We start from the raw sequence: 233480 nt of genomic DNA, 5'->3' as shown, positions 1-233480 counted from the left end.
ATTTTTGGATATTAATGGAATCAAGGGATAGGCAGGCGGGTCAGTGCAAGAAGGTGGAGCTGAGCTGCAAATCCAAGGATTGAGATGAGGAAAAACGTTTTCATCCAGAGTTGTGAATCTGTGGAGTTCTCTGCTGCAGAAGGCAATGGAGGCCGATTCACTGGATGTTTTCAAGAGAGAGTTAGATTTAGCTCTTAGGGCGAATGGAATCAAGGGATATGGGGGAAATGCAGGAACGGGGAACTGATTGTGCATGATCAGCCATGATCATATTGAATGGCGGTGCTGGCTCGAAGGGCCAAATGGCCTACTCCTGCACCTATTTTCTCTGTTTCTAAGATCATTAACATCAGAGCAGATACCAGAGCAAGTGGCCTACTCCCACTTCTATTTCTAACGTCCTTACGGGACCAATGAAGAGGTAACGTGTGGCAGATGGAAGTTGAAACCTGCGATTGGTTGAAGTATAAGCTGTGACACAGTGAGCATATCCCTGTGTCCTTGGTCCCTCTCTTGAAGCCACTGCCTGTAACTTCACCCCATCCTCCCTCTGGCTACGGCCCAGGTGAGACCAGGTGAGTGATGCACAGCACTGGGGCCTTACCTGCATCCACCATGAGCTCCTGACCGCAGCATTTTGGTCAGTCGAGTTACTTTCCAAGCAGTAGAGGCTGGTCTGGAAGCGAGGGTAGTGGGAGGGTGGCTGCGACTCCTCAGCTGTCTGCACATGTCCCTCCTCACAGCCTGCGATCAGCTTCTCCACTCCACCACCCAGCCTCGTCCAGCCCCTGAAACACCTGCAAACTTGCTCTCCTTTCACCCACCGCTCTTCCTCAATTTTCAGTCATTCCTCTAGAGCAAAAACAATGAGAAAATATTTATTTGATGCCTCATCCATTTCACATGTCCCCGAGGGAACCAGTTTATCAAGGGTTTTCCCAGCCAGGTCACGCTCGCAGAAGCTCGGGGGGGGGGGGTGATCTAATTTACATCATCCACTATTACTCACTTATTCAAATATTATATTGTTATATGTTATAATAAATCCACCTCACTCTAACCCAGGGGTCGCGGGGCAACGATGGGGAGCTGCAACTCTGGCCGATTCCTGCGCGCGCTCTCTCTATCCTCTCTCTCTCTCTCTCCCTCTCTTTCTACCCCCTCTCTCTCTCTCTATCCCCCCATCTCTCTCTCTGTCTGTCTCCCTCGCTGTCTGTCTGTCCCTCACTCTCATTTTCTCCCTTTCTCTGGCTCTCTGTCTCTCTCTCTCTCTCTGTCTCTCTCTGTCTCTCTCTGTCTCTCTTTGTGTGTCTCTCTCTCTCACTCTCATTTTCTCCCTCTCTGTCTCTCTCTCTCTCTCTCTCTCTCTCTCTAAGCCGTTCTATCTGTCTCTCTGTCTGTCTCTGTCGCTCTGTGTCTCTCTGGCCCAGGGCAGAAGTAACACCAGCTGATTCCACCACTCTGTCTATCGGGGCTGTGATGGGCAGCATGGTCTGTTAAGCGTGGGGGGGGGGGGGGGGCGTTGTGTGTGGGGATCACTGGCCCAGGAGCTGGGTCCCCACCCCTGCCCACAGCCCTGTGCAGGGCCAGGCCCGGCCCCTCTGGGGTGAGATCACCCTCACGGCAGCAGAGCCCCGACAAGAGGCGACGGCCTGATGGCCTCTCCATGCCCCCTCCTGCCCCAGCACAGGCGCTGAGTCCAGGCCCATGTAATCAGGCAGACACAGGGAAGAGTTTTGGTTTAAACCAGCATCCCACACCCAGGGAAGAGGCTGCAGTCAGAAGATGCAAATTCCTGAGCGCGCATATATCTGAAGGTCTGTCCTGGATCCAGCACACTGATGCAATTACTAAGAAAGCCATCAACGCCTCTACCTCCTGACAAGATTGCAGAGATTCAATGTCAGAGAGGAATCACCTGGTGTACAGGTGTACAGTGGACAGCATATTGACTGCTTGCATACAATACTGTACAATACAACTTTATTCATCCCAGGAGAGAAATTGATCTGCCAACAGTCAGTCATAAAACACAAGATACATGAAATTAAAGTGACGAGTGGGAAGGATTGGGGATGTGCAAAGATGGGGGGAGGGGGGATGGGGGGGGGGGGGGGGGGGGGATGGGGAGTCAGTCCTCAACCATAGTCAAAAAACACCGACTCTCACAATGTTTCCCAGCTTCTCCAGGTGAGCGTAGGAACGATGGAGCAGGTGAATGATGACATCTTTATCAGGTAAGCAAACTGCCAGTAGGGTTTAACCAGGGGTTGTGGGTGAGTGAGCACTTCATGATGTGTGAAGTTAGCGCCACAGGTCTGTACAGCTCCTCAGGGATGACGTTATCCACACAGGAACCATGGAACTAGTTTCTGTAACTGGGATACTTAATTTCTCTCCTGGGATAAATAAAGTTCTATCATATTTGTGTCGTATGGTATGGTAACACAGTCCGTGAGTCTATCAATGTCCTCTCCATGAAGACTGCAGAGTACATCCTAGTCTGTGAAGTCAAAACAGCCTTGTCGAACGGCACAGGCCTCCTGACTGACCTTGTGGTCACAGGCAGCCTCTGGACATTAGCTTATACCTGGCTATCACGGCCTGGTTTGGCAGCTCAAACGCCCAGGAGTGAAGAAGATTGCAAAAAGTGGTGAACACTGCCCAGTGCATCACAGGTACTGACCTCCCCACTATCGAGGGATCGACAGCAGTCAATATATCCATCTATCTATGGCGTTCACTACAACTTGGGGTTGAGTGGTGCCATCTGCTTCATGATGTCCAGCCACTCTCTTCTGTCCTTAGCTAGCCTGCTAGCTCTGACCAGAGAGTTGATGTTCTTTTAGCTGCAGTCTGCTTTCAGGCAGTCACTCCATCTTTTTGATGGTCTTCCTCTTTGGCGGTTTCCATGGAAACGTGCCTCAAATGCTAGTTTGGGAAAGCGTGATGGTGGCATGCGCTGGATATGGCCAAAGTTATGTAGTCTCTTTGTTGTAATTCTGTCCAGAATGGTTAATTCCATACCAAGGGTTGCACTTATAGAAACATAGAAAATAGGTGCAGGAGGAGGCCATTCGGCCCTTTGAGCCAGCGCCGCCATTCATAGAAACATAGACAATAGGTGCAGTAGGAGGCCATTCGGCCCTTCGAGCCAGCACCGCCATTCATTGTGATCATGGCTGATCGTCCCCTATCAATAACCCGTGCCTGCCTTCTCCCATATCCCTTGATTCCTCTAGCCCCTAGAGCTCTATCTAACTCTCTCTTAAATCCATCCAGTCACTTGGCAGGGAATTCCATAAATTCACAACTCTCTGGGTGAAAACGTTTTTTCTCACCTCAGTCTTAAATGACCTCCCCTTTATTCTAAGACTGTGGCCCCTGGTTCTGGACTCGCCCAACATTGGGAACATTTTTCCTGCATCTAGCTTGTCCAGTCCTTTTACAATTTTATATGTTTCTATAAGATCCCCCCTCATCCTTCTAAACTCCAGTGAATACAAGCCTAGTCTTTTCAATCTTTCCTCATATGACAGTCCCGCCATCCCAGGGATCAACCTCGTGAACCTACGCTGCACTGCCTCAATCACAAGGATGTCCTTCCTCAAATTAGGAGACCAAAACTGTACACAATACTCCAGATGTGGCCTCACCAGAGCCCTATACAACTGCAGAAGAACCTCTCTACTCCTATACTGAAATCCTCTTGTTATGAAAGCCAACATTCCATTAGCTTTCTTCACTGCTTGCTGTACCTGCACGCCAACTTTCAGTGACCGGTGTACAAGGACGCCCAGGTCTCGCTATACCTCCCCCTTACCTAACCTAACCCCATTGAGATAATAATCTGCCCCCTTGTTTTTGCCACCAAAGTAGATAACCTCACATTTATCTATATTATACTGCAGCTGCCACGCATCTGCCCACTCACTCAACCTGTCCAGGTCACCCTGCAACCTCCTAACATCCTCTTCACAGTTCACACTGCCACCCAGCTTTATGTCATCCGCAAACTTGCTAGTGTTGCTCCTAATTCCCTCTTCCAAATCATTAATATATATGGAAAACAGTTGCAGCCTTGCGGCACTCCACTCGCCACTGCCAGCCTTTCTGAAAAGGACCCGTTCACTCCTACTCTTTGCTTCAGGTCTGCCAAACAATTTTCTATCCATGACAACACCCTAACCCCAATACCATGTGCTCTAATTTTAGTCACCAGTCTCCCGTGCGGGACCTTATCAAAGGTTTTTCCTAAAGTCTAGATACACTACATCCACTGGTTGCCATTCATCCATTTTACTTATAGTGGTGTTCTGCATCCGGTCCAGACGTGACACTCACATTATTTTGCGAATATATATATATATATATATGTGTGTGTGTGTATACACTGAACTTTTTTTTCTTGTTTATTATATTGTTTACAATGTACTATGTTTACATATTGTGTGTTGTTGCTGCAAATGTCATTGTTCTATCTGGGACATATGACAATAAATCACTCTTGACTCTAGGCCAGGACACACAGTGCTGGAGCAACTCAGCGAGTCGGGCAGCATCTGTGGAGAACATGGATGGGTGACGTATAGGGTCGGGACCCTTGACTCTCTCTCTCATTCACTCTATCACTTCTTCATCACTTTCTTATTCACTCTTTCACACACTGGCTTACTCATTCACTCGTTCATTCTCTCACTCACTCACACACTCGCTCACACTCGCGCTGTACTGTGTCACTTGTATTTGTCCATGCCCATCCATTGGCAGGTGTCGGTCGGTACCATCCCCTCTCCCCACTCTTCACAGGCAAGCGAGTTGCTGACTGGATCACTTTCTCTTCCCGCTTTGTGTGTGTGCCTTTGTGTTGAGTTTCCGTCTCGCCAGCTGGTTAATCCTGTCTCTCCTACGCAAGCACAAACCCAGAGACGGGGATCCCAACCTCTCCCCCAGGTCCCACTGCTCTGCCTGGATGCATGTCAGCCCTGGGTGAGACACAAAATGCTGGAGTAACTCAGCGGGACAGGCAGCATCTCTGGAGAGAAGGAATGGGTGGCGTTTCGGGTCGAGACCCTTGTTACAAGGTGTCCAGCCTGAGCCACTGGGACCAGAACGCAACCTGTGTGTCCGGCAGCAACAGCCACACGTCACAGGAAAGACATGTGTGCAGCACCGAGCCCAGAGGAAGCACTGGCCCCAGCCAGTCAGCACTGGGTGAAGCACTGGCCCCAGCCAGTCAGCACTGGGTGAAGCACTGGGTCAGCACTGGCCCCAGCCAGTCAGCACTGGGTGAAGCACTGGGTCAGCACTGGCACCAGCCAGTCAGCACTGGGTGAAGCACTGGGTGAAGCACTGGCCCCAGCCAGTCAGCACTGGGTCAGCACGGCACCCATTTACGTTCATTATTGCCACGTGTACCGAGGTACAGTGAACAGCTTGGTTCTGCATGCTACCCAATCAGATCAAGCTGGGGGCAGTGTTAGCTGTGCGGAGGATGCTAGGAGGCTGCAAGGTGACTTGGATAGGTTGGGTGAGTGGGTAAATGCATGGCAGGTGCAGTATAATGTGGATAAATGTGAGGTTATCCACTTTGGTGGCAAAAACAGGAAAGTAGACTATTATCTGAATGGTGGCTGATTAGGAAAAGGGGAGATGCAACGAGACCTGGGTGTCATGGTACACCAGTCATTGAAAGTAGGCATGCAGGTGCAGCAGGCAGTGAAGAAAGCGAATGGTATAGACATAGAAACATAGAAAATAGGTGCAGGAGGAGGCCATTCGGCCCTTCGAGCCAGCACCGCCATTCATTGTGATCATAGCTGATCGTTCCGTATCAATAACCCGTGCCTGCATTCTCCCCATATCCCTTGACTTCACTAGCCCCAAGAGCTAACTCTCTCTTAAATCCATCCAGTGATTTGGCCTCCACTGCCCTCTGTGGCAGGGAATTCCATAAATTCACAACTCTCTGGGAGAAAACTTTTTTTTTCTCACCTCAGTCTTAAATGACCTCCCCTTTATTCTAAGACTGTGGCCCCTGGTTCTGGACTCGCCCAACATAGGGAACATTTTTCCTGCATCTAGCTTGTCCAGTCCATTTATAATTTTATATGTTTCTATAAGATCCCCCCTCATCTTTCTAAACTTCAGTGAATACAAGCCTAGTCTTTTCAATCTTTCCTCATATGACAGTCCCGCCATCCCAGCGATCAATCTCGTGAACCTACGCTGCACTGCCTCAATCACAAGGATGTCCTTCCTCAAATTAGGAGACCAAAACTGTACACAATACTCCAGATGTGGTCTCACCAGAGCCCTATACAACTGCAGAAGAAGGTATGTTAGCATTCATAGCAACAGGATTTGAGTATAGGAGCAGGGAGGTTCCACTGCAGTTGTACAGGGTCTTGGTGAGACCACACCTGGAGTATTGCGTACAGTTTTGGTCTCCTAATCTGAGGAAAGACATTCTTGTCATAGAGGGAGTAGAGAAGGTTCACCAGACTGATTCCTGGGATGGCAGGACTTTCATATGAAACATAGACATAGAAACATAGAAAGACTGAATAGACATATGAAGAAAGACTAGATATACTCGTCTTGTACTGGCTAGAATTTAGAAGATTGAGGGGGGATCTTATAGAAACTTACAAAATTCTTAAGGGGTTGGACAGGCTAGATGCAGGAAGATTGTTCCCGATGTTGGGGAAGTTCGGAACAAGGGGTCACAGTTTAAGGATAAGGGGGAAATCTTTTAGGACCGAGATGAGAAAAACATTTTTCACACAGAGAGTGGTGAATCTCTAGAATTCTCTGCCACAGAAGGTAGTTGAGGCCAGTTCATTGGCTATATTTAAAAGGGAATTAGATGTGGCCCTTGTGGCTAAAGGGATCAGGGGGTATGGAGAGAAGGCAGGTACAGGATACTGAGTTGGATGATCAACCATGATCATATTGAATGGCGGTGCAGGCTCGAAGGGCCGAATGGCCTACTCCTGCACCTATTTTCTATGTTTCTACATTTCTATCAAATACTATATATAAATACAATCAAGTCAAACTCCAGTCCAATAGGCAGAGCAAAGGGGAAGATACAGAGTGCAGAATATAGTTCTCAGCATTGTAGCGCATCAGTTCCACAGACAAAGTCCAATGTCCGCAATGGGGTAGAGGTGAATCGGACAGTACCCTAGCTTATGGAAGGACCGTTCAGAAGCCTGATCAAGGATGCCTTTCCTTGTCCCAGGTCTGCTTCCCGTTCTCTCCCAATCTGCCAGACACCTCCACTCCTCATATCCTCTCTCTACCTCTCTGTCCCTCACCCTCAACAGCTTCACCACACCCTCTGCTTCTCTTCAACAGTCCCTCCCTCTCCCTCTTTCTCTCTCTCACCCTCCTGCAATGCTGTGTCTCAACACTAGATGGCAGACGATGCTCTCAGACATTCAGTGTGTGGTTGCCTGGTCGTGGAGACAAGGAACTGCGATGCTGGTTTACCAAAAAAGACACAAAGTGCTGGAGTAACTCAGCAGGTCAGGCAGTATCTCTGGAGAACATGAATAGGTGATGTTTCAGGACGTTAGAAATAGAAGGTGAAGTAGGTGACTTGCTCTGGCATCTGCTCTGACGTTAATGATCTTGCAGCTCAGCTCCACTTTCTTGCACTGGCCGCCTGCCTATCCCTTCATTCCATTAATATCCAAAAATCTATCATGGAATCATTCAGCACAGAAACAGCCCAACCCGTCCATGCCGACCATGCTGCCCATTATAGCCAGTCTCATTGGCCTGCGTTTGGCCCAGATCCCTCTAAACCGTTGCTATCCACGAACCTGTTTTAAATCCTGTTACTGTATATACCTGCATCAGCTACTTCCTCCGGCAACTCATTTCAACTACCTCTGAGTGAAAATGTTGCCCCTCAGGCCCCTATTCAATATTTCCCCACTCGCCTTAAGTCCTTGATTCCCCGACTGGGTAAAAGACTGTGCATTCACCCTATCTATTCGCCTCATGGCCACATGCACCCTCCGTAAGATCACTCCTCAGCCTCCTGCATCGGAATAAAGTCCTAGCCTGCCCTCGTCCAATCCCCCTCCTCCATTAGTCCTATCCACTCCTCCATTAGTCCTATCCACTCCTCCATTAGTCCTATCCATTCCTCCATTAGTCCTATCCACTCCTCCATTAGTCCTATCCACTCCTCCATTAGACCTATCCACTCCTCCATTAGTCCTATCCACTCCTCCATTAGTCCTATCCACTCCTCCATTAGTCCTATCCACTCCTCCATTAGTCCTATCCACTCCTCCATTAGACCTATCCACTCCTCCATTAGTCCTATCCACTCCTCCATTAGACCTATCCACTCCTCCATTAGTCCTATCCACTCCTCCATTAGTCCTATCCACTCCTCCATTAGTCCTATCCACTCCTCCATTAGACCTATCCACTCCTCCATTAGTCCTATCCACTCCTCCATTAGTCCTATCCACTCCTCCATTAGTCCTATCCACTCCTCCATTAGACCTATCCACTCCTCCATTAGTCCAATCCCCCTCCTCCATTAGTCCTATCCACTCCTCCATTAGTCCTATCCACTCCTCCATTAGCCCTATCCACTCCTCCATTAGTCCTATCCACTCCTCCATTAGTCCTATCCACTCCTCCATTAGTCCTATCCACTCCTTCATTAGTCCTATCCACTCCTCCATTAGTCCTATCCACTCCTTCATTAGTCCTATCCACTCCTCCATTAGTCCTATCCACTCCTCCGTTAATCCTATCCACTCCTCCGTTAATCCTATCCACTCCTCTCCAGTGACTCCACAACTTAATACCAGCTGTTTCTCACTTTGCTGGTGGTTCTGACGTTCAGCCTGGCCCTGGAGCGTTGAAGGTTTCTCTCTCCTGCCTGACCTGCGGTGTTGACAGCACTAACTGTGTTTGATCACAGCTGCTCTGTGGGGTGAGGGTCAGCTGGTGCCAGATTCCAGGTGATGTGGACCGGAGAATGGAATGCGAACTCAAATAATCGCTCCTTTATCACGGACATTGCGGGCTGACAAGCAGTCACAGATTGTCCTCTGCTCTTATCCCCAGGGGAGGTGGTGCTACACATTGTGTGAGCCAGGACTGAGGTCTAGCAGACTGGAGGAGTATTTAATTGGAGTGTGTAAGCCAAGTAAGAGATTTGATAGGATGGATGGGGAGAAAGAGAGAGTAAGGGAGAGGAAGAGAGAGATTATTTTCTCTGGAAGGTTCCAGAACATTATCCGCAGCCTGGCTGGTGGGGAGTGACGTGTTTAGACAGAGTGGAAGTGGAGTGTGGAAGTTCCCCCTCCCAGAGGTCCAGGAGCCATGCTACTCGAACTCTCTGCTCTCTGTGAGGGCCACAAACTGGGACTGACGGGCAGTGCCTGCAATCCATTGAATGAGTGCACGGGTGGCAGGGTGCGTGAGTTAGCAGTGGCCGCCTGAACTTCCTGCTCACCCCTCACTGCTGCAGTGCATCCACCCACCACATCAATACCCCCCCCCCCCCACTCACCCACCTACCCTGGGCTCTGGTTACGATACGATACGATAGACCTTTATGTATCCCAGGAGGGAAATTGATCTGCCAACAGTCATAGAAAACATAGAAAATAGGTGCAGGAGTAGGCCATTCGGCCCTTCGAGCCTGCACCGCCATTCAATATGATCATCCAACTCAGTATCCTGTACCTGCCTTCTCTCCATACCCCCTGATCCATTTAGCCACAAGGGCCACATCTAACTCCCTCTTAAATATAGCCAATGAACTGGCCTCAACTACCTTCTGTGGCAGAGAATTCCAGAGATTCACCACTCTCTGTGTGAGCACAAAATACATGAAACATGAAATTAAAGTGATGAGTGGAAAGGATTGGGGATGTGCAAAGATTGGGGAGGGGAGTCAGTCTCAGTCTACCCCACGAAAGAAAGGGGGAGCACTTGTAGTTTGATAGCCACAGGGAAGAAAGATCTTCTTTGCTTGAATTTACTGCCGTTCCTCTCAAGAATCATGTTGCTTAAGATTAAAGAGAAGCTGCATGCATGGTCTTAGAGTCATACAGTGTGGAAACAGGCCCTTCGGCCCAACTTGCCCATGCCAACCAGTTTAGTTTGTGTAGGAAGGAACTGCAGATGCTGGTTTAAACTGAAGACAGACACAAAATGCTGGAGTAACTCAACTGAAGAAGGGTCTCAACCACGAAACGTCACCCATTCCTTCTCTCCAGAGATGCTGCCTGTCCTGCTGAGTTACTCCAGCGCTTTGTGCCTATCTTCTGAGAAAGAGTGACGGCAGAGGGAGTGCGTTCGCTTCGTGTGGACAGAGCATAGGATGCAGGGCTCCAATGAGGTAGATAGTAGCTCAGGATTGCTCTCTGGTGGTAGGATGATTCAGTTGCCTGATAACGTGCCCCATTTACACCAGTCCCACCTGCCCGTCCCTCTAAACCTGTCCTATCCATGTACCTGTTCAATGTCCACGACAGCAGGCTCTGATCTACGCGCTGTTCCCATGGACATACCATGCAAACGCGGTGCTGCTGGAGGGTGAAGGACACACATTGGTCTGCCTGAACCCTGCTGGCCTTCCAAGTACAAGGTGCCTGAAAGGTAGCCAGCCAGCCAGCCAGCAATGTCATTGTACTATAATACTGCAACACCTTTTAAACAAAAGGCTTTTTTTTGGACATCCTCTCCCCTCCTGAAAGCTTGGGTTCAATTGAAGCATACAAGTGGGATTGTTGGATGCATGTGGAGAAAAGGGAGTAGGTTGATGCGACTAAGGCAGGTTAATGGAGTTAAGAGGCAAATCGGGGAATGTTGCCGACTGGCCCGCTTCAGACTGCAGGAGCACGTGCTGTGGGACGCACTGAAGCTCGGTGCAGCCAACGCCAAGGCTTGGTGAGGGAGGACCACAGTCTAGGGTCCTTCCGCTGCTGGACATGGGAGACCCCCCTCAAAATAAGGGAAGGGATTCCACATGAGTGGCAAGGGTAGGGGATAAATTTGTGATTTGGGGAAACTATTGTATGTATGTATAGCCTCTGAGAATGTCGGATGGAGTTTTGTAAGGATCATGTATTGTATATATTTATTCTCGAATAAAGTCTATTTTGATTTTTTTTTTTAATCAACTGGTGGAACAGGTTTGAGGGGCTGAGTGGGTTCCTCCCTCTTCTTGTGTAACAGGCTCAAGGAATTGAAAGGCCCCGTCCAGTTCCTGTAACCTTGGTTGGAGAAACTCTTTGTTTTTATGTTCATCTGTTCCCCCAAAGGCAGAAACAAAAGGCGAGCCGAAACATCGCCTGCCCACTCCCTCGGATGCTGCCTGACCTGCTGAGTTCTCCAGCACTTTGTGTTTTGCCAAATACAGTGGATAGGGGGCCAGGGGCCACGGTTTAAGAATAAGGGGTAAGCCATTTAGAACGGAGACAAGGAAACACTTTTTCTCACAGAGAGTTGTGAGTCTGTGGAATTCTCTGCCTCAGGTTCTCTGGTGGAGGCCGGTTCTCTGGATACTTTCAAGAGAAAGCTAGATAGGGCTCTTAAAGATAGCGGAGTCAGGGGATATGGGGAGAAGGCAGGAACGGGGTACTGATTGGGGATGATCAGCCATGATCACATTGAATGGCAGTGCTGGCTCGAAGGACCGAATGGCCTTCTCCTGCACCTATTGTCTATTGGATTCTCAACAGGTCAGGCAGCAGACCCTCACTGCTGCTACCCACACCTCAGTGTCAGTTTACTTTGCTAAGACTTTCCTTCCTCCTTTTTAAGGCAGAGATAGATAGATTCTTGGCGGAGTAGACTTGATGGGCTGAATGGCCTAATTCTACTCCTGTCACTTAAGACCTTATGAATGCTCTTTCCTTTTGCTTGCAGCAACTCTGTTGCATTGGTGACATTGCAGCAGATTTACCATTTCCTCCTTTCTAGTTTGATTTGTTGAACGATGTGCTGGGCTTCCCAGCTGTGGCACGATGGACATGCTGTAGCTCCTCTAATCCCTGAGCCACTCTCCTCGGCCCAGGCCTGGCTTTCCTGCAGAGGCTGGAACTTCCTCCCACAGTCCCGTTTATATCAACGGGTCGAAGGTGGAAAGGGTCAAGGACTTCAAATTCCTGGGCGTGCATTTTTTTCCGAAGATCTCTCCTGGTCCCAGAATACTGATGTAATCGTAAAGAAAGCACATCAGCTTCCTGAGATTACGGAGAATCGGTATGTCAAGGAGGACTCTCTCGAACTTCTACAGGTGTATAGTAGAGAGCATGCTGACCGGTTGTATTGTGGCTTGGTATGGCAACCTGAGCGCCCTGGAGAGGAAAAGGCTGCAAAAGTTGTAAAGACTGCCCAGTCCATCATCAGCTCTGACCTGCCTACCATCGAGGGGATCTATTGCAGGCGCTGCCTCAAAAAGGCTGGCAGTATCATCAAGGACCCACACCATCCTGGCCACACACTCATCTCTCCGCTGTCATCAAGGTAGAAGGTACAGGAGCCTGTAATCTGCAACATCCAGGTTCAGGAATAGCTACTTCCCCACAGCCATCAGACTATTAAACACAACTTCAAGCAAACTATGAACTATAACAGCCTATTGCACTATCTGTGTATTTATGTGTATATATATATATTCTATGGTATATCGTCACATTAATCTGATCTGATCTGTATTCATGCCTGCAATATTCTGGCGTGTTGCAGCAAAGCAAGAATGTCATTGTCCTATCTGGGACACATGACAATAAACTCTCTTGCATCCTCTTTGTCCTTGACGTCTGCATTTGGTCTCCTTTCCAGCAACTGTCAACTGTCATTCAAATGCTGTAACTCAGCAGGTGAGGCAGCATCTCTGGAGAGAAGGAATGGGCGACGTTCCCTATCCATGTTCTCCTGATCCGCTCAGTTACTCCAGCACTCTGTGAAACATCACCTATCCATGTTCTCACCTAATCTGAGGAAAGACATTCTTGCCATAGAGGGAGTACAGAGAAGGTTCACCAGACTGATTCCTGGGATGTCAGGACTTTCATATGAAGAAAGACTGGATCGACTCGGCTTGTACTCGCTAGAATTTAGAAGATTGAGGGGGGATCTTATAGAAACTTACAAAATTCTTAAGGGGTTGGACAGGCTAGATGCAGGAAGATTGTTCCCGATGTTGGGGAAATCCAGAACACACACACTGAATCCGGAAATCCACAGATGCTGCTTGATCCGCTGAGTTACTCCAGCACTTTTTCTATTCTCCAAAGGTTCATTAATTTTCAGCATGCTGAAAAGGTTCAGATCTACGATCTACCTCATTGGAGACCCTGGGACCATCTTTGATCGGACCTTACTGGCTTCACCTTGCACTAAATGTTTTTCATGATATTCCCTTTATCATGTAAACTAATGACTGAACTGATGATGGAACTGTGGTACATTACTCACCACATGCACAGTGGTGCAGCCGGTAGAGACACTGCCTCACTGCGCCAGAGACCCTGTTCAGGATCGACCAGTACATTCTCTTTTTGACTTTGTGCTCCAGTTCAAGTTCAAGTGAGTTTATTGTCATGTGTCCCTGTATAGGACAATGAAATTCTTGCTTTGCTTAAGCACACAGAAAATAGTAGGCATTTACTACAAAACAGATAAATGTGTCCATATACCATGATATAAATATATACACACATGAATAAATAAACTGGTAGTGCAAATAACAGAAAGTGGTTGCTAATAATCAGAGTTTTGTCCGAGCCAGGTTTAATAGCCTGATGGCTGAGGGGAAGTAGCTATTCCTGAACCTGGTTGTTGCAGTCTTCAGGCTCCTGTACCTTCTACCTGAAGGTAGCAGGGAGATCAGTGTGTGGCCAGGATGGTGTGGGTCTTTGATGATACTGCCAGCCTTTTTGAGGCAGCGACTGCGATAAATCCCCTCGATGGAAGGAAGGTCAGAGCCGATGATGGACTGGGCAGTGTTTACTACTTTTTGTAATCTTTTCCTCTCCAGGGCGCTCAAATTTCCGAACCAAGCCACGATGCAACCGGTCAGCATGCTCTCGACTGTGCACCTGTAGAAGTTAGAGAGAGTCTTCCTTGACAATCCGACTCTCCGTAATCTTCTCAGGAAGTAGAGGCGCTGATGAGCTTTTTTGATAATTGCGTTCGTGTTCTCGGACCAGGAAAGATCTTCAGAGATGTGCACCCCCAGGAATTTGAAGTTCTTGACCCTTTCAACCATCGACCCGTTGATATAAATGGGGCTGTGGGTCCCCCTCCTACTCCATCCAAAGTCCACAATCAGTTCCTTGGTTTTGCTGGTGTTCAGGGCCAGGTTATTGCGCTGGCACCATATGGACAGTTGCTCGATCTCTCTTCTGTACTCTGACTCATCCCCATCAGTGATACGCCCCACAATAGTGGTGTCGTCAGCGAACTTGATGATGGAGTTCGCACTGTGGTTCGCTACGCAGTCATGGGTATAGAGTGAGTACAGCAGGGGGCTGAGCACGCAGCCTTGAGGTGCTCCCGTGCTGATTGTTATTGAGGCTGACACATTTCCACCAATACGAACAGACTGTGGTCTGTGGACGAGGAAGTCGAGGATCCAGTTGCAGAGGGATGCGCAGAGACCCAGTTCTGCGAGTTTGGTAACCAGTTTGGAGGGGATGATTGTGTTAAATGCCGAGCTGTAATCAATGAATAACAGCCTGACATATGAGTTTTTGTTGTCCAAGTGGTCCAGTGCGGAGTGGAGGGCCAGCGAGATCGCATCCACCGTCGATCTGTTGTGGCGGTACGCGAACTGCAGTGGGTCCAGGTTTTTGTCAATGTAGGAGTTGATTTGCTCCATGATCAACCTCTCAAAGCACTTCATCACCACCGGTGTTAGTGCCACTGGTCGATAGTCATTGAGGCACGTCACCTTACTCTTCTTGGGCACCGGTATAATTGATGCCCTTTTAAAGCAGGTGGGGACCTCAGACCTCAGAAGTGAGAGGTTGAAAATGTCCGTAAAAACTCCCGCCAGTTGGTCCGCACAGGTTTTTAGAACACGGCCGGGTATACCATCAGGTCCAGGTGCTTTTCGGGGGTTCACCCCTCTGAAGGATTTCCTGACATCGGCCTCTGTGACTGAGACTGAAATGCCATCACAGCGAATGGGGGATCGGGAAGGCACATCAGTATTCTCCCTGTCAAAGCGTGCGTAAAATGCATTGAGCTCGTCAGGGAGTGATGTTACACCGGCATTCGAGCTGCCTCCTGGTTTTGCCTTGTAGGAGGTGATTGCATTCAGACCCTGCCACAGCTGCCGAACATCTGTCTCGTCCTCCAGTTTGGAGCAGAAGTCCCTTTTGGCCTTTTTGATGGCCTTACCAAGGTCGTATCTGGTCTTCATGTAGGCCCCTGTATCGTTGGATGTGAATGCCCTGTGTCTGGACTTCAGGAGAGTGCGGATCTCAAAGTTCATCCAAGGTTTCTGATTGGGAAACACTCGGAAGGTTTTTGTAGGGATGCAGTCCTCCACACATTTCTTTATGAAGTCTGTAACGACTGTGGCATATTCGTTCAAGTCCGTTGCCGAATCCTTGAACATTGCCCAGTCTACAGACTCCAAACAGTCCTGGAGTTGTTCTTCTGCCCCCCCCGACCAGCTCTGTGCTGTCCTCACTTCTGGGGGTGCGCTCTTTAATTGCTGCTTGTAGGCAGGAAGAAGCAGCACCGCGGTATGGTCGGACTTACCGAAGTGAGACTTACCGCAGTTTCCACCACATCCCAAAGATGTGCGAGTTTGAAGGTTAATTGGCTTCTGTAAATGGCCTCTGGTGTGTCGGGAATGGATGCATATGTGGGATAACATCAAAAGAGTGTGACTGGGTGATCAATGGTTGCATGGATTTGGTGGGCCACAGAGGCTGTTTCTTTCATGTCGATCAAACAGAGTCCATGTGGTTGGGGGAGTCCAGAACCAGGGGCCACAGTTATAACGGAGACGAGGAAACACTTTTTCTCACAGAGAGTTGTCAGTCTGTGGAATTCTCTGCCTCAGGTGGAGGCCGGTTCTCTGGATACTTTCAAGAGAGAGAGCTACATAGAGCTCTTAAAGATAGCGGAGTCAGGGGATATGGGGAGAAGGCAGGAACGGGGTACTGGTTGGGGATGATCAGCCATGATCACATTGAATGGCGGTGCTGGCTCGAAGGACCAAATGGCCTACTACTGCACCTATTGTCTATGCTGGAGCACCCGCAAGTCAATGTTGTTCCCCCTTCATTCTCCTGCAATCAATCAATCAACCTTTATTGTCATCTTGTAAAGCAACAGTTATACAGTGCAAAATGAGAAGACATTTCCCAGGGAATACCGGTGCATCGCACATGAAACTTAAAACATTTCACACATAATAACAGTAAAAACAATTCAGTCCCTGATGAAACAGTATAAATAGTTAAAAGCAGGTAAAACAGCAACATTAAAATACAGTAAAAACAATCATTAAAATGTCCAGGGTACACAAAAAAGCTGGAGAAACTCAGCGGGTGCAGCAGCATCTATGGAGCGAAGGAAATAGGCAACGTTTCGGGCCGAAACCCTTCTTTAGACTGATAGGGGGTGACAGGGAGAAGGAAGGGAAAAGGAGGAGGTGGAGCCAGAGGGCTGGGGGATGGGAGGAGACAGCCCGAGGGCTAAGGAAGGGGAGGAGACAGCAAGGGCTAACAAAATTGGGAGAATTCAATGTTCATGCCCACAGGCTGCAGACTCCCCAAGCGGAATATAAGGTGCTGTTCCTCCAATTTCCGGTGTTGCTCGCTCTGGCCACGGAGGAGACCCAGGACAGAGAGGTCGGATTCGGAGTGGGAGAGGGAGTTGAAGTGCTGAGCCACCGGGAGGTCAGGTAGGTTCTTGCGGACCGAGTGGAGGTGTTCGGCGAAACGATCGCCCAACCTCCGCTTGATTTCACCGATGTAGATCAGCTGACATCTAGAGCAGCGGATGCAGTAGATGAGGTTGGAGGAGATACAGGTGAACCTCTGTCGCACCTGGAACGACTGCTTGGGTCCTTGAATGGAGTCGAGGGTGGAGGTAAAGGGACAGGTGTTGCATTTCTTGCGGTTGCAACGGAAAGTGCCCGGGGAGGGGGTGGTACGGGAGGGAAGGGAAGAATTGACAAGGGATATTATTAAAAGTTATTAAAATGTCCAGGGCAGCTGATTTGAGTGGCCAGAGTTATTAAAATGTCAGTGCAAAGCCGCAGAATCAGGTGACTGTGAGTACAGAGTGACTGTTTAGCAGCCTCACAGCCTGTGGCAGGAAGCTGTTTAGCAGTCTGGTAGACCGGGCTTTGATGCTACGGTATCTCTTGCCTGATGGCAGGAGATCCAGGTGTGTGTGGACGGGGTGCAGTTTGTCCTTAGCTATTCTCAGAGCTTTTTTCAGACAGCGGCTCTGGAACAGTTCTTGTACCGAGGGTAGGGAGACACCAATGATCCTCTCTGCTCCCCTCACTACCCTCTGCAGAGCCTTCCTGTCTGAGCAGTTGCAGTTGGGAGTACCACGTGTTCATGCAGTACGTGAGTACAGTCTCCACCGTGCCCCTGTAAAAAGTCCTGAGGACAGTAACCTTCCTGATTTGAACAGAAATGCAATGTATTCTCGAACAATGACTCCGCTGATCCTCACCTCCCCCTGGCCGCTGGCTGGCCTGGGTCGTCCACTCAACTAGGATCCAGGCCCCTTTCCAGGCCGAGGGCCTCCGCACTTCCAGCCCCAGCTCCAGGGCATTGTAGGGCAAGGATCAATCAAGTCCAGGGAGGGCAGGGCCTGTAGTGAGGGGGGGTCTGTGGTGAGGGGGGTCTGTGGTGAGGGGGGCGTCTGTGATGGGGGTCTGTGGTGAGGGGGGATCTGTGGTGAGGGGGGGCCTGTACTGAGAGGGGCCTGTAGTGAGGGGGGTCTGTGAGGGGGGCCTGTACTGACAGGGGGGATCTGTGGTGAGGGGGGGCCTGTGGTGAGGGGGGGGGGGCTGTGGTGAGGGGGGGCTGTGAGGGGGGTCTGTGGTGAGGGGGGTCTGTGGTGAGGGGGGTCTGTGGTGAGGGGGGGCCTGTACTGAGAGGGGCCTGTAGTGAAGGGGGTCTGTGAGGGGGGCCTGTACTGACAGGGGGGGTCTGTGGTGAGGGGGTCTGTGGTGAGGGGGGCTGTGGTGAGGGGGGGGGCTGTGGTGAGGGGGGGCTGGGGTGAGGGGGGGGCTGTGGTGAGGGGGGGGGCTGTGGTGAGGGGGGGCTGTGGTGAGGGGGGGGCTGTGGTGAGGGGGTCTGTGGTGAGGGGGCGTCTGTGGTGAGGGGGGTCTGTGGTGAGGGGGGTCTGTGGTGAGGGGGGTCTGTGGTGAGGGGGGGTCTGTGGTGAGGGGGGGTCTGTGGTGAGGGGGGGTCTGTGAGGGGGGGCTGTGGTGAGGGGGGTCTGTGGTGAGGGGGGGTCTGTGGTGAGGGGGGGTCTGTGAGGGGGGGCTGTGGTGAGGGGGGGCGGTGGTGAGGGGGGGTCTGTGGTGGGGGGGGGGCTGTGGTGAGGGGGGGTCTGTGAGGGGGGGCTGTGGTGAGGGGGGTCTGTGGTGAGGGGGGGTCTGTGGTGAGGGGGGGTCTGTGAGGGGGGCTGTGGTGAGGGGGGGTCTGTGGTGAGGGGGGGTCTGTGGTGAGGGGGGGTCTGTGGTGAGGGGGGGTCTGTGGTGAGGGGCGGGCCTGCAGTGAGGGGGGGCTGTGGTGAGGGGGGTCTGTGGTGAGGGGGGTCTGTGGTGAGGCAAGGGGCTGGTAGTTAGGGGCCGGGCCTACGGGGGAGGCGAGACCTCCGGCTGGGCGGCGCCTGTAGTGAGGGGCGGGGTCTGTAGTGGAGCGGGGTCTGCAGAGGGGCGGGTCTGTAGTGAGGGGCGGGCCTGCAGTGAGGGGGCGGGGTCTGTAGTGAGGGGGCGGGGTCTGTAGTGAGGGGGCTGGGCCTGTAGTGAGGGGGCGGGGTCTGTAGTGAGGGGGCGGGGTCTGTAGTGAGGGGGCTGGGCCTGTAGTGAGGGGGCGGGGTCTGAAGAGGTGCGGGTCTGTAGTGAGGGGCGGGGCCTGCAGTGAGGGGGGCGGGGTCTGTAGTGAGGGGGCGGGGCCTGTAGTGAGGGACCGGGCCTGTAGTGAGGGGGCGGGGTCTGTGGTGAGGGGGCGGGGTCTGTAGTGAGGGGGCGGGGCCTGTAGTGAGTGACCGGGCCTGTAGTGAGGGGCGGGGCCTGTAGTGAGGGGCGGGGTCTGTAGTGAGGGACCGGGCCTGTAGTGAGGGGGCTGGGCCTGCAGTGAGGGGGCGGGGTCTGTAGTGAGGGACCGGGCCTGTAGTGAGGGGCGGGGCCTGTAGTGAGGGGCGGGGTCTGTAGTGAGGGACCGGGCCTGTAGTGAGGGGCGGGGTCTGTAGTGAGGGACCGGGCCTGTAGTGAGGGGGCTGGGCCTGCAGTGAGGGGGCTGGGCCTGCAGTGAGGGGCGGGGTCTGTAGTGAGGGACCGGGCCTGTAGTGAGGGGTGGGCGGGTCCTGCCGCTAGGCTGGGTTGGGTTGGGTTGGGCAGCGCGGTGCGGTTGGAGCGGACTCGGCGCCTGTCTGTGAAGGAGGAAGTTGTTAATTTGAAGCTGGTGTCGGAGAGCGAAGCATGGAGCGGCTGTGCATCACGCATCCCGAGTCCCGCTCCCGTCCCGGACCCCCGCCCCGGCTCTGGGTAAGGCGAGACCCCCGAGGGGTGTCGGGGGGGAGGGGTGTCAGGGGGGAGGGGAGGCTGGGGGAGAGGGACCAGGTGGATGAACGTTTGATTTTATTTTGAACACCCGAATAAGACCGAATAGCAGAGAATAACACTTCATAGTTACAGGGGAGAGACGCGGGAGTAGGTTATTCGGCCCCTCATGCTGCTGCTATCTTCAATGTTCGCGGCCCGGCTTTTGCTTCAGTGCCGTCGTCCTGTACTAAACCCATGTCCCCCGATTCCCTTCTCACTGAAGATCTACTCCTGCCCTGAATCTGCTCGGCAGCCGAGTTTCCTCTGCCCCTTCAATGAAAAAATCCAATGATTTCACAATTTCTGGGTGAAGAAACGTCTTCCACTTTCTTTTCTGAATGATGGAACTTTTATCGTCTCGACATCAGAGTGAGGAAAAACTCATCTCTATGTATATTCCTTCAAGCCCTGTAATAATTTGCACATTGAGTTTACTTCTGATTCTTATCTCAAGCACATAGGCCCATTTTACATAATCTCTGTAATGGTCCTGGTGATGATTCAGCGTGCTCCCTCTATTGCAAGTAGAGTAATCAGACTTGTACAGGTTATTCCAGGTGCACACTCACAAGGTTATATATTATTGCAGCAAAATGTGTCTACCCTTCTGCTCATTTCCTCCTGAGACAAAGGTTAGTGAATTGCTTTAAGTATGTTTAAAACTTGTGTTTTGGCCTCAAGGAAATCCAGGTGCCATTGAGCATCAAGACCTTTCAACCTTTTACCAATTAACATTACTTTTCTCTTTTTTTCTATCAAAGTAGATACCTTCACGTTTTCAATGTAATACCTTTAGTGCTGTGTTGCCTTTTAACCTTGCCTGCCTTAACTCCACTAAAAGATTACTTTTGTTCCCTTTCAGTGTATTTGAACCATTCTAGATTTTGGAGAATGACAATGAGTGGATCCACAATTTCCTTGATCACCTTTCAAAATCTCAGGGTGCTAAAGATTCTGGGGCTTTATTGACTTTTAATCCCTTTACATTTTTTTCGTATTTTTTTTTACTAATGTTATTTTTATTGAACATCTGATTTATTTTGTCCTGTTTTGGAGAGATATACATCACGGAAATAGGCCCTTTGGTCCATGCTGTCATTTTTACCATCTATGCTCATTCCATTGTTAAAGAAAGAACTGCAGATGCTGGAAAACTCAAAGGTAGACAAAAATGCTGAAGAAACTCAGCGGATGAGGAATAGGCGACGTTTCGGGTTGAGACCCTTCAGACCCGAAACGTCGCCTATTCCTTCTTTCCATAGATGCTGCCTCACCCGCTGAGTTTCTCCAGCATTTATGTCTATGCTAATTCCATTTGCCCGAATTAGAACTGTATCCTCCCATGCTGTACTGACATATGTGTTTGGCTAAATAACTCTTAAACACAATAATTGTATTTGATTCCACTACCACCACGACTAGCCATGTGTTCCATAAAGCAACCACTTTATGTGTAAAGTTAAAAATTCCCTCAAATATTCCCTTAAAATCTCCAAAGATAGACACAAAAACCTGGAGTAATTCAGCGGAACAGGCAGCATCTCTGGAGGGAAGGAATGGGTGACGTTTCGGGTCGAGACCCTTCTTCAGTTCTAAATCTCCAAATGCTAACCTTGAAATAGAGTGTCCTCCAATCCAGGCAACAGCCTGGTTATTCTCCTCTGTGTTCTCTGCAGCACAATCCCAAGCTTCATATAACGTCGAGACCAAATCTGCACATGCTACAATTCACATACTAGAATTGTAGTTCTACATTTACTACTATTTTGTGAATCTCAGGGGAGGAGAGTGCTCTCTGTGCAGATAGACATAAAATATACAAACAGAGTTTCTTGAGAAGGTGATCGATGAGGGTTGGATGTTGTCAATATGGATTTTATTATGTCATTTGATAAAGTTCCCCCATGATGGATTAAAGTGCATGGGATTAAGAGAGACTTGGTTGTCAAGAGTGTTTTATTCAGAACTATTTTATTGAGCACGGAGGGTTGTGGTGGAAGGGCAATATTCGGGCTGGAGATCTGTGACCAGTGGAGTTCCGCGGGGATTTGTGCTGAGACCTCTGTTGTTTGTTCTATATGGAAATGACTTGGATATGAGCGTAGATGGGTTGGTTAGTAATGACGGAGAGGAGTGAAGCTTAAAGGAGATGTTCAGGGAAGGTTTCTTCGCACAGAGGGTGGTGGGTGCCTGGAACCTACTACTGGGCGTGGTGGAGGCAGATATAATATTGGCATTCAAGAGACTTTTGCATAGGCATATGGATATGCAGGAAATGGAATACATTATGTGCAGGCAGATAAGAGTTGGTCTTGGCATCATGTTCGGCACAGACATTGTTGGGCAAAGGGCTATTTTTGTGCTGTACTGTTCTATTTCAATAACCCCGCTCACAGAAAACGTGCGGTTTGTAAATTAATTGCCCCTAATGTGAAGGAAGTCGATGAAATAGTGGGATAATATAGAACTCATCTGAATGAGTGGTCGGTGGCTGGCGTGGACTTGGTGGGCCAAAGGGTTTGTATCTCTAAACTGTCAACTCTAATTTCTTTGCCATACTCTTATTCTACTGATATCATTTATCACTGCTCACTGCTCACACTTACTTTGGCTGTTGCTATCATTTTAGTTTGTCGTTATAAATAAGCTTTTATTGTCTGTGTTTGATTCTTGTGAAATTAATCTACCATTCTGCACTCTCTTGTCAATGTTTTGCTCCTCAAAATACTGACGCTTCCAATCCACACCTACTGCAACAATATAAAGCTTTTCCTTTGATCACAGAATTTTAAAAGTTCACTGTTTTTCCTATTGTGTTTCTGTGTCTTCAAGGAATGTGTATTTTTTATAAACTGTTTATAAAACATTTCAATGTTTGTCACTGCCTGTTTATGGTCAGATATTTAAATGCAGTTTCTCAGTCTATCACAGCCAATTTGCATTCCATGTTTTCATAGTTTAAATGTAAGGATTTCAGACCAATTTAAAGTTCAATCATAACATTTCCCTCAAAGATCTCTTCCCTGCCATATTATTTATCAACCCTTTCTCATTACACAATAGATAATATTAGTTCTAAAATAACCTAGACATGATGGTTTATGAAGAAATACACAAAGTGTTGGAGTAACTCTGCGGGTCAGGCAGAATCTCTGGAGAACATTTCGGGTTGGGACCTTTCTTCAGGTTCCTAATCCGCTGCATTACTCCAGTATTTGTATCTAAAATATAAATAAAAGATACAATTTATTTGTAATTCCTCAAAATATTGACTGAGAAAAACATTCCTTATATGGTTCTCATAAATTAATTTTCCACACTATTGCTGCCAATTTGGTTTGTCCCATTTACAAAGGTTTATCTTTCATATAATTATTCTATTACTTTCCCATATAACGTTCTAATTTCCAGTATACTGTGCATTACCTCCACTGCCTGCGGCCCTGGGGAAGGCCTCCAATACTTTCTGCTTAGTTGTTTCTGAGCTGCATCCAAACTGGTTGCACTTAACTTTCTGTTCTTTCTGCTGCGTCATATCCGCATTGTGTCTGATCACGCTTTCTTCCATTTGGCCTGTCTCGTTTATAAGTGACATACCTGGCTGTGTGGTTCTTGTTACAAGATCCTCAACATCCAGTTTGTGCTCTGAGTAACTTCTTTCACTTGAGACCACTCGCAGGAGACCATTTGCTCCATGCTGTCCGGACCATCTAAGGAAGAATGAGATAAGTGTCCAGCTGTTGCTGAACTCGGGCTGCTCCACCAACTGTGCTCATCTCATCTGGTTTGGCTCCTGCTGATGTTTGAAACCTCAAGGCAGTATGATGGTATTGAAGTTTTCAACTTCCTGGCCAGATCTGTGCTTCAAAAGATTGGACTGATAATTGAGAAACTCTTATTCAGGTCCCACCATGGCAGCTTGGTAGTTAAAAGTGGTTTTTAATCAGTTGTTAATAATGATGACCACATAATTACTGAGTGTTTTATTAAAAGAAAACCCTCAGCAGTGGAAATCTACCATCCTTGCCCACAGTGACTTGTGTGCTGGGCTATGCCAGTGTGCTTGACTCCCCTTGCCCACAGTGACTTGTGTGCTGGGCTATGCCAGTGTGCTTGACTCCCCTTGCCCACAGTGACTTGTGTGCTCGGCTATGCCAGTGTGCTTGACTCCCCTTGCCCACAGTGACTTGTGTGCTCGGCTATGCCAGTGTGCTTGACTCCCCTTGCCCACAGTGACGTGTGTGCTCGGCTATGCCAGTGTGCTCGACGCCCCTTGCCCACAGTGACTTGTGTGCTGGGCTATGCCAGTGTGCTTGACTCCCCTTGCCCACAGTGACTTGTGTGCTCGGCTATGCCAGTGTGCTTGACTCCCCTTGCCCACAGTGACTTGTGTGCTCGGCTATGCCAGTGTGCTTGACGCCCCTTGCCCACAGTGACTTGTGTGCTGGGCTATGCCAGTGTGCTTGACTCCCCTTGCCACAGTGACTTGTGTGCTCGGCTATGCCAGTGTGCTTGACGCCCCTTGCCCACAGTGACTTGTGTGCTGGGCTATGCCAGTGTGCTTGACTCCCCTTGCCCACAGTGACTTGTGTGCTCGGCTATGCCAGTGTGCTTGACTCCCCTTGCCCACAGTGACTTGTGTGCTCGGCTATGCCAGTGTGCTTGACTCCCCCATGCCTTCAAAAGTGCCCAAGCAAGCCCGGTAGTTTGAAGTCTGAAACATAGAAAATAGGTGTAGGCCAGAGTAGGCCATTCGGCCCTTCGAGCCTGCACTGCCATTCAATATGATCATGGCTGATCATCCAACTCAGTATCCTGTACCTGCCTTCTCTCCATACCCCCTGATCCCCTTAGCCACAAGGGCACACATCTAACTCCCTCTTAAATATAGCCAATTAACTGGCCTCAACTACCTTCTGTGGCAGAGAATTCCAGAGATTCACCACTCTCTGTGTGAAAAATATTTTTCTCATCTCGGTCCTAAGAGAGAAGGTGGGAGACAGTGAGAACGGGAGGGAAGCATGGAATGCCAACGTCCCCGGGTGTTGTACCTCTTGTGAACAGGTTCACCCACTTAGAAGCTGTCTGGACAGAAGAGGTGTTTACACTGGGCGGCGGACTGGCTTGTGATGCGAATAGGGCTGTTGAGCCAAAACCAAAAGGGCCTAAGGCAGGCAACGCCATTGTAGTGGGAGACTCCATTGTGAGAGGTACGGACAGGGGTTTCTGCGGCAACAGACGGGATGCGAGGATGGTGTGCTGCCTTCCTGGTGCCAGGATCCAGGATGTCACGGACAGAGTGCAGAAAATCCTCAAGGGCGAAGGTGAACATCCGGAAGTGGTAGTGCATGTCGGCACAAACGATGTCGGAAAGAAGGGGATGCAGCGTGACTTTAGAGAGCTCGGAAAAATGCTGAAAAGCAGGACCTCCAGGGTTGTTATCTCCGGTTTGCTTCCAGTTCCTCGTGCTGGCGAGAGCAGGAACAGGGAGATACGGGACCTGAACGTGTGGCTGAGGAACTGGTGCACGGGGCAGGGATTTAGATTCTTAGATCACTGGGATCTGTTTTGGGGTAAGGGGGAACTGTACAAAAGGGACGGATTGCATCTTAACAGGTGTGGGACCAGCATTCTGGCAGGCAGGTTTGCCACTGCTACACGGGTGGTTTTAAACTGAATAAGGGGGGTGCGGTGTCGAATGGGATAGTGGAGGATGGAGTTAAAGGGAAAGGGTTTCTTAAATGTGTGAGCGTAGAGACAGAGGGGTGTAAAATGAGGGTAGAAGCAATAGGTAGCAAGGTGAAAAGTAATAGTGGCAGGCCGGAAAATCCAGGGCAAAAATCAAAAAGGGCCACTTTTCAACATAATTGTATAAGGGGTAAGAGTGTTGTAAAAACAAGCCTGAAGGCTTTGTGTCTCAATGCAAGGAGCATTCGTAATAAGGTGGATGAGTTGAATGTGCAGATAGCTATTAATGACTATGATATAGTTGGGATCACGGAGACATGGCTCCAGGGTGACCAAGGCTGGGAGCTGAACATCCAGGGATATTCAATATTCAGGAGGGATAGAGAGAAAGGAAAAGGAGGTGGGGTAGCGTTGCTGATTAGAGAGGAGATTAACGCAATGGAAAGGAAGGACATTAGTTTGGAGGATGTGGAATCGGTACGGGTAGAGCTGCGAAACACCAAGGGGCAGAAAACGCTGGTGGGAGTTGTGTACAGGCCACCTAACAGTAGTAGTGGAGTTGGGGATGGCATCAAACAGGAAATTAGAAATGCGTGCAACAAAGGTAAAACAGTTATAATGGGTGACTTCAATCTACATATAGATTGGGTGAATCAAATTGGCAGGGGTGCTGAGGAAGAGGATTTCTTGGAATGTATGCGGGATAGTTTTCTAAACCAACATGTAGAGGAACCAACGAGAGAGCAGGCTATTCTAGATTGGGTATTGAGTAATGAGGAAGGGTTAGTTAGCAGTCTTGTACGTGCCCCCTTGGGCAAGAGTGACCATAATATGGTTGAGTTCTTCATTAGGATGGAGAGTGACATTGTTAATTCAGAAACAATGGTTCTGAACTTAAAGAAAGGTAACTTTGAGGGTATGAGACGTGAATTGGTCAAGATTGACTGGCAATTAATTCTAAAAGGGTTGACGGTGGATATGCAATGGAAGACATTTAAAGACTGCATGGATGAACTACAAAAATTGTTCATCCCAGTTTGGCAAAAGAATAAATCAGGGAAGGTAGTGCATCCGTGGATAACAAGGGAAATCAGGGATAGTATCAAAGCGAAGGATGATGCGTACAAATTAGCCAGAAAAAGCAGCATACCGGAGGACTGGGAGAAATTCAGAGACCAGCAGAGGAGGACAAAGGGCTTAATTAGGAAAGGAAAAATAGATTATGAAAGAAAACTGGCAGGGAACATAAAAACTGACTGCAAAAGTTTTTATAGATATATGAAAAGAAAGATTAGTTAAAACAAATGTAGGTCCCTTGCAGTCAGAAACAGGTGAGTTGATCATGGGGAACAAGGATATGGCGGACCAATTGAATAACTACTTTGGTTCCGTCTTCACTAAGGAAGACATAAATAATCTGCCGGAAATAGCAGGAGACCGCGGGTCAAAGGAGTTGGAGGAATTGAGTGAAATCCAGGTTAGCCGGGAAGTGGTGTTGGGTAAATTGAATGGATTAAAGGCCGATAAATCCCCAGGGCCAGATAGGCTGCATCCCAGAGTACTTAAGGAAGTAGCTCCAGAAATAGTGGATGCATTAGTAATAATCTTTCAAAACTCTTTAGATTCTGGAGTAGTTCCTGAGGATTGGCGGGGTAGCAAACGTAACCCCACTTTTTAAGAAGGGAGGGAGAGAGAAAACGGGGAATTACAGACCAGTTAGTCTAACATCGGTAGTGGGGAAACTGCTAGAGTCAGTTATTAAAGATGGGATAGCAGCACATTTGGAAAGTGGTGAAATCATTGGACAAAGTCAGCATGGATTTACAAAAGGTAAATCATGTCTGACGAATCTTATAGAATTTTTCGAGGATGTAACTAGTAGCGTGGATAGGGGAGAACCAGTGGATGTGGTGTATCTGGACTTCCAGAAGGCTTTCGACAAGGTCCCACATAAGAGATTAGTATACAAACTTAAAGCACATGGCAATGGGGGTTCAGTATTGATGTGGATAGAGAACTGGCTGGCAAACAGGAAGCAAAGAGTAGGAGTAAACGGGTCCTTTTCACAATGGCAGGCAGTGACTAGTGGGGTACCGCAAGGCTCAGTGCTGGGACCCCAGCTATTTACAATATATATTAATGATCTGGATGAGGGAATTGAAGGCAATATCTCCAAGTTTACGGATGACACTAAGCTGGGGGGCAGTGTTAGCTGTGAGGAGGATGCTAGGAGACTGCAAGGTGACTTGGATAGGCTGGGTGAGTGGGCAAATGTTTGGCAGATGCAGTATAATGTGGATAAATGTGAGGTTATCCATTTTGGTGGCAAAAACAGGAAAGCAGACTATTATCTAAATGGTGGCCGACTAGGAAAAGGGGAGATGCAGCGAGACCTGGGTGTCATGGTACACCAGTCATTGAAAGTGGGCATGCAGGTGCAGCAGGCAGTGAAGAAAGCGAATGGTATGTTAGCTTTCATAGCAAAAGGATTGAGTATAGGAGCAGGGAGGTTCTACTGCAGTTGTACAGGGTCTTGGTGAGACCACACCTGGAGTATTGCGTACAGTTTTGGTCTCCAAATCTGAGGAAGGACATTATTGCCATAGAGGGAGTGCAGAGAAGGTTCACCAGACTGATTCCTGGGATGTCAGGACTGTCTTATAAAGAAAGACTGGATAGACTTGGTTTATACTCTCTAGAATTTAGGAGGGGATCTTATAGAAACTTACAAAATTCTTAAGGGGTTGGACAGGCTAGATGCAGGAAGATTGCTCCCGATGTTGGGGAAGTCCAGGATAAGGGGTCACAGCTTAAGGATAAGGGGGAAATCCTTTAAAGCCGAGATGAGAAGAACTTTTTTCACACAGAGTGGTGAATCTCTGGAACTCTCTGCCACAGAGGGTAGTCGAGGCCAGTTCATTGGCTATATTTAAGAGGGAGTTAGATGTGGCCCTTGTGGCTAAGGGGATCAGAGGGTATGGAGAGAAGGCAGGTACGGGATACTGAGTTGGATGATCAGCCATGATCATATTGAATGGCGGTGCAGGCTCGAAGGGCCGAATGGCCTACTCCTGCACCTAATTTCTTTGTTTCTAAAAGATTTCCCCCTTATCCTTAAACTGTGACCCCTTGTTCTGGACTTCCCCAACATCGGGAACAATCTTCCTGCATCTAGCCTGTCCAACCACTTAAGAATTTTGTACGTTTCTATAAGATCCCCCTTCAATCTTCTAAATTCTAGCGAGTACAAGCCGAGTCTATCCAGTCTTTCTTCATATGAAAGTCCTGACATCCCAGGAATTAGTCTGGTGAACCTTCTCTGTACTCCCTCTATGGCAAGAATGTCTTTCCTCAGATTAGGAGACCAAAACTGTACGCAATACTCCAGGTGTGGTCTCACCAAGACCCTGTACAACTGCAGTAGAACCTCCCTGCTCCTATACTCAAATCCTTTTGCTATGAATGCTAACATACCATTTGCTTTCTTCACTGCCTGCTGCACCTGCATGCCTACTTTCAATGACTGGTGTACCATGACACCCAGGTCCCGTTGCATCTCACCTTTTCTAATCGGCCACCATTCAGATAATAGTCTACTTTCCTGTTTTTGCCACCAAAGTGGATAACCTCACATTTATCCACATTATACTGCATCTGCCATGCATTTGCCCACTCACCCAGCCTATCCAAGTCACCTTGCAGCCTCCTAGCATCCTCCTCACAGCTAACACTGCCCCCCAGCTTCGTGTCATCCGCAAACTTGGAGATGTTGCATTCAATTCCCTCGTCCAAATCATTAATATATATTGTAAATAGCTGGGGTCCCAGCACTGAGCCTTGTGGTACCCCACTAGTCACTGCCTGCCATTCTGAAAAGGACCCGTTTACTCCTACTCTTTGCTTCCTGTCTGCCAGCCAGTTCTCTATCCACATCAATACTGAACCCCCAATATCGTGTGCTTTAAGTTTGTATACTAATCTCTGAAGAAGGGTCTCGACACTGAAACGTCACCCATTCCTCATCTCCAGAGATGCTGCCTATCCCGCTGAGTTACTCCAGCTTTTAGTGTCTAGCTCCAGTAGTTTATCGCTCAGTTATGGCTGAGCTTTTAACACTGACCTGGCCAGAGATGCCCAGATCTGGGTGAGTTTTAAAAATATTCTGTGAAACAGACGTTTGGGGACAAGTGTGACCTTGGCGTGCGAATGTGCCTCTATCCATTGCCCCAATCATGGCATTCCTTCCACCCACATCACTTGCATTCTCTGCTGCTACCTGTAAAGGGCTCACTTACCTGATTTTTTTCGGCGACTTGCTGGTACCTATCATGTTCGCAGCAGCTTGCCGAAAATGTTCTACATGTTGAAAATCCAACGGCAACCAGAAAAAGGTACGACTCTTTGGGCGACATGTCGCGGGGTGAAGCCTGTTTGGTGGTGAGTCGTCAACCAAAAAGGGTAAATAAAGATACTGGAACTCTGATCCGGTACAGGATGGGCTGTAACCAAGCCTCTCGCTGTGGGAGATGAAGTGGGCCATTTGCAGCACACTCCATCTTGCAAGAAGGGGAGACTGCATCTATCCTCGTTTCCGGGTGCAGCTTCAACCAGGTGAATTCTTGTGCCATTTCCTGTGACATTTTTTGCCACAGCAGAAAAGCAAAGATGGTCCAAGATCAGAGATAATAAAGGTACAAAATGCTGGAAATAGTTGGGTCGGGTTGGAATAAGGGACAAGGTTAACAAAAGTGGGAAGGAGTCAAAGAGAGCTTGTCGAGCTGCCGTAAGATTGGGAGAGGTGGGGGTCTCTAAAAGGGCAAGTCCATGTGATCACAGGATAAACAGGTTAGTGAGCGAATGGCAGCAGTGGGAATGAGATCATAGACAAAATAATGTAAATGTTCAGTCAGGCAGTAGAAAAATTAGCAGCAGAAATTTGGAAATAAATCCACATCTAGACACAGGAGATGTACAGGGGCACTTAAAGACATCTTCAGGAAATATTGTTCTAACCACAGAGCAGTCTGCTTGCTGCTGGACTTGGAGAACGTCATTGTCAGAGTTATCTTCACCAATCAGCACCCCATGGTTGAAGAGCTCCATCCCAGCTGGAGAATCCACCCACCTCCCTCACTCTGTGTCATCTCCAAAAGAAAGGAGCAACGTGGCATCATCCACAACTCAGGGCCTTGTCAACCTTACAACAGCTGCTGACTCTGTCAGTCAAGAGACAGCGGAGAACATTCTCTTCAAATCTGGCTGCTTGTTGAAATTAACCTCCATCTTACATCTGCTTCATGATGTCAGGCAAGCCACCATCCTAACGGCTGGGTCATGAGTGAAATCCTTTGCAGCCTGGTGCCAAGCAAAGCCATGCCATCACCTCACACTTCTCTGCATTTTTATTTGCACGATGCTGCATCTTGTTTCCAATAGGTTTATTGTGAGGATGAAGCTAATCCACAGGCCAAGTGGGGAACTGTTTCATCACCATTGCCCCACCTCAGGATCAAGGGCATTCAGCTTGGGGCATCAAGGCAAGTAGTTTACTGTAACATGCACACGTGAGGTACAGATATAATGAAAGCCTTGCTTGCAGCAGCATTACAAGTATATAGACTCAGACAACACACAACCCATAAAATATACCGGATAGTGTGCATGTGCGCCCTTGCCCATAGTACTGTGGATGCACAGATGTAGAGACTGCACTCCAAGTCATTAACTAATTCATTGAGGTTCATAAGTTCACAAGATATAGGAGTAGAATTAGACCATTCAGCCCATCGAGTCTACTCCGCCATTCAATCATGGCTAATCTCTGCTTCCCAATACCATTTTCCTGCCTTCTCCCCATAACCCTTGACACCTGTTCTAATCAAGAATTTGTCTATCTTTGCCTTAAAAATATCCACAGACTTGGCCTCCACAGCCGTCTGTGGCAATGAGTTCCACAGATTCACCACCATCTGACTAAAGAAGTTCCTCCTCACCTCCTTTCTAAAAGAGCGCCCTTTAATTCTGAGGCTGTGATCTCTGGTCCTAGACTCTCCCACTAGTGGAAACATCCTCTCCACATCCACTCTGTCTTTATTTCATTATTCTGTAAGTTTCAATGAGGTCCCCCCTCAACCTTCTAAACTCCAGCGAGTACAGGCCCAGTGCCGTCAAACGCTCATCATATGCTAACCCACTCATTCCTGAGATCATTCTTGTAAACCTCCTCTGGACCCTCTCCAGAGCCAGCACATCCTTCCTCGGATATGCGGCCCAAATTTGCTCACAGTACTGCAAATGCGTCCTGACCAGCGCCTTATAGAGCCTCAGCATTACATCCCTGTTTTTGTATTCCAGTCCTCTTGATATAAATGCCAGCATTGAATTTGTCTTCCTTACAACTGATTTGACTTGCAAATTAACTTTTTGGGAGTCCTGCACCAGCACTCCCAAGTCCCTCTGCACCTCTGATTTCTGGATTCTCTCTCCATTTAGAAAATAATCTACACCTTTATTCTTATTACCAAAATGCCTGACTCTGCAGTTTGCTATATTGAATTTCATCTGCCATTTCCCTGCCCACTCTCCTAACCTGTCAAAGTCCTTCTGCAGAATCCTTGATTCCTCTGCACTGCCTGTCCCTCCACCTATCTTTGCATCATCTGCAAACTTGGCCACAAAGCCTTCAATCCCCTTATCCAAATCATTAATATACAACGCGAAGAGAAGCGGCACCAATCCTTGCAGAACTCCAGGTGAGCAGAGCCTTGCATTTCACAGATGCTCACCCCACCCCTCCCTGCTGTACAACACTCTCTGACAATGAAGGTTCACAGTGCAACTTTGGAAAATGTACCTCATCCTCTTACTTGTGGCAGGAGGTACAGAAACCTGACATACCACATCACCATCTGCAGGAACTGCTGCTTTCTGACATCCACCTGCACATCCCTAATCCTACCGCAGCAACAGAACACCGCAGACCACCTCTTACACCGTGGGTTCTTTTTGTAATTGCCTTGTGCACTAATATCTCCTATACTTGTTCAGTCTTGTTCGATTCACTTTCTTGCATAGTTTATGTATAAACTATGTTTTGTGTACTGCCTGAGTCTTTGTGCCTTGGTGGCCACAAGTATGTTGTTCCTTGTACATTGCAATGACAATGAACCTGACAGGACTCTGCTTGTTTGGAGAGCCACCTCTCAGTGGAGTTGGATGTCAACTGTGGCATTCACCAATATTTCAATGCACCAACATAGCCTTGGCCATCTGACGAAAAATGTTTCAAGATGTCCCAAAGACGTGCAGGCTTGTAGGTTAATTGTCTTCTATAAGTTGCCCCTAGTGTGTAGGATGCCAGAATGGGATAACATAGCACTAGTGGACGGATGCTTGTTGGTTGGTGCCGACTCAGTGGGCCAAGGGGCCCGTTTCCACGCTGGATCTCCAAATTAAACTACATGTCAAAGCCAATAGTGTTGCTCCTAATGACAGAACTTGAACATGATGCTTGGTACCGTCATGTCGCAAGCAGTAACAGTCAGTAACTAGATGCTGGAGGGACTGCTGAGGTGAAAAATAGTTATTTTCTTAAACTCTTTATGAAGCCAAGTGATTGTTTAAGCCGGTCACTGTTGGTCAGTGTCATCGTCACTCCTTGTGTAACTATACAGTCAATTTAAAGAAAGAATTTGCAAATAAGATCCTGCTTGTGAAATAGTTGAGTTAATTGCTGCATTTGAGAAGCCATGCGATCAGTGGCTGTTGGTCAGAAGTATTGAGGACCTGAGCAAGCTGACCATGGGTGGAAGGTACAATCACTCCAGTCCACGAGCAGGAGCCATTCTGAAAAAGTTCACACAATCCCTTAGTGTCTGAAGGGTGATAATCTGTGCACGATTATCCCTTAGATCATTTATACCGTGTAGAAGAAAGACCTTTACCTTGTGTAAGAACATGAGGAATAGAAGTAGGAGCAGACAGTTAGACAACTTGTGCCTGTTCTATTCAGTAAGGCAGAGGAGCAACTCTGACACTGCTTGGCCGTGGTAGGCTGGGCAATGTTCCAGGACTCTGCAACGGACTCGAACAAATACACCAAGGTTGTTACGGACTATGTAAAGAAATGAGTGGAGGAGTGCGTTCCCACCAAGACCATCCAAGTGTTCCCTAACCAGAAGCCTTGGATGAACCAGGAGGAGGCTCTCTTCTGGCGAAGCAGGTTCTAACAGGGATGTCCACGTACAACCTTAATGAGGCCACCAGTAAGGCAAAGACACATTTGCTCCAAACTGGACGTTTGACGGCTGTGGCAAGGCTTGCACGCCACGCCTTCCTACAAGGCAGAACCAAGTGGTAGCTCAAGCGACAGTGAGGCATCACCCCATAGATGAGCTCAATGCTTTCTCCATGTGCTTTGATAGGCAGAACATCAATATATCTTGTCAGCCCCCCTAGTCCCCGACAACATTGCTATCTCAATCATAGAGGCTGACGTCAGAAAATCTTTCTTGAAGGTTTTTATTTAGGCCTGTTTCCGTGCTGTAATTGTTTTATGGTTATATGGTTATAAGGTTATATGGTTATATGGTTATAGGTGAGCCCTTGGGAAGCGCCTGGTCCTGATGGTCTTAAAACTACACATTCTTCAAACCTTCACAGGCCACCAGAACACATATGTCAGGCTGTGGTACATTGACTACAGCTCAGTGTTCAACACCTCTCCAGACTTGCTATCAAACCTGGGGAACAGGGCCTCTGCTCATCCCTTTGTGACCCTTGACTTCCTCCTGGTCGATCACAAGCTGTATGAATTGGCAACACTTCCTCCTTTAACGATCAGCACAGGGCCAGCTCCAGGCTGTGTGCTCAGTTCCCTGCTCCACTCTCTCTTTACCCATGACAGTGTAGTCGGACCATAACCACCACATTCAAGCTTCTTGCCAGCAACCATCAGGCTCTTGAACATTACGCGGCACTAACCTCAGCAACAATCAACCTCCATGGACTGTATTGGCTGCACTAACATTTTTTTGCAGTAATGTTCTGGTTTTTAATTTATTAAATTAAAAAACTATAATACTTGTGGATTATTGCATTAATAGACCCGTTAAACTGCTGCAAGTAAGAATGTAATTGTTCTGTTCAGTATCTATGACAATTAACCACCCTTGACACTCTCTTGACATAGCTGGTCTTTCACCTCCAAGCCACTTTCCGACACTGGCTTTGATTCCCATCACAAAATTAACATTGACCTGGTTTGAATGTACTCAGTGATTGCGTGTCTTGGTGATAGAATTCCAAAGGCACCCCCCCCCCTCCCTCCCCGCGTGAATAAGCTAATTCTCATCTCTGCCGTGTGTTTCAAGCCGGGGATCTGTGGTTTTAGACACAGGTTGGGCCCTGGGTGTTGGAAAGTGTTGGCAGAGACCGTGGGCAGTATTGTACCACACGGGCAAGCCCAGGGCATGGGTGTTAGCCCAAAGGTCGATACTCAGGACATTATGGCTGCACACCAACCAACCGCCCATTTGCATGGCCAGCTGCTTCTGGAAACATACAGATCTAAAATTATGCAAAAATACAGCATTTGCGTGAATTTTGAAATGTAAATGTTGTGTAGCGTCTGTGGTGATGGTAATGTGACACTTCACATTGTTGGTGAAACTTCCAAGATTTTATTTTGCTTTATTTTGTACTGCCTTGGGCTTCGAATGTCTTTGTGCGGGGCTGTGGTGAGCTATACCTTTATATTCTAGCATGCAAATGTCCAGCAGAGAAAACTGTTCCCATGGTAGCTGGAAGGGTTGATATTTGATCCAACTGAAAGACTCAGTAGTTCAGAGAATCTGATCAACGTGTTTGTACCTCGCCTTTGGCTCTTGTCCCAGTGCTCAAAGTTGCCTTTAAAAACATGAAATCGCCCATCTAAGACAAATTAGAAGGGATTATTTTGATGGTCTTTCCCCTCCTGCTGAAGAGGAGAGTATTTGAGTATTTCTAAGACATTCAAGTTAAGTCAACTTTATTTGTCACATACACATACAAGATGTGCAGTGAAATGAAAGTGACAATGCCTGCGGATTGTGCAAACACGACACAACAGAACAGAATAGAACAGAACCAGTATTTACATTTTAGAATAAATAAATAAATAAAGACACAACACAACAGTAAATTAGTCCCTGGTGAGATAAGAGTTGACAGTCCTATTGGCCTGTGGGAAGAAACTCCGTCTCATCCTCTCTGTTTTCACAGCGTGACAGCGGAGGTGCTTGCCTGACCGTAGCAGCTGGAACAGTCCGTTGCTTGGGTGGTAGGGGTCCCCCATAATGCTGCTGGCTCTGGATCTGCACCTCCTGGTGTATAAGTCCTGCAGGGGGGTGAGTGTAGTTCCCATAGTGTGTTCGGCCGAACGCACTACTCTCTGCAGAGCCTTCCTGTCCTGGGCAGAGCTGTTCCCAAACCAGATTGTGATGTTGCTGGACAAGATGCTTTCCACAGCCCCAGAGTCGAAGCACTGAAGGATCCTCAGAGAGACTCTGAATTTCCTCAGTTGTCTGAGGTGGTAAAGGCGCTGCCTTGCCTTACTCACCAGTGCAGCAGTGTGTGTTGTCCATGTCAGATCCTCTGTGATGTGGGCGCCCAGGTATTTAAAGCTGCTCACCCCATCCACAGTAGCCCCATTTATCTCCAGTGGCGTGTACGTCCTCGGATGGTGAGCCCTTCTAAAGTCCACAATCATTTGTGACATTCAAGAGGAGGCTGTTGTCCTGACACCAGAGTGCCAGGTCAGCCACCTCCTCCCGGTAGGCCTTCTCAGCGTTATCGGAGATCAGGATCACCAGCACAGTGTCATCAGCAAACTTGATGATGGAGTTGGAGCAGAACCTGGCCACACAGTCGTGTGTACAGGGAGTAGAGTAGGGGGCTAAGGACGCAACCCTGGGGGGATCCTGTGTTCAGGTTGAGGGGGTTGGATGTATGTCTCATAGAAAAAAATAGAAACATAGAGAATAGGCGCAGTAGGAGGCCATTCGGCCCTTCGAGCCAGCACCACCATTCATTGTGATCATGGCTGATCATCCCCTATCAATAACCCGTGCCTGCCTTCTCCCCATATCCCTTGACACCACTAGCCCCTAGAGCACTATCTAACTCTCTCTTAAATCCATTCAGTGACTTGGCCTCCATTGCCCTCTGTGGCAGGGAATTCCATAAATTCACAACTCTCTGGGTGAAAAAAAAAAATCTCAGTCTTAAATGACCGCCCCTTTATTCTAAGACTGTGCCCACTGGTTCTGGACTCACCCAACATTGGGAAAAATGTTCCTGCATCTAGCTTGACCAGTCCTTTTATAATTTTATATGTTTCTATAAGTTCCCCCTCATCCTTCTAAACTCCAGTGAATAAAAGCCTAGTCTTTTCAATCTTTCCTCGTATGACAGTCCCGCCATCCCAGGGATCAATCTCGTGAACCTACGCTGCACTGCCTCAATCACAAGGATGTCCTTCTTCAAATTAGGAGACCAAAACTGTACACAATACTCCAGATGTGGTCTCACCGACGCCCTATACAACTGCAGAAGAACCTCTTTACTCCTATACTGAAATCCTCTTGTTATGAAGGCCAACATTCCATTAGCTTTCTTCACTGCCTGCTGTACCTGCACGCCAACTTTCAGTGATCGGTGTACAAGGACACCCAGGTCTCGCTGCACCTCCCCCTTGCCTAACCTAACCCCATTGAGATAATAATCTGCCCCCTTGTTTTTGCCGCCAAAGTGGATAACCTCACATTTATCTATATTATACTGCATCTGCCACGCATCTGCCCACTCACTCAACCTGTCCAGGTCACCCTGCAACCTCCTAACATCCTCTTCACAGTTCACACTGCCACCCAGCTTTATGTCATCCGCAAACTTGCTAGTGTTGCTCCTAATTCCCTCTTCCCAACACCGAGCCTTGCGGCACTCCACTCGCCACTGCCAGCCATTCTGAAAAGGACCCGTTCACTCCTACTCTTTGCTTCCGGTCTGCCAACCAATTTTCTATCCATGTCAACACCCTACCCCCAATACCATGTGCTCTAATTTTAGTCACCAGTCTCCCGTGTGGGACCTTATCAAAGGCTTTCTGAAAGTCTAGATACACTACATCCACTGGCACCCCTTCATCCATTTTTCTTGTCACATCCTCAAAAAATTCCAGAAGATTAGTCAAGCATGATTTCCCTTTCATAAATCCATGTTGACTTGGACTAATCATTTTACTGCTATCCAAATGCCCCATTATTACCTCTTTAATACTTGACTCCAGCATCTTTCCCACCACCGAAGTCAGGCTAACTGGTCTGTAATTCCCTGTTTTCTCTCTCGCTCCTTTCTTGAAAAGTGGGATAACATTAGCTATCCTCCAATCCACAGGAACTGATCCTGAATCTATTGAACATTGGAAAATGATCACCAATGCGTCCACTATTTCTCGAGCCACCTCCCTGAGGACCCTGGGATGCAGACCATCAGGCCCAGGGGATTTATCATCCTTCAGTCCCATTAGCCGACCCAATACTATTTCTCGCCTAATGAAAATTTCTTTCAGTTCCTCTACCCCCTTAGATCCTCTGTCCTCCAGTACATCTGGAAGATTGTTTGTGTCTTCCTTAGTGAAGACAGATCCGATGTACCTATTCAACTCTTCTGCCATTTCCTTGTTGCCCATAATAATTTCACCCGTGTCTGCCTTCAAGGGACCCACATTTGACTTTGTTACTCTTTTTCCCTTAACACATCTAAAGAAGCTTTTACTGTCCTTCTTTATGTTCATGGCCAGCTTCCCCTCGTACTTCATCTTTTCAGCCCGTATTGCCCGTTTTGTTTCCTTCTGTTGTCCTATGAAAATTTCCTAATCCTCTGGCTTCCGGCTACTCTTTGCTGTGTTATACATCTTTTCTTTTAGTTTTATTCTATCCCTAATGTCTCTTGTCAGCCATGGTTGCATCCTACTCCCCTTAGAATCTTTCTTCCTTTTTGGAATGAAATGATCCTGCGTCTTCCGGATTATGCCTAGAAGTTCCTGCTATTGCTGTTCCAACGTCATTCCTGCTAGGATCCTTTTCCAGTCTACCTTGGCCAGCTCCCCTCTCATGCCTTCATAGTCCCCTTTGTTCAACTGCATCACTTACACTTCCAATTTAACGTTCTCCTTCTCAAATTGCAGATTAAAACTAATCGTGTTATGATCACTCCACTTCTTGACCACCTGGGGCCTGGCGGTGAGAAAGTCCAGGACCCAGGCACACAGCCCCAGTTTCAGCAGCTTCTTAGCAAGTCTGGTGGACTATGGTGTTGAAAGCTGAACTGAAATCGATGAACAGCATCCTCACGTAGTCCCCCTTCTAGCTGTCAAGGTGAGAGAGAGAGCGGTGTGCAGAACCTGGGAGACCGCATCATCCGTGGATCTGTTCGGACGGTATACGAACTGCAGCGGGTCCATGGTGCGAGGGAGGAAGGCGCAGATGTGGTTCTTGATCAGCCTCTCAAAGCATTTCATGACTACCGAGGTGAGGACCATTGGTCGGTAGTCATTCAAGCAAGCTGGAGAGGCATTCTTTGGCACTAGTACAATGGTGGATCTTTTGAAGCAGGCAGGGACCACGGACGTGGCCAGGGAGAGGTTGAATATTATGGTGAGCACTGGAGCTAGCTGAGTAGCACAAGACTTTAGTACTCGCCCAGATATACGAAATGTTTCTTCAGCATGATCAGCTGATAATGGAAACCATGATTAAGCTTTACTATTTCTGACAGTTGATACCGACAAAGCTTTCTGGCAAATATTTTTGTGGTGGGGTGGGGTGGGTGGGGGGGGGGGGGCAGCTGCTTCAGCCCCTATGTTGCTGCCACTTCCAGAGGCAGCGGTGAATTGCCTCCCTCTTCCAGGCCAGGTCTACTCTTGCTTTCCAAGCCCGCCGATCCTTGATACCACCATTTGTGGATTTGATGGATGGGCTGTGGTGCTACTTTCAATAATATGTGGACCCTGTCCCTGCCTTCTACATCTGGTCAGTTCTGGAGGCATAATGTCACACAGCACGGAGACACGACTCTCAGCCCAACATGCCCAAGATGCACCATCTGCACTAGTCCCACCTGCCCGTGTTTGGCCCAAATCCCTCGCAAGCTTTCCTGCATATCTGTCTGTTAAATTACCAGCGCAGGCATAGGACTGAACTCGTAGAGTGGTAGAGTTGGGAAGGGGCCGTTCAGTCAATGGTGCCTGTGCCAGCTGATTGATAGAGTCAGTGATAATACCATCCCCTCCAGACTTTCACCATAGCTCTGGCCAACCTCTTGTTCCCAGTGCTGGCGGTGTGTCCTCCTCCAAATCTGCCCTCTCTCGTCTCACCTTTTTTTTCCAAATAGAAACATGGAAACATAGAAAATATGTACATTCGGCCCTTTGAGCCAGCACCGCCATTCAATATGATCATGGCTGATCATCCAAAATCAATACCCCGTTCCTGCTTTCTTCCCATATCCCTTGATTCCGTAAGCCCTAAGAGTTATATCTAAGTCTCTCTTGAATACATCATGAATGTCAAGTGCCCATGGAGTTGAAGGTTGTGTATCTGCCTTCTTATGGCATTGATTTACATTTTAAAAACTATAAAAGGAATAATGGAATAGTGTCATTTTCAGGTTGGCAAATTGGCACTGGATCATCATCACCATTGAAAACATCAAGGGGCACGGTGCCTTGCAATGCTCTGTACGACAGTGAGCAACACTTCTACTGAAGTGTGAATGGCCGTTGGCTCGCTAGAAGCTCATCCACCCTTTGACACGTCTTGTTTTTGGTCCTGCACAGCCCCCTTCTCAACTGGCAAACCAGGTGGGGGAGACGGTTTAGTCGCCGACTACCCGACCATGGAGCAGGTAGCACGGGATTACATGGTATCCGTGGCGGTGGGAACTCCCTCGACTTGACCATGGCACTGGAAGGTGGCATTTAAGGGACTGTGTGTTGTGTCCAAACGCCTGATGGTGGAGCTGGGTGCAAGGGTAAGGACATATTCTGCAAAGAGATCTGCCAAGTCAATTGACTGAGAAGTGGCAGAATCAAATGGGAAGTCATCCAAATTGGTAGCTGTTTAGACTGATGTGAGTTGCCTCATTCCTGAATCACAATGTTAGTTTGCTTGTACAACTAGCAGTTGAGAAGGTGATTGGCCATCATTGCACTGACTGTTGGGGTATAGGACTGATAGGTTCTCTATCCTAGCCAACAGAGTACTGTTGAGGGGTGAGGTACATGCAGTAATGGATCATGGTTTGATGTAATGGATCATGGTTTGATGTAAGTCATGAGGATCTCTGGCTGACTCCTGCTTCAGTTTATGTTGTTTATCCAGTTCACTTCTGAAAGTTACTGTTGAATCTATTTCCACCGCCTGCATATGGAACGCAACCATTTGCTCTGTTTATCCTAAATAAGCAAAGGTTCTTTGTATTGTCAGTATTTTTTGGCAATTATTATACCCTGTATATTATTTTATCGACTGCCACCAGATCGCAACATTGCCCACTGTTAGGGAAGCAGCCTTGGTCTTTTCAATGGCCTGAAGTCCCTCATTGCCGGGAGCATTCCAGTAAATCTGTCTCAAGCCAATTTTTCCTCCACAAATGCTGCTGAATCCCTCCAATAATGTTTGTTCAGCTTTCCAGGAAATCTGCCTTGTCACCTCCCTGAAGTGTGGCAGTAAGAAGCTGGCACAATAACACGTTTGTACACATGCAGCATCACTTCCATGCTTTGTGCATTTATATCATATGCCTTTTAATAACCTTCCATTAAAAGTTCATCTGCATATTATTAACCAATGCACTCTCTGCAATTCTGCAATCTCTCAGTTTATCTACACACACCCAGTATTGCTTCTGTTCTGCTGGGCAGGACACAGCTGGCGAATGACATGGCCCAGGGAGTGTTGTACAATCGAGAGACCAAGGAGTACAAGTTCAGAGTCCCTTGATAGTGACAACACAGGTAGACAAGGCAGTGAAGATGGCATACGTCATACTTGTCTTCATTGGTAGTGGGATGCCCTTTAACAGTTGTATAGAATGTTGGATAGGATACTATATGGGGTTCTGGTGGCCATATAGGAAGGATGTGATTAACTTAGAGAGGGTACAGGAAACCAACGGGAATTTTGCCGGGACTAGAGGGCGTGAGTATAAGGAGAGAGGATAGGCTGGGACTGAATTCCCAGGAGACAAGGTGGCTGAAGGGTGACCTCGGACCCTTAGAAAATCAGGAGGGGTATAGATAGTGACGATCGATAGTTAGTCTTTCTCCCAATGTAAAGGAGTTTAAAACCAGAGGGCAAAGATGGGACCTGAGGGGCAAGTTTTTCCACATGGAGAGTGGTGGATATGTGGAATGAGCAGACAGAGGAGGTGGTCGTGGGCAATACAGTTCCAATATTTAAAGTTACATGGATAGGATAGGTTTCGAGGGATATGGCCAAAGTCAGGCAAATAGGACCAGCTTAACTTGGCATCTTGGTCGGCACAGACAACTTGTGCTGACGGGCCTATTTTTTCTGTATGATTTTTTGACTCAGTTAAAATGTTACTAGTTGGTGTTCATAGGCCAGCCGCTGAATAAACATTGCGTTGAGGCAAGTGAGACTAATCCGACATTACCTGTTCCCTCCAGGAAGAAGGACAATGGATATTCACAGAATACCCTGAATCCATGGAAACAATATTGACTATTGACTGACTTGGGCCAGAGCCAAGTATGGTGGGGCCGCTGAGCCATATGTTCCCATTGCAGGAAAGGGATTATTTGAAGTAAAAGTAAATATTGTATCTGAAGTATTCAGATGTAATTAAGCTAGAAGGAGTGCAGAGAAGATTTATGAGAATGTTGCCAAGTTCTTGAGGGCTTGAGCTGTAGGGAGAGGATACGCAGGCTAAGTCTCTATTGCTTGGAGTGCTGAAGGGTGATCTTATAGAGATGTATAAAGTCATGAAGGGAATTTATAGGGTGAATGCAGAATGGACCATGAAGGGAATAGTATAGCACAGAAGGAAGTTGTCAGACTCCGCAAGCTGCAAGCTGTTGCATGGTGGCTTGGAGAGCTCTACCCTCAAGGCTTCGTCAATATTTTATTGATAGTTACAGGTTGGCCACAGATGGCATTGTGACCATAATGTGAACAGAATGATCTGCCGACCCATCCCTGGCTGTTTAGAACCCTGGCCTGCGACCAAACTCTCCAAGTGCCCCAGTGAGCCTCTCTCTCCTGCTGCTGTTTCTTGCTGTCGACAGTGGTATTACCTGTGCCCCGCTCGACCAACAGCACCTTCTCCCTTCGCTCAGTCCTGTCAGCCTCTTTCCTCCCCCCCCCCCCCCCCCCCACTGCCGCTTCCTCCTTCTCCCCCCAGAGTCACTGACGTGCTCCGCCTTGGATGCGACAGCGGGTGAGAGGGGAGGGAGCCCCATGGTGCCAGCAACCCAGTGGGGGGCTCAAGTGACCCTCAACAACAGCCGTGTGAACCGGTGAGGAAGGTCTCGCTGGTGCAGACCAATGGCATCTTCACCTAGTTTGAAAGTGAAAGGGTGCTGAAGTAAGTCAGCCAACTGAATCAGTCTGAGGAGGGGCCCCTTTGACACATATTCATGTTCTCCAGAGATCCTGACAATAGACCATAGGTGCAGGAGTAGGCCATTCAGCCCCTTGAGCCAGCACCGCCCACCATTCACTGTGATCATGGCTGATCATCCACAATCTGTACCCCATTCCTGCCTGCTCCCCATATCCCTTGACTCTGCTGTCTTTAAGAGCTCTATCTAACTCTCTCTTGAAAGCATCCGGAGAATTGACCTCCACTGCCTTATGAGGCAGAGAATTCCACAGACTCACAACTCTGTGTGAAAAGGTTTTTTCCCCATCTCCGTTCTAAATGGCCTACCCTTATTCTTAAACTGTGGCCACTGGTTCTGGACTCCCCCAAACCCGCTGATTTACTCCAGCACTTTGTGTCCTTTAGTCTATTAACCATCATCTGCAGTCATCGGCAATGACAGACACCATTGCCTCTACTATGGTCCATTACAACAAGGGTTTACAACGATAGATGTAAATGGCCGGGGAGATGGTGGGAGCCGGGGAAGGGCCAGCAGGTCGTTCCATTCTCATTCAGTTTACATTTTATATTTATTTTATTTAAGTTTCTGGCACACCATGGTGCTTGTCAGCCATGGGAGGGGGTGTCATTAACAGGCCAGGGGTGTATTGTCATTTTATTCCCACCTGACCTCTGACTGACCCCGAGGATGCCAGTAAATCTGTGTTCAATCAGCGTTTGTGAATCTGCTTCTATTGCACTTTCAGGCTGTACATTCCGGATAGTAACACTCACTGTACATTAACTTCTCATCGAATTACTTCCTCTCCTGGAAGTTGACTGCTGTTTTTTATCCCGTTGTAAGCAAAGATTCCATTGAGAGACACAGAGTGCTGGAGTAACTCAGCAGGTCAGGCAGCATCTGTGGAGAACATGGATAGGTGACGTTTCACAGAGTGCTGGAGTAACTCAGCGGGTCAGGCAGCATCTGTGGAGAACATGGATAGGTGACGTTTCACAGAGTGCTGGAGTAACTCAGCAGGTCAGGCAGCATCTGTGGAGAACATGGATAGGTGACGTTTCACAGAGTGCTGGATTAACTCAGCGGGTCAGGCAGCATCTGTGGAGAACATGGATAGGTGACGTTTCACAGAGTGCTGGAGTAACTCAGTGGGTCAGGCAACATCTGTGGAGAACATCGATAGGTGACGTTTCACAGAGTGCTGGAGTAACTCAGCGGGTCAGGCAGCATCTGTGGAGAACATGGATAGGTGACGTTTCACAGAGTGCTGGAGTAACTCAGCGGGTCAGGCAGCACCTGTGGAGAACATGGATATGTGTCGTTTGACAGGTGTGAGCCCAAAAAAGATAAAGCATTGCAATTTGTGAAACTCAATGAGAGAAAGTGTTTAAGAAGGAACTGCAGATGCTGGAAAATTGAAGGTACACAAAAATGCTGGAGAAACTCAGCGGGTGCAGCAGCATCTATGGAGCGAAGGAGATAGGCAATTTTTCGGGTCGAAACCCTTCTTCAAACTGATGGGGGGTGGGGGGGGCGGGGAGAAGAAAGGAAAAAGGAGGAGGAGGAGCCCGAGGGCTGAGGGGGAGCTGGGAAGGGGAGGAGACAACAAGGGCTAACAGAATTGTGAGAATTCAATGTTCATGCCACCAGGATGCAGACTCCCCAAGCGGAATATGGGGTGCTGTTCCTCCAATTTACGGTGGGCCTCACTTTGGCCATGGAGGAGACCCAGGACAGATAGGTCGTATACGGAATGGAAGGGGGAGTTGAAGTGCTGAGCCACCGGGAGGTCAGGTTGGTTAAGGCGGACTGAGCGGAGGTTTTTGGCGAAATGATTGCCAAGCCTACACTTGGTCTCACCGATGTAGGTCAGCTGACATCTCGAGCAGCGGATGCAATAGATGAGGTTACCTCCCCCCTCGACTCCATTCAAGGACCCAAGCAGTTGTTCCAGGTGCGATAGAGGTTCACCTGCATCTCTTCCAACCTCATCTATTGCATCCGCTGCTCTAGATGTCAGCTGATCTACATCGGCGAGACCAAGCGTAGGCTTGGCGATCGTTTCGCCGAACACTTCCGCTCGGTCACATTAACCAACCTGACCTCCCGGTGGCTCAGCACTTCAACTCCCCCTCCCATTCCGTATCTGACCACTCTGTCCTGGGCCTCCTCCATAGCCAAAGTGAGGCCCACCGTAAATTGGAGGAACAGCACCTCATATTCCTCTTGGGGATTCTGCATCCTGGTGGCATGAACATTGAATTCTCACAATTCTGTTAGCCCTTGTTGTCTCCTCCCCTTCCCAGCTCTCCCTCAGCCCTCGGGCTCCTCCTCCTTTTCCCTTTCTTCTCCCCACCACTCCCCCCATCCGTCTGAAGAAGGGTTTCGGCCGGAAAGGTTGCCTATCTCCTTTGCTCCATAGATGTTGCTGCACCCGCTGAGTTTCTCCAGCATTTTTGTGTACCCTCAATGAGAGAAAGTTGTGAATTGTGAACCCTTGTTTGTGATGTTCCATGCTACATGCAACTGGTGTGTTTTTCAACGTGATAAAGAACTCAAAGTACTATTTGGTTATGAAATGCTTTGGGCAGACTGAATGTGTAAAGCATTTGATTCTAGAGTCATGGAACGGTACTTGGATGATCAGTCATTGGATGATCAGCCATGATCATATTGAATGGCCTACTCCTGCACCTATTTTCTATGTTTCTATGTACAATATTGGGCACATCCTGTTGGGTCTATTGGGCCGTTGAGCCTCTTTGGTACAGCTCCCCTATTAATCGCAGTCCCTTGCATTTTGCCCCAATTACCTTTCTTCATAGTTGTGCAATTTGCTTTTGTAAGTTAGTACATCTCCTTCCATTAATGACCCTATTCACTCAGCACATTCCTGATCACAACAACATTCTAGGAAAGTTCCCCCACCTTCCCTCTGGTTCTTTTTCTTCCCAGTCTATTGAATTGATTTGTACTCCTGTTCAAGTCACTAATGTACAGCGGGAGGAATGTTGGTCCGAATACTATCCCTTGTACTTTTAGGTTCTATCTACGATGGAATGTGTCCCCACTGACTCTGGCCACCACCATGCTCTCAACATGATGCACCACTTTTGTGAATAAGATTTGTGGGACTTAAATGGCCTTTGAAAGATCATACATGTAATAGGAATTGCTCGACTCTCATCAGTCCTCTGCTTAACCAGCAAATAAATGATCCTCTGATAGTCTGAAGAAGGGTTTCGACCCGAAACGTTGCTTATTTCCTTCGCTCCATAGATGCTGCCTCACCCGCTGAGTTTCACCAGCATTTTTGTCTACCTTCGATTTTCCAGCATCTGCAGTTCCTTCTCTAAAATAAATGATCCACTTCATCAAACTTTTGATTTGCAATGCCTTAACTTTATTAGTCTATCCTTTGACAAGCTCTACTTATTTTTGTCCTGGATTTTTGACAATGAATATTATCCGAGTCATAAAGTGTGGAAACAGGCCCGAGAGTGCTGGAAAATCTGTGTTCAACTTCAACCTGTATTTGTGAATCTGCTGCAATTGCACTTTCAGGCTGTACATTCCGGATAGTAAGTTCCGAGTATTATTTATTCAGCTCTCAGTAATTTTCCGCTTAATCTCTTCCCTATTCTTTGGAAATGTGTTCAGGTTGGTCCTCTGGGCCTACACCAGGGGTGGTCAGAGGTTGTGGCTGGAGCATTTATAACTTAGGCTTGTGGTTTGGTGACTAATCTGAAATGCACCTGGACGTGGACAGCTGACTACCTCTTCGATATCCCCTCCCTCTCCCTCTTTTTTTTTACGGGGGCTTTAGCAGTTCCCTCTGCTGAAGGCAAATTCCCATCCACTGCCTCAGCCGTACCTTTTGGTTCCAATACAGATGTTGTGTTTTGTTTTTGGTGCCCAATTCACAACTTCCTTTGATAGTCCATTTATTATAAATATGTCATTAGCATGTTTTGTCAAACATATACCAGTAAAAGTATCTAACTTGGACAGAGGCAGGGGTTCTGGGAGTTCCTGGTAAGCGCTAGGTTGCACAGCCACTATTGCAGGTGGCATGGATTTTGTTGCCACAGAAAGCTGTGGAGGCCAAGCCAGTGGATAGATTGATTCTTGATTAGTACAGGCGTCAGAGGTTTTGGGGAGAAGGCAGAAACATAGAAAGATAGTTGCAGGAGTAGGCCATTCGGCCCTTTGAGCCAGCTCTGCCTTTCAATACGATCATGGCTGATCATCTAAAATCAGTACATCGTTCCTGCTTTTTCCCCATATAGAAACGTAGAAAATAGGTGCAGGAGTAGGCCATTCGGCCCTTCGTGCCTGCACTGCCATTACATATGATCATGGCTGATCATCCAACTCGGTATCCTGTACCTGCCTTCTCTCCATACCCCCTGATCCCTCCAGCCACAAGGGCCACATCTAACTCCCTCTTAAATATAGCCAATGAACTGGCCTCAACTACCTTCTGTGGCAGAGAGTTCCAGAGATTCACCACTCTCTGCGTGAAAAATGTTTTTCTCATCTCGGATCTAAAGGATTTCCCCTCTATCCTTAAGCTGTGACCCCTTGTCCTGGACTTCCCCAACATCGGAAACAATCTTCCTGCATCTAGCCTGTCCAATCCCTTAAGAAGTTTCTATAAAATCCCCCCCTCAATCTCCTAAATTCTAGCGAGTATAATCCGAGTCTATCCAGTCTTTCTTCATAAGAAAGTCCTGACATCCCAGGAATCAGTCTGGTGAACATTCTCTGCACTCCCTCTATGGCAATAATGTCCTTCCTCAGATTTGGAGACCTAAACTGTACGCAATACTCTAGGTGTGGTCTCACCAAGACCCTGTACAACTGCAGCAGAACCTCCCTGCTCCTATATTCAAATCCTTTTGCTATGAATGCCAACATACCATCCGCTTTCTTTACTGCTTGCTCCATCTGCATGCCTACTTTCAATGACTGGTGTACCATGACACCCAGGTCTCGTTGCATCTCCCCTTTTCCTAATCGGCCACCATTTAGATAATAGTCAGCTTTCCTGTTTTTGCCACCAAAGTGGATAACCTCACATTTATCCACATTATACTGCATCTGCCATGCATTTGCCCACTCACCCAGCCTATCCAAGTCACCTTGCAGCCTCCTAGCGTCCTCCTCATAGCTTACACTGCCCCCCAGCTTCGTGTCATCCGCAAACTTGGTGATGTTGCTTTCAATTCCCTCGTCCAAATCATTAATATATATTGTAAATAGCTGGGGTCCCAGCACTGAGCCTTACGGTACCCAACTAGTCACTGCCTGCCATTCTGAAAAGGACCCGTTTACTCTTACTCTTTGCTTCCTGTTTGCCAGCCAGATCTCTATCCACATCAATACTGAACCCCCAATACCGTGTGCTTTAAGTTTGTATACTAATCTCTTATGTGGGACCTTGTCGAAAGCCTTCTGAAAGTCCAGATATAACACATCCACTGGTTCTCCCCAATCCACTCTACTAGTTACATCCTCGAAAAATTCTATAAGATTCGTCAGACATGATTTACCTTTCGTAAATCCATGCTGACTTTGTCCAATGATTTCACCACTTTCCAAATGTGCTGCTATTCCATCTTTAATAACTGACTCTAGCAGTTTCCCCACTACTGATGTTAGACTAACTGGTCTGTAATTCCCCATTTTCTCTCTCCCTCCCTTTTTTAAAAGGAGTTACATTAGCTACTCTCCAATCCTCAGGAACTACTCCAGAATCTAAAGAGTTTTGAAATACTATCACTAATGCATCCACTATTTCTGGAGCTACTTCCTTAAGTACTCTGGGATGCAGCCTATCTGGCCCTGGGGATTTATCGGCCTTTAATCCATTCAATTTACCTAACACCACTTCCCGGCTAACCTGGATTTCACTCAGTTCCTCCATCTCATTTGACCCGCGGTCCCCTGCCATTTCCGGCAGATTATTTATGTCTTCCTTGGTGAAGACTGAACCAAAGTAGTTATTCAATTGGTCCGCCATGTCCTTGTTCCCCATGATCAATTTACCTGTTTCTGACTGCAAGGGACCTACATTTGTTTTTACTGATCTCTTTCTCTTCATATATCTATAAAAACTTTTGCAGTCAGTTTTTATGTTCCCTGCCACTTTTCCTTCATAATCTATTTTCCCTTTCCTAATTAAGCTCTTTGTCCTCCTCTGCTGGTCTCTGAATTTCTCCCAGTCCTCTGGTAGGCTGCTTTTTCTGGATAATTTGTAAGCTTCATCTTTTGCTTTGATACTATCCCTGATTTCCCTTGTTATCCACGGATGCACTACCTTCTCTGATTTATTCTTTTGCCAAACTGGGATGAACAATTGTTGTAGTTCATCCATGCAGTCTTTAAATGCCTTCCATTGCATATCCACCGTCAACCCTTTAAGAATTAATTGCCAGTCAATCTTGGCCAATTCACGTCTCATACCCTCAATGAAGAACTCAACCATATTATGGTCGCTCTTGCCCAAGGGGCCATGCACAACAAGACTGCTAACTAACCCTTCCTCATTACTCAATACCCAGTCTAGAATAGCCTGCTCTCTCGTTGGTTCCTCTACATGTTGGTTTAGAAAACTATCCCGCATACATTCCAAGAAATCCTCTTCCTCAGCACCCCTGCCAATTTGATTCACCCAATCTATATGTAGATTGGAGTCGCCCATTATAACCCTTGATTCCGTTAGCCCTACAAACTAAATCTATCTCTCTCTTGAAAACATCCAGTGAATTGTCCTCCACTGCCTTCTGTGGCAGAGAATTCCACAGATTCACAACTCTCTGGGTGAAGAAGTTTTTCCTCATCTCATTCCTTAATGGCATACCCCTTATTCTTAAACTGTGACCACCTGGTTCTGGACTCGCCCAACATTGGGAACATTTTTCCTGCATCTAACATTCTCAATCCTTTAAGAATTGTATATGTTGCTATAAGATTCCCTCTCATTCCAGTGAATACAAGTCCAGTCGGCGCATTCTTTCATCATATGTCAGTCCTGCCATCCCGGAAATTAACCTGGTGAACCTACGCTGCCCTCTCTCAACAGCAATAATGTCCTTGCTCAAATTAGGGGACCAAAATTGCACACAATGCTCCAGGTGCGGTCTCACCAGGGCCCTGTACAACTGCAGTAGGACCTCTTTGCTCCTAAACTCAAATCTTCTCGCAATGAAGGCCAACATGCCATTAGCTTTCTTCACTGCCTACTATACCTGCATGCTTACTTTCAGTGACTGATGTACATGCACACCCAGGTCTCGTTGCACCTCCCCTTTTCCTAACCTGACACCGCTCAGATAATAATCTGCCTTCCTGTTCATTCTACACGTGTCCCATGCCAATGCAAACCTGGAATTACATGTTGGACCTTGTGTATAATCGGTAGCTGATTTGCTTCTGCTCTGCCCACAACTCATTTCAAGTCTGAACTGAGGAAACCAAGTTGTTGCATGTATTGGTCGATGCTGATGTTGTTTCCTTTTTGAACAGATGATTCTACAGATTGCCCTCAGCGCTGAGCTTTTCCTGTGAGTTGTAGCTGTACTGAGTGCTGTTTGACACAGTGCTGAGTGCTATCAGAGCAGTACAGTGCAAAAATATATACAACATACAGACTGTGAGAAGATCTTTTGATTCATGAACCTTGCTTTTCATTGCTCTTTGTAGTCTAAAGTAACATTTGTGGACATGCATCAACATTCCTTAGAGCTTCTGTATAAACTATCCCTACTTCCAAGCATCATAAAGCACCTTTCCCTTCAAAGTGCTCTGTCTGTCACATAGATCTCTCTACATCCCAAGCCTAGGTACATGCTGTAAAGAGCTCAGACTCACACAGGTTGAAACACAAGCATCTTTATTGTTCAGGTCATTAACTACTAAGCAGGTGATCACACGTTCACACTGCTACAGGTCAACAGTGGGCAGATCTTACACTATCAATGCTATAATTAGGTGGGGTTATAATTACTAGGCATTCTAATTGGCTAACATGCTATAGCCAATGTACACATGCAGACCCTGCAGAGTATTTAACATCTGCCCAAGAAAGTCAAGTCAATTTCATTTCTATAGCACATTTGAAAACAACTCTCGTTGACCAAAGTGCTTTACATTGGTGCAGAAAGAATATAAAATACAATCTGGTTGTGATTCTCAAAGTTTGAAAGGTTTGCAGAGGAGGGAAGGTGAGATTGTTGTCTCTATATTGTTGACAAGCACAGTGCAAACATTGTCACTTTGCACTTGTATTCACCAAGGAGAATATGGAGGGTGGTGAGTTCCATGTGGGTTTACTAATATGCTAGGGTAGTCTCAAGTAATGAACTCTTGTTGGGACTCTGGGGTCAAGGAAAGAGCGTTCACGTCAAGGCCCTGTTTCCACCAATCTTTCCACCACCACGCACAAGAAGCACAAGAAGCGACAAGACAGACACCATTGTGTGCAGATGCCGAGAGGTGTGTTCAGCTCCGGCTGAACAACTTCTAATCTTGTGTGTGGACTCGATAAGAAGAAGAAGTTGGGACTCTTATTTAAAAATATATATATATATTAATAAATAAGGTGGATGAATGCCCAGAGCCTGAAGGGATCTATCCGAGATTGTTGTGAGAAGCAAGAGAGGAGATTGTGGGGAGATTGATGAAGATGTTTGTGTCCACTCTGGCCACAGACAAGGTCCTGGAGGACTGGACAGTAGCCAATTAGTTCCTTATGTTTAAGAAGGGAACTACAGAAATCCAAGGAAATGATAGGTTGGTGACTCTCATCAGCGATATGGAAGCTGATGGAGAGGATTCTTTGGGATAATTAGTGTCATAGTCATACAACACAGAAACAGGCCCTTCAACCCAAATGCTGACCAAGGTATCTCATCTAGGCTAGTGTCATTTGCCTGCCTTTAATCCATATTCCTGTGAACCTTTCCTATCCATGTACCTGTCCAAATATCTTTTAAGTGTTGTTATTGCACCTTCCTCTGGCAGCTCCTTCTATATACCCACCACTCTCTATGGGGTGGAAAAAGTTGCCCCTTGGGTTCCTATTAGATCTTCACCCTCTCACCTTAAACCTATGCCCTCTAGTTCTTGATTACTCTTCCCTTGGGGGAAAAACTCTGCATTCATGCTATCTATTCCCGTCATGAATTTATGCACATCGATAGGTTGTGATGGTCATAAATGACTTGGATGTAAATGTAAATGGATGGGTCAGTAAGTTTACAGATGAGCATCAAAGTTTATTGTGGGCAAAGTCAAAGGCCATGGTGTGGAAGGAAACAGGTTGGTGTGGGTGGAAGGCGAGTTGCCGGGCAGAGTAAGCATGAATAAGCATTTTCCCATTGCTCAGGTGTGTTGTGAAATGAGAACAGGGCTGGTAAAATGTATAGAAACCACGATGTATGCACCAAAGGTGTGGTCCTCAAACGTGCTAGTTAGAAGCAAGTTGTGATACATGGATAGACACAAAAAGCTGGAGTAACTCAGCAGGACAAGCAGCATTCTGGAGAGAGGAATGGGTGAAGTTTCGGGTTGAGACCCTTCTTCAGACAAGGACACTCCCAAAGAATGTAGGTTAAATGTGTGGACAACGATCAGGCAACTGGAGTATATCATGAGGAAATTTGCAATTGTCCATTTTGGCAGCACAAATAAAAAAAGCCTTCTATCTAAATAGTGAAAGATTGCAGAGCGAGGAGCTGCAGAGACGTTGGGGGTTGTTTGTGATTTGTAAAAGGCAAGTCTGCAGGTCCAGCATGAAACTGGGAAAGTTAACAACATTCTTTATTGGGAGAGAGATTCAATGCAAAAGTTGGAAGTTATGTGAGGACATTGGTGAGAATTCTCCTGGGAGCCCTGCATGGAATCAACCTCTTTATTTAAGGAAGGATGTTAATGTGGCTGTAGTGATTCAGAATTTGTTTACCACACTAATACCTGGAATGGGTGTGTTATCTTGTACTGAAAGTTTGTAGAGGCTGCGTGCATCTGCCGGTGGGTGGTGGAGCAAGTGGGAACTTGGTCGACGTACGTGGTTTTAACAGAGGGATGTGGCGATGATGTGTTCTCTTGTGGGAGCAGTGATGGAAATGGGGGGGGGCGGCGTTCCCCAACCTTTCAGTTTCCAGTTTCCATCCTGTGTGTGCATTTGCAGCTTTATCCTGCGCTACTTAATCCAAGGGCGAGCGAACGAGCGGACAGACGGACGAAAGCAACAATCATAGAGTGGGATAGATGACCATATAACAATTACAGCACGGAAACAGGCCATCTTGGCCCTTCTAGTCCGTGCCGAACACTTACTCTCACCTAGTCCCATCTACCTGCACTCAGGCCCTCCATTCCTTTCCCGTCCATATACCTATCCAATTTATTTTTAAATGATAAAAACGAACCTGCCTTCACCACTTCCACTGGAAGCTCATTCCACACAGCTACCACTCTCTGAGTAAAGAAGTTCCCCCTCGTGTTGCTCCTAAACTTTTGTCCCTTAATTCTCAAATCATGTCCTCTTGTTTGAATCTTCCCTACTCTCAATGGAAAAAGCTTATCCATGTCAACTCTGTCTATCCCTCTCATTTTAAAGACCTTTATCTTAAGTCTCCCCTTAACCTTCTGCACTCCAAAGAATATAGACCTATCTTGTTCAACCTTTCGCTGTAACTTAGGTGCTGAAAACCATGCAACATTCTAGTAAATCTCCTCTGTACTCTCTCTATTTTGTTGACATCTTTCCTATAATTTGGCGACCAGAATTGTACACCATACTCCAGAATTGGCCTCACCAACGCCTTGCACAATTTTAACATTACATCCCAACTTCTATACTCAATGCTCTGATTTATAAAGGCCAGCATACCAAAAGCTTTCTGGAACGCTAGTATGGGTGTTGTGGGCTGAAGGGACAGGTTTTCAGAGGGCTAGTATGGGCATTGTAGGCTGAATGGATTCTTGGGCTGGCGGCTAAGTCACTCAAGCCTGTTGTGCTGGCAGCTCACTCACTCTCTCATTCAGGGTTGGTGGGCTGGCAGTTGACTCACGGCTATTCCTTGAAATTCCATTTCAAGCAGGGTGCAAGGCCACCAAATTCAAGTGCAGTTTCATACCATGTCAAGCAGGGTGCAAGGCCACTAAAGACAGCGAGTCGTGACCTCTCCCCCTCCATCTTGCAGAGTCTGAGCCATGCCCACACTTCTGGGTTTTATATTCCTCCCTCCTCCCACCAGAAGAGGCGTGATCTTCATTAGGTGATTGACCGGAGAGAGAATCACAGCATTTTTAAACACTAATAACTCTTTTATTTTTCATCGATGGGAAAAATCCTCGGCACCTGATGAGCGGAGGGGGACTGAGTAAGATGGCCAAAAATCACAGGCGTACGTGGTAGCGTTTTTCTAAAATCAATATAAAGCGCAAACAGAAACTGGTCAAGATTAGACTTTTAATTATATAGAAGGCAAGGCAACTTTAATTAGGCAAGGCAACTTTAATTCGGCAACACAGCTTTCGCATTTCCAAACTATATTTTCAAACCACATTAAGGGCACTGACAGGTCAGTAAAATCACTCACAGTTTAGTAGACATGTGTTCAGTGTTATTCACAGCTCAGACTGAGAGACGCGAGTGACCCTCTCGCTCTCCCATCTTGCAGAGACTGACTGAGGTACACACACTTCCGGGTTTTATAGTCCCTCCGGAAGGGGCGTGGCCTTCAGGAGAGAGTATCTCAACATTTTTTAAACATACCTCTTTTATTTTTCATCGATGGGAAAAAATCCTCTTGTCCTGCACAGCGGAGGGGGACTTTGAATAAATCACAGTCGTAAGTGGCAGCCTTTTTTTCCGAAACCAATATACAGAACAACAGGAAGTGGTCAAGATCAGACTTTTAGTAATATAGATATGCCTATATCTCCCGTTTCCCTTTCCCTTGACTGTCAGTCTGAAGAAGGGTCTCGACCCGAAATGTCACCTATTCCGCTCTATGAACGTTGCTTTCGTCCGTCTGTCCGCGCATTCGCCCGCTCTTGGTGCCGCCGCTTCTCTCCTCAGACTCTGAGAGACACACAAACACACAGAGACACACGCACACGCGCACACACACACACACACACACACACAGCATGTCCGGCAGATTGGTGCGGGCCGAGACCAGGAGCAGGGCGATGGATGACATCAAACGGGTCATGGCAGCTATCGAAAAGCTACGGAAATGGTAAGGGGGACATTTTTTTTTAAAACCCGGAAGGAAATAGATGTTTAACAAAAAAAACGGGGCCATCTTACTCCGCTATAGGATCTTTGGTTTCCAGTCTCCATGAGATGGAGAGTGTGGAGGAAAGTGGCGCTGTAAGGGCACTCCACGTCTTTCACCAGCTCATTGGAACTTTTCCCAATTCCATAATGCCTGTCTAAGAACTTGGCCCTCATCAGACCTGGCGTCTCTCCGCCGTAAACAGAGTTCACCTCCTGGACGCTCAACTCGTAGACCACCCGCTCCTTCCTGAAGCGGATATCAAACAGCTGTAATCTGCTGGCGGGACTGTGGCGGAACGTGATCTCCCAGTCAAAGTAGCGAACGTGGTTGTTTACAGCGTGGTATCTTGGTCCATGTGGCTCAACTGGAGGGGGCCGTAGGTTTGAAACTTCTGGCGAGGTGTCAGCGAGGTGTAGTTGGGATCCGAATCCGTCCTTTGGATCTCTCTCTCTCACTCCCTCTCTCTCACCCTCTCGCCTCGGCATTCCCGGAATCATTTGCCATTTTGAAGTTCCTTCCTGTTGGGGGGGGGGGGGGGGGGGGGGTCACAAGTACTCTCACTGACGAGAGTTCAGTTCAGTCTGAAGAAGGATCTTCTCTCCAGAGTCGCTGCCTGTCCCGCTGAGTTACTCCAGCTTTGTCTAACTTCAATTTCACAAGTTAAATTAAAAACACAGAGTGCTGGAGGAACTCAGCGGGCTAGGCGGCATCTGTGGAGGGAATGGATTAGGAGTTGTTTCGGGCAAGGGTGCTTCAATAGGAAGGAACTGCAGATGAAAGATACTCGAGCGGATACTAATATCTTTGCTGCATATTGATTTTAGATAAAACGCTATCACTTACGGCTGTGATTTTTGGCCATCTTACTCAGTCCCCTCTCCGCTGAGCAGGTGCAGAGAATTCTTCCCATCAATGAAAAATAAAAGTGTTATTAGTGTTTAAAAAATGTTGAGAATCTCTCTCCTGTCAATCACGCCATGAAAGCCACACCTTTTCCGGTGGGAGGGGGAGGGGTTATAAAACCCGGAAGTGTGGGTGTGGCTCAGTCTCTGCATGATGGGGGAGGGAGAGGTCACGACTCTGTCTGAGCTGTGAATCAACTGAACACACTAAATGTCTACTCAACTGTGAATTTTGTGTTTTGTGAGGTTTTATGGTGGTTTCACCCTGCATGAAATGGTATGATGCTGCATTTGAATTTGGTGGCCTTGCACCCTGCTTGAAGTGGTATGAAACTGCACTTGAATTCGGTGGCCTTGCACCCTGCTTGAAGTGGTTGGAAACTGCACTTGAATTCGGTGGCCTTGCACCCTGCTTGAAGTGGTTGGAAACTGCACTTGAATTCGGTGGCCTTGCACCCTGCTCATAGTGGTAAGAAACTGCACTTGAATTTGGTGGCCTTGCACACTGCTTGAAATGGAATTTCAAGGAATAGTCATGAGTCAACTGCCATCCCACCAGCTGTGATTGAGCTGCCAGCAGATCAGGCTTGAGGGACTGAGCTGCCACCCCAAGAACCCATACCAGCACTCCAGAAAGCCGCCCCACTGGCCACCAATATTGGAATTGGTGGAGAGGTGGAATATTGCATCGGGGGACCAGCCCTCCCGTGTGAACATGGGACCCAATGGGTCCCACTTAGTCTAGTAATGCACTATAAAATATATTATAAATACACAATAAACAAGTTATGCATTGTTGTACTCGTACATGGGTATGACAGCACATAAAAACAATTATCCCCCCCCTTCCTTCTACCCCATGTTCCTAAAACCCATTTCCATCACTGTGTGGGAGTATCTGAATCTAGGGATTACTATTTAAAAAATAAGGGGTCAGTCATTTAAGACGGAATACTTTTTTTCTGATATTCATGAACATTGTAGCTAAATATTTTATTTTAAATATTTTTAAAGGTAGACAATTTCTGGATCAGAAAGGGGTGAAAGGTTAGAGGGGAATGCAGAATTCGAGCAACAGTGATATTGATCTTGTAAATGGCAGAGTGGGCACAAGGAACCGAGTGGTCCACTCCTGGTTCCTGTTGTATGAAACCCAACAGTGACCTGAGAGATAATTGTGACCCAGTAGTTGACGATGATGCAGACAGATTGTCAAAGGGTCCGTCAGACATGGTGCTGAAGCCATACTATCACGGGGGCTCTCCCACTTGGGAAGGTTGTGAATTCTGATGTGGGGAAAATAACATCAGTGTGGGTCAGGCAGTAGACAGAGGTAGACTGTGCAGCTAGGCAGCAACAATTCTCTGCCCCAGCTAGGCTGCAGCTCTGGTGATTGCAGGCTGCATGCTCTGTGGTGCATTTGCTCCTCTGAGGTTTGTGAACGAGACCAGTCAGTGAAGATATTATCATTGGCAGTACTTCTGCTGAATGAGGCTTACTTCATTATCAGTGTTTGACTTGGTTGTGTTTCTAACCACACGTTTGTGATAGTTGACTGTACCAGTGCATTCTGCATATGCCATCAGTTTCTAATGGTCCCACATGAATGTGCTGTCAGTTTGTGACTGATTGTTCAGCTTGTTGCAGCAGGTGACACCAGGTGTCACTCCAGGGCAGGCACAGACTATGTACACTAAGCTCCCTCTTCACTACCGCCAGGACATGATGAATCTGACCAGCAACCCTGCAAAGTCCCGGTCTTTCCGTGGACTCTTGTCTTCACACGCCTGCTGCACAATTCCCGCACAATTTTGAGAAGCTTTCCTCCTCTCTATGCCTCTGACCCGGTTGTGCATTCAGACATTGAATTGAATCCTTTATTTGTCATTCAGACCTTTCGGTCTGAACGAAATGTTGTTGCCTGCAGCCATACATGTAATAATAACAAAACACAATAAACACAAATTAACATCCACCACAGTGAGTTCACCAAACACCTCCTCACTGTGATGGAGGCAAAAGTCTTAGAGTTACTGTCTCTTCCCTCCTCTTCTCCCTCTGCGCCGAGGCGATACCCCACCGGGCGATGGTATCAGTCCCGCGGTTCAAGCTCCGCGGCCCGGGGGTGGTCGAAGCTGCCCGCAGCTGTTGCAACGGGTGCTCCGGAAAACAGGCACCAGCCTGTGACCTGCGAGCTCCCGACATTGTCCTCCACTGGCCCGCGGCCAAGCCCCGGATCCAGGTCGCCGCCGCCAGAACGCCGCCTCAGCCGCCAGAGCACCGTCTCCGCCCCGCACCGGGCCGCCCACAAGGCAACGTCTCAGCCCCGCACCGGGCTGCCCCCACGGGAGCACCTTCCAGCCGGGAGCCGGTCCGCCCTCACCGGAGCGCCTTCCAGCCGATAGCCAGGCCACCCACACGGCAGCGTCTCAGCCCCGCACCGGGCTGCTCACACGGGAGCGCCTTCCAGCCGGGACCCAGGCCGCTCACACGGGAGCGCCTTCCAGCCGGTAGCCGTGCCGCTCACACAGGAGTGTCTCAGCCCCGCGCCGTCCGCCCTCACTGGAGCGCCGAGTCGTGCCGCTACCCGGACGTCCCCACAGCTCGAAGACGGCCAGCCTCGCGTTGGTGAGTCCTGGCTGGCTCTACCTCTGGACCCTCGAGGTCGGATGCAGGTTGGAGGCCGCCAGCTCCGCCATTTGGCCTCAGCGCAGACGGGGGGAAGAGAAGGGGGATACGACAAAAAAGTCGCATTCCCCCGAAGGGAGAGACAGAAAGCTCTGTTTCACCCTCCCCCCACACACATAACACCACCTAATAACCAAAAAAATTACTAAACTAGACAAAAAAAAACAACACATAAAGTAAAAACAGACAGACTGCAGGCGAGCCGCAGCTGTATCACAGCGCCGCCACTTCTGACCTTGGCCATGAAATATGGCCCGTCATGTCGGCTGCCTTGGTGTCTGCTGAATGTGTCCTTGACGGTACAACTTGGCTTTGGAAGAGGAGGGTAGCAGGGATGCCCAGCGCCGTAGGTGGCTGCTATTTATTGACATTGTGGATGTGCGCAAATAATCTCACTGTGCCTAGTCACATGTGACAAAGTATTGCTGTTCCTGGGAGCTGGATGGCACCTGCCACTCAGGGGCTCTAGAGGAGGACCGACACAGATCCCATGGCCCACCGAACAGCACAAGCATCAGCAGGGCTTTTCAGCAACAGGTCTGTACCACATCCTCTGCAAAGATCAATGGGAAACTGGTCCACACACTTAGTATATCATTTTTTTATTTTTTTATTTTTTTATTTTTAATCAAAAATATTTATTCAAATATTAAAATTGTATTTACAATACAATAAACCAAAACACCACCATACTACAAGATGAACAAATATGCTAATCAACTGCTAAACAACTATATTACAATCCTTGTCAAGGATACATTCAACCCCCCTCGGTGCCCAGCGGTCGCGGAACTCCCTCAGGGTGCCCGTAGACAGGGCGTATTCCCTTTCCATCCGCACCCGGGCACGGACGTACCCCCGGAAAAGGGGCACTTAGTATATCATTGGCAGGCAGACTCCTTGAGATAGCACTGTTTGTGTGGAGCATGCTGTCTCTATCTGGGAGTCTACCTGAACCTGAGTAGGCCAGGCTGGTAAATGGGTAGGGACTGGTCACCACCCAGCTAGGGCACTGGACAGAACTGGGTGGAATTCTCTGCCTCGGAGAGTAGTGGAGGCAGGTTCTCTGGATGCTTTCAAGAGATAGCTAGATAGGGCTCTTAAAATTAGCGGAGTCAGGGGATATGGGGAGAAGGCAGGAACGGGGTACTGATTGGGGATGATCAGCCATGATCACATTGAATGGTGGTGCTGGCTCGAAGGGCCGAATGGCCTGCTGTTGTCTATTGACTGCGTTCCTCCAGGATCGACTGTGGGTCATAAACCCACTGCTGACCTTTGTTCTTGAGGAAGCACTGGGCCTCTGCTGCCGTTGTGACTGCACTGACTCACGGAGAAAGTACTTTCAGAGGTCAGATATTTTGCATAACAACAACTCCTCCTTAGTAAGAGACCCACTATAATCTACTTACTGCCCCAACAGATGCAGTGTCCTCCCTGACTCTCCACTCTGCACTGGACCACTTGACCAATACGAACACGTTGTTGTTCAACTGACTGCGGGTTGGCGATCAACACCATCACGCTCTCTAAACCTCACCAAACGTGGCGAGCGGAGTCTCTGCTTGTCCCTGTGTAATTGGATACACGGCTTCCTTAACTGCAGACCGCACTCAGAGTGAACTGGTGACAACACTTCCTCTTCGCAGGAACATTAGCAAAGCTTCTCATTTTCACCCTGCAAACAGCTTCTGGCCTGTTTCCTTTATCATCATTACTGTTTTTGCATAACTTTCTTTACCTCTCCACATCACCGTCTATATCTCTCGTTTCCCTTTCCCCCGACTCTCCGTCTGAAGAAGGGTCACCCATTCCTTCTCCCCAGAGATGCTGCCTGTCCCGCTGAGTTACTCCAGCACTTTGTGCCCATCTTCAGCATTAGTATATATTTATTTTATAACGTAATGAACCTGTTAAGCTGCCGTGAGTAAGAATCGTTCCACTGCTGGTACTAATAACAATTAAACTCTCCTGACTCTTGAGTGCAATGAGGAGGGCAGCCAGTCGCTGGTCGATGTCCATTCACAGGCGCCAACTCTCTGCCTACAGACCGTGCGGACGTATCTTATACATAGTGCATCCTGCTCGACGGCGAGTGCTGCCAATGATAGTTTATCTTCTGTCAGGGTGTACTCCACATGAATGCAGAGAGCGAGAGCTTGCATTCTCTCCTTGAGTCCCTAAAGACTGATCCATTCTCTTCAGCCCCACCCTCTTGGTCTTTGTGCACACAGAGCAATGGAGCGTAAGGGACGTCAGCCAGAACACCTCTACGTCAGTGTGTTGCTGGGGCCGTGCTCAGCCCAGGCAGTGAGCCGGTGAGTGGCCCGTCCAAGCCGACTGCCCACGTGTTCTTGGAGCGAGCATGTGGGTGAGCTGGAGCTGCAGTATCCCAGACATGTTTACAGCAGTTCCAGTGCTTACACTATTACAGGTGTTTCAATTCAACTGAGTAAAGTAACAACATGTTGTCTTGGAAATAAAGTCCCCAAAACCTCTCAGAGATATAGACAGAGTCCATACACTCTGGCCATATACTCCGGCCATATACTCCGGCCATATACTCCGGCCATACACACTGGCCATGCACACTGGCCATACACACTGGCCATACACACTGGCCATACACACTGGCCATACACACTGGCCATACACACTGGCCATATACACACTGGCCATACACACTGGCCATACACACTGGCCATATACACACTGGCCATATACACACTGGCCATATACACACTGGCCATACACACTGGCCATATACACACTGGCCATATACACACTGGCCATATACACACTGGCCATATACACTCTGGCCATACACACTGGCCATATACACTCTGGCCATACACTCTGGCCATATACACACTGGCCATATACACTCTGGCCATACACACTGGCCATATACACTCTGGCCATACACTCTGGCCATATACACACTGGCCATATACACACTGGCCATACACACTGGCCATACACACTGGCCATACACACTGGCCATACACTCTGGCCATACACACTGGCCATATACACACTGGCCATACACACTGGCCATACACTCTGGCCATACACTCTGGCCATACACTCTGGCCATACACTCTGGCCATATACACACTGGCCATATACACACTGGCCATATACACTCTGGCCATACACACTGGCCATATACACTCTGGCCATACACTCTGGCCATATACACACTGGCCATACACACACTGGCCATATACACACTGGCCATACACACTGGCCATATACACACTGGCCATACACACTGGCCATATACACACTGGCCATATACACACTGGCCATACACACTGGCCATATACACTGGCCATACACACTGGCCATATACACACTGGCCATATACACACTGGCCATACACACTGGCCATACACACTGGCCATATACACACTGGCCATACACACTGGCCATACACTCTGGCCATACACACTGGCCATATACACACTGGCCATACACACTGGCCATACACTCTGGCCATACACACTGGTCATACACTCTGGCCATACACACTGGCCATACACACTGGCCATACACACTGGCCATACACTCTGGCCGGTCACAGGTTCCCAGCCAGACGCTGAGTGTAGCTCAGTCTATTTCTCACGCCCTGACTCATCTCTACGATGACAGTGCATCAGAGGTTGGCAAAGGATGCGTGGTGCTCACTGCCTAACATGCAATATAGAACAGTACAGGAGCAGGCCCTTCAGCCCACAATGTCTGTGCTGAACATGATGCCAAATGAAACTAATCTCCTCTGTCTGCAGATGAAACAGCATGCACCCCGTCTCCTGCTGTTCAAGTGTCGGGGACTTCAGCTATGGTCAAACTGATAACTCTGTCAGGGTTGACGAAGACTTGAGCTCTAGGGAATGAAGTGGGAGGCTTAGGGCACATTGTCCCTGCACTTCCCAGCCATTGCTGTGGGCTCTCACTTCATTTCTTGGTCATTTGGAGTTGTGGCCTATCCATCATCATAGTTCCTGCCATCAAGGGGAATTTATAGACAATGGGTGCAAGAGTAGGCCATTTCGCACTTTGAGCCAGCACCGCCATTCACTGTGATCATGGCTGATCAACCACAATCAGTACCCCGTTCCTGCCTTCTGACCATATCCCCTGACTCTGCTATTTTTAAGAGCTCTATCTAACTCTCTCTTGAAAGCATCCAGAGAATCGGCCTCCACTGCCTTCTGAGGCAGAGAATTCCACAGATTCACAACCCTCTGGGTGGAAAACGTTTTTCTTCATCTCCGTTCTAATTGGCCGACCCCTTATTCTGAATTTATCGTCTCAGGAGGAAGAGTTGAGAGGCCAGCCGGGTTAGAGTTACCACACTCAGAGACAGAGGCCAGGTGTGCTCTTGACAGGATGTTGAAGGATGTCAAGAGTGAGGTGAACATATCTCAGCCAATATCCCAGAGCACCATGGTTTCAACATTACTGCTATTCTCTCAAGTTTGCTGCTGTGTTTCTTGCTTTTACAGTGGTAACTATGCTTAAGAAAGGTCACATTTGGCCTTAACGCCCTTTGGTACATCCTGAATAAGATGAAAAGAGGTTAGAGAAACTCGGCCCTGTCCTTGTGCTTGCGTCTAACCCACCTGGGCAAGTGCATTTCTGTGCAGTTCACACCACTGTTTATAAATTCAGTCTAACAATCGTGACAGTCCCATCGAGAGGATGAGAGGGGAAATGTGGTGGTTTCCAGATCTCACCTTGCATGTGGCAACTACAGGACTTGCCACTCCTGGGCTTGTGTCGGCACTGGTTTCCCCCACCAACATCACTTTTACAGCAGTGACATGGGGTGAGAACAAACAGGCCTGACACCGTGCTGAGCAGCCAAGGGCAAGAGGTAAAAGCAGGACTAGACTGTGTGTGTGTGTCTCTCTATACCTGCTCCATGGATGATCTGTTCTCCCAGCATCCTTCCTGCACTAGTCCCATGTCCCTCAAAAATCCTGTATGCTTTATCAACCATTGATATTCAAATCACTACATTGATTATATGACATTGACTGGAATTAAACTCTTCAATCCTTGGTGAAACCTGTCTATTGGGATGTGTGAGAGGACAATGCGGAGGGAGCTTTATCCTGCTCTTGTCCTTGAAGCATGTGGTCGCACAGTACTGATGAAGGTTTATTCTGGATATAACCAACATTGGTCTGTAATTAGGTGTAAGGACAGTCATTGTTCTGACCCAACGTCGGGGCCTATCTGACTGATTTGAGACCGAGATTGTGTACCTCTGCCTGTGACTGTCTGGTGGTGATGTGAGCTGGAGTGCCCTGGTCCCTGTCGTGTGGTGTGTGAGTGGGCCATCGGTGTGTGGAGCTCCAGGGTCCAACACTGTCTCGAGGCCTGAGCCCTGTAGGCAAAGGCAAAGGCAAGGCTCGCATTTTTGCAAAACCTCTTGCCTTCTGGACATCCTGAAACACTTCGCTGGTGTGGTGTGGTCACTGTTTCTTTTAAAAAAAACAAATGGGCAGGAAGTTTATGCAGTGTACGATCTCGTACTGCAATGTGAAATAAGTCCCGTCATCTGCTCACAAGATGCTCCCGTGTTAGTTTCTTACATTTTATTGCCAACACCGGGGTCCACATTTGCCCTTGGTTAGTTTAGTTTATTGTCACCGCGAAAAGCTTGTTTGTTGCGTGCTAACCAGTCAGCAGAAAGAGTATACATGATTACAATCTAGCCAGTGTACAAACACACGATAAATGGAATAACGTTTAGTGCAAGATAAAATCCAATTAAAGATCGTTCGATTAAAGATGGTTAGATTGTGTGATCCTGTGCCAATCTAAATAAGCTGACAGCTCTGATCCAAAACATGCTGGAGAGTAGACGCTTCTTTGTAGACCTCAGGGGTGATTGCATCAGATGGCGCTGACAACAGAATGAGCTTCCTCGTGTTGTGTCTTGCCTTGTGTTCTTGCCCCTCGGCTTTTCAACATTTACACCATCGACCAACCCATCCACCCAAGCAGCAGAAGCTTCCTGTATGCTGATGACCTCTGTATCGTATCTCAGTGTTAGTCCTTGGCGGAACTTGAGAAGTCCCTCACTGAAGCGTTAGACGGCCTTACCAACTATTACGCCCTAAATCATTTACAGGCAAACCCAGACAAAACACAAATTAGAGCCTTCCACCTCAAGAACCGTGATGCGAACCGCATATTAACTGCTGTCTGGTATGGGAAGAGTCTAGCCAACTCAGCCAAACCCATATACCTGGGAGTTATGCTGGACTGCATCCTAAGCTACAAAGACCATGTTAGCAAGACAAAAGCAAAGATAGGAGCCAGAAACAACATCCTGAGAAAGCTGGCCAACTCTGAATGGGGATCAGATCCAGGAACCATTCGGAGTACTGCCTTTGCACTATGCTATTCAGCAGCCAAATATGCCTGCCCAGTCTGGGGACGTTCTTCACACACCAAGAAGTTTAATCCGGTGCTAAACGCAGCATGCAGAACCATCTCTGGTTGCCTCAAACTCACAAGAGTTGACAACCTGTACCTGCTGTGTGGTATTGCACCCCCTCCAAGCAGAAGAGCAGTCTCCCCAAAAGTAGAAGGCAGCAAGCAGGAGGATGCCCCTCGTCACCCACTCTTCCAACACGTCCAGGCACCAAAGAGGTTAAAATCCAGAAATAGCTTCCTACATGGTTCAACCCCTGGATGATAACCCCCGCACCTGCAGGAGAGACACCTGGGTGACACCACTGCAATCAAAACCCCACACACTGACACCATACGCTGAGGAGTCCCTTCCATGGCCAGTTTGGCTCTGCCTCAACAGCCTCAGAACACAGGTCGGACAGCTCAAAGCCCTCATGCAGAAGTGGAGGTACAACAACACTGAACCAACCCAATGTGACTGCGGGGAGGCAACCCAAACTATGGAGTACTTACTTACCTGCCTCCTCCTCCCAGAGCCCTGCAAACCAGAAGATCTCAAGGTCTTCCAACCATGTGCCAGAGCCTGCGTTATGCAGTGGCTTGGAAAAGTGTAGCGATACAACAAGAAGACGTAGACTGATGCAACTCGTGGTACCTCCTCTCTGGTCTCCCAATGATGAGGAATGCCTGACAAATGATTTGGTTCTTATGTCTTCCAAATATTAGCACAATGGAGCCCAGCAGGTCGCTATTGTTGCGACGTGATGGGTGGAGAACAGTCGCCTGTCCGTGGCAGGGCCCTTTTACAAGTCACAGTACACTTTATACACAGTATAAAGTATCCTTTATTGTCATTCAAACTTTTAGTTTGAACGAAAATACGTACCTTGAAGTCATGACAGAGAATAAAATAACAGAACACACAATGAACACAGTTTAACATCCAACACAGTGAGTTAACCAGGCACCTCCTCACTGTGATGGAAGGCAAAAGTCTTAAAGTCCTTGTCTCTTTCCTCCTTGTTCTCCCTCTGCATTGAGACGATCCAGGCTTTCAATGTTGGGGCCCCCCGCCGGGTGATGGTAAGTCCCGCGAGCCGAATCCGAGCTCCGCGAACGGGCCCGTTCAAACTCCGCAGCCCGGGGCGGACGAAGCTGCCACCCTCCAGTTCAGCGGAGGAAGCTGTTGTTGCAGGAGCTGCGGGAATCGGTCACCAACCTGGGACCTGCGAGCTCCCGATGTTGTCGTCCACTGGGCCCGCGGCCGAAGCCTCCGAGGCTCCGGTCGGGCCGCCGCCGCCGCAGCGTCACCACAGCCCCGAAGTTGGCCAGCCTCGCGATGATAAGTCCTGGCTCTGCCTCTGGAGCCACGAGGTCGGTCCCAGTTGGAGGCCACCAGCTCCGCGATTAGGCCTCAGCGCAGACGGAGACGGAGATATGACAAAGAAAAGGTCGCATCCCACCCCCCCACCCCCCCAAAGGAAAAGACCAAAATAAGTTTCCTCCGCCCCCACATATACACAACTCAAAATAAACTAAAACATACGTCCAACAAGACAAAAGAAAACAAAAAAAAGAAAAAGACAGACGGACTGCAGGCGAGCCGCAGCTGCTTGGAAACGCCGCCACTTCCGGAGAGTTCATGGCTTAACTTCTACTTTGGGAGGAGTTAGGATCTTACGGAGGATGGACAGGGCATCTTGGACAAATGCTTGTTTTGGGATGGCTTGTTCCGAAGTCCTCATTACTGAGGTTGTAAAAGCATGGCAGCAGGTAAAATTTTCCCCATGTTGGGGGAGTCCAGACCCTGAGTTCACAGTTTGAGAATAAGGAGTAGGTCATTTAGGATTGAGATGCGGATAAATGTTTTCACCCAGAGAGTTGTGAATCTGTGGAATTCTATGCCACACAAGGCAGTGGAGGTAAATTCACTGGATGTTTTCAAGAGAGAGTTAGATATAACTCTGAGGGCTAACGGGGTACTGATTTTTTATGATTAGCCATGATCATATTGAATGGTGGTGCTGGCTCGAAGGGCCGAATGGTCTACTCCTGCACCTATTTTCCCTGTTTCTACATTATCTGATGCTTGAGGATTTCATTCTTTCTACATCTCAACCACACATGTACCAAGACCTCGTGCCACAGGTGCTTGGAGCTTTGAGTGCAAGGCAGCTGAGCTCAGCTAAGTGGAGTGCCATGTGTGAGGTATTTGGATCTTCCAGTGACTGAGATTAAGGAGCATGTAGGAAGTGTCCAACAGTGCCACAGGCTGACAAGACGGTTACAAAGTGTTGAATGTGTAGCTGGAGTGAGGTTGCAGATGAGGGAGCTGCAGAGTTTAGAATTATTTCTGTCCAGGGGATCTGTACAAATGGGTTGCATCTCAGCAGGACTGGAAATAATCACCTGGCAGGGTGGGGTCTGCTGGAGATTTTGGGGGAGGTTTAAACAAGCTTAGCTGGGGATGTAGCAGGTCCCTCCTCGGTCATGACTGCCCATGGGTGATGCATCCTAGTTGTTGGCTGCTTGCTCCAACCCTCTGCTGGAGCAGCGTCGCTTGTGGCTGAAGAGACCAATGCGGGAGTGACAGTCTCTGTGGCAAAGGTCACATTTGTGTGTGTGGTCTCTGGTTTGTTGAAGTTGCTGCGCTCCTCTCTACGTGCCCGCTTGTCTGCCGCTGCGTTCAACAGTTTCTCTTCCCCCGTTTTGAGATGTTGGTTCAGGGTATCTCTCCACCTCGTGCGGTCAGCTGCAGGGCTCTCCCAGGTCTCCACATCCATGTCGAGCACCTTCATATCTCTCTTGCAGACAACCTTGTAACGTAGCTGGGGGCGGCCAATGGTTCTCCTCCCAGATGTCAGCTCTCCATAGAGGATGTCTTTTGGAATACGGCCATCCTCCATGCGGTGGACCTGGCCCAGCCACCGCAGTCTGCGCTGCCTGAGTAGCGTGTACATACTGGTAAGGCCAGCGCGAGACAGGATCTCGGCGTTGGACACTCTGTCTTGCCAGGATATGCCCAGGATACGGCGAATGCTTCTCAGGTGGAAGGTGTTGAATCTTCTCCCCTGTCTGGCATATGTAGTCCATGTCTCAGTGCCTTACAGCAGCGTGCTGTTGACACAGGCATTGTAGACTGCTATCTTTGTCTTCACTGTCAGCTTTGGGTTGGTCCACACTCGAGTTGTGAGGCGAGCGAGAGTTGTAGCTGCCTTCCCGATCCTCTTGTCGATCTCTGTGTCCAAGGAGAGGTTGTCGGTGATGGTGGAGCCGAGGTACGTGAACTGATCATAGAATCATAGAATCATAGAAAGTAGGTGCGAGAGTAGACCACCAGGTCCGTCGAGCCCGCACCGCCATTCACTCATGGCTGAACACTAAACAAACACACTTACCCACAAACAGTAGACACAAGACACAGAACACAAGACACTACCCTCCCCTTTATACCGCTATCACCCCTCTCCACCCCAAGAACCGCGTGATCTCCTGGGGGAGGCAAAAAACCGGATAAAAACCCAGGTCCAATTCGGGAAAAAAATCCGGGAAATTCCTCTCCGACCCCAATCCAGGCGATCGACACTTGTCCAGGAGATCACTCAGGTCTTACTACACTAACCATACCTAGGTCCATATCCCAGCCCTCTCCCCGTAGCCCCTTATCCCCTTGGCAGCTAAAAAACCATCTATTTGTGACTTAAATATATTTAACGTTTCTGCTTCCACTGCTCCCTGGGGCAGTGAATTCCACAAACTAACCACCCTCTGGGTGAAGAAGTTCTTCCTCATCTCAGTTTTAAAAGAGCCCCCCCTCACTCTGCAACTATGTCCCCTAGTTCTAGCCCCCCCGATCATTGGGAACATCCTCGGTGCATCCACCCGATCAAGGCCCCTCACGATCTTATACGTTTCAATGAGATCGCCTCTCATTCTTCTAAACTCCAGAGAGTAGAGTCCCAGCTTACTTAACCTTTCCTCATATGTCAACTGATGGACGGCATCGAGTTCGTAGTTGTCGATGGTGATGACTGGCGGCCCCTCTGTATCCTGTCCCAAGACGTTTGTCTTCTTCAGGCTGACGGGAGCCTTAGAAAATGAATTCTGGAAGGAGAAACAGGAAGTGTTGGAACTATCGCGTTCTTTCTGTGGTGTGACGACTAGAACTGCACACAATTTTCCAAGTCTAACCGATGTCTGATGTCCAATTCATGATCAATGAGGTGAACCTTCTTCACCAACCCTGCCAGCTGTACCACTGGGTACAAAGCTAGTCTTGCCAGCTGTACCACTGGGTACAAAGCAACCCTGCCAGCTGTACCACTGGGTACAAAGCAACCCTGCCAGCTGTACCACTGGGTACAAAGGTAGTCTGCCAGCTGTGAAACCTCCGCGATGCACTTCTACTGCACATCGGAATTATTAATTGATAGCAAAGCCTCTAACAAAGTTGTGCTTTTCAATAAATCTCGTGGTTCTCTGAACAAATTGTATTTTATTGAGCAGTTGCAGCTTATAAGAAAATCAGGAATTAACTACAGTGAAGAAACTACGCAGGAATGAATGGAAAGAGTGCAGCATTCAACATTCACAACTCCATTCCAGTCTTTCTTCAACACAATCAGCCGCCCTTTGTGCTAAGGATCAATGAAGTACAGGGGGACCTTGGGTGTAAATTCGTAGCTCCCTGAAAATGGCGACATTGCTGGATAGGTTGGTGAAGAAGGTTCACCTCATTGAAGCTTTGCCTCATTGATCATGAATTGGACATCAGCTGCATAGACATCGGTTAGACTTGGAAAATTGTGTGCAGTTCTAGTCGTCACACCACAGAAAGAACACGATAGTTCCAAAGAGAGTGCAGAAGGACTCACCTGGAGGTTTTCTGGATGGAGGGCTGGAGTGCAGGAGGCTGAGAGGTTTAATACAATTATGAGAAGCACAAATAGAATGTATTGTTGGTCTCTTTCCCAGGATAGGGGTGTCTAAAACTAGAAGACATGGGTTTAAGGTGAGACAGGTAATATTTAAAGGTCTTCTGTTGGATGTTTTTCCACACAGAGGGTGGTAGATGTGTGGAACAAGCTGCCAAGAGAGATGACAGGCACAATCACAGTAAGAAGGATTTGGAGAGGGACATGGGTTGGAAAGAAACATAGGGATATGGGCCAAATGCAGGAAAATGGGAGTAGTGTGGCTAGACATCTTGGTCAGCCTTAATGAGTTGGGCCAAAGGGCCTGTTGCCATGCTATTTGACTGACTCAATAGACAATAAGTTTAAGAAGGAACTGCAGATGCTGGAAAAATCGAAGGTAGATAAAAATGCTGGACAAACTCAGCGGGTGAGGCAGCATCTATGGAGCAAAGGAATAGGTGACGTTTCAGGTCGAGACCCCTAAGTACAGGAGTAGGCCATTCGGTCCTTTGAGCCAGCACCGCCATTCACTGTGATCATGGCTGACCACCCACAATCAGTACCCCGTTCCTGCCTTCTCCCCATATACCTTGACTCTACTATCTTTAAGAGCCCTATCTAACTGTTGAAAGCATCCAGAGAATCGGCCTCCACTGCCTCCTGGGGCTGTGATGATTGACCACCACAACTACAACCATGTTGCTCAGGGTGAGGCATTGGGGTGTTTGGGGTGTTTGCCTTCTTCATGCCCACTTCTGCTCGATTTGAAAATCAAATAAAAGAATTATGGTTATCTTGGAAATAGTTAACTATGATATTGCATAAATTCTTATTGGAAATGTTTTAATCATTTGGACTTGTGACAATGCAAACATAGCAAGATAAGGCATCACCGAGATGGATGATTGCAATTTTTGTGGAGAGAGTGGTGCAATCTACTGGCATCATCTCAATGATGGATGTATGAGGGAGGGCCACATGTTGTGCTTTGTGGCAAATGATGAAACAAGGTATGGCATTTTAAAAAAATCATGAATTTCAAACAAATGCACCAAGAGGAGATGGGGAAATATTGAAGACGCTCTTAATCAGAGACGGCAGCCGATGAAGTTGTGAGTTAGCAGTACATGTGGTTTAGAAATGTTTACAACTTGACAAAAGTTCAATGAAATTCATAAGAATGTTACAACATTTTGAGATTTTAAAAATCAAGTCTGCAATTTATCCCATCAGATAAAGCATAAAAAGTTTAATTTGACACCTAATTCACTTTCATATCTTCAGTATTAAAAAAGTTACGGCCATTTTCATACTCTGAAATTAGCATCTTGTTCCCTATTGCTTTTCCATTGACTTAATCGAGGACAGTCAAAAGCCCATAACTTTCTTGAAAATTAAGAGAATTGAATGAAATTTTCAGTTATTATAGATTGCAGCATTCTGAAACAAATATGAAACAATTTTACTTGGATGATCTGAAATTAAAGCATATAATTAGTTAGCTACCTAATTGTAGCTAATTACAAAATTCAATTATTAGATCTAATCATCTATCCATTTCTTAAGAAAAGGTTAACATTTTTAAATAGCCTAATAGGGCTTTTTCACGGGGTGAGTTGACGCAAGATGTCACCAGAGTGAAGTGGTCGTGGTCCAGCACGAGTCTCGCACGATATAACGGGGGGTAGATAAAGAGTTCCCACGGTACTCGGCATTTCTGTTATTTGTGCGAGTGACTTGTCCGTCTCCCGAGCTTTCGCGTTAAATCTTGAATGAACATCGTGAACTACACGTGACACAAATGATGTAACTTTTTTTTTCACACACTATAAATATCCTCCCTTGGTTGAATTGGCTCATTTGGAGACATGTTTTACTGTGTATGTGGGAGACACAGATGGACTGAGCACAGTACCTCTGTCTTACTGTGTGTGGGAGAGGGGGAGAAAGAGACGTACACTCACAGAGGCAGAGTCTCTCAGCCTGTGTAAGAGGGAGGGAGAGAGAGAGAGAGGCACACACAAGGTGGATGTGAAATCTCACCTGCCTGTTTCAGTGACAGACACCCGCCGCCAGTAAATGAAGACACCCCCATCTGTCTCCCCCTCCTCTCCCTCGACTCCCCCACCTTTCCCTCCCAACTCCAGTCCCGTCCCGACCCCCTGAGAAACTGAATAGAGCAACAATATAGATATAGAAACTGAAACAATATAGAAACTGAATAGAGCAACATGGCAAAAACATCTCTGACACGCTTTACCCCCTTTCTTTGAGATTTTCTGGGAGCCATCTCTGCAAGTGTTCCTGTTAAAAAGATTATCCAACAATGACAATTAGGTGGGACGTCCTCGAAGGACACATGTTCCCTTGTCGATATTGAGACCACATTTTTTACTCACCTTCTGTCCCCTCTGTCCAGCTTCCGGGTTTACCGTTCGCAGGAGTTCCCACGCGCTATATCTCTAAAATCTGAAGTTAGGTAATGTCTAAATGAACTGCAGACGCTGGTTAATGCTGGTTAATACGCACAGAAGGACACAAAATGTTGGTGTAACTCAGCAGGTAAGTCAGATCTGGGAAGAAAAACATAAAAAGCTGGAGTAAGTCAGCGGGTCAGGCAGCATCTCTGGAGAAAAAGAATAGGTGGCGATTCGAATCGGAACCCTTCTTCAGACAGCCTAATCGGAATTGAGTCTGAAGATGTGTCTCGTCCCGAAACATCAGCTATTTTTCTCCAGAGATGCTGCTTGACTCGCTGAGTTACTCCAGCTTTTTGTGTCTGTCTTCGGTTTAAACCAGCATGTGCAGTTCACTCCTTACACGGGTCTCTGTACAACATTGATTGGTAGCGTTCCGGACCCTGCTTCAGGAAGGCATCGATCGCTAGTCGGCGAGGACTCCGACCTGCATCTCTCAAAGAAGTACATGTGAAAAATTTCTCACGGACCATAAAAATGCGTAACCTTTCAGTAAAGTCCCTTTTAAAGTCCCTTTTAAAGATTATAGTTATTTTCTTGAATCTCATTAACATAACTCATGAATAAGTTGATGTCCATATGCGGATGTAAATCTTTATTTTAATTTATTTTTAAAATTCAATCCCACAGAAGACAATTTTTACTCACCTTCTGTCCCCTCTGTCCAGCTTCCGGGTTCACCGTTCGCAGGAGTTCCCACGGTACCCGCAAGAGTTATTACGGATATCGCACTGGCCACTACGTTCATATAATGTTGCAATGCTCAACCACAAGTGTACAAGTCACTCTTGGAGAAATTCAAACTTTCTTGAATTTTCTCCCGAGTGACCAAGGTACACGATTACCTGCCGTTAGCTACGGTGGTCCACGGTGGTCCACGAATGCCGTACTGTTATCGCACGAGGTTCCCACGATGTTAAACTCTGGTTCACTCTTGCGTCAAGTCGCCCCGTGAAAAGGCCGCCTAAGTGTCCAAATAACATTCACACAAGAATTCACAATATAACATGATTTTTAAATCTCATTGTCATGAATTTATAGGCCAAATGGAAGGAATTTAGTGTTTAATTCCCGTAAATTAATGGCCATTTAAATCATCTTGCAAGTGGGATTTTGTGGAATGCGATCGTTTGGAATGTTGCGGTTTGCGGTGAATTTAAACCCCATATTGGCAGGAAAAACACTGCCGGTTCGTATGGGGCCTAAATCACCTTTTCGCAATGTAAAATTTGGATTAAAGTAATCATAAGAAGCAAGTTTATATGTAAAATAAACGGCTTAACTTTATTTGTTCCGTACGGGAGACCTGTCCCGTTGACGGCGTTAGAAGTCGATTTTTATTTTACTGCGATTAAATTGTCCAGCGATGTTTATAAAAAACTTCAGAGAATGGATGTCGGAGCGATTTTTCTGCAGCAGCTGAACAGGCTGAGAAAGATCGACTCCGACAGGCAGGAGAAAATGGCATTTTAATCCCGCCCCCCTCTCAAAGGCGCCAAAGTCGCGCACACGGTCAGTGGCAGAATTGCAGCGCCGCTGAAGGTAAGTTTTGTAACATACCTAAAATTCATCTGGGAAAGGGAGCTAGAATATGTGAATAAACATTGCCCAACGGGGAACGGGTGTGTAAGGGAAAGATTCATGATGAAAATGTGTGTCTGCTTCTCACAATCAGTGTTAATGATGAGGTGGTGGGCTTCATATTTCAAGCATTTTGATGATGCAAAACTCTGGCATGGTGAGACGTTGGAATGGGAGTGGGTGTTCAGGGGAGGTATATCAAGGGGGGTATATCAAGGGGGGAATATCAAGGGGGAAATATCAAGCTGGGCAAACGTGCACAAACTTGGCAGATGGATTGTGATGTGGGAAAGAGCAAGGTTGTTGACATTGGTGCATAAAACAATCATTGGTGAAAGATTGGAATGTGCTGCTATCCAAGAGTACATTGGACCATTTGAGTGTAAGAATAAAGATCTGTCGTGCTCCTAGTCCTTGACCTGTTCACAATGGAACAACCTTGTGCTATGGCTCTCTCCAGACCTAATCAATTTATATACTTTTATCAAATGTCCCTCATCATTTTCTAAAGATAACAATTCCATTTATCTATCCTTGAACCGCAGTCGCTCATTGCAGGAACATTCTCGTAAATCTGTTCTGGACCTTCTGGTATGTTTCACATCCATGTACACTGGCAGCCACCACTGAATGCAATGCTCCAGCTTCCCAGTGTAGCAGCAGCTCTTCCTCTTTTTGTAGATGCTGCCTGGCTCTTCTGCTGAGCTGTTTTAGCCATTCCTGTTTTATTTCAGATTTCTAGCATCTGCGAATGTTTTATGATTTTAGGCTTCTGTTTAATTAAGATTGAATGTGACCTCTCTCCTATTATACTCTATCAATAAAGCCCAGAATTGTGTATTCCTTAGTCAACTGTTTCTTTGCAACTTGCCCTGTGACGATCCGTGCATTCGAAATCGAGCTTCGTGAAGACGTATTAAGACAGTCGACCAAAGTGCTTAATTTATTCCATGTTATTTAGGATTTGGATATTGGGTTGCTACATCTCCTACAAGCTGACCTCTTCCTGTTCTCTCCCATTTCCCCCCTTGCAGGATCACAACATTACTTTTCTCACAGACTCTCCCGATCTGACTCAATGTTTCCAGAAAACCATCCTGTCTTGGATTCCAAGTATTTATCTGTTGCTGATCTTCCCCCTGTACTTCCTGTATCTCCGACAGAACAGCAGAGGTTACATCAGAGTCACCCGACTCAACAGGGTCAAAACGGTAAGTGTGTGGCTCGGTGGTGTTCGGCACTTTGGGAAGCCCCTGTGCTGCCACAGGTGGCGAGTATCATGGGAGGTACAGGAGTCTGGAGGGTGTATGAATGGGTGGATACCAGGGGTCTTTCCGAATCAGGGAATCACATTAAACAAAATAACTATTAAAAAGATGGCGACCATGAAATCATTCTAATTCCTGGATGTAATATTAACGTTTAAATATCCACCCGAGTGCACTTTAATCCTTCAGAGAAATAAATATCATCCCCCTCTGTATTAACAGCAGTGTGGTTAAATATTACTCAGCCCATAGAGCGGAAAATAATAACAACAGACGAGAAAGAGTGACGTGTAGGAAGGAACTGCAGATGCTGGTTTAAACTGAAGATAGACATAAAGTGCTGGAGTAACTCAGCGGGACAGGCAGCATCTCTGGAGAGAAGGGTGGGTGACGTTTCAGATCGAGAAGATGACCTATCTGAAGAAGGGTCTCGACCCGAAACATCACCCATTCCTTCTTTCCAGAGATGCTGCCTGTCCCGCTGAGTTACTCCAGCACTTTGTGTCTATCTTCTGAGAAAGAGTGACGGCAGAGGGAGTGCGTTGTTTTGTGTGGACAGAGCATAGGATGGAGGGCAGCTTCAGGAAGATAGATGTCAACAAGCAGAGTGCGTGGACTAGGACACGGCAGATACATGGTGGGAAAGCATCAAAAACATAGAACAGGACAAAGCTTTAAATTTGCTGGTGATAGAATTGTATAACGTGGAAACAGGACTTTCAGTCCAGCTCTGATTTTCTGATGGGATGTAAATATCAACACATAGCCAATCTGCGGGAAGGAGGAAAGTCAGGGAAAGTTGAAAGGAGATTTTTGAGGCAAGTATTTTCGTCATGGAGTGGTTAGTGCTTGGAACATGCTGGCGGGGCAGGTGGTAGAAGCGGATGTGATGGCACAGTGAAGAGGCATTTAGACAGACATGAGTATGGAGAAAGCTAGGCCATGTGCAGCCGATGGGATCAGTTTAGATTGCCAACATGTTTGGTGAAGATATGGTGGGGCTGAAGGGCCAGTTCATGTTCTTGTACAAAGCTTCCACAGCTTCTGTGCTGATCTGGGACTGCATTTGGCTGGCTAGCGGTGGGTGCAGGTACACGAGTGACGCTCCCTGTGTGAAGAGGTCAGGCAACCTGAAGCCTCTGCTGGCAATCTATGTGTTCCCAGCGGGGAATGTAGCGCAATCAGCAGCCTAGTGGTGCCTGGAGGAAGTCGTTCTGATAAGAAGCCCACACAATCTCACAATCCCCTTTTACGGAGGCCAGTGAATCATTAATGGAATGAACCACATGAAACAGGTTGTGTGTAAATATGTAGCATTTGGTTTCCTGTGAACTATTTCTCCAGTAGTTTAACGCTCCATAAACCATAGCAGGCAAATTCTGGAGTCGAATGATTCACAGTCATTCCTTCAATCTACTTCTGCTGCCCGACCGCTGTCATCTTCATTTGTTCTCTGTGGAATATCCATTGTTGGAATCATTTGGTAAAGGGTTCAATTCCCAGGTCAGTGTTTGAGCCTGTGACTGAGACAACACTCCCTGCTGCACTATTAGGGAAGTGCCTTCAGGCAAGACCTGATCACGTGATTTTATCTGATAATAATGTGTGAATAACAAAGGCATTTGATTGACCTCCCCATTTTTATATTTCAGTCAGTCAGAGAGTGAAACATTGAATGATTTGGATCAATGGGCCTAGAGAAGTGGAAAATGCACATGTGTTAAGTTGTAGAGAGGTTGTGTGGAGAGAATGGGGAGTGTGTGTGGTAGGCAAGCTTGGTCATACATAAATGAAGAGTTATGGACCCACATCGAACTGAAGGTGAAATCTCCATCCAAAACTACATCTGAGAAATTTGGGAGTTCCTTTTTGAATTCATAATTTATAATGTATTTAGTATTCTAACTTGGCATGCTCCTGCCCAGGACTCAACAGTGAGTTCAGTAATTCTCTCTCAGCAGATACAGACTAATTCAGCACTGCAGTGGAGCCATAGAATCAGGCCCTTCTGCCCAACTTGCCATGGCCAACCAACATGCTCCATTTACACCTGAACCACCTGCCTACGTTTGGCCCACATCCCTCTAAACCTTGCTGATCCATGCAGCTGTGCAAATGTTTTTTAAATGTTGTTATTGTACCTGCTTCAACGACCTCCTTTGGCAGCTCGTTCCATAAATCCACCGATCTCTGTATGGGAAAAGTTGACCCTCAGCTTCCAAAGGGGCAGCTGATTTTACAAGGGTGGTGGGTATGTGGAACGGGCTGCCAGAGGAAGTGGTTGAGGCAGGTGCAAAAACATTTAAATCGTTTGGACGGGGTACGTGGATAGGAATAGATTCAGGGCAACAGCAGGCGAATAGGACTAGCTTACACAGGGCATCCATGCAGCATCTGTGCTGTATGACTCTAAAGCAAATAGTGGGAACACAAGCAGGTCAGGCTGCATCTGTGGTCAACCCTTTGGCCTGACCTCCTGAGTATTCGCAGCATTTTATTTTAGATTTCCAGCATCAGATTTGTTTTTCAATTTCACTGATTTCATCAATTTCAGGTAACCATATCTTCCAGTTTGCACCAGAGTGATGCAAAGCTAATGAAACATCAGCAACATGAACCTTTAGCTTAATATTTGTCTCTCTGACTGATGTATTTTGACCTGCTGAGCATTGGCAGTATTCTGTTTCTGTGTCAGATGTGTAACACTAGCAGGGTTTTGCCTCCCACAGCTCCAGCGTTTGTCTCTCCTCCGACTCTCCTCCATCTGCATTCCCTTTATTCAAGTCCCTGGACAGACCATCCAGTGATTACCCATCCCTCACTGCCCGCTGTCAGCCCGCACTGTCGGCACCACTTTAGTTTTCCAGCGTGTGCTAATCTTTGTTCTATCACTGTTGGTGATTGAGGAGGCGATGCTTCTATACTAGGTGTCAGTGTTGGCTCTAACGAGCTTTGCACATACACGTGCTCCTATTAACCCACTCAGTTGGGGATCGATAGTCGACATCTGTCTCTCTGGGGCCAGTGTGTCTGTGGATGGCAGATGGCTGGAAGGAGATGGCAGAGTGTGAAGAGCTGGACAGCACATAAACAAAACTGGTCATTTTCTGGACTGCAATGTGCTGTGCTGCCCATAGCTGGATGGAATATGTCCTCCAGGGACGTGGCTCTTTAACTATCAGTAGCCTCTGAGGAAACGTCTGTAGGCAGGTGATGTGTTTCACGCGTGCTGTACTTGTGCCTTGTGCTGTTTGCATCTCTCTGTGCGACTGTCCCGTTCCCCTCTCCCTCCTGCAGGTCCTGGGGGTTGTGCTGTGGATTGTCTGCTGGTTGGATCTCTTCTATTCCCTCCATCAGATGGTCAACCAAAAGGGATGGATGGCAGCCGATTTCATCAGCCCTGTGCTCCTGGGAATCAGCATGGTGCGTCACTGTGGTGGGGGGAGTGGTGGTGAGGGTGAGGGTGGGGATGGTGGGTGGGGGGGTGGTGGGGATGGTGGGTGTGGGTGACGGGGTCTGTGAGGTGGTGGGGATGGTGGGTGGGGGTGGGTGACGGGGTCTGTGGGGTGGTGATGAGGGTGGGGGTGAGGGTGGCGATGGTGGGTCTGGGGGTGGGTGAGGGTGACGGGGTCTGTGGGGTGGGGTGAGGGTGGGGGTGACGGGGTCTGTGGTGAGGGTGATGGGGTCTGTGGGGTGGGGTGAGGGTGGGGGTGACGGGGTCTGTGGTGAGGGTGATGGGTCTGTGGGGTGGGGTGAGGGTGGGGGTGACGGGGTCTGTGGTGAGGGTGATGGGGTCTGTGGGGTGGGGTGAGGGTGGGGATGGTGGGTGGGGGTGACGGGGTCTGTGGTGTGGGTGAGGGTGATGGGGCCTGTGGGGTGGGGTGAGGGTGGGGGTGGTGGGTAAGGGTGGGGGTGGTGGGCGACGGGGTCTGTGGGTGTGGGTGACGGGGTCTGTGGGGTGGGGGTGAGGGTGGGGATGGTGGGTCTGTGGGGTGTGTGGTGATGAGGGTGGGGATGGTGGGTGGAGGGGGTGGTGGGTGAGGGTGACGGGGTCTGTGGTGAGGGTGTGGGGGGGTGGGTGGGGTGAGGGTGGGAATGGATGACAGGGTCTGTGGGGGGTGGGTGGGGATGGTGTGTCTGTGGGGTCTGTGGGGTGTGTTTGCTGCCAGTGATTTGTTTTTAATGCCGGACATTATTGTGACTCCAGTTGGTGGCGACATTACTGATCCAGTGTGAGAGGCTGCGTGGAGTCCAGTCGTCGGCCGTTCTCTTCTTCTTCTGGCTCCTCTCCCTGCTCTGTGCCGTGGTGCCATTCCGTTCAAAAATCCTGGCAGCACTGAGAGAGGTGAGTGGATGGCGGAAGTGGGCACAGATACTCTGCCCAGAGTGCCGGGCCATGGCCCTCAAACACGGATACGCAGGAAGATGGATCACGGACAGGCAGAGATTAGTTTAACATGGCATCATGTTGGGTATGGACAGGATGGGCCGAAGGGCCTGCTCCTCTGCTCTGCTCTATGGAACTGTCGCTAGCAAAGGGCACAGTTATTTGGAACTCTGGGTGGGGTAAATGGTGCAGACAGCAGGGCTTTGACTATTTGGGAGTTTTGTTCAATTCTCCATGGTAGTTAGTGAGAAATTAAATTACTCCACAGAAATGTAAATGTGTGATAATGGTGAGTGTGGAGAGATCAGTGGGGGGGGGGGGGGGGGGGGGGGGTGTACTGACGTGCGTTGTCTCTGGCATTACCTGTGGGGCTTGGTTTGATGATTTGGAGCAATAGGGAGAGAACTGACCAAGCGGAGCTGCCGGTATGGTGGAGACGCCCCTCAAAATAAGGGACGGTATCCCATGCCAGGGGGCCACATGAGTGGCACGGGTGGGTGACAGATTTGTGAAATTTGAGAAATGTATATAGACTGCATTGAACAATTTGTATAGCCTCCGAAAATGTCGGATGAATTTTTCGCACGGTTCACGTATTGGATATATTTATTACCTGAATAAAGTCTATTTTGAAATTTAAAAAATAGAGCTGCCGTTTGTGGTAGCCCAGCCATGCTTCAGCTGCAGGGAGACTAGACTGGCCCTGGGCCTCTGTGTACTGCTGACCAATTGCTCTGTTTCTCCACAGCATCAAGTGTCTGATGTCTTTCGATTCACCACCTTCTACATTTATTTTGCACTTGTTCTGGTTCAGTTTTGCCTCTGCTGTTTACGTGAGCCTCCTCCATACTTTACCAGCGTGTTGGAAGATGTGGTGAGTGCTGGTGTGCCTCAACAGTGCTGACGTTTGAATTGCCCTCCTCTCTCCAACACTGGAGGCCCATGTGTAACGGCAAACACTGACCGGGTCACGGGTTGGGTCCGCAGAAGGGTTGTGGTCATTGATCAGGACATAGACTGACATGTGGTCACACCCCTCTGCCCCACACACCCAGCAGTAGTCACGGACTGGCCATGTTTACACATCGCAGGGAGATGCAAGGAACCACAGATGCTGGAATCTTCAGCAAAGCACCAAGTGCTGGAGTAACTCAGAGGGTCAGGCAGCATCTGTGGAGGGAATAGACGGATGACGTTTCGGGTTGGAACCCTTCTTCAGACTGGAAAAAGGTGGGGGGACAAGGCTGGAAGAGAGGTGGGGATGCAACAAACACTAGCAGGTGATAGGTGGATACAGGTGAGAGGAGCGGCAGATGATTGAAAGATGGGTGGAGTCAGTGACAAAGGCTCGAGGTGAAAAGGGGACAAATGCATGTCAGAAAGGGAGGAGTGACGGCTTCCAAATGAGGAGCCTGGAGGGCTGCCTGCAGGCGATCTTGTTGCCACACTGGGTGCTCTGGTCCGTCCTGTTGTGAGAGGTTGTGGGATTGGAAGATGTTGGAATAACCTTGAGCGAGACACCGCTGGGGGTGGGGTGGGGGGGAGGGGGCTGCCAATCAAGCAGGATGTTCCGGGGATCGCTGGGTGACAGGATGGCATGTTGGAAGCTGACTGGTTCTGCTCTTCCCACAGAATCCGAGCCCGGAAATCAACGCTGGCTTTCTCTCCCGCCTGACCTTCTGGTGGTTTACCGGGTGAGTCGCTGCCCTCCCGGTGACAAGTAAATATCAATTAAACACTAATATACTTTGAGGTTCACAAGCTGCTGTTCCCTGATAATATCTGACAGTGAGTGGGAGTTGCAAGAACTTTTGAAAGAGACAGTGCCTTAATCTCGGGCTCCTGGACAGTCTCTGATGTTGCCCATTGGCCCCAACGCTGCCTGGTCCACGTGGCCACCACTCCTCTGTCATCAGCTCGGCGGATCTCAATCATATCCATCCAGAGTGGGTGACAAAGGTTTCTCGTTCTGTGCCTCAGTGCTCAGTTTCATCTGTGTTCCACCTGCTGCCTTTTAGCAACAGGGGAGCAGGAAATGCTTGCCTTCCCCACAAGGCCGTCATGGTTATGGAAACGGGCATCAGCGCCCAGTCTGACTGACCATCTCCCACCCATACCCATGACTCTTACACTCATCTCCTTTGTTAATGTCGTACGGCACAGAAACGGGCCCTTCCGTGCCAACTTTGCCAACCATTTCTGCCCATCTGTACTATTTTCATTTGCGTGTGTTAGATGGACACAAAATGCTGGAGTAACTCAGCGGGACGGGCAGCATCTCTGGAGAGAAGGAATGGGTGACGTTTCAGGTCGAGACCCTTCTTTAGACTGAAGAAGGGACTCGACCCGAAACGTCAATACATACATACAATACATACAGCGCTCCCTCAGAGGACCTCAAGAAAGGCTTGAGAGTAGAAAGAAATAAGTTTTAAGTCTAGACATTGTCTAGGAGCTGCAACCGCAAAAGCGCGGTCGCCCCTGAGCTTATGCCTAGACCGCGGGATGGTCAGTAACCCCAAGTCGGCCGATCTGAGAGACCTGGAGGTGGTGTGGTGGGTGAGCAGACTTTTGATGTAGGTGGGGGCAAGCCCGTTAAGGGCTTTGTATACATAAAGAAGGAGCTTGAAATTGATTTGGAACCGCACTGGGAGCCAGTGGAGAGAGGCCAGGATCGGGGTGATGTGGTCCCTTTTTCGGGTGCCTGTCAGGAGTCTCGCTGCGGCGTTTTGGACCAATTGCAGGTGGGACAGGGATGATTGGCTGATGCCAGTGTAAAGGGAGTAATCGAGGCGGCAGGAGATAAATGAGGTTGCCAAATTGGAGGAATGGTTTTATTTTAGCTATCGTCCGAAGCTGGAAGAAGCTAGCTTTTACCACGGCATTGACTTGTTTGTCAAATTTCAATGCGGAGTCAAATATCACGCCAAGGTTTATGACATGAGGTTTGAGTAATTGGGTAAGGCTTCCAAGGCTGCCTGTTATCGTTTTGATGGAGTCCGAGGGGCCAAGTAGGATGACCTCAGATTTACTCTCGTTTAGTTGGGGGAAGTTCTGGACCATCCAACACTTTATATTCTCGAGGCAGTGGATAAGGCTGAGTAGATTTGATCGGTTGTTGGGTTTCAGGGGGAGGTAGAGTTGTGTATCGTGTGCAGAGCAGTGGAAGGAAATGCCGTGCCTTTGAATGACGGCCTAAGGGAGCATATACAGGGAGAAGAGAATGGGGCCTAGGATGGAGCCTTGTGGAACCCCGCAGCAAAGGCTAGCTGGGTAGGAGAAAGTGTTGCCTATGTTTGTAGAGAAACTCCTATCTTTGAGGTAGGAGACAAACCAGCTCGGCAGTGCCATCGATACCAACCCCATACCGGAGACGGTCAATTAGGATGGTGTGGTCGACTGTATCAAATGCTGCGCTGAGGTTGAGAAGGAGCAGGATTGCACGGTCGCCGGAGTCAACGGTGAGAAGTAGGCCATTATATACCTTCAACAAGGCAGACTCTGTGCTGTGGTGGGCCCTGAAACCTGATTGGAAAGTTTCCAGTGGGTAAAATGCTAGAATCAGTTATTAAAGATGGGATAGCAGCACATTTGGAAAGTGGTGAAATCATTGGACAAAGTCAGCATGGATTTATGAAAGGTAAATCATGTCTGACGAATCTTATAGAATTTTTCGAGGATGTAACTAGTAGAGTGGATAAGGGAGAACCAGTGGATGTGTTATATCTGGAATTTCAGAAGGCTTTTGACAAGGTCCCACATAAGAGATTAGTATGCAAACTTAAAGCACACGGTATTGTGGGTTCAGTATTGATGTGGATAGAGAACTGGCTGGCAGACAGGAAGCAAAGAGTAGGAGTAAACGGGTCCTTTTCAGAATGGCAGGCAGTGACTAGTGGGGTACCGCAAGGATCAGTGCTGGGACCCCAGCTATTTACAATATATATTAATGATCTGGATGAGGGAATTGAATGCAACATCTCCAGGTTTGCGGATGACACGAAGCTGGGGGGCAGTGTGAGCTGTGAGGAGGATGCTAGGAGGCTGCAAGGTGAATTGGATAGGTTGGGTGAGTGGGCAAATGCATGGCAGATGCAGTATAATGTGGATAAATGTGAGGTTATCCACTTTGGTGGCCAAAACAGGAAAGTAGACTATTATCTGAATGGTGGCCGATTAGGAAAAGGGGAGATGCAACGAGACCTGGGTGTCATGGTACACCAGTCATTGAATGTAGGCATGCAGGCATCCAAGCGAATGGTATGTTAGCATTCATAGCAAAAGGATTTGAGTATAGAAACATAGAAACATAGAAATTAGGTGCAGGAGTAGGCCATTCGGCCCTTCGAGCCTGCACCGCCATTCAATATGATCATGGCTGATCATCCAACTCAGTATCCCGTACCTGCCTTCTCTCCATACCCTCTGATCCCCTTATCCACAAGGGCCACATCTAACTCCCTCTTAAATATAGCCAATGAACTGGCCTCGACTGCCCTCTGTGGCAGGGAGTTCCAGAGATTCACCACTCTCTGTGTGAAAAAAGTTCTTCTCATCTCGGTTTTAAAGGATTTCCCCCTTATCCTTAAGCTGTGACCCCTTGTCCTGGACTTCCCCAACATCGGGAGCAATCTTCCTGCATCTAGCCTGTCCAACCCCTTAAGAATTTTGTAAGTTTCTATAAGATCCCCTCTCAATCTCCTAAATTCTAGAGAGTATAAACCAAGTCTATCCAGTCTTTCTTCATAAGACAGTCCTGACATCCCAGGAATCAGTCTGGTGAACCTTCTCTGCACTCCCTCTATGGCAATAATGTCCTTCCTCAGATTTGGAGACCAAAACTGTACGCAATACTCCAGGTGTGGTCTCACCAAGACACTGTACAACTGCATTAGAACCTCCCTGCTCCTATACTCAAATCCTTTTGCTATGAAAGCTAACATACCATTCGCTTTCTTCACTGCCTGCTGCACCTGCATGCCCACTTTCAATGACTGGTGTACCATGACACCCAGGTCTCGCTGCATCTCCCCTTTTCCTAGTCGGCCACCATTTAGATAATAGTCTGCTTTCCTGTTTTTGCCACCAAAATGGATAACCTCACATTTATCCACATTATACTGCATCTGCCAAACATTTGCCCACTCACCCAGCCTATCCAAGTCACCTTGCAGTCTCCTAGCATCCTCCTCACAGCTAACACTGCCCCCCAGCTTCGTGTCATCCGCAAACTTGGAGATATTGCCTTCAATTCCCTCATCCAGATCATTAATATATATTGTAAATAGCTGGGGTCCCAGCACTGAGCCTTGCGGTACCCCACTAGTCACTGCCTGCCATTGTGAAAAGGACCCATTTACTCCTACTCTTTGCTTCCTGTTTGCCAGCCAGTTCTCTATCCACATCAATACTGAACCCCCAATGCCGTGTGCTTTAAGTTTGTAAACTAATCTCTTATGTGGGACCTTGTCGAAAGCCTTCTGGAAGTCCAGATACACCACATCCACTGGTTCTCCCCTATCCACGCTACTAGTTACATCCTCGAAAAATTCTATAAGATTCGTCAGACATGATTTACCTTTTGTAAATCCATGCTGACTTTGTCCAATGATTTCACCACTTTCCAAATGTGCTGCTATCCCATCTTTAATAACTGACTCTAGCAGTTTCCCCACTACCGATGTTAGACTAACTGGTCTGTAATTCCCCGTTTTCTCTCTCCCTCCCTTCTTAAAAAGTGGGGTTACGTTTGCTACCCGCCAATCCTCAGGAACTACTCCAGAATCTAAAGAGTTTTGAAAGATTATTACTAATGCATCCACTATTTCTGGAGCTACTTCCTTAAGTACTCTGGGATGCAGCCTATCTGGCCCTGGGGATTTATCGGCCTTTAATCCATTTAATTTACCCAACACCACTTCCCGGCTAACCCGGATTTCACTCAATTCCTCCAACTCCTTTGACCCGCGGTCCCCTGCTATTTCCGGAAGATTATTTATGTCTTCCTTAGTGAAGACGGAACCAAAGTAGTTATTCAATTGGTCCGCCATATCCTTGTTCCCCATGATCAACTCACCCGTTTCTGACTGCAAGGGACCTACATTTGCTTTAACTAATCTCTTTCTTTTCACATATCTATAAAAACTTTTGCTGTCAGTTTTTATGTTCCCTGCCAGTTTTCTTTCATAATCTATTTTTCCTTTCCTAATTAAGCCCTTTGTCCTCCTCTGCTGGTCTCTGAATTTCTCCCAGTCCTCCGGTATGCTGCTTTTTCTGGCTAATTTGTACGCATCATCCTTCGCTTTGATACTATCCCTGATTTCCCTTGTTATCCACGGATGCACTACCTTCCCTGATTTATTCTTTTGCCAAACTGGGATGAACAATTTTTGTAGTTCATCCATGCAGTCTTTAAATGTCTTCCATTGCATATCCACCGTCAACCCTTTTAGAATTAATTGCCAGTCAATCTTGGCCAATTCACGTCTCATACCCTCAAAGTTACCTTTCTTTAAGTTCAGAACCATTGTTTCTGAATTAACAATGTCACTCTCCATCCTAATGAAGAACTCAACCATATTATGGTCACTCTTGCCCAAGGGGGCACGTACAACAAGACTGCTAACTAACCCTTCCTCATTACTCAATACCCAGTCTAAAATAGCCTGCTCTCTCGTTGGTTCCTCTACATGTTGATTTAGATAACTATCCCGCATACATTCCAAAAAATCCTCTTCCTCAGCACCCTTGCCAATTTGATTCACGTATAAGAGCAGGGAGGTTCTACTGCAGTTGTACAGGGTATTGGTGAGACCACACCTGAAGTATTGCGTACAGTTTTGGTCTCCTATTCTGAGGAAAGACATTCTTGCCATGGAGGGAGTACAGAGAAGGTTCACCAGACTGATTCCTGGGATGTCAGGACTTTCATATGAAGAAAGACTGGATAGACTCGGCTTGTACTCGCTAAAATTTAGAATATTGAGGGGGTATCTTATAGAAACTTACAAAATTCTTAAGGGGTTGGACATGCTAGATGCAGGAAGATTGTTCCCGATGTTGGGGAAATCCAGAACAAGGGGTCACAGTTTAAGGATAAGGGGGAAGTCTTTTAGGACTGAGATGAGAAAAACATTTTTCACGCAGAGTGGTGAATCTGTGGAATTCTCTGCCACAGAAGGTAGTTGAGGCCAGTTCACTGGCTATATTTAAGAGGGAGTTAGATGTGGCACTTGTGGCTAAAGAGATCAGGGGGTATGGAGAGAAGGCAGGTACAGGATACTGAGTTGGATGATCAGCCATGATCATATTGAATGGCGGTGCTGGCTCGAAGGGCCAAATAGCCTACTCCTGCACCTATTTCTATGTTTATATGTTACAGGTTTCATAGTGGGGACCAACTTTACAAGGGAGGGTAGAGTAACGGGTTGGAAACAGTCTAATTTTGAAGTTCAGACCAATAACACAGCTAGGTCACGAATGGGAGGGGAAATATTAGTTCTGATGTTCTTAACTTTGCTGGTGAAAAATGTAGTAAATTCTTTGCACTAAGCTAGTACTGGGGCAGGACATATGACAGAGGTAATGGTATTAAAAAGGACCATGGAGTTATGGGCGTTTTTGGAGATAAGGTCGGAAAAATATTGTGTTCTCGCAGACTTTACTGCTTCCTGGTATTTGAGAAGATTGTTTCTCAGAAGTTGAAAGGAAATTTGAAGCTTATCAGATTTATACTTCCGTTCTGATTTTCTGCACTCCCTTCTTAGGGCTCTGGTGGTGTCATTAAACCAGGACCAGCCTTTTGGCTCAGGCCTTTTCATTTTAACAGGAGCAACAGAATCCAGGATGGAAGAGGAAGTGTTGTTGAATAAAGAGATGAGGTCAACAGTGCTGAGATGGAGGGGAGACGCCTCGATGGTGCAGTTATCGGGGACGGCTATGAGAGCCTCAGAGAACTTACTGACAGCCGAAGAGTTTATGTAGCGGGAGTAGCGAGCAGGGAGATGGGATTTTGAGGGAGAGAAAGGCAGAGATGCATCGAATATAATTGCACTATGATCAGACAGACTGGCATCAATAATTTCTGTATTACAAATTGGGAGACCAGACGATAGCACCAGGTGGAGTGTATGGCCAAGCTTGTGCGTGGGTCCAGTGGTAAGTAGAGTCAGATTGAAGGACTCAACCAGGTTCATAAATTCACTCACAAGAGACTTAGTGGGACAGCAGACATGAATGTTAAAATCACCAAGAATCAGGACCCGGTCAAATTTGGGCAACAAGCTAGCGATAAGATCAGCGAATTGTGTGGTAAAGTCCTTATGCATTTTTGGTGGGCGATACACAAGAAGAATTAAAAGTGGACAGACTAGACCAACTATAATTAGTTGATGTTCAAAACTGGAGAAATGATCAGCATTCAGGAAGTGGCAGTTGAAATGTTTCTTAAACACAGTGGCTAGCCTAGGGCCCCACCGTGACCGGAGAGCCTAGGCGAGCTGATGGTGTAAAAGGGGCAGAGGGACCCAGGGATCTGGCTGCTCACTCTTTGAGAATGCCAAAGCAGGTTGAGAAAGCAATAAATGGATATTATACCCAGTTCGCATCTTTATCAATACAGGCATAACATAGAGAAGTAGAGAAGCTGAATAGAGCCTTTATCAAACGATGACCTTGTCACAACTGCTGCCACGTATTCTGTTCTCATCACCTCATCTTGCAAAAGATGTGGAGATGTTAGAGAGGGCACGGAAAAGATTTTATGAGAATGTTTCTGGGGATGAGGGGCAAGAGTTGAAAGGACAGATTAGAGAGATTGAGACTGTTCTTTAGAGAAGGTTGAGAGGATCAATGAAGTATATAAAATGATGAGATGACAGTGTGAGATGTTCCCATCTGAGGAGAATCGAGGCCCCAAGGTGTCAAGTAAATAATAACACTTGTAAATACATACAACAAAATATCAGACACACTGCCCGAGCGGAGCTCCAACATAACAGATAAATAATAACGGCAATGGAAACGGCAAAAAGGGCGTTTAAAAACAAATAAACTAACAATAAAATAACTAACAAGGAGCCCCGAGTGGGGGAGTGTTGAGCTGCTGCATGGACACATGCCGCCATCTCAGAGGCAAAGGTGAAGGGAATTAAGAGTGAGCTGAGGAAAGCCTCTTTGTGCAGTGTGTGTGGTGTGGAGTCTGGAATGGGCCCTTTGTTTGTGGTGCAGGCCAGCTCCAATGTGGCTTTCAACACACAGTGTTGGGAAAAAATGACCAGGCTGTGAAGATGGTGTTGGGAGACCAGAAACTCGATGAGTCCAGTGGCTTCCTTCTCTGCTGTATCTGCGGCTCTGATTCTGAGCAATAGATCAACGTGTCGATGCCAATACCTGGTTGGGAGTATCTGAATGCACAGTCATTTATCCAGGGTGGGCGAACAAAGACCCAGAGGACATAGGTGTAAGGTGGGAGGGGAAAGATTTAATTGGAATCTGAGGTGTAACCATTTCACACAGAGGGTGGTGGGTGTATGGAATGAGCTGCCAGAGGGGGTAGTTGAGGCAGGTACCATAGCAACATTTCAAAGATACAGGGCAGTTACATGGACAGGGAAGGCTTGGAGTCAAACGCTGGCAGATGGGACGAGGATAGGTGGGGTATCTTGGTCTATATGGATGAGTGGGGCTGACGGGCCTGTTTCTCTGCTGCATGACTGACTATAAATACAATTGTCTCCACAGAATGGCAATCCAGGGCTACAAACGGCCGCTGGTTGAGAAGGATCTGTGGGCACTGAACAACGACGACAGGTCTGATATCATTGTGCCAAAGCTGTTGAAAGAATGGGAGAAAGAGAAGATGAAAGCACAGAGGTAACGGTGACTGTCGCGGCCCCTCTGTAACGGTGACTGTCTCAGCAACCCGGTAACGGTGACTGTCGCGGCCCCTCTGTAACGGTGACTGTCTCAGCCCCTCATAACGGTGACTGTCGCGGCCCCTCGATAACGGTGACTCGCGGCCCCTCTGTAACGGTGACTATCTCAGCCCCTCATAACGGTGACTGTCGCGGCCCCTCTGTAACGGTGACCGTCGCGGCCCCTCGGTAACGGTGACTGTCTCAGCCCCTCGGTAACGGTGACCGTCGCGGCCCCTCGGTAACGGTGACTGTCGCGGCCCCTCGTAACGGTGACTGTCGCGGCCCCTCGGTAACGGGAGGTTTACATTGAAATGAGAGATAGTGGGGAGTGTGAGGGGCAGGAATCTAAAAGAGATTAGGCCGTTTGTACGTAGGACCAGAGGCTGGAATCTAGCCAAAGGCTGTCGGGAGTTATAGGGTCTTGAAACAGGCCCTTCGGCCCAACACGTTCATGCTGCCCAAGATGCCCCATCTAAGTCAGACAGCTCGTTCCATATATCCACCATTCTCTGAGTGAAGACATTGCACCGTAGGTCCCTATTAAATCTTTCCCTTCTTAGCTTAAACGTATGTCCTCTAGTTCTTGATTCCCCTACTCTGGGGGAAAATGACTGGGTCCTTTCACCCTAAATATTCCCCTCGTGATTTTATACACCTCGATAAGATCGCCCCTCAGCTTCTTGCGATCCAAGGAATAAAGACCTAGGTTGCCCAACGTCTCCCTATAGCTCAGGACATCAAGTCCTGGCAACAGCCTTGTAAAACAGTTATACTTGTAACTAAGTTAACCTGTAATATTACAGGCACCCAGCGGTAAGTAACAGGCTAGAATGTAATGAAGATGTTTGTACATCGTATCACAGGTAACCAGGAGAGAGTTACAGGCTTGGAGTCAGAGTACAGAATCATTAATAGATGGTGTGCATTACAGGCTAGGATCTAGTCGCTGGGTTGAGGAGGATCGTATTGAATGACAGATACATGGGAATGAGTTCCAGGCTACAATCTGTAATGGTGAGGTTTAGGGAGGCTTATGTATAGAGTCACAGATACCTGGGAGAGGGTTACAGCTTGGGGCCAGTCGACAGCTTGGTCTGCTTGCTGTTGTAATAAATTGCTGTTGTGTGTCTCTTCCTTTGTCAGGAAACAGGAGGTGTTCATCAACCAGTGCTCTCCAATGATAAACAACGTGAACTGTGAGAACCACGAAGCAGAGGTCCTCTTCCCCAAACAGGTGCCGCAGAAGAAGCCGTCCTTCCTCGTAGCTCTCTGCAAGACCTTTGCTCCTTACTTCCTCATGGGATCAGCGCTGAAGCTGTGCCAAGACTTGTTATCCTTTGTCAATCCACAGCTTCTCAAGTACGTTTCTGCCCTGACGTTCACAGTTGTCCCCCGCCCCCCCGGGGAGGTCGGGGCATAGTCACGCAGGCCCTTTGCCCCAACTCATCCATGCTGACCCAGATGCCCTATCTAAGCTAGGGACAGTGGAATGTGATGCCACAGCTCAACTAGCTGCTCTACTGTGCCAAGCTGCCTTCAGATTCCTTGTTTAAGAAGGAACTGCAGATGCTGGAAAATCGAAGGTACACAAAAAAGCTGGAGAAACTCAGCGGGTGTAGCAGCATCTATGGAGCGAAGGAAATATGCAATGTTTCGGGCCGAAACCCTTCTTCTGAAGAAGTGTTGCCTATTTCCTTCGTTCCATAGATGCTGCTGCACCCGCTGAGTTTCTCCAGCTTTTCTGTGTACCTTCAGATTCCTTGTGTTGAGAAGCATTGGGTGGTGGGGGAGGGTGATGTGCCTCGTACATTGGGTGGGGGGGGGAGGGTGATGTGCCTCATACATTGGGTGGGGGGGGAGGGTGATGTGCCTCGTACATTGGGTGGGGGGGGAAGGTGATATGCCTCGTACATTGGGTGGGGGGGGAAGGTGATGTGCCTCGTACATTGGGTGGGGGGGGAGGGTGATGTGCCTCGTACATTGGGTGGGGGGGGGAAGGTGATGCGCCTCGTACATTGGGTGGGGGGGGAGGGTGATGTGCCTCGTACATTGGGTGGGGGGGGGAGGGTGATATGCCCCGTGCCACGCTCTAGCCGTTGCTCCAGGTTTGTCACTGACAACGTTCTCTCTCACCCTCTCCCACCAGCATGTTGATATCGTTCATTAAAGACTCGAATTCCAGGTTATGGTGGGGCTACATGATCTCCATCCTGATGTTCCTCTCAGCAGCTCTGCAGACCCTCCTTCTCCATCAGCACTTCCACTATTGCTTTGTGACGGGCATGCGCCTGCGCACAGCCATCATTGGAGCCATTTACCGCAAGGTGAGTGATCCACGTGTGAGGGTGGCTGGTTGACAGCACAGGGACGGAGCTGGATGGTCACATCTCCCGTCTGTCTACACACTGCCTGCTCTGCCATACCTTACCTATCGTCTCCATCTCCAGTCACACTAACTTGCTCCAAGTGTTAAAACACTGGCAATATTCTACACAGTTACTGTATTTTAAAAGGGCATCAATTATACCGGTGCCCAAGAAGAGTAAGGTGACGTGCCTCAATGACTATCGACCAGTGGCACTAACGCCGGTGGTGATGAAGTGCTTTGAGAGGTTGATCATGGCACAAATCAACTCCTACCTCGACAAAAACCTGGACCCACTGCAGTTCGCTTACCGCCACAACAGATCAACGGTGGATGCTGGCCCTCCACTCCGCTCTGGACCACTTGGACAACAAAAACTCATGTCAGGCTGTTATTCATCGATTACAGTTCGGCATTTAACACAATCATCCCCTCCAAGCTGGTTACAAAACTCGCAGAACTGGGTCTCTGCGCATCCCACTGCAATTGGATCCTCAACTTCCTCATTCACAGACCACAGTCTGTTCGTATTGGTGGAAATGTGTCAGACTCGATAACAATCAGCACGGGAGCACCTCAAGGCTGCGTGCTCAGCTCCCTGCTGTACTCACTCTATACTCATTTTGTAGCCAGTCACAGTACGAACTCCATCATCAAGTTCGCTGATGACACCACTGTTGTGGGACATATCACTGATTAGAATTAGAATTAGATCCTTTATTTGTCATTCAGACCTTACGGTCTGAACAAAATGTCGTTACCTGCAGCCATACATACAATAATAAACAACAGAACAGACAGTAAACACAAATTAACATCCACCACAGTGAGTCCACCAAGCACCTCCTCACTGTGATGGAGGCAAAAATCTTAGGGCTGCAGTCTCTTCCCTCCTCTTCTCCCTCTGCGCTGAGGCGATACCCCACCGGCCGATGGTAAATCAGTCCCGCGGCCCACCGCCGGTTCAAACTCCGCGGCCCGGGGTGGTCGAAGCTGCCGCCCTCCAGTCCAGCGGACGCAGCTGTTGACGATGTCGTCCACTGGCCCGCGGCCGAACCCCGGACTCAGGCTGCTGCCGCCAGAACGCCGTCTCAGCCACCGGAGCACCGTTCCAGCCCCGAGCCGGGTCGCCCTCACGTGAGCGCCGTTCCACCCTCGAGCCAGGCCACCCTCACGGGAGCACCATTACCCTAGAGCCAGGCCGTCCTCACGGGAGCGTCTCAGCCCTTCACGGGAGCGCTGTTACCCTCGAGCTGGGCCGCCCTCACGGGAACGCCATTACCCTCGAGCTGGGCCGCCGTCACGGGAGCGCTGTTACCCTCCAGCCAGGCCGCCCTCACAGGAGCGCCGTTACCCTCGAGCTGGGCCGCCCTCACGGGAGCGCCGTTACACTCGAGCCGGGCCGTACTCACGGGAGCGCCGTTACACTCGAGCCGGGCCGTACTCACGGGAGCGCCGTTACCCTCGAGCCGGGCCGCCCTCACGGGAGCGCCGTTACCGTCGAGCCGGGCCGCCCTCACGGGAGCGCCGTTACACTCGAGCCGGGCCGCACTCACGGGAGCGCCGTTACCCTCGAGCTGGGCCGCCCTCTCGGGAGCGCCGTTACACTCGAGCCGGGCCGTACTCACGGGAGCGCCGTTACCCTCGAGCCGGGCCGCACTCACGGGAGCGTCTCAGCCCTTCACAGGAGCGCCGTTCCAGCCCCGAGCCGGGCCGCCCTCACGGGAGCGAGCCCAGGGTGAGTCCTGACAGGCTCTGCCTCCGGAGCCTCGAGGTCACCAGCTCCACCATTAGGCCTCAGCGCAGACGGAGGCAGAGAAGGGGGATACGACAAGAAAGTCGCATTCCCCCGAAGGGAGAGACAGAAAGCCCTGTTTCAACCCCCACCCCTCCCCTGATGGGGATGAGTCAGAGTATAGAAGAGAGATCGAGCAACTGTCCATATGGTGCCAGCGCAATAACCTGGCCATCAACACCAGCAAAACCAAGGAACTGATTGTGGACTTTGGAAGGAGTAGGAGGGGGACCCACTGCCCCATTTATATCAGGTTGGTTGAAAGGGTCAAGAGCTTCAAATTCCTGGGCGTGCACATCTCTGAAGATCTTTCCTGGTCCGAGAACACTAATGCAATTATCAAGAAAGCTCATCAGCACCTCTACTTCCTGAGAAGATTATGGAGATTCGGTTTGTCAAGGAGGACTCTCTCTAACTTCTACAGGTGCACTGTAGAGAGCATGCTGACCGATTGCATTGTGGCTTGGTTCGGCAATTTGAGCGCCCAGGAGAGGAAAAGACTACAAAAAGTAGTAAACAGTGCCCAGTCCATCATCGGCTCTGACCTTCCTTCCATCGAGGGGATTTATCGCAGTCGCTGCCTCAAAAAGGCTGGCAGCATCATCAAGGACCCACACCATCCTGGCCACACACTCATCTCTCAGCTACCTTCAGGCAGAAGGTACAGGAGCCTGAAGACTGCAACGACCAGGTTCAGGAATAGCAACTTCCCCACAGCCTGGCTCGGCCAAAACTCTGATTATTAATAACCCATTATCTGTTATTTGCACTTCATCAGTTTATTTATTCATGTATGTATATATTTTGATTATGGTATATGGACACACTGATCTGTTTTGTAGTAAATGCCTACTATGTTCTGTGTGCTGAAGCAAAGCAAGAATTTCATTGTCCTATACAGGGACACGTGACAATAAACTCACTTGAACTATTGACTTTCTAGGAACTGCTGCACATTATTGAAGGCAGACAAAGGCTTGCCTACATCAAGCATCAGATAAGCTTTCCATTCTTGTCAAATTCTACACGTTGTACCAACTATACAAACACTCGTCATAAGCCACTCTACTCATGAGTTCTAGTGATTACATTTGAAGAACCTCATTTGTACATTTAAAGTAGTGCTTGTGGCACTGTCTGAAGCTGGGGATTGTCCAGAAACTCCAGGACATGAACTCGAGGTGGAAGATCATCAGGTCATACAGTACGTGATGGGAGCACAACTAGGCCATTCAGCCCATCAAGTCCACTCTGCCATTCAATCATGGGTCATCTATCTCTCCCTCCTAACCCCATTCTCCTGCCTTCTCCCTATAACCCCTGACACGTGTACACGGTGGTGTCAGACACGCACTCGTCTCGTGCTCCTCACTCCCGCTCGTGTCATGTCACGACTCTTGGCTGGGTTACTCTTTTTATTTATTTTTTTATTGGCTGCTCCCTTCAGGCAGAAGATACAGAAGCTTGAAAGCGGCACCACTGGACTCAAACAGCTTCTTCCCCTGTGTTATCAGGCTTAGAAAAACATAGAAAAATAGGTGCAGGAGTAGGCCATTCGGCCCTTCGAGCCTTCTGAATGGTGCAGGAGTAGGCCATTCGGCCCTTGTGAATGGTCCTTTCATAAGCTAGGGTACTGTCCGATTCACCTCTACCCCATTGCGGACATTGGACTTTGTCTGTGGAACTGATGCGCTACAATGCTGAGAACTATATTCTGCACTCTGTACCTTCCCCTTTGCTCCGCCTATTGGACTGGAGTTTGGCTTGGTTATATTAATGTATAGTATTATGTGATCTAACTGGACTGCAGAACACAGCGTTTCGCTACATGGTACACGTACAGTAATAAACCTACACGCTGGGAGATGAACCTGTGTGGAGAAAGGAACTACAAATGATGTTTCAACCGAAGATAGACACAAAGCTGGAGTAACTCTGGGTCAGGCAGCATTGCTAGAGAGAAGATATGGGTGACGTTTCGGGTCGAGACCCTTCTTCAAAACCCGTGCTTTGGATGTCGTGAACCCTGAGGCTGAGGGTGCAGGCACCCTGAGGGGCTCCACGTGTGGTGCAGACACACTGAGGGGAAGGATGCAGGGTGCCCGTGGGGCTGGTATCCTGGGGAGAAGGGAGGGATCTATAAATGAAGAATGCTCATCTGATGTTTATTTTTTCTTGTTTAATTTTTCAGTCTTTGATCATCACAAACTCTGCAAAGCGATCGTCCACTGTTGGGGAGATAGTCAACCTAATGTCTGTGGATGCCCAGAGATTCATGGACCTGACTGGCTTCCTCAACATGCTGTGGTCTGCCCCTCTCCAGATCTGCCTGGCTCTCTACTTCCTGTGGCAGGTATGCCTTCACCGTGTGAAACGTCGTAGCCTCGAGACGGACAACGTGCAGCAGTGCTTAGTGGTGGCCAGGTACAGGCACTAATGTGTCTCTCGTTGCTCTTCCAGTATCTCGGTCCTTCGGTGCTGGCTGGTGTTGCCGTGATGATTCTCCTCATTCCTTTCAATGCCATGATAGCCATGAAGAGCAGGAGCTTTCAGGTACGTTGCGAGAAAGATTCTTCCTTGTTCCCTTAACTCCTCCCAATTCCATCTCCTTCCTCATCCCATTCCCACCCTCTCACCTGCCCATTTCCTGCTCAGACTATTGTCTTTCCTTCACTCTCTCATTCTCCTTTCACTCTTCCATTGAGTTTGCTCTTTCGTTCACTTCTTTCCCCTGACCATTACATCCTCTAACCCCCTCCATTACTGGCCCATGTATAGTTGCTCCAGGATCAGCTCCTCCTCAGTTAGGTTTATTCTTGTTACTTGTACCGTGAGGTACAGTGAAAAGCTTTGTTTTCCACGCTATCCAATCCAATCGGATAATACCTGGTGAAACAGTGTCTGATAGTGACGTTACATCCCTCAAAAACATGCTTTAAATTGTCCGTGCAATTTGAGAATTCAACTTTTCTGTGGAAATATAATTGTAATGGGAAGTACCTGGACTCTGGAGAAGTGACCGGGAACCTACCAGAGTGTTGCAGAAATGGTTCTCATTTCAGACAGAAGCAACACGACCTGTCCCAGGAGTGTGTGTGTTTCCAGTCCCAGATCAGTGGTCAAATCTTGGTCTGCTGAAGTATCTGACCAAAACACTCAGTAATCATAGCACCATAGGTTTAAGAGGTCCTCTGCCTTTTCTGGAAACAGGATATAGAACAGCACAGCAGAGGAACAGGCCATTGGGCTCCCAGTATCCGTGCCAACCATGTTTCCAAGACCAACTCTTATCTGCCTGCAGGTGATCCATATCCCTCCATTCCCTGCATATCCATGTTTCTATCCAAAAGTCTCTTAAATGCCACAATCTTATCTTCCTCCATCACCACCCCTGGCAACACCTTCTCGCCACCCACTACCCTGCATTTAAACAAAATGTCCCACACATCTCGATGCTTTCACCTTAAAGCTATGTCTTCTAGTATTTGATATTACTGTCCTGGAGAAAAGGTTCTGACTGTCTACCCTATCTATGCCTCTTATAACATTCTCTAAAATGTTACAGCAAGGTACAGGGGGGTTTGAAAGGTTGGGTATTCCTGCTGATGTTGTTTGGGGGGGGAGCAGGCGGTCATGTTGAATCAAGATGCTGAACGTGACTGGTACTGGAAGAGAGGGAACAATGGCGGTTGTGGCCCCATGCCTGGCTGGCTGTGACGGGGTATCGGTGCATAATGTCCCTGGACACTGTGTGATGTGAGTGTGTGCCCTCTTGCTCTGTAGGTTGAACAGATGAAGTACAAAGACTCGCGGATCAAGATGATGAACGAGATCTTGAATGGTATCAAGGTGCTGAAACTGTATGCCTGGGAGGAGTCTTTCGCGCAGAAGGTCCTGGCCATTCGCTCACAGGAGCTGAACATCCTGAAAAAGGCAGCCTGTCTCAATGCCCTTTCCACCTTCACCTGGACCACGGCCCCCTTTATCGTGAGTAACTGCACACTTCCAACCTGGTTAAAGCATCTTTGTTAACTGCGGAGGAAGACCCAAGCAGGAAGAGACCACTTGACCTCTGGTCTAATCCATAAAGGATAATCTACAGAGGATCCTCTGCCTTGTCCACCAGCGTTCCTGATGGCTGTGTCCCTTGGTTCCTTTAGTGGTCTAAAGCCTGTCCACCTCTGTATGGGCCCTCTGTGTCTGAGCACCCTCTGTGTCTGAGCACCCTATGTGTCTGAGCACCCTCTGTGTCTGAGCACCCTATGTGTGTGAGCACCCTCTGTGTGTGAGCACCCTCTGTCTGAGCACCCTCTGTGTGTGAGCACCCTCTGTGTCTGAGCACCCTATGTGTCTGAGCACCCTCTGTGTCTGAGCACCCTCTGTATGGGCCCTCTGTGTCTGAGCACCCCCTGTGTCTGAGCACCCTCTGTGTCTGAGCACCCTATGTGTCTGAGCACCCTCTGTATGGGCCCTCTGTGTGTGAGCACCCTCTGTGTCTGAGCACCCTCTGTGTCTGAGCACCCTCTGTGTATGAGCACCCTCTGTGTATGAGCACCCTCTGTGTCTGAGCACCCTCTGTATGGGCCCTCTGTGTGTGAGCACCCTCTGTATGGGCCCTCTGTGTCTGAGCACCCTCTGTATGGGCCCTCTGTGTCTGAGCACCCTCTGTATGGGCCCTCTGTGTCTGAGCACCCTCTGTGCATGAGCACCCTCTGTGTCTGAGCACCATCAGTTGCTGGTGGCAAGTTCCAAACGTGTACAATCCTCTGAGCACAAAGGTCTTTTATTATCCACTCCTGACCACCGCCGTATATCATCTCCTGCATCTAGTAGCTTCTTGAGGAAGTGACAAAGAGATTGATGAGGGTGGGTGGTAGATGTTATCAAGGTTTGATAATATCACTAACTCAGAAGATGAAGTCACAGGATCCATGTAAGTTAGCAACTTGAATCCAAAAATGTCTTGGTCATGGAGAAGATGAGTCAATAATCCCGGCCTGAGCGCTTACTTGAAGCATCAGCAGCGTGTTGATGGGGCATTATGTGTCCAGGGGTTGTGGCTGGGTTCTCACAATTGTCAGTACAGTACTGACTTTAGAACATTATTAATCAGTGTCTATTATTCTTTTCCAGGTTGCCATGACAACCTTTGCGGTGTACGTGCACGTGGATGAGAATAATGTGTTGGATGCGCAGAGAGCCTTTGTCTCCCTCTCGCTCTTCAATATCCTGCGGTTTCCGCTCAACATGCTGCCTCAGGTCATCAGCAGTGTTGTTCAGGTCAGTCCTCACCTGATGTGGCTGCATCACCCTGCACAATGTGTGTGCCCACCTGTCGTGCCCACAGGACAGCTTCTCCCCAGCAGAGTCCCTGTGACTGGGTACCCCTGTTCATGGGGCCCAGCTGCTCCAGGCCACACTTGCCTTCAAGCACAGTGCCAGCGCCTGCAGTCTCAGCAACAAGGTTCAGATTTATTATTGTCACACGTACTGAGGTACAGTGAATAGCTTTGTTCTGCACGCTATCTAATCTGATCAGATGATACCATCCATAAATACAATCCAGCCAAACTCCAGTCCAACAGGTAGAGCAAAGGGGAAGATACAGAGTGCAGAATATAGTTCTCAGCATTGTAGCGCATCAGTTCCACAGACAAAGTCCAATGTCCGCAATGGGGTAGAGGTGAATCGGACAGTACCCAGCTTATGGAAGGACCGTTCAGAAGCCTGATAACAGAGGGGAAGAAGCTGTTCCTGAGTCTGGTGGTGCGCGCTTTCAAGCTTCTGTACCTTCTGCCGGACGGGAGCGGGAAGGAGGAGGAATGACCGGGGTGGGACAGGGACATGTCTCTGATGATGTCAGCTGCTTTCCCGAGGCAGTGTGAAGTGTAGATGGAGTCAATGGTGGGGAGTGTGGTCTGTGTGATGGACTGGGCTACATCTACAATGGTGGGGAGTGTGGTCTGTGTGATGGACTGGGCTACATCTACAATGGTGGGGAGTGTGGTCTGTGTGATGGACTGGGCTACATCTACAATGGTGGGGAGTGTGGTCTGTGTGATGGACTGGGCTACATCTACAATGGTGGGGAGTGTGGTCTGTGTGATGGACTGGGCTACATCTACAATGGTGGGGAGTGTGGTCTGTGTGATGGACTGGGCTACATCTACAATGGTGGGGAGTGTGGTCTGTGTGATGGACTGGGCTACATCTACAATGGTGGGGAGTGTGGTCTGTGTGATGGACTGGGCTACATCTACAATGGTGATGAGTGTGGTCTGTGTGATGGACTGGGCTACATTTACACTTGTCTGCAAGTACAGTGTTGATGCTGCAGGCTCAGGAGCAAGGCTGGAAGCTGCATCGTACTGAGTGGGGTGGGTGAGGCAAGCACCAAGCCAGGGGGTGGAGGGAAACAACACCTGACTATCGACAAGGTGATGTCTGCTGCGCTACTTCCTCTCACTCGATCTGGGCTGGAGACATGGAAACATAGAAAGTAGGTGCAGGAGTAGGCCATTCAGCCCTTTGAGCCAGCACCACCATTCAATATGATCATGGTTGATCATCCAAAATCAGTACCCCGTTCCTGCTTTCTCCCCATATCCCTTGATTCCGTTAGCCCTAAGAGCTATATCTACGGTAACTCTCTTTTGAAAACATCCAGTGAATTGGCCTCCACTGCCTTCTGTGGCAGAGAATTCCAGAGCAAGCAGTTAGAGGGCAGAATTGATGGGCTTGATGTTGACCCAATGAGCTGAGCATGGACCCAGAGGTGGGATGTCTAATGGGGACAAGTAACATCGTACAGGAGCTGGAAGCATTCATACACCCTGATGATTTGCTCTGTTGATATCAGTGCAATGGGTGCTGAGCATTGTATACAGCAGCCTCAGCCACAGACCACACAGCCCTGTGCAGCCTGCTCATGACCCTGTCCAGTCCTGGCTCTCTCTCTCACTCTCGTTCTTCCCCTCAGGCCACGGTTTCACTGACACGGTTACAGAACTTCCTAAGCCATGATGAGCTGGACTCTACAAGTGTTGAAAGGCAGAAGACTGCGACAGGTAATTCTGGGCCATCTTTGACGTCCCATTGTGAGAAGCAACTAGACTGGTTCTGAATCTTGCAGGGGTGAGCGGCCTCTGCCAGCGCCTCTCTTATGCTGTTTTATGTTCCCCTATTTCCCACCGAATCAAACTCTCCCTCCCTTTTCTCTTCAATCTCTCTTTACCTCTCCCCCTGTTTCTCTGTCCATCACATCCCGTTCTGCCCTCTCACTGAAGTGCTTCGCTCGTGCTTAAACCTGTAGGGATCAGGTGGGGCAATGGAGCTAAGGCCAGTCCACGATCGCTGGGGACTACAGGGACCACCTCAGACACACACTCTGTGCCGACACTCTCCTCCCCATCACCAGCAACCCTGCCGCCCCCTCGCCCCTCCCTGTGGCCCCCGTCTCCCGTCTCTCACTTGGGCACTTCACCATTGAAGCCGTCGTGTTTTTGCAGGGCATGCGATCACCGTGCTCAATGGGACTTTCAGTTGGGGGAAAATGGACCCAGTTGTTCTGGAGAGGTAAGAGTTAATTATATTTCCCACGGTATGAATAAGTTTATTGGCCAAGTATTTACATACAAGGAATTTGCCTTGGTGCTCCGCCCGCAAGTGACAACATGACATACAGTGACAGTTAGGAATGACACATAAAACAATAAGAATAAAACATTATCGATTAAACAGGTGAATGAAATATAATACCAGAGCAAAAGGAGGCTACAGATTTTTGGCTGTTGAGTAGAGCAACTACTCGCGGGAAAAAAAAACTGTTTTTATGTCTGGCTGTGGCGGCTTTGACAGTCCGGAGTCGCCTTCCAGAGGGAAGTGATTCAAAGAGTTTGTGGCCAGGGTGAGAGGGGTCAGAGATGATCTTGCCCTCTCGCTTCCTGGCCCTTGCAGTGTACAGTTCATCAATGGAGGGAAGGTTGCAGCCAATAACCTTCCCTGCTGATTGGACAATTCGTTGCAGCCTCCAGGTGTCGTGCTTGGTGGCTGAGCCAAACCGAACCATGATGGGGAAGGTGAGAACAGACTCTATGCTGGCCGTAAAGAATTGGACCATCATTGCCTGTGACAGATTGTGCTTCCTCAGCTGCCGCAGGAAGTACATCCGCTGTTGTGCCTTTTGGTCTGTGGAGTCGATGGTGGTTCCCCCCCATTTAAGGTCCTTGGAGACGATGGTTCCCAGGAACGTAAAATATTCCACAGATGTGTATCAGAGATCTCCAAGGAGTGCCAAAGGGCTAATACAGATCACAAGGTTCACTTGGGGAGAACAGAGACACGAGAGACTGCTGGTTCATGATATTTTTAAGGCAGAGATAGATTCTAGATTAGTACTGGTGTCTGCAGTTATGGGGAGAAGGCTGGAGAATGGGGTTGAGAGGAAAAGATAGATCAGCCATGATGGAATAGCAGAGTAGACTTAGAAACATAGAAACAAAGAAAATAGGTGCAGGAGGAGGCCATTCAGCCCTTCGAGCCAGCATCGAATGGCCTAATTCTGCTCCTATCGCTTTTGAACTTATTCTGGAGTCTAGCAAAAACAAGCTGCTGAGCTTAGTGGGTCGGGCAGCGTCTGGGCTGGGAAGAATTCTCAATGTTTCGCGTTGAATCTGTGTATCCGGACTTGGTCTCGATTAGGAACCCCCACTCCGGTTTCATATGGTCGTAATATGCCCCCAAGTTGTCGTTGAAGGGCTGCCCAGTGATGGTAACAATATTATTAACAGGCGTTGTTCTAGATCACACAGCACGGAAACAGGCCCTTCAGCCCAACACGTCCATGCCCCACCTGCCCAAATTTACCTCGTATCCCTCAACCTGTTCTATCCATGTACCTGTCCAAATAGAAACATAGAAAATAGGTGCAGGAGTAGGCCATTCGGCCCTTCGAGCCTGCACCGCCATTCAATATGATCATGGCTGATCATCCAACTCAGTATCCTGTACCTGCCTTCTCTCCATACCCCCTGATCCCTTTGGCCACAAGGGCCACATCTAACTCCCTCTTAAATATAGCCAATGAAAAGTCCTCAACTACCTTCTGTGGCAGAGAATTCCAGAGATTCACCACTCTCTGTGTAAAAAATGTTTTCCTCATCTCGGTCCTAAAAGATTTCCCCCTTATCCTTAAACTGTGACCCCTTGTTCTGGACTTCCCCAACATCGGGAACAAGCTTCCTGCATCTAGCCTGTCCAACCCCTTAAGAATTTTGTAAGTTTCTATAAGATCCCCCCTCGAACCTTCTCTGTACTCCCTCTATGGCAAGAATGTCTTTCCTCAGATTAGGAAACCAAAACTGTACGCAATACTCCAGGTGTGGTCTCACCAAGACCCTGTACAACTGCAGTAGAACCTCCCTGCTCCTATACTCAAATCCTTTTGCTATGAATGCTAACATACCATTTGCTTTCTTCACTGCCTGCTGCACCTGCATGTCTACTTTCAATGACTGGTGTACCATGACACCCAGGTCTCGTTGCATCTCCCCTTTTCCTAATCGGCCACCATTCTTTTAATGACTTTTAATTCTTCTTATAGTGCCTGCCGCAACTACCTCCTCTGGCAGCTTGTTTCATACACCCACCACCCTCTGTGTGAAATAATTTGCCCCATAGGTTCCTATTAAATCTTTCCCCTCTCACCTTAAACCCATGTACTCTGGTTCTCGATTTCCCAACTGTGGGTAAATGACTGTACATTCACTCTATCAATTCCCGTCCTGATCTTATACACCCCTGTGAGGTCACCCATCAGCCTCCTGCACTGCAAGGTGTTTGCCAATAGTTATACTGTGGTACAGAGGCAGGTGTGGACAGCTCCAGGTATACTGTGGTACAGAGGCAGGTGTGGACAGCTCCAGGTATACTGTGGTACAGAGGCAGGTGTGGACAGCTCCAGGTATGCTGTGGTACAGAGGCAGGTGTGGACAGCTCCAGGTATAGTGTGGTACAGAGGCAGGTGTGGACAGCTCCAGGTATGCTGTGGTACAGAGGCAGGTGTGGACAGCTCCAGGTATGCTGTGGTACAGAGGCAGGTGTGGACAGCTCCAGGTATACTGTGGTACAGAGGCAGGTGTGGACGGCTCCAGGTATACTGTGGTACAGAGGCAGGTGTGGACAGCTCCAGGTATAGTGTGGTACAGAGGCAGGTGTGGACAGCTCCAGCACTGGCCCCACCTCTGAACCGATGGAGGAAAGCTCGTTGCTACATTTGGTGCAAGTTCACGACAACTTGCCTGACTCTCTGGGTTCGTTAGGATCGCTGTGGAGAAGGCCGGTGAATAGTTTCACGTCTTCATAGCTATTAATGACTATGATATAGTTGGGATCACGGAGACATGGCTCCAGGGTGACCAAGGCTGGGAGCTGAACATCCAGGGATATTCAATATTCAGGAGGGATAGACAGAAAGGAGGTGGGGTAGCGTTGCTGGTTAGAGAGCAGATTAACGCAATAGAAATGAAGGACATTAGCTTGGAGGATGTGGAATCGATATGGGTAGAGCTGCGAAACACTAAGGGGCAGAAAATGCTAGTGGGAGTTGTGTACAGGCCACCTAACAGTAGTAGCGGAGTTGGCGATGGCATCAAACAGGAAATTAGAAATGCGTGCAACAAAGGTAAAACAGTTATAATGGGTGACTTCAATCGACATATAGATTGGGTGAATCAAATTGGCAAGTGTGCTGAGGAAGAGGATTTCTTGGAATGTATGCGGGATAGTTTTCTAAACCAACATGTAGAGGAACCAACGAGAGCGCAGGCTATTCTAGATTGGGTATTGAGTAATGAGGAAGGGTTAGTTAGCAGTCTTGTTGTGCATGGCCCCTTGGGCAAGAGTGACCATAATATGGTTGAGTTCTTCATTAGGATGGAGAGTGACATTGTTAATTCAGAAACAAGGGTCCTGAACTTAAAGAAAGGTAACTTTGAGGGTATGAGACGTGAATTGGCCAAGATTGACTGGCAATTGATTCTTAAAGGGTTGACGGTGGATATGCAATGGAAGGCATTTAAAGACTGCATGGATGAACTACAACAATTGTTCATCCCAGTTTGGCAAAAAAATAAATCAGGAAGTTAGTGCATCCGTGGATAACAAGGGAAATCAGGGATAGTATCAAAACAAAATATGAAGCGTACAAATTAGCCAGAAAAAGCAGCCTACCAGAGGACTGGGAGAAATTCAGAGTCCAGCAGAGGAGGACAAAGGGCTTAATTAGGAAAGAGAAAATAGATTATGAAAGAAAACTGGCAGGGAACATAAAAGCTGACTGCAAAAGCTTTTATAGATATGTGAAGAGAAAAAGATTAGTTAAAACAAATGTAGGTCCCTTGCAGTCAGAAACAGGTGAATTGATCATGGGGAACAAGGACATGGCACACCAATTGAATAACTACTTTGGTTCTGTCTTCACTAAGGAAGACATAAATAATCTGCCGGAGAATGCAGGGGACCAGGGGTCAAATGAGATGGAGGAACTGAGTGAAATCCAGGTTAGCCGGGAAGTGGTGTTAGGTAAATTGAATGGATTAAAGGCCGATAAATCCCCAGGGCCAGATAGGCTGCATCCCAGAGTACTTAAGGAAGTAGCCCCAGAAATAGTGGATGCATTAGTGATAATTTTTCAAGATTCTGGAGTAGTTCCTGAGGATTGGAGGGTAGCTAATGTAACCCCACTTTTTAAAAAGGGAGGGAGAGAGAAAACGGGGAATTACAGACCAGTTAGTCTAACATCGGTAGCATGGATTTATGAAAGGTAAATCATGTCTGACGAATCTTATAGAATTTTTCGAGGATGTAACTAGTAGAGTGGATAAGGGAGAAGCAGTGGATGTGTTATATCTGGACTTTCAGAAGGCTTTCGACAAGGACCCACATAAGAGATTAGTATACAAACTTAAAGCACACGGTATTGGGGGTTCAGTATTGATGTGGATAGAGAACTGGCTGACAGACCGGAAGCAAAAAGTAGGAGTAAACGGGTCCTTTTCACAATGGCAGGCAGTGACTAGTGGGGTACCGCAAGGCTCAGTGCTGGGACCCCAGCTATTTACGATATATATTAATGATTTGGATGAGGGAATTGAATGCAACATCTCCAAGTTTGCGGATGACACAAAGCTGGGGGGCAGTGTTAGCTGTGTGGAGGATGCTAGGAGGCTGCAAGGTGACTTGGATAGGCTGGGTGAGTGGGAAAATGCATGGCAGATGCAGTATAATATGGATAAATGTGAGGTTATCCACTTTGGTGGCAAAAACAGGAAAGTAGACTATTATCTGAATGGTGGCCGATTAGGAAAGGGGGAGATGCAACGAGACCTGGGTGTCATGGTACACCAGTCATTAAAAGTAGGCATGCAGGTGCAGCAGGCAGTGAAGAAGGCGAATGGTATGTTAGCATTCATTGCAAAAGGATTTGAGTATAGGAGCAGGGAGGTTCTACTGCAGTTGTACAGGGTCTTGGTGAGACCACACCTGGAGTATTGCGTACAGTTTGGGTCTCCTAATCTGAGGAAAGACATTCTTGCCATAGAGGGAGTACAGAGAAGGTTCACCAGACTGATTCCTGGGATGTCAGGACTTTCATATGAAGAAAGACTGGATAGACTCGGTTTGTACTCGCTAGAATTTAGAAGATTGAGGGGGGATCTTATGGAAATTTACAAAATTCTTAAGGGGTTGGACAGGCTAGATGCAGGAAGATTGTTCCCGATGTTGGGGAAGTCCAGAACAAGGGGTCACAGTTTAAAGATAAGGGGGAAATCTTTTAGGACCGAGATGAGGAAAACATTTTTCACACAGAGAGTGGTGAATCTCTGGAATTCTCTGCCACAGAAGGTAGTTGAGGCCAGCAGATTCTCAGTACAGGATATCCGTAACTGGAAAGGGAGTTGACTGGCCTCAGCAGACCGACTGAGGTCATTTTCCAGTCAGTGACTAACTTGTGATTGAGCTGCTGTCGTCTCTGCTGCTATATAACCCGCAGCTTGGAGCTGCCAGCCCGTACCACCAGGACCCCGACACTCCCCCGCCCCCTCACCACACCTTCCACCGGTGGCTCTGGGAAGACAGGAGGCTCGGGTGTGGGGGAATGGAGGGACAAGGTGGCAAAATAGAAGGGGCTAAGGTGGCAGAGTGGCGCCCGCAGTCCTCCAGTTCAGTTGAGTTTCTCATCACGTGTACCGAGGTACAGGGAAAAGCCTTTGTTGCATGCTGACCAGTCAGCTGAAAGACAATATGTGATTACAGTCGAACCGTCCACCACTCTGTGATGTCGGAAATGCATTCATTAATTAAAGGCCTATTGTGCAAAATCTTGTCGACCCCTTCTCTCATCGCCCGCTCCTCTTGTCCCCCTCCCCACTCTCGTCGCTCCCTCTACTCCCTCCTCTCGCCACCCCCACCTCTCTCTCTCCCCTCTCGTTGCCCCTTGCTCTCGCACGCCCCCCGGTTCCTGCTCCTCGCCCGCCCCTGGCCCCCCCAGTTGCAGGCTGCGATCTGAGATGGCGGGACTGACTGCGCTGTGTTTGGTCCAGGATCAACCTGATCATCCCGCAAGGCTCTCTGGTGGCCGTGGTTGGTCACGTCGGCTGTGGCAAGTCATCCCTCATCTCCGCCCTTCTGGGGGAGATGGAGAAGATGGAGGGCAAAGTGGCAATCCAGGTGGGTACCCCGCGACACCCCACTGTGCCTGCGCAGTGGCACCAACCCGTGTCTCCATGCAACAGCGCAGGAACCGTCTGCACTGGTGCAACAGCGCTCACTGACCACACTACGCCTCGAGTGGGCAAGTAATGATCTGTACGACAATGTAATGAACTAGGTTCGTACATTTGTGAAGGGTGGTTTCATAGACAATAGAATCATATTGCAGGGAAACTGCTCTTTAGCCCAACATCCTCGCCAACCAAGATGACCATCCTTCCATTTGTCCATGATTGGCCTACATTCCTCTCAACCTTATCTGTCCATGTACCTGTGCACAGGTGTACGTTTACAAAAGGCTCTGGATCCGCTGGGGAAGTGGGGCAAGGATGGCAGAAGCTGGGCATTACCTCCCTGGACACAGGAGGCTGAGACATGACGGGCAGAGATAATGGTGAATGGTCACAGGCTTCTTCCCAGGGTAGTGGAGTCTAAACCTAGAGGACAAGGTTTAAGGTAAGAGGGGGAAGATTTAAGAAGCATGAGGGGCAATGTCTTCACACAGAAGATGGTGCATATGTGGAACAAGCCGCCAGTGGAAGCTGTAGAGGCGATACAATAGCTACAGTGCATTTAGAAAGTATTCAGAACCCTTCACTTTTTCCACATTTTGTTACATTACAGCCTTATTCTAAAATGGATTAAATTCTTTTTTTTTATCATCAATCTAGACACAATACCTCATAATAAAAAAGGGGGAACAGGTGTTTAGACATTTTTGCAAAGTAATTAAAAATAAATAACTGAAATATCACATTTACATAAGTATTCAGACCATTTGCTATGACAGTCAAAATTGAGCTTCGGTGCATCCTGTTTCCATTGATTATCCTTGAGATGTTTCTACAACTTCATTGGAGTCCACCAGTGGTAAATTAAATTGATTGGACATGATTTGGAAAAGCACACACCTGTCTATATAGGGTCCCACAGTTGACAGTGCATGTCAGAGCAAAAACCAAGCCATGAAGACGAAGGAATTGTCCGTAGAACTCCAACACAGGATTGAGTCGAGACACAGATCTGGGGAAGGGTATAAAACAATTTCTGCAGCATTGCAGGTCCTGAAGAGCACAATGGCCTCCGTCATTCTTAAATGGAAGAACTTTGGAACCACCAGGACTCTTCTTAGAGCTGGCCGCCCGGCCAAACTGTGTCATCGGGGGAGAAGGGCCTTGGTCAGCGAGGTGACTAAGAACCCGATGGTCACTCTGACAGAGCTCCAGAATTCCTCTATGGAGATGGGAGAAACTTCTAGAAGGCCAACTATATCTGCAGCAATCCACCAATCGATCCTTTATGGTAGTGGCCAGACGGAAGCCACTCCTCAGTAAAAGGCACATGACAGCCCGCTTGGAGTTTGCCAAAAGGCACCTAAATAAGATTCTCTGGTCTGATGAAACCAAGATTGAACTCTTTGGCCTGAATACCAAGCATCACGTCTGGAGGAAACCAGGCACTGCTCATCACCTGGCCAATACCATACCTACGGTGAAGCATGGTGGTGGCAGCATCATGCTGTGGGTATGTTTTTCAGCGGCAGGAACTGGGAGACTAGTCAGCATTGAGGGAATGATGAATGGAGCAAAGTACAGAGAGATCCTTGATGAAAACCTGCTCCAGAGCGTTCAGGACCTCTGACTGGGGCAGCGGTTCACCATCCAACAAGACAACGACCCTAAGCACACAGCCAAGACAACACAGGAGTGGCTTCGTGACAAGTCTGTGAATGTCCTTGAGTGGGCCAGCCAGAGCACGGACTTGAAACCAATCGAACATGTCTGGAGGGACCTGAAAATAGCTGTGCAATAACGCTCCCCATCCAACCTGACAGAGCTTGAGAGGATCTGCTGAGAAGAATGGGAGAAATTACCCAAATGCAGGTGTGCCAAGCTTGTAGCGTCATAACCAAGAAGACTTCAATTCAATTCAATTCAATTCAATACAATTTATTGTCATTTGGACCCCTTGAGGTCCAAACGAAATGCCGTTTCTGCAGCCATACATTACAAACAAATAGACCCAAGACACAACATATTTTACATAAACATCCATCACATTGCTGTGATGGAAGGCCAAAAAAACTTCTCTCTCCACTGCACTCCCCCCCCCGATGTCAGAGTCAAAGCCCCTGGCGGGCGATGGCGAATTGTCCCGTGGCCATTTAAGCCACGTCGGGTGATGCAAGGTCGCACACCGGGTCTTGGTGTTAGAGCCCCGGCGGGCGCTCGCAAAAAGTATAGGGGTCTGAATACTTTCTGAATGCACTGTATGTTTAAAAGACACTTTGACATGTCCATGATAGGAAAGGTTTAAACAGAACTGGGTCAAAGAGAGGCAAATGGGATCAGTTTGGTTATAAAACTTGGTTGGCATGGATGAGTTTGGCTGAAGGACATGTTTCTGTGCTGTCTGACTAAAAGTCCTTCAAAAGTCACACGAAATGTCACCTATTGCTTTTCTCCAGGGATGCTGTGTGACCCGCTGAGTTACTCCAGCACTCTGTGACTATCATTGTTTTGGAGTGTTTAGCTGATGTTGGTAATTGCTGGGAGATGATGAAGGGGAGGTGAGTGTGTTTTGGTGCAATGTGTGACTTTGCTTCCTTCGCCCCCCCCCCCACCACCCAGGGATCCGTGGCCTACGTGCCCCAGCAAGCCTGGATTCGGAACACCACGCTGAAGGACAACATTATTTTTGGAGAGTCCATCAGCGAGCAGAGGTACCTGCAGGTTCTGCTGGGTTGCGCACTGGTACCAGACCTGAGCATGCTGCCGGGCGGAGACCAGACCGAGATCGGAGAGAAGGTAGACAAAGGTCTTTGTTGCCGTCGGTACTTCCCCCCCCCAGATGCTGACTTCCCACTGACCGGGCATCTCTCTGCAGGGAATTAACCTGTCGGGAGGGCAGAAGCAGCGAGTCAGCTTGGCACGAGCGGTCTACAGCGACATGGACATCTACCTCCTGGACGACCCCTTGTCCGCGGTGGATGCCCACGTAGCCAAACATATCTTTGACAACGTCATCGGCCCAGAGGGATCACTGAAGGGCAAGGTAAGCAGCGACCCCTTCCACAGTGACTGTCTTTATACAGCCACTGATCCGTGTCCTCAGTACACAGTCACTCTGGCCAGTCTTTCATTTATTCATTACTTGAGATCAGATTAGGGGCGGCACGGTGGCACAGCGCTAAAGTTGCTGCCTCGTAGCACCAGAGCCCCGGGTTTGATCCTGACTACCGTGTGTGGGCGTGGCGTGGATGGACGAGAAGCCGAAGCAAAGAAGTGGAAGCCAAATAACCGAATGGAAACAAAGCCGAAACACCAACTAACCGAAAGGGTGGGTCGTTTGTTGTCATGCACGCATGTCATCGGCCCGCCAGGGAATGTGTGTGTGCCCCCCACGTTTTAACTATGTCCCGAGCCGTCTGTCCTCACGGCCGGGGTGGGGGTGAATCACCCGGTGTGGGCGTCACGGTCCGGGGGTCGGGGGGGGGTCCGATGGCGGTGAATCGCGGTGGCTCTTGGTGGGCGGACGGACCAGCCTGTCCCACACCTCTGCTCCACCCGGCCCACAGCCCGTCACAGTGCAGCCTTGGACGGGGGAGAGTGGGGGCTGTCCCGAGCGTTGCGTTCCTTCGGCTGCTTCCAACTTCAAGATCAAGAGAGTTTATTGTCATGTGTCCCAGATAGGACAATGACATTCTTGCTTTGCTTTCAGCACAACAGAATATAGTAGGCATGAATACAGAACAGATCAGTGTGTCCATGTATCATTGAATATATATATATATATATATATATATATATATATATACACACATAAATAAGCATATAAGGTGCAATAGGCTATTAAAGTTCAGATTTTGTTTGACTTGAGTTTAATAGTCTGATGGCTGTGGGGAAGAAGCTGTTCCTGAACCTGGATGTTGGAAATTTCAGGCTCCTGTACCTTCTACCTGAAGGCAGCAGGGAGATTAGTGTGTGGCCAGGATGGTGTGGGTCCTTGATGATACTGCCAGCCTTTTTGAGGCAGTGACTGTGGTAGATCCCCTTGATGATAGGGAGGTCAGAGCCGATGATGGACTGGGCACTGTTTACTAGGCTGTGGTTGAGGAACTGGTGCATGGGGCAGGGATTTAGATTCTTAGATCACTGGGATCTGTTTTGGAGTTGGGGGGAACTGTACAAAAGGGACGGATTGCATCTTAACAGGTGGGGGACCAGCATTCTGGCAGGCAGGTTTGCCACTGCTACACGGGTGGTTTTAAACTGAATAAGGGGGGTGAGGTGTCAAATGGGATAGTGGAGGATGGAGTTAAAGAGAAAGGGTTTCTTAAATGTGTGAGCGTAGAGACAGAGGGGTGTAAAATGAGGGTAGAAGCAATAGGTAACAAGGTGAAAAGTAAAAGTGGCAGGCAGACAAATCCAGGGCAAAAATCAAAAAGGGCCACTTTTCAACATAATTGTATAAGGGGTAAGAGTGTTGTAAAAACAAGCCTGAAGGCTTTGTGTCTCAATGCAAGGAGCATTCGTAATAAGGTGGATGAGTTGAATGTACAGATAGCTATTAATGACTATGATATAGTTGGGATCACGGAGACATGGCTCCAGGGTGACCAAGGCTGGGAGCTGAATATCCAGGGATATTCAATATTCAGGAGGGATAGACGGAAAGGGAAAGGAGGTGGGGTAGCGTTGCTGGTTAGAGAGGAAATTAACGCAATAGAAAAGAAGGACATTAGCTTGGAGGATGTGGAATCGATATGGGTAGAGCTGCGAAACACTAAGGGGCAGAAAACGCTAGTGGGAGTTGTGTACAGGCCACCTAACAGTAGTAGTGGAGTTGGGGATGGCATCAAACAGGAAATTAGAAATGCGTGCAACAAAGGTAAAACAGTTATAATGGGTGACTTCAATCTACATATAGATTGGGTGAATCAAATTGGCAGGGGTGCTGAGGAAGAGGATTTCTTGGAATGTATGTGCAATAGTTTTCTAAACCAACATGTAGAGGAACCAACGAGAGAGCAGGCTATTCTAGACTGGGTATTGAGTAATGAGGAAGGGTTAGTTAACAGTCTTGTTGTGCGTGGCCCCTTGGGCAAGAGTGACCATAATATGGTTGAGTTCTTCATTAGGATGGAGAGTGACATTGTTAATTCAGAAACAAGGGTCCTGAACTTAAAGAAAGGTAACTTTGAGGGTATGAGACGTGAATTGGCCAAGATAGACTGGCAATTGATTCTTAAAGGGTTGACGGTGGATATGCAATGGAAGGCATTTAAAGACTGCATGGATGAACTACAACAATTGTTCATCCCAGTTTGGCAAAATAATAAATCAGGGAAGGTAGTGCATCCGTGGATAACAAGGGAAATCAGGGATAGTATCAAAACAAAAGATGAAGCATACAAATTAGCCAGAAAAAGCAGCCTACCAGAGGACTGGGAGAAATTCAGAGTCCAGCAGAGGACAAAGGGCCTAATTAGGAAAGGGAAAATAGATTATGAAAGAAAACTGGCAGGGAACATAAAAACTGACTGCAAAAGTTTTTATAGATATGTGAAGAGAAAGAGATTAGTTAAAACAAATGTAGGTCCCTTGCAGTCAGAAACAGGTGAATTGATCATGGGGAACAAGGATATGGCAGACCAATTGAATAACTACTTTGGTTCTGTCTTCACTAAGGAAGACTTAAATAATCTGCCGGAAATAGCAGGGGACCAGGGGTCAAATGAGATGGAGGAACTGAGTGAACTCCAGGTTAGCCGGGAAGTGGTGTTAGGTAAATTGAATGGATTAAAGGCCGATAAATCCCCAGGGCCAGATAGGCTGCATCCCAGAGTACTTAAGGAAGTAGCCCCAGAAATAGTGGATGCATTAGTGATAATTTTTCAAAACTCTTTAGACTCTGGAGTAGTTCCTGAGGATTGGAGGGTAGCTAATGTAACCCCACTTTTTAAAAAGGGAGGGAGAGAGAAAACGGGGAATTACAGACCAGTTAGTCTAACATCGGTAGTGGGGAAACTGCTAGAATCAGTTATTAAAGATGGGATAGCAGCACATTTGGAAAGTGAGGAAATCATTGGACAAAGTCAGCATGGATTTATGAAAGGTAAATCATGTCTGACGAATCTTATAGAATTTTTCGAGGATGTAACTAGTAGAGTGGATAAGGGAGAACCAGTGGATGTGTTATATCTGGACTTTCAGAAGAGTTTCGACAAGGTCCCACATAAGAGATTAGTATACAAACTTAAAGCACACGGTATTGGGGGTTCAGTATTGATGTGGATAGAGAACTGGCTGGCAGACAGGAAGCAAAGAGTAGGAGTAAACGGGTCCGTTTCACAATGGCAGGCAGTGACTAGTGGGGTACCGCAAGGCTCAGTGCTGGGACCCCAGCTATTTACAATATATATTAATGATTTGGACGAGGGAATTGAATGCAACATCTCCAAGTTTGCGGATGACACGAAGCTGGGGGCCAGTGTTAGCTGTGAGGAGGATGCTAGGAGGCTGCAAGGTGACTTGGATAGGCTGGGTGAGTGGGCAAATGCATGGCAGATGCAATATAATGTGGATAAATGTGAGGTTATCCACTTTGGTGGCAAAAACAGGAAAGTAGACTATTATCTAAATGGTGGCCGATTAGGAAAAGGGGAGATGCTACGAGACCTGGGTGTCATGGTACACCAGTCATTGAAAGTAGGCATGCAGGTGCAGCAGGCAGTGAAGAAAGCGAATGGTATGTTAGCATTCATAGCAAAAGGATTTGAGTATAGGAGCAGGGAGGTTCTACTGCAGTTTTACAGGGTCTTGGTGAGACCACACCTGGAGTATTGCGTACAGTTTTGGTCTCCAAATCTGAGGAAAGACATTTTTGCCATAGAGGGAGTACATAGAAGGTTCACCAGACTGATTCCTGGGATGTCAGGACTTTCATATGAAGAAAGACTGAATAGACTCGGCTTGTACTCGCTAGAATTTAGAAGATTGAGGGGGGATCTTATAGAAACTTACAAAATTCTTAAGGGGTTGGACAGGTTAGACGCAGGAAGACTGTTCCCGAATGTTGGAGAAGTCCAGGATAAGGGGTCACAGTTTAAGGATAAAGGGGAAATCCTTTAGGACCGAGATGAGAAAAACATTTTTCACACAGAGAGTGGTGAATCTCTGGAATTCTCTGCCACAGAAGGTAGTTGAGGCCAGTTCATTGGCTATATTTAAGAGGGAGTTAGATGTGGCCCTTGTGGCTAAAGGGATCAGGGTGTATGGAGAGAAGGCAGGTACAGGATACTGAGTTGGATGATCAGCCTGTGCAGGCTCGAAGGGCCGAATGGCCTACTCCTGCACCTACTCCTGCACCTATTGTCTATGTTTCTAAACGAGAGTAAATCTGAGGTCATCCTACTCAGCCCCTCGGACTCCATCAAAACGATAACAGGCAGCCTTGGAAGCCTTACCCCATTACTCAAACCTCACATCATAAACCTTGGCGTGATATTTGACTCAGCATTGAAATTTGACAACCAAGTCAATGCCGTGGTAAAAGCTAGCTTCTTCCAGCTTCGGACGATAGCTAAAATAAAACCATTCCTCCAATTTGACGACCTCATTTATCTCCTCCCGCCTCGATTACTCCCTTTACACTGGCATCAGCCAATCATCCCTGTCCCACCTGCAATTGGACAAAACGCCGCATCGAGACTCCTGACAGGCACCCGAAAAAAGGGACCACATCACCCCGATCCTGGCCTCTCTCCACTGGCTCCCTGTGCAGTTCAGAATCAATTTCAAGCTCCTTCTTTATGTATACAAAGCCCTTAACGGGCTCGGCCCCACCTACATCAAATGTCTGCTCACCCACCACACCACCTCCAGGTCTCTCAGATCGGCCGACTTGGGGTTACTGACCATCCCGCGGTCTAGGCATAAGCTCAGGGGCGACCACGCTTTTGCGGTTGCAGCTCCTAGACTGTGGAACAGCAGCATCCCCCTTCCCATCAGAACTCTCATAGTTTCCATCAGAACCCCCTCCATCAACTATTTTAAGTCTAGACTTAAAACTTATTTCTACTCACAAGCCTTTCTTGAGGCCCTCTGAGGGTGCGCTGTTGTATGTATTTATGTATGTATTGTTGAGCTATGTACCACTGTATGTAGCATGTTAGTACCTGCACTAATGTAAAGCACTTTGGTCAACGAGAGTTGTTTTTAAATGAGTTATAGAAATAAAATTGACTTGACTTGACTCTCAGGTGAAGGTGCTCCCACAGTGGTGTTGAGGGAGGGTTGCAGGATTTACACCCTGTGCCGATGGATCAGTGATGTGTTTCCCAGTCGAGGTGGTGCGCTTCCTGGGGTGATGATGCGGTGTTCCCCTGCGCGGTGTGAGAGAGGCAGGTTCAGGAGGTGCCCTCAGTGTTACCTGGACAAGTAACTGCAGTACATTCTGCAGGTGAGCTCCACTGCAGCCATTCTGCACCAGTGATTGACTGAGGCCAGCCAGTGGATGCTTTGTGTAGGGCGGTTGGTGAGCAGGGTGTGGCACTTGCATTGTATCCAGAATTACAGGAACGTGGTTACATACCATCTCGAAACCACCTTCAGAAGTTGGCATCAGGCCAGCGGGCATGATTGATGCTCGACTCACTGAGGGCATTCTGAACCTTCCGTATGCTGAAGACTTGAGCCTTGTTTTCCAAAATAATTTCTCCATCGGGTCAGAGAATACATGAGTTGCGAATGTGCAGCAGTAATGCAGTGAAGGCCCAATCCCTTGCTGTGTGACAAGGTGCTTTCAATCCTGACCTTGGGCGCTCTCTGCATGGAGTTTGACCGCATGGGATTGCTCCCACGTTGCACAGACCAGCGGGTTTGTAGGTTAATTGGCCCCTAGTGTGTACGGCGAGGATGAGAAAGTGGGATGATGTAGAACTAGTGTGGACTGGGTGGGCTGAAGGGCCTGTTTCCCCACTGCTGTAACTAACACTGCTAGCCATTGTGTACAGTCTGTCCTGAGCTTTCCCCTTGACCCATGTGCAGCCGCTTGCTCACCTGTTGGCCTCTTGCTTTTGCAGACCCGTGTTCTGGTGACGCACGGCATCAGCTTCCTGCCACAGGTGGATCAGATCGTGGTGCTGGTGAACGGCAAGGTGACTGAGCTGGGCTCGTACCAGGAGCTGCAGGAGCAGAACGGGGCGTTTGCAGAGTTCCTGCGCACCTACGCTCTGTGGGATGAGGTGGAGGAAGACGAGCCGACAGGTGCGACACTCCCTGCGCGGAGAATGGCTCTCCCACCGTCCAGTCCACCGCCATTAACCTCCTGCTACGGTGTAACCCCGGCAACACCAGCTTCACCGGCTGTTCTCCCTCTAACCCCGGCACCACCAGCTTCACCGGCTGTTCTCTCCGTAACCCCGGCAACACCAGCTTCACCGGCTGTTCTCCCTCTAACCCCGGCACCACCAGCTTCACCGGCTGTTCTCTCCGTAACCCCGGCAACACCAGCTTCACCGGCTGTTCTCCCTCTAACCCCGGCAACACCAGCTTCACCGGCTGTTCTCCCTCTAACCCCGGCACCACCAGCTTCACCGGCTGTTCTCTCCGTAACCCCGGCAACACCAGCTTCACCGGCTGTTCTCCCTCTAACCCCGGCAACACCAGCTGTTCTTCCTCTAACCCCGGCAACACCAGCTTCACTGGCTGTTCTCCCTCTAACCCCGGCAACACCAGCTTCACCGGCTGTTCTCTGTGTAACCTCGGCACCACCAGCTTCACCGGCTGTTCTCCCTCTAACCCCGGCACCACCAGCTTCACCGGCTGTTCTCCCTCTAACCCCGACACCACCAGCTTCACCGGCTGTTCTCCCTCTAACCCCGGCACCACCAGCTTCACCGGCTGTTCTCTCTGCTATTCAAAAACACGGCCCTTCATTCTATTAACAGAAGCAAGGACTGCACAAGCAAGGACGTGATCTGAATATTTCGAAATCACCAGAGACTGCAGATGCTGGAATCTGGAGCAAATCACAAAGTGCTGGAGGAACTCAGCAGGTCAGGCAGTATCTGTGGAGGGAATGGACAGATGACGTTTGGGATCAGGACCTTCGACAGACTGGGCTCCTCCAGCACTTTGTGTGATGTTGATAGATCCTGGTGAAGATTCATGTAGAATGAAGCTTCCTAAACACAGCTGCAGAATGCTGCTACCCCCTCTCTCCGCACTCTGGGCAACCCCAATCCTGGCCCCTCCTAACTCAACCTCCCCCTCTCTACGGACAGGGAATGTTTGAACGTTCCATCTTGGTCCTTTATAAAATTAACACAAAGTGAAACTGCTCTTTGAAAATGCAGAATACATAGTCACAATTGTCGATCTCAGAGAGATGTAACACAGAAGCCTCAGCCCACGCACTCCATGCTAACCTTCAAGCACCTATTTTTATATTAACCCTACACTGTTCTATTCATCTCCCTGCCCCAACCCATTGATAGAAACATAGAAAATAGGTGCAGGAGGAGGCCATTCGGCCCTTCGAGCCAGCACCGCCATTCATTGTGATCATGGCTGATCGTCCCCTATCAATAACCCGTGCCTGCCTTCTCCCCATATCACTTGACTCCACTAGCCCCTAGAGCTCTATCTAACTCTCTCTTAAATCCATCCAGTGACTTGGCCTCCACTGCCCTCTGTGGCAGGGAATTCCATAAATTCACAACTCTCTGGGTGAAAACGTTTTTTTCTCACCTGTCTTAAATGACCTCCCCTTTATTCTAAGACTGTGGCCCCTGGTTCTGGACTTGCCCAACATTGGGAACATTTTTCCTGCATCTAACTTGACCAGTCCTTTTATCATTTTTATGTTTCTATAAGATCCCCCTCATCCTTCTAAACTCCAGTGAATACAAGCCTAGTCTTTTCAATCTTTCCTCGTATGACAGTCCCGCCATCCCAGGGATCAATCTCGTGAACCTAGGCTGCACTGCCTCAATCACAAGGATGTCCTTCCTCAAATTAGGAGACCAAAACTGTACACAATACTCCAGATGTGGCCTCACCAGAGCCCTATACAACTGCAGAAGAACCTATTTACTCCTATACTGAAATCCTCTTGTTATGAAGGCCAACATTCCATTAGCTTTTTTCACTGCCTGCTGTACCTGCACGCCAACTTTCAGTGACCGGTGTACAAGGACGCCCAGGTCTCGCTGTACCTCCCCCTTACCTAACATAATCCCATTTAGATAATAATCTGCCCCCTTGTTTTTGCCGCCAAAGTGGATAACCTCACATTTATCTATATTATACTGCATCTGCCACGCATCTGCCCATTCACTCAACCTGTCCAGGTCACCCTGCAACCTCCTAACATCCTCTTCACAGTTCACACTGCCACCCAGCTTTGTGTCATCCGCAAACTTGCTAGTGTTGCACACGTACGAGATTGTGAGGAATTCGAAGCATGCGGGAGAAACCCGTGCAGCCGCAGGGAGAACGTGCAAACTCCACACGGGCAGCGTGTGATGGAACCGGGTCTCTGGTGCAGGGTGGCAGCTGTGACACCGCACCAGCCCAGCGTGCTGGAGAGTCAAGCGGGCTGTTAACCCCTTGCTCTCCAGTGTGAGACTGTCAGCCCATGGGACTGCACAGTGTGACGAGCCCGGGCAACCCATGACTGACCTCGCCTCCTCGCTTCACAGTGCCAGACGGAGAAGAAGAGTTCCTCGCTGAGGATTCCATGAGTAACCACATCGACCTGAGCGACCACGAGCCCTCTGCTACCGAGGCACGGCTACAATTCATAAGGTGGGTCTCGGTTCTGAGCTGGGCTGGCCCTCGCTGTGCCCTCCCCTCCCCCACTGCTGGGTGACCTTGAAGTTCGTGCCAGGTCTGGGTCTTGGTTCGTCCCCTTTTCCCCTTGGGGCTGTGCGGGTTTAGTTTGCTTTAGTTTATTGTCACCTGTACTGAGATACAGTTGTCAAAGTTCATTTCTTAAAAAGCAGATAGCAACAAAACTGTTAAAGGTAAACCATGGCAATTTTTAATTGACTCGTCAGACGGGAGTGGCAAAGATTTACAATGAGCACAAACGTTGCTCAGTGCTTCTCGGGCTCCCACTCACAGAACGAAAGAAACTTAGCACAATTATAAAATGTTCTTATCAGTAAACACTCCTACCAAGTCTGAATATGACATGACTGAAAGATTCTGTAGCCTTTCACAATATAGATAAGCTGGGTCGAAATCAAACTCATCCAATAACAAGTTATTACTTATCTCTGGAGCATCAGCTATTTTTTTTCAATCTTGACTTCTTCATGGCCTTGAATAAAGCACATGTTATTACTGCAGGCTTCCATCTTAATTTCTTTAGAAAAGACAACCTGTCCTCCATATTGTGTTCCATATAATTTACAAAGTCATTCAGACTTGGCACCGAGCCATTCTTTTGTTCTACTAGACCAGTGGTTCTCAACCTTTTTTCAGTGATGTGCCCTCTGTGAAATATTTTTTCAGCCAAGTACCCCCTAACCAGCTGACCCCCTACATTTTAAAATCTCACGTACCCCCTGGAGTGCCTTCACGTACCCCCAGGGGTACGCGTACCCCCATTTGAGAACCACTGTACTAGACAATGCTTTTGTAGAACGACTCAATTTTAGATTTGACTATTAGCTCTTTCACAGTGAAAAGCTGTTTTTGTTGCTTGCTATCCAGGCAGCGGAAAGACTATACATGATTACAATCGAGCCGTCCACAGTGTACAGATACAGGATAAAGGGAATACGTTTAGAGCAAGGTAAAGTCTGATCAATGATAGTCTGAGGGCCTACAATGAGGTAGATGGGAGGTCAGGACTGCTCTCTAGTGGTGAGAGGATGGTTCAGTTTCTTGATAAACTGTCCCTGATTCTGGAAGTGAGCGTTCCCACACTCCGTGCCTCCACACTGCTGCTGGTGGAGACTTTCCCCAACAACTGTGCCTTTGGTTATGGCTGCAGGTCCCAGTGTGAGGGGTGGTCCCGATCCAGGGTTGGTGTGATGTAGTGTAGCTGGGTGATGCCCGACACTGAGGCCAGGTCAGGTTGATGGTTGCTGCGGGGGGTCTGGGTGGGGGTTGGGTGATGGGGAGAGGTGCTGTCTGATCCCCTGAATGCGTGCCAATGGCCACAGCTGTAACCTGTTACTCAGCCACGCTCTCCCACCATGTGCGCTCGCTGTGCCTACAGACAATTGAGCGTGCTGTCGTCTGACGGAGAAGCGTCGACACGCAAGTCCACCAGGAAGCGGCTGAGTCAGAAGAAGAAGGAGAGCGAGCCTCCCCCCACCAAAGGGGCCAGTCCACAGACGCTGATCCAGGCAGAGACGTCAGAGACGGGCAGGGTGAGTGCGCACTGTCCCAGCCCTCGCAGCTTCCCCTACCGCAGCCTGCAGGCTGGTACAGCAATGAGTCCAGGGGTGAGCGGGTTAGCAGATGATTTCACCCAGAGAGTTGTAAATCAGTGGAATTCAGTGAATTCAGAAGGCAGTGGAGGCCAATTCACTGGATGTTTTCAAGAGAGAGTTAGATAGAGCTCTTAGGGCTAACGGAATCAAGGGATATGGGGAGAAGGCAGGAACGGGGTACTGATTCTGGATGATCAGCCATGATCATATTGAATGGTGGTGCTGGCTCGAAGGGCTGAATGGTCTACTCCTGCACGTATCTTCTAGGTTTCAATGATGAGCGTTTGACAGCCTCTACTAGCTGGAGTGTAGAAGGTTGAGGGGGGTTGAAGGTTGAAACTTCCAGAATAAAGAAAGGCATAGATAGAGTGGATGTGGAAAGGATGTTTCCACTGGTGGGAGAATCTAGGACCATAGCCTTAGAATTAAAGGGCGCTCTTTTTGAAAGGAGGTGAGGAGGAACCTCTTTAGTTACTCTGTGGGCAGGGAGGGGGATTGGAGCAAGCGGGGCGTGTTGGTGTGACACGGGGGCGTGTTGGTGTGACACGGGGGCGTGTTGGCATGACGGTGGCATGACACTGGTGTGTTGGCATGACATGGGGCGTGATGGCATGATGGTGGCGTGATGGCATGACGGTGGCGTGTTGGTGTGACACGGGGGCATGTTGGCATGATGGTGGCATGACACAGGGGCATGTTGGCATGATGGTGGCGTGTTGGTGTGACACGGGGGCATGTTGGCATGACACTGGCATGTTGACATGATGGTGGCGTGACACAGGGGCATGTTGGCATGATGGTGGTGTGATGGCATGACGGGGGCGTGTTGGCGTGACATGGGAGCATGGGCGTGACGTTGGCGTGATGGCATGACGGGGGCGTGTTGTCTGACTGGGCTGGGGTTGTGCCACAGGTGAAGCTGGTGGTGTTCTGGCAGTACCTGAAGGCGGTGGGCCCCTGCACCTCGGTGCTGATCTGCCTGCTCTACTGCTGCCAGAACGCAGCGTCCATCGGTGCCAACTTCTGGCTCAGCGAGTGGACCAACGACGCGGTCAGCAACCAGACACAGCACACCATGAGCCTGCGGGTGGGGGTGTACGCTGCACTCGGCCTCATCCAAGGTAAGACTTTCCCCACCCAGGGCGGGCCGTGGCGGGGGGGGGGGGGGGGGGGGGGGGCGGTGGGGGGTGGAGGTGTACCAGTTGTGATGAGGGTGGGGGTTCCAGGTATGATTTAGGGTGAGGTGGGGGGTGGATTGCCAGGTGGGCTACCAACCATGGAGGGTGGGCTGCCAGGCGTGAAGGATGATCTACCAGGCGTGGGGGGTGGGCTAACAGCCATGGGTTTGGTTGCCGGGTGGGCTACCAGGCATGGGGGTGGGCTACCTGCCGTGGGGTGTGGGCTACCAACTGTGGGGGGTGGGTTACCAGGCCTGGTGCCCGGCCTGTGCTAACCAGTCTGGAACTACATTGTGTCTCCCCACAGGGGTGCTAGTCATGATATCCTCTCTCACTCTGATGCTGGGCGGGTTGGGCGCTGCCCGGCAGCTCCACGCCCGGCTGCTGGACAACAAGTTGCACACCCCACAGGCATTCTATGACACCACCCCCATCGGACGCATCATCAACCGCTTCGGCAAGGACATTAACGTGATTGACGAAGTCATCCCACTGACATTCCAGATGTTCCTCGCTACCTTCTTCATCTCCCTGTCCACCATGATAGTTATCATGGTTAGCACACCATGGTTCATTCTGGTCATTCTGCCACTCGCCTTGCTCTACGTACTTGTCCAGGTACTGACACCACAGGGTCAATCTCAGCAATCCCTTTACCCCCCCCCCCCCCCCCCCCCCCGCACTCTCCTCTCCCCCCCGAACTCTCCTCTACCTCTCCCGCACTCTCCTCTACCTCTCCCGCACCCCCCGCTACCTCCCCCGCACCCCCCTCCCCGCACCCCCCGCTACCTCTCCCGCACCCCCTCTACCCTCCCCCGCACCCCCCTCTACCCTCCCCCGCACCCCCCCGCACTCTCCTCTCCCCCCCCCGCACTCTCCTCTCCCCCCCCCCGCCCTCTCCTCTCCCCCCCTCCGCACCCCCCTCTACCCTCCCCGCACCCCACTCTACCCTCCCCCGCACCCCCCCGCACTCTCCTCTACCCCCCTCCGCACCCCCCTCTACCCCCTCCTGCAACCCCCGCACTCTCCTCTACCTCTCCCGCACCCCCCGCTACCTCTCCCGCACCCCCTTCTACCCTCCCTACACTGGGACACTCCCTGGCCCGTCAGGACATCAGTACAGATACAGTGACACGGCGCTGGGTCAGGGGGGTCACTGTCAGTGGGGATCCAGTTAGTAACGGTGCTGGGGGAGAGAGAGAGAGCTGGGTTAATGTCAGTGGGGATACAGTCGAGACAATGGGATGACTGAGGGTGAGTGGGGACAGTCAGTGGCACAGAGTGTTGTGGGAATGGGTTCACTGAGACACTGTCATGGTGCTGGATGTAGAGAGAGCTGGGTTAACATCAGTGGGGACAGTCAGTGCCACAGGGTGCTGGGGGGGAGGGGGTGCTGTGGGAGCTGCGTTAATTTCAGTGGGGACACTGACACAGGTCACTGAAGGAGGGGGTGAGACTTTCAAGAGAGAGCTAGATAGGGCTCGTGAAGATAGCAGAGTCAGGGGATATGGGCAGAAGGCAGGAACGAGGTACTGATTGTGGATGATCACCCATGATCACATTGAATGTCGGTGCTGGCTCAAAGGGCCGAATGGCCTACTCCTGCACCTATTGTCTATTGACCAGGCTGGTTTTCCTGCGGACCTTGGCTGTCGGTGCCATATCACAGTCTTCACTGTGACCCGTAGATTCCTCGCTAGAGACTGCAGCCAATCCACACTTGTACATCTCCACCGCGCTTCCCCAGATTATTCCACACATCCATGTCCTCATTCACTTTGTCTCCAGGTCTCTAACGCATCACCTCTTGTTCCTCCTCCACTTGCTCACATACGGAGCGGAACTCCAGCCACTGTTCCCGTACTCTGTCTTCCCCACCCACAGTGTGCTCCACCCCCCCACCCACAGTGTGGTCCACCCCCCCACCCACAGTGTGGTCCACCCCCCACCCCCGTGTGCTCCACCCCCCACCCACAGTGGTCCACCCCCCACCCCCGTGTGCTCCACCCCCCACCCACAGTGTGCTCCACCCCCCACCCACAGTGTGCTCCATCCCCCACCCACAGTGTGGTCCACCCACCCACCCATAGACAATAGGTGCAGGAGTAGGCCATTCGGCCCTTCGAGCCAGCATCGCCATTCAATGAGATCATGCCTGATCATCACCAATCAGTACCCCGTTCCTGCCTTCTCCCCATATCCCCTGACTCCGCTTTCTTTAAGAGCCCTATCTAGCTCTCTCTTGAAAGCATCCAAAGAACCAGCCTCAGCCATCCTCTGGGGCAGAGAATTCCACAGACTCACCACTCTCTGTGAGAAAAAGTGTTTCCTCGTCTCCGTTCAAAATGGCTTACCCCTTATTCTGAAACTGTGGCCCCTGGTTCTGGACTCCCCCAACATCGGGAACATGTTTCCTGCCTCTAGTGTGTCCAAACCCTTAATAATCTTATATGTTTCAAGAATCCCTCTCATCCTTCTAAACTCCAGAGTGTACACGCCCAGCCGCTCCATTCTCTCAGCATATAACAGTCCCGTCATCCCGGGAATTAACCTTGTAAACCTTCACTGCACTCCCTCAATAACAAGAATGTCCTTCCTCAAATTAGGGTACCAAAACTGCACACAATACTTCAGGTGTGGTCTCACTTGGGCCCTGTACAACTGCAGAAGGACCTCTTTGCTCCTATACTTGACTCCTCTTGTTATAAAGGCCAACATGCCATTTGCTTTCTTCACCGCCTGCTGTACCTGCAGAGTGGTCCACATTCCACCCACCTATCATTTCTTTCATTCCCTTTAAACATCCGACTCCTTTCTCTTGCTTTATTCCCCTCTAGCCTTGGACAAAGCGTCATCTAGTCCAACCTATCTCCGTCACTCAGCCTCCTGCCGTGTATAGAATGCAAACCCGGCCTACCCAACTCCTCCAACACAGAGCTGCTGCATCCCTGGCAATGTCGTGTTCAACCTGACAGCACCGTCTACATTGCCCATCCGTGGTGTAGAGCACAGGGATGCTTGGACATCTGAAGCCCTCTGCCCCCTCCTGCTCCCCAGGGCCTGAACATTCATTGTGCTAGCCCTAATCTTAGTAAACCTGCCAAAATTAAATGTAATTAAATTCCATCAGCCTTTGCTCTGCCCATTTGACCAGTGGCCAGACACACCCCTGCACTTCTGTAAATCTGTAGATCTGTGGCACTAATCTACACCTTGTAGAGACAAGGATCAGCAGTTCCTGCTGCACATCCTTATATCATCTGTTTATTGATTCTACCTCCCGTATTAGCACCTAGATCAATGTGCACATTGAGCTGCAAGAGCCTCCTGGCTATTTCTCTGCCACATCTGTGTGATTGACTTCTGTATCTCCTGCAGACTACTCCTGCAGAACGCCACTCCCCTAAGCAGTGTGACCGCCCCCTCCCCCCCCCCCCCCCCCCCCCCCCCCTTGTTTCCCAGCTCTACCCACTTTATCACACTGGCCCAGTTTACCCACAGCTCCCTATCCTGAGACAAGTCTTCTGTGGTGATGTCTGTACCACATTTGCTGACTGATTCTTGCAGGTGATCTACTTTCCCAGGGCAGAGTGGTGTTAGTGTGGTAGTTGGGGGAGTGTGGGAGGCTGCATCACCTGGGACCACGTCATGAGGTGACGGGCTTAGTGTCTGAGTGTGTATGAGCTTGCTCCAGCTGTCTCTGTGCTCCGGCTCTGCCCAATGTCTCTGGCCATGTAACGGGCGCAACCTCTACTGCATTGGTGCTGTTGCTGGTGTCTCTGGGGTCAATATTAGCAGCGCGACTGGTGCTAATGTGATTGTACTGCGGGGAAGAGATTCGGCAATCTGCCTGTGGCACGCTGTGGCTAGCTGGCATTGCCTGTATCCAGTGTCCAGTTGCCTCAATCCCCAGCTAGGCTATGGAGTGGTGCCTGGCACACCATGGTCACTCTCTCTGAGTGGGCATGATAAAGACATGTGGGTATTTGGGACCGGTGTATCAGTGAGTGTGATGGGACCAGTGTATCAGTCTAAAGTGGTTTGGGAGTCTAATGTGAGAGAGCACGGGATTAAGGTGAGGGGAAAGATGAAAGGGAACGCGAGCGGGGCAACATTTTGACACAGCAGGTGGTGAGTATATGGAACAAGCTGCCAGGAGGTAGTTGACGCAGGTAGAATTACAATGTTCAATAGACATTTGGATAGGTTCATGGATAGGAAAAGTTGAGTGATGAAGGCCAAATGCAGGCAAATGGGACAGGTGTAGCAAGGTTGGTCACCATGGGACAAAAGATACAGAGTGTAGCTCCCTGTAAGTTCCATCACACACATCCCACGGACAGAGCCCAGCTCCCTCTATGTCCCATCACACAGGCATGGGACGCAGGTGCTGGCATGTCAATGTTGGTGTGCAAGGTGTTGTCGGGTGCTGTGCAGAGCCTGCCACGGTGACTTGGGCAATAACACCCTGTTCTCATCCAACAGGCGCCCTGTCTTACATCGAGTCGCAGCTGCTGTTTGCAGTGTGCTGTGTTCGTGCTTCTAACCTCCTGCATGCTCACCTGCTTAACCAAACGCTCCGCTGCCCTCTGCAGCACTTTGAGCTGACCCCAGTGGGACGAATCCTCAATCGCTTCTCGCAGGACATGGACACCATTGACGAAGGCATCCCCGCCTGTGTGGAGGACTTCTTGCTGTGCTTCTTTGACGTGCTCTCCGCACTGATAGTGCTGGCTTACTCCATCCCACTCAGTCTGCTGCCGTCTGTCCCCATCGCTTGCCTGTACTTTTTCCTCCAGGTATTAGAGTAGTTTGTGAGCACAGGTTCCTCATAAGGCAGCACCTTCGTGCTTCACAGTCACCTTGTGGGATAGTGCATGGGTGAGTCTGTAAACTGAACACAGTGCTGGCAGGGACTGTCCACACACACAGCACACACACACGCACACCACACACACACGCGCACGCACACACACCACACGCACACACCCACCCACACACACGCACGCACACGCGCACACACACGCACCACACACACCACACGCACACACCCACCCACACACGCACGCACGCACACACACCACACGCACGCACACACGCACACACACACACACAGTGCTGGCAGGGACTGTCCACACACACAGCACACACACACACGCACACCACACGCACACCACACACACACGCGCACGCGCACACCCACGCACGCACACGCACGCACACACACGCACACACACACACACACACACCACACGCGCGCACGCACACACACCACACGCGCGCACACGCACACACACACAGTGCTGGCAGGGACTGTCCACACACACACACACGCACACACACAAACGCACACCACACACACACACACACACCACACGCACGCACACACACCACACGCACGCACACACACACACACAGTGCTGGCAGGGACTGTCCACACGCACACACACACGCGCACCCACACACCACACACACACACACCACACGCGCGCGCACACGCTCACACACACCACACACACACGCGCGCACACACCCACACACGCGCACACCCACACGCGCGCACGCACACACGCACACGCACAGTGCTGGGAGAGACCGTCTGTACACGACACACGCACAGTGGTGGGTTTCGGGCGGGGGGGGGGGGTGCCCGGGCTCTAGCCCAATCGGGGCCAGTGTGAGGGGGCAGAGGGTGAGAGCAGGCATGATCCCAGACAGCCGGGCCAGAGGTCCCAGACTCAGGCTGACCGACAAAACCCAGGGCATGTTGCATTTGTGCTCCTGCCAAACCGCTGGTCTTGTAGTGTGGGGGGGGGGGGGGGGGGGGGGCATAATTGCAGTGTGGGGAGGGTGAAAAGACCCAGCAGCTCACAGCTAGTGTGACAATGAGCCAAGCAACTGGACTGATGGACATTTTCTCTCGCTCTCCTCACCCACAGTACTGCCTTTTTCCTCTCTGTCTCTCTCTCTCTCCTTATCTCTCTCTCTCTCTCTCTCTGTCTCTGTCTCTGTCTCTCTCCCTCCCTGTTTCTACCACGTGGCTAAAAGCACGAGACAGTTCCACCCCTCCCCACCCCTCCCCTGCTCATCTGGTGAGGTGTGTGTGTGTGTCACACTGAAGCTGGGAGCAGGTTGGTCTCGGTGCCCGTGGATGTCCCCGCTGGCTAGAGTGGAAATGGGGCGACTGGGATGGGTCAGTTTCCAACCTGCTCATCCGATCTGAAACGTCACCTATCCATGTTCCCCACAGATGCTGCCTGACCCGCTGAGTTACTCCAGCACTCTGTGTCTCCACATCAGATTCTGGAGTAAAAGTGCAGGAGCTGCGGTGGGTGGAAGCATGCGGTGGTGCTGCAGGGGCCAGTGCATGCAGTGTGCCCCCTCCCCCGTAGACGGGACGCTTCCCCGCCGCTCGCTATCTCTCACTGCTCTCCCTCTCGCGCCCACAGGCATCGTCACGATAGTGACCTTCATTCTGAGCCATGGTTACAGCATGCTTAGGGCCTCGCACCTGTTGCACCTGTCCCTGCTCCAGCACCTCCTCCACTGCCCTCTCTCCTTCTTCGAGTCGACCCCCAACGGGAGAATCCTCAACCGCTTTGGTAAAGATATGGATTTGATTGACAGCAGCATCCCTGAGGACATTGACATTTGGCTGCGCTGTGTGTTCTACAACCTGACTGTCCTGGTGGTTTGTTCCATAATCACCCCTGCCTTCCTCCTTGTGACTGCCCCCTTGTTGATCTTCTATTGGCTGCTTCAGGTAACTAGTCAGCTGGGGGCCGTTGACAAACTGGGTCCCACTCGCCACAGAAGCTGGGGGGGGGGGAGGGCAGGCAAAGGCCCAGTGACCACATTCACAGTCCCCACACTAGCCCGTCCTCGCCCACTCCCATGGACGGTGCAGAGAGACCCACCAGAGGATGGAGCCTGCCCTCCGGTTCACCATCTAACTCTGCACCTTCCACCCATATGCTTCACAGTCACTGTTCTGTGGGATATCAGTTTGGTGCTGGCAGAGTGGCCTTTGAAGTGTGCACTACCTGTATCCAGCCATGTACACAGTTTACGTGTAGGTAGGCAAGTGGTGTGTGGGCCATCACTGCAAGGGGCGAGTGCAGAGATTCCCTGCATCATCTGCGCAGAGCCCTGGTGAGGCCACAGCTGGAATACCCTGCACATCTGCCCACCATGCCCATGGATATACTAGCGATAGAATGCAGCTGATTCTCCCAAAGTCTGCCAAGGCCTGCTGGATCTTTCATTTTAACTACTCTTCCCACACTGATCTTTCTGTCCTGAGCTGCCTCCGTTGCCAGAGTGAGGCCACATGTAAACTGGAGGAACAGCCCCTCATATTCCACTTCAGTAGCTCACAACATAACTCAATGGTATGAACATTGAATTCTCCAATTTTAGGAAACCCACTAACCCTTTCCCCTTCCTCGGTTGCCATCCACCTATACACCTCCTTCTGGCTTCACACCCCCACGTCACAGCCTTTTGTCTTCTTCCCGTCTCTGGCCTTTGTCAACCATCTGCCACTCACCCCCTCACCTATATTCACCTCACACGGCAGGCTTTGTCCCACCCACACCTCCCTTCCACCTTTCACCCCTCTAGTACAATCAGTCTGAAGAAAGGTCCCGACCCGAAACGTCGCCTATGCATGTTCTCCAGAGACGCTGCCTGTCCCGCTGAGTTACTCCAGCACTCTGTGTCTTGTTTTGTCACGGTGGTTTGTTGTGGTGGTGGGATTTGTCCTGTGGTTTGACAGGCTGGATTCCACATTCTTCAGTAGAAAAGGTGACCTCAGTAAAATGCAGACTTGGGCATCAGCCTTTGTGCATAATGACGTAAAGGTCCCTCATTGAGCCTTTGGTGGGGGGGTGGGGGTGTTTACCCACTCCAGACTGCTGAGGCTCGGTCATGCAGCAGAAGGGCGCCACGATAGGATTGGGATTGAGGGGTCGAGTGGCCTCCGCCTGTAAGAGAGAATAAGAAAGAGGCAAGAGTAGACATTGGACTCTGGAGAATGATGCAGGACAGTGATAATGGGGAATAAAGAAATGGCAGAGGAGTTGAATAACTTTTTTGCATCAGTCTTTACAGTGGAAGATACCAGCAACGTGCCTGAAATTCAAGAGAGTCGGGGTGGAAGTTAGAGGAGTGGATATTACCAGGGAGAAGGTGAAAGGGCTGATGGTGGATAAGTCACCTGGACCAGGTGGACTGCACCCGAGGGTTCTGACTGAGGTGGCTGTAGAGATTGTGGAGGCATTGATAGTGATATTTCAAGATTCACTAGAGTCAGGAGTGTTTCCAGAAGATGGGAAAATTGCCAATATTACACCGCTGCATAATAAGGGAGCAAGGCAGAATAGTGGGATATAGGCCGGTTAGTCTGACTTTGGTTGTCGGTTAGATTTTAGAGTTCATTATAAAGGATAAAATTACGGTGAAGGGCTTTGTGAAGGTGAGGTCTTGCTTGACAGATTTGCTGGAATTCTTTGAAGATGTAAATAGCAGAACAGACAAAGGAGAGTCAGTAGATGTTGTTTACTTAGATTTTCAGTAAGCCTTTGATCAGGTGCCACACATTAGGCTGCTTAGGAAGATGCTATCCATGTTAGCATCTGCCCACGGTATCAAAGGGAAGATACCAGCGTGGATAGCAGGTTGGCTGGATGGCAGAAGACAAAGTGGCAATAAAGGGGGCTTTTGCTGGTTGGCTGCCAGTGACCAGCGGAGTTCCTTCCACAGGGGTCGATGCTGGGGCAGCTGCTTTTCACGTTGTATATTAATGATTTGGACGAGGGGATTGAAGGCTTTGTGGCAAAGTTTGTGGATGATACGATAAAAGCTGGAAGGGCAGGTAGTGTAGAGAAAGCAGGGACTCTGCAGAAGGACTTGGGCAGGTTGGGAGAGTGGGCAGATGGAATATAGTGCAGCAAAGTGTGGAGTCGTGCATTTTGGTCGTAGGAATAAAGGCGTAAACTATTTTCTAAATGGGGAGAGAATCCAGAAATCGGAGAAGCAAAGACACTAATCTTCTGGATTTTTTTGAGGATGTGACAAGAAAAATGGATGAAGGGGTGCCAGTGGATGTAGTGTATCTAGACTTTCAGAAAGCCTTTGATAAGGTCGCACACGGGAGACTGGTGACTAAAATTAGAGCACATGGTATTGGGGGTAGGGTGTTGACATGGATAGAAAATTGGTTGGCAGACCGGAAGCAAAGAGTAGGAGTGAACGGGTCCTTTTCAGAATGGCAGGCAGTGGCGAGTGGAGTACCGCAAGGCTCGGTGTTGGGGCTGCAACTGTTTTCCATATATATTAATGATTTGGAAGAGGGAATTAGGAGCAACACTAGCACGTTTGCGGATGACACAAAGCTGGGTGGCAGTGTGAACTGTGAAGAGGATGTTAGGAGGTTGCAGGGTGACCTGGACAGGTTGAATGAGTGGGCAGGTGCATGTCAGATGCAGTATAATATAGATAAATGTGAGGTTATCCACTTTGGCGGCAAAAACAAGGGGGAAGATTATTATCTCAATGGGTTTAGGTTAGGTAAGGGGGAGGTACAGCGAGACCTGGGCGTCCTTGTACACCGATCACTGAAAGTTGGCGTGCAGGTACAGCAGGCAATGAAGAAAGCTAATGGCATGTTGGCCTTCATAACAAGAGGATTTCAGTATAGGAGTAAAGAGGTTCTATTGCAGTTGTATAGGGCTCTGGTGAGGCCACATCTGGAGTATTGTGTACAGTTTTGAGGAAGGACATCCTTGTGATTGAGGCAGTGCAGCGTAGGTTCACGAGATTAATCCCTGGGATGGCGGGACTGTCATATGAGGAAAGATTGAAAAGACTAGGCTTGTATTCACTGGAGTTTAGAAGGATGAGGGGGATCTTATAGAAACATATAAAATTATAAAAGGACTGGACAAGCTAGATGCAGGAAAAATGTTCCCAATGTTGGGCGAGTCCAGAACCAGGGGCCACAGTCTTAGAATAAAGGGGAGGGAGGTCATTTAAGACTGAGGTGAGAAAAAACCATTTCACCCAGAGAGTTGTGAATTTATGGAATTCCCTGCCAAAGGGCAGTGGAGGCCAAATCACTGGATGGATTTAAGAGAGAGTTAGATAGAGCTTTAGGGGCTAGTGGGGTCAAGGGATATGGGGAGAAGGCAGGCACGGGCCGAATGGTCTCCTCCTGCACCTATTTTCTATGTTTCTATGAGACTTGGGAGCTGGTGCAGGATTCTCAAAAAGTTAATCTGCAAGTCGAATCGGTAGTAAAGAAAGCAAACTCAATGCTAGCATTTATTTCAAGAGGGCTTGTATACAAACACAGGGATGTAATGCTGAGGCTCTATAAGGCGCTGGTCAGGCCGCATTTGGAATATTGTGAGCAATTCTGGGCACCTTATCTGAGGAAGGATGTGCTGGTTCTAGAGAGGGTCCAGAGGAGGTTTACAAGAATGATCCCAGGAATAAGTAGGTGAGCGGGGCAAAGTATGATGAGCGCTTATCGGCACTGGGCCTGTACTCGCAGGAGTTTAGAAGAATGAGGATGGGACCTGATTGAAACATACAGAATAGTGAAAGGCCTGGATAGAGTGGATGTGGAGAGGATGTTTCCACTGGTGGGAGAGTCTAGGACCAGAGGCCACAGAATTAAAGGACGTTCTTTTGGGAAGGAGATAAGGTGAAATTTCTTTTGTCAGAGGGTGGTGGAATTCATTACCACAGAGCGCTGTGGAGGCCACGTCAGGTATTTTTAAGGTGGAGAGAGATTCTTGATTAGTGCGGGTGTCAGAGGGTATGGGGCAAAGGCAGGAGAATAAGGTTAGGAGGAAGAGATAGATCAGCCATGATTGAATGGCGGAGTAGACTTGATGGGCTGAATGGTTTAATTCTTCTATCATTGATGACCTATCCCTATGTAGGGGGGGGGGGGGTTCTGGCCCATTGCTCGTGGGCGTCTGGGCCCCGGGGTGGGGGGTCGGGAAACGATGCCCCTCCCCCCCTACGTCTCACCGCCCCGTCTCCTCTCACTGGCAGCGGTTCTATGTGGCCACGTCGCGCCAGCTGAAGAGGCTGGAGTCAGTCAGCCGCTCGCCCATCTACTCGCAGTTCTCCGAGACCCTCACTGGCGCCAGTGTCATCCGTGCCTACGGCCGGGAGAACAGTTTCATCGTCCTCAACGACATCAAGGTGGACGCCAACCAGAAGACCTACTACCCCGGCATCGTGTCCAACAGGTGGGGCAGCACCACCGTGGCCATTCCGCCCGTCCCTCTGGTCCTCACCTCCTGAAGCCCACAGTGACATCATCCAGCATGGAAACAGGCCCTTCAGCCCAACTTGCCCATGCCGACCCACCTATCCACATCCCTTTAAACCTCTCCAAATGTCTTAAGTGTTGTTATTGGACCTGCCTTAACGACCTCCTCTGGCAGCTCGTTCCATACGCACCCTACCCTCCCTTCAGGTTCCTATTACATCTTTACCCACTCACCATTAACCTGAGTCTTCTGGATCTTGATTCCCCTACGCTGGATAAAACACTTTGTGCTTTCACCCTATCTATACCCCTCATTTTATCCTGTAGATGTGTATTTTTTACACCTCTATTGGCCCGCCTCCTGCTTTCCAAGGAATAAAGTCCCAGGCTGCCCAACCTCTCCCTGTAGCTCAGGCCCTCGAGTCCTGGCAACATCCTCGTAAATCACCTCTGCATTCAGTCTAGGTCTCTGTCCCAAACTGGGTCATCCCCTCTGCCCAGCCCCTCACGGGTCCCGTCCAACCCCCCATGCCGTCCCTGAGTTTGGGAGGAGGGAGGGGAGGATGTGCTCTGACTCTGTTCCCTCTCCCCAGGTGGCTGGGAATCCGCATTGAGTTCATCGGCAACTGTATCGTGCTCTTTGCCGCTCTGTTTGCCGTGATCGGCCGCGCCCACCTCAACGCCGGGATCGTGGGTCTGTCCGTGTCCTACGCACTGCAGGTAAAGACCTCTGGCCCCAGGCATGTGGGTGCCAGCGCTCATCACAGCCCAGCCTAGCAAGCAGCGGTGGGGTGGCGGGTCCATGACTCGATGACCCATGGGATAACACAGTAGATGAACAATCTCCCCATCTGAAGAAAGGTCCAACCCAAAACATCCTCTGTCTATTCCCTCCACAGATGCTGCCTGACCGTCTGCGCTCATAGAACAGCACAGGAACGGGCCCTTCGGCCCACAAGTCCGTGCTAATCAAGATGCCAGGTTAAACTAAGCTCCCCTGCCCACAGATGATCCATTTCTCTCCATTCCCTGCATATCCATGTGCTTGTCCAGAAGGCTCTAAAATGCCTCTATGGCATCTGCCCCCCCCACCCATGGCAGTGTGTTAAGTTCAGTTTATTGTCACGTGTATCGAGGTACAGTGAAAAGCTATTGTTGCGTGCTAACCAGTCAGCAGAAACTCTGTACATTACAATCAAGCTGTCCAGTCTACAGATAGTGCAAGATAAAGTCCAGCAAAGTCCGATTAAAGAATGTCCAAGGGTCTTCAATGAGGTGGGCAGAAGCTGGACATGCCACCCTCCTTTATACTTTGCCCCGCTCACATTAACGCCATACCCACTAGTCTTTCATAGTATAATTGAGTTATTTTTTAGTATTTCCATTCTGGGGGAAAAGGTTCTGACTGTCTACCGTATCTATACATTTCTATCGTCTCCCCTCAACCACTGGCGTTCCAGAGAAAACAATCCATGTCTGTCCAACCTCCCCTGTAGTGAAGCCCCCTCATCCAGACCCGATCCTGCTTGCTCCTCACTTTGTTTTACTCAGGGGCCAGCTCTCCTGATAGTTCAGGGAGACAGACGCCCACAGCTGGCCAGCTGTTCCCGTTAGATGTGAGCACCTCTGGGTGGGGCGATTGGTGGGAGGGGTGGGTGGGGAGGAGATGGGCGGCCAGTATCGGAGTAACGTCAACAAGGTTCTGTCTGACCACAGGTCACCATGTCCTTAAACTGGATGGTGAGGATGACCTCTGACCTGGAGTCCAACATTGTGGCCGTGGAGAGAGTGAAGGAGTATTCTGAATCGCCCACCGAGGTAGGTGACCAGGCGATGAGCCAGCAGTGAGCCCAGTGTCTGCCCCTTGCTCAGCGCTGGAGGTCTTCTCTCTCACGCACTGTTGAGCTCTGCAGGTGGGCGGGTGGGCGGGTGGGCGGTCAGTCACTGCCTGGTGCCCAACCCTGACCCACAGCTGCTCCTGTTGGGGATCAGCTGAATGGTGACCCCCCAGGATGTGAAGGGGACGTGGGACCAGTAACGCCACAAATGTCAGGTGCCATTGCAAGGTGACCATTAATAAAACAGCTGAGAATGTCTGAGCCCAGGACCCTGTCCCGAGGACCACTGGAGAGATGAACCATCCATGTGTGCGCTCCTGGTGCCTCCCCACCCCCGCAGTGTTCCCCAATTCCCACTGTCCCGTCGTGGGATCTGTTCCTGGCAGCTTAGTCAGTCACTGCCTTGGCATCAGAGCCCTTACTTGGGATTCACTCTGTCTGATGCTGGGCTGGTGTATAATGTATTGTAGAGGTAACAAACGTGGCGAATGAACGGGTTACTTTATCCAGGCAGAATAGGTTTGTTATACACGCACGTTGGTCCTCTAATATAAAGTTGTTGTTGCTGCTGTGAGGCCGTTGCCTCCTGGGCTCGAGCCGAGCCCCTGCTGAGGTGGAAGCACACTCACCCCTAGAGAGGAGAGCTGGTCAGCTCAAAGTAAGAGAGAGAGAGGCTTGTCCCAGGGTTTGTTATATATCCCAGGACACACCCCTGTACCCCGTGACAACTCCTCCCTGCCATTGCCCAGTCACGTGACCGACTGCTGAGGGTTCGTGTAGCTAGTGCAATGGGCGGGTGTGCCCTACCCCCACTCCCGGGGCCGTCGGTGATGCTGGGGTCGGGGGGCTGCTATTGGGGAGCGACGGCAGCCGCGGCCTCTCAGCCCCAGTGGGCAGCTCCGGGCAGGCCATGCAGGAGAGAAAGCGAGGGCCGAGGCTGCTGTGCCGCTGTCTGCTGCGGTGGGCCCGGAATGCGGGCGGGTGACCCAAGCGCCCTGCGATCGGCTAGACCCGGCATAGGTGGGAGTCGAGTGGCCTGACCACGGCGGCGGGGCCCAAGGCGGCAACCGGGTGCAGTCCAGAGTTGACGGCTGCTTCCATAGCGGTCATTACCGTGGAGCTGGCTGCCGGCTGCAGATATCAGGTCACCACGGTAGATGGTCGGCTGCGTGCGTCGGGAAATCCAAAATATCCATTTTGGAACGTCGGAGTCACCAATGTAGAGGCACCAAACGTGGTGAATAAATGGGATACTTTATTCAGGCATAATAGGTTCATTATACATGCACGTTGGTCCTCCAACATAAAGTTGATGTTGCTGCTGCAAGGCTGTTGCCTCCTGGGTTCGAGTTGAGGCCCTGCTGAGGTGGAAGGACACTCACCCCTAGGAAGGACACTAGAGAGAAAAGAGCTGGTCAGCTCGAAGTAAGAGAGGCTTGTCCCAGGGTTGGTTATATATCCCAGGACACACCACTGTATCCCGTGACAACTCCCCCCGTCATTGCCCAGTCACGTGGCCGACTGCTGAGAGTTGGTGTAGCTAGTGGCCCAACCACCAGGTGCCGCCAAAGGATTCATATTTTGTAAAGCAGCTATAGCTCGCAAGGCTAGTATTTATTTCCTGACCTTATTGTCCTTAAGTGATGTTGAACTGCAGCAATTCTCGTGTTGAAGTTACTCTCACTAGGCTGTTGGTGTACACAGTCCCAGCCTATTCAAGGGACAGCGAGTTATTTCCAAGTGTGCCTTGGGCCTCTTTGCAGCAGTATTGCCAAGCACGAGCAGCCCTTGTACTCCTTGAGGGTACTAATTGCAGGTTTACAGGTGCTGTAGTGTACACACAGGCACGTAACTGCAGTGCAATTTGCAATTGGCAACAGTGGAGGGAGTGAATGTTTTGTATGCATGAGGTAGTTGTACTGTTTATGTGTACACAGAGGTTCAAACATATTTAACAGTCTACAGTGCTTGTTATATGAGGGGTGGGCTAGAGGTTCACTCCGATTTATGTTAACTCTGGTCCTCAGTTTTGGGATTGTTATCTGTGTCTGTATTAGACAGCATGTGCAGAGACTTAGTGTTTCACGTTAATGATCTTACATATTTTGCTTACTAGATAGTTGAGTACTAATTTTAGATGATCAGCCATGATCATATTGAATGCCTGTCCTGGCTCGAAGGGCCGAACGGCTACTCCTGGACCTATTGTTCTTTGCGTCTATGCATCCAGGCTGACCTAATGTGCCCATCTATTCTAGTAATATGTACCTGTGTTATTGAAGTGTTGCCACTCCCTGCCGTTGGTTCATTGCAGGCCCCCTGGGTGATTGAGCAAAATCGCCCGGCCCAGTCCTGGCCAGAGACGGGCAACGTGAGGTTCAACGATTACAGCGTGCGTTACCGCGAGGGCCTGGACCTGGTGCTGAAGGACCTGGACCTGAGCGTCACTGGCGGAGAGAAGGTTGGTGCCTGGACTCCCACGGCCCACTCTGCCCCTGCATTACAGGCTGTGACCACCTTCCTCCCTCCCTCCCTCCCGTTACTCCAGGTTCCCATCCCTCTCATCATGCCCCAACTGACTCCGCTATATTTGTTTATTTATTGAGTATGTGTATACACTTTTTTTTTTCTTTCTCCCGTAATGTATTATATTTACATATTCTGTTGTGCTGCAGCAAGTAAGAATTTCATTGTCTGATCTGAGACACATGACAATAAAACTCTCTTGACTCTGCTCCCATGGGAGTGAGTGCCAAGTTTCTCCTGAATCTCTGGCTGGATTTAATGGGAGCCCTGGGTTCTGGTCTGCTTCCCCCCCCCCCCCCCCCCACACACAACTGGGACACCACCTCTCACTCTCACCTCTCCCCAACATGTCGGCTTGGCCTCTCCAGCTCAAGGGGTGACGTGTTCATCAACAGGGTTCGGCTCCTTAGTTTTAGTTCAGTTTATTGTCACGTGTACCATTTGTTGCTTGTAAACCAGTCAATACATGATTACAACCGAGCCGTCCATTGTACAGATACATGATAAAGGGATTCATGTGAATATCAAGAAGAGCATGGTTAAAGGAAGAATAGCTGCTGTTGGAGTGAAGGTTAAAAGGGTGGGCTAATTATAATGACACTGGAGTCCAGTCCGCAGAATTCTTCTTCAGGGAATCAGGGTTCCACAAAGATGGGGTGGGCCCAGTGCCATGTGTTGGATGGGGGGGGGGAGGAGGAGGGGACCATCCCAGTGTCAGCAGAATGACCTTGTGATGTATGGAGAGGCGAGGAGCAGGGGGTGACAATAGATGCAGGAGTAGGCCATTCGGCCCTTCGCGCCAGCACCGCCATTCAATATGATCATGGCAGATCATCCCCAATCAGTACCCCGTTCCTGCCTTCTCCCCATATCCCCTGACTCCACTATTTTTTAGAACCCTATCTACCTCTCTCTTGGAAGCATCCAGAGAACCTGCCTCCACTTAAGGCAGAGAATTCCACAGACTCACCACTCTCTGTGAGAAAAAGTGTTTCCACGTCGCCGTTCTAAATGACTTACTCCTTATTCTTAAACTGTGGCCCCTGGTTCTGGACTCCCCCAACATCGGGAACATGTTTCCTGCCTTTAGCATGTCCAAGCCCTTAACAATCTTATATGTTTCAATGAGATACCCTCTCATCCTTCTAAACTCCAGAGTGTACACGCCCAGCCGCTCCATTCTCTCAGCATACGAGTCCCGCCATCCCGGGAATTAACCTTGCAAACCTACGCTGCACTCCCTCAATAGCAAGAATGTCCTTCCTGAGATTAGGGGACCAAAACTGCACACAATACTCCAGGTGTGGGAGAGGTCGGAGCAGTCACACCCGGGCCTTGTGTCGGGAGGGAGGGTGGGTGTGAGGAGGTGGCAGGGTTCCTCCATGCATACGTGATGGGGGTCTGGGAACCAGAGTGATAAGCGAGGATGACCCTTCGAGCAATCGTGTTCAGGGTAGACCCCGTTCTCTGTGCCGGATGTTGGCCTGGCCCAGAGAGCGACAGGGTGACTGAGTGAGATGCCTCTGGCTGTACCCCTGCTGACCACTGCCATGTCTGCTGTAGGTTGGCATCGTTGGGCGGACAGGAGCAGGCAAGTCCTCCATGACTCTCTGCCTCTTCAGAATCATCGAGGCAGCAAAGGGCGGGATCACTATTGACGGGGTAAATATCGCTGACATCGGACTCCACGACCTACGCTCCAAGCTCACCATCATCCCCCAGGTAAGCACCACCTCCTGGTCTCTCCTCTCCACCCGGACAGAGCCAGGTCCCACAACACAAATGGCCAGTCATTTAGCACAGTGCTGCCGTTAACACACCCGTCCCTTCTCCATGGCCCTCCTCCCTCGTGGCACCAGCATCGTAAAAAGGATCACGCTGCCTAGAAAGGAATTGCAGATGCTGGTTTTCACCAAAGATAGACACAAAGTGCTGGAGTAACTCAGCGGGTCAGGCATCATCTCTGGAGAAAAATGCTGCCTGGCCTGCTGAATTACTCCAGCACTTTGTGACTATCCAAGCTCCCGCTGATCTTTAAGTTGACACCAGGCAAATAGTTGATGGTGTTTCAGTGCAGACGAGGCGCAGCGTCACAATACACTGGCATTTGATAACTCGCTCCCTCTGCCCTCTTCCTTCAAGGACCCCGTGCTCTTCTCTGGCAGCTTGAGGATGAACCTGGACCCCTTCGACCGCTACTCGGATGATGAGGTGTGGAGCTCGCTGGAACTCTCTCACCTCAAACAGTTTGTGCAGGGTCTGCCAACGGGGCTGGAACACGAATGCTCTGAGGGAGGCGAGAACCTCAGGTAACCGACGCCAGGCAGGACCCAGGGACAAGAGGCATTCACTGTTCCCCACACCGCCTGTCTCAGCTTGCTCTCCACCCACCAGCATCTGCTTTCACCAAACTATCCCACCAGTTTTTGTTATTTGCTCTGGCGACTCCTTCGTTCCCTCTCCCCTCCCTTGTCACCTGTCCCAACTTCCCTTCCAGGTGAGACTGAGGTTCACCTGCACCTACTCTCTATGTGGTGTCTATCAACATGACCCAGTGTAGACTAGGTGACAACCCTGCCACCTGCCTTTACACTCTCAGCTGTGGCCATCTAGAGCTGCCTGTTGCAAACCATTTAATTCCAATTCCCACACTGGCCACAGCCAAGGAGGCCAAATGCAAACAATAGGATCAGCACCTCCCATTCTGCCCGGGTACCTGCAACCCAAGAGCATGAACATGGAATTTTCTAACTTCAGGGAACCGTTCACCTTCTGTACCAATATTTACACTGGTTCTCCTCACCCTGATGCTGCACCAATCTAGTCTCACGTGCTCATACTTAGCCCAGACCCCGTCAAACCTTCCCTGTCCATATCCTCACCCAAGTATCTTTCAAATGTCTTTATTTTACCCACCTCTACACTTCCTCTGGCAGCTCATTCCATACACCCACCATCCTGTGTGAAAAATTTCCCCCTTTTAGATTTTTCTCCTCTAGCCTTAAATGTCTGCCCTCTAGTTTTAAACTCTCCTGCCCGATGCAAAAGACAGCGGCTTTTCACCTTTATCTATGCCCCTTGTGAATTTATAAATCTCTCAGCCTCCTCCACTACAGCCCACCCAATGTTTCCTTTTACCACAGAATCCAGTGACATCTACAAATCTTTTGCACCGGTTCCAGATGAATGTTGTCCTTCCTATAGTTGAGGATTAATTAATGAACGCCTGTCTGTCTCCTGGTGCTATTGTAGTGTAGGACAGAGGCAGCTGGTGTGTCTGGCCAGAGCGCTCCTCAGGAAGACTCGGATTCTCGTCCTGGACGAGGCCACTGCTGCCGTCGACCTGGAGACAGATGACCTGATTCAGTCGACCATCCGCACAGAGTTTGACAACTGCACCGTCCTCACCATTGCTCATCGCCTGAACACAATCATGGATTACAACAGGTACACAACCCAGAATTACAGCAGGATTCAGCAGTTTGGTGTTTGATGTAGAGAAATGAAGAGTTGTTGCATTTTGGGAAGTCAAACCAGGGTAGATCTTCAGTGAATGGCAGGATGCTGGGGAGTGTCAGAGCAGATTGATGTAATATAGTTCCCTGAAAGTGGTGTCACAAGTAGAGAGTACATTTACCTTCAGTAGTCAGTAGTATTGAGTACAGAAGTTGGGATGGTTATGTTACAGTTGTTTTAGATGTTGGTGAGGCTGCATTTGGGGGTATTGTGTTCAGTTTTGGTCACCCTGCTGTAGGATGTTGCCAAGACTCAAGAGCCTGAGCTAGAGAGAGGTTGGGCAGGGTGGGAGCACACCATGCTGAGGGTGATCTTATCAATGTATATAATATCATGATGGATATAGGATAAATGCACTTTGCCCCAGAATAGAGGAACAACAACAACCACAGGTCACATGTTTAAGGAGGTTTAATAGGAACCCAAAAGGCAACTGTTTCTTGCACAGGGTGGTAGGGTTGTGGAATGAGCTGCCAGAGGTAGTTGAGGCAGATACTTAGAGTGATATGGGCCAAACACAGGCAGGTGGGGCAGCTTGTCAGCATGGGCGTTGAACGAAAGGGCCTGTTTCCGTGCTTTATGACAGACTCTAGTTACAATCTTACATCCAGGGCTCCTGCAGGGGGTGTGGGAGCGGAGGCAAACCTACCCCTCTCGGTCAGCCCGAGGGATGACACCTGGCTCCTTGAGCAGAGGGAGAGGGGGTGCTTGTTGCTCTGCACAGATCCATCATGTTCATGTCTGTTCCCCCTTGGACAGGGTGTTGGTGCTGGATAATGGGAGGGTCGCCGAGTTTGACTCTCCCACCCAACTCATTGCGCAGAAAGGAATCTTCTACAGCATGGCCAAAGATGCTGGGCTGACGTAACCAATGCCCTGGGAGCGATGCAGATGCACACCCTTCACTCGTGCCTTCACACTCCAGACTGCTGCTGAAAATGGAGAATGTTGCCACTCTGGTACAGAAGTTACTTGGGCAGGTTTAAACAAACAATTACTGAGAGGCGTTCTTTCTATTTTTGTACTTGATGGATGTATTTATATGTTAAGCATTTATTTTAAAGTACAGGATTTTGAATTATTTTGTAACTCTAGCAGTGACAGCTGCAATATATAATCCAAGCAGGCAGCAAGTGGCTTAAATAAAACAATCTTTTGCTACACTGTGCTCCAATTTGTCTTAATCAGCATAGCACGACATGAGGAGCACAGTAAATGTGTCGTGGGTGGGTGCCGTGACAACTCGGGAAACCTAGCACTATCGAGGACAAAGGAGTCCACTTGATGGGGGATAACCACCCCCACCTAGACATTCATTCCCTTCATCACTGGTGCACCAACTACACTGCAGCTTTTCTGACAACTGGCATCTGTGTAAATATACAATACAGCAGGTACAAATGATAAGTTCATAGATGACATATTGTGGTTCTCTAAAGTTAACAGGACATAGATCAGACAATGCTGTGTAGAGAATTTAATCCTGAAAAGTGCAATTTAACCCAAATAAATAAGCCAGATATTGAAGCAGGTTGAGTGACCACAAGTAGCTAACCCAGTTACAGATAGAATCAAACTTCCTTAGCACCGAACACTTTCAAACAAAGAACAGAAAACAAATAAACACCACTTGGGGAATATTTACTGAAAAAAGATTTATTCATAGTTGACACTAAAATTTGCAAATTACAGCAACCATTTTCAAAATACAGGAACAGCAGGTCAGGGAAAAATCTCAACACGTCCTCGCAGTGGGATGGGAAAGGAAGAGGCTGCAGCTAGCACTATCAAAACAAAAAAAACAAAAAAATGGTGGCCACAGGAGCAAAAAGATAGAGATGAGCCCGAATCAGAACAGCTCTAAAGAACTCAGTCTGCCTGTTATTTACAGAGAGCAGTTTCTACAAACTTAAACGTCAAGGAAAACCTTTGGGTACATATGCAGGTCACATGGGTTGGGCTGCTCACTTTAGCCTGACATTTGTGGTTAAGGACAGGACTCAAGCTCACTATCAGTGAAGCACAAGAAATGGGAACTCCTCAGGGCAACTAAACATACAAATTCAATTCAATACTTTGTCTTTTTTGCTTAAAAATTACAAGTTCTCTCCCCCTCTACACCACTACACAGCTTTCTTTCACCTTGTTTTAACTGGGCAGAGCCTTCAGAACAGGGAGTCAAATCTTCACCGGATTCCTTGACGTCTTCAAAATGGCCACTCCTACGGAGATGAAAGATTCAACAGCATGCAATTAGAACCACAGAAATGAACAGCTCGTCAGCAGATACAACCAGCTCTTGTTTTAAAAAAGGCAAAAGGCAAGCAAGTACCTCTTGGTGACTTCCTACTGCCCTACACAGCTCTCCTCTTCTGGGAATTCTGCTAACGACTGGCTACAGCTCTAACCTAGAAAAGGAAACCCTTTCTCAGAGTGTAAAGAGGCCACTACAGTATCCATGTCATTTTCTGTCACCGCCCCTCTGGAATGACAGACAGCATACAGAGTTGGCAACCGATTTATCACACAACATAAATGGGTGACGGGCAATAACTTCACATTTTCCCACGTGTCAATATTAATTCTTTACTGGAAAGCTGCCCTTGATGTGTGGCCATGGATGGCAGCATTAGTCCTTAATTACAACTCCCTTAACATGTCAATGTTTACCTTGGTTACAGTTCCAAACATTGTCCCGTGAGAATGTGAGGCAGCTTGAGAATTAAGAATAGTGTGGATGGCACACTGTCATTCAGCCCAGTTAGTATCAGCCACAGATCTTTCCCAATCCCACCCTCCCCAATCATGACAATCCATCCCTTCCTCCATAGCCCCCCCACCCGCTAAACCCAACACCTTTTCCACCACAAAAACATCAACGACTCCAATTTAAAGCAGTTTTTCTACTTGCCAACAATTTCTCCAGCCACCCCTACACACAACAGTCTAATACAACTGTGCCCAAGTCCCAAAGATAAAGAATTGCATTAATAATACGTATTGCTTTTTCTCCCAGCAAAATGTGCTGCCAAGAAAACAAGGAATCTTCATGTTATTGGATGTGCCTGGGCACTCTCAATGGAGGAAAACCCCAGTGACCTCTTGTGTGTTAAGGGATTAGCACAAAGAATTATAACTAACCATAGTGATAATAATGAGGTGCACTCCAACCACAGGCTGCTCCCCAAGCACTTCAGAGGGTGTGATGGTCTCAGCTGGCTGCTGTTTGCAGACAGAGGCAACAATTACCGCCCACCCAAACAACGATGGGACAGCTGGCAGAGTGAATCAGCCCAGCGCCAACACTACAGGGTACACCAGAGATGAATTGTTATACCCCTGACCCAGTGGCTCTGTGTTAGGGTCCCCCCCAGTGACTGACGATATCTACCTCCATCATCACCCTGTCATTACCACAGGGCCATTCATGGCCGTGTACAAATTGCATTCGGTACATTACGACAGTGCCCAAGCACAAATACATGTTAGTGCTCTGGGGCACCGACAGCCACGGAGCACACACCGAGAAATACAAGACCCAAAATAGCACTGTGACTGTCCTGTAAACACACAAGATGAGGGGTTGAGTGGGCGGAGGAAGGTGAGAGCGCAGCGATGACCATCAGTGGCACTTTAGGCAGTGCCGTGGCAATGCCAGCGACAACCAGCTTCACTGTGGATCGAGTGACTGACCCACACCTCGTGTGGCTCCCGCAGAGTGACCTCAGCGTGGGGGAAGAGTCTGAATCCCCAGCGGTCATTCATGGGAGGGGACGGGCCAGAGTTACTTCAGGAGCTGAGTGACTGAGAAGAACCAAAGGGATGAGTAAGTACACCTGCCAGAGATACAGGTGCAGGTTCAGCTTCCAACTGGTGCCAGAAATGTTTCTTTAAAGAGGCATGAGTGGCCAGAGCAGGTTTACCAGGGAGGGGCAGGTATGGTCGGGGGGGGGGGGGGGGGGGGGGGGGGGGGGGGGGGGGTGGGTGAGCTCGGGTACAGGCAAGGTCAGCAGGAGAGGAATGGTGCCTCGTGTCCACCAGAGTAAGCAGGCTTGGGGCCTTGCCCATGCAACAGGGCCACAGAGGGACAGAGATGGGGTCACTAGGCCTGTGGTACAGGTGCGTCAAGAGTTAGTGCCGCTTCACTGTTTAACTCAATGGCTGGCATCCTTCCCCATCAGAAAGAAGCTGGTCACAAGCAAAGAATTAATATTGACGTTTCTTTCCTCAGTCGTAACCAAAGTCACTACAAGTCATATTTAATATTTAAAATAAACAACCTCATCTGCAGCAACGGAGTCAACGGGGAGGGGGGGGGGGGGGGCAGGGGAGACAGGAGCAGCATAGAATGTAGAATTCGTACCTCTGTGCTAGGGCCTGTAATGTACTGCTTGGAAACAGAAGGCTGCTACAACTTTTCATATGCTTTTTAAAAATATTATGGGAAAAGTAAAGTTAATTTGTGAAAACTCCCATCCCCTGCAATTTGAAAAGAATTCTGTAATATTTCGGCACAGCAACAATTCCACAATTTCAACAAAACATTATGGTGACAGGAAATGAATCTTTAAACCCTGCGGTAACATGATCAGTAAATACAATACGAAATAGCAAGCTTTAAAAAAGATTTCATCGAAAAGACAACAGGCAAAAACATTCAAACATGGAGGTGGGTAGAAAAGGTGTGTACCTGGCACGTGTACCTGCAATTGTTTGACTGATTCCTTGCTTTTTAATTTGCTTTCAGGGCGGCTCACAAGACCAGCGCAGTGTGACATTTGGTTCTCAGGTTCACTTAGTCATATACCCTACACTTCCATCAATCCAAGCTACTGGCTCGAGTTACAGAAAGACTCCATTAGAGTGCAAGGCAGATTGTTTTAAAAAACAAAAAAAAAAACAAAAAAGTCTACTGCAACATCGGTGACATTAACAGATTGGTTAAAACTAAAAAAAAATCTTTCAAATATGCCTTAGATGCAGTTACAGAAACAGCAAAAAAACACTCATTCTCTGCCAAATGTTTACGAACTCTAAACTTATTAAACTTCAGAGTAACCGAACCCACACAATCCAACCAATTCCCCAAATTTGACAGATTTTATAAAATGCGTAATTTAAAAACACAATCCCATTCATCGCCATTAGCAGGATCCACAACGGAACAAAGGTGCCTTGTTTTGCTGCATTACAAATACAATATGCAGAGGTAAAGTAAGTACCTACAGTCTCTTACTCTGCCAAGACTAGTCTGTCCTCGTCGCTCGGCGGGTTATAAAGTAAACCTTCAGGGCTGAGTCTCTCCATGTTCAGCCGCAATACTTACACTGAACTGCTAAAGGGAACAAAAGGAAACGGCTAACTAACCGAGAGACACAGAAGCCACACTTACCTTGGCCTGATCTGAGGTCAAATCAGATCAGTTTTAATTGGACTGAGTGTCACCTTCAGATTTTAGGTCTTCCTCTCTGCCATTGACCTCGCTTTTGGAAATATCCACCTCCATGGACTCTGCCCGGGTCACTGCACCCTCTCTGTCCGTCTGACTCGACTTGCGGCTGCTCTTCCTCACCTCATCAGAGTCTCTCCTCTCTGCAACACAGCGTAGAAACTCAGCGTAGAAACCAGTAAGGGTTGCGGTATAACAAGCATCAGTCCCATCCCGCCGAGATCTCTAGATGCCCCCAATCCTGAAACATCCCACTGATACACTGGGACTGCTGCCATTGAACAGCCATCCACCTACATCAAATCTTCCCAGCTTTTCCCGTCTAACTTTGGTGCAGAAATCCATTGTAATATTCAGGACCCTCTCATAACCAGTTTTATAGCAGTTCAAGGCAGCCTGTCCATGTTTACACTCCATGCCTGTGTGATCTCATACACTCTGCCATCAAGGACTCATTCTACCCACCAAAGAGCACCAGCTCACAATTTCAAAGCTTGACAGAAACACCAAAGGAGTTCCTGTTCTCTTCTTCACAGGAGCACAGTTGAACAATGGACCTAATAATGGGGACTATGCAGGGTTTGCCCGTGTTTACAGGGACACAGGCCAGCAGTGGCTCCGTACCTTTGTCCTTTGACCTCCGCTCCCTCTCTCTGCTCCGGCTTCTGTGTTTATGAGACTTGGTTTCCCGACTGGGTGACCTGCGGTGATCTCTGCTCCGGGACCTGTGTTTGCGCTCTGACCGGTCTCTGCTCCTCTCCGATCTCTCCCTGCTTCGCCGGTCATCTCCCCTTTGGTGCAGAAGTTACAATGAACAAAACGTCCAACGAAACAAGAGCCCAACATCCACAGACCACGACCATGCAGAGAAACGCTCCAGGTCAGCAACAAAGCCTGACAGCAAGGACGGGTTAGGCTGATGAGAACCTCAATGGGGAAGAGAGAAGTATTTGCAGACAGCCAAATGTGGGATGATTGAGATCAGGGACATGCTACACCAGTAAGGAAGGAGTACAGGAATCTATAGTGTGATGGGTCACAGGTTAGGGAGGGGCACAGAACAAAGGGACCCAAGAATAAGGATTTAAGCATCGGAAGGCATTGTTTGTGAAAGTATTCTGAACCAGGGAAGGTGAATCCTGTCAAGGTGGGTCAGTGGGGACAGGGCACAAGATCGATGCATTTGATGTAAACTCTCCTTGCCCGCAACCCACCCTCTCCCTGTAGCCGGCCCACCCCTGCTGTCCACACTGGATTAAACAATGGAATCAGGCGATTGTGAATGAAGCACTAGAATCCAACAATGCCCAGAGCAGAGGCTGCTGTTGCCCAGTCTGGGTGTGGGATGCAGTAGCTCGGAGGCCCCAGTGTACAGGGGCACTGGGCACAATGGCTAACGATGCCCGGCACATCACCCACCACCTGCTTATAGAGGAGGGCCTCCCACAAGCGACCCTGACCATTTACCCCCCAGGACAGGTCAGTGAGGGCCCAGACTGGTAGCCGGTGGGCTACCCAGGACCGCCGTGGCTCACCCCGCCCGGCCCCACAACCTACCTGCTACGTTTCTTCTCCCGGTCTTTGCTGCGGGAACGCTTGCGGTCTCGCGAGCGGCTACGCCTCCTCTCGGACGCGCGGCTGGAGTGGGAATGCCGGTTCCGTGAGTGGCTCCTCCGGCGTCGCGCCTCCTTCTCCTTCTCCTTCTCCTTCTCCTTCTCTTTCTCCTCCTCCTCCTCCCGACGACGCTTCTTCTCCCGCTCCTCGCGCTCTCGTTCCCGCTCGATCTCCCGCTCTTCCCTCTCCCGTTTTAATTTGTCATCACGTTCTGGTTCATCGGTTTTCTTCCGAACCACCTGGACAAAAACAACCCACTAAGTACACGTCCAACACGAGCCCCACCCCCCCCCACCCACACAGAAGCTGCCCGTGGTCGTGTAAATGGCCCCACACACCCACAGCCCTGCATGTCGCAGCTCCAGCATTGTCTGGTCACCCCCATATCACCGGCTGCACAACCCCACCTCCAGTAACATGGTGAACAGTAAACTGCTCACACAGCTCCTTACACCAGTAACACCAAGGCTCCTGGCATCAGTAACACAAACTACACACCTGCCCTTGTGCCAGTCACACTCTTACCACAGCCACACATCACACTTGCCTTGAATACAAGCTAAATAATCTCTCACATCTAAATACACACGAGATGCAGTCAGCACAGTGGGACAGCAGGTGGTGCGGCGGTAGAGAGGGCCGAAGGGAGTGTTTCCACGCTGTATCTGTAAACTAAACTCAGGTGCGATCCTGACCGTCGGTGCAGTCTGTCTGCATTTGCACGTTCTTCCTTTGCAACAAGGGTTTCCTCCCGCATCCAAAAGGCGTGGGGCTTGTAAGTTAATTGGCCTCAAAGTTTCCCTAGTATGCGAGTGTGTTAAGGTGGGGGTTACACAACGATCGTGAATGGGTGATCGATGGTCAGCATGGACTGTGGGCCGAAGGGTCTGTTTCCATGCTGTATCTTTAAACTAAACACACGGTAATATATGTACACAACACACTGTACGAGCACAAGACCACAAAATACAATACTTCTTTCATCATCTCTATTAGAAAAATCCTTTCAATTACTTCACTAGAAGCCTTGAAGACTTAACTCATGCAAACTGTCCCAGTAAACCCTCCAACCCGTTATTGTGGCATAGCCATGCCTGGGCCCCGGCCGGCCCCATCAGTAACAGGTCCCACACACACCTTCAGTTCTTCCACTGTGGCTTTGATCTTGGCATATCCCATGTGCTGCTTCCCCATTAAGTGATCGTCGACCCTGGACTGGGCATCACCCACGATGAGAAAGGCACCACACACCTCGCACACTTCCATCTGCTTCTCCTGCGCCGCAAAACTCTCGATGGTCTGCAGGATGATTGGTGTTTTGGTTAAGAGACACACATACAGAGCTGCGAGCAGGTGAAACATCAAGAAGCAAAGGAAGACTCACCGAGCTGGCAGAACGCAGCAGCTCACGCTCATCCTTCAGCTGCTCCACCAGCTTCATCATCCCCTGCGCTTCCTCCACCTTGCCCTCGGAACCCAACTCCTCAATCTGCACACAAGCACACAACCTAACGTTAGCTCTATTGCCAACATACTGTGAAAAGCTAATGGAATGTTGGCCTTCATAACAAGAGGATTTCAGAATAGGAGTAGAGGTTCTTCTGCAGTTGTATAGGGCTCTGGTGAGACCACATCTGGAGTATTGTGTACAGTTTTGGTCTCCTAATTTGAGGATGGACATCCTTGTGATTGAGGCAGTGCAGCGTAGGTTCACGAGATTGATCCCTGGGATGGCGGGACTGTCATATGAGGAAAGATTGAAAAGACTAGGCTTGTATTCACTGGAGTTTAGAAGGATGAGGGGGTTCTTATAGAAACATATAAAATTATAAAAGGACTGGCCAAGCGAGATGCAGGAAAAATGTTCCCAATGTTGGGCGAGTCCAGAACCAGGGGCCACAGTCTTAGAATAACGGGGAGGTCATTTAAGACTGAGGTGAGAAAAAACTTTTTCACCCAGAGTTGTGAAATTATGGAATTCCCTGCCAGAGGGCAGTGGAGGCCAAATCACTGGATGGATTTAAGAGTTAGATAGAACTATAATCACAATAAATGGCGGTGCAGGCTCGAAGGGCCGAATGGCCTCCTCCTGCACTTATTTTCTATGTTTCTAAAACCTCTTGCACGCCATCCAAACCAGATAACATTATACACAAATACAATCAAGCCAAACTCAAGTACATGGGCGCAGTGGTAGAGCTACTGCCTTACAGCCCTAGAGACCTGGGTTCAATTCAGACTACAGGTGCATGACTGTACCATCTCCCCGTGACCTGCGTGGGCTTTCTTCGAGGTCTTCGCTTTCCTCCCACACTCCAAAGACGGACAGGTTTGCAGGTCAATTGGTTTGGCATAAATGTAAAATTGTCCCTAGTGTGTGTAGGGTAGTGTTAATGTGCAGGGTCGCAGGATGTTGCAGACTCGTTGGGCAGAAGGGCCTGTTTCTGCAGCTGTATCTCTGAACTGGTAAAGCGAAGGGAAAGACCAAGTGGAAGAATGTTGTTCTCAGCATTGTAGCGCACCAGTTCCAGAGACGCGTCCTATATCAACAATGGACAAGAGGTAAATTGCACAGTACTCTAGCTTACGGAAGGACCGTTCAGAAGCCTAAATACAGGCTCCACGTGGGAAGACTCGAGTCAGGAGTTTAACTACAAGCACCTTGGTGTCATGGTGTTGCTGAACTAGTCTGACCCGAACCGCCACCCATTCCTTCTCTCCAGAGATCCTGCCTGTCCCGCTGTGTTACTCCAGCTTTGTGTCTGACCCCCTTCTCTCACCTGGTCGCAGACCCCCGTGTATAGGGCAGAAAATATTACTCAATTACATGCTAAATTGTACAAGGGGTTAGTGTTGTAAAAACAAGCCTGAAGGCTTTGTGTCTCAATGAGCATTCGTAATAAGGTGGATGAGTTGAATGTGCAGATTTGCGGGTGACCAAGGCTGGGAGCTGAACATCCAGGGATATTCAATATTCAGGAGGGATAGACGGAAAGGGAAAGGAGGTGGGGTAGCGTTGCTGGTTAGAGAGCAGATTAACGCAATAGAAAGGAAGGACATTAGCTTGGAGATGTGGAATCGATATGGGTAGAGCTGCGAAACACTAAGGGGCAGAAAACGCTAGTGGGAGTTGTGTACAGGCCACCTAACAGTAGTAGTGGAGTTGGGGATGGCATCAAACAGGAAATAATTAGAAATGCGTGCAACAAAGGTAAAACAGTTATAATGGGTGACTTCAATCTACATATAGATTGGGTGAATCAAATTGGCAGGGGTGCTGAGGAAGAGGATTTCTTGGAATGTATGCGGGTTAGTTTTCTAAACCAACATGTAGAGGAACCAACGAAAGAGCAGGCTATTCTAGACTGGGTATTGAGTAATGAGGAAGGGTTAGTTAGCAGTCTTGTTGTGCGTGGCCCCTTGGGCAAGAGTGACCATAATATGGTTGAGTTCTTCATTAGGATGGAGAGTGACACTGTTAATTCAGAAACAAGGGTCCTGAACTTAAAGAAAGGTAACTTTGAGGGTATGAGACGAAAATTGGCCAAGATAGACTGGCAATTAATTCTTAAAGGGTTGACGGTGGTGGATATGCAATGGAAGGTATTTGAAGACTGCATGGATGAACTATTTTTCAAAACTCTTTAGATTCTGGAGTAGCTCCTGAGGATTGGAGGGTAGCTAATGCAACCCCACTTTTTAAAAAGGGAGGGATAGAGAAAACGGGGAATTACAGACCAGTTAGTCTAACATCGGTAGTGGGGAAACTGCTAGAGTCAGTTATTAAAGATGGGATAGCAGCACATTTGGAAAGTGGTGAAATCATTGGACAAAGTCAGCATGGATTTATGAAAGGTAAATCATGTCCGACGAATCTTATAGAATTTTTCGAGGATGTAACTAGTAGAGTGGATAAGGGAGAACCAGTGGATGTGTTATATCTGGACTTTCAGAAGGCTTTCGACAAGGTCCCACATAAGAGATTAGTATACAAACTTAAAGCACACTGTATTGGGGGTTCAGTATTGATGTAGATAGAGAACTGGCTGGCAGACAGGAAGCAAAGAGTAGGAGTAAACGGGTCCTTTTCACAATGACAGGCAGTGACTAGTGGTGTACCGCAAGGCTCAGTGCTGGGACCCCAGCTATTTACAATATAGATTAATGATTTGGACGAGGGAATTGAATGCAACATCTCCAAGTTTGAGGATGACACAAAGCTGGACGGCAGTGTTAGCTGTGAGGAGGCTGCAAGGTGACTTGGATAGGCTGGGTGAGTGGGCAAATGCATGGCAGATGCAATATAATGTGGATAAATGTGAGGTTATCCACTTTGGTGGCAAAAACAGGAAAGTAGACTATTATCTAAATGGTAGCCGATTAGGAAAGGGGAGATGCTATGAGACCTGGGTGTCATGGTACACCAGTCATTGAAAGTAGGCATGCAGGTGCAGCAGGCAGTGAAGAAAGCGAATGGTATGTTAGCATTCATAGCAAAAGGATTTGAGTATAGGAGCAGGGAGGTTCTACTGCAGTTGTACAGGGTCTTGGTGAGACCACACCTGGAGTATTGAGTACAGTTTTGGTCTCCAAATCTGAGGAAAGACATTCTTGCCATAGAGAAGGTTCACCAGACTGATTTCAGGGATGTCAGGACTTTCATATGAAAAAAGACTGGATAGACTCGGCTTGTACTCACTAGAATTTAGAAGATTGAGGGGGAATCTTATAGAAACTTACAAAATTCTTAAGGGGTTGGACAGGCTAGATGCAGGAAGATTGTTCCCTATGTTGGAGAAGTCCAGAACAAGGGGTCACAGTTTAAGGATAAGGGGGAAATCTTTTCGGACCAAGATGAGAAAAACGTTTTTCACACAGAGTGGTGAATCTCTGGAATTCTCTGCCACAGAAGGTAGTTGAGGCCAGTTCATTGGCTATATTTAAGAGGGAGTTAGATGTGGCCCTTGTGGCTAAAGGGATCGGGGGGTATGGAGAGAAGGCAGGTACTGGATACCGAGTTGGATGATCAGCCATTATCATATTGAATGGCTCGAAGGGCCGAATGGCCTACTCCTGCAACTATTTTCTATGTTTCTAAACACCGAAGAACTGCTGCAACATAGCGGGATAGTTGTTGTGTGGAGTTTCAGAACTTTGTTCAGAAGCTAACAAAGGTAGCGGCCATGACACTGGCAGCACAGGCAGGTTTAAAGCCGAGGCTTCAGCCACTTCCTGCTGAGCAACTTAACACATAAATCTGCAATAAATCCAGAAAATACAAATCCTGCACTGTATTAGACAACGATCCAAACCCTTACCTGCTCCAACAGCTCCTCTATCTTCTCTGTCAGGACCTGACCCTTTTCTTCATTTTTACTCACAGGACCTCCAGTCTGCAGATCACAATTACCAACATCAGCAGGAACCCAGCACGATCCCACGGCCCAACACACCCATCTCCACACAATGATACCCCCCCCCCCCCCCTCACCTCCCTCCAACACAACAAGCCCCCACCCACCCTCCCACCATGGTCCTGGCAGTCTGGGACAGTGTTAGCCAGACATGGCCACCCCTCTCACAGTGTGGGCCACCCCCAACCCCCTCTCACCGGGGTCCCGGTGGTGGCGGCAGTCTGGGACAGAGCGAGCCGGGCGTGCCCACGACGGATCCTTCTCTCCACGTCCGCCATCAGGTTCTGGAGGTAGCGCAGGAAATCCTTCTCATAGCCCACCTTCATGAATCGCGAGCTCTTCTCGTAACTGAGAGAGAGAGAGAGAGAGAGAGAGAGAGAGAGAGAGAGAGAGAGAAGGGAAATGAACAATGATACATGTACTCAGCGTGCTGTCAAAGCTGGCCACAACCCCGCACGCACGCACGCACGCACAGACAGGTACTTACTACTTCCGCAGGTTGTCATCGTGAATTTTCTCACAAGGACCTGGTGGAGGGAAATAAAAATCAGCAAACAGTTCATGTCATCTCGGACTAGTCCAGGAGCTCATCGGCCACTACTTCAGTCAGACTAACTCCCAGCAAAGGCCTCTGCCCCCAGAGTTACCACAAACATTACACCACTCAAACACTGGGGAGGAGAAGGAGGAGGAAGACAAAGGCAGAAGAGGTTAGAGAATGGCGGTGATGGACGACGGGGACATAGCAGGAAGTGGACAACGATGGGAAAAGCAGAAATGCTGAGTTTCACAAATACAAGGAAACAAATGTTAGAGTAATGAACACAGAATCAACTAACCAACTGTTCTATGACTCCAATAATAATGAAACAATGAGAATCTATTGTCTGGCGAGTTTACGTCAACCCTCAAAGTTCTAATATTGATGAAGTGATGCCGTCCCCTCCCGCAGTCACTACCTACATTATTTGGGGATATCATTACTCGCACATCCTGGTTAATACACCTTCAGTCTCCAGCTCCACCTCACCCGAAGTCTACAGCTTAGCCACTGCCTCTTGACTGAAACAAGCCCCTTGATTACAACCATTACAGCAAAGTAAACAGGGAAAGCCTTTGTTCAGGAGTAAAACCGGCATTTAACTTCTTGTCAGCCTGACTGAGTTGCTGCTATGATGCAGCACAATTACAGATCTGGGAATGGAGAACCGTGGGTGGAGTTTAACACAGCGAGTGACAAGAAGGCACACAAACCCTTCTCCACATAAAATGTGCTCTGATGGGGGTGGAAAGGACATTGACCTAGGTGGAAAAGTGAAGGGACAGGAAATGCACATACATCAACATCAGTTTAATCATCAGATGAAGGGTTGTCCTGCAAGGAGAGATGATAAATGTCCTAAACATTTGGGAAAATGAGGATTGGAAAAATGGAATTTAATACAGACAAGTGCGAGGTGTTGCATTTTGGGACGTAAAACAAGGGCAGGACCTACACAGTGAATGGTAGGCCTCTGGGTAATGTTGTAGAGAAGAGGGATCTAGGAGTACATGTGCATGATTCCTTGAAGATCGTCAAAGGTAGATAATGTGGTCAAAAAGGCTTTTGGCATTTTGGCCTTCAGCAGTCAGAGTATTGTGTATAGAAGTTGGGTGGTCATGCTGCAGTTGTATAAGATGTTGGTGAGACCGCATTTAGAATATTGTGTTGAGTTCTGTGCACCATGTTATAGGAAAGATATTGTCAAGCTTGAAAGGGTTCAGAAAAGATTTACGAGGATGTTGCCAGGACTAAAGGGTGTGAGCTATAGGGAGTGGTGGAGTAGGCTGGGACTCTATTCCATGGAACGCAGGAGGATGAGGGGAGATCTTATAGAGGTGTACAAAATCATGAGAGGAATAGATCAGGTAGATGCACAGTCTCTTGCCCAGAGTTGGGGAATCAAGGACCAGAGGACATAGGTTCAAGGTGAAGGGGAAACGATTTAATAGGAATCTGAGGGGTAACCTTTCACACAAAGGGTGGTGGGTGTATGGAACGAGCTGCCAGAGGAGGTTGTTGAGGCTGAGACTACCCCATCATTTAAGAGACAGTTAGACAGGTACATGATTAGGACAGGGTTGGAGGGATGTGGACCAAGCACAGGCAGATGGGACTAGTGTAGCTGGGACATTGTTGGCCGGTGTGGGCAAGTTGGGCCAAAGGGTCTGTTTTGACACTATCACTCTAAGCATTGTCATTGAAAGATTATGTTGTTGGATGGACAAGTCAAGGTGGGAGTAAAGTTGAAACAAGTGGCTGGTCACTTCACACTGAGGGGGAGAACGTCTGAGAGACGCTGGGATTCTCTGCACCAGCCCAGTGGAATCATCCCCCCCCCCCCAACAAGATCACTGCTGATCCAATCTCAGTCTGGCTTAGTTGCTGGTTATGTACAACCCTTTCAGACCAAACAATGTGCATTTTGGCACTGTGGATATTGTTATTCTGCCTCGACTTCACCCCCCCCCCCCCACTCCATAAAAATTAATTTCCCTTATCTAGGCCTGAAATGGGAAAGCAGCGTCGCCCCTAAAATACAGGGGGAAACATTGTCAGCTTGAAACTTGAGAACGGCCACTATATGCGGAGAATTGCTGCACACAAACTGAAGCCAGAGTGCAGGGGCTGGCAGATGGCACAGTCTCACCACCTCTCTCTCTCTCTCTCTCAAACACCCGCTAACCCCAGAGCCGACTACACTTTACCCAACGCTGGTGCCAACTCCCACTGCACCACGGTACCACATTGCTTGATTTAAATGGCTACTCAGGTACATGCTCAGGTTCCCACAGTATTAATCAGCATTGTGAGTCATTAAAATAAGCACTCTTACCCAGATCGGAGCGTGTATTAGTAAATAACTCGGCTGGACAGAATCCACAGAGGAAGTATTTACACACCTGTAAAGACAAGACATGGCTCAGTCAGTTTGCAATCAATCGCCCGATCTCTTCCATCACTCTGTCCTACTGCACTACATGGAAGTTATGAAATGTCACCGGTGCTACAAGGTCCAAAGTGAGAGATAAATTGCTGTTCAAGAACTGAATGGTAGAGCAAGGTGCTAGGCAAGGTCCTTGTGGAAAATACTCTAGTCATGGCAGCTGGCACCTGTGGCAGCATCAGAAATTCAGAAGGCGGATCACCCCGGGTTAGAATGTGTAGTCGCCCCGGGTTAGGCACGTCAGCCAGCACATTTGTTCCTGACTATTAACCAACAGCCTGCTTCATGCAGCATGGCCAGAGCCTGACACCAGCAAAACACGTCAGATTCGGACAAGCATTTGCCTAGAGCACATTCTGCTATTCAATAACCTCACACCAGGCACTTTCTCCACAACAATCGCAGCTCCAATAACACAGGATCCATCCTGACCTTGGTGCAGTCTGGGTGGAGTTTTCAAGTTCCCTTGCAAGCTCTGCTATCGTCCCAACCTTTACAGGGAAGCTAATAAGATAATTACCCTCAATGCACCCGATGAGGGCAGCAGAATTGGAGGAATTGATAGGCGATAAACCGATAAAGAATATGGGAATGTCTCTAATAATGAGGGAATGAGACATTTAGAATTAGAGCCAACACAGACCAGATGGGTTGAATGGCCTCTTACAAACAAATGTGGAAAAGTGCAAATAAAAATTTGAAAACTTCAAAATCAGTTGAGATTAAAAAGTAACCGAACACTGACGACTGCAGTGACCCAAACAACACCCTTCGCCCTTCACACCACAAACATATGAATGAGAGGAGGGCACCCAGCCCTGTGAAACCACACTGCCGTTAAACCAGACCCTCTCTTACAGCAAGACCAAGCGCAGGCTCGGCCATAGTTTCGCTGAGCACCTCCACTCAGTCTGCCTAAATCTACATGATCTCCTGGTTGCTAAACATTTTAAATCTCTCTCCCATTCCCACTGACTTTTCTGTACTGGGCCGCCTCCATTGTCAGTGAGGCCCAGCGCAAATTGGAGGAACAGCACCTCATATTTTGATTGGGCAGCTTACACCCCAGCAGTATGAACAGTGACTTCTCTAACTTCAAGTAACCCTTGCTTTCCCTCCCTCCCCCTTCCCAGTTCTCCCACCAGTCTAACTATTTCCGACTACATTTTATCTCTGTTTGCTTTGTTGTTACCTTCTCCCAGCTAACAATGATTTATTCTACATTTATCCTGATCTCCATTCTTTTTATCCTGTTTTCACACCCTACGTGGGCTGGGAAGGGGAGGGAAAGGAGGGAGAAAGCAAGGACTGTCTGAAATTGGAGAAGTCAATGTTCATACCGCTGGGATGTAAACTACCCAAGCTGCTCCTCCAATTTGCAGTGGGACTCACTCTGGCATGGAAAAGGCCCAGGACAGAAAGGTTGGATTTGGAATGGGAGGGGGAGTTCACCTCATATTTTGCTTGGGTAGTTTATATCCTAGCGGTCTGAACATTGACTTCTCCAATTTCAGGTAGTCTTTGCTTTCTCTCTCCTCCCCTCCCCCAGCCTGTCTCCGCCTGTTCCTTTATTTTTCCCCCCCCCCCCCCCCCCACATCACTGAAGAAGGGTCTCGACCCGAAACGTCGTCCATTCCTTCGCTCCATAGATGCTGCCTCACCCTTTGAGATTCTCCAGCATTTTTGTCTACCTTCGATTTTTCCAGCATCCGCATTTCTTTCTGAAGTTCAGTCTGCTTCATTCCCGTAAACCAACTCTCCTTTCAGCTGTGTTGGAAAGAACTGCAGATGTTGGTTTAATTCGAAGGTAGACACAAAGTGTTGGAGTAACTCAGCGGGACAGGCAGCATCTCTGGAGAGAAGGAATGGGTGACATTTTGGGTCGAGACAATAGACAATAGGGGCAGGTGTAGGCCATTCGGCCCTTCGAGCCAGCACCACCATTCAATGTGATCATGGCTGATCATCCCCAATCAGTACCCCGTCCCTGCCTTCTCCCCATATCCCCTGACTCTGCTATCTTTAAGAGCCCTATCAAGCTCGCTCTTGAAAGCATCCAACCGGCCTCCACTGCCCTGGTCTGTAATTCCGTTTTCTCTCTCCCGCCTTTCTTAAAAAGTGGGATAACATTAGCTACCCTCCAATCCACAGGAACTGAACCTGAATCTATAGAACATTGGAAAATGATCACCAATGCGTCCACGATTTCTAGAGCCACTTCCTCAAGTACCCTGGGATGCAGACCATCAGGCCCTGGGGATTTATCAGCCTTCAGTCCCATCAGTCTACCCAACACCATTTCCTGCCTAATATGGATTTCCTTCAGTTCCTCCGTCATCACAGATCCTCTAGCCACTAGTACATCAGGAAGATTGTTTGTGTCTTCCTTAGTGAAGACGGATCCAAAGTACCTGTTCAACTCATCTGCCATTTCCGTGTTCCCCATAATAAATTCACCTTTTTCAGTCTTCAACAGTTCAACTTTCGTCTTAACTAAATTTTTCGTCTTCACATACCTAATCTGATCTGAAGAAGAGTCTCGACTCGAAACGTCACCCATTCCTTCTCTCCTTTAAGCTTCTAAATTCCAGGCTATAAACTTTCCTTTCAATTTAACATATTGAGACTAGGATCATTCTAGTAGATCGATACTGCACCCAGCCCAACACTCTTTATATCTGTGCCAGGAATTCACTCCTTACCCAAGATGTGCATCAACTCAGAATTTTCCCTAACAGTAACTTTTATTCACTTGAGTCTACCTGCTAAAGCCCAAGGATTAATTCCTTGAAGGCACAAACAGCAAACTAAGGACAAAGTGAAGAGACCATAGATCAAATTGAAAACTCAATGCTGGTCAGACATTTAACTGTTAAACAATTGTATATGCCTCCGTTGCTAACACTAGCAAAGCATGCCCTTTCAGTATTGCCAATTATTCACCGGGATTACTCTAAATGCTAAAAGTAAAGTTCACCATGATCAAAAGACAAAAATGCAGTCAAAACTAAAAACAGAAGTCACGAAATGTTTGGTCACAAAATGATTGCCGTGGCCAGCTTATGGAGATCAAGTCATAGCTCATTCAAAATCAAGATGAGACAGCTTCAGGAACATGGGGGAAGAGACCAGTAATGAACTTAAACTGGAGGTGGCGAGAGGGGCTGGTAGCTTATTCCCGACTCTTGTGTCAAGCAGCATCCGTGGAGAGAGAAATCCGATCAGCAACCTTTCAGGAAGAGTCTGATGAAAGGTTACTGATTTAACGGCAATTTCACAAATTTGAGAAAAATAAGAGTCAGACTCGTCTGAAGGTTCGGAACGCCACTGGATTTATGAATGAACGCGTCCTGCGACAGTGAGGAAGTTTACTTTCCTCCCATTCCCGGTGGATTTGCCGAGCGGTGCTGCTGTGTGGAGCCCGCGGCCGGCAGCGCAGCGCAGCGAGTGCTGGGCTGGGCGGGGACAGACAGACAGACAGACGCCGGCCCCGGGGAGGTGGAGTCCCTCGGACCGGGGCCCTCCGACCGCCGGCTCCGGGCAGCGAAGCAGCGACCACATCCCTCGGGTGACCGTTCCCGCCCGAGGCCAGAGATCCCGCGGCGCCCTCTCGTCGCTCCACCCCGGCCCGGCCCTACTCTAAGGCGGGCCCCGGCTCCGGAGCGGGCCCTGGACCATGGGCCGCACGCTCGGCACCCGCGCTCTGTCCCGTCCCCGCCACACCAGGCCGCGGACTCACGCTGTCGTCGTCCCAGCGGACGTTCTGCCGCTTCTCGTCCGGGGCCAGGTTGCGGTCGCGGCCCATCAGCTCGTCCAGCAGCTGCGCGTTCGACAACATCCTCTCCCCGCGCCCGCGCTCCGCAAAATGGCGCCGGCGCAAGCCCGCTCCCACAATGCCCCGCGCGCGGTCCTCCGCTGTCCCGGCCTGCAACGCGCCACGCCGTCAACCCGGTGGCAACTTGACGTCAGTAAATAAACCTCAACAGCCGCCCATCAATCTCTGGCCCGCCCATCAATCACTGGCCCGCCCATCAATCTCTGGCCCGCCCATCAATCTCTGGCCCGCCCATCAATCACTGGCCCGCCCATCAATCTCTGGCCCGCCCATCAATCTCTGGCCCGCCCATCAATCTCTGGCCCGCCCATCAATCACTGGCCCGCCCATCAATCTCTGGCCCGCCCATCAATCTCTGACCCGCCCATCAATCTCTGGCCCGCCCATCAATCTCTGGCCCGCCCATCAATCTCTGGCCCGCCCATCAATCTCTGGCCCGCCCATCAATCTCTGGCCCGCCCATCAATCTCTGGCCCGCCCATCAATCACTGGCCCGCCCATCAATCTCTGGCCCGCCCATCAATCTCTGGCCCGCCCATCAATCTCTGGCCCGCCCATCAATCTCTGGCCCGCCCAGCGAGAGACTGCCTGCCGGCCTGCAGCGCGTTTTAGTTCCGATTTCCGACATCTGTAGGTTGACATAATTTATCCCGACCCCGCCCCTTCATGTAGCCACGCCCCCCTGCGTAGCCCCGCCCCGTACGCCGTTACGCCTCTTCGCGTAGCCCCGCCCCATTCCCGGGCCCCGCCTCCTTTGTTGTCACGTGTAACGAGGTACAGTGAAAAGAAACAGACAACAGGTGCAGGAGTAGACCATTCGGCCCTTCGAGCCAGCACGGTTTCGTGCCCGAAACGTCGCCTATTTCCATCGCTCCAAAGATGCTGCTGCACCCGCTGAGTTTCTCCAGCAATTTTGTGTACCACCATCCACAAACAGTATCCCATTCCTGTTTTTTCCCCCATATCCCTCAATTCCGATAGCCCTAAGAGCTAAATCTAACTCTCTCTTGAATACATCCAGTGAATCGGCCTCCACTGCATCTGTGGCAGAGATATCCACAGATTCACAACTCTCAGGGTGAAAAAGTGTTCCCTCATCTCAGTCCTAAATGGCCTACCCCTTATTTTTAAACTGACCCCTGGTTCTGGACTCCCCCAACATTGGGAACATTTTTCCTAGCCTGTCCAATCCCTTAAGAATATATGTTTCTATAAGATTCCCTCTCATCCTTCTAAATTCCAGTGAATATAAACCAGTCGATGCATTCTTTAATCATATGTCAGTCCAGCCATCCCAGGAATTATCCTGGTGAACCTATGTTGCACTCCCTCAATAGCAAGAATGTCCTTCCTCAAATTAGGAGACGAAAATTGCACACAATACTCCAGGTGCAGTCTCACTAAGGCCCTGTACAACAGCAGTAGGACATTCCTTGCTCCTATACTCAAATCCTCTCGCTATGAAGGTCAACATGCCATTTGCTTTCATCACAGCCTGCTAAACCTGCATGCTTATTTTGGGTGACTGATGTACAAGGACACCCAAGTCTCGTTGCACCTCACCTTTTCCTAATCTGACACCATTCAGATAATAATCTGCCTTCTTGCTCTTACCACCAAAGTGGATAACCTCACATTTATCCGCATTATACTGCATCTGTCATGCATCTGCCCATTCACCCAACTTCTCCAAGTTACCCTGCAGCCTTATAGCATCCTCCTCGCAGCTCACCTTGCCGGCCAGCTTTGTGTCATCCGCAAACTTGGAGATGTTGCTTTGTGCCATCCGCAAACTTGGAAAAGCTTTTGTTGCGTGCTATCCAGTCCACAGAAAGGCATCCACTTACAGTGTATAGATACATGACAAGGGAATAACCTTCCCTCTCCACCTCCCCTCCACCTTTACCCCCAGTCCCCCTCTCCCACTAGCACCACTCTCTCCCCTTGCTCCCACCATCAATCAACCTGATCTCTGGTACTCTCGCCTGTCACCTACCCCGCCTCCCACAGCTTGGAGCTCACCAATGATGGGAGCGGTTAGGTATCCTTGTGAGGACGAGGACTATAAGACACAGCACAGAGGTTGACTGATGGAGAGGGAGGTGGTATCAGAGAGGCAGTCTATGTCATCCAGCATCACACAAGCTGTGTCTTCACACCGCCACTATTCTCAACCTCCAGCAATGCTGAAACACATCTCCAACAAGCTCCACGCTGGAGTGATGCTAATCTCTTACAAGATATTGTCAAATGCACCCAGCTGTATAGTCGAGATATAGTCAAATGATTCCTGCACTTTAATGTCTTTGAAACCATGTTCCAAATCCATTCTGATTTCAAAAGTGTACAGGAGGATGGGGCTTACTATCAAAATTAGCAAAGTGTCCTCAGATTATGTCGAAGACGTTCTCCTCCTCTCCCAGAATAGTTTTGTGATACCCTCTCTCACTGCTCCCCCTCTGTAAATTCCTGCTGCTATCCTGTGGTTGAACCATGTTCTGACCTTGTCTCACTACCACATCAACGTGTCTTACCTCAGTTCATTCCCTCCACAGATGGAACCTCCCATTTCTTGGTGGTCAGGAGATTTACCACTGCACATGCACTAGCATTGTGCGGATGGAACTTGTGTTTGAAAACCATGACCTCAGAACCAACACAAATGACATGGAGTTATCAACAACCTGCTGGAGGATTTTATAGTTTACCATGGATTGAAAGGCGCAAGAGAGTTGCGTTCCTTAAGATAGACACAATGTGCTGGAGTAACTCAACGGGTCAAGCAGCATCACTGGGACTATGGAGAGGTGATGTTTTGGGTTGGGACCCTTCTTCAGTCACCTGTCCATGTTCTCCAAGGTTGCTGCCTGACCCGCTGAATTACTCCAGGCCCATTCTTAATCACGTGTATGACCAAAAAGTGGAATACATCTTTTCTAATTCTGAAAGCATCACCAGTATATTGTTTTGTACTGTATATACAATAGACAATAGGTGCAGGAGTAGGCCATTCAACCCTTCGAGCCAGCACCACCATTCAATGTGATCATGGCTGATCATCCCCAATCAGTACCCCGTTCCTGCCTTCTCCCCATATCCTCTGACTCTGCTATTTTTAAGAGCCCTATCTAGCTCTCTCTTGAAAGCATCCAGAGAACCTGCCTCCGCTGCCCTCTGATGCAGAGAATTCCACAGACTCACCACTCTCTGTAAAAAAAAGTGTTTCCTCGTCTCCGTTCTAAATGGCTTACTCCTTATTCTTAAACTGTGGCCCCTGGTGCTGGACTCCCCCAACATCGGAAACATGTTTCCTGCCTCTAGCGTGTCCAAGCCCTTAATAATCTTATATGTTTCAATGAGATACCCTCTCATCCTTCTGAACTCCAGAGTGTACAAGCCCAGCCGCTCCATTCTCTCAGCATATGACAGTCCCGCCATCCCGGGAATTAACCTTGTAAACCTACGCTGCACTCCCTCAATTGCAAGAATGTCCTTCCTCAAATTAGGGGACCAAAACTGCACACAATACGCCAGGTGTGGTCGCACTAGGGCTCTGTACAACAATACGATTCATATTTTTTTCAGTTTATCAAGTGAGATATTTATGATTTACTGACAATGTTTGCTTACGGTCAGAGGTCAAATATGACTGCTCACGTGTGTGACCGCACACGGAAGCATTTTTTTCATAACTCAGTTTTATCTTACAAAATCTTGTGAATTTAAAAAAGCTAGAATGTTCATATCATTAGCAGACATGTATTATACTGTAGGTAGGAAAATAGCAATGAATAAGATTAATCTCTTACACTCGTTTTTTTAGACAATATACAATAGGAACAGTAGGCCATTCAGCCCTTCGAGCCAGTACTGCCATTCAATGTGATCATGGCTGATCATTCACAATCAGTACCCCGTTCCTGCCTTCTCCCCATATCCCCTGACTCCGCTATCTTTAAGAGCCCTATCTAGCTCTCTCTTGAAAGTATCCAGAGAACCGGTCTCCACCGCCATCTGAGGCAGAGAATTCCACAGACTCACAACTCCCTGTGTGAAGAAGTGTTTCCACGTCTCCGTTCTAAATGGCTTACCACTTATTCTTAAACTGTGGCCCCTGGTTCTGGACTCCCCCAACATCGGGAGCATGTTTCCTGCCTCTAGCGTGTCCAAACCCTTAACAATCTTATGTTTCAATAAGATACCCTCTCATCCTTCTAAACTCCACAAGCCCAGCCGCTCCATTCTCTCAGCATATGACAGTCCCGCCATCCTTTTGTATACTTTTATGTATTACTTTATGTGATGCCATTTGGTAACATTTGTGACATTTGGTTCACTTTCCAAAGAATGGCCCTCCAGCATTTTGCCTCTTTCCTTGATAAACCAGCATCTGCAGTTCCTAGTTTCTACAGTTGGTCAGCTTGTCAAAATTAACAGGGCCGCTGTCCTCTTCTTGCCAACAGCCTGAGCCCACAGTCATTATCATTGTCCACGTGCTCGATACCGGACCTCTGGTGCAGGCACTCTGCTCTGAATATTGATGGCGGACAAGACCAGACACAAGAGGAAAAAGATTCAAACACATGTCTCCTTGAGAAAAATGCTGCATCTTCATCGATTCCCAGCAATCTCTGGCCCATGTGGAGAAAGAACACTGGAGACACAAGAAGTCCGAAGAAGGGTCCCGATCCAAAATGTTGCCTGTCCATTCCCTCCACAGCACAGATGCTGCCTGACCTGCTGAGTTCCTCCAGAGCTGTGTGTTTTTTGCGCTTTGAGCCTCGAGCCCACCCACCATCTCTAGACTGCCCATGCCCACGCGCCCACCTTGCCCAGCATCTCCTGCCCTTTCCCTAGACGAGGCTCTGGGGGCCACATGGGCTTCTTCAGCCACCTCAGAAGCTACCAAGCAAAGATTATAGCTCAAGTCGGGATTCATGGGCAAAACCGCCTCCCCTTTGTAGCCACCTGCTTCCAGGCCACAAGGCCAGGCCCAGGATCAGACAGACCCTCATCCTCATCCTCCTGAACCATGCTCACCCTCCATCTCTGTCCCTTCCTCAGACAACCGAGAGCTCTACCCTCTCCCTCCTCCTCCCCCGCCTGTCAGCCCACTACAACCCGCACAGCAAGATCCCATACATGTAGGCCCGGTTACACAGCAAGATCCCATTCTCCCTGCCCAAGGGTAAACCAGGGGATTAGATCCCAGGGTGGGGTAGAGGAGAGGAGCGAGGATGGGGCAGGATAAGGAGGGCTAGGCCAGGCGAGTGCGGCCGGGAATGGAGCCGGGGGGCGGGAGTAGGCCGGGCCGGGGGCGGGGCGCGTTGGGCCGGGCCGGGCGATGGAGGCCGACCCGCAGCTGGAGCTGGACGAGCGGCTGCGGGAGGCCTGCAGTGTCGGGGACGCCGAGTCGGTGCGGCGGCTGCTCGACCGCGGGGCCCGGGTGAACGGGCAGAACCCGGTCAACGGCTGGTGGGTGAGCGGGGAGCGGGGAGCGGGGAGCGGGGAGCCTGGGCCCGGGGAGCGGGGAGCCTGGGCCCGGGGAGCGGGGAGTCTGGGCCCGGGGAGCGGGGAGCCTGGGCCCGGGGAGCGGGGAGCCTGGGCCCGGGGAGCGGGGAGCGGGGAGCCTGGGCACCGGCGGAGTTTCTTGCTGCGGTAAAGGACTGGGTTGATGGGCCGGGAGATGGGAGCCTGGAGCCGGGGACATGTGGTGGATCGTGTGTGTGGGGGTGTGGGACGGGGAGGGAGATGGGTCTGTCTTTGGGTCTGGGCTGTATTATGTGTGTGTGTGTGGGGTGTGGGTGGGAGGGGTCTGGTGTGGGTGAGGGGGGGGGGGAGGGGTCTGTGTGGATGAGGGGGGGGGTCTGTGTGTGGGTGTGAGGGGGGGGTCTGTGTGTGTTGGGTGAGGGGGGGGGTCTGTGGTGTGGGTGAGGGTGGGGTCTGCTTTGGTGGGGTTGCTGGGGGACTGTGTGGTGTGGGCGAGGGGGGGGGTCTGTGTGTGTGTGGGGTGAGGGGGGGGGGGTCTTGTGTTGTGGGTGGTGGGGGTTGAGTGGGTGTGGGGCGGGGGTCTGTGTGTGTTGGGGGTGCGTGGGGGGTCATGTGTGTGACGTGGGTGAGGGGGGGGTCTGTGGGTGTGGGGTGAGGGGGGGTCTGTGGGTGTGTGGGTGAGGGGGGGGTCTGTGTGTGTGTGGGTGAGGGGGGGGTTCTGTGTGTGTGGGGTGAGGGGGTGTGTGTGTGTGGGTGAGGGGGGGGTCTGTGTGTGTGTTGGTGAGGGGGGGTCTGTGTGTGTGGGGGTGAGGGGGGGGTCTGTGTGTGGGGGTGAGGGGGGGGTCTGTGTGTGTGGGGGTGAGGGGGGGTCTGTGTGGGTGAGGGGGGGGTCTGTGTGTGGTGTGGGTGAGGGGGGGTCTGTGTGTGTGGGGGGGGGGGCTGTACCAATGGGGGTGGGGCTGTTTCTGTGGAGTTTCAGTTCCCTGCCTTCACCCCAAGTGACTGAGTGGTGACATGATTTTGGTCAACCCTGTAAGGTGCTGACCAAGCGCTGTAATGATTCTTGATTCACTGAGTAACACAGGAGGCCATTAGGCCCATCATGCCCAGGTCTGCTCTTCACCAGACCCCCCCCCCCTTTCACAAGTCTGCACCAACTGTACATCTACAAATGGTGGTGTGTGCAGTCATGTCAGGAACATTGCTGGGGACTGACAGAAACCAGTGGCCCAATTCCAACCCACCACCAATCTCCACTGCCTGCTACTGGCCAACTTCACCCCTCGGCATAAATCGCCAACTTTAGAACCTGCTCAGAAATGTTCAAATCTGCTACGTTACTGCACATTTACACAGCACGATCCAACACGGTCACAGCTTAAGGATAAGGGGGAAATCCTTTAAAACCGAGATGAGAAGAACTTTTTTCACACAGAGAGTGGTGAATCTCTGGAACTCCCTGCCACAGAGGGTAGTCGAGGCCAGTTCATTGGCTATATTTAAGAGGGAGTTAGATGTGGCCCTTGTGGCTAAGGGGATCAGAGGGTATGGAGAGAAGGAAGGTACGGGATACTGAGTTGGATGATCAGCCATGATCATATTGAATGGCGGTGCAGGCTCGAAGGGCCGAATGGCCTACTCCTGCACCTAATTTCTATGTTTCTATGTTTCTAACTCGCACTCACCTCCTGGCCAACCCCACCCACTAGTACGCTTCCCGCTTGGTATCTCTACCACAAATAACCAGCTGCGTTGGCTGTCAGTAGTTCCATAAGAATATTAAAAAAACAGGACGGGCAGTGTGCTCTTGAACCTGGGCCACTACTCAGAGGCTGAGCCAATCATGGCCTCAATACCCATTTGCCCGGTCAGAGTCAGCACAGAAACACGCCCTTTGGCCCAACATGTCCAGGTGCTTTGCCCAACCAAGATGCCCTATCTACACTAATTCCACCTGCCCTTGTTTGGTCCATGTCTCTGTAAATCATAACTATCCACGTCCCTGTCCAAGTGTCAATGGAATTTAGTTCCACTCTTCAGTATGTCCCATGATTTCCCAACACATGGAGCGAGCTGCCTGACAGCTGTGGAGCAGGTACACTCATTTGGACACGGATAGAAAACGTTTCGAGGGCTATGGGCCGAATGTAAGTAAGTGGGACTAGTGTAGATGGAGCATCTTGGTCTGCATGGGTGAGAGGGGCTGAAGAGCCTGTTTCCGTGCTGGCTTTGCTTGCCCACTCATACTGACCATCTGTGTCACAGGGCGCTCCTGTTCTGTGTTACAGGTCACGTCTGTTTCGTGTCACAGATCACACATGTTCCTTGTAACAGGCCACCTGCTCCGTCTTACAGGACATGTCTGGTCCGTATTACAGGACATGCCTGGTCCGTGTTACAGGACATGCCTGGTCCGTGTTACAGGACATGCCTGGTCCGTGTTACAGGTCATGCCTGGTCAGTGTTACAGGTCATGCATGCTCCATGTTACAGACTCACCTGTTGTGTGTTACAGGACAAGCCTGCACTGGGCGAGGTAAGCGTGGGCATCACCAGATCGTGTCGTTGTTGCTGGAGACCGGGGCACAGACACACGTGCTCACTAGCAAGGGCGAGAGCGCAGCCCAGCTCACCACCAGGCCCGAGCTCACCGCCCTGTTAGGAGGTAAATACCCTGCCCACTCTCTCCCCCTCAACCCTCCCACTCTCCCCCACGACCCGCTCTCCGTCTCACCCCCCGCTCCCCTCCCCGCCCCACTCCCATGCATGCCTGACAAATTTATATTCAAATAGATCAATAACATTCTGTGATTTTAAAAGAAGAATGTTGTTCAGTGCTACAGCAGTAACCGAGCGATGGGAGGTGGAATTTAATGTGTACATGTTCACGTGTTGAGTGCGTGTGCATGTTCACGTGTTGAGTGCGTGTGCATGTTCACGTGATGAGTGTGTGTGCATGTTCACGTGATATGTGCATGTTCACGTGATTATTGCATGTGCATGTTCACGTGATTAGTGTGTGTGCATGTTCACGTGATGTGTGCATGTTCACGTGATGAGTTCATGTTCACGTGATGAGTGTGTGTGCATGTTCACGTGATGAGTGTGTGTGCATGTTCACGTGATGAGTGTGTGTGCATGTTCACGTGATATGTGCATGTTCACGTGATTATTGCATGTGCATGTTCACGTGATTAGTGTGTGTGCATGTTCACGTGATGTGTGCATGTTCACGTGATGAGTTCATGTTCACGTGATGAGTGCGTGTTCATGTTCACGTGATTAGTGCATGTTCACGTGATGAGTGCATGTGCGTGTTCACGTGATGTGTGCATGTTCACGTGATTAGTGCGTGTTCATGTTCACGTGATTAGTGCGTGTGCATGTTCACATGATGAGTGTGTGCGTGTTCACGTGATGAGTGCGTGTCCGTGTTCACGTGATGTGTGCGTGTTCACGTGATGAGTGCATGTGCGTGTTCACGTGATGAGTGAATGTCCATGTTCACGTGATGTGTGCCTGTTCACGTGATGAGTGCATGTGCGTGTTCACGTGATGAGTGAATGTCCGTGTTCACGTGATGTGTGCCTGTTCACGTGATGAGTGCATGTGCGTGTTCACGTGATGAGTGCATGTGTGTGTTCACGTGATGAATGAATGTCCGTGTTCACGTGATGTGTGCCTGTTCACGTGATGAGTGCATGTGCGTGTTCACGTGATGAGTGCATGTGTGTGTTCACGTGATGAGTGCGTGTGCATGTTCACGTGATGAGTGCATGTTCACGTGATGTGTGCGTGTGTGGAGGTTCTCACGGCTCTCCTCCCTCCACAGTGGACGAGGATCATAGACCGGCGGCCAATGGCCACGAGGAGCTTCCCATCGTCCCCCACTACCTGGCCAACCCGCCGCTGCCGGTGGGCGAGGCTGATCCGGCCCGCGGCCCAGGACAAGGCTCAGGCCCAGCGGGGCTGTTCGCCAACACTGGCCAAGGCTCCGTCCCAGGCCCCGCTCCACAGCTCCTCCCACCGCCTCCAGCTCCTGGCCACTCCCAGCTCTTCTGGATGGGAGCGCTTCCCGATAGTGAGCGAGGTAGGAGAAGGGGGGGGGGGGGGGGGGGAAGTGTTGCCTGCGTGGGGCGGGGGGGAGAGGGAGGGATTAGAGGGAGGGGTTGGTGGGTGGGTAGGTGGTGGTGGGGAGGAGGGGCGAGGGGGAGCGTGCCCCCTCCGACATCCTGACACGGGTCAGTTTCTTCCATTGCATAAAGGCCGCGCATCAAACCTTGCGTTCCCAGCGGTCAGTGCAGCAGAGATTCCAAAGCCTGTTTGGAATAATGGTGGCGCAGTGAGAGAGCCGCTGCCTCACAGCGCTAGAGACCCGGGTTCGATCATGACCTTGGGTGCTGCCTATGTGGAGTTTGCACCTTCTCCCTCAGTGCTCCGGTTTCCTACCACTTCCCAACACTTGCGGATTTGTAGGTTAATTGACCCTTTGTGAATTGCCCCCCAGTGTGTAGGGAGTGGATGAGAAAGTGGGATAACATAGAACTAGTGTGAACGGATGATCGCTGGTCAGCGTGGACTCGGTGGGCTGAAGGTACAGAAGCTTGAAAGCGCGCACCACCAGACTCAGGAACAGCTTCTTCCCCTCTGTTATCAGGCTTCTGAACGGCCCTTCCATAAGCTAGGGTACTGCCCGATTCACCTCTACCCCATTGCGGACATTGGACTTTGTCTGTGGAACTGATGCGCTACAATGCTAAGACATATATTCTGTACTCTGTATCTTCCCCTTTGCTCTACCTATTGCACTGGAGTTTGACCTGACAGTATTTATGTATGGCATATCTGGGATAGCACACAAAGCTTTTCCCTGTACTCTTAGGACTAATGGAATCAAGGGATATGGGGAGAAGGCAGGAACGGGGTACTGATTCTGGATGATCAGCAATGATCATGTTGAATGGCGGTGGTGGCTCGAAGGGCCGAATGGCCTACTCCTGCACCCATTGTCTATGTTTCTAACCCTGCCCTTGCCCAGAACTGGTGCTGAAGGTTCGGCTCCACAGCACGGGGACAGAAGCCGACTTCATCGAGGTGGAGCTCGACCGTGGCTGCCTCACCTACCAAGCGCTGCTCTCCCTCGCCAGTCACGAGCTGGGCGTCAGTCCCGAGCAGGTGGAGAGGATCAGAAAGCTGCCCAACACTCTGCTGAGGAAGGTAAACGCCGATACACCCGTCACTGTAACACTGATACACCCCTCACAGATACCCCCCTCACTGATACACCAGCCACTGTAACACGGACACACGCCTCACTAACATGGACACGCGGGTGCAATATATATCAATCAATATCGGTTTTATTCGTCACTTGCACATAAAGTGCAAATGAAATGAATTTACCAGCAGCGGTACAATGAAAAAGAACACACAAAAACACAATAAAAATATTTTAACACAAACATCCACCACAGCATTCATCACTGTGGTGGAAGGCACAAACATTGGCCAGTCCTCCTCCATTTTCCCCCGTGGTCGAGTCCTCAACCCTCTGCAGCCGCCGCTCAGACGAGGCAAGTCTAACAAGTTCAGGAAGTTCACAAGTCTGGAAGTTCAGACAAGGCAAAGTCCAGGTAAGTCCTGAATCGGTGCCTCCCCACCGGAGCCCGCGGCTTCAGGTTGGTGTAGGCCGCAGGCCGGTGGTCGAAGATTTAAAGTGCAGGGCGCTGAGGTTCGTTCCCTGTTGCAGGACAAGGACGTGAGACGGCTGCAGCATTTCCAGGAGCTGGAGTTGGTGCTGAGGGGAGCGGAGGGAGAGGCGTTGGTGCAGGCAGGTCTGACCGAGCGACCCTGCTACAATCCTGGCGCCGCCACGCTGATCTACTGAGGGGCTGGTGTAGGCCCGACCCCCACCTGTAGCCCTGGGACTGGCCGTACCCCAGTACTCCCCCTTCCTGCACCCAAGAAACGCCCACTCCTGACCCTGGAAGCACCCCCCACCCCCCCCCCCCCAATCCTGTAACCCACAACCCCTGGCCCCCTCAGCCTCTGTAGTCCTGGAGCCCCCCCCCACCGCTCCTGCACCCATGAAGCTCCAACCCTACACCCACGCTACGGAGCATCTGTTTACAGATTGGCTGAACACAGACATCCGGATATTTTTCTACTGCCCTCGTGCCAGGGGGCAGGCGTCAGGGGTCACCCTCCTTGTGCTGGGGGGTTCAGGGGTCACCCACCACGTGCCTGGGCCCCACCCTGACCCCTCGCCCGGTCAGGCCACGTCAGGTGTGGACGCCCCACTGTCCCGCCCCCCTCCGGCTATGCAGCTAGATATCGCTATTTTTCTATAAACCTCACTCTTTTAGGCACTTTTCAAAACTATATTAATTATAGTTATTAATAAAACTCGCTCTGCCTTTGCTGCAGAGACTGCAATAATGCGTCTGCCTGTTTGCTGTGTGTGATTGTTCCTTCGCCCGGTGGTGGGTCCGTGTTTGCAGGGTGCAGGTGCTGTGACTCCCCGCCCTCACACCACCGCCCTCTGGGGCTCATTGTTCACCCTGACCTGCTGCTCCAGCCAGTGGCCACGCTGGAGTGGTGTGTGTGGGCGTGCGGAACATTGTCCCGATGTTGGGGGAGTCCAGAACCAGGGGCCACAGTTTAAGAATAAGGGGTAAGCCATTTAGAACGGAGACGAGGAAACACTTTTTCACACAGAGAGTTGTGAGTCTGTGGAATTATCTGCCTCAGAGGGCGGTGGAGGCCAGTTCTCTGGATACTTTCAAGAGAGAGCTAGATAGGGCTCTTAAAGATAGCGGAGTCCGAGGATTTGAGTATAGGAGCAGGGAGGTTCTACTGCAGTTGTACAGGGTCTTGGTGAGACCACACCTGGAGTATTGCGTACAGTTTTGGTCTCCTAATCTGAGGAAAGACATTCTTGCCATAGAGGGAGTACAGAGAAGGTTCACCAGACTGATTCCTGGGATGTCAGGACTTTCATATGAAGAAAGACTGGATAGACTCGGTTTGTACTCGCTAGAATTTAGAAGATTGAGGGGGGATCTTATAGAAACTTACAAAATTCTTAAGTGGTTGGACAGGCTAGATGCAGGAAGACTGTTCCCGATGTTGGGGAAGTCCAGGACAAGGGGTCACAGTTTAAGGATAAGGGGGAAATCTTTTAGGACCGAGATGAGGAAAACATTTTTCACACAGAGTGGTGAATCTCTGGAACTCTCTGCCACAGAAGGTAGTTGAGGCCAGTTCATTGGCTATATTTAAGAGGGCGTTAGATGTGGCCCTTGTGGCTAAAGGGATCAGGGGGTATGGAGAGAAGGCAGGTACAGGATACTGAGTTGGATGATCAGCCATGATCATATTGAATGGCGGTGCAGGCTCGAAGGGCCGAATGGCCTACTCCTGCACCTATTTTCTATGTTTCTATGAGACGAGGAAACACTGTTTCTCACAGAGTGGTGAGTCTGTGGAATTCTCTGCCTCAGAGGGCAGAGGAGGCGAGTTCTCTGGATGCTTTCAAGAGAGAGCTAGATAGGGCTCTTAAAGATAGCGCAGTCGGGATATGGAGAGAAGGCAGGAACGGGGTACTGATTGTGGATGATACAAGATACATTTATTTGTCACATGTACCAATTGGCACAGTGAAATGTGTGGTCACCATACAGCCATATGAATAATAAAGAGCACAGAACACAATAGTCTTTAACACAGACATCCCCCCCACAGTGGGATCAAAGTTTCCCCCTGTGAGGGAAGGCTCCAAAATTCAGTCATCCTCCTCTGTTGTCCTCTGTTGACAAACCATGATCACAGTGAATGGCGGTGTTGGCTCGAAGGGCCGAATGGCCTACTCCTGCACGTATTGTCTAGTGCAAGTGTCTCACAGCAGCTCAGTTTTAGTTCAAGTTCAGTTTAAGTTTAGTGTTACGTGGACATAGGTAAATGAAGAAGAGTGCTGTCCAGTCAGCGGAAAGACTATACATGGTTACAATCGAGCCGTCCCCTGTGTACAGATACAGGATAAAGGGAAGGTAGACAAAAATGCGGGAGAAACTCAGCGGGTGAGGCAGCATCTATGGAGAAAAGGAATAGGTGACGTTTCGGGTCGAGACCCGGAAGCATCTATGGAGCGAAGGAATAGGTGACGTCACCTATTCCTTAGCTCCATAGATGCTGCCTCACCCGCTGAGTTTCTCCAGCATTTTTGTCCACCTTCGATTTTTCCAGCATCTGCAGTACTTTCTTAAACAGGATAAAGGGAATAACGTTTAGTGCAAGATCAAGTAAAGTCCAGTAAAGTCAGGGGCCAATGAGGTAGATGGGAGGTCAGATGCCTTCCAAACTACACACTGGGGAACATATCGCCATTCCTTCATCGAGGCTGTGTTCCAATCCTGGAACCCCCCCCCCCACTAACATTAGACTCACACTTCAGTGACTGCTTGTCACGAGCCACGGCAGCTCACCACCACCTTCTGAGGGGCTTGAATGAATGAATGAACAGGTCCAACTGCAGCCCTGCAGCAGAGGACAGCACTGTGCAGTCACAGGCAGGACAAAGTCACAAAGTACAGAACAGGCCCTTTGGCCCATCATCACCCTCTTACCAAACTAAGACACAAGATGCTGGAGTAACTCAGCGGGACAGGCAGCGCGTCTGGAGAGAAGGGATGGGTGACGTTTCGGGGTGAGACCCTTCTTCAGACTGAGAGTCGGGGAGAGGGAAACTAGAGATATGGACAGGTGAGGTGTGATAACGACAGATCAAAGTAGATGAAGTTCGAGGAAATGTAGAATGGTTTATTGTTGGCTGAGGGGAAGGTGACAACGAGGCGCACAAACAGTAAAATTAATCAGGACTAGTTGGAGAAGCAGGCTGGGGGAGGGACGGGGAGAACGCAACACCATGGCTTCTTGAAGTTAGAGAAACCACTGCACATAACGCTGGGTTGTCAGCTGCCCAAGCGGAATATGTAGCTGTTCCCCTTTTACCCGTCTAATCATCCCGTTTGCCCTCATTAGCTCCACATCCTTCTATGCCTCACCTGTTTAACTTGCTGTTTCAATGGCTTCTGAAAACAGTCTCTGATTCCAGCACGTAGTAGTAGTAGTAGTAGTAGGCCCCCCTCGGTCATGACTGACCATGGGTGATGCATCCTAGTTTGCAGGTGATGTGTGGTCGGATGCAAGCCTGGGCGATCGATGTCATATGGAGGACAGGCTGTTGCCCATGCAGCACGTCCCCCCTCTCCACGTCACTGATTGATCCAAAGGAACAGCAGGGCCGTTACAGTTTGGCACCAGCGCCGTCGCATGAGCTGCCAGAGCGAGGTTGTAGACAACGACGAACTGCCTTAGGGGCTCCGACTCCGGATTTTCTCAATTTACTACTGGAGCCTTTTCCATGACTGGATATGGCCACAAGGCAGTGGAGGTTTTAAATCGGAGTTTTCCCTCTCCTAGATGGATTGCCTTCCCAGACTGACGAGCCCCATCTACCCGAGACATGTGGGGACATCTAGCTTCCCGTGCAGGTCTATAGCACCTGCCCACTCCAGCTCGTACTCTGTAAAGATCAAAAATAAAGATTATTTAATTGTCATATTTACACAGTTTAAGAATAAGGGGTAAGCCATTTAGAACGGAGACCATTATCTGAATGGTGGCCGATTAGGAAAGGGGGAGATGCAACGAGACCTGGGTGTCATGGTACATCAGTCATTAAAAGTAGGCATGCAGGTGCAGCAGGCAGTGAAGAAGGCGAATGGTATGTTAGCATTCATAGCAAAAGGATTTGAGTATAGGAGCAGGGAGGTTCTACTGCAGTTGTACAGGGTCTAGGTGAGACCACACCTGGAGTATTGCGTACAGTTTTGGTCTCCTAATCTGAGGAAAGACATTCTTGCCATAGAGGGAGTACAGTGAAGGTTCACCAGACTGATTCCTGGGATGGCAGGACTTTCATATGAAGAAAGACTGGATAGACTCGGTTTGTACTCGCTAGAATTTAGAAGATTGAGGGGGGATCTTATAGAAACTTACAAAATTCTTAAGGGGTTGGACAGGCTAGATGCAGGAAGATTGTTCCCGATGTTGGGGAAGTCCAGAACAAGGGGTCACAGTTTAAGGATAAGGGGGAAATCTTTTAGGACCGAGATGAGGAAAACATTTTTCACACAGAGTGGTGAATCTCTGGAACTCTCTGCCACAGAAGGTAGTTGAGGCCAGTTCATTGGCTATATTTAAGAGGGAGTTAGATGTGGCCCTTGTGGCTAAAGGGATCAGGGGGTATGGAGAGAAGGCAGGTACAGGATACTGAGTTGGATGATCAGCCATGATCATATTGAATGGCGGTGCAGGCTCGAAGGGCCGAATGGCCTACTCCTGCACCTATTTTCTATGTTTCTATGAGACGAGGAAAACACTGTTTCTCACAGAGTGGTGAGTCTGTGGAATTCTCTGCCTCACAGGGCAGGTGGAGGCGAGTTCTCTGGATGCTTTCAAGAGAGAGCTAGATAGGGCTCTTAAAGATCGCGCAGTCGGGATATGGGGAGAAGGCAGGAACGGGGTACTGATTGTGGATGATACAAGATACATTTATTTGTCACATGTACCAATTGGCACAGTGAAATGTGTGGTCACCATACAGCCATATGAATAATAAAGAGCACAGAACACGATAGTCTTTAACACAGACATCCCCCCCACAGTGGGATCAAAGTTTCCCCCTGTGAGGGAAGGCTCCAAAATTCAGTCATCCTCCTCTGTTGTCCTCTGTTGACAAACCATGATCACAGTGAATGGCGGTGTTGGCTCGAAGGGCCGAATGGCCTACTCCTGCACGTATTGTCTAGTGCAAGTGTCTCACAGCAGCTCAGTTTTAGTTCAAGTTCAGTTTAAGTTTAGTGTTACGTGGACATAGGTAAATGAAGAAGAGTGCTGTCCAGTCAGCGGAAAGACTATACATGGTTACAATCGAGCCGTCGACTGTGTACAGATACAGGATAAAGGGAAGGTAGACAAAAATGCTGGAGAAACTCAGCGGGTGAGGCAGCATCTATGGAGAAAAGGAATAGGTGACGTTTCGGGTCGAGACCCGGAAGCATCCATGGAGCGAAGGAATAGGTGACGTCACCTATTCCTTAGCTCCATAGATGCTGCCTCACCCAGCATTTTTGTCCACCTTCGATTTTTCCAGCATCTGCAGTTCTTTCTTAAACAGGATAAAGGGAATAACGTTTAGTGCAAGATCAAGTAAAGTCCAGTAAAGTCAGGGGCCAATGAGGTAGATGGGAGGTCAGATGCCTTCCAAACTACACACTGGGGAACATATCGCCATTCCTTCATCGAGGCTGTGTTCCAATCCTGGAACCCCCCTCCCCCCCACTAACATTAGACTCACACTTCAGTGACTGCTTGTCACGAGCCACGGCAGCTCACCACCACTTTCTGAGGGGCTTGAATGAATGAATGAACAGGTCCAACTGCAGCCCTGCAGCAGAGGACAGCACTGTGCAGTCACAGGCAGGACAAAGTCACAAAGTACAGAACAGGCCCTTTGGCCCATCATCACCCTCTTACCAAACTAAGACACAAGATGCTGGAGTAACTCAGCGGGACAGGCAGCGCGTCTGGAGAGAAGGGATGGGTGACGTTTCTGGGTGAGACCCTTCTTCAGACTGAGAGTCGGGGAGAGGGAAACTAGAGATATGGACAGGTGAGGTGTGATAACGACAGATCAAAGTAGATGAAGTTCGAGGAAATGTAGAATGGTTTATTGTTGGCTGAGGGGAAGGTGACAACGAGGCGCACAAACAGTAAAATTAATCAGGACTAGTTGGAGAAGTAGGCTGGGGGAGGGACGGGGAGAACGCAACACCATGGGCTTCTTGAAGTTAGAGAAACCACTGCACATAACGCTGGGTTGTCAGCTGCCCAAGCGGAATATGAAGCTGTTCCCCTTTTACCCGTCTAATCATCCCGTTTGCCCTCATTAGCTCCACATCCTTCTATGCCTCACCTGTTTAACTTGCTGTTTCAATGGTTTCTGAAAACAGTCTCTGATTCCAGCACGTAGTAGTAGTAGTAGTAGTAGTAGGCCCCCCTCGGTCATGACTGACCATGGGTGATGCATCCTAGTTTGCAGGTGATGTGTGGTCGGATGCAAGCCTGGGCGATCGATGTCATATGGAGGACAGGCTGTTGCCCATGCAGCACGTCGGTGCAGGCTCGAAGGGCCGAATGGCCTACTCCTGCACCTATTTTATATGTTTCTATGAGACGAGAAAACACTGTTTCTCACAGAGAGTGGTGAGTCTGTGGAATTCTCTGCCTCACAGGGCGGTGGAGGCGAGTTCTCTGGATGCTTTCAAGAGAGAGCTAGATAGGGCTCTTAAAGATAGCGGAGTCAGAGGATATGGGGAGAAGGCAGGAACGGGGTACTGATTGTGGATGATCAGCCATGATCACATTGAATGGCCTACTCCTGCACCTATTGTCTATGTGCCAACAATGAAATTCTTACTTACAGCAGCTTAACATGCCTGTAAACGGCATACACACACACACACTGTATAATAAATTAACCACAATAGTGAAAAAATCCACGTCCCTCAGCTCAACCAAAGTCAGCTCTTGAAACACCAAAGTCCATTGGTTGGTGTTGTGCAGTGTTCAAGAGTCTGATGGTTGTTGGGAAGAAGCTGTTCTTGAACCTGGAGGTCAGGGTTTTCAGGCTCCTGTACCTTCTACCTGATGGCAGGGGTGAGATGAGAGCATGGCCAGGGTGGTGTGGGTCTCTGATGATGCTGGCTGGCTGGCCTTCTTGAGGCAGCGCCTCCTGTAGATCCATTTGATGGTGGGGAGGTCAGTACCTGTGATGGACCGGGCAGTGTCCACCCCCCCCCACCCCCCCCCCCAAATCACCAGGAACCAGTCCCAAGCCAAGTCAATGGATGTTTGTTGTCTGGGTGTTAGAGTGGGGAGGGGGGGAGCGTTGTGACAGGGCCAGCCTTGTGATCCCAGACGTCCCCTCACCCCGTGAGCTCTTTGCTGTCTCGGACCGCAGCCCAGACCAGTCGCTGCCCCTTGGCTGACCCTCGCAGAGGCTCAGCCCTGGGTCTCGGGACGGGGATGTGTAGGGGCGGGGTGGTACCATGCTGTAAGCGCCAGACAATCTCCCCATTGTCACAGCCCCAATGCGATCTGACCCTGTCTGAGAGTCAGAGTGGATTATTAACCTGTTCCTTACACCCCAGGCGACCAAAGTCTCACCACACCCGTGGCAGTGGACACAGGGAAGAGTCCACACACACTGACCCTCACTGGGGTACAGACCCGCACACACACTGACCCTCACACTGACCCACACACACTCTGACCCACACTGGGGTACAGACCCGCACACACTCTGACCCACACTGGGGTACAGACCCGCACACACACTGACCCTCACACTGACCCATACACTGACCCACACACTGACCCACACACACTCTGACCCACACTGGGGTACAGACCCACACACACACTGACCCTCACTGGGGTACAGACCCACACACACACTGACCCTCACACAGACCCACACACTGACCCACACACACTCTGACCCACACTGGGGTACAGACCCACACACACTCTGACCCACACTGGGGAACAGACCCATACACATACTGACCCTCACTGGGGTACAGACACACACTGACCCTCACACTGACCCACACACCCTCTGACCCTCACTGGGGTACAGACCCACACACACACTGACCCTCACACAGACCCACACACACTCTGACCCACACTGGGGTACAGACCCACACACACACTGACCCTCACACTGACCCACACACACAGTGACCCTCTCACTGACCCACACACACACTGACCCACACTGGGGTACAGACCCACACACACACTGACCCTCACACTGACCCACACACACAGTGACCCTCACACTGACCCACACACACACTGACCCACACTGGGGTACAGACCCGCACACACACTGACCCTCACACTGACCCACACACACACTGACCCACACTGGGGTACAGACCCACACACACTGACCCTCACACTGACCCACACACACAGTGACCCTCACACTGACCCACACACACACTGACCCACACTGGGGTACAGACCCGCACACACACTGACCCTCACACTGACCCACACACACTGACCCACACTGGGGTACAGACCCACACACACACTGACCCTCACACTGACCCACACACACAGTGACCCTCACACTGACCCACACACACACTGACCCACACTGGGGTACAGACCCGCACACACACTGACCCTCACACTGACCCACACACACACTGACCCACACTGGGGTACAGACCCACACACACTGACCCTCACACTGACCCACACACACAGTGACCCTCACACTGACCCACACACACACTGACCCACACTGGGGTACAGACCCGCACACACACTGACCCTCACACTGACCCACACACACTGACCCACACTGGGGTACAGACCCACACACACACTGACCCTCACACTGACCCACACACACAGTGACCCACACACACACCCTGATATTTAAGTACATTAACAGAAGGAGGGTGGCAAGAGAGAGAATACATCTACTCAGAAACTAAAGCGGTCATCTCTGTGTGGAGCCTGTGTTTGTTTCATGGAGAAAGACATGCAGACTGGGGACAGTTAATGGAGATGTATTGAGGACAATCCATATTACGGTCAAGGAGATGCAGGATGTCCTCAGGGGAATAAAGGCAGATAACTCTTCTGGGTCCCTTCAGAGATAGAGCCCTGGCTGAGATATCCAAATCATCTTTAGGCACGGGTGAGGTGCCGGCTGGGTGGAGGGTAGACAATTTTGTGCCCGTATTAAAGAAGGGCTTCAAGGAAAAGCCCAGGAACTATAGACCAGTGAGCCTAATGTGTGGTAGGCAGAGCTACTGGAGAGTATTCTGAGGAATTAGAGATATATGAATTTGGATACATGGGGGCTGATTAAGGATAGTCAGCATGGTCTTGTACGTGGGAGATTGTGTCTTATGAATCTGATTGAGTTTTTTTAAGAAGTACCCGAAATGGATGACGAGGGCATAATAGATATGGTCCATATGGACTATAACAAGGTTCCACATGGTAGGCTGCTCTGAACAGTTAGATGGGATGCGATCTAGGGAGAACAAACAAACAATACAGAATTGGCTTCATCAGACAATAGGTGCAGGAGTAGGCCATTTGGCCTTTCGAGCAATTCAATGTGATCATGGCTGATCATCCACAATCAGTACCCCGTTCCTGCCTTCTCCCCATATCCCCTGACTGCGCTATCTTTAAGAGCCCTAACTAGCTCTCTGTTGAAAGTATCCAGAGAACCAGCCTCCACCGCCCTCTGAGGCAGAGAATTCCACAGACTCACAACTCTCTGTGTGAAAAAGTGTTTCCTCATCTCCGTTCTAAATGGCCAACCCCTTATTCTTATTGGCTTTATGGAAGGAAGCAGAGGGTAATGGTGGAAGGGTGTTTTTCGAGCTGGAGGTCGGTGTGCCTCGGGGATCGGTGCTGGGTCCATTGCAGTTTGTGGTGTATATCAGCGATTTGGATGAGAATGTACAAAGCGTGATTAGTAAGGTTGCAAAGAGGTGGCATCCTAGATAGTGAACATTTACAACAGGCTCTAGATCAGTCATGGAAGGGTTGTGAAAAATGAACAAATTAACAGTTTAATACGTGCAGGGCAGCATCATAGTCCAAGGTCAATCATATTCCACATCTAGGAGCGCATAGTCCTCTGAGAGTAGCGACACAGGGAGATTGGGGAATCAAGAAAGTACATCAGTACATTGGCCTTCACCAGTCAGGGTATTGTGGGTAGAAGTTAGGATAGACACAAAATGCTAGAGTAACTCAGCGGGACAGGCAGCATCTCTGGAGAGAAGGATTGGGTGACATTTCGGGTCGAGGCTATTCTTCAGTGTCTGAAGAAAGGTCTCGAACCAAAACGTCACCCATTCCTTCTCTCCAGAGATGCTGCCTGTCCCGCCGAGTTACTCCAACATTTTGTGACTATCTTTGGTGTAAACCAGCATCTGCAGCTCCTTCCTGCACATTGAAGTTGGGGTGTGATGTTACAGTTGTACAAGATGCTGGTAAGGGCTGCATTTGGGGAATTGTGTTCAGATTTGGTCGATGTTGTCAAGCTGGAAAGATTGACAAGGATGTTGCCAGGGTTCGAGGGCCTGAGCTATTGGGAGAGGTTGGGCAGGGTAGGACTTTTATTCCTTGGAGGATGAGAGGTGATCTTATAGAAGTGTATAAAATCATGAGGGGAATAGATTGGATGAATGCACACTCTGTCACCCAGAGTAGGGGCATCATGTACCAGAGGACGAGGGTAAATAGAGGGACCAACCTGAGTGGCCAGTTTTTCACTCAGAGGCTGGTGAGTGGAAAGCTCAGACACGAGTGGAAAGCTTTAGAGGAATATGGGCCAAACGTAGGCAAATGGGACTCGCTTGGAAGGGACATCTTGTTTGTCATGGACGTGGCGGGCCTGCTGTGTGACAATGACTCCATGACATCATAACCCTCACTGGGGGACCGGTCACACACACACACTCACACTCACACATCGACGCTCACACACACAAACACTCGCACTTTCTCACGCTCACACACACACACGCTCACACACACAAACACACACACGCTCACACACACAAACACTAACACAGACACTCGCACACACACGCTCACACACATACTCTCACACACTAACACTCACACGCTCACACCCACACGCTCATACTCACTGGGGGACGTCCCACACACACACACTGACCCTCACTAATCTCCGACCGCCCTCCTGGCCCGATAACCAATGGCCGGGCCTGGGCTAGCAGCGCAGCCGAGGGGCCGAAGGCTAGTGGGAGCCGCGGACGTGGTCGCGGGTCTGTGGACGGGATTACCCCGAGGCCGAGCCGGGAGCAGACACGCTAATGCGATTAGCCCAAGAATTACTTCATTCCTGGACAAAACTAAGATGATCATAAATCATCTGTTGTGGATGAAGATTAAAGTGGCGGAACCTCGGCTCAAACGTTAACCCTTTCCCCCTCCCGCTGACCCCTGTGGTCACTGGATCAGGCAGCAAACATCACCTCTCCCCATGCACTGCCCCTCGCACCCAGTACACCCACACCCCACAATCACACTCACACCCGACACACTCACACCCGCACTGCGACACACTCACACTCACACCCGACACACTCACACCCGCACTGCGACACACTCACACCCGACACATTCACACCCGACTCACACCCGCACCCGACACACACACCCGCCACACTCACACCCGACACACTCACTCACACCCGCACTGCGACACACTCACACCCGACACACTCACACCTGCACCCGACACACTGACACTCACACCCGACACTCACACTCGACACACTGACACTCACACCCGACACTCACACCCGACACACTGACACTCACACCCGACACACTCACACTGACACTCACACACACCCGATACACTGACTCACTCACACACACACACACCCACTCACACACACACACAAACACATACACAATCACACATACTCACACACAAACACATACTCACACTCACACACACTCACACACACCCACTCACTCACATAACACACACTCTCACTCACTCACCCACACAATGTACACATTTTAGCCATACAGCAGGCCCTTCAGCCCACCGAGTTCATGCCGACAATCCATCACGCATTCATACTAGTTCTACTTTATCCCACTTTCTCATCCACTCCCTTCACACTCACAAAATACACCCACGCACGCACACACACACTCACACTGACACACACACACTCGGCACACTGACACACACACACTGACACACACGCACACCCACTCACAGCCACACACGCACACACACCCACACCAACTCACACACACACCCACATACATAACACACACACTGACACTGACACACACACCTGCACCCGACACACTCACACACTCACACTCACATACACACCCACCCACACACACTCACATAACACACACACTCACATAACACACACACACGCACAATGTGCACGTTTTAGCGATACAGCAGGCCCTTCGGCCCACCGAGTCCGTGTCGACCATCCATCACGAGTTCACACTAGTTCTATGTTATCCCACTTTCTCATCCACTCCCTACACATTAGGGAGTAATTTACAGAGGCCCAATTAACCTACAAACCCGCACGTCTTTGGGATGTGGGGGGAAACCGGAGCACCCGGAGGAAACCCACGCCCGTCACAGGGAGAACGTGCAAACTCCACACAGACAGCACCCGAGGTGGGGATCGAACCCGCGTCTCTGGTGCTGCGAGGCAGCAGCTCTACCCGCTGCGCCACCCTGTCGCTATCCCAGACATTTTGGAAGGACGGGACAGGAAGAATTGAGAGTGGCGGGGGGTGAAGCTGGGACAGAGGCTCAGTCGGGTTGGATGGAGAGCGGAGGCGATGAGGGTGAGCACTGCGGGAGAGCGGCGGAGACCCCTGCTCGGGTACAGGGGAGGAGGGGGTCAGAAAGGAGCTGCAGTAATCATCGGCCCTCATGGCCACAAAACCAGGGGCCACAGTTTAAGAATAAGGAGTAAGCCATTTAGAACGGAGACGAGGAAACACTTTTTCTCACAGAGAGTGGTGAGTCTGTGGAATTCTCTGCCTCAGAGGGCAGTGGAGGCAGGTTCTCTGGATGCTTTCAAGAGAGAGCTAGATAGGGCTCTTAAAGATAGCGGAGTCAGGGGATATGGGGAGAAGGCAGGAACGGGGTACTGATTGGGGATGATCAACCATGGTCACATTGAATGGCGGTGCTGGCTCGAAGGGCCGAATGACCTACTCCTGCACCTATTGTCTATTGTCATACATCTACTCATCACTAGATCTGACAATCAGTTGGCAACGGTTCATTCCACATATTGGGAAAAGTCCTGGAATAACTCAGCGGGTCTGGTAGATCTCTGGAGAACTAGAGTCTGAAGAATGATCCCGGCTGGGAAGGTCACCTATCCCTGTTCTCCACAGATGCTGCCTGGCCCGCAAAGGATATGATGTGGAGCACATGATCAAGAGCTTCAGTAACTTGGAGGTGCCGCTTCCGTTCAGCCTCATCGTAAAGGACAAGAGTGGAGACGGGTGAAGATTCAATGTTTACAGGCCTCCGGTCTGAATAACAACCCTACCAACCTTGATCCATGAGATCTCACCTTCAGGACCAGCCTGTGGTACCTTGTCAAAGAATAAAGGAGACATTGGTTTAGCTAACACTCATTGTCTTATTTAGGCCAAGATTCGAAGGGGGTGAGGTTTGAGAGAATGGTTCCAGTGAGGGGACTTCTATACAACTAAAGGACCTTCATTTTACCATAGAGGGTTCCTCTTTCAAACGGGAACATTTCTCTCAGAGTCTGCGCCTCCCTCCCCGAGAATCAATGGCGGTGAATTCACTGAACAGGTCTAGGTGGAGACTGGGGGGGAGGGGGCGTGGGGTGATCTGAAAGGGAGCCGAGGGGATGGTGGTGGAGGAGAGGGGGGGGGGGGGGGGGGAAAGAGGCATCGAGGGCAAGATTCAATCTGCCACCATCTCTCCAGACAGAGGCAGAGCAAAACACAATGCGCTGGGAGATTTCAGCAGGTCAGGCAGCATCTGTGGAGGGAATGGACAGACAACATTTTGGGTCAGGACCCTTGAATTGAATGAAAGGATACAGGTTGGAAACAGGCCCATCTGTCCACCGAGTCCTCGTTGATCACCCAATCACACGAGGGGTAATTTACAGAAGGGATAATTAACCTACAAACCCGCACCCCTTTGTGTGAAAATCAATCAGGTCCCGACCCCAAACGTTGTCTGTCCATTCCCACCAGTGACCCACTGAGTTCCTCCAGAACTTGTGTTTTACTGATGATTACAGCTTCAGTTCAGTAGTTTATTGTCACGTGTACCGAGGTACAGTGAAAAGCTTTTGTTGATTACAATCGATCCATCCGCAATGTACAGATACATGGTAAGGGGATGTCGTTTATGCAAGGTAAAGCCAGCAAAGTCAATATATAATAGACAATAGGTGCAGGAGTAGGCCATTCGGTGACCCACTAGTCCGTGGGTCACCAATGAGGTAGATAGTAGCTCAGCACTGTTCTCTAGTTGTGGTGGGAATGTATCAGCTGTTACTTCTGCGGTTTTTGGGACTATGGGTCAGTATAGGTTGGATGGGCCCAACAGCCTCCTACGTTGGACGGGGACTACCTGATTGTCAGGAAGGCGGCAGTAATGGCTGTGAGACTGGGGCCGTGGGGGGCTGAGGTCCAGCCTGCTGTTTGTGGGTAGCAGCGAGTAGACAAGAGGTGTGGCCGCTCACAGTCCACGTCTGCACTCCGACAAAGGCAGCCTTCAAGGCGTCGTGTGTGTCCGGAACCCCGCTTGTAATTCACTCTGACAGGCGAGGCGCTGCCGCTGTGCTGGGACCTGCAGCGGGGGTCGAGTTTCAATTGTCCAGGAAGCTTCGCCAGAGGAAGGCGGCGTCAACTCGAGGAGCGAGGATTAATCATGGGCCAGGCCCGGCCGCCCAACTCTCTAGCTCTCCTCGCGTCTGGACAAGCGCACAGATGATGCCGAGGAGGAGAGAGAATGCTGCAGAAAACTGGAGAGGGGGGGGGGGGACCAGATAGACCGACCGGCCATGAAGAAGCAGGCGGGGTCCCGGAGCACGAATCTCAACCTAGCGCGGAAAAAGAGCGCTAATGGGCAGCGCAGCGGCGCAGACCGGAGAGTTGCTGCCTCACAGCCAGCGCACGGGTTCGATCCTGACCTCGGGCGCTGTTTGTACGGAGTTTGCACGTTCTCCCTGTCACCGCACCGGTTTCCTCCCACATCCCAAAGACGTGCAGGTTCTTTGCTCCTCTGTACATTGCGCCCAATGTGTTCAGCTGAGCGGCAGAGTCTGGAATTAGTGGACACGATGGGCCGAAGGGCTGCTTTGCACGCTGTATCTCTCTAAATGCTGGAATCTGGACCAAAACCCAGCCACGTGCTGGAGGAACAACGATCCGAGCAGCGTCTGTGGATATCCGGGGTGGGGGCTGCCGTCGTCCCTTTCACCTCCTCAAGAGCTGCCCAAGAGCCATCCAGCACGGAATCAGGTCCTTCGGCCCGACTTACCCATGCCGACCAAGGTGGCCAACCTACTAGTTGCATCTGCGGGGCGGGGCGGGGGTGTACAGAGGCCAACAGACCAGGAAAGTCGGAGATGACGATGGATTTCAGTGGCACAAACCACAGACGATTAAACATCGAAATAGTCCCAGCCTCAACTACCGTCCCTGCCAGCTCGTTCCATACACCCACCTGTGTGAAAAACTTGCCCTCAGTTTCCTTTTAAATCTGTCCTCTCTCACCGTAAGCTTGTATCCTCCGGTTCTTGATTCCCCATACTCTGGGTAAAAGACTACATGCATCCTATATATTCCTCTCATTACTCTATTCCTTGGAGTCCAGGGAATAGAGACCCAGCCTGCTCAACCTCTCCCTGTAGCTCAGGACCTCGAGTCCTGGCAACATCCTCGTAAATCTTCTCTGCATCCTTTCCAACACAAAGACATCCTTCCTATAACAGTGTGAACAAAACTGAACACAGTACTCCAAATGTGGCCTGTGTAAACCTATAATGACATCTCAACTTCTATACTAATTTCTCTGACTGATGGAGACCAGAGTGCCACAACTCTATTTCACCATCACATCTACCTGCACGCTACCGGTTGGAGTAGCCTGGACGAGTAACCTTGATGCATCTAGTAGACGGTGTACACCAAAGATCGTAGAAGGCTACGATGAACTCATGCAAATCCAATGGACTGACGTGTAGTACACAACGGAGCGGAACCTTTGGTATACTCTGCGGCCACGTGAAGGACAATAGACAACAGATGCAGTAGTAGGCCATTCGGCCCTTCGAGCCAGCACCGCCCATTCAATGTGATCATGGCTGATCATCCCCAATCAGTACACCGTTCCTGCCTTCTCCCCATATCCCCTGACTCCGCTATTTTTAAGAGCCCTATCTAGCTCTCTCTTGAAAGCATCCAGAGAACCGGCCTCAACCGCCCTCTGAGGCAGAGAATTTCACAGACTCACCACTCTCTGTGAGAAAAAGTGGACTGCCTCTAGCATGTCCAAACCCTCAAGCCCAGCCGCTCCATTCGCTAAGCATATGACAGTCCCGCCATCCCGGTAATTAACCTTGTAAACCTACGCTGCACTCCTTGAATAGCAAGAATGTTCTTCCTCAAATTAGGGGACCAAAACTGCACACAATACTCCAGGTGTGGTCTCACTAGGGCTCGGTACAACTGCAGAGAGATCTCTTTGCTCCTATATTCGATTCCTCTTGTTATAAAGGCCAACATGCCATTCGCTTTCTTCACTGCCTGCTGTACCTGCACGCTTACTTTCATAGACTGATGAACAAGGACCCCCCAGATCCTGTTGTACTTCCCCTTTTCCCAACTTGACTCCATTTAGATAATAATCTGCCTTCCTGTTTTTGCTACCAAAGTGGATAACCTCACATTTATCCACATTAAACTTCATCTGCCATGCATCTTCCCATTCCCCAACCTGTCCAAGTCACCCTGCATTCTCAGAGTATCCTCCTCACAGTTCACACTGCCACCCAGGCGAGGGGAGAGTGTACAACACACTTGTGTCCTGTAGATGGTGGAGAGGCCTTGGGGTGTCAGGGAGGGACCCAGCACACCATCCCCAGCCTCTGTAACTACAAATGTTGTTACTGATCAATGGTGTCTCCGGCATGGTTGTCAGGTGCGTGGATCGAGAGCTTTAGTGAAACACACACCCCTCCAGATTCAGATACAGTTTCTTCCCAGCTGTTATCGGGCAACTGAACCATCCAAGCACAACTAGAGAGCAGTGCTGAGCTACGATCTACCTCATTGGAGACCCTTGGACTATCTTTAATCGGACTTTACCTTGCACTATACCTTAAATCTGTACACTGTGGACAGCTCGATTGTAATAACTTAGTCTTTCTGTTGACGGGTAGCACGCCATAAAAACTGTTCACTGTACTTCGGTACATGTGACAATGAACCAAACTTTAGATGCAGGCACATAGAAACATAGAAAATAGGTGCAGGAGTAGGCCATTCGGCCCTTCGAGCCTGCACCGCCATTCAATATGATCATGGCTGATCATCCAACTCAGTATCCTGTACCTGCCTTCTCTCCATACCCCCTGATCCCTTTAGCCACAAGGGCCACATCTAACTCCCTCTTAAATATAACCAATGAACTGTGGCCTCAACTACCTTCTGTGGCAGAGAATTCCACAGATTCACCACTCTCTGTGTGAAAAATGTTTTTCTCATCTCGGTCCTAAAGAATTTCCCCTTATCCTTAAACTGTGACCCCTTGTTCTGGAATTCCCCAACATCGGGAACAATCTTCCTGCATCTAGCCTGTCCAAACCCTTCAGAATTTTGTAAGTTTCTAGAAGATCCCCCCTCAATCTTCTAAATTCTAGCGAGTACAAGCCGAGTCTATCCAGTCTTTCTTCATATGAAAGTCCTGACATCCCAGGAATCAGTCTGGTGAACCTTCTCTGTACTCCCTCTATGGCAAGAATGTCTTTCCTCAGATTAGGAGACCAAAACTGTACGCAATACTCCAGGTGTGGTCTCACCAAGACCCCGTACAACTGCAGTAGAACCTCCCTGCTCCTATACTCAAATCCTTTTGCTATGAATGCTAACATACCATTCACCTTCTTCACTGCCTGCTGCACCTGCATGCCTACTTTTAATGACTGGTGTACCATGACACCCAGGTCTCGTTGCATCTCCCCCTTTCCTAATCGACCACCATTCAGATAATAATCTACTTTCCTGTTTTGGCACATGGGACTAGCTTGGTTAGGCATCTTGGGTTGGCTGCGACGAGTTGGGCCGAAGGGCCTGTTTCCATGCTGCATGACTCTGCCTTGCTGTCAGTAAAAGTGCAGAATAGAGGTGGTTGCTTGGAGGCTTTGTGGCCATTGATCGGGCCGGGTCTGAACCTTGTCGAGGACAAACTGACCATCGTCCGATCACCAGCGACCATCTGCACCGCCACCTCCGGACGGTGATTGTGGAGCAGGATGTTTGTGTCCAGGGTCTGGCCTGAGGAGGTCGAGGGACAGGTGCCTGGATCAGTGACTTCCAGCTGCCACAGGCACCTTCTCCGCGAGGTCTGAGGCACATCGACCTCAGTTCCCAGCCCTCCCTGATGCCCCGGACAACCCAGGGAAATGAGCAAACCGTGAAGCTTTCCAGAAAGATGGATCTTCATGGATGTCCCGGGCGCTGCTGAGACCGAGCAAAGGGAATAACGGTAAGGTGACGGAGACTGACCTCTCACCTTAAAGGGACATATTCAACAGGAACCTGAGGGGTGACTTTTTCACACAGAAGGTGGTGGGTGCATGGAACGAGCTGACAGATGAGGTAGTTGAGGCTGGGACTATCGCAGCGTTTGAGAAACATTTGGACAGGTACATGGATAGGACAGGTGTCAGGGGATATGGGCCAAGCGCGGGCAGGTTTGACTAGTGTAGCTGGGACATGTTGGTCGGTGTGGGCAAGTTGGGCCGGTGTGGGCAAGTTGGGCCGGTGTGGGCAAGTTGGGCCGAAGGGCCTGTGTCCAAGCTGTATCACTCTATGCCCTCTAGACGTTGACCTTGGCACCCCGGGTAGACATGTTCTGACTGTCTACCCTATACACATGCCTCTGATAATGTTTTTAAGAAGGAACTGCAGATGCTGGAAAATCGAAGGTAGACAAAAGTGCTGGAGAAACTCAGCGGGTGCAGCAGCATCTATGGAGGCAACTTTGTCTATATCCTTCGCTCCATAGATGCTGCTGCCCCCACTGAGTTTCTCCAGCACTTTTGTCTACCTCTGATAATGTTATAGACTTCTACCAGGCTCCGCCTCAGTCGCCAACGCTTGCATGAATTGCAAGATGTCCAACTGGAAGTTTAAAGTATCTCCCGCTGGAGTTTGGGCGCCCCGGGTCTTAGTGCGAGAGACGGGGTGCGGCGAGTGAGAATGTGGCAATCTCGGGGTTCCCGGGCGCCTACAGACCGAGTGAGCCCCGTTCCCGGGTAAGGAGGGGGGACTCAGGGCACCGCGCACGCCGCGCCAGTTACTTAGTCACCTGTAGTGTGTCTGGTGCCAGCAGTTACTCCGAGGCACCGTATAAATACAGGGGGGCCGCGGCGCTAATCTCATTAGGTGCTAGTTGTGTGTAAACCCGCGAGGCACTGGCAGGCAGCAGTCCGTGGCTCGGAGCCTCGGGAAGAGGCGAGCACAGCTTGGAGCGGCTGCGCCACAGCTTGGATCCGGGCACATGAGACATAGGTCGCTGTCACCGGCAGCAGCCATGAAGCGGGTTCCGCTGGCGGCTCTCCTCCTGCTGCTGCTGCCGCCCGCCGCCCTCGGGGTCCCAGCCACACGTATCAAGTACTCACACGCCGGCATCTGCCCCAACGAGATGACCCCCAGCCTGTGGGTGGACGCGCAGAGCACCTGCTCCCGGGAGTGTGAGATGGACCAGGTAATTCATCCGCGTCCGCTCCTCAAACCGGGGGCAACTCCGACCCCCAACCCACAAACCAGCTTCCAAACTCCGGGCGGAGCCGGCAGCGGTAGCCCCCCCACACCCCCTCCTCTCTCTCTGCCCCGGTATTATTTGGGATTGCAGTCCAGCGTTCTCTCCAGACTCCGGAGTTGCTTTGAACTTCTGCAGTTCCCTCCGGAGACAGACACAAAATGTTGGAGTAACTCATCGGGACAGAAGGGTCTCGACCCGAAACGTCACCCATTCCTTCTCTCCAGAGATGCTGCCTGTCCCGCTGAGTTACTCCAGCACTTTGTGCCTGTCCCGCTGAGTTACTCCAGCACTTTGTGCCTGTCCCGCTGAGTTACTCCAGCACTTTGTGCCTGTCCCCGGGTTAAACCAGCATCTGCAAGTCTGAAGAAGGGTCTCGACCCGAAACGTCACCCATTCCTTCTCTCCAGAGATGCTGCCTGTCCCGCTGAGTTACTCCAGCACTTTGTGCCTGTCCCGCTGAGTTACTCCAGCACTTTGTGCCTGTCCCGCTGAGTTACTCCAGCACTTTGTGCCTGTCCCCGGGTTAAACCAGCATCTGCAAGTCTGAAGAAGGGTCTCGACCCGAAAAGTCACCCATTCCTTCTCTCCAGAGATGCTGCCTCACCCGCTGCGTTCCTCCAGCATTTTTGTCTACCTTCGATTTTCCAGCATCTGCAATTCCTTCCTGCACAGTTCCCTCTGGAGGTGTGGGTCACTGTCCCGGACTCCGCGGGACCCGACAACGGGTGGCAGGAGACGGGAACCGTCCGCTCCGCGTCAGGACCAGGGATGGAAATCGGTGACGGGTCGGGGGACGGGGTTCGGGCAGGGAGCGGGGGTTTATTTCCGATAGCGTCAGGTACAAACACCGGGTGACGGGTCCCGCTGGTGCGGCGTTTTCAGCCCCCCACCCGACCCTCAGAAAGCCTCCCCCGCCCGGGGTCGCTCGCCGGCGGAGTCCCCGGGGGTTCCCGCGCGTTTACCCGTCGGAACGTGGTTGCAAATTGACGGAGACGGGAAAGGCGCGGGTTGTTGGAATGTTGGAGCCGGACACGGGAGCAGCAATAACGGCGGAGCCCCTCGGGGGGGGGGGGGGGGGGGGGGGTTTAAGAGTCGGGATCCGGTACTCTGAGTCAACCGAACATAGACAATAGGTGCAGGAGTAGGCCATTCGGCCCTTCCAGCCAGCACCGCCATTCAATGTGATCATCGCTGATTATCCCCAATCAGTTCCTGCCTTCTCCCCATATCCCCCCCCCCCCCCCTCCTCCTCCCCGTCCCCTTGGTGATGGGGTGGCCCGGGCGGAGGTGCCGGGCCGCGTCCCGGGGTCGACCGAGGGAGCGGCGCGATGCAGAGAGAGAGACAGAGGGAGAGTCGGGAGGATAGAAGCGGGGATTCGGGCGCAGACACTCAATGGGAGGAAACCTCCACCTCTCTCCCCGGGAGCCGGAGCTGTTTGTTGGGCGGGGCATGGTATTGAGGCCGGAGGTCCGGACACTGGCGGGCAACGTCGAGTGGAGGGGGTGGAAGAGAGGTGGGCTGGTCGTCCCGAGAAGGAATAATGAACCGGAGTGAAGGCGAGTCGAGTCGAGGGACAGACAGGTCGGGGAAGAGGGGGTTGCAGAATAATTCTCCCTACCGGTCCCCGATCCGTTCACCTTTCCCCGCACGTCGACCCCCTCCCCCCTCCCCCCCCTCCCCTGCGTTGCCAAACCCAGCTTCGCTCTCTCTTTCTCTCCCACACTCTCTCTCCTTCTCTCTCTCACTCTCTCTCTCTCTCCCCCTCTCTCACACTCTCTCTCCTTCTCTCTCTCTCTCTCACACACTCTCTCTCTCTCTCGCTCTCTCCTCTCTCTCTCTCACTCTCACACACTCTCTCTCTCCCTCTCTCACACTCTCTCCTCTCTCTTCTCGCTCACACACACTCTCTCTCTCTCTCGCTCTCTCCTCTCTCTCTCTCACTCTCACACACTCTCTCTCTCCCTCTCTCACACTCTCTCCTCTCTCTCTTCTCGCTCACACACACACTCTCTCTCTCACACTCTCTCTCCCTCTCCAGGACTGCGAGACGTTCGAGAAGTGCTGCCCCAACGTGTGCGGCTCCCGCAGCTGCGTGGCGTCGCGCTACATGGCGCTGAAGGGCGGCCGTGGTCCAGTTTCCTTGCCCCGCGGCGCCAGCTGCGACCGCTTCATGTGCGCCCAGCAGGGCTCGGAGTGCGACGTGTGGGACGGGCAGCCGGTGTGCAAGTGCCGCGACCGCTGCGAGAAGGAGCCTCGCTTCACCTGCGCGTCGGACGGCCTCACCTACTACAACAAGTGCTACATGGACGCCGAGGCTTGCGGCAAAGGCATCACCCTGACCGTGATCACCTGCACCCACCGCCTGGCCGGCGGGGCCTCGTCATCCTCCAGCCCCCTGCCCCCGCCCCACACCAGCCCCGCCACGGCCAGCACCAGCACGGGAGGCCCAGGCTTCGGCCTAGGCCCAGGCCCCGCCGCCACCACCCACCCCGGCCCCGGCCCACTCACCACCACCACGCCCGTGTCCGGAGTGCAGGCCCCGGCCCTGCTGGCCACTCCTGCCCGCCAGTCCATCTACGCGGGCGGCACGGTGAGCTTCCTGTGCGCCGTGAGCGGGAGGCCGAGGCCGGACATCAGCTGGGAGAAGCAGAGAGCGGATGGGCCGAGCGTCGTGCTGCGGCCTAACCACGTGCAGGGCAACATGGTGGTGACCAACATCGGCCAGCTGGTCATCTACAGCGCGCGCACGCAGGACGCGGGCACGTACACGTGCACGGCGCGCAACGTGGGCGGCGCCGTCAGCGCGCACTTCCCGCTCTCCGTCATCAAGCGGGCGGCGCTGCAGGCGACTTCCGCCGGAAGCGACGACCCCCGCCGCCGTCACCACGGCAACGCGTCGCTGGTGATGGCGGCGCTGGCGCCGGCGCGCGAGTGCCTCCGGCGGCCGGAGGACCGACACTGCGCCGAGGCGCGCATGCGCTGGTTCTACGACGCGCGGAAGAACAACTGCTTCACCTTCGGCCTCTGTGGTAGCGATGGCGATGACGGGGGCGGCGGCCTCGACCACAACCACTTCGCCAGCTACGAGGCGTGCATGGGCAGCTGCATGAGTGAGCCGGTCAACGCCTGCGGCCTGCCGGCGTTGCAGGGCGGCTGCAGGGTGTGGGAGCCGCGCTGGGCCTACAGCGGCCTACACCGCCAGTGCCAGCCCTTCATCTACGGCGGCTGCGGCGGCAACGAGAACAACTTCGAGAGCCGGGAGACGTGCGAGGAGATCTGCCCGTACCCCCGCAGCCAGCAGTGCAAGGCCTGCAAGCCCCGCTTCAAGATCGTCACCAGCTTCTGCAAGAGCGACTACGTGATCGTTGGCCGCCTGAGCGAGCTGGCCGAAGAGGCCGACTCCGGCCGCGCCCTCTTCACCGTCGAGCGGGTGCTGAAGGACGAGAAGATGGGCCTGCAGTTCTTCGGCAGCGAGGTGCTGGAGATCACGCTGCTCAACATGGACTGGGGCTGCCCCTGCCCCAACATGACCACCGAGGACGGGCCGCTCATTGTCATGGGCGACGTCCACAACGGCATGGCCACCCTGCAGCCCCACAGCTTCGTCAAGACGGTCAACGACAAGCGCATCAAGAAGCTGGCCGAGGTCAAGGAGAAGAAGACGTGCGACCTGTTGCGCGAGTTGACGGGACTTCAGTAGGTCAGTGGGAGATCAGTGGGCAGGATAGTGATCCGTTGGCGGGTACTGGTCAGTGGGGTTGTGCCGGCCTGGTCACTGGGTCAAATCTTGGACAATAGGCTAGTCATCGTCACTGCACCGGTACCGGTCAATTGAACACAACTGATCAATACAGGTTACTGCTTAAGCCGCCAGTTCTGGTCAATGCACTGGTACTGCTCAACCAGTTGGTTCTGACCATGGGGGTCATTTCTGGACAGTGCATTGGTTCTGGTCATTGGCCATATTAGTACATTTTAGTAGGCTACTATTGGTTCATGAGCCAGTTCCAGTGGTTGGGATAGATTTAGATGAGTCTTGGTTTATGGATCAGCTTTGGTCTGTTCTGCCCTAATTCTGGTTATTTGAATAGTTCTGGTTCCAAACACAAAATGCTGGAATAACTCAGCGGGTCAGGTAACATTTCTTGAGGGAATGGACAGACGATGTTTCCAATCCGGGTTATTTTTCAGGCTGTTAGGATTAAGGGGGGGGGGGGGGGAAGAAAGCTAGAAAAGAGACATGGGGACGGGACACGTGCCAGGGACCCTATCACGACCATAAACGTTGCATTCCCTCCACAGGTGCTGCCCGATCCACTGAGTTCCTCCAACATTTTGTCTTTTGCTCAATTCCATTATCTGCAGTTCCATGTGTCTCTCTCTGGTCTGGGCCGGTTCTGGCTAACCCCACTTTGTAGGGTTAGGAATAGAGTTACACAGAGTTGAACTGATAACGTTTAGATGAGGTAAATGATGCTAATTTTGTAAATAGTTCAGTAATCCCAATAAGAAGAAAACTTTGTAGAATGTTTGTGATTTTTACAATGACTGTAAATACTATTTATTTATACTTGGATCTAATGGCCATCTCTCTGATTGATTAAAGATCAATAGTCAACCTCAATAAAGTATCGATGATGTGACTCTGGTCTTGTTCCTTCACTCCTCACCCATTGAGCCCCCCCCCCCCCCCAGTGTCCTGTCAGCTCATGAACAGCGGCCCGCTGGTGATTCACCACAGAAACACATCCCTAATGTGGGCAACTGTGGGGGAGGGGCGGGAACATCTCGCACGGGATCACGGAGCGTGGTTAGGGTGTCTCCGCAGGTCATAAACGAGAAACACTTCACAGAAACAGCTCATCGCTTAGCTCACTAAAGACCCAGCCAAGAGCCAGCTCCTTCATGAATGGTGTGTTGACTTCCATGGCAAAAGGTGACTTCCATGGCAACATGCCTTGGCACAATAACTGGGCCTCGGCTCCACACCTGGAACTGTGGGCAGTTTGGTTTCCTTACTTGCCACGGTATGCAGTGTAGATGTGTTTGAGATGGTGGCCTGGGGCCGGCTAGGGTATGCTTTGTCCAGATGGTTGGGAGAATGGTTATTACTGACCTGCCTTAGAGGGGTGGATACAGGGAGATTGTGGGGTAGAATAAGATCACGGTCCGGAGACAGGCAGAATGTTTAGGATTGAGATGCGGAGACACTTCCTCACACGGAGGGTGAAGAATTCTGGGGATTTTGATCGGGAAGTAGAGAATCATTGGGAAGTTATTGACAACCAGAAAAATAGCTAATGAAGCCACAGAATGCTGGAACAGCACAGCGCGTCGGGCAGCATCTCTGCAGAATATTGATAGGCAATGTTTAGGGTCAGGACCCTTCTTTTGATTCTGAAGACAAATTCACAAAAACGTCAATGTCAACATTAGTGAGGAAACATAATGTTCCCTGCAGTAACCAGACAACGTCTCTAAAAACCAGTCCCAGTGTCTTTCAAAAACACTGCGTCCGTTTCAACGCGGCCGGTGGGCCATTGCAATCAACAAGCAATCATTTAGACAGTCATACAGGCATTTCGGCCCGACGTGCCCATGCTGACCAAGACGCCCTATCTACATTAGTCCCACCTGCCTGCATTTAGCCCATATCCCTCTAAACATTTCCTATCTGTGTACCTAGCCAAGTATCTGTAAATGCTGTTGTAGTTCCTGCCTCAACCTCTTACTCTGGCAACTCATCCCATACATCCATCACCCTCTGAGTTAAGAAGTTGCCCCTCAGGTTCTTATTAAATCGTCGCCCCCTCACCTTACGCCCATGTCCCCTGTTCCTTGATCCTCCTACTCTGAGTAAAACACTGCATTCACCCTATCGTTTCTCCTAATTACGCTTCTATTGAGACGTGCAACAATACTCCATTAGGCAATTTAACTTACAACCTTTAGCTTTTGGTAACAAAAATAAACATAAACTGCCATTAAAAACACATTTATTTTTGAAAGCACTGCGGGATAAATGATTTTGACACTCTCGCCCTTACCCCCTTTGCACAATTGATTTTCTAAACCAATGTTCTGCAACACGAGGTTTCCTGGCATTGCAACTGTGGCAGTTGTAGAAACAAGGAATTGCAGATACACAAAAATGCTGGAGAAACTCAACAGGTGAGGCAGCATCGATGGAGCGAAGGCGTTGGTGAGGCCACATTTAGATTATTGTGTTCAGTTCGGGGCACCGTGTTATAGGAAATATGTTGTCAAGCTGGAAGATTTATGAGGATGTTGCCAGGACTAGAGGGTGTGAGCTGTAGGGAGAGGTTGAGTAGGCTGGGACTCTATTCCTTGGAGCACAGGAAGATGAGGGGAGATCTTACAGAGGTGTATAAAATCATGAGAGGAATAGATCGGGTAGATGCACAGAGTCTCTTGCCCAGAGTAGGGGAATCGAGGACCAGAGGACATAGGGTTAAGGTGAACAGGAAAAGATTTAATAGGAATCTGAGGGATACATTTTTCACACAAAGGGTGGTGGGTGTATGGAACAAACTGCCAGAGGAGGTTGATGAGGCTGGGACTATCCCAACGTTTAAGAAACAATTAGACAGGTACATGGATAGGACAGGTTTGGAGGGATATGGACCAAGCGTAGGCAGGTGGGACTAGTGTAACTGGGGCATGTTGGCCGGTGTGGGCAAGTTGGGCTGAAGGGCCTGTTTCCACACTGCACCACTCGATGACACAAAATGCTGGAATAACTCAGCGGGACAGGCAGCATCTCTGGAGAGAAGGAATGGGGGACGGGACGTGACGGGACCCTTCTTCAGACCCGGAACAAACACTCCTGATGTTGGGGCCCAATGACCCCCCCTGCTGTTCCCCAACCAGGAGCTCCACCCTGTGGCCACCGGGGGAGCAGCAGCTGTTGTTACAGAGGGTGACCACCTGCTGGCAGCATCGTACAGATGCGCGGACAACGTCCCGGACCGAGCAACCACAGAGCCAGCGGGTCGGGCAGTGTCTGAGGAGGGAGTGGGCAGTGGGGTCTGGAGAAAGGTCCATTCCCTACACTGATGTGTGTCTGACTGTGTTGTCAGTGTGTGCGTCTCCATGTGTGTGTCTGTGTATTTGTGTGTGTATGTGTACATGTCTGTGTGTGTCTGTCTGTGTGTCTGTAATAGTGTTTGTGTGTGTATGTCTGTGTGTCCTGTCTGTGTGTGTCTGAATTAGTGTGTGTGTGTGCGTGTTTTTGCGTGTATGTGTGGGTATTTGTGTCTGTCTGTCTGTGTGTGAGGGGGGTGGGTGGGTGTTCCCTGTCCATCACACAGCGGCCTCTACCCCCCCCCCCCCCTCCCCCGTGCACTGCGCTACAAAGTGAGTTTGGATGTGCGGACGTGAGAGCGGGTGTGGGTGGGAGCTCCGCTCTGGGCCAGAGCTATACTTGGTGGATGACACCAGCTCGCGTGGCTCAGACACCGAGGAGCCACAGGGCAGACACGCAGTTCGGAGCTAAAATTAGGCACTGTCTGTTCTGACACAGTCAATGTACCCAGAGGATATCCACACACACACACACACACACACACACCCACACACTGACCCACACACACACACACACACACACACACCCAGACCCACACTGGGAGACGAGTGCCACACACACACACACACTGACCCTCACTGGGAGACGAGTCCCACACACTGACCCACACACACAGACTGACCCACACACACATACTGACCCTCACCAGAAGACGGGTCCCTTTAACTGACCCACACACACTGACCCACACTGGGAGACGAGTGCCACACACTGACCCACACACACACACACTGACCCACACACACACACACACTGACCCACACACACACACACACACTGACCCACACACACACACACACTGACCCTCACTGGGAGACGAGTCCCACACACTGACCCACACACACAGACTGACCCACACACACATACTGACCCTCACCAGAAGACGGGTCCCTTTAACTGACCCACACACACTGACCCACACTGGGAGACGAGTCCCACACACTGACCCACACACACAGACTGACCCACATACACACACACACACTGACCCTCACTGGGAAAAGTGGTGAATGAGTCTGCAGTATGGCTCCGTCTGTCCATTCCCTCCACAGATGCTGCCTGACCTGCTGGGCCAGGGCCTGTTTCCGTGCTGGATGACTCTACTCTGTCTGGGCTCACAGGGGGTCCTGTCTGATTGCTCCACCCGCCTCCCCCCATCCCAGACCATCACACAAACCAACCTCCCTTCCATTGACTCCATCCACACCTCACGCTGCCTCGGCAAGGCCAGCAGCATCATCAAGGACCAGTCTCACCCCCGGCCACTCCCTCTTCACCCATCAGACTAGATGTGTGAACACGCACACCTTCAGATTCAGGGCAGTTTCCTCCCAGCTGTTATCAGGCAACTAAATCATCCTACCACAATCAGAGAGCAGAGATAGATAGATTCTTGATTAGTACGGGTGCCATAGGTCATGGGGAGAAGACAGGAAAATCGGGTTAGGAGGGAGAGATAGATCAGCCATGAAAAGATTGATGAGGGTTTGGACACGCTAGAGGCAGGAAAAATGTTCCCGATGTCGGGCGAGTCCAGAACCAGGGGCCACAGTTTAAGAACAAGGAGTAAGCCATTTAGAACGGAGACGAGGAAACACTTTTTCTCACAGAGAGTGGTGAGTGTCTGGAATTCTCTACCTCAGAGGGCGGTGGAGGCAGGTTCTCTGGATGCTTTGAGAGAGCTAGATAGGGCTCTTAAAAATAGGGGAGTCAGGGGATATGGGGAGAAGGCAGGAACGGGGTACTGATTGGGGATGATCAGCCATGATCACATTGAATGGCGGTGCTGGCTTGAAGGGCCGAATGGCCTACTCCTGCACCTATTGAATGAATGGCGGAGTAGACTTGATGGGCCGAATGGCCTAATTCTGTTCCTATCACATTTGACCTTATGACATGTTCACCTCTGCTCTGTTATCCCACTTGCTCATCCACTCTCCACACGACGAGGGGGCATTTTTGTTTACAGAGAGGCCCAATGAACCTACAAAACCGCACGTCTTTGAGATGTGGGAGGAAACATGAGCACCCGGAGAAAGCCCATGCGGTCACGGGGAGAACGTGCAGACTCCACACAGACAGCGCCCGAGGTCAGGATCGAACCCGGGACTCTGGCGCTGTGAGGCAGCAGCAGCTCTCTTCGCTGCGCCGCTGTTGTAAAATTCCACTCCATAAAATTCCCGGACAAGTCTGCAGTGAACATTCCGACAATTCCTGCAAGGATTCACGGAGGGAGCAGCCAATCTCGTGGGCCAAGTGTTTGTGACAAGACACACAGTGCGTCTTTAAACTCATCTCTCTCCGCTTCTTCACAAAATACACGCTGATAGCAAGGCCAGTAGCGGCGCTGGAATGCAGGACTCTGGGGACGCTGCAACCCTTCTGCAGGCAGGCTCCTGGATCAGACCCCTGCTAGTCTGCAACTGGCACAGCCCCCACACACCCACCGCTCCCCCCCCATCACCAGAAGCACATTCCCGGGCGCAACACGCAGCACCCCCTGTCCCTACCCCCCCCCCCCCCCCCCCCAGCCACACGCGCACACACTATTCTCCCACACACACGCTCACAATCACAGGCGTGTGTGTGTGTGTGTGTGCGCGCATTCTCAGATGCATGCACTCTCACACAGTCTCAAACACACACACTGCAGCACAAACTGTTCCTCTCTGGCTGGCACACACACACACACACACACACACAGACACAGAGTCAGTATTGCGGGTGGCAGCGCCCGGGAGGGTGGGGGAGGGGTCCAGACCCCTCCCCGGGGAGGGCTAGACCAGGAGACCGCGCTACGCGAGGGACATCTCCCCGGGGGAATGGTTCGGGGTGGGGGCGGCAGGGAAGGGGTGGGGGCGCTCCGTGCGATGGGAAACATGTTCCCCATGTTGGGGGAGTCCAGAACCAGGGGTCACAGTTTAAGAATAAGGGGTCGGCCATTTAGGACTGAGATGAGGAAACACTTTCACCCAGAGAGTTGTGAATCTGTGGAATTCTCTGCCACAGAGGGCAGTGGAGGCCGGTTCACTGGATGTTTTCAAGAGAGAGAGAGAGAGATTTAGCTCTTAGGGCTAACGGAATCAAGGGATATGGGGAGAAGGCAGGAACGGGGGACTGATTGGGGATGATCAGCCATGGTCACATTGAATGGCGGTGCTGGCTCGAAGGGCCGAATGGCCTACTCCTGCACCTATTTTCTATGTTTCTGTGTTCAAACGAGTGTCCACCGCCCTCTCCCTCCCACTGCCCTTCACTGTTCACCACTGCCCACAGCACCCATGTCCTGGCAATGATTTTGTTTTAAATCCAGTAGTTTCACGCATATCACGACGCGTAGCAAGGAACTACAGATGCTGGCTTAAACCGAAGACAGTTTGAAGAAGATAGACCCTTCTTCAGACTCGACCTGAAACCTCACCCATTCCTTCTCTCCAGAGATGCTGCCTGTCCCGCTGAGTCACTCCAGCACTCTGTGTCTATCTAGGGTTAATGCTAGATTTGTTTTCTCTTCCAGATCATTTTAATTAACCGAGTTCTAACTCCACCATCTGGTGCAGCGCTCGGGCTTTAGTTAACCCTTTGCCCGGCCGCTCCACAAACCCTTTTAGGGAGGCCTCGCCGCTTGTAAACGTTTCAGAGAGTATGGGGCAGGAATTAAAGAGGTTGGGGCAAAGGGGGGGGGTGAGTAGAGTAGAGCAGCCTCGCAGCAAGCCGGCACAATTCCTAAATTAGAAGTCCTTCAGCAACCATGTGATCTTGTCCTGTGTTACAACGTGGCGGTACATTCCTCAATGTGTACGCACTCTCTCATCCCTATATATATATATTACGCCGCACACTGCCCTTCCACATTTGCTACCTGCCCAGTAATCCACTCCGTGCAGCCAACTGCCCCCCTGCCTCTGTTAACACTGGGGTGATTGTCACAGACACTGGCCCCGCTCTTGAAAAACGAAACCCTTCATTCAACAGAGCACCATTAGCAACAACAATCTCACTTTAAATTAAACTTCGGTATGACATACACACAATCTAGTCACCTGAATGTTATCCAGTGTTATTGTACGTCAGTGGAGATACACACAAAGCGCTGGACTAACTCAGCGGGACAGGCAGCATCTCTGGAGAGACGGAAGGGTCTCGACCCGAAACGTCACCCATTCCTGCTCTCCAGAGATGCTGCCCGTCCCGCTGAGTTACTCCAGCATTTTGTACCTATCTTCGGTTTAAACCAGCATCTGCAGTTCCTTCCTGCACATCAGTGGCGCAGCGGGTAGTGCAGCTGCCTCACAGCGACAGAATTTCAGGAGGACTCTCTCTAACTTCTACAGGTGCACAGTAGAGAGCATGCTGACCGGTTGCATCGTGGCTTGGTTCGGCAATTTGAGCGCCCAGGTGCGGAAAATACTACAAAAAGTAGTAAACACTGTCCAGTCCATCATCGGCTCTGACCTTCCTTCCATCGAGGGGATTTATCGCAGTCGCTGCCTCAAAAAGGCTGGCAGTATCATCAAGGACCCACACCATCCTGGCCACACACTCATCTCCCTGCTACCTTCAGGTAGAAGGTACAGGAGCCTGAAGACTGCAACAACCAGGTTCAGGAATAGCTACTTCCCCACAGCCATCAGGCTATTAAACTTGGCTCGGACAAAACTCTGAACATTTATAGCCCATTATCTGTTATTTGCATTTTATCAGTTTAATTATTCATGTGTGTATATATTTATATAATGGAATATGGACACACTGATCTGTTCTGTATTCATGCCTACTATATTCTGTTGTGCTGAAGCAAAGCAAGAATTTCATTGTCCTATCAGGTACACATGACAATAAACTATCTTGAATCTTGAACTAGTCATAGCCACAGAATTAAAGGACGTTCTTTTAGGAAGGAGACGAGGAGGAATTTCTTTAGTCAGAGGGTGGTGAATCTGTGGAATTCTTTGCCACAGACGGCTGTGGAGGCCAAGTCAGAGGTTATGGAGAGAAGGCAGGAGAATGGGGTTAGGAGGGAGATATAGATCAGCCATGATTGAATGGCAGAGTAGACTTGATGGGCTGAATGGCCTAATTCTGCTCCTATCACATGATCTTATACATTAGGATAAGGTCGTAGCTAATTCTTCATCCCAAACATCCATAAAATGACAACTCTCCTGTCCCCGGCAATAGCCAGCAAAATCTCCTCTGATCTGTCAACAGTGCTATTGAAGGTAGACACAAAATGCTGGAGTAACCTAGCGGGACAGGCAGCATCTCTGGAGAGAAGGAATGGGTGACGTTTTGGGTCCAGACTGTTCGATTTAAACCAGCGTCTGCAGTTCTTTCCTACACACCAGTGTCATTGAATGTTTTCAGGCAGTGGAACCATAAGGTCACAATTTCATAGGAGCAGAATTAGGCCACGCCTCCCATCGAGTCTACTCCACCATTCAATCATGGCCGATCTATCTCTCCCTCCTAACCCCATTCTCCTGCCTTCTCCCCATAACCCCCGACACCCTTAATGATCAAGAATCTATCAATCTCTGCCTTAAAAATACCCAATGGCCTGGCCTCCACAGCCTTCTGTGGCAATGAATTCCACAGATTCAACACCATCTGACTAAATAAATTCCTCATCTCCTTTCTAAAGGCACATCCTTTTATTCTAAGGCGGTGCCCTCTGGTCCTAGACTCTCCCACTAGTGGAAACATTCTCTCCACATCCACTCTATCTAAGCCTTTCACTATTCGGTAAGTTTCAATGAGGTTTCCCCTCATCCTTCTTAGCTGCAGTGAGTACAGGCCCAGTGCCGACAAGCGCTCATCATACCCAACAATGTCTGTGTAGAGTGTACCAAACACGATCTCACTCACACCCTGTACAATTGCAGCAAAACTCTCCACTTTTAAACCTCGACCCCTTCACAATGTATGCTAACGCTATTCACCTTCTCAACCAAAGATCCTATAGCGAGCAAGATGGTCCACTCGACGAAAAAGACGTAGTACGGTCATGGGCAGATTCATAGGTAATTTAAGGTCCCATTTCCGTAACTGGCTTCCATCTCCGCACCAAAGAACCCATAGGATACTAGTGCGGAGACGGAAGCCGGTTACGGAAACATCCTCGTAAAAATAAAAGTTATTTGGGAAAAATCTTCTCCTCATTTTCAGAATTATAATTTATTAACACAAACTGTTCCCCCGCAACGTTGATTACACTGCGAGTCGGATTGGGTCGGGTTACTGAAATGGATGAAAAAAAGCCCCACGTTCCGCTCCGTTGCGTACTACACGTCAGCCCATTGCATTTAGCAGGAGTGGTCTATCTTGCTCCGCTATAGGATCTTTGTTCTTAACTACTTGTCTGCTAATCTTTTGTTGTGGAACACGTGGATCCCCATGAATGGTTCCATGTGCAGCCTCTTTCCCCATTTAGTGAATAATCTGCCTTTTCATTCCTCTTCTTGGGTGACCTTACACTTCCCCACAAACTCTGTTTGCTAGATTTTCACCCACTCCTTCACTCTCTCTACATCCTGTTGCAATGCCCTCATCACACCATGGCCTTGCACCTATTTTCATACCAGCAGCAAACTTGGAAACCTTACAGTTCCACCCTCCTCCAGGTCACTGTAAATAGTAAATAATCCCTGGGGTACCCAGTGTTTACTTTCCTCCAGTCTGTAAAAGACCCATTCATTCCAACCCTCTGCTTTCCACACTACAGCCAGTTTTCAACGCACTTCCCCCAATACCTCACAATGCACACACCAGCCTCTCACGCCTTGTCATACGCCTTCTGGAAATCTCAATACACCATGTCTATTGGTGCCCCACTATCGACTCTCTGTTATAGCCTCAACGTTCAAGCAAATGATTTACCTTTTACACTGATTATATTGGGTTTTCTTCTGCAGTTGTATAGGGCTCTGGTGAGACCACATCTGGAGTATTGTGTACAGTTTTGGTCTCCTAATTTGAGGAAGGACATCCTTGCGATTGAGGCAGGGCAGCGTAGGTTCACGAGATTGATCCCTGGGATGGCGGGACTGTCATATGAGGAAAGGTTGAAAAGACTAGGCTTGTATTCATTGGAGTTTAGTAGGATGAGGGGAAAATCTTATAGAAACATATAAAATTATAAAAGGACTGGACAAGCTAGATGCAGGAAAAATATTCCCAATGTTGGGCGAGTCCAGAACCAGGGGCCACAGTCTTAGACTAAAGGGGAGGTCATTAAAGACTGAGGTGAGAAAAAACGTTTTCACCCAGAGAGTTGTGAATTTATGGAATTCCCTGCCACAGAGGGCAGTGGAGGCCAAGTCACTGGATGGATTTAAGAGAGAGTTAGATAGAGCTCTAGGGGCTAGTGGAGTCAAGGGATATGGGGAGAAGGCAGGCACAGGTTATTGATAGGGGACGACCAGCCATGGTCACAATGAATGGTAGTGCTGGCTCGAAGGGCCGAATGGCCTCCTCCTGCATCTATATTCTATGTTTCTATGTTTCCCTAAATGATTGGTTATTTCTTCTTTAATTATTGAACGTGGCATTTTGCCAACAGGGAAGGTCAGTTCCCCATCGTCTGTCTTCCATTTTGAGCAAGGGAGTCACGATGGTTGTTTACCAATCTTCTGGTACACTGGGGAAATATGAAAACTGCAACAGTTTGGTTAAAACCCTTGGGTTCATAACCATCTGGTCCCAGCAATGTGTCCAGCTTCAGCCCAGTGAATGTCCCTCGGAACTTTCACCAATTGCTTCCTGTTATTTGAAATGGGCCCGTCTGGTATATCGTGGAGATTTGCAGTGTCTTCCAGAGTGAAGTCTGCTACAAAAAACATCGATTCAACACATCTTCCATTTCTTTGTTGCCTGTTATTAATTCTCAAGAGAACGAAGGAAAAACAAATCCAGGCCAAGAATGTCAGAACTCAGCAAAGGAAGGAGTCCAGGAAACTGATCGAGAGAAAGAAAATGAATATGAGGGTACTAGCGAGAACCTGGACACAGAACGGCAGAGATTCCAGCACAGTTCAGTTTATTGTCACGTGTACAGAGTTACAGTGAAAAGCCTTTGTAACACACTAATCAGTCAACAGAAAGACAATTCATGATTACAATCAAACAGGCAGGAAACATGTTCCCGATGTTGGAGGAGTCCAGAACCAGGGGCCACTGTTCAAGAATAAGGGGTAAGCAATTTAGAACAGAGATAATGAAACACTTTCTCACACAGAGAGTTGTGACTGTGAGTCTGTGGAATTCTCTGCCTCAGAGGGCAGTGGAGGCCAGTTCTCTGAATACTTTCAAGAGAGAGTTAGATAGGGCTCTTAAAGATAGCAGAGTCAGTGGATATGGGGGAGAAGGCAGGAACGGGGTACTGATTGGGGATGATCAGCCATGATCACATTGAATGGCGATGCTGGCTCGAAGGGCCGAATGGCCTACTCCTGCACCTATTGTCTATTTACAGTGTACAGATACATGATAAGGGAATAAAGTAAGAAATATTGCTGTAGGACTAACGATTGAAGAGTGTGGAGGGATTGTAATACGTGTTTGTAAATCTGCTTCTGTGGCGAGCACACAAATAGCCGCCTGGTTTGAACGCCATCTTGGAAGGCGAGGTGCAAGACGACAAGTACGGTAAACCTAACAGAGACGAGGAAACTAATGGTTTGCAAAAAGGAAAAGATGGACAGATTAAGCAAACCTCTCAGAAATACAGGAGAGCCCAGATTTCAAAACAAATGGGAAATTGGTATGAGCACAGAAAAAATAGTGTGAACAGGAAATCGATCGTCAGCATGAACTCAGTGGGCCGAAGGGCCTGTTTCTGTGCTGTATCATTTCACTTCAATGATTCAATGAAGCGATTAAAGAAATCCAAACTCTATTCTTCAGCATTTAGAAGAACGAGGGCTGAAGTTACTGCAACACACAAGATCCTGAGTGGACAATGCGTTGTGATAATGGATAGCTCAGGGAACTGAGGACAATGGAGAACTAGCAGGGAAGAGGAGTTGAAGTCTGGGTCAGAGTAGCCATGATCACATTGAATCACAGCATGGGCTCGGCAGATCTAAATCTGCTCCTATTTTAGTTTAGAGAAACAGCACAAAAACAGGCCCAAGAGCCTGCACAGTGACACTATCCTACACACACACACACTAGGGACAATGTTCCAATTTTACCAAGCCAATAAGCATACAAACCTGTACTTCTTTGGAGTGTGGGAGGAAACCAGAGCACCTGGAGAAAACCCACGCTGGTCACGGGGATAACATACAAACTCGGTACACACAGCACTCGTAGTCAGGATCAAACCCAGGTCTCTGGCGCTGTACGGCAGCAACTCTACCGCTGCGACACCTTATTGATTGCATTTGAATCAGGTTCTGGATGTGCAGGAAAAACTGGAGGTATAAGATCCACCCTGGCCCAAACTGAATGACAGGAGGCCTGGGAAGCTGAATGGCCAACTGCGGCTCATGTTTCTTAGGTTCTGCTAGATGACTTTCAATGGCCAACCTTTCCTAATGCACTGAAAGGCCACCTGTGATCACTCTGCCCAAATATGGAGTGTTGCAGGAAAGCCGCCTGTTTTTCTTTTATATATTTAGCTCACTGGGACAGTTGACTATAAATAACAGATGTTGATCATAGTCGTTCCGAGCCAACTTTGTAATCATGAGGTGAGTTCCTTGTGAAAGGTCGCTGACCTGAAACATTAGCTCTGTTTGTGACTCCACAGCTGCTGCCTTACCTGCTGAGTATCTCAGCAGGTCCAATTTCCATTTGAACTCTCGAAACAAACATGTTCAGACGCACAGCAATCAAATCATTACCCATTTTGGCAGATTCTGATTTGATTATTGATCATGCTGATGCTGGTATTCCTGGAAGTTTCCTTGCACCTTCCTGCTGCCATGACCTCCTTACAAAAGATCCTTCTGTGTATCACTCATCACTACAAGGTTAACTCCCGGGATGGCGGGACTGTCATATGCTGAGAGAATGGAGCACCTGGGCTTGTACACTCTGGAGTTTAGAAGGATGAGTGGGTATCTTATTGAAACATATAAGATTGTGAAGGGCTTGGACACGCTAGAGGCGGGAAACATGTTCCCGATGTTGGGGGAGTCCTGAAGCAGGGGCCACAGTTTAAGAATAAGGGGTAGGCCATTTAGAACAGAGACGAGGAAACACTTTTTATCACAGAGAGTTGTGAGTCTGTGGAATTCTCTGCCTCAGACGGCAGTGGAGGCAGGTTCTCTGGATGCTTTCAAGAGAGCTAGATAGGGCTCTAAAAAATAGAGGTCACTGAGGGAGGGGGTGAGACTTTCAAGAGAGAGCTAGATACGGCTCGTGAAGATAGCGGAGTCAGGGGATATGGGGAGAAGGCAGGAACGGGGTACTGATTGGGGATGATCAGCCATGATCACATTGAATGGCAGTGCTGGCTCGAAGGGCCAAATGGCCTACTCCTGCCCCTATTGTCTATTATCTATAACCATGCCAGGCTCAAGTAGGAGGGCAGTAGACACCGAGGCAAAATAGAAGATGCGTGGAAAACTCAGGTGGTCAGGCAGAACCTGCGGAAAGAGAAGCATAATGTCGCAGGTCGGAGAACTTTCATCAGAACAGATTTTATTTCTAGCATTTTCTATTGTTATTTCAGAATTCCATTATCTGCAGTTTTTTAAATTTGAGTTTAGTTTAGTTTATTGTCACGTGTATCGAGGTTCAGTGAGAAGATTTTGTTGCGTGTTAGCCAGTCTGTCTCCTAAATTCTAAGCAGGTGAGAGACTGGGCTTTCTGCACCTGCACCATCTACAATGCACGAGATACAACACTCTTCACTTGGATGAAAGAACTGACAACTCTCAATAGGCGAGGCAGCATCTGTGGAGTGAAGGAATGGGTGACGTTCCGGGTCTCGAAACGTCACCTATTCCTTCGCTCCATAGATGCTGCCTCACCCGCTGAGTTTCTCCAGTATTTATGTCTACCTATTTTTCCAGCACCTGCAGTTCTTTCTTAAACAACTCTCAACAGCTCAGCACCATACAGGACCAAGTAGCCTGCTAATGTGCACCCTACCAACACTACACATTACCCCCCCCCCACCCCACACCCGTGGAACAGTGAGACTACAGTGTTGACCATCGACAGAATGGACTGGAGTTGCCAAACTAGGCTGCACTGACCGCACCTTCCAAACCTCTCCCACTGACAAGAAAAAATCACAACTCCTACCTGACCCACTGAGTTACTCCAGTACTTTGTGTTCTCTTGGCACCTCTGGGTTCCTCTCCAAGTCCCAGCATTCTGACTTAGAACCATATCCTTCATGGTCACTGGGTCCGAATCCTGAAGCCCCACTCCCTGCCTGCACTATGGGAGCATATTCACCAGGACTGCAGCATTGCGAGGAAGTGGCACACCACCACCTTCTGAAAGGCAATAAACGCTGGCCTTGCCAAAGCCCTTGTTTCTGAAAAGTGAAAAATAATCAGATACTGGATGGCAAATTTCCTTCCGAAGGATGTTAGTGGACAAGATGGTTCTGGTGACAAGACAGTGGTTCAAGTTACTACCAGGGCTCTGGCCTGCCATGCCATCAAAGTCCCTAACGGATAGGTTCTAACTTTAAGACCTCCATCCTTTATTCTGGAGAGGATCCCCACACGTTTCTGTAGATTGCTGCAAACCACAGCGTTTGGACTCATGGAAGCAGCTATCCCAGGAACGGTTAGAGTTAACAACAGTGAACGCAGCCTGCTATCTTGCTCGTGAGGTTTCAGCACTTTGGCCTTTGCAAACACGAGGAATGTTTGAATGTGTTTCACATCTGGTGTCTGCAGTGCACGATCAGCCTGCATTACTCAGCAGGCAGGCACTTGTAAATCACAGCCCAACACAGTGCACACCCTCACAAAAGTGGAACACAATTCCTCTCTGCAGTTTCAAAGGGATTGAGAAAAATAGAAAGCTACGGTGCAATATCAAACCCAGGCACTTGCAAACAATCTATCATTGACACACTCGGCAGGTTAATGACAGACTCTGTTGCAGAATGACAGACTGAGGCAGGAAACATGTTCTCGATGTTGGGGGAGTTCAGAACCAGGGGTCACAGTTTAAGAATAAGGGGTAAGCCATTTAGAACAGAGACGAGGAAACGCTTTTTCTCACAGAGAGTTGTGAGTCTGTGGAATTCTCTGCTCAGAGGACGGTGGAGGCCAGTTCTCTGGATACTTTCAAGAGAGAGTTAGATCGGGCTCTTAAAGATAGCGGAGTCAGGGGATATGGGGAGACGGCAGGAACAGGGTACTGATTGTGGATGATCAGCCATAATCACATGGAATGGCGATGCTGGCTTGAAGGGCAGAATGGCCTACTCCTGCACCTATTGTTTATTGTCTATACCACAACCTGCATTCTCCAGAGCTCCCCGATTCACTAATCCCTTTCCAATCCTCAGCCTGAGATCTCCTGTGACAATGTCTGCAAATAAAGATTCACAGTTCGGGTTTAAATAGTAAATGCTGTAATTTATCTTTATATTTGATTCCTCATTTGTAACCCTGTCTGTGAGATAGAAATTAGTCAAGATATTTCAGTGCTTTACACACCCCAACATCAAGGGTTTTGGAGCCACACTGTGGTGTAGCTGGTAGAGCTGCTGCATCTCAGCGTCAGAGACCAAGGTTCAATCCCAACCTTGGATGCTGTCTGTGCGGAGTTTGCAGGTTCTGCCTGTGACCGTGTGGGTTTCCTCCAGGTGCTTTAGCCTCCTCCCACATCCCAAAGACGTGTGGGCTCGTTAGTTGATTGGCTTCTGAAAATTGCTCCAAGTGTAGGATTTGGATGATAAAGTGGGGAAACAAAATGAGTGTGAACGGTGATCGTTGGTTGGTGTGGACTCAGTGGGCCGAAGGGACTGTTCCCATGCTGTTTCTCTAAACTGAAGCTGGAGGTCTGGCCCACACCAATTAGCCAGCTCGGATTCAGACAACCCACAACCTCACCACCAACACCTCTGAAATTGTGCCTTCCGCTGGCCCCATCCATCCAATGATCAAATTCACCACAGACACACCTCGACTCAGTCACACTAGACCCAACTGACTTTCACCATGTAAGAGTTTACCTTTAACAGCACTGAAGCTTCACACCTGAACAGGAGAGAGACTACCTGCGTCCTTCAATGACTTACCTTTACCTAGTTAGATTAATTTGGTTTAGGGACACAGGCCCTTGGTTCTGGTTTGTACCCAGAGGCCTTTCTCTTCCAGTGAATAGTCCCCACTATCTGGCATGTCATCACCTCTGCCCGATATTAATGCCGAGAAATTGGCACGTTTTTGTCACAAGCAGTTTGTGCACATTAAATTGTCACCGCTGAGATTTCTGCATGGACCAGTGGAGAAGGGAGAAATAGTGTTGTTAACTCCAGTGGCAATTCAACAGCGTTTGCAGCACCGAAGACCCGCGTTCGATCCTGACTACGGATGAAACGCAGGTCTGTATACACGCAGCAGCTCAGCTGCCAAGAATGTTTATCTCAAGTGACCTATGACCTGGTCCTGCACAGTTGAAATACCGAACTCACTTATTCAGAGAAATATTACAGCAGCATAAACCAGCACTGAGGTGGGAGATTGCAACCTTCACGTGGTCCGCGCTGTTTCAACGAATGCAATCAACCTGGCGTGCACAATCAAATAAGATCAAGTAGGACAAGTTGCCCCACAACTTTAGGCTGTGCACGCCATACGCAAGAAGAAGAACCAGCACTAATGTTGCTGGTAGACAAAAATGCTGGAGAAACTCAGCAGGTGAGGCAGCATCTATGGAGCGAAGGAAATAGGCAACGTATCGGGTCGAGACCCTTCTTCCTCCCTCCGAAGAAGTTCTCCTCGCTCCAAAGAGATCAGTCTGAAGAAGGGTTTCGACCCAAAACGTTGCCTATTTCCTTCGCTCCATAGATGCTGCCTCACCCGCTGAGTTTCTCTAGCATTTTTGTTTACCTTCGATTTTCCAGCATCTGCAGTTCCTTCTTAAACTAATGTTGCTGGCACACCCGAGGTTGGGTGCCTGGAACACTGCCAGGGGTGGTGGAGGAAGTAGATATGACAGTCGGTTGAAGGTTTTAGTTAGGCATATAGATACGCAGGGAATGGATGGCCTGCTGGAAGGGGAGAATATTTAACTCAACATGACATTTGGCACAGACACTGCTGGCCAAAGGGCCTGTTCTTGTGTTGTACACTTCTCTACACAGACTGTTGCTCCATACCCGACTCAGTACCTCTTCCTTCCCCACAACATTCAAAATTCCTCCCTACATATAACAGGAGGCCTGCCCAGTGAGGAAATTAGAATTTATTACCATAAAGCTTGTCCCAGCCACTCTCTCGTTGTGAACTGCTGCACACTTGCACCAGAGACAGCAGTTTGGCTGTCAAGGGTCAAGACTCTTATTACACAACAGAGCGATTATCACACTGCCTCACTAGCATGGGGACCTTGCCTTCATGCTTGTGGACAATTGATCCTAGCGTCCCAGACTGTTTTAAACATTCAATCAACACCTTCAACCATATATCTATAAACACTGAATAAGGGTTTAGACCCGAAACATTGCTCATTTCCTTCGCTCCACAGATGCTGCCTCACCCGCTGAGTTTCTCCAGCATTTTTGTCTACTATTTATAAACTGTTGTTTCTTTCTTAGCATTCTGTGAACAACCGTAGCATTTTTCCATTCTAACAATCCATTCTTGAAAGTGCTTCCTGCATTTTTTCCACAGGAGTAATTAAAGATGACCTTTTGTTTATGCTTGGATGAACTCCTCCCTGCCGTCACATTTAATTTCTGCAGTGTGCAAGTATGTTCTAACCAGTGGCACCATTTTCTAAAGAACTCCATTTATTTGCACTCTCCATTTTGAAAATCCAGGCTTTCAAGTATGGACAAAATGGATCGGCTATTAAGCCTGAAGGGTCTCGACCCGAAACGTCACCCGTTCCTTCTCTCCAGAGATGCTATCTGTCCTGCTGAGTTACTCCAGCATTTTGTGTTCAACTTCTGCTATTAAATGTCTGTGTACTTGTGGTTCAGCATCCATCCCTTTCTACCAATTCTCCAATCTTTCAAAAAATGTAGAATGTAAAACACTGTAGCACTGGAGCAGGCCTACAATGTCTGTGCCGACCACAATACTACTTTAACCTGCACATGTGCCGATGCATGAAAAATATCCCCAATCCCTTCCGAGATAAGTGTTTAAATGTCTCAAACATTGCCACCACGGAATTTCAAGTGCGCTCTGATTATTTTGTCCGGCGTAAAGGTGACGGACCATTAATCGCTGGCAAACCGGTGGTGTAGCTGTACTTCTAACATGCTCTAGTGCTCCAGAGAAACCTTTGTACAACATTTTTTTGTCGTTAATACGAATACCCCAGCAAATCACCTCTGTGCCATCTCCACTATGTGGCAATCAGAACCGCACACAATAAAAGCGTTTTATATAGCTGCAAGATGGCTTGTTGAATTTTGCAGTCAGCACCCTGAATGGTGAAGGCAGGAATGCCAAACACTTACCACCTTATCCCATGTTGCCATTTTCATAGAATGTACCTCCAGCCAGTGAATACCCCAATAATCCAGCTTCCACAAGACACTGGCCCGAAGAATTTCAAAGATTTACCACCTTCTGCATAAACTTCTTCTATACCTCAGTTTGAAAATATTGTTTGAAATTATACAACGTGCAAAGATCAACAATTTCTGTCGTGCCCCCTCAGGATCTTAAATGTTTCAAGAGCATCCCTCCCAAGGTCTAATTTCATAAGCTGTTCACGATAGGATAACTCTCTCTTTACAGAAATTAGACGAGTGAATCTATTTCCGACTGCCTCCAATGCCAGCATTTCTTTAAATAAGAGGACAACTTGTGTATAATACTCCAAGAGTGGAATACAGTTGTAATAACACTATTTCTAAATCTAGTCATCTAGCAATAAAGTCCATATGCCACTGGCCTTTCTAGCCAAATATGTAGAGCCTCAAATATTACACAAAAAAACAAAAACAATGCAGATGCTGGAAACCTTAAATGAAAACAAAATACTGGAAACATCCAAAGATATACAAAAAGTTGGAGTAACTCAGCGGGTTAGGCAGCATCTCTGTAGGCAAGGAATAGGTGAAGTTTTGGGTTGAGACCCTTCTTCAGACTGGCAGTCAGGGGAAGGGAACCGAGAAATAGAGATTGTGATATAGCAAACTGGAAACATTCACCAGGTCAGGCAGAAACTAACTTCTGATAAATATAAACATGTACCAAATATTCCTGACTTATCCAAAATATCTCAGCCTCCAACCCGAAACACCGCAAGGTCAGGCCAAGCTAATTTCAAGCAAACATCCTACAGCAAGCAAGATAGATCACTCGACGAAAGACGTAGTATGGTCATGGGCAGATTCATGGGTAATTGTCGGCCCCGTTTCCGTAACCGGCTTCCGTCTCCGCACCAAAGATCCCATAACGGAGCAAAGATACTAGTGCGGAGATGGAAGGCGGTTACAGAAACATCCTCGTAAAAATAAAAGTTCTTTGATAAAAATCTTCTCATTTTCAGAATTATAATTTATTAACACAAACCGTTCCCCCGCAACGTTAATTACACTGCGAGTCGGGTTACTGAAATGGATGAAAAAAAGGCCCACGTTCCGCTCCGTTGCGTACTGCACGTCAGCCCATTGCATTTAGAAGGAGTGGTCTATCTTGCTCCGCTTTTGGATCGTTGATTTCAAGCACCTGCTTTAATTTGATAGGCTGCTTGTGCACTCCCATTAAGATTTATGGCAGCAAAGGGAACAGCATTTGCTTCGAAGCAGTAAGCCAGCCAACTTTCCCCATCATCTTAAATGCCACCACGAACAGGAAAATCAGGTTGTGCTTCAAGCCTGGCAAAATAATCTCCAATAGTCTTGCTATTGAGGGAGTGCAGCGTAGGTTAACCAGTTTAATTCCTGGGATGGCTGGACTGAAATATGATGAAAGAATGGGTCGACTGGGCTTGTATTCACTGGAATTTAGGACGAGAAGGGACCTTACCAAAACATTAAAAATTCTTAAGGGATTGGACAAGCAAGATGCAAGCCATGATCATATTGAATGGCGGTGCTGGCTCGAAGAGCTGAATGGCCTACTCATGCACCTATTTTCTATGTTTCTATCTTGTCCAGAGAAAGGGAACAATTGCCAACGTCTTGGCTCCGAGTGTACAGATTTCCCAAGCTGGTCATTAGAGGGAAAGTCAACCTGAAACATCACCCATTCCTTCTCTCCAGAGATGTCGCCTGTCCCGCTGAGTTACTGCAGCTTTTTGTGTTTATCATTCGAGGGAAAGGCCTGTCCTGCTGTAAGGCGCGGCTGCTGCCTCGAACCCCACCAGCCTGCATCACTGCCTCACAAACCATATGCCTGGTTTCCTCAAAAATGCACACATCAGGTTCTCAAAAGAACACACCCATCCTGTGAAGCTCTCACTAAATTCACAACTTCTACATTTCAGGAAAATATTTGGCTCACTAAGTTTGCCAACTCAGAACAATGCAGGCCTTTACTCATTTCAAGGTAAGTCAGTTTCACACAAATGCCTATCCACTATTCCCCATTCAAAGTTCCAGTTGTCTGTGCTCCATATTGTAGAATACTCGTCATCTTTACACTGACAGGGTTGGCTTTAATGTTGATTTCATTTGCCCACCAGTTGAGAACATTTCACATACCTACCCTTTTGAAATACTGCTTTAGTTCAGTTACCACTAACAAATTATCTCAAGGGAATATAATCAACTTTTTTTTAAATGGATGAACAAATTAGTGGATTATAAGTCCAATGCTAGACGATATTCATTAGGCACTATATTCATAAATCTCTATTTAATTCAACCATGTATCCCAGATGCTCCATATTCTTGTGTAGCAAGGAAATATACAACTCGCGTAATTAAAAATGCTCAAGCCATCAATTCTTCGACAATTTCATACTTTGATGTTACCTTATTTGGTAATAGAAAAGGAAGCCCCAAGACGTGCTTTTTTTTTTTTTAAAAAGCATTTTAATACAAACCTTTACCAATATAAACTATCTCAGTCCCTCTTAACAGGTAAGACACAAACTCAATACTTTTGTTATACTGTTTTTATCAAGTATTGCACAAGGTAGGTACAAAATTAATATTACGATTACATTTGTCCATAATATATAGCAAAAAAAAATTTTTTTTTACTTTTAAACTCTTAACAGAAAATACAAATATTGTTTTTCCAAAAAAGGTGAAATTTCTACACTTTAGTCACCATCACTTGGGAATAGTCTGTACACAATCTTCAGTATTTTGATGTCTCTGAATGGATTTTTTTTTTTACAATTGTAAAAAAAATATGCAAACTATCGCAGCCATCACAGATCACAGTAGTAAAAAGATATAAATGCAATACCGTGTTGTAGAAACAATATATACTCTGTATTTTACAAACTTCATACTAAATTAAATTATACAATTACAAAAAGACCAGAAAGCCCACTTTTATCATTAGTGCCAATTCTTAAATTAGCCCATGTCCTGTCCTCGTGTAAATACTGTTCAGGAGGCCACATCTCCACAACATTTTCCATTTTTCTTTTTTTTAATTTTATTTTAAAAAAAGGTGCACAGTCCATATAAAATCATCTTTGTGCTCGGTTGGCAAAACCAAAAATTGATGCTTTTTAAATAACCAAGTGCCAAACTACAAGCTTTTAACGCTCCAATTCAAATTTTTTTTTTTTTTTTTTTTTTTTAAGTGATCTCAAGGGATTTAAGGGGAAATACCCTTGGCTTCAATGAAGTCTAAACTTTTATAATTATAGAGCCAGAACCTCTAATTAGCCATGACAGGTTGGAACTGCTGGTTAGAATACTGCATGTTACTGAGGCTGAAACTCAGACCATCCATGAAGGACTTTTCACTGAGGCCTCCATAAGCAAACATGTCAAAGGCATTACCATACTGGAGAGGACTGAGGTTTAGGGCGTTTTCCCCTGGGAACATTGCGCTGGAACCCCCTTGCCCCTGGATGCCAGGGAAAATAAACTCCTTGGCATTGGGGGAGAGGGCTGAAGTCTTCTGCTGTTGCTGGCTGCCCACACCCACACCAAGCCCATAGAGAGAGTGCATGGATGTCGACAGGGCCTTCTGCTTCAGCAGGGTATTCACATTCAAGCCGAGGCTGGTGGGGGACGCTCGAGCAACTTTGTTGTTGCGGCCACTGCTCTTCATTTTGGTCGAGCCGAATTTTGTAGCAGCAAAAGTGGCAGTGGTGAATGTTAAAGGGTGGGTGGAACGAGGCATGAAAGTGGGGCTCACAGCAGCAGACTGACCGAACGGAGGAGAGGGAGAGCTGGATACAGGCGATCCACCCACTGGGTCGCAAATAGGCATAAAGACCTGGGCCTCGGGGTTGAAGCTATTTTTGATTTCTTTGTCCAGGTCATTCCCGGTATCGTTGCTGTCATCCACATATAGCACCTTGATGGGACCCTTCTCTCCAATCTGATAGGACACTTCAAACGGGTCGACCCACACGCTCAATTCCTGAGGCAGGTTGTCACGAACATCCTTCATGTCCAGTCCACTCTCTTTGGCAGCTCTCTCGATGACAGGGTCGATGGTCTCCCCTATGTGCACACACCTATATCCAGACCCTCGATATGGCTTGTCCGGGTACCAGTGACATTCATATTTCTTCTTCAACAGCCGTTCCAATTCCTCTCCAAAGATGTTGACCCTTCGGCGTGGCAGTTTATTGTACAAGTATGAGATAATGAAGTTGAGTGCTACTTGGATTTCAAGCTGCATAGCTGCACAATCGCCGGAATGAGTTGTAAACCCTGCGTTGCAAACGAAAATAAATACCTATTAACTTCTGAAAGGCAGGGTTTAGTATGCCTCAGGGTAGCTTGATGTCTTACAGCGCTGGTTAAGATGGAATTTATGTTCGTCAGATGTGCAGTGATGTTCCTTGAAAGGGGGAAGAAACAAAAAAATAGAGTAAGAAAAAAATGGGCAGGTTCTGTGCCATAATTTGACTGTCACGACCATTGTCGTGTTACAGAGCACTTCTGGAAAACGAGCTGGCCAGCAGCCTTATTGCTTTTCACTAAATTATAAATGTATGATGTTAGAAGCAAAAAAAAATAACCAAGAGGATATTACACCTCACCACCTCTAGTATATTTAAGTTGATTCAAAATTAGAAATCATATTAAAGCCAGGTGGCTTTTGACCAAAAAAGTCAACAACCTTCAAAATAAATCAAACTCCTCTGTCATGCATTGAGCAATGAAGGCAACTGCCCAATTGGATGGGAGTGGAGGGCAGCGATCTGCAGAATAAATAAATCTCCTCAAAATAACCGTGCAATACATCCACGGGGAAAACTGTGTTTAAAAGGTTGTGTTTGTTCATGCGTGAGATTATCCTGCTAGGATTCCAGGTCCTTTTATGCTCCAAGTCCCACATTGACGTCAAACGCGTGATAGCGCAGCACACAGAATGCACAAGCGTCACAGACTGCAAATACCAGGCAGAATGCAAATGACCTAATTAACCCCAGCACTGCCAGAGATAGACAGCCCTCGCATCAACAGCAGAGAGAGACTCAAACACGGGCACTGACAAAGGCAATCTAGTGTTCCCAATTACCAGCATGACAGGCACCCAAGCCCCAAATGGAACAGCAGGTAACCAGTTTAAACAACTCCAGCTACAGCAAGAACAGCAAGCAGCCGAGGTGGTTATCTCTGGATGTCGGGGAGGGGGGAGATTATCAGGGTGGTTGTTGGGTGGGGAAAGGTCTGGGAGAAGGGGGGGTGGGGGCTAGAAGAAACAAAAAATGGCAATAATTGGAAGCTTAATACCAGGCTGGGGTAGATGAACCACTGATCAAGGCAGGGTAGCGAGGAGGGGGTAGGAGCAGGGCTAGGGGGTGAGGCAAGGGAGAGGGGGCAGTTGGGAACAGGAGCAGGGCGGGGGGGCGAAAGCCCCAACAGTAACGCCACTCCCCCAGTCACCCAATCAAATGCACCCGCCGCACACCCAACAGACCAAAACCCTTCATACTCTCTCCCTGCTCACACTCGCCCTGCTTACACTAGGGGTTTCACACTTGCCCTGCTTACACTAGGGGTTTCACACTTGCCCTGCTCACACTAGGAGTTTCGCACTCGCCTTGCTCACACTGGGGGTTTCACACTCGCCCTGCTCACACTTGCGGTGGAGCCTACACTCGCCCTGCTCACGCTTGGGAATTCACACACTCGTCTGCTCACACTCAGAGCGGTCATAAACAACCTGCTCACACAGAGATGAGAGTCACACACTAGCCCTGCTCATGGGGGGCGGGGGGGGGGGTCACACTCGCCTGCTCACACAGAGAGATTATACACGTCTGCTCACACTCGGGGCATCGCACACTCGCTTGATCACACACTCAGAAGTCGTCGACGACTCTCGTGGGGGGGGGGGGGTGAGGAGAGGCGACACCCCCGTCCCTGCTCACACTCGGGGGGGCGACACCCCCGTCCCTGCTCACACTCGGGGGCGACAACCCCGCCCTGCTCACTCGTACCCCCCCATTCCTCTCCTCGGGCGAAGGTTCCAGACTCACTCGGTTGCGGGCGGCCTGAGGGTTTTCGCCGTTGTTCTTGATTTAAAGGCCCCTGTGTGTGTGGGCACCTGTCAGCGGCCTTGTTGCAGCTCCGTCAGTCCGTCGTTCGGTCCACCGCCACCAGAAGCCGCTCCTCCCGCCCGCGGTTACAACTCATTGCCATGGGTCGCGGCGGCCGCTATTTATAGCCTAGCTGGCGCGGCGGCAGGGGCGGGGGGGGGCAAGTCCCGGAACTACATTCAGCCGGACACGTCACCGTGACTGACAACCTCCCCCTCCGCGCATCCCGGCGCTCCCATTGGCCGACGGCCGAAGAAAATCCCGCCCCCTGACCAGGCCGCCGCTGTGATTGGATGCGCGCCACGCCCGTCACTGCGGGGATCGTAAACACTGCAGCCCTTTAAAAACGAAGGCCGCGGAAAGTAGCGCGGCGTTTCGAATCGATTTTCTACCGAAAACCATCGGGGAAATGCACCGACCACACCTTGATTCAGGTTCGGTTGTCAATGGTGAGCGCGTATGAAACGTTATCATCAATAATCTCAGGTGGAATTGTGTGGAAAGCGGCCTCATCTCAGGCGCGGAGGAGTCGACGGTCAGCCGGCAGCTGCACTCCCCTCGCTCTGATTGGGCCGGACGCCACGGCTGTGCGGCTTTGGATTGGCCGCTGGTATCCAAGGCGGTGACGTAGCTGCCGAGCAGGCTGGAAACTGCCGGCGATTGGCGGATGGGAGCGCCCCTCCCCCCGGCTAACGACGCGCAGGCGGAGGGTGGAGGAGGACAACAGGCCGCGATCTCCATCATCCTCATTGATAAGTAAACCTACTAACGCCATTGCCGCCTGTTTCAGGCCCGCTACCCGGCCCGGTTGAAGGGCCGTTCAATGTCAAACAGCGAGGGCGCGCTCGCTGTCGCGGACGAGGCTCGGGCCCGCGCGTGGAACCCGGCCTAGCTGCAGTGCACCCCCTGCACCCAATATTTACCCCTGCACCCAATATTTACCCCTGCACCCAATATGCACCCCCTGCCCCCAATATTCACCCGTGCACCCCCTGCACCCAATATTTACCCCTGCACCCAATATGCTCCCCCTGCCCCCAATAAGCACCCCCTGCCCCCAATATTCATTCACCCGTGCACCCCCTGCACCCAATATTTACCCCTGCCCCCAATATTCACCCGTGCACCCACTGCATCCAATATTCACCCCTACATCCACTGCACCCAATATTCACCCCCTGCACCCAGTTACTGGGCAGTGTGACCCAATTGGATCATACCGTCCATGTCTGTGTTCGTCCACTGTGCACACATGCACGACCTGTTATTGCATTTTTATATTGAATCAGGAAGCACCACTGCAACCATGCACCATGCCAGATTGTGCCACCACTACAGCCATGCATATTGCCACAGTGCATCACTGCAGGTTTCATAATATCATGTGATAGGAGCAGAATTAGGCCATTCGGCCCATCAAGTCTACTCCTCCATTCAATCATGGCTGATCTATCTCTCCCTCCTAACCCCATTCTCCTGCCTTCTCCCCATAACCCATGTCACCTGTACTACTCAAGAACATAGCATTGCCATGGTGCACCACTGCAACCATGCGCTACGCCAGGGTGTACCACAGCAACCATGCACTGTGGCAGTGCTGCATCCACAAATTTGCAGACATGTACTGCCGCAGACATGCACCTTGCCAGTACAGTGTTACAACCATTACCGTGCCTGAAATGAAAAATAAACAATCTTAAACTTTACTGTCAATACATTTATAAATATGTTAAGAGGAGAATAAAAGGCATTGTGGTCCCCACAGTGAAGCGCAATGGAAAATCAGGACAAGGGTGAACTGCTGAATGCTTGCTGTGCATCTCCTTGCAAAATGAAGGATGAGAGGTAGCTGCAGCAAGCTGCTAAGCCATACAACTGGCCTTATTTGTGTGGTTACCAAAATCCATTATCAGGCAGTTTCACTGAGCAGATCGATAAACATCAGCTGATCAAAGAAGGTCGTGTTTGACTATCCTGGTTGCTTTTTTGAAGCAGTTATAAGCATGGTGAATAGAAGGCATTTAATCAGCTGTTATACGTGTTAATGGAGAGAGGCCAGCAATGGTGAAGGGGCAGGGTGATGTATCCATTATCCACGTCAATAACAGCTGGTGCACGATACATAGTGGAATGAGAATATGTAATGGAACATTGGCCCTTATCTTGCGAGCGAAGTAGGAGGGAGAAGGAATGATAACCATCGTGCAGAATTCTCAGCAGTCAGCCTGAATATAGTGTTGCGCGCTGGGCCTCACACACTGCAAGCTGCCTTGAGAGGAGGTGCAGTCTCGGGGTGTTGCAGGGCTTTATGGGTTAGAAGAAGAGGACATATGCTATAAGATTGACTTTTCACCAGTTTTAAGGGCTGATATGATCTAATATACACACACACACATATATATGCGTGTGTGTGTGTGTACTTGTGAGTGTGTGTGTATATATATACACACTGAACTTTTTTTTCACGTTTATTATATTGTTTACAGTGTACTATGTTTACCTACTCTGTTGTGCTGCAGCAAGCAAGAATTTCATTGCTCTATCTGGGACATATGACAATAAAACACTCTTGACTCTCTGGACCCGCTGAGTTACTCCAGCTTTTTGTGCCTATATATTCGGTTTAAACCAGCAACTACAATTCTTTCCTACATATCTGTTCCGTGTTTACACAACTTTAAACTGCAGTCAGGTTATTCATGAGTAAACCCTGAACGTGATTCTTCATACAAAGCCCTCTCACTATCTTAACACAGATCCTTGAATTGGCTGAGGAGACTGGGACGGGTCAGTGGAGTTTGGGTAGAGTAGTTACTGATGTCTGCAGTCTATGGTCATGTATCCCTTACAGTCATGCAGTCTGCAAGTGTGCAACTCTAGCAACGGTGCAATGCACTCAAGCCCGCCACACTTGCACTGTGCAAATAAATATAAACGGACCAAAATTGTCTCTCACTGGGGAGAGGCAATAGGTAAGTCAACATCTGTGGAGATGGTGGGGAACATCAGGCAAGGACTCTTCAGGAGAAGCAGATCCTGCCCCATGATAATCTCCACACGTACAGCTGCACAACTTTACCTTGTCCTTTCCCTTCACATGTAATGGCCGACACGTTGTATACTTTCCATTTCTGCTTGTATTCTTCATCCTGCCCATCTGAGCTCCAGCCGCCCACAGACCCTCGCCATTGGTTGCTCAACACGTCCATCTATGTGCAGGAAGGAACTGCAGATTATGGTTTACACCGAAGATAGACACAAAATGCTGGAGTAACTCTGCAGGACAGGCAGTATCTCTGGAGAGAAGGAATGGGTGATGTTTTGGGTCGAGACCCTTCTTCCTTCTCTCCAGAGATGCTGCCTGCCTGACCTGCTGAGTTACTCGAGCATTTTTGAGTCTATCTATGTGTTGTTCCGCCCACACAGCCTTGCCATTGGCTGCTCTCCATGTCTATCAATGCCATGGCCCACCTATAGGAAGTGGAACACACTGAGCACCGTCAAACAGCCTTGAGTCTCTCGACCATAAATAGTAAACAGAAGGGTTGGAAGAGTGGTCTTTACCGTGTCCGGAATCCAGCCCCCACCCCTCTGGGATGTCTCGCCCCGGGACCATGCTGGGAGGTTGCCAGCCCAGCCTGTAAATTTCCAACACCACCTGTTCCTATCTCTGTGAAGGTTCAAAGCTCAGCAAGAGGCCGCGGATTGTCACTCAGGAGGCAGCACTGGCCTGGAAAGGTCACACCCTGGCACACGGTCTCTACCTGGGTGACTGCTCCACGTCAGTGTGAGCTTTACATAGCGCTGAGCTCACCCGCAATGCAGTCTCACACAACATATGGGAAACATTCCAGCACAATATTTAGTGTCTGCTTTATACCTTAGAAATATTCTAGCGGACACATTCAAGGAAAATAACCCTCCTCTCTGAAGCCAGATAGTTAGCCAAATGCTGGCCTGTAAATATATTCATCTGCAAACCCCCTCCTAATCTCCTAGCACCCTGATCCACCTTGCACAGCCCCAACCAACCCCCTATCAGCATGGAAGCACCACAGACTTTGCACTTATGATTGCTCTCTGGACATTCAGTTTTACACCACCATGATCGAGGTTACTTTGAATAACATAACTTATTGTCTGTTTAGTGTTGTTGTGTTCAACATGCCGGCAAAGTTGTAACAAGTAAGAATGTCATTGTTCCGATTCATATTTGGTGCAAAAGAGTTTAAGAAGGAACTGCAGATGCTGGAAAATCGAAGGTAGACAAAAGTCTGAAGAAGGGTTTCGGCCCAAAAAGTTGCCTATTTCCTTTGCTCCATAGATGCTGCTGAACCCGCTGAGTTTCTCCAACATTTTTGTCTACCTTCATATTTGGTGCATATGACAAATCACTCCTGACAATCGAGCACCAGACTTCACCCTCATTCTCCTGTCACTTTGGACCCTCGTGCACTCAGTCCAGAAATATTTCCATTCTTACTGAAATAAAGGCAATGACATTTGTGCAGAGTGTTTCGAAATCTGTCCTATGCAATCTTTTGGTCAAACTATTCACTGCTTCCGATTGTCTTAACATCACCTCCCCGACCCACAACCTCTACCACCACCAAGGACAACAGCAGGAGACACGAGAAAGCCACCACAGTAGCTTACCCTGACACTTGCACACTATCCAGACTGCTATTGGTATCAGTTTATTGTTGTCACATGTACTGAGATACAGTGAAAAGCTTTGAGTGCTACCCAGTCAAATTATACTCGACATGAGTACAATCAACTCACACACACAAGTACAATAGGTTGTGCGAAGAGACAGAGAAATAGAGTACAGAATCTTGCATTGTCGCACTTTATATTAGTTACAGAGAATGTTACAATGACGTAGGTTGGAAGATCTGGGCTGCACCCTAGCTAATGGGAGTGTTGGCTGACAACAGAAGGAAAGCCTTCAAGCGTTTGTATCTCTGACCCACGTAAGAAGGGAGAAGAGGGAATGACCAGCGTGAAATAGGCCCTTGATTATGTACCCCGCTTTCCCAAGACAGTGTAAAGTGTAGATTGAGTCGATGGTGTGGAGTCTGGTCACATGATGGACTGAGCTACATCTACAACTCATGTAATTGGGGTTAAATTCTGGAACTCTCTCCCCATGCAAGAAGGCACCTCACCATCAGGTTTTCAGACAATTGGGGGGGTGCAATAAATGGCTGCCAATGCCCAGACTGAAAATTAAACAAAGCCTGGAAATCTATAACCCAATCATGCAACTTGCAATGTTGCAGACCAACAATGTAACCTGAGAAGCAACCAAGCTGCAATAATTAGATACATGCAGTTCCTTGCCACATCAGCAGTGGGTCTCACCAGAAAAAGCCCACTGTTTTTTTGGAAGGAACATATCTTCCTCTTAACAATAAAGCTTCTATATAAACATTCTCTGCACTGAATTACACAGCACCTGCCTCCTGGAGCAAAGACTGTGGCTTTTCAGATTAAATGACATTGATCTAATTCTAAACAATTGATAATCAGCAATCTAATTGTCAGTCATTATTAGTTTTGGCCGTTAACAAAGTTACAGTGGATCAGAATAAATGGTCTGTTTTTTCACGTGTTGTGTGCAGGTCTGTAATGGTGCCCGGGTCTCCGAGAGACCTTGCTCAGGGCTCTGCATCTTCTCCTCAGGCAGTCCTTCAGGGTCGACAATAACTTGCTTCCGCTCTAGTCTTTGTGTTCAACGTGGATGACTGATGAGGCCAGTGCACTGCACTCTACCCCAAAATTCATTGTCACGGATGGCTGTGGAGGCCAAGACATTGGATATTTTTAAAGCAGAGATTGACAGGTCCTTGATTAGTAAGGGTGTCAACGGTTATGGGGTGAAGGCAGGAGAATGGGTTGAGAGGGAAAGATAGATCAGCCATGATTGAATGGTGTGGACTCGACGGGCTGAATGGCCTAATACTGCCCCTGTGTCTTAAAGTATAAAACCGTTGCCTTTGGTGCTCCAAGTGCCTATCTGGTGTTGCTCTGAACTTGGAAGATAAATAGACTCCCCAATCACTGGGCAGCATACACCCCAGCGGTATGAACATTGACTTCTCTTCAAATAACCCTTGCTTTCCCTTTCCATCCCTCCCCCTTCCCAGTTCTCCAACCAGTCTTACTGTCTCCGACTACATTTTATCTCCGTTTGCTTTGTTGTTACCTTCTCCCAGCTAACAATGATCTATTCTAAAGTACACAAAAAAGCTGGAGAAACTCAGCGGGTGCAGCAGCATCTATGGAGCGAAGGAAATAGGCAACGTTTTGGGCAGAAACCCTTCTGCACCCGCTGAGTTTCTCCAGCTTTTTTGTGTACCTTCGATTTTCCAGCATCTGCAGTTCCTTCTTAAACACAATGATCTATTCTACATTTTCCTTGATCTCCATTCCCTTTGTCCTATTTTCAAACCTTACACTTCCTTATTTATGTATCTCCCTCTCCTCTGCAATCAGTGTGAAGAAGGGTGTCACCCATTCCTCTCCAGAGATGCTGCTTATCCCACTGAGTTACTCCAGCATTTTGTGTCTATCCTCAATCCCTGGTCCTTGACCATTGAATAGCCTTGCGGCAGTCAATACAAAATTGTTTGAATAGTTGCTTTTACTGTGTCTGAGATCTTCCCCTCTACATTTCTGCTCCGACTCCAGGAGGTCCTTCTTGAGCTGGGGATGGAGCAGTTAGACAGGGTTGGCAAAAGGGTAGGTGAAGTGTTGCTGCACTCGTTATACACGCTGCCACCTGCTCCTGGCCAAAGAACTCTGAGCTGAAAGTCCGATTCTGAATGTTTGTTCTCCATTTTGACCAGTAGTGAGCTGGGGAGGAGTTGAGGTACATTTTCAAGGCGTCTTTGAGCAGTTCCAGAGCCATTTCCTTGGTCCACCTGGAGCTCCCTAGCAGTGATGGAGCGCCGTGCAGTTTAGGCCACTATTTCAGTGTGCAAGTAGCAGAGATAAAGGGCAGTGCGTCCTGCTCGGGTACCAGGTGTGCCCAACATTGAGTGTCATGGTTGTAGAGTAGTGAAGTGATGCAGAGTCCATGATGGTAACCAACAAAGTCTAAATAATGTTTGTGACAATCGGCGCCTGAATGGAAAGGAAACTTTGACAGAAATTTCCCAGAAGAGAAGTTGGAAAAATTACATACAAAAATCTTTAGCTTTTTATTGAATCCACATCACAAGATTAGAAATTGTTCAGCCAGAGCTGAACACACTTCTCGGCATCTGCTACAATTACGTCTTGCGCTTCATGTGCTTCTTGTGCGTGATGGTGGAAAGATTGGCTTTAAACCTACCTTAACCATTTAAAACAGATAACCTAGTCTTGCCCTGGAGCTGTGTGCAGGTTTAATAAGATGTCCTATTGTCAAGGGCAGAGCTAGAATTAACCGTGGAAACACCCTAGAGATGTCTCTGATTGACCTCGCTATGTGCCTGCTCAGACCACATCCACAAAGGGAGCCTGAGCAATGTCTTCAAAGAGATTGGACCTAGGAAGTGCCAGGCCAGACACCCCTCTCTGGACAGCTGGTATTCTCAACACTGTTGCCAGCTTGGGCTGTCCTGGCCACACCACTGTATACAGGCCTGCAAGTGTCTGTTAATCTGATCATATCTTCTCAAAGTAAGTTTAACAAAAGGCTCAAATAGTGGCACGTGTAACCGCATGTAGGGGTGTAGTGACACACAGAGATTTTGGGAATGGGGTGGTCTAGAGCAATTCTGGGGATCCTGGAAAACATTCTCCCCACAATTGTGATCACCTTGTTCAGTTAGCTATTTGTCATTGTGTGAGGTTGTCAGCAGGTTAGTCCTCTATATACAAAGATTAGAAGCACTCACCTTGGTAATACCTTATCATTGCCATTGGACTATATTTGGATTGTCACAATTCCAACTGATCTTGAACTAGCCAAGATGAGTTTATGCAACACCGTAGTTAACCATTTCCAAGGTCACAAACATTTTTCACTCACTGGCCAGATGCAGTGAAACGGCATCAGAAGGAAAAGAGTGGAGCCATTAGTGGTCCCTGAGGAAGATTGCTGTTGGTGGGGGCCAATCATCCCAGCGGCAGCACTGTACGACAGGCGTTCCTCTAGGCTGTGTCCTGCACCCATCCATTTTCAGCTGTTTTATTAATAACCTTTCTTCCATCGAAAGGTCAGAGTAGAAGTGGTCACTGCTGGTTGCACAATGGTCAAATTCTGTGGCAACTCTTTAGCAAGTGAAACAAACCCTGCCTGCATGCAGTAAGACCCACGTAACATTCAGACATGGCTTGATAAGCGGCTGTAACAGTCACTCCACAGAGGTCCAGGCAATGCCATTCCAACAACGTCAAACTTGTCTATCTCTCAAACAAATTAAACTCTCTGCTTGACGTTCATCCCATCCCAGGACCAACTCCCTCCATCAGCAACATCCAGCATGTTACAACTGACCAGAAATTGACCCCAGCCCACCGCACCGCACCCCCTCCCACCCGCCTCCTCACCCCAACCCCCCCTTCTCCCCACCTCACGTGCCTCCTCACCCGATCCTACTCCTCCTCACCCCACCCCCACCCCACTCCTCACCCCATCCTACTCCCCACACTCCCATCTTCCTCATCCCATCCCCCTGTCCTCATCTCCTCTCCTCACTCCTCCCCCTCCTCATTACCTCACCGCTGTCCCTCTTTCCACACCCTACCCGTTCTCCTTTCCCATTCCCCTCCTCTCCCCACCCCTTCCACCCCTTCCCCCCCTCCTCACCACACCGCTTCCCCTCTCCACCCCACCCACCAGCCCATCCAAACTACAGACAGGCCAGCTATCAACAACGTTTGGAGGTAGAGAGGAAGATTTTTCCCTCCTCGTATGACTGCTACCTCACACCTGCCATGAACTGCCTGGCTCCAATTTACTGTAGACTTCCCGACTAGAAATAATTTATCTTTCTACCCTACCCTCCCTTTAATCATGTTAAACTCAACCTAGTTCTCATCCCAGTTTTTTTTCTGCTTGAGGGACTATAGCTCTAGCCGACACAGCTTGTCCTTGTAACTTAATCTTTACATCCCAATATTATTCTGATGAGTTAGAATAAATTAGTCTTCCTGAGATATTCCATGAAAAAACTGGAGAATTAGGCCATTCAACCTATCAGATCTGCTCTGCCATTCGATCATGGCTTTTCTTTTTTCCCCTCTCCACCCCATTCTCCTCATAACCTTTGACGCCCTTACTAATCAAGAACCTATCAATCTCCGCTTTAAAAATACCCAATGACTTGGCCTCACAGCTGTCTATGGTAATGATTGCACGGTTTCACCACCCCCTGGCTAAATAAATCAGTCTAAAGAAGGATTCCGACCCTAAATGTCACCTATCCAAGTTCTCCAGGGATGCTGCCTGACCCGCTGAGTTACTGCGTCTATCTTTGGTATAAACCAGCAACTGTAGTTATTTGTTGTTACATGAAGACATTTCCACATCTCCATCCTTAAGGTGTGTCTTTTAATTCTGAGGCTGTAGGCCCTCTGGTCCTATACTCTATTGGAAACATCTTCCCCATATCCACAATATCCCAGCCTCTCATTATTGAGTAGGTTTCGATGAGATCTGTTTCATCCTCACTCTACCCTCACCAACATTCCCTCCTGACCAGACAGACGCACAAGCACAGTAATGCAGCATTGATCTAATTTCTGAACCCAAGGTCCTCTTGAGGATAGTCCCTGCATGGTGAGAGGCACTGCACTGTAATTCATTGCAAGAGAAATGTGAGAAGGTGCAATGTGGAGACCTGACAACTGACCATTGACTGAATCAGCTGCTGTAACTGTTGGGAGGTTATTCAGTTAACTGATTGCTGTACATGCTCAGACAAAGTGGCACTGTGCTCTGAATGTTGGAATGGTGCACAGGGGCTTAAAGGGCTCCACTGTTGTGGACAAGGTTTTAGTAAACTGCAGTTACACATTCAGTCAGCTTAAGACTCCGTGTCGCAGGAGAGAGGCCACTTGTCCCATGATTGGTAAATCCTATAAATGATATAACTTTCCAAATCTGCAACCTAAACCACTTTGAGGACCAAGTGTTGCAAGGACATGAGGACACCGCTAAATGCCAGATCTACTCGGAACTGCTTTGGAGTATCGTGTGAAGTTCTGGTCACCAAATACAGGAAGGATGCGGAAAGGGTGCAGAGGAGGTTTATAGACAATAAACAATAGGTGCAGGAGTAGGCCATTTGGGCCTTCGAGCCAGCACCGCCATTCAATGTGATCATGGCTGATCATCCCCAATCAGTACCCCATTCCTGCCTTCTCCACATATCCCCTGACTCCGCTATCTTTAAGAGCCCTATCTAGCTCTCTCTTGAAAGCATCTAGAGAACCTGCCTCCACCGCCCTCTGAGGCAGAGAATTCCACAGAATGATGCTTGGATTAGAGAGTATTTGCTACAGGGAAAGATTGGACCAACTTGGATTGTTTTCTCTGGAGCGTTAGAGACTGAGGTGAGACCTGATAGAAGTATATAAAGTTATACATAGGGTAGAGAATCTGAACCTTTTTCCCAGAGTGAAAATGTCAAATGCTAGACGGCAGAGCTTTAAGGTGAGAGGGGCAAAGTTTAAAGGAGATCTAGGGGCAAGTTATTTACACAGAGGGTGGTGGGTGCCTTGAACGAGCTGCTGGGGGTGGTGGAGGCAGATACGATAGTGGTGTTTAAGAGACTTTTAGATAGGCACTTGAATATGTGGGGAATATGGATCATGTGCAAGCATATAATAGTTGTTCTTGGCATCATTTCTGCACAGACGCTGGGCTGAAGAGTCTGTTCCTGTGCTGCACTGGTCTATGAAGTAGAACACTGTTTGTTTATCATTGCTGGGTATAATCGGCGAGCTCCATCCCACCAGCGGTGCTGACCTTCATCAGCTCGAGAAGGTGATCACCACCATCTTAGGGTGGTTAAGACTATTCAATGTTGCTTAATGAATAAAAAAAGGCGTGAGTTTTCCAAGCAATTCAGCAATTGTTCAGTGAAGTAACAAAGTGTAAAGCCACATTGCAGTTAGTATTACGGATGGTAATGGACTGGGAATGTTACTGAGTAACAGACATGTCCCTAAAAAGACATAGTACAGCTGGGTGGCTTGGAAACCAGGCTACATCTTATTCAAATTTGTAAAAAATAATTATTGGACTTTGTCCATCGCTGGCATTCGTACACCCATTGTGTCCTGGCTGGCGATGTGGTGCTGCCTTGAACAGCCTGCCTTCTGGTGATGGTTCCCCCACAGTCTTACTGAACGGGTGATCACGGGTTAGACGGTGAAGGGCCATCATATATTCCCTCGCCAGGACAGTGTGCGACTTGGTGTGGAATCTGCCCCTGGGCTTGTGTCGCTGCAGCCCTGGACCCGAGAGATGGTGGAGACCTTGTGCTGTTGCCAGTTTGTTGCAAGAGCCCCGTGTTTCCACGCACTGTGGGCAGTCGGGCCCAGCTGACCGGTATGTCTGACTGGTTTGTCTGTGGCCTGCTCCCCACATGGCCCTATGTGCCTGGATCTTGCTGCACCACTGTTTGTGGGACCGTCCAATGATCGGTAATAAATGCAGCCATGTGTTCACAGAACTCTGCTAAAAACTGTAGCTTTTGCAATATTAAACACACAAGCGTTTCCACCGTTCACGTCGAAGGTGATGATCTGGAGCAACATGGCTCCTTTAAAATGAGCGGACAGGTTTTATGGAATGGGTGTGAAGCACACACCTAGTGGGATGACACAGGGGCATTGAATACTCACAGGCCACTGCGATTAATTTAATGACAGTTGTTACTTAAAGCCAGAACAGCTGCTGTGTTCAGGATTACTGTGTGTTTATCTGTTCTTACCAAAATTACTCTCCATGTTCCTTGACCCCTTGTGGTTAATCCATAAGCTGATAACTGTGACCTGTGGTTTTAACAGTCAGCGTTTGTGACATGCACGGCAGGCTGGCGTGGGCTGCATGCAGAGAGTTGTAGTGAAATGGCCCTTTCCCTTTCTGGCTGCAATAAGCAACAAGTATCAAGATAGGACCTCAAAAAAAACTCAACCACCTTGTGTCTCCCAAAGTGGAGACACAAGCAACTGCAGATGCTGCTTTACAAAAAGTACTCAAAGCGCTGGAGTAACTCAGCGGGTCAGGCAGCATCTGTGGAGAACATGGATACATGACATCCCAACCCGAAA

General features: G+C 49.4%; 5 protein-coding genes and 1 long non-coding RNA gene across 6 annotated transcripts; 4 read left to right on the top strand and 2 right to left on the bottom strand.

The window, feature by feature from the left end:
* The first annotated feature begins 19611 nt into the window (after window positions 1-19611).
* On the top strand, window positions 19612-142924 carry abcc3 (ATP binding cassette subfamily C member 3). The gene is made up of 31 exons (XM_033044717.1): window positions 19612-19750; window positions 75496-75672; window positions 79027-79152; window positions 79937-80074; window positions 80865-80990; window positions 81749-81810; window positions 89858-89989; window positions 91177-91392; window positions 92180-92357; window positions 96385-96546; window positions 96654-96746; window positions 97977-98180; window positions 99327-99473; window positions 101173-101260; window positions 101702-101768; window positions 107795-107921; window positions 110594-110770; window positions 110850-111017; window positions 117049-117232; window positions 119671-119776; window positions 121200-121353; window positions 122330-122537; window positions 122902-123212; window positions 133659-133858; window positions 134475-134601; window positions 135598-135699; window positions 138034-138180; window positions 139809-139967; window positions 140388-140554; window positions 141498-141692; window positions 142521-142924. The coding sequence occupies exons 1-31, from the start codon at window positions 19685-19687 to the stop codon at window positions 142627-142629; spliced, it is 4623 nt and encodes a 1540-aa protein (XP_032900608.1). The 5' UTR covers window positions 19612-19684; the 3' UTR covers window positions 142630-142924.
* Window positions 142925-143396: 472 nt separating this feature from the next.
* On the bottom strand, window positions 143397-161109 carry luc7l3 (LUC7 like 3 pre-mRNA splicing factor). The gene is made up of 11 exons (XM_033044719.1): window positions 160965-161109; window positions 157115-157181; window positions 154726-154765; window positions 154436-154586; window positions 154143-154217; window positions 150209-150313; window positions 149962-150123; window positions 148768-149063; window positions 147835-148001; window positions 147154-147353; window positions 143397-143983 (listed from the first exon to the last, which is right to left on the bottom strand). Exons 1-10 carry the CDS (start codon window positions 161061-161063, stop codon window positions 147187-147189), a joined length of 1329 nt encoding a protein of 442 aa, XP_032900610.1. The 5' UTR covers window positions 161064-161109; the 3' UTR covers window positions 143397-143983; window positions 147154-147186.
* Window positions 145673-146024, top strand: LOC116988158. Its single transcript, XR_004415874.1, has 2 exons — window positions 145673-145702; window positions 145751-146024. It is a non-coding gene; the product is annotated as an uncharacterized LOC116988158 (long non-coding RNA).
* A 5266-nt stretch (window positions 161110-166375) lies between the features above and the next one.
* On the top strand, window positions 166376-172990 carry ankrd40 (ankyrin repeat domain 40). The gene is made up of 6 exons (XM_033043985.1): window positions 166376-166718; window positions 168952-169007; window positions 169066-169215; window positions 170383-170640; window positions 171589-171767; window positions 172300-172990. Exons 1-6 carry the CDS (start codon window positions 166405-166407, stop codon window positions 172435-172437), a joined length of 1095 nt encoding a protein of 364 aa, XP_032899876.1. The 5' UTR covers window positions 166376-166404; the 3' UTR covers window positions 172438-172990.
* Window positions 172991-191915: 18925 nt separating this feature from the next.
* wfikkn2 (WAP, follistatin/kazal, immunoglobulin, kunitz and netrin domain containing 2) lies at window positions 191916-196944 on the top strand. The gene is made up of 2 exons (XM_033044716.1): window positions 191916-192243; window positions 194340-196944. The coding sequence occupies exons 1-2, from the start codon at window positions 192037-192039 to the stop codon at window positions 195999-196001; spliced, it is 1869 nt and encodes a 622-aa protein (XP_032900607.1). The 5' UTR covers window positions 191916-192036; the 3' UTR covers window positions 196002-196944.
* Window positions 196945-217619: 20675 nt separating this feature from the next.
* Window positions 217620-221380, bottom strand: tob1 (transducer of ERBB2, 1). Its single transcript, XM_033044715.1, has 2 exons — window positions 221145-221380; window positions 217620-219496 (listed from the first exon to the last, which is right to left on the bottom strand). The coding sequence occupies exon 2, from the start codon at window positions 219332-219334 to the stop codon at window positions 218357-218359; it is 978 nt and encodes a 325-aa protein (XP_032900606.1). The 5' UTR covers window positions 219335-219496; window positions 221145-221380; the 3' UTR covers window positions 217620-218356.
* Window positions 221381-233480: the final 12100 nt, after the last annotated feature.

The sequence above is a fragment of the Amblyraja radiata genome, chromosome 26, assembly GCF_010909765.2.
Source record: "Amblyraja radiata isolate CabotCenter1 chromosome 26, sAmbRad1.1.pri, whole genome shotgun sequence".
NCBI classification, from domain to species: domain Eukaryota; kingdom Metazoa; phylum Chordata; class Chondrichthyes; order Rajiformes; family Rajidae; genus Amblyraja; species Amblyraja radiata.
This window is presented reverse-complemented; position numbering and strand designations above follow the sequence as displayed.

What these genes read in the sequence shown, in the direction of transcription:
- abcc3 (XM_033044717.1), top strand. Translation starts at nt 19,685, where the DNA reads ATGGAGCGGCTGTGCATCACGCATCCCGAGTCCCGCTCCCGTCCCGGA. An exon ending in TCCTGGCAGCACTGAGAGAG is followed by an intron (nt 80,075 to 80,864) that starts GTGAGTGGATGG and finishes GTTTCTCCACAG; the next exon opens with CATCAAGTGTCTGATGTCTT. An exon ending in GTCAATCCACAGCTTCTCAA is followed by an intron (nt 91,393 to 92,179) that starts GTACGTTTCTGC and finishes CTCTCCCACCAG; the next exon opens with CATGTTGATATCGTTCATTA.
- luc7l3 (XM_033044719.1), bottom strand. Translation starts at nt 161,063, where the DNA reads ATGTTGTCGAACGCGCAGCTGCTGGACGAGCTGATGGGCCGCGACCGC. An exon ending in GATGACAACCTGCGGAAGTA is followed by an intron (nt 154,587 to 154,725) that starts GTAAGTACCTGT and finishes TCTCTCTCTCAG; the next exon opens with TTACGAGAAGAGCTCGCGAT. An exon ending in CCGCCACCACCGGGACCCCG is followed by an intron (nt 154,218 to 154,435) that starts GTGAGAGGGGGT and finishes TGTGATCTGCAG; the next exon opens with ACTGGAGGTCCTGTGAGTAA.
- ankrd40 (XM_033043985.1), top strand. Translation starts at nt 166,405, where the DNA reads ATGGAGGCCGACCCGCAGCTGGAGCTGGACGAGCGGCTGCGGGAGGCC. An exon ending in CGGCGGAGTTTCTTGCTGCG is followed by an intron (nt 166,719 to 168,951) that starts GTAAAGGACTGG and finishes TCCGTGTTACAG; the next exon opens with GACATGCCTGGTCCGTGTTA. An exon ending in CCAACACTCTGCTGAGGAAG is followed by an intron (nt 171,768 to 172,299) that starts GTAAACGCCGAT and finishes TCCCTGTTGCAG; the next exon opens with GACAAGGACGTGAGACGGCT.
- wfikkn2 (XM_033044716.1), top strand. Translation starts at nt 192,037, where the DNA reads ATGAGACATAGGTCGCTGTCACCGGCAGCAGCCATGAAGCGGGTTCCG. An exon ending in GGGAGTGTGAGATGGACCAG is followed by an intron (nt 192,244 to 194,339) that starts GTAATTCATCCG and finishes CTCCCTCTCCAG; the next exon opens with GACTGCGAGACGTTCGAGAA.
- tob1 (XM_033044715.1), bottom strand. Translation starts at nt 219,334, where the DNA reads ATGCAGCTTGAAATCCAAGTAGCACTCAACTTCATTATCTCATACTTG.